The sequence below is a fragment of the Calonectris borealis genome, chromosome 1 (genome assembly GCF_964195595.1).
Source record: "Calonectris borealis chromosome 1, bCalBor7.hap1.2, whole genome shotgun sequence".
Classification (NCBI taxonomy): Eukaryota; Metazoa; Chordata; class Aves; order Procellariiformes; family Procellariidae; genus Calonectris; species Calonectris borealis.
This window is the reverse complement of record NC_134312.1, coordinates 92,906,578-93,190,111: the sequence shown is the minus strand read 5'-3', so window position 1 is coordinate 93,190,111 and position 283,534 is coordinate 92,906,578. Positions and strand designations below refer to the sequence as shown.

The following is a 283,534-nucleotide window of genomic DNA, read 5'->3' as shown; positions in this document are numbered from 1 at the left end:
AAATGCATTTATTATTCTGCCTTTGCCTCAGTTAAGTAGATGCTGTATTTTTGCCACCTCCTGTGTGTGGCGATAAAGCACTCAAGTCCAGGTCCTCGCAGGTTTGCTTGCCGAGCAAGGCTAATTGCCCCACTAGGCTAATAGAAAGAGGTACCTACCTATCTCCCAGTTCAAGTCCAGAGGCCCTTGGGATAACCCCCGTCCCCAACGCCCACGCCGCGGGCGAAGCAGTGAGTCCCCAGCCTTTTTGTTTTCTGAAAGTTTTACATTACTGCAAAAGGGGAGCTGGCTTTCCCAGAGATGATAACCAGGTTTTTGCTTGGCAATAGTTGGTTGTGGCAATGCAGGTGCTGTGCAGCGAGTGTCTGTTAAGGTTTCTCGATGAAGCCAGAGTGGGCATGTTAAATTCAGAGGGTAGGGCAAGCCCTGGGTGGGTGTTTGGACCCGTGGGCATAGCTCGGAGCAGCCAGCCTCTCTGGTACCCATCTGGTAGCTGACTAGTGCCTCTGCTGGTGTGAGTTAACGCTATTAGAAGACGGCTGATCAATTTGTACTGTTAAAAAAGGAGAATGTGTTATCTAACAGATCCTTCCACTTCGAAAAGCAGTTCCTCGTGTTTTTTTAAAAAAGAAGTAGAGAAAACCATAAAAAAGTACACTTGTTTATCAGTATTTTTGAAACATTTTTTTCTGGTTTCTTTTTAGTTACGTGGATGGTGGTGTTGCTTTCTCTACGCCCCAAACACCCACGGGCTAATACAGCTCTGTCCAAGCTCTGAAAGATGATGCTTGGTGCATCTAGCAGCCGCCGAGCTCCCAATGAACTCAGTAAAAAGATTGACTCAGCTTAAAAGGGAACATGACCTTAGTCTGTACCCTGAACAATAGTTCAGAAATGCCTGCCTGGCCGCAGGCTGCAGTGACCTGTTGCCGCTTGCGATAGTTGCCCTGCGAGCTCCGGGCAGCACCGACCATCTTTAAACTCCATGTTTGTAGTGCACCCTGTGCGGGATCAATATTAATTTTCAGACGAGTGCTCCTACGCGTTGTCACAGCAGATATTTAATAGCAGAGCCTGTCTGTGCGGGTGCGAGCGGGGATGGCACCGCTTTCACCCTGCAAGCTCTGTAATGTCAGAGAGCTGCAAGGGCTCCCCGTTTTGTCCGCGGAGGGGTCGCTGGTTTGTGTGGGAAGAAAGATGGGGTGTGATTGCTGGCGGAGGCATCAGTTCAAGCCTCCTGTTTGCCCTCTCTCAGCTGACAGTAAAAATAATTCAGTTTCAGATAATACAGCGCTGTTCTTCCCATGTGGAAAAATCGGAAAGGCATGCAAAACTCTCCCTCTTTTTTCCTGCTAATTGCCTTGATTTCTGCTTCCACACTCCCAGCTGCCTCTCCTCTTCAGGTTGCCCTTTTTGACTCCTCGATTAACTTCTTTGTCCACCCGTTTACCACTCAGGACATGGCGACCTTTGGATGTAAATCTGCGCTGATGTCCCTCCCGCTTGCATGCTTGTGTCGGGGCTGACATCTGGGAGACTCCTTGCGGCGGAGGCGGGAGGGAGCCGGGCGGATGGGGGTACTGGGCAGTGCCCTCCTCTGCCAGGGCTGCTGCCCGCCTCTACCCTGGCCGCCGGCTCCCCGACCCAAAGCTCAGCTCCTTAGCCTGGGATGAAAAAATCACAGATTTTGGTCTCCAGCCACCAGGTGACACATGAGTTTAGACATAGCCTGCACGCCCTGGTGTCTGCTGGCTCACAAGCTCCTGAGCTGCCGATGGACTGCCTGCTATCACCTCCTCAAGCCACAGACAGTCTTTATTCGTTAGCTTAATTTGGACAGGCATTCTTGGTGAGAATGCAGAAGCTTGCGTATGGGCCCAGTCCACATACAGTGCCCTTTGCTGAGCGCTGGAGCTGCTGCTCTTTGAAATGGGAGGCTTGTTCATCTCAGCAGAAAGGTGGAGGTCTTGGAGGATGCCTCCAGAGCCAGGACAATGCATTCGCTCCTAATGTCGCCTCAGGGTGAAACAGGTCCTCCCTGCACAGCAAGTCTCTGACAAGCCTTGCAGCTGGGAGGGGGCCAGAGACCATCGCAGAGCCCGATTGTGCACCTCAGACCAGACCTGACAAGTAGGGTGGCCACAGCACCATTTTCCAGGAGCAGGCCCTGTAGACTTTTGAAGGAGATACACAGATCTTTCCCAAACGATGTCCCAGGCTACAGCATGAAGGCATTATTTGCTCTGAAGCAGGCTTTATTCTGCACAGAGTCTGACTCCTGGGATGTGGAGCTCTGCCTCCTGGGTCACTGTGATTTTTGGTAGTATCTCCTGAATCCTGCTCTGAAGCCTTCTGCCTACCTCCAGGCTCAGCCCAGAGCCTCCACCAGGGATGTGAGCTGCCAGTTCAGCTTCCTAGCACCACGTAGGGCTTTTGGCTTTAATTACACAGGCGGCGCTCCCCTTCCCCCAGCCATCCACTTATCCCCAACACAATGAGTTCAGACACCTGCAAAACTGAACTTTTAGCGAAGTTGTCCCAGTGCAGGACAAAGGCGTGAGGCGGGGGGACGTGAGGGGCAGGCAAGCAGCTGCGGCAGAGGGGGCACAGCTGGATCCCTGCACAGTGCTGCCTCCCTGCCTGCCCCTTCCGCATCCTTTTAAAGCCTGTTAGCAGCAAGCAAAGTAGTTTCTCCTTGAACCCCACAGCTAGCACCACTGCCGCCAGGCAAAAGTCCCTGGGCAAGCTCCTTGCTGAAAGCCTCTCTGAACAGTTAAGGGAAGCGGTCTTGTTTGATGTTTATTCATTGAGCCCTTTTCCTCTGCTCAGCATTATCCAAATCGAGCAAGACAACTTTGTGGAGGCTGAAATAAATGAGCTCTCCCCGTTGGACCTGTAGACACTAGGAATGGGCAAGCTAAAAATCCCTGCCTTGGTTCACTTAGATCACGGCCTTTCTTGCCTCATTGGAGGTGGCACACAGATGTCATTGCTGTCCTGTGTCCAGCTGCTTGAAAGATTTGGTTTAAATACTTTCCTGTACTATAGTTTCCCTTAACGTAAAAGGAACCATGAACATTGCAACTGTGCAAAGTGATATGAGGTTGGACCTACATGCTCAAGAGGTCTGTGAGCCTTACAGAGCACTGTAGGCAAATGGTTTTTAATGAAATCATATGTGAGTTGAGCTTCATCTGGGTTTTTGTTTGCCTCTTCGCATTGAAGTGAAAGGAAATAAGAAGACATACTCGTTTCTTTAAAAAAAAAAAATTTAAGGGTTTAGAAAGAAGCAGAGAGAAAAGAGAGCAGGACTAATAGGTGACCTATATTCTGCCCAAGATTGTCCCATGGATTAGCTGTATGGTTTTGTTCAGTTCCCACCACTGGTCTGCTCCTCTGTGTTCCCATATGTAAAATGGGAAGAAAAACAATGAGTAGATAAGGAAAATGGGGTCACAGATAGGGATGAGTAGGTGGATAATGAGGGAAAAAAGATAAAAGGGTCATCCATTCTCATGCTTCAGGATTCAGCTCAATATTTACATATTAAGTGCCAGGAAGAAATCTGGGGAGTTGTATCATTCAACTGCTTCCAGCAAGATTTCTTGCGCTTCCTATTGACGTTGGGCAAGTGGATCTTGCCCAATAATACCTGCTTTCACACAGCACTTCTCCCTAGGTAAGTAGAAAGCGTTGTATGAGCATTGTTTGAGTATGATGAGAAAGCTTCTCTTATTAGAGATGGCTGGTTGGAAGGGCCAAGTGGTCTCCACCCCATAAAGGTCTACAATGGGGCAGTTACAAGGCAGCGAGTTGAACGTGAGCTTCGGGCAGTGTTGGGTTGAGGACTTCCAGTTTAGGCTTCCTCTCCTTTACGAGGGGTCTGTTCTGCCCTGGGAGGAAGGGTGTCAGGCTTGAGGTCCTCTCGCCGTCACGCTGTGGGAATGTTGCTGAGGGGGTGCTGTGCCTCCCATCATCTCTCCTGAGGTACGACCCACTGTGCTGCCGCCTGGGCTGAGAGGTGGTGGTGAGGGGTAGGGATGAAGGTGGGGGGGAAGTTGGTAGAGAGGGGAAAGGAAGCAACTTTTTAAATAAAAAAAAAAATAAGTGATGAATAGATCGGCTAATCCCGGGAAACCTTGAGAATATAGAGCAGCGTCTGTGGGGCCTCCCTTTTTTCTTTTCTTTTTTTAATTTTCTTTTCTTTAATTTCGCTGCAGCACATATAATCAATTATGGCTTGAATCGGGGATAAGGGGAGGGAAAGTACTTCAATTCATAAATCAATTTTATACGGTCATCAGTCAGGTTGTGAATGCAAATACCTCTGTCGGTTTAGGTTATTCAGAATTAATTGACTCCCACCGGGCTGGGCTGCAGATGGAGAGAAGCTTTCTCACAAAGTCTGCTCGGGCTCAGCATGGGGGCAGGCAGGCGGGCCGGCTTCCTCCTCCTCCTCTTCCTCCGCTTTCCTCTCCTGGAGCATTATACTATTGGCGTTGGGGAGAGTTTTGTGTGTGCGTGTGTGTGTGTGTGTCCCCGTCTGTGAGAGGGAGAGATGCTTGAAGAAAGAAAGGGATATACAAAGATTAAAGTCACAAGCCCCCTCTTCAGCCCTGGCCTGCGCAGACACTTTTATGTGATTAGGAATGCTTTGCTTTCAAGGGTTTGCTTTTAAGCCTTGAGCTTCTCTTGAACTTCTCCAATAAGAAAACAAACAGCAGTGTCAAAGCCTCCCCCTGTGCCTGGAATTCGAGCTCGAGTCGTGTCATTAAAAAGCCACTTCGCTACTGGGACTTTGGCATCTGAGTCACTGTTTCAAAGCCAGTCTGGGGCAGGAGAGATCGAAAGTCATTAAACATCTAGTGGTTGTTTTGGTGGCCTATTGAAAAATGAGGTTTGGAGGGTTTCAGGGCCACCAGGAGGACGCAGAACAAATGCTGCCACCTGAATGCCCCGCTCCTGCACCTTCTCTCTACGGGCTGCATGGCTGAAATATCTGGCGGGGGGGGGCTGTTCGGAGAAAACCCGAGGGATGGATTTGCTGCGAGGGTGAAGAAGGGTGTAACCTGCAGCCCCTCTTTTCCTCCCCCATTAACACTGCCCAGCTCAGCACACGTCCTGGGCTAAACGGCCGGGCAGAGCCAGCGCTGGTCCACAGAGGGGGCTCTCTCAGCACCCCCGCCACTTCACCCTCGTGGGGCTGCACCCAGCCTGGAGGCTGTCACCCCACGTGGCACCCCAGGGCTGTCACCCCACCCCTCTCCTGGTCCTGTGATTCTTTCCCTCCTCCACGGCCGTCTCCCTCTGTCTCACTGATTAGCTGATGCTCTGGTCCAGGTGCCAGTGCCCCCACCCGAGGGACGGTCATCCCGGCTTTGTGCAGAGTCTCACCAACCAGCCAAGGCTTCAGACTGGCTGGCACGTCCCCCACGCCAACCACCCTGTGCTGGAGGTTTGTGTCTTGCCCCTTCCCAGATGTCACACTGGCAGTCTCTATGGAAGGCAGCATGGAGTGGGTGGGGGACACCCACATGGAACCCCGTGGGAAAGAGGCCATACAACCCCCCGGCTTTGCTAAGTCACAGAGGACAGGAATTGGTATTAACACCCAGGTACACGCCTTTCCCTCTTTGTCTTGGCTGGTCACACCCAGGGCTTCTCAGACCTGGACATCTCAGCTTCAAACTGCAGGAGGTCATCTAGAGAAGGGGGCCCCCAGATACGCATCGGTAGACAGCTAACTACAAGATCAGTTGCTAAAAGCAGTCAGGGTATGTAACCCTATATTATGTCTGGGGAAACTGAGGCACGGATGAAGATGTGGCTCAATCCAAAGCTGGGAATAAAGCCTAGGTCCTATGATCTCCACTCCATTACTGTACCCACCAGGACCCAGACAGCGGATCACCAGAGAGCTGAACACATGGAGCATGTCCGTGCCTGTACAACGGGCTGAGTGCATCGGGTTTCGTCAGGGCTGGAAGAACTGGTGTATCAATGGAGTGCCGGAGCTGACCCGATGGAGCTGATCCCCACGATCCCATGGAAACAATAGGTCAGAAACACCAAAAGCTCGGAAGAGGCTGTGGAGGTAGCAGTAACTGGAGAGGAAGCTTGGCTACGCTTAAAGCACCCCGGGAGGAGGAGGCTGCAAAGGAAGATGAAAGGAGCTGTCTGTAACTGCTTGCAGTTAAGTGGGGAGGTGGGAAACGGCTTTGCAGTCCTTCGGCAGGAAGAGTGGGGAGCAGATCTTGGCAAGGGGAAGCGAAAGGGAGAAGCAGCACAAAAGAGCCATGCAACTTCCACTCAATGCTTTCCTCCATTTTGGGCAAATCTGCTATTCCAACGATAACCAAAGAGCCAGGTGCTTTGGATGGCCTTCCACAAGGCTCTGCCAACTTCACAGCACTCTTTATCCTCAAAATTCTCTGCTAGTTTTCACAGATGCAATTTCGTCAAAGCCTCTTCCCACAGCCCACGTTCCCTCTGCCTCCACCACGGTCCCGGGCAGCCCTACGCAGGCCATCCTGCCAGACCAACAGCACAGCCCCCCCATTTCCCCTCGGTGCTTCCCCTTCACACTAAACGGTGGCAGCCTGGCGCTATAGATAGTAATTGATGAGAATATGAATGCTCCAAATTCCTTGTCCCATATCTTGCGAAATGAACTTGTACCATAGTCTAGAGAAGGCAAAGGTGGGTTCGTTAGCTCCAGCATCGACTTGGAAGCCCCAGGGAATTTACCACCCCTGCCACATGCCGAAGTACAACCCATTAGGAAGGATGGGCCCAGTATTTGCAAGCCTGTCAAGTCTTTCACACTGAAAATGAGAATTGCGCAGACACTTCAGGTTCCCTTCTGCTGGGGTTGTTGTGCCTTGTGGGTTCTCCATGGCCAGCGTGGTGTCTCTGCTGCTCTGCTGGTCCTTACCGCAGCCTCAGCGGGTTGTCCTGCTCCGGGGCTGCTGGTGGCTGGGAGCGTGGGGTGGGAGCCCGTCGCGTGTTTTGTGCATGGCGTGGGAGGTCCGTCAGGCTCGTGGCGGTACCGAAAAGCTTTTGCCATATGGCTCTTCACGTGGGAGCCGTGTGCTCTCTCTTCCCGAAAGAGAAGGAAGCACCAGGAAATTTATGCGTTAGATAAAAAACTGTCATTATGGCCTGTTCTGCTCTTTGTGCACGTCCGAGTCCCATCTACCCACCAGCCTGACAGTAACCAGGTCTGACTCTTGCTAAATACACGTCCCAGGGGCCAAAAGCTGGAATCTGTGCTGTCTCTGCAGAGCCTCGGCTAAAATCCCTGCTGAATGCCGCTGAGAAGGTCTGCTTGGCGTTCATCAGGTTGGAAACCAGTTAAAAAAAAAAAAACAAACACCCTTTGGGATCTTCAAGCAAATCCATAATATGTGAGAATTAAACTATTTTTAATGCACCGCCTGCTTTCTCCAGACTCCCTTGCTGGCCCGAGGCTGGTTCATCTTTCAGAGCCTAACAATGCTTCGTGTGTTTCTGTTTGCTCAACATTTAGAGGGGAGGCCTCCCTCTCTTCAGCGCTTTCTTAGCATTTTTTAATCATGTTTATAAAGTCAAATACCTAAGTGACCAAAAGAGCGTCGAGAACTGCTTCTCCGCTCCGCAGGGTACTGAAATCTCCTCTTGAAGTCAATGGGGAGAGCCATGCTCCGCTGAAATCCTGATCAGAGCTGGGGCTTTAGCAAAGGGGAGGAGTGAGCCCCTTGTTTTACTACATAGCCCCTTTCACAGAGGCCCGGGGAAGGAGGGGAGAGGTGGGGGAGAATCTTTACACCCATGGTGGGACTTCTGAAGAATTTACAGTCATCTTTCCTAGAGACACTAAAGATTTTATAGCCTTGGTACCAGTGGTTACAATGCCCTATGGAGCGCAGAGCTGAGCGTATGCCAGGGACCCCTTCATCTCACCAGAGGCTGGAAGGCGGCCAGGGGCTTCACACGGGGAAGTTTATTTCAGAGAGAGAAGGGAGTGAGGAAGCGGGAGGGAGAGAAGAGGGGAGAGAGGCCGAGCGGAGGGGGAGAGGGAAGGGAAAACAAAGGCCTGTGAGACGGGAGAGCGAGGGAAAGAGGCAGGGTGGAGAGCAAGGGTGGGGGAGCGGAGGCAGGCAGAGAGAGGAGAGGATGCCAGCGTGGGAGGAATGAGAAGAGAGACCCGGAGAGGAGGAACAGAAGGGAGAAATGAAAGGGAGGGAGAAAAACATTTTAAAAGTGGCAGGGGGAGGAAACGGGAGACGAAGGAATAACAGAAAAGGAGGCAGTAAGAGGGAAAGGAAGAAATAACAAATATGAGGAAAGTTATAAAGCAAAACAGGATCTGAGAGCAGGTACAAGAGGGAGGCTCAGAAACAGCGTACAGCCCAGTCCCCCAGACAAACTCAGCACAGAAAATGAGGCTTTTCAGTGACTGTCCCCATTCTCCTGCCAAGCCTTTAAACTGACGGAGAAGCCAGGGAGCACTTCTGCATACCCGATTCTGCACAGACCTGCACACCCAGGCTCCTCTCAGGCAGATACTCATGAAAATGAATATGTATCTATATATGTGTGTGTGTGCGCGTGCATGTGTGTATGCACCCCTACACATAGGCGCAAGCATGTCGTACATCCAACCGTGTGACATCCATGCTTTCCCTCTCTTCACACTTCTGTGCACCTGCTATGCATATGCAGACTCTCCACGTACCTTCACCTGCCTCCACAGCCACCCACACATCCAGCTCGAGCTCCACTCCCTCTTCGGCTGGCTGCAAAACAAGGCTTACACTTTGTGAAAAATGCTGAGGTTTGGCCATTTGGGTTCATTCCATGCTGGGGAGAAAATGAACCTTTAAGATGTTGGGTTTTTTTTTTCATGGGGGAAAAAAATCCAACAGAAAAATGAAGCCAGCAAGTGCTCCACCCCAGAAAATGAAACACGGACACACATTTCAGAAATGGTTTCTATGACCTGGTGGTCTGTGAATGCGGGGCCCAGATTTAATGACGATTGTAGTGGTCAATTATAGCCTGGTCATTTATAGCCCTTGAAGCTATGCATAGGGCCACTAGCCTAGCAGTTACAGCACTACCAGGGTATAAAAGGCTCAGTTTTATGTTCTTGCTCCTAAGTCTGGCAAGGTCAACATGGTGGCATTTCTCTGGATGCAATGGGGTGATTTCTGAGCGCTGCATCTGCTTGGTTTGCAGATGGGGGGAATGTTTGCCGGGGGTTCCCACACAGTGGTGTGCCTCCTGCTAGTGGAGCCACGGCAAACCTGGGGCTCTCGGCCAGAGCGGACGTAGAGCTACTGCCAACATCCACTGCTCATCACTGCATTTCTAAAGCACAATATGCCAACATATTCTCGGGGAGGACCAGCCACAGTCATAAAAATCCCTTAAAGTGAACATTGCACTCAACATGCTTCTCTCGCATTATAATGGACAGAAAGTGATTTGTAGCATAGAATTTCTAGACTTTTATAGGTGTTGCCAGAGCCCAGGAAGGGTAGAGAACCAAAGGGCGAGAAACTTGGCAACTGTATGTTGGGATGAAGAAGCAACAGTAGTTTAATTTTCCATTAAAATCCCTCCCCACAAGCTGTGCACACTTTCTCCCGTTCACTGTACAAACGCCCTGGGTAACACATTGTTAATGGGACTCTCCCATACCGACAGTAACCACAGCTCTGTGCTGGAGGACTCGGCAAACCATCAGAGGAGGTAGGTTTGTGCACGCCACCGCTGCAGGAACATGTCCTGACATCCGAGTACCGTGGCAGAGTCATGAGGGTGCCAGGGGAGCATTCCCTCCGTGTCAGTGTTAATGTCAGACCGCCTGTGGGACAGCTGAATGTTTTCGGATGCCTAGGGGCACGCTGTCCCCTGCCATAATTTGGCACCAGTAGAGTCCCTCTGACTTAAGACAGATGAGATTTAGAGAGCCAGACCTCCAGTTAAACAGCTGTTGGGGAACAGCTCGAGGAAGGGATGCCTTTATTTCAAGACCTTCCAGATGCGCATTTCCTTCGGCTTGTAATTCAGCCTTTCACCTGTTTGGGAGTGCTCACCTAATGCCTCTGGTTTTTACAGCCTTACTGTGAAACACCACTGCTTCAGAAATGCCCCTGTCCCCTTTCTCCCTCCATTTTCTTTGAAATTTTTTGCTTCCCTATAGAATAACCAAGAAATGCATAGGGTACAGTGCATGTGTCAAGGGGGAGAAAAACATGAATCAGGAGAGCAACAGGAGGGCAAGTTGAGCACACCCTCTGGACCCAGCAATGGAAGTTAAATTTACTTTATTTTTTTACTATTCAGGCCCTGTTCTTGTCTGGTTATCATCAGAGGTGGCTGTGAAGTCAAGGCCGTCTGCTTTGGAGACGTGGTCATTTCTGCAGGAGAGAGCGCCAGGGAGCCTACACGTCAGGGCAGGAATAGAAAGGAACTGGCTCTTGTGCCAAGACTTTCTTGGTAATCCAAGAAATTCACCCACAAAAAATGCTAAATGAGTTCAAACTACAGTCCAGAGGGGCCCTGGCGTCCTCAAGCCATAAACAGAGAAGAGAAATGGATCTGATAAAAAGCCACATTTCTGGTAGGCTTGGAGGAACGCTACGTGCTTAGTACATGGGAGTGGGAATCGGCGTGGCTGGGCACAGGTCTTTACTCTGGGGCCGATGCACTCCAGGCTGATTAAATCTTTCACTCCTGCCGGTGAATAATTATCCGCCTGACCCATTCCACCGCAGGCAGCGGGAATACCCCACTAGTGACTTCTTCCCAAAAAGAGTGGGGCGCTCGTTCCTTGTCTGGCTCTAGCTGGCCTTCGGCAACGATGCTCGGGCCAAATGTTTCAGTGCTGCGTGCTGGTAGAGAGGTCCCCGGGTTCAGGGACTCGTGCGGGCGACCTGGCTCTCGCAGGTAGGGAGAGCACCGGGCTCCTGCTGCCTCCCGAAGGAAAGAGCTTGGCACCTTGGGAGGTGTGGCCCAGGGCCTTCGTTCTGATGTTATTTTGTTCCCTGATTTTGGAAGGAGCAGTGGAAACAATTAGGTCTCTCAATTTCTCCGAGGCAAGATCCAAATACAGAAAAGAATACATCTCCCAGGCAGGGAGAAGCGGGGAATTAACTGCCTTTTTTTGGATGAGATCAGAGAAAGCTGATTTATGAAGCAAAGAGAAAGCAAAGTGCTTTTATGGGTAAAATGTTCCCTGCTTATTTCCTTTCTGTCAGACTACGTTCCTCCCACGCTTCTGGCTGCGAGCTCGCTCCTTGGAAGCCTGTTTAAGCATTTCAGCATGTGATGATTTAACTGGGCACGGATTCTGACAGATCTTTGCAAATAACATCACAGGAGTTGCTGGAGGTGACTGCCTAATGCCGACCCGGGGCACGTTCGGGAGGACAAGGCTGGCAAACAGAAACCCAGCCAGCCCCGTGCGCTCACAGTCTCTCCCAGAGCACCTCTGAGCATCAGGCTCTCGGGAGATACCCCTCGCCGTCCGCCGAGATGGGGTGCGTCTCGCGACCTGCTCTTTCTGCTCTTCTCCCTTGAGGAGACAGAGGCGAGGCCGGTCTACGGCAGAGAGGGCTCCAGAGCTGAAGTCTCACGAAGAGCGGGGGCGTTTGGTTACAGCTCCGGCAGAGCGAGGGAAAGCAGAACAGGAGAGAAATTCAAGAGGGTGGGTGGGGAATGAGAAAGTTTCTGCAATTGAATTTCCACACACGGGGCTTTCAGCTCCTGCCAATGTACATATAGGATGGGATGAACTCAGAGGAACTCAGAGAGGCTTATGTCTATTAGGGGAGACTGTAGCAAGCAACTAATGTTGAATTATGGGGTACCAGAACTACATCTGGGGATCTTAAATGTTGATGGTCGGCCATGCTGTCCACCCTGGCGGCGTGGTTCCAAGTGACAAAGATGTCCAACCGTTGTAGGTACAGGTCCTGACGGATCTAGCTGCAAAGATGCATCTGCTGCGCCCATACATCCCACCCATGCAAGCAGAGCCCAGTTTTCACTTAGATAGGTGCAGGAATCAATATTGTCCACAGTGCCTGGAGCAACCACAAATGGAACCACATTGGTGACCTGTGGAGCACGGATGTGGAACAGTTCAACGCACAGATGTAGCGTGTTTTGCACACCCGCCAGACCATTCTGGGGGGTGCTGAAAGGTTTTGGTATGACTGGCTGTCACTCCTGCTCAGGCACCGCCCTGTTGATGCGATGTCACCCAGAAAGGACTCCAGAGCACCCACAAGGACACTGTAAGGTCCAGGGACAGGAACAGTCTAACACTTGACATGCCCTCACAGAATAAAATTAGCAAAGGAGGTGAAATGAAATTAACACCCTGTGAAGTCAGGCAAAACAGGAAAATATAGTTTAATAATTGATAAGGATGTAGAGAAGCCCCCACGCTCAGACCCCAAACTGCGGTAGGTTTACGGGGAGGAGGGAAGGGGTGGGAGGTGGGGGTAGGGAAGAGAAAGCTGTGCAGATTGACCTCTCTCCCCCTTGCCCCCTCCTTTTTCTTTAAATCCCCACCTAGTCAGGAGTGCTCATTAAGGATGGCTCTCGTTTCCCTAATTAGGCTGCCCCCTTCTCTTCACAGGGCTCCAGACCTCTGCCATTCAGCAATAACAAGAATAACAAGAAACTCGTTATTTTACAACCTGGGCTGGGAAGGAGGGGTGAGAGGGAGAAGATGGCTTTGTGATGTGCTGCTTGGAGGAAAACAAGCTCAGAAAAACCTGGGTCGAGGGAGGAGTCGCTCCTGTTAGCGAGACCTTGTCTGCTCTTAAGCGCTGTCTTGCCCTAGTACGTGCCTGCAACTAGAAGTAACGCTATAAGGAATGAGGATTTGGGTTTTTTCCCTTTTTCTGCAGGCTCATTCTTCAAAGTTGTTTTTCTTTGTAGCAATCATATGTAGGTGCACATGTTTCTATGTGAAAAGTAACCTTTAGGGACTCTGACAAGACATGAGCCATCCCAGCTCTGAACTCGGGAGGAGGAGGTGGCGGCGGGACGCGCAATGTGTTAATGTGGTCTATATTAGGCATTCATCAGCGCGAGGGAGGCTGCGATGGCTCGCCTCGGGGAGGGCAGCAGCAGCAAGCCTGGTCTCAGCCTGGGTTTCCGAATTCACTTTTCCTCTCGGATGCCGACGCTGTGCACGCTCACCCAGCAGGTGAGCCCGGCAGTGCCCCAAGCGTGGGAGGTGCCCGCCTCTTGGCCACGCCGCCCTCCCTGCCGCCATGGCGGCAGCCCCAACCAACTGTGCCGTCTCCCTTCTGCGTCCTGCATGGCCCTGGCTGATGATCCCCTCTCTCGCGGCACCCCGGCAAACCTCCTCACCAGTAGATGTTTGTTTCACAAAGCTGCTGTGAAAACAAAAAAGGCAAAAATCCTATTCCTATTTTATACCCATCGGGCGAAGGTGGAGGGTGAGTGAAATGAGGGGTCCCTGACGGACTCCTCTAGGTCCCCCACGGACTCCTCTGGGTCCCCGTTACAGGATCAAGCGATGATCTTTCCTCTGGCCGGCGTGCTTTCTCTAAACGTCATGTTGTGGAGCATCCCGCCCCAGAAGCAAGCGTGCCAAGTCAGCACGACCAAGCACGTGTTTAAGTGTTGTTCTGGATGAGGGGAGAAAAAATAAATGCTCACCACCTTGCAAAATCAGACCCTCCCTGAGCATTTGGAATGAATTTTGTCAAAACCAGCTTATCATCTCCATAAATTGTCACAGATCCACTCTGTTTTGCAGAGCTAAACATTTCAACATTTTATCCGCATTACCAATTAAGCCATCTTTGCTCAATTTATGCCTCATTTAAATAACTTATTACATCAGATATAGGGGTTTTTTATAGTTTGGTTTTAAGTCTCTTTCTCATACTCTCTTTAAGACTTGTCTAAGTCTTTCAAGATGTTCTTTCAAGCCCTCAGACCAAATTAAAACATCATTCACTGGAGCTTCAGCACTTAGCAGTTTCTCACAGATCTGGCAAATACTCTTTGAAATACCTCAGGAGCAGAACAAATGCCAAATAGTGTCTGGTTTAACTTATACATTGACATTTGCAAGCACGAATGTCCAAAGTTATGCCTCAAAAGTAGGTGCAGGCATGTAAGCAAGTGACCCTGATTTTTTCTGAGGTGACAAATGTCCCGCAACAAGGTCCTGAAGGATTTATGATATCAATTATTTGAATTTTGCCTCCGAGCCTTTCTTACAAATGATGGGTCATATTGTTTCCTAAATTCGTGTTCATGCCTTAACTCAGTTACATCTGCTAATGGGTTCAGATTGTCCTGATTGTAAATAGACAAACAAATATGTATCTGCTGGGACTGAGATTGACTGTGCCAAACCCTCTTTAAACACTCTTCTCTTCCTCCCACAAAAAAATCCCAAATCCAAAAACACCAAAAAAACCCCCAGATGTAGAGCAAGGCAAATTGTTTCAGCTGAAACATAGTTTTCTCGTGGTAGGTTTTTTTTGTGCCAAACCCCAAAAATTTGGGTGACCTGAAACATTTAACAAATTCACATCAATTTTGCTGAATTATTTTGACTGAAAGAAAAGAAGCCTTGTCTACAGGGATGAGAAACACCCAACCTCTTGCTTACACCTTCGCCATTTTTCTGCAAGGCATTCCAGCAGATCCATCAAACTTGGGAAAGATTGTTGTTCAGCCTTTGGTTGTGATCCCACCTTTGGTGGCTTCCTCCCACCAAGAAACACTTAGCGAGGGCGCGGGCTGGAGAGAAGGTGTGTTACAGCTTCATGGACAGCCTGAGCTGGCGGAGCCTTTTCCAGCCCACGGAAACATCCAGAGTGTTCAGGACTTTGCCTTTTCCTGCTGGTAAAATACGGCTTTGCTTTTCCAGTTACCCTCGCCCTCCTGCGAAGAGGACAACTTGGATGTTTTGTCTGTGCTGACCCTCCAGCTGGGGCCGGGAGATGTCTTGGCCACAGCAGGAAGGAAGAGACTACCCCGGATCACACATCTGGTTTTACATCTCCTCTCACTTCTCCTGTTTCAAGCAGAAACATATGGCAGGTATCTTTACAAGCATAGTACATCTGCATTATACCAAGTGCATCTGCATTGCACTTGGAGGGGAGCCCAGAAGTTGCTTTCAAAGTCAGACTTGCTGTCTATACCGAGAGTGGACATGGGAGTGTGGGAAGGACCCGGTGTGCCCCAATGCTGATCCGGAGACATCAGTGTAGTTGCCCAGGGGCTGGTGGATTAAAAGCACAACGTATTTGCATCTACCCTGGGACCGCTGTGTTGAAGCCGGACAGCACAGCTAGCGAGACACGTTCCCTCGCGGCCACAGTCGCTCCTGCACCAGTCACACACTTTTCATTTACTCCTTAGTCTGCTCGTTAATTATATGTTGTAGTCACGTCAGGGCGGGCCGGTGGGGATCAAGCTGCTGGAGCGATAGGCAGTCCCAGCCTGGCAGCGCTCACACCTCGTGGAGGTGGAGGTGGAGGTGGGGGAGATCTTGGCTTCAGGCAACTGCAGGGCTGGGCCAGGGTCACCCGCACCACGATGCCCACCACGCTCTCTTTCACACGCGTGAGCACAACGGGGAGTGAGGCGCTCCCAGCTGGGAAAAGGCAATTTGCAGCTATTCTGAGCCGTACTGGTTGGATCCCGCTTGTGAAAACAAACAGAGAGAGACGTCCCTGGTCGCTATTGACTGGCACTGCCGGGACAACACAGGCGGCTTTATTTGTTGAGAGGGGGGATGGAGGAAAAAGCCCCAAGTTTTCCCCCGCCCTGCTCTGCTCCATCCCTGCTGCCCGGGGGTGTATTGTCCCCCTTTGTCCCCGAGAAGCACGCGTGTCCGGTAGCACCGCAGTTATTTTTAGGAGAGCTTGGCCAGCGTCCACGGTGGTGGTGGCTTTGGTGAGCTGGGAGAAGCAGACTTTTCTCTCTCAGCCTTTCAATGTTTGGAAACAGTGAGGCTGCCAAGGCAGCCCGTCTCCTGCTCTGCACTTCCAGCCTCTGGAAAGCGAGAGTGAGCCCTGAAAAGCCTGGCAGGACGACCAGGAGAGCCTGCCAGGCAGCCGGCAGCGCCCTGCCAACACCAGCGGCCCCTCGCCGCCACGAACCAGGGAAAGCCAGGGCAGGGGGGATGGAGAAGGGGAAGCGGCGGTGGAGGGAGAGGCTGGAAAATTGCACAGGTCCCCCTCAGGGAGAGCCTTTTCATTTCCTGAGCCTGACTCTCTGCATTTGGTACAGATGCGACCGGGGAGGGGGGCAGCGCCCCACGGCTCCGACAGCACGGAGGCTGGAGCAGGGGGAGGTGGGGAAGGGAGAGGCACGGGCTGCAGCCCGAACGGGATTTCTCGTACATGTGTTTGAGACTTGCTCAGGGACGGGAGACTGCTGGCATCGGCCAGGCTCGGGGACCAGAGCAACTTGCAAGTGACAATGCAGCTGGCCTACGCCAGGACACTTGTGGGGCTCTCCTGGCCTCCTGACCCCTGGTTTGGCCATCCCTGGTGAGAAAGGACCGAGGCATCCCTCGGTGGGTCAGAAATGAAGAGGCAAAGGACTGCAATATCAAGGGGTGCTGCAGACCGGGAGCAAGGGACACAGGCCATGGGCAGCCCAGCACCTGGATAATAGTGGGGGGGTGACTTTATCCCCGATGGAGCAAACAGCAAGTCTAACACAGTCGGCAGCCTGCTCAGCCAGTTGACACTGATATTGCTATTTTTGCCCCAGCCATTCGAATCTCACCTCTGAATGAAAGCAATTGTTTTCTTAAAAAAAGGAGCAGGAGGTATATCTTTCTACCAAAAGCGTTACAGATACCCTGTGCCACAGCAGGGAGCACTTGGGCCACCAGCAAGGCAGCAGTGGCAGCTGGGACCGAGGGATAAGTCTTTCCGAATGGTTGGCATCCATTTCACTGCACGGACTCCTGTGGCAAGCCCGCACCATCAGGCCAGCAGCCTCTCCTCTCCCGGCTGCGTGCCAGGACAGCGGGTCCAGGGCAGCAGGCTGGAGCCCCCTTTTTCTGTCAGAGCCCCACCATTCCTGGCTCTGAGCCTGCCGCTGCCGAAAATGCGAAGGGCTCCAGTGTATGAAGGGGAGGGAGGAGGAAAAGAGGAGGTGCAAGCGTGCGTGTGTGTGTGTGTTGGGGGGAGATGGAGACGTCGGATAAGAACAGACCAGCTTTCAGAGTTTGGCTAACACCCTCTCCAGCCTCTTACTCAGCATACGCGGGGTCCCATGATCTGAGTAGCAGCCCCTCTCATGCCATTGTGTGCCTGACCTGCTTAAATAAACGGTGTTATTTTAAGCAAGGGCAGTCGAGCATTTGCCGAAGGTCCTTCTCTTTCTTGCTCCCTTTCTCCCGTCCTCCTTGCCCCCCTTTCCCGCTGCTTCAGTTTCCCCTCCCACCCCACTTTCCTTTACACAGCGGGATTAATCCATCAAACCGAATGGGGGGGAGGAGGAGGGGCAATGAGCCTGCACTCCAGTGAGCACTGAAGAGGGCCCCATTCATGGGTCAACAAAACCAGGGAGGACTCTTGGACTTAATCAGCCAAGGAGCGCTCCAGCCCTGGAGACAATTAACATCAAAGCAATGCAGGAGAAAGAGGAGACGGGACAGCCAGGAAGCCTGGAAACCCACGTACAAATCCCGATTAAAAAGGGAGGGAGGTTAGGAAGGAAGCGGCGAGAGGGAGGATGCTCGGTGGCGTGCGAGAGGAGCCGATCCGCGGCTGACTTCGGGAGTGGGAAACTGAGGTGCCAGGAGGAGGAAGGACTTGCTCGAGGCCGATGTGCGAGGCAGTGGCATGGCCTCGCTGGGGGCAAAGTGCTGGTCTCCCGACTTCTGCCCAAATCCTCTTGCTGAGGCTGCCCTGGGGTTGGATCCCGCACCATCAGTGGCTGGGGCACATATCCCTTACGCCAGCTGAAGTTTTATTGAACGTCGGTGGGACTAGGATTAAGAAGCAGCATGTGGCTAGGTGTTGCTAGCCTCCCACACCTCATTTTGAAGGCTGTTTCCAAAAGTCTTGTCATAGTATTGTCACGATCCACATAATTGAAAAAACTTAATAATACTTTATTATTACCTTTGGGCACCACATCAAAGACTGCGTGCACCTAAATATAATAATCATATTTTGCCTTTGTAACAGATGGTCACTTGACTGATAATGTAAACAGGCAGCAGTCCAGCTCAGTTTTAGGGAGCAGCAGGGGCTCTGTGGCAAGAGCCCAGGGCTCAGGCTGGATTGCCCCTGGGGAGGCACAGCCAAGCCTGGAAACCGTCCTGGCACTGGAGCTTGGGGTTTATTTGCAGCTTCCTTTGGAAATAAAAGCAGCAAATGAAGTTATAGGTAAAGAGAGAGCAGCTCCTGCCTCTGTGGCCTTGGGCCCCCACACACATGAGTGCGCTGAACCGAAAAGAAGGGGGTGACATGCTGCTAAGGGGAAGGGTAATGGTGAAGGAGGCTGCAGGGCAATTTTCCAAAACTTTTGCTGCACACTTCCCCCCTTCATGGGCCTCACTCTGCAGAGATCTTTCCACACCTCGGGAACACCACGAGGAAACGTTAGGCAGTGAGCTGTTTCAGTTGCAATTTACCATCTTCTTGAGTTACCGTGGGGTTATTGAATGGAAAATCAGATCCATGCCACAGCTTGCCAGCGTATTCCCTCTTCTCGGCCCCAGACTGTTCAGACGTCTCCTCCCCAGAGCCCTGCGACAGGTAGTGCTGTCACCAGCCTGCAGCTACAGCTACTGCTGTGCTGAGATCTTATGGTCCAGGTCAAAGTATCACCTATGATGAGGTTTGCATTACATCTCCTACCGTTGCATTAGCACTGATGAAACGTTGCAGAGGCGATGGAGCCCTCCTGGAGGGGAGCGGGGTCTGTGGGCACTGCCCAGTTAAATCCTGGCATCCCAGGTGCTCAGCGAGCAGAAGGCATGGTATGCAAAGAGACACCGCCTCTCTTCCCAGTGACTCCTCCATCAGCGTTTTCCCTGCCTGCGTTTGCCTCTTTGAACCAGTAAAATCTCCAGGATTGGGACTTTCTCCTGCGGTGGGAAAGTATAAATCCTTGGAGCTCGAAAGTTGGCACCATAATCCCACTTTTCTAAAATATATAGGGGGGGAGGGAGGGTGCAGTGCATCATGATGGTTGGGCTTAACTCCTGATTTGGAGGAATGGGGGATTCTGGCTCATGGTTTTTGAGGAAATTGTTTAGAGATACAATTCCATTAAGGACTGTGAACAGAAACCAGGGAAAATGGAGTACAAAGACCAGGAAAAGCTGCGCTAAAACATTGCCAACATGAGCTACCTCTTCTAGTTGAAAGATGAGTTTCATATAAAGAAGAAACGGAAGAAAAAAAGCTTAGTGAATTGCTAGCTAGCCCAATGAAGCACTGTGTTTCCATACCAGTATTTACCCCAGAGTACATCACCCAATTCAGAGTAACTTTCAGAGAATTTTGAAAAGCTTTTATTGTGTTTTTCAATGTGAAAATGGTAGCTTCAGCATTCTGTATGCTCGAAGCACTGATCAACACAAGCCTCACTGTTCAGGGGCAAGCAGCTGACAAGTTTTGAACTGGGAGTGGACAGGGGCTAAGTGCATCCCTCGAAAAGCAGGACCCTGGGCTGGGTCAAGCACAGGACCAAGCAGTGCACCAGATTCTGCAGGAGTAAGGGCTCCTCCCGGAGGAGTTGGGGCCACAGAGGCAGCAGGGCATCAGTCGGGTCCCGCCGTCTCATGAACACGTAGGTGGCAGCCTGGGGCAGGTCCGCGCAGTCAGTTATTACCCGCAGGAGAAAGGGTGACTTGAAAGCACTTCCCATTTCATGCCACTAAAATTTCCCATCCTGGGGTTGCTTGGCTAGGTTTGGAGTTGTGCAACAGCTCTGCATGGTGGGTTCATGCCTGGGCGGTTGTCGCTGCCATGGGCACACCAGCGGCGGGCAGACAGGCGAGGAGGAGGTGAGGGAGTGCCGGCCCGAAGGAGCAGCTCTTGGTGTATCAGTTACATCTTAATTGCAGCTGTCTGGTCGTAAGGAAGAACAGGAAGGGGAGCAGAGGGCCAGCCGTGGCTTTTGTTTCACGCGCTGAACTTTCGGGCTCCTCTTTCCTTTCTTCCACCCACCTCCTTTTGCTCAGATACAGCCACCCACACACTCGCACCACGCTTGCTCTCGCTTTCTCGGTTTGTCCCGTCATGGCTCTTCTCCAAGAGCTTGGAGAATTTCTTGAAAGAGGAAAAGAGGGAGCCAGGGTTGCATGGAGGTAAAACACTGTGCAATGCATTCCTTCACCTTCCTCCATGTCCTCCTCCTCCTCTGAGCCGTCTCCTAACCATCCCTCCCCTTTCCTCAGCAGGTACCTGCGGAAAGTGACCTTGTCAACAAAATCCCAGCAGGATTGGCCTTTGGTCTTGTTCAGGCAGCTGGTTCCCATTAAATGTTCTCAATCATGGAGAATTCTTTCTCTCTCATCTGAAATATTTTATTATTGCTTCTCCTTTCTTTCAATTTCCTAAGAAGAAGGGAGGGAGTTTGTGTGTGTGTGTGTGCAGTGAACTAAAGAAAGGGAATTTAGAGCTCAATCTTATTGTGCCCATGTGGAAGGCTGTGCGTTAGCCAGCTGCTGTAACATTTATTCCCTCTTACGCACCCACTGAATTATTCCTCATCTTTTCATTCCCCCACTGCCTCAGGTAGGGTCTCCGAGGACAAGAAAGTCTGCCGTTTCTCTGAGCACAAGCCCCTCCATCTGCTTAGCTACAACTAAACGAGGCCAAGACTTAAACTGGGTTGGGTTACCCATGGCGGGAGGCTGAGAGGACTCATAGGAGCAGCTGAGAGCTGTGGCATTCTGGTTTTGCCCAGGTGCCACTGGTTTTGGAGGACGAGAGGAATTACTTGGCTGGACAGTTTGTCAGTAACCTCTCTCCTGGACTGACCCATGTAAGACCACTGGCTGGTGACACACATAAGACCAGTGTCTGGGCTCTGCCTAAATCCAGTGAGGACAGGTCAGCCCATCCCAATGGGGACTGGTCCCAGTATATGCCCCTCCAGTGAAACGCGCCCAGGGAAGCTGAGTGCGGGGGTCTCGCCAAGGGTCGGGTACTGTGCGCAGCCCCCCAGCGTCGTGCTAACTGCCTCCTGGCTCACGAGCCCTGGCAAAAGCTGCACCAGCTCTGCCAGCCGGCTCCCCTGAGGCAGAGGGACTGACCGTCCCTTACTATAAGGCTGCTTCTAACACTGGGTTTAACACCTGTAAGCCTGCTGATGGCTTGGAGATGCAGCCCTGGGGAAGCTCAGCAGGGCTGAGGTGAAGCATCCCACGTGCAAGGGAAGACGTACGCCCCGGTCTTTGCCTGGGGCACCTCAGTTTTATCCCGTCTGCCTTGTGTGAGGATCCTTTTGCCCAGCAAGCTTTCTCCTTCACGTTAAGCACAGGTGAGATCGTCAAAGTTTGCCACAGGCTGCCAGCACGGTTTCCATGGGGAGATGCTGAAATGAGCCGTGGGCACTAACAAGGAGCCAGGATGGGAGTTCTCCTCAAGAAGAGAAGGGGGTATATAATTGCATCAAACAACCATTTTGCTGAGCCTGACTCCTGGCCTGAATGGCTTAGGTGATCCTAGGGTTTGTTGCAGAGCTGCCATGGCGCAAAATGACAGAAAGGGTTATGTAAATTTTTCCTGGTAATTGTTCAACCTTTACTGCCTTCGAAAAGACAAAGAAGACATGAAGCCCCCTGCTCTCTAACGAGCAAATGCCTGCACTTGGTTTTCTCCTCTGGAATTTCAACTCTTTGCCTCTGCTGTTTGTTTCTGCCCTGCTGCCTGGCTGTGGCCTGGTGCGATGCCCGCAATATTCCTCCTGGGACAAGAGACACGTTTCTCCTCACAGCTCATTAGTAGGAACTGTCATATCATCTTCAGCCATCTGAGAAAGTATCCTCCTCATCTCCTTGCTTGCAACTGGCTTGCGAACAGCTTCCCCACAGGGCTGGATGGCAAAGGATCCTGTGGCTCTCCTGCCTTAACATGGACACATGAGAAAGAAATCAGTCTCGAGTGCTTCGCAGCAGGGATGTAGCGCTGGAAGGGATCTCCTATTTTACCACGTCTCGTCCCTTGCTATTGTCAGCAATCACATCGTGCAATCTTTCGCACAAATGTGAAGCTCCAAACAATCCTAACAAGTTTTAAGATTCTCCCACTACCCCAATTAGTAGGCTCTTCCAGAACTTGACAGCTCTGAGGCTTAAACCATTCTTCTTATTTCCAGTCTCAATTTATTCCTGGCTGAAGCATGCCCACTTGTTCTTGCGCCAACATTGTTCCAAGGCTTAAATAGCTCTGCTCCCTCCCTGGTGCTTATCCCTCTGATGTGTTTACCAAGAACAATCATATCCATTCTCAGCCTGTGTTTCGCTGGGCAAAATAAATCAACAGTCTCCTGCCCTGCGATAGGCACTCTGACTATCCTGCTAGCCTTTGTCTGCATCCCCTCTCTTCTCAATTCTTCTCTTTCCACTGCGGATGGGGAGAACTGGAGACCGTTCTCCATCACCTGTGCCCCAAGCAGGGTCCTGAGCAGCGCTTGGGTTTTTGCTGGTGCCCCAGTGGCCAAAGTAGGTCGGAGTACGGGGATATTTATAGGCACAAACTGCTTTTCCCAGTGGATTCTGTTTTCAACCCTTGAGTGTTGTGTGGAGTTCAGCCCTGTCTTGGGGTGGTTTCTTGATGCTGCTAGGAAGCCAGCAGCCCCGCTCTTCTCTGAAGCTCTTGTTGCTCGACTGCCGGTAAAGCATGCAAGACTTGCTTGCAGAACCATAGGTATAAAGTTACTCTTGAGGTTTTGACTCATTTGCTGGCACTAGCTGTCAAAGTTGGCTCTCCAATTTCCCAGCGTAGCAAGGCATCCTGAGTTGTATCACTGGATAGCTTTAGCAGAAGGTTTTGTTTATCTGGTGGTTTTCTTACAGAGCAAGAGGTCCACATAGATTTTTCCTGTGATGCTTTCCTGGACACTCTGAATTCCTGTCAACAGGATATTGAGAGACCCAAATAAAATTTTATACAAGTGTGGGTGTGCTTTTTACATAATTTAGTATGTATCTGACCCTCTATCTCGTCTACAACACTTCATTTTTCTCTTATGAAAGGTATGCAGAGTGCAGATGACATTTTAGGCTAGGATACGCTGCAGCAGAAAGAAACAAATAGGTCTACTTTTCAGTTAAGCCAAACCTGGGCTTCAGGAAAAAACAAGCCAGTTTCAGCTCTTCAAAGTGTAGGAACTCAGCTATGCTCCTAATTTTTTTTTAACTCTGTGATTCAACCCTTGTACACAGGATACTCTATTAGTACCATGCCCATTAGAGTTGGGAAAGGCAAGCAACCGTGGAAGTACGGTGCAATATTACTTTAGGAACTGGCATTAGAAGAAGTGACTAGCCAAAAGGGAGAGTTGCACGGGCTGCAGTCCTTGGGGGCAGAGTCTTCCTCTGGATGCCTCTCACCAGCTCTTACTTGCAGTCTTGCATTATTCTTCTCACTTTTACAAGGGTGATATAAAGAAATCCTTTTTTTCCCCCCCGACATATCTTATTTTGACCTGCAATGGATCCTTCTGGGTAGACGTCCCCAGGTCTGCAAACTTAGGCAGATGTATCACTACGCTGTTGGAAGTTCAGAAATAATGGGGTATGATACTGGGAGAGAGGTGTTGAAAGGCACCCTTCTTTCTGCACCCTTTCTGCCACCTGAGAAGCTATGGGTTACAGAAATTTTTCCTTACTGATAGCTGTCCACCACTTTTATTCAATTCTGTTTTGTACATCTGTAACACCACTGTTTGTATCTTGGTCAAAATCCTATGTTCTGACTTTACTGGGTCCCAAGATCTCAGCAAACACCATGTTACATAGAAGCAGTGCAGCACAGAGATCTGCCTCTTGATGGATTGATTCCCTGCTTGAGAAAATGGGACTCTCTGAGAGAGCACATGTGGCCCAAACTGATTTGGGTCCTCCCCGGTGCCAGGCAAGTGCTGGCTTTGCACCATGGCATGCTTTCTGTCTGCACAGGGAGGCAGAGGTATAACAGGAAACAATACTCAAAAACCTAAATAGCTTCTTTTTTCCTCCTAAAGCCTTTTGTTCCTGAAACCAAAGCACAGTAAATCAAGGGGTTCTGCCTTAAATGAACTTGAAGTGCTCTTATAAAAAAAAAAACACCAACCCCAAAACAACCAAATCCCCAAGTCCCCAAAAGGAAGAGGAGGAGGAAGATGGGACCTCAGAGAGGATTCATAAATCACATTGCAATGGACCTGGTACAGATGTTCCTGCATTCAGCCCACCAGGCAAAGCACAGCACCATAATGGGACTGACGGGCCACGTGTGAAAGCAGACAGAACGCAGCTGACTTGGAGGAGACGTGCTCTCTCTGGCACATATAACACATGCTTGGTCCCTGCCCGGCCTCCCTCAGTCCCTCCTGCCAAAAAATAAACAAGCCAGATCAAACCTGTCATGGTCTGGAAGTCTTCAGCTATCCCTTTATTTTAACATGGTGCAGCAAGGTCTGGTTTCCCAGTGCTTAACGCTTTGGCATAGCTGAAAAACTGTTAATTCTCCAGCGCTTGGGCTGTGGCTTCCCACCTGGCTGTCCAGGGAGTGCCCTGGCCCTGGGCAGCAAGAACTGGAAGGAAGGGAAGAAAAGGGCCAGGCATTTCTCCACAGCCAGACTTTTCCCAGATTTTTTTTAGGGGGGGACTCCTTACTGAGTTGCCCAGGAAGCCCCGGCAGTGCAGCACCCGAAGTCCTGAAGACCACAGCAGAGGGTCCCCATGCCCTGAAGCAAGCAGCCAAGGGTTGAGGCGAGCATTTGGGTCCACAGGACAGAGCCAGCCAGGAGGGGCTGGTGGCTGTGGGGCTGGGGGCCGGGCAGACCCAGCCCCACCCACACCCCCCCCAGGTGTGTGCCTGTCTCCTGGGGCGGGGGCTGCCGGGTGCTGCTGCCGCTCTGCCTGGACGCCAACCACACATGCAAGAGCACGGTCAGTCCCAAAATCCTCAATCCCAAAGCGTCCTCATCCACATCCAAGGGTTTTGCACCTCCTTCCCTAGTTCTCCAAGCAACCCGAAGATCACAGATGATAGAGGAAAACAGCTCACACATCACTCAGCAGCCATGCCCTTCATCTGGGAGCAAGGGAAGTAGGTGGCAGATGAAGTTTAAAACCAGGTTTTTCTGTGGTTTGCCTCGAAAATGGCTTGTCCTATTGCATTGCAGAAGCCTGAAATGCTGCTGTTGTCAGAAATGGCCTCAGGACATTCACCAGGGTTTCCCTCAGTGTCCTCTGGTGGGTACCCACAGCAACAAGATTGGCAAGAAGCTAAATCTAGGTCTTACCTGTGCTGCCACGAGCTGCACAGCAATTACGCTTTAGTTTCCTGTGCAGCCGGGTACCCCTTAGCCAGTATCCCAGGGCCCCGGTGAGTGCAGAGGCAGGCAGCCACCTTGCCTTTGGCCCCCAAGAGGCGCAGAAGCAGACAAGCATCATGTGATTTGGGCACGCCAGCTTGGGATTTGTCATTTTTCTCTGTCTTTTTTTTTTTTCTTTGATTCGTCCTCATTTCAGGAAGAAGGAATCGCTCTCATTGGGACCGTTTTGTCCTTTGTGTAAGGAGAGGAAAAGACACGTCAGGAATTCCAACAGGCTTTGGGACGGCCAACACCTGGGTGGTGCATTGTGTTTAAAATGGTCTCCAAAAATAACCAGGACCGCAAAAGGGGAAAAATTAATAAGGATAATTAACTGGTTTCCATCTCCAAGTGCTTTGGAGACATGAGCTAATCAGTCTGTAGACACATACAAGCACACACAATGTCTGTAATTAGTTTGCTCTTCTACTTCCTTACCTCTTCCCCCAGCAGATTGCCCACCAAGATCCCTATCAGGTAGAACAGGTCTCTTTCTGCCCCTTCTGCACAGGCCTGACAGTCTTGCCTCTGCTCAAAGTGCAAGGTCTCTCTGTCTGTCTGTCTACTTCCCTCCCCTGCTGGCCACGATCAGATTTCACTAAATGAATCACAGCCTAGTTGGAAACTCCCTCCGGTCTTTGCCAAGAATTGCAAAGTTGATGAAAATGGGACTCACAGCCAAAGGGAGTTTAGCATGGTTCCTTACTGGTTCCAACCAACTGGGTTCCCATTGCAGTTGGTTGCTTCTGGTTGTCCTGTTTCTGCTTTCAGCCTGGCACCTCTCCTCCACCTGGAGCATCTTTCCCAGGATTATCATGTTGATTACTAGATGCCGCACCACACCTCCAGGGCTCTCCTGGCAGCCATGGGTTGTTTGATCGTTTCCTTCCACCGAGGTGTTCCTTGTTTGTTTTTTCTTTTGCAGTGAGGAGGACTTGTTGAGACCAAGTGCCCATCTATCCAGATCACCAGTGTGGGTTTAAACATCTTCTCTGTTCCCAGTTATCTGGTGCAGTTCTGCCCTTGAACCTTACTTCCCTCTCTGACAACTTCACGGCTCTGCTGGTTTTTCATGCTAGACCTGCATGGTCTAGCAAAGCAGGTACCCTCTGACTGACAACCACAAGTCCTCTCCGAGATGGGGCCTGGATTCTTTGCAGAAGCTAGGCAATGTTACTTTGCTTTTCTGACCCTCATTTTCTGCACCAGTAAAATGAGTGTAATAAACTCCCTTTTGTAAATGCTTTGGGGAAAACACTGGATTAGTGCTGGAGGGGTATCTCATGACGGAGAGGAACGACTGTGTGGTCTCCTGGGGCCCTCCAGCACACAGAAAGCAGGTTGTTTCATGCCACCCTCAAGCTAACCCCCAAGGACTTAGTAACAGTCTTTTCCTCAGCCCCAGGCTGAGATGCTGAAGCAGAGGTCCTGGGGGCTGTAGCACTGGAGGTCTTCAGATTCTCAGTCCAGACCAAGCTGGGGTGGAAGATCATTTTGAAGAGTTACCGAGAAGGAAAAGCCCCAGTGCTGTCAGCCTTAGCATTTCCTCTCTGTGGTCGCCAGGAACATGCTATGAGTGTCACCATGGCCCTGCAGGAGAGGCTCAATCGGACTCCCGGCCGCTTGTGCACTTTGGTTAAGTCTCTGTGTTGGTGTTGCCCACACGTCCAGAAACAGACCTGCACCTCAAGCAGTTCCTGAGAAGCCACTGAAGAGAAGCCTCTAGAGGTTTGTGTGTTGATAGGAAGCTCTTCACCCCCGTGGCTCTGCAGTGGGGTCCCAGGGCTCCCGGGCAGGACAGCATGCATGGTCCCCTTGGGGCTCCCGGAGTGTGGGGACGTGGGAAGGCTGCAGCTGCAGCCCTGTCTGGCTGCTAGTGCTGTGGCTGTTGCAGGCTGCACAGGAGCAAGACCGACATACCATACCCCATCTCCTTATTCTCCAGCCTTCAGTTCTCCTCCTTGCTTTTCCCCCTCTGCCCCTTGCTTTTCTTTCCTCTCCAAGCCTCCTTCTTTTCTTATCCCGCTTGCTCTCACTTCCCCATCCCCCTTCCCCCTTATTTTCTGTCCTCTCTTCTCCACCTCCAATCCACATCCAATCACCCCAGCTGGCTCCTTTTCTCCTGCAGGCCGCCGGGGACGTGTGACAGATGCCCCGGATCAACATGGAGCAGCAGCTCAGGCTCGGGCTCTATCTCCCAGCTCTTGTCTCCCAGCTCCGCATCAGGAAAGCTCGAGCCCCAGCCAGTCCCAGAGCTGGTAAAGCCCAGGTGTGCCGCAGCTCTGCCTTGCTGCCTCACTGCGAGCGCGAGCCTCCCCCCAGGAGTGGGGAGCAGCCCCCGGGGCAGGCGTGGGGTCTCCGCCAGGAGAAGGCAATGTGCCTCTGCCGCCTGCCATCCCACACACGACCACCTCGCCCTGGGGGACAACCGCAAGCCCTTATCAGGATTCGGCCCCTTGCTGTGAGGAGGAGGGATCGTTTTCCTTTCTGGGTCTCCCTGCTCTCCCTCTAACCCTCTGCTCTCTCCTTCCCTCTCATCCATTTCCTTTGACACTGGTCCCAGGCCCACTGCCAAGTCTCAGATCCATTAGCGAGGTGCCTTGCTGACTGAAGCACAAATCAGGACGGATCCGGGTGCAATTAGCAGCTTCTAGCACCTCATCTGGAAGGCATTATCTTGGCTTTTGGGGGAGGGGGTTATGGGTTGGGAGGAGAAGAGAGAAATAAGAGGGAATGGATATAGATGCCAAACAGAATAAATAAGCTATTTCTACCACTCTTAGGAACCACCATCCAGCATCCGACAGCAAGATACAAACAGATGTGCAATAGCCATCTGCAGGGAACATAGTTACTGTACCAAGTCAGTGTGACCCATAGACCTTCCCTCCTGAGAAGATGTGGTTATTGGGTCCAAGAAGGTACCGAGATGGTATGAAGGTGTGCAGTTAGCCACAGCTTGCGAGTGATGTCCTTCCTGGTTTTCCCTCACAAACCAAGGCTTGTGATTAAGGGGTCTGTAAGTGCACTTTGGTCTACCTTGCCCTTCTCTTCCTTTGGTGTTCTGCTCCATCTGGCTCCCAGTGCATTAAAATCCCTAATAACACGATGATGTGATGTCTGTCTTTCTTACACTTAAGAGCCAAGATAGACTAGCACGTATTACTTATGATGGCCCATATGTGTGTTGTAGACACAAGCCCCAGATAACATAGTTCTCATCAAGCCAGGACTCTGACAAAATACATTGGCCTTAGTTTTCTTCACCCAGCCTTGTAGATACCTTTGAGGAAAACCTTGGTAGTGCTCTCAGCCGAGACACAAGCCATCCCCTGCTCCCTTGCCAGCTTGCTCTGGTCTACATCCAGGGTGCGTGGATGCACAGGAGGCTGTGATTCCTGGGCAACCTCAGTCCCAAGCTAACGGGACAGAGCAAACATACCCGTAGTGTGGCCTTCGTGTTCCCAGAAAGGTCCTGCTCTTTCATGGGCACAACAGTGCTGTCACAGAACACGTCTCTGAGGGATTAAGATATTGCTGACCAGTAGAAAAGGTGACTGTCAGAGTGAGTTTGAAAGCATTCTTTTGCTTCAGAACAAGGGCTGGCAACTTGTACACTTGTCCCCTGTCATCTCTGCAGAAAAATAGGCTGTGCATTTTCCTTCAATTTGTCCTCCATTCCTTACCTTATGAAAGGGGCCGGAGACAGTCTGTTCATTCCCTCTGCTTTTCCTTTTTGCTGGATCTCAGCTTTGGGGAGAAGGCAGGGTGGGAGTGGGGGAGCTGGGGGCTGTCCTGAGCCCCTCTGCAGTGACAGAGCAGTCTGCTGGGAAGCGAGACCCCGAGAGCTACGGGGGGCCACCGGCAGCAGGTGGCTGGCATGCCTCTGAAATGGCGCATGTCGAGCTAGGAGCGTTCAGGGGAAAAACCAAACACTGATCACAGTCTCCTCGTGCAGGAAAGCCCACTAGCCAGCAAAGCAAGGGGGCCCAGCTTTTATTTATTCATCTGGGTATGATCCCAGTACCCAGATGCCAGATCCCCCTCGCCATAGCACACACAGGCCATTCCACTTCCCAGGGCCACCTGCTGATGGCCAGGCACCGGGGAAGCCAAGGCTTCCTCTGAGCCAGTGATCTCATGTTATTCCTGCGCAGGCAGCAGCTGGAAGAAGCTGGAAACATCTCTAAGAGTAATTTTTCCTATACCAGCTGTTGCCAGATGATGGTCTGTGAAGCCCTGCTGATTAGTGAGCTCACGGAAAGTGACCTGCACCTGGGCTTAGGGGCCAGCCACCTTCTGAAGGCTTCCAGTCCCAAAACCAACCGTGGTGACATAGGTGTGGGGGTGCCTGGGAGAAATATTGAGAGCCGATAATATTTGTTGGTTCAAAGAGTTTGGGACATGTTGTTATACTCTGTGATCTCTGTCGTTTTTCCCCTGGTAGATACATATATAGCAAGGCAAAGTGGTGATGGTTTATCCTGCCAAGAGAAACAGGACTGTCAGTGGATGATGTTGGGATAGCTTAGAAGGACAGTGAGGTGGGCGGAGGGACCCTGTGCAATTGCCTTCTCTGCTTTTCGTACAAGGAGACAGAAATGCAAGGCAAGAGAAAAAGCCTGCACCTCCTCTCGCCCCGTCTATGCCTCTTGCTAGCAAGCTGTAGCAGGAGACGCTGTAAATTTCCCAAAGCCAGAGCTGCCAAAACACTTTCTGTGAGGGCAGAAACTGTGACATTCATCCTTTCAGCATCCTTGTTCATCCACTCAATGTGACAAGGAGGTGCCCCTGCCCTTCACGTGAGCGGTTGGACACACAATGCCTGGAGAAGAAGGGTATAAAACAACATCTGGGAGCCTCCTCCGGGTGAGGAACACCAAGTAGATGGGAGAGGGTCAGAGAGAGGGGAGCAGGTCTGCAACGAAGGGCACCAGTGCTGCCGCGGTGGGAAGCGCACCCCATGCCGGGTGCTGCTGTGCAGGAGCAGGGGATGAGGGAGGCTGCGTGCCCTGGGGGGCCGTGGGGACAAGCATCTGCCCTCCCTCTGGTTGCGAGTTGCTGTGCCTTGCCTACATGCTTGGAGGCAGATGACACCCGTGCACGCTCTGCCGGTGGCTGCCTGCACGTACTCCCTGGTTTTCCCGGCTGGGGTGGAGGAAGAAGGCCTGGTTTCGGTTAAGCCCTCGGTCACACTAAGATGCCTTTCCTATTACTCTTTTGTTTTTCCTTCTAAGCAATGTTCCCATTTAACTCTTCCAACTCTCCCAACTCTCCCCTGTAGTGTTGCCTGCCCTGCCTGAGGGCTGGCCCAGGTCAGAGGCAATTTGGGAACAAGGGGCAGTTGTTGGACTCCAGGGCTGGAAACCCCTCAGCTCCGCAGAGGGGCTTTGGGAACCTTGGTGCATGAGAAGGATGACAGCGTTGAGAAGAGCTAAGAGACCAGGATGAAGATACTCCAGTGGTGTAGTGCTGAGCATGGTAGAAATACCTAAAGAGTCAGTCATTATCATGACTGAATTTGGCTCCAAACTTCAAATCTGCAGAGAGGGAGTGGGGGAGGCAGAAAAGAAAACATGCAAAGGCCTTTTCAAAACCCAAGACCACAAGAAAAAACTTCCTATAAACAAATCAAATGGAAATATTTTTTTAGTTCTATAAACATTCCCCCTTGAAGCGTTCAACCCAAATATTGCATCACTGTGCTAAGACATAAACAAATCTTGCAATGAAAGAGATGCACACCAACAATAGACTAGCCTGTTTGCCTTGTCCGGGCTGTGAGAAGTGCAAAAAATAAACAAACAGGGCCAAGAGTGACAAGCAGAAGAGAGATGTCTGAGGAGTACTTGTTTGAATATTTGAGGGAGGGAGGACCACCCCCTCAAATCCCACTGAGGTTCAATAAGGAAATTCAGCTCCTTCAGGGCCCTTAGAAAATCACAGCTCTGGCAGGTCATAGGACACCAGCCAGACTTGTCTTTCAGAAAGCAAGGTAGCTTCTGGTTTTCCCCCAAATATACTATTAAAAAAACATCTTTGACATGCATATCTCTTGGGTAGAGGTGTATTTATTTTTGCAGTGATTGTAACGGTGGTAGGAAGAACAAAACTGGCCAAGCTGTGCTGTGTTTTATACCGATGTCATGCTTCCCCTGTGGGGAGCCCAGCCACTCGCCCACAGGAAGGTTGTTGTCCTCTGAGCAGCAGTTAGCAGGCTTTCAGCAGGAGGCAGGGGTTTGGGGCCTGGCTTTTGGTTGGTAAAAATCTTTAGAGGCACTCTAGGAGGCATAATTTGGCAGCAAGTTAGAAAATGTGAAGTAGCCCACAAGAAACACGCACCCAAGAAAGAGTAGCATAAGGTGATGCTGGGGGCCTCAGGGCTGCTGTTTGCTCTACCCTTCCTGGGGTATAGGTACCCGTAATCTGGCTCTACGCCCCCATTTCTCACGTTTTTGGGATGTACTATGACCCTGCAGATGGAGTACCTCAGTGACGGCACACGAAGAGACCTGCCTCCAGTCCCTCCTCTTGCTCCTGCGCAGGGAGGGCACTGTCCCTGCGTGGGAAAGGAGAGTGGACAAGGACGGGCTGAGGGGGAGGCAGAGGCAGGTGAGGGACGGGGTGGTATGCACCATAGCACGACTGCACTCGGCAATTTTGGTACCACTCAGTATCGTGTCTTTAGAGTTGCAGTACCATGCTGGGACCAATATTTGGCTCATCCCTCGTACTGTGAGACACTGTAAGAGCTGCCAAGGATCTCCCAGCTTTGTCTCTCAAACCAAGAGAGAGAGGCAAGGAGTTGCACAAGTCACTCTGGTGGGAGGGGAATTTGCTGCTGTTCCAGCTCACGCGAGAGACACTGTAGAAAGGGCCACCAAAAAGAGCTGCTAAGCAGTTCAGTCTCACGGGAAAGTTTCACTACCAGAAAGCTAGTATAACTTGAAAGCTCTTGGGCAGATAAACTGGCTCTGTATTCTGCTGAGATGAAACAGAAATATGATTATGCTTGATCCCTCAGCGGGGGTCACACTGCTCAGTCAGTGCCACAAGCAGAAGCAACTACGATTTCTCTAACGGCTTAACGTCCTCCCTCTGCGATTCCTCCTGGCGCCGAGCTGTGCTATGCATGGTCCTCACGCTCAGCGACCCTGGCCAAGCTGCCTGCAGCGCTGTAGGGAACAGCAAACCTTCTGAGACCATTTGATCTCCCTAGACTCTCGACAAAAACTTCTCCATGCATGCTTTGGTCTTGAGAAAATGACTTCAGGTGCTGCTGCGGGAGCTGATTTACGAGGGGAGGCTGAAAGAATAAAGGGTCTCACACACTTCTCATATTACATTGCATCCACACTGGTGTGAATTCAGGGGCGTTTACGCCCGGCTGACTGAGGGAGAATTGGGCCCAGACCTAGTATATCTGTCTGACCAACAAAGAGGATCAAAGACCTGTAAATGCTAAGCAGGGGTGGTCCAAAAATATTAGAATCAGAAGTAATGGGATGAACTATATCAGAGTAAAATTTAAGTTGTAGAGAAAAGATTGCAGCCAACATCCATTCCCTAAGCCGTTGTTCTGCCTTCCATAAGAAGCTTCTAGGTATAGCTCACATCAGACGGGAAAGGGGATTAAATGGTTTTTGGGTTTAGCACGGTCTGGTATGCAGCAGGCAGACTAGATCGTGAGTATTTTGAGTGCTGATGGCTTGCAAGTCTTCAGAAGGTGGTCCGCAAGTAGATTACAGCATCTTTCTCCAAATTCCCGCCCATACACTCATGCCTCATTCAATATCTAACACATGCAGTCAAATGAAATGGTGACAAATAAAAGCAGCTGGCAGAAATGAAAAATGCAGAATTTCAAAGCTTAGCCTGATTTTTATTTGGCTATAACTGCAGGCTGCTGTGTGGTATCACTCCATGAAAGAATCTGTGGATTTCTTTTTTCTTCCCTGAAAGGTTAGTTTGTTCTTTGGATTAAAAAAGGATCAGAAACACTAAGCTATATAACTTTTTAAAGTTCATCTAACCCTTGTTCTCAGAGACTGTAAATTCCTGAGCACCGTGGCCTTGGTATCAGCCATGATTCTTTTTGCTAAAAGGAGACCTGGTTCCTAAAGTTTCAAAGAAATGACTGGTAGATGCTTTACTATCCTGCTCTTTAAAATGCAATAGAAGTGTACATGTGCACAGTTCAATGCTAAGACAAAACAGGGCATATATGCACAGAGGCACTGTAAGAACAGCTGTAAGAACAGCTCTTTCTACCTTTTACACAGTCTCCACATTGCAGTAGGGTGACAGTATTCAATGGAGACACCATGTAAAAGTAGAGAGGAGAGTATTAAAAGGATACTGCAGATAGGCAATGCATAGCCAGACTGACCCAAAGGAGAGGGATGTAAAATGGTTCAGAAGTCAGTGTCTGCAAGGCTTCACACCAGAGAGTTGGAGATATTGCTGAGGATGATATAAGAGGGTCATCCTAGGAATAATGAACAAAAACAGGTTGGTAACACAACGATGTTTTGGGAGATGTGTCTGTCTAACTCCGAGTTAGACAAGAGCGCAGCAAGGAGCAGCCCTGTCTTGGGGCAGTGTCTCCTGCAGGCTCCCCTGGTTGGGCTAACCACTGGGACGTAGCTGGAGAAGGTAGGTTTAGGGAGGGTGACACCTCTGCCATTGCTTGGGAGGTCAGGAATGTCCTCTGGCCAGCTGGCCCCTCTGGGGAGAGGGGGGTTATCCTGGGGTGTATCCTCAGGAGCTGAGGGCTCGGACCAGCCCTCCTTTGGCCCCATGAGCTCTCGGCTGGTCCCAGGGCACCGGGAAGCACCAACTCGTGCCCGGGGCCGGGGGCTTCCCCAGAGGCTGAGCCTGGAGCAGGACCTGCCAGCGCTGCGGGGGCTTCCCCGCACTCCCCTCGGTGCCTGGCTGTCTCCAGGCCCCGGCCGCCAGGCTGGGATGTGGGTTAGCAGATTTTTTCCACGCTGTTTCTCCGGGATCCCTGACAGAGCCCATCAGAGCTGCCTTTTATCAGCACTGCACGCCTTAGTGAGCCTGTCATGACTCACACACAATGTGCTCTGTGCCGGATTAATCCGGCTGGCTTTCATGCTCAGGATGTGGGCGACGGGCAGGGTGGGGGGGCATGGGGACAGATGCAGGGCTAGCAGGGGCCCGGGAGACTGGGGATCCCCAACCTTTTCACTTCCTTAACTTGGAAGTTAAGGACTTGTTTGAGGGCTGCTTCAGGGGACAAGGGAAGAACAAGTCATAGGCAGTGAAAAAGAAAGAAGGAAAGGCAACAGGTGTGTGGGAAAGCGGTGAAGGAGGAGAGATTATAAGTAAATAATAGGTGAATAAATGGACTACAACAAAGAGAGGATGTGATGTAAAGGGAGATCTGTGTGCCTTAAAATGTAAGCTCCCTTGTTGATAGACATGACAGGTAGCTATTTCACATAGGTGTAATTACTCAGGGACTGCACCCCAGCTAAAGGGATCTTTTCAGCCTTCAGCATTAATCTGGAACACCTTTAAGATACCTCCCTATCTTGACTATTGATGTCTGTAAACCCTCAATAACTTATTTCAGATTAAGGGAAGCAGTAAAAAGTGTGAAATCCTAAACCCAGTGAAGTCTGTACCGATGGGAATAAGACTCCCATTGACTACTGTAGCACCAGGTTTCCATGCAGAGTCTCCACAGAGAAAAGAAGTGGTTCATCTAACATGAGAAGAAACTAACTGCTTTTTCCAACAAACCTTTGCAAGCCTGGAAACACGCAACAGGGGAAACGGATTGATAAAAGCCACCTAACTCAATACTGCACAAACATCTCAGGCTCCCTGCTATGATTCCTAGCTGAAGGTGTGCACACACCAAAAAAACACCTGATTTTCCATGAGCTGGGGATGTTGCAGCTGTGTGTGTATATACATAACATGAATGCATATGCTAACACATTATCTATATTGCATATGTACACATATATATCTCCTCCAATTTGAGATTCACAATGTTAATTTGAGATTATCCATTCTATCTATTGCATTTTACCCATGAAAGCCCTATTTTCAGCACCTACTGCCCAAGTTCCCATTTCCACTTGGAAGGGTGAACTATTTTATAACATCCTATCCTGTCTACCCACTGCACATGCGTCCTGAAGTTTCCAAATAATTTTCCGTTCAAGGATCTGCCTGCTGCTGAAATGTCACCTTCTCTGGCGCAAAACACAACACCTATTTAATAGCACATAGCAACATTGTCACAGCAAAAGATGACATGCATGGTCTTGTTTTTACGTTCTATCCATCAGGGGAGCATTTCTTATCATTAATTTGAGGTGGATTTTGGTGATCAACTCAAAGGCAGCAGGCCATGTACTACCAGCATTACCTCTTTCTGTCCACGGGCAGGTTCGTGGTGTATCCAGTCTCGGGACTTCCCACATCCAGCACTGGCAGTGAGGTGTGTGGTCATGATCACAAACGTGGTTGCATTGGCTTTCACTGCATGAGAAGTTTTAAACCGCAGAAGAGTTGTTGCTAAGTTCTGAGGAAGAAAGCAGGATCCTAGGGGAAAAAAAGGCTATTTATTTAGGGCATTTGTCTGAGCTCCTTACTCAAGCAAAAGGTTTTACTCATTGCATTTGATAATTTCCAGGGAACAAAACCTTTTCTTAAAGACCCAGTCCTCCACCCAAAATGTTGACTGACATTGTAAAACACTCCCCAAACACAAGAGGATCTCTCTGACTACCGATCCCTGAACGTTCTAAGACAAGGAAACAAATGGACCTGAACTGGGTCGTTTCATAGACCTGGGAGCCCAATGATTGTCCAAATAATTCATATCAATAAACCCGCTACAAAGAGAATGGTAGTTCTTTACAACATCCCCTATAGATACATATTACAGAGCATAGGCACAGCTGTACCCATATATAACACATTTTATACCAATATACCTATCACTGCACGAAAGGAGAATTATACCTTTGCGGGGATATGTTTCTTTTAAATTGTTTTTACCATGTCTGAAATAGGAATTCTACCAGTAAAACCATCCTGTTGCCAACTCTTCTCCGACAGAAGGCAGAGCTAGCACCAGTTCACTGAGATTTATTTTATTTCAGAATATATACATTACCCCTTATGTGCAAATGCACGTCTATATTCTGAAATAAATCTCAGTGAACATACATTTCTGTCTGACATCAGGGTGAGCTTGTCACAACCAAGTCTTTGTCCCTGACTTGGACCCTAGTGGTAAAACTAAACTGACATTGAGTTGGTTTAGTTTACACCAGGGCAGATTTCCTAATATAGACAGGCCCTATCTCCTGTCCTCCCATCCCACCCCCCTCTTTAATTTGGCGCTCTCAGTTTTGATGACTCAATCACTTCCCCCTTTGTTTCTCTGATTTCTTTCCTAATCTTCTGCTCCTGAAAGATGCTTAGTTCCTGAATCCCTGTACAAATACACTTTTCTTTCTAAGCTTCTCACCAGCCAAACAAGGTTTTATTTGTTTATTTAATTTGACATGCCGAGAGAGAAATGATCCCATTTCCTATGGATTATCGAAGTAACAAATAGCTTTACAAGAGGGTAAACAAAGTAAAACTCATGCGGAAACTCCTTTGAACCAGGGGCTTCCCGTTCATGTCCCTTCCTAATGTGAGTCTTTCCCCTCTCTTCCCCACTGCACATGGGATGACTTTCTGGTTGCTTCGAACCATGGCCACTGCCCTCAGACCAGCCCATTGCTGGGGCTGAGCTAGTCATGGCCTGCTCAACCTTCCCTTCACCAAACTCACCATGAATTACCCAAAATACAGCCAGACAGCTTTGAACTCGCTCTGTGAAGGAACGTTTCCTCCATCTTGTCTTTGGCTCCATAGCCCAATTCCCTCCCATCAATTTGCCATTTTTGCAAAGATTCAGAGCTAGAAAAACCTGGGGGTGAGCCTGGGAGCCTCCATGGAGGTAGTGATGCCGCACTGATTTTTGTTGGGGGTTTTGCCTAACTCGGACGCCAGGCATGGACACCTGAAAGCATCACTCTGTGCACACACCTCCTGCAATGTGCATTTCTGGAGAAAAATAAACAAAACAACAAAACCCAGGCCTGAATCTGGGCTAAAATTCAGAAGGACTCAGAGCCAGGGGTGCTGATGAGCTCCCCCCAGGATGACAGACCCCAAGAGCGTGCAGCTCACATTTTTTTGGGGCACTTAGGTTTGAGGGCTGGGGCCTGGCCTGCTCACCCCCGCCCCCAACATCCCTTTCTGTTTATTACTCCTGCCATAATTGGGAGGCATGTGTGGATGAATTAAACATAGCAGGACGGATGAGAAAACTCTCCCTCTTAGCTGGCTGAATGAGCAAATTTAACTGAGCCTGTTACCCACTGAGTATCGTGCCGACATGCCAGGGTCCGGTTTCCTTTGAGCTCGTCCTTTCATGCGGAGTCCCTCCATGCCCCCCTGCCTTGCTGCGCACAATATCAAACAGCTGGAGCTTCTGCGACCCCGAGGAGGAGCCTTTGCATCCGACGGCAGCAGCAGTGGGAATTTTGCCCGGAATCGGAGAGGGACGAAGCCGATCTGAGCAAGCTGGTAGCTGAGGATTGCGGGGCTCTGGCACCTTGTGAGGGGGATGGGCACTCCCCCAAACGCAGCTTGTGACTGGTCACTGCCCACCGTAAAAGCTTCCTTATGCCTGAGGGAATGGGGCTAATGGAGAGGTTTTTGGCTTTCACACTACTCTGAGCTTCAGCCAGGCCAGTGGCACCCAGAAGACAGTTCTGGTGGGTAGTTTGAAATAAATGGGTGCCAGCCTAGAGCTGGTGTCCCCGGCACAGTAACAGGGCAACTGCCTGCAAGCAGGACTACCGCTGGCTTGCCCAGGGATGCCGAGGGGACATGGCTGCACAAACCGGCATTCTGCTTCACCCCCAAGGCATTTCTTCCAGTGTTAACAACGGGGGCAGGTAGGAAAAGCAGAGTACGAAGGGCGCTTCTGCGCCCCGCGTTTCCTCCTCCCCGGGGATAAACAGGGAATGCAATCCTGCAGGGCTGCAATCTTTTTTCCCTATCATTAAACAAGTCCCGGGGCACTTCTTTGCACAAGGTAGCTCTAATTCTGCTCCCTCGCCTCTTTCTTCCCATCTCTATAAGCCTAAAACTAGTCAGGGCTAATTCAATTCCTGTTTTAATTTAGGACAGTTTACGACTGCTCTAAATTAGGAAACCACTGTTTTTCAGACAAGGCAAGTGCTAGAGGTCTCAGCACTTGTAAAAATTAGGCCACTTAGTGAGGTGTCTACATATGGATTTAGCACCTGAGGACTGCGTTACTGAGCAGCATAAAGAAAAACTCGGAATCTGGGAAACAGTTCTTTAAAAGATAATTAGACAGCAAAGTTAACATTGCGGAGGAAGGAAGTTTGTGTTCAACCTGATAAGCCTACCCATTCAAATGCAAGTTGAAGAGCCATCAATACATATTCCCTTGGAACTCAAGAAAGCCTGCAGAAAAGATCAGTTTTGACATTTTCAGTACCCCTGTCATAAACCAAGGAAATAAGAAACCCAAACCCAAATATAAAAAAACCCCAAATCCTCCAAATCATTCTTATGCGTGAGAAATGGGTAATCCAGGAGCATAGGCCCCTCCTACAGTGCCACTAAGCTGTAATAACTGAAACCTAATGATGACATGAGGATAAACTTTAACTCTTTCACCTTCTTCTCTAACTGAAGGATTTCAGATTTAGAAACTATAGATCACGTGCATGGCAAAGATGTGAGAAACCTATCCTGACCTTTCAGTGACAGCAGATTTGTTTCAAGCTAGTCTTTATTGAAGGGCTTTGCAAGATGGAGGATTTCCCTGCACCTCTGGGTAAATTTATGTTTTGGGGCATGTATTCATCCTTCAGTGTGGGGGGAGGAAGTGAGCGGGAGATGGTTTGGTTTAATCCCAGGCAGTGGTGTCATTGCTTTTTCTGAAAATTTGTGCCTGAGACGCTTTCCCTAAGAGCAAGCACCTGCCAGGAGGGATGGTTGGAAGGAAAGATCTTCTCCTTCTTGTCTCGGTTTTCTCCACGTCACCTCCAGAGAAGTTGCACACCTTATGAGTTAAGAGAAGGAGTCAGTCACCTTCCTTGAAACCAGCTGGCTAAAATCATGCATAGACTGTTTGACCTCCATGGGAAGGGACTGTCTTCATTTAGCAAAATATTAGCCCCCGCTTTTGGGGGGAAAACTGCAACTCGAAATAAACATTTGGGCGCATCTTATTTAACCTGGATGCATGCAAAGTTTTGCCTTTTACACAGTCATTTCTCTTCCTCCTTCTCTCACTCCCTGCCTTCACTTTTGTTTCAGGCGTCTCAACGTCCTGATCCAGATGGTCTGTCCCAGGTCCCACAACAGGGCAAACAGGACGGGAACCTTCTCCTGGAGGGAATGAGCCTGTGGGTGATGCCAGGCAGGGAAAGTATCTCAGGTCCCCTCACAAACATTGGTTATGCCTGTGAGGCAGCTAAGCAGATGCTTGAACTTCAGCCGCACAACTGGGGAAACTGAGGCACGTAAGTGATGACAGGACTTGCCTAATCCCACCCAGCAGTGTGCCACCACTGGAACCTGGAGGAGGGCAGGGGCAGACCTATGGCAGCGCTCACATATGGTTGCTCCTACGTCCTTCCAGCAGGTGTAGGGACAGACGTACAGAAAAGGTGTCATTCCCCGGGAAGCTCGACAGGTGGTTGGAGCAATTTCTAGGCAACTCTCCGGGCTTGGTCCCTCCTAGGAAGAAGGGAAGGTCTCCCAGGAGGTGATATTTATCAGCAGCCTATCTCATTACAACTAATGACTGATCGTGATAGGTGCCATCCAGTTTCACAGCCAGGATGAGGCGGGATGGCCGCCGGTGAGGGGGCACCCAGGGGACTCTGTGAACCGTCAGGCCTGGCCAGGGCAGCCACTTCAGTCAGTGAGGCCTGGCGGCTGCCACCACCGCCCCACCATCCCCCCGGGCCTGGGGGAGCCTCGGCCCCGCCGCCCCCATACCCCACTGCCGACGGGGCGACCTCACTCCGCTCGGGCCAAACTTTTCGGCTCAACTTTCCCGCTTCCGCCTGCCGGGGGGAGAGTGTCGGGCGGCGGGGAGCGGCCCTGCGGGTGCCAGCGGCCTCCTTTGGGGGTAGGCACCGGCCAGATGATGCTGGTTAGTGTTATTATGGTGGGGGGGATGGACACAGGGGATGGGGCACGGACGCTGCCTGGCTTTTGGGGAAGGGGGTTTATTTTGCGTTTTCTCCTTCCTCTGGCTCCTCCTCTTCTTCCCTCCTCCTCAGGGGGAGGGGAGGAGGGAGGCTCTGGGGCAGGAGTAGCCAGAGCAGGGAATTGTTTGGGAGTTCAGTCATCCAAAAGCCGTCTCCCGTATGGAGGGTCTGGCTTCCCGCATCCCAGCGCCTCTTCCCTCCTCCTCCTCCTCCTCCTCCCGCCGCGCCTGAGCTCTGTGCGGCCCCCCATCCCCAGCGGCAACCCGCAGAAAAAACATAACCACCACCCCCAAACCAAGGGCTCCCCACCTTCCCCTTCCCCCTCAAAACAGGCTTTTCCCCTCTCTTTTTCTCTCTTTCTCTCTTTTTTTTTTCTCTGTGTGTGTGTGTGCTGAATTCCCCGCAGATCCGGCCTGGAAGTTCCCAGCTCCTGGAGTTAAGCCTCTTTGTTGCTTCCCTTCGTTTGGGGCATCTTTGTGTTTCCCCCGCCTGCTCCACCGGAGACCGCGGTGAGTGAAGCGAAGGGGGCCTGGGGCCGGTGGCGCTGGTGAGGGGCCGGGAGGACGGCTGTGGCGGGCAGCGGGGCGCAAGGCTTTCCCCCCTTCTTCAGCTGGCGGTGACGGCGCCCAATCTTTGTGTCAGAGTTTGGGAAGTTGGTGCGGGGATGCGGGGAAGGGGGTCTGCATAGGGACACGGGAGACGTGACAAGGGAGGAGTGGAGACCCGCAGGTCCCCACCAGTACGGGGCTTGTTTTTGCTCGGGCAGGTGAGATGTGGGGGACTCGGCCGTTTCCCTCCAGCTCTTCCTCCTCAATCGGGCGGCATTAATGGAGGGCCCAGTGCACGCACACATACCGCGGTGCTCCGGTGCTTGCCTGAAACTTCCCCAAGAACTTGGTCTGCGACATTGCCCCATCCTCACTGCCGGCTAGTCGAGGAGGGACGGTGCACGGTGGAGAGAGGGAGAGGGAAAAGCTGTGCAAAATAAACCCCAGATTCATCCTCCGTTGCTCCAGCTCTTGTCAAAAGCTGATGGGAGTTTGCAGGCAAGACCCAGTCTCTGCAGATGCGAAGGCATTTCAGTTTCTGCCGTATGAAGGGGCTGGTGCTGCAAAGAAAAGTGGGTAATCTGCAAGTAACATTTTTGTCCTCTTCTTGTGCGACTGTAGAGTTTTTAACCCTGGTGCAAGGATGAGGAGCGATTTGGGTCAGGGAAGTAATTTTCTGCTCAGCAGTGGGATGCTGTAGGATTTGTGCACGTGTGCCTCGCTGCTTGGACTGCAACTTTGGCAGGTCCTCTGGATGGTGACTGTAAATAGAAAATGTGTTGGGGAGAAAGTGGGATGCTGAATTTGTAGCTGTGTCCAAACGAGACTTTTTAAAGTGCTCTGAAGACATTAATAATTACTTTGAAAAATAATAACAGACTTTTCCCAATACCCCCAGCTAGCAAAAGGTATTTAATACAAACCTTGTATTTTCTGGGTGCTTCCCCAACTAATTCTGGTACCCCAAGTGTTATTTCACTGGCATTGTGGGAAAGGCAGTTCAGGTCTATTAAAGAGGTTTTTTGTCCTTGTTTGTTTTAAAGAAACTCTCTTGACCTCTCTGCAGCATTATGCGAGTGGGATAACAGGAATCCACACACACACTGTGCGTCCGCGCGTAATTCCCGGCATGTCTTAAATTGCTTGTTATTCTTGGTGCCCAATTCTCTTAATTTCTACACTGCTACTATGGTGTCTTTTTGATACGCTCATTTGCAGTCTGCCGTTAAAGTTTCTTTTCCCATGGGCTAAAAAACTACTGTGGAAAATATTAGAAGAATGTGGGCGTTTTGTAAGTAGGATTTTATCTTAGTTTTCTTTTCTTTTGAAATTAACTGCCTCAGTGTGCATATGTTTAGAGGAGGGTTCTTGCATATTTACGCGTACATACATACATGCACACACTTTTATTTAATGGGTTGGATATTGAGGTTTATGGCTCCAGGAAGGATTTCAGCAGAAACACATCAGGGGTTTGCAGTGAAGATTTGTTCTGTTTGTTTAAGTGACCTAAAGAAATGAAGGTGAAATAACTTCCCGTGCTAATAGGAGTCATCTTGGGATCTTCTGAAGTAAATAGCACAATTAGGGAGAACTGTGAGCTCCCTGCTGGATGCATGATATTCTCTGACAAGAAACAAATGGAGTTTTGTTCCATGTACTTTTCTTAACCCTCCCCTCTAGATGCAATTACAGGGACTCATCCTGCATGTACAATGCAGATGAGGTCCCAGTAGGTGTTTTCTGCGAGGATTGAAGTCAGATACAGAGCAGTCCTCCCTGCTGGTATAGTTCCTGTTGGTGAAAATGAGGCAGGTTCACCTGAAGGGTGCACAAGGGTCCTGAGCAGATTTGAAAGGCAAGTTCAGTTTTCTCCCTCTCTCATACATACACACCCCCACAGGACCTTTCTTCTGGAGAGATATCCCAGTACAAGTAGCTGAATCCACACACATCTCTTCTCTGCTTGGCGCAAAGAAGAAGTATTACAGGTGAATGTATGTGCTACAAACTGGCATGTAAGTCTTATGGGTGCTCTGTATCCCTACAGTCTGGAAAATACAGCTATTCTGTATCTTGTACTGACATGATACAGAAGCACAGAGCGAGAGGTTCATAAAGACTGCAAAGTGAAACCCAGGGCCTGGTGTTTGCAAAGGTCTTTCCAGCTCTTTGGGTGTGAGGCTCCCAGCTTGGAGTTTTGCTCCATTGAAGGACAGGGGAATCATTGCCCAGTCCCCCTCACTCCTTGAAGTTCTGCTCTGTCCTCAAAACTAACAGCAGACAGATCCCTCCAAGCCCTCAGTACCAACTCGCAGCCCCGCAGTTTCCAGGCTGCTGGTGCAGTTCCTTCCACCTGACTAAGGCCGGCAGAGTTGGCCCTTTGGGAGCCAGCTGGAGCCTCCTGCCGAGCCAAGAGCGTTTCAGGTGGGGCCATGAAGCGAGCAGCCTGCTTTGTCCCCATCCTCTCCAGTGATGCAGAGGGGAAACCTCCTGAGTTAAGAAAACTAATCCATTAGGGCAGGCCTGAATTTTTGTAGTTTCTTGTCATTGTTACTGAATGACTGCACTTGACTAAAACACCAACAAATCTGCCTGCCAGTGCTTCCCGGCCTCTTCCTGAATTACATGTCCTCAGGAGCACAGAAACCTCACAGTCTGATACCATGCACAGAAAAAAAACCACTATTACTACTTCTGGCCAGGCTGTGGGAGGGAAGATGGGTGACAGGGCAGGAAAGACATTCTTCAGGTGGAAGCACGGGTTTGGATGTGGAGCTGTTTGGGCTGTGTCCTCAGCTGATGCACATGCCCTGTGTGAGCTAAAGAATTTCCTCCACAGCCTTGGTTTTCCCATGCAGAAAACAGAGCTAAACCCTGTGCTAATGGGGTTAGCACTGTGGTGGGGCAGATATTGCCATCCATGTTGACTCTTGTCAGCCGACAAGCACCTACCCTCGCGTCTGTCAGAGCAGAGCTCAGGCACACCAGGGAGGACCCGCTCTGCGTGCCAAGCCTCTCGAGGGTTGCCAGAGGGATGGAGAGGCACCTCTATGCCTCCAAAAGCACTCCTTTTTCCCAGGCAAAGACAGGCTGTCTCCCCAACCCCGCCCTTGCATGCCTTACGAAGTGGGGGAGCAGTGGCAGGGAAGAGTGCGTTGGGGACCACGTTGATTGTTTTAGCCCAGGTTGGACCGCGGGTGGGTTTTTAGAGACTTCAGGCTCAGTTAATCTCAGTTTAGTCGCTCAGCCCACAAGAAGTTACAGCAGCAGTAGGCCAGTGTAACTCTGAGTTAACAAAAGTTTCTTTGGCAGTAAATAATGGTGGACTGGTCATTTTAATGCCTGACGCTGAGTGCCTCAGAGGTATGAGGTGCAATTCCCTTGGACTTCTTTAACATGCAAAGATGACTTGATGTATTATTGCTGGCATATTACGGACCAAGGCTTGCAAATCTCTTGGTTTAAACTGTTACCTCCCGGGCTGAAAACTTTGCAGTGCAAAGTCTACGGTTGGGATGGGATGTCCCGCAAGGAAAAAGCTCTCTTCCAAAATCTTCGGAGACTTCCTGTTTCTGGATAGACTGAAAACATCCTGAGGGAAAAACCTGCTGCTGTGTATTTTGATGCTCCTGTGGTCAGTCTCAGTTTAAGAGGTTGTTACGTATTCCAGTTCCTAGGCCACGAGAACAATTTAAGGAGAATAATGAATAAATGAATTGCAGGTCCTTAAGTAGAATGCAGGTGAATATCATCTTCCAGTTTTCTAAATGTACTTTGGGTAATTGTTCAACAAAAGGTATCGCAAGCATCTCTTTTTGTTTCCCGGTATTTGGTTTAGTTCCTCTTGGCCCCGAATCATACGACATTGTTCCTGGTGCTTCGTTGGCTGAACATAGTGCCTGAAGCTGGTTTTCTGGAGGGAATGCTTGCAGGATGGGAAGCTTTCAAAATTTGCTTCGTGTGCATATTTGCGCATAAGAGTTTTTTAAAATCTACTCTCCACAGGAGCGTGTGCTCCAGCAACACAGCTGTATGAGCATCTGTGGGAAGCTAAGACAAAAGGAGTGTGGATGCAGTGGAAGCAAGTCGGCTGAAGAGCTTAGGAAGATATTTGTTGCAGGGAAAAAAAAAAAACGCTCGATGCTTGCACGGTCCCAAAGCTGCCGCAGGCAGTGCAGGGCTTTCTACATAAACAGGGAACAATAGATCCCTGCCCTGAGGATGTTGCATGCTCCTTTTATTAAAATGGATTCTCTTCTTCCCTGCAAAAGGACAAATGGGATGGGAGGCTCAGCTGTGCCTGATGGGGTTGTTAGCAGAGCACCTGGCACAACGCAGACAGGGTGCCTGAGAGGGGCTCTCAGGGCTGCCGTTGTGTGTTGTAGGAGCTATTGAGTAAGAGGCAGTGCCAATTTATTTTGGCTCTGGTGGGATCGATGGAGGGAAATGTGCTTCAGGGAGCGTGTGGGACGTGCTCGAGCTTCTTCGCCCTCCTCGCAGGCAGCGTGCCAGCACAGAGGTGAGAGCCAAACTTTACCCTTGCTTTCTGCTCAGCTGCTCTGGGGAGGCTGCTGCCCTGTGGTGGCCGAAAGCCTTCTCTGAGCTCCCCTTAGACGTGAGGATGGCGACTGCACCTTGTGCCTATGCAGCGAGTCGGAGGCTTGCTGGGCAAAGTCCAAACCACACCACAGCGTGTTGCCCCTATGAAAACCCACTGTTGTTGAGTTCACAGAGGTTTTGGGCTGTGGTGTCTCTATATATGTCTGTGAAAGCCAGATGGTGTTTTGGAAACCAGTCATTTTTCATTAACTTCTGTGCCCGGTGTAGGCAGTAAGTCTTTCACCCATTGCATCGTGGCGGCAATGCCATTTTGGCTCTACAAGGTCCACTCTGGCAAAGAGATTAGCCAGCAGGTCGTACTCTTATGCAGCGCCACAGTCCTGGGGCCCTGCCAAATGCAAGGATGTGTTCACTGGTTGCAATGGCAGTGAGTCTGAACAAGCTTGTGTGTCTAAAGACTGTGCATCAGGCCCTTCTGCTGTTCTTTAAATCGTAAGAGTGGAGAGAAAAAGGGTGCAATGATCCTTGCCAGAACTGTCTTGTCAGCTTTCAAATACCAAAATAAGGTTGCTTTTTATTTTTCTCTAACTAGCAAAAGGACAGGTTAGGCAGAGCCCTCTGAATCAATGTGTTGTGCTTAGTGTGGTTAAAAAAGCTTGTGGTGATACAAACCTACTGAGGTAGTCTTTGAGAAATAAACCTCAAATGTGGATACACTGGCCTAGAATATAGCATTTATATGCAAAATGCAGCTTCCTCTGATAATGTCACTGTAATTTACCCTGGTACTTTTAGGTAGAGCAGCCACCTCGCTTAGTGACGCCAGTGTTTTAGAGTGCAAGCCTGGGATGTGAGGAGAGCTGGGTTTGGTTCTCCTCTACACTGCAGATTTCCCCCCAAGTTGGGGCAGGTTGCTTTTTACCTCAGCTCTCCACCTGCAAAATGTGTAAGTGGCACTTCCCTGCCTCCTTGTGGTGTTGAGGGTAGGTCTGCTGGAGATCAAGAGAGACCATAGGTTTTCTGGCCCTTGAAAAACCTCTCGGATAAGGACCATGGTTGGTTTCAGCAGAGAGCCTCCTGCGGCATTGGGAGCCCAATGGGAGGCTCCTGCGGTTGCCTCTGGAGACGTCCGCCTGTGCGTGCTGGGTGGATGTGGGCTCTGTAAGGGCTGCGTGACGCTTTTGGTTTGGAAGGTAGGCTGAGTGTGCGGCTGTAGAGAAGCCCCTCTCTGAGCACGACCCTTGGGGAGTCTAGCGTAGGTAGTAGCACTGCAGCTGCAGCGAATTTATGGCTCCAGCCAGTGGTGGTACAGAGAGGCCATTGTAATCCTATGTACTGTACAGTGTACATCTCAACAGGCAAAGTGGCTCCTGGGTTGGTTTTTTCTTTTCCCCCCTCCTCCTTTCCATCCCTTCACGTCTAGCTTTATGAAGTTCCTCCCCTTAAATTGCAAATTTGGCCTTATCTTCAAAGAAGCCCTTTGGTGCCAAGCTTTTAAAGGTAGGGAGGAGGCGAGAGCAAAAACATCAAATCCATTAACAGTCCAGTTGCCAGAGAAAATGTTTTTTAAAACAAAATCTGAAACCTTAGTGTTTGAGATCCAAAGCCGAGATTGAATACAAGTATGGGCCTTGTCCCCGGAGAGTCGCAGCGCTGGGAATACGCTGGCAGAGACCATGGAGCGAGGATTCTTGTGCATGCACGCACACAAATAGACAATTATTTGGAAGCCAATAGTATTCTGGATGCTGAATAATAATTTACTTCATCTAGTGCCTTCTGTCCCAAGTTGCTCCCTGAGCTGTAGCTGACGTGGAGAGCGTTCTCGTCGCTCCAGCCCTCCGCTGGATGGCAGTCCCCTCTGGGACAGGAAGGTGGTGCTTGCTTGCATGTTCCTCAGCCGTGGGTGGTAAAAAGGACTAGCTGACCCTGCTTCTTTGGAGCCTGCTGCTGTCAGTGAGAGATTCCGTTGGGCCCCCTGAATGGTGATGGGAGTGTGATTTTTATTTTTTCCCCCCCCAAAGAAAGCTGCTTGTTTAACAAACCCAATCAGTGTCAGATTGAAGGGGTGGGTTTGAGTCCCAGCGTCAAGAGATGTTTTCAAAAACATGCTGGGTGGGATTTTTCAAAAACACCTGGGGTGACTTTAATGATGTGGTGGAGAGTCAATGATACTTGTGCATTGAGAGACCAGACAGCTCTCCCCTCACTTTTAAGTACAAGGTCACGCTTGGTGGGTTTGTGGGACGGTCCCACTGTTACCAGTGTAGCAGCCGCCCAAATTAGTCCCGACCACCTACTCCTGCATGGAAGTGGACTCTTTATTTCAAAAGTGGCTATCAGGCACATCTCGGCTTGCAAGCAATTGAAGTGCAGCTTCTACGCCAGAGCTATCTGGGCAGAAGGAGAGCACGATGACCCAATTATCCATCCGTAATGGGGTCTGAATCCAATGAGGAGCACCCCATCACTGGCTCCTTCTGGGGCCTTGCGGCATGGCCAGCCAGACCACAGCAGAGCTGTGGAACCCTGGCAGGAGGAGCACTTGACCTCTACTAGCGTTTGAGTCCCTGTGGGGACTTCCCTACCACTCAGCTGGCCAAGTAGGGTATCTGGCTTGTAGCTGTCAGCCACCTCTGGAGCTGGAGGCTTGTAGGATGAGACAGGGCTGTGAGAAGCTGGAGCGTGGAGGGCTCCTCAGAGAGGCATGCCAGCTGCTCCGGATGTGTCAGTCATCACTGTTTCATCACTCTGCTGTTGCTCTTGGGGTGCCTGCGTCTGGCCTGAAGGGAAAAGGTCTTTGCTTCCCAGCAGGTGAGGAGCAGAGTTCCTGATTGCATGCCAACTTGTGCCTGAACACCTGCATAATGCCGTAGAGAAAGAGTCCAAGGCAGCACAAGGGCTAGCTGCTTTTGAGGATCTGGCTGCTCTGGCCACCTGAGCTGCGGTGAATGTTGCAAGAGTAGTTTAGCACATTGGCACCCCAGCTCCAGGCCCTGCCAGAGATCACTGCCCAGCCACCAGAGAGGGAGAAGGTCTTGGGATCATGGTCAACTATGCTCAGTGACCATGCAACTCATTGGTTTGGTGACAGATGCTGAGGAAGGTGGGTCAGTACCAATGTATGGAGCTGGAGCTGCTGGAGCCCATGTGTGTGCTTGCTGACCCTGCTTCCCTCTTGGCAGGGAGGTGAGTAGCCAGTCTGCGGAAGCGTTAGGGGAGGGCAGCGTGGTTTACATGGCTACAAGAAGACAAGCCAGCCCTGTATCTCACCGGGCAAGCACCAGCCTACTAGTGAGAGCTAGCTGTACTTGCGTGGTATGCAAATATGCAACACAAGCTGTGGGATCCTGCTGATTGCATCAGGAAGGCTGTTGTCTTTTGTGGGAGCAAGGGTCAACTATTTACATCATGTAGCAAGTTGGGCAGGAATATACTTGCTAAATGTACAGTTGTCACGTTTTCCTTGTGATTGCCTGGACTGTAGATTTGGGGAGGAGGGGAAAAGGAGCACAAAGAGAACAACATCAAGAGCAAAGTGGCAAGCCGTGTTTATCGTTGATGCCTGACCTGCACTCTACCCTATAATCTGTCTCCCCTGGGATAGCTTCGGACATCCCTAACCTCTGAGCCACTTCAAAGAACCACCTTTAAAAGAATTTCCCAAACTAGTGACCAAGCAAACAAGCAAAAATTTCAGCAGCCACAAAAATGTGAGCATAACCCAGTTTTTGCATAGCTCCAGTATTGAAGATAAGGAGAGGTTTCTTAACATTGACTCTCTGGATGAAGGCCTGAGAAAGGCCTGCCATGCCATCTTCCCCCATCACCATATTCCAAAACCTAAATTATTATTTGTATTACAGTTGTGTCTACAAGTTTTAACCAAGGTTGGGAGCCAGTTATGTTACATACCATGCTAACTTGTAATGAGAGATGGTTCTTACATCCACATTCAAAACAGCAAAACAAATGCAGGACAGGAGGTAAAAACACAGCATGAAAAAGGACACGTGTGCCTTGGGGTGACTCAGCAGGCCAGGACTGGAGCTTAGTACAAACTCCGTGTTGCCTGATCCCCAGTCCCGTGCTCCATCCTCTGCCTTAGCCTGCTCTTCAGAAGAGGAAGTCAAAGTCGAGCATCGCTAGGGCTCCACTGAGAGTTGTCTGCCTTGAAGCTGAGAGTTGCCCATAGCAGAATCTCATCTTCCTTAGCCCTCAGCTCACATCAGTCAATAAAGAGTGATGTGGCTTCACGTGCTCCAGTAAGTGGTTGCCCAAATGGGGCACTTGGTGCTGCAGGTGTTGTTGGTAGCATCTTGCTGCTGTGGCATGCCTTGCATTGAGGGGGCAGCCAGTCTCATGGAGCTGAAACTCCTGCCTGTCCTCAGAAGGCAAAAGAGCAGGAGGTCTGCTGGGGCACTGGGGGAGTGGCATGTGGAAAGCAAGAGCGCATGGCTGAAGGGGAAGGAAAGGAGCCAGTTACGACTTTAATTCTCTCCTGTCAGCTAGTTTTCAGTTGCGGCATCGTGCTTTGAAAGATAGCTGGGAGAGCAGAGAGCCAATGCAATAAAAGTGTTTTGCTTGCAGCATGCAATCTCAAGTAAAACAATCTCATTACGTAAATATTGTGTGCCTTCTTTTTTGGGGGGTCTGGGACTGTGCTTCTCCTGCTCTGGATACACTGGCTTTCAGTGCACAAGCCAAAGATAAACTCTAACAGATGCTGCTAACGCCAAGTCTGTGGCTCGTGCTGTGGCCCAGGTGTAAGCAGAGATGTTGCTCACCTCTCCACGGTCAGCACAGGGGTACCTCATGCTGTAGGGAGGTGCAGAAGGAGGAATGAGGAGCAGCAGGGATACAAAGAGCTGCTCTTCCTGAGAGCTGCAGGCTGTGTTGAGCGTGTGCCTGGGGACACACAGGGATACCCAAACGCTAACCAGACCCCTGCGGGCACAGGTAACCCAGGATGGAGCAGCTGTGTGGACACTAATGGGAGGACATGAGCAAAACCTGGCTTGATGGGGTAACTGGGAACTATCTCTCAAGGGGGATAGGATTGCTTCAGTGAAACCTGGGCAGGTTCCTTCATCCCTCCTTTCTTGTCTGACTTACAGCACTGTTTTGGGGAGGAGGTGGGGATGCATAGGCATCTTCTTCTGGCACCTGTTTGTTTGCAAAGAGCTATGGGCAAACTCTCCTGGCGGGATGCTCGTGGCCATGCCCTGCTGCTGTGTGAATAACAGCCTGATCTGCAGTCAGAGGCTTGTTGCATATAGGAATGCTTTGAAACATACTGTTTTTAATGGCTCTGAGTTGCCAAGGGCTCTTTGTGGCTGGATGAAGAGATGACTTCTTCCCCTGCTCTGCAGGGAGAGGAGCCTATCTGAAGCAGGACTCCTCCATTTTGCGAGTGGGTTTGATCTGCCTCCTGCAAGCCAAATAATTTAATTACAGAAGAGATCTTAGATGAGGTGTTCGGGTCCTTACAGTTTCTCCCTGGCTCAGTCAGTGCTTTGGGAGTGGTGGGAGATGCCAGACAGCTGCACAGTTATGGCTTTTTCTTCTCTGTTGGTCCCAGGTCACTCCTTGTGCATGAAAGAGTGTAAGGAGGCACCAACATAACTGTTGCCTTAATTTCTGTCTAGCTGAATTAGGCAGGGCACGGGATGGAGAAGGTGTCAAAAAATTGGTTTATGCCACCCATCCCTCCTCATGCTCAGGGAAAATAATCTGTTCCTCTTTCCCGGTGTGCATATCCCTCTCAGTTTTGCTGAGGGACTTTTTTCCCTCAGACCCCGCAATGGGGAGGGAGAACAGGATTGCAGCTGAGGCTGCTAGCATGCCCCTGTTCCCCACGTGCGTGCTGCCTCCCAAAGGATGCGGGGGCTGCCGCCAGGCCCTCGCACCCCCCTTTCTCCCCTTTTTCAGGCTTTAATTTCCTCTCTTCTGCCTGAGGTCCCTGTATGCCAACAACAGTTGCCGAGGCTGAGAAAGACTTGTTGGGCCATATCCCGGATGCCCCTGTCCTTACTTGTTTTGGGGAAGGCTGATAAGGAACAACTGGGGGTGCTTCCCCAGGCACCAGCCCGCTGCTGGAGAGGTGCTCCCAGCCCTCACCGACCTGGGGCGAGCGCGGGGCGCTGGCGTGTCGGAGCGGGTTTGAGGAGCCCTTGCCCGGGCAGGGTGGCTGCCTGCAGTTGCAGGCGGGGCTGCTGCCTCCCCAGAGGTTATTCTGGAGAAATACTATCCTTGAAAGGAAAGCCACATCTCTCCTGCCCTTCTTTCCCCTCGGCTGGTGGACTGGGACTCAGGGGTTCAAAGACAATGTTTTCAAGTCTCCACCAACATTTCCGATCTCACAACATTTTGCAAACTGGGAGGGTTTTGTGTTGACCTGTCTCCTTACAGGCAGCCAGAGAGGCAGCTGAGTGGGGCTGGCGGACATGGCATGCACCGAGGTGCCAGCATCTGCAAGGGGCATGTAGGCACTGGGCCAAAAAGCGAGCTGTTAATGAGCCACAGATCGACAGCTTTATCTGGGAGCCTGCTGCCTTGGGCTTCTAGAGCTTTCTGCCGAAGAAATATATGAGTAAAAGCTGGTGGTAGATAAGGGTTGAGAAGGAAGACCCTAAAATAAAGATCCTTAGCAAGGCACATCTGGGGTGGACCTCAAGAGATCACCTCTGCCAGAGGCTCCTCGTGTTTTTTTCTGAAGGTCTCTCCTTAACTACTTGGGAGCTGCAAAAAAAGACTCATTTTCCATGTAACACATTTGTAGTCAATAGGTAAGACCAGCAGCAGTTTCTCTGTGGCTTTTACAGTGGAGGGTCTCCAGAGGCTTTGCTGGGGTACAAAGCCCCAGAGGCTGCAATGGATATGTTCCCCTCTTGCATGGGGAAGGACGCTCCTGACAGATGTTTGTTATCGGCAAAGCAAAGCGGGGGAACAGACAAACTTCAGCTGGCAAGAAATGCAGAGGGTAATTATCGTTGTTTCCCTGTTGGGCTTGCAGAGGGAATTCTGGAAGCTGCTTTTTGTCCCATTGTTACAGTTTATGTTTATATAGCTTATCTCTTTCATGAGGGACTATTAAATCCTGCAGCGTGTTGTGAATGTGACTATATGAGAACAGCTTGCTTTACCTATCCTAGGGCAGAGTATGCCAGCTGCACAACTGGATTTAAAATCATGGAGCAGCATTTCCTCAAAACTGAAGAGTGCTTTTCGGCCTAAAAGAGTTTATGTTATTTTCCAAATTAAGAAATGGTCAATCGTTTCCCTATTGGTAATTCTGAGATTGTATTTCCCTTATATAGCTGAGTTTTCCCAGTTGCTACAGGGAGAGGGAAAGTCTCTATTCCTTTCCATTTCTAATATTGCATGTGTGGTCTGTAGCAAGTGACAGTATTTAACATAATTTGGAGGGTAGGTACTGACTGAGCTGGTCTACAGATGACTTTGCACTGAGTAGTGAAAGTTTTTTCTAGGGGTATTTGGTGCTATGGGACAGGCACAGACTTCCCTTCTCAAAGCAAGTGTTGACAGTCTCTGTAAGCAATTAGAGATAAATGTCCTTGAGGCAGAGGATGACTTTTTATTGTAGTTTTGTAGACTACCTAATACTGAGGTCTTAAAGGAGTCTCTGTAAAATAAGAGAATCGAGTACTCCTTATATTCTTTTAGTAGACAGTAATGTAAGGATCTTTGGAAGATCTAAAGAGTTTTAAATTTTTTTTTTCCTGGTAGGCAAGTGAGCAAATGTCAGAGGTTTGCTATGTTCTCCCAGACCACTGCTGGGTGAGCCTTTGGAGAGGATGATCTGATCTTTTCTGTGAAACGCCTACCGACGCCTCTCAAGCAAAGGTGATTTTTGCATTAAAAAGGCTTTCTAAATTGATAAAGCAATTCACAGCACAAAAACGTCTCAGTCCAGACAGAGGAAGAAGTAGACTTCTTGGCTTAGACCATTGCTGGGGTCTTTTAAGAATTTCTTGGGCTGAACAGTGTATGTTAATAGATGGAGAGGAGATTCACTTCTGTTCTGCTTCTCCTGTTGTCACCCCCTGAGGCCCAGGGGCTGGTGTCGCTGTTTCGTCCTGGTCTTCTTACTGCGTACAGTTTTCTCCAAAAATGACTAAACATATAAAACAAGGATTGCGTTTGGGGTTGGTGTTTTTTTTGTTTTTTTGTTGGTTTTTTTTCTTCCCCCATTCTAGGACAGACACTGACCACAGTCATGTATTTGTTTTTCTCCCTTACTTCCAAATGCAGTCACATAACAATAGCCTGGAAGAAAAATACTGGAAGCTATTTGGTCATGAATTTGTTTCCTTTTTTGGGCTAGAAGGAGCAAGTTAGCATTTGGGTGAGGAGACTGGGAGCTCCAAGCCATCTCTTCCAAGGTTGAAGGGAGTTTAAATGGGCACCTTCCTGGTAAAATGAGAAGTACTGTAGAAAGGCAGCCTTTTGGGGGCAAGCACTTCCATTGCTCCATGTGCAGAGCCTCACACTTGGGGCCCCTTTTAGCTGTCCTGCTATTTATGTAATAATAAAGTCTTGTACAGATGCTGCTAAACAGGCTTTGTCTGCCACTAGCAGACAGGGATGGGCTAGAAGAGAAATGCTGCCTCCCGTATCAGGCTTCTTCAGAAGTGGGTGACTGTTTGCTTTCCTTAACAGATTGCTAATAGAAGGTGGTGTTGTCTTATATATTTTATGTAGGACGTCATGACAGATGCTGATTTTAAATGTTGTCCACAGCTGCAGAAACTGATTGCTTTCTAAACCAAGTTGACTAGGATGGAGGCATGGGAGCTGATGAGACATGGGATGATCTGCAGAAGAGGAAAACCCATCAGTGTACCAGTTGGCTGTGTTCTGCTCTCTCTCTCTCTCGAGGAGCAGGAAAAGTAGTATTTTGCAGACAGGTTGGGAGATATGTTTTCAGCGTCTGGATATTTGGGTTTTGGGAGGTGGTATCACCATTTACAAGGAAAATGAAAGGTCATCAGGTGGGACAAAAATGAATATCTGATTGCTGCACTGGTCAGGAGGGTGGTTGTTAAAATATCAAACAGTACAGGCAGTGAAATCTTGAAATTTTATCAATGGTTCAATGGATTTGATCCTTATAGGAGAGAAAGTGAAAGCAAGTGGAGCTTATGCATACTGGAGAGAGAATACCATCTGATAAAGGCTAGACCAGTAGGTAAAGTTTTCAAATTGCAGGAAATTTCCTTGAAGTATTTATTTATTTATGGCTTTGCGGAAAAATTTTCAACCAGCTGTGTTTAAAAATATAACAGTAATGAGATACTTAAAGGAGTTAATCTCTCCCTCTCTTTGACATGCTCCAGAGCGCCAGCTGTAGCACAAGCGAGCCCTGGGGAATCAAAACGGCATAGCCCTGCAGCCTGCGAGCCAAAGTCACACCTTGGGAAACCAAACCCCGGAGAGAAGCACCGGCCTGCGGCAGGTCACAGGGATGCTGGAGGGGTGACCCTTTGGCCATCCTCCAGGGGGAACAGGTTCAGCCTGCCCAGCTCTTCAGGGCTCCCCAAATCTCCCCGGTTCCCATAGCCCCCCAGCCACTTGTCCTCAGGGCAGCAAGATTCAATTTTGCTGGGAGGCCTTGAACTGCCTCTGACACCCCCAATGGGGAAATGCTGGAATGAGGAGGAGGGGAAACCAAGGGCTTTTTTACTGAGGGAACAAAAAACATCCTCTGCCTGTCCCTGGGTTCAGCTATTACACACTCTCCAAATTGGATGGTTTTTTGTTTTGCTTTTAAATGCTTCTTTAGCTAATGTGACTTTTTTTAAATTTTTTTTTTTTTTTTTTTTGGCTGGAGGGTGTCTCTCTTTGGGAGACAGAGCCAGTCTGGGGCTCTTCATTTGGCCCATCCAACTTATCCACAGAGCATGCACAAGCTATCTCCTCTGGACTGCATTTCCTCTAGGATTCCCTCTGGCTTTGCAATGGCCAATCTTTTGTGTTTGGTAGCGAAGGCGGAAAGGGCAGCAAGGGCAGGCCAGCTGTGCTGTGTCCTCCAGTCCTCTGTCAATGGGGGCTCATTGTGGGGTGGGGGAATGCTGGAAGGGCTACAGCTATGAGAGTGGTGAAAAATGTATGTGGTGATTGGCAGGAAACTGTTTTAAGGAAGAAGATGCCTCTTCTGGCGATGGTGGGGTGGCACGTGGTGGACTGGAAAGGTAAAGCAGGTTAGGTTTGGTCCTAGGTGGAGGATTGTGAGGAGAAGTCTTGTCTCCTCTGGGCCTACTGGTTTCAGCTTCAAGATGACTTATCACAAGAGAAAAATCTCCTCTCCCCACTTTTCCTTTTTCCACCACTGGTAGCTAATCAAGATTCAATTTTAATGACTTCCCTCTACTCTCTCTGCTTCCTCTCCCCCTGCCCCACACATGCCTTTTTTTATTATTTTTTTTAATGCATTTCTTTTTGGCAGGAGTTGAAACACAAGAAGCATTTGGACAAAGATGAAACCAGTGGAGGAGCATGTTGGGCAGTGCAGTGCTTTGTTCTGAGTTCAGGGGGAGAAGAGGGGGAAGCGAGGGGGGACGGGATGTCATTTCCCAGATGGGGACCCTGCCAAAGATGTTCTTGCTTCAGAAAGCAAAGAACAATTTTTGAGGTTATACCAGGTTTAACCCTTTGTCGTCCCACTTCTGCTGTGCAGGGAAACACCAAAGTCCTGGACCTAAAACAGGGCTGTGTTGTGTTACGTGGCCCAGGTGACCTGAATGGTCTCAAGCCAAAGTCTGCTGTTGTGACTAAACACTAACAACAGTCTGAGGTTCTTGTTGGAAACCATAATGAGTGGATGAGAAATCTGCACTTGTTTATCAGTGAGGGTCCAGAACTAGTGTGGTTGCCATTTGAAAAACAAAATCAGCATGTTCCTTACAGGTCAGGACCGCTGTGCTGTTTCCTGCCCTGCCAGAAGCACGTGGTGGGATTTGGGATGCTGCTGAACTCTGCTTCAGCTGTTCCCTTCAGGGGGCAGGGAGTACTTTTGCCTTGTGATGTACAAGATGCTTGGGAAATACCTTGTCCTTTGACCAAAGGAGCCCTGCACTGCTGGGACCAGGGCAGCAGCAAGCCCCAGCCCCGGGTAGCTCCTGGTTGTGCTGGGGACCGCTGGGAGGTCGCAGTGCTGGTTCCTCCTCTCTGTTTTGAACCAGTCTCCTACATGAGAAAATTGTGTTGTTGGAGGGCATGGGGGTGGAAAACCTCCGTAGGCATGTACTACTATATTCGTGACTACTTTGGGCCATAAATATTGCATAGTGTGTAGGCTGCTGATTTAATTGCCCCAGGGCTATTGCACAGTCACAAACTGAGGGTGGGAATACAGGAGGGAGCAGAAAAGGGAAAGTTAAAGCAACTCTCTCTTAATTAACATCTTTTCCAGGTTGTAACCACTTGGAGCACTTGTGTCAGGACTCCAGAGGAGGTCGTGTACCTCCTGATTAAAAGAACCCAAGGGTTTTGGTCTATGGTGCTGGGCTGTTTGTTGGTATGGAGATCCAGCCTCTTCAATCTGGATGGGATTCTCCTGGGAAGATCACCCTTTTCCCTCAGAGCTGGAGGAGACCTTCTGTATGCATAAAATGCATAAAGTCCCTTTGTGTAAACCCAGGCAGAGTCACTATTCACCACAACTAAACCTGCAAACCCCTTCTTCGTGAGGACCAGCAGTCTCTCTGGCCCTCTCACAGTCCCTTTTGTCCAGCTAGGGAGATAACAGCTTTCCTCATTCCACTGAACATGAACCTCCTGAACAGGAACGCAATCTTCAGCTCCAGAGAAGGTGGCAGTAACTTTGGGCTGGAGACCACAAACTTCCTCTTCCCAGCAGCTTTGGCTGCAGCGTATGAATTTTTGGTCACTTGCACAAAGTGCAGCTGGCCCCAGACATGCCAAGGGGTGGTTATAGCAGCACCACTGTGGGTGCATCGGTGGCCAGTGACTAATAGAGAAGTGATGCATCCGATGCTGGCCTTGAAACATGCCTTGTGTCTCACACACTTCTTTCTAGACATCCAAGAGATATTTGATCTGTAGGAAATGAGTATAATACCACTCTGGTGTCACCCGTCGGGATGAAGTGAGGGAGAATAGGGGCATGCGGACAGATCATGTGTGTGCATGACCACCTCTGATGGGTTTCAACTTTATTTTTCGACATGTGTAATCTTGAATACTTTCCCATGGAGGTTAGTAGACCTGGTTGAAAATTTCATGTGCACAACTTACTGCACAGTATGTCTGAACTTGCATATTTTTCATCCCTTTTCTTGGACCCCTTAAGTCATCCACATACCCTTTCAGCAGTCTTGCGAACCATGGGTGGGAAGCACTGACCAACGGATAAGCACTTGGGTGGGAAGCAGAAGACCAGTGTTTCCCTCCCTTGCTCCACTGCTGACTCTGTGTGACTAAAAGAAATTTCCTTTGCCTCTTGGGGGTCCCCTCTCCTCCTGCCCATTGGCTTTAGCCAACTTAAACAAAAAGTGTGGAGAGTGGCTGTGGCCTTTGTGCAGCCTTGCAGCCTTGCCACCAAGCACCCCTGGTTTCAGGGCTGGGATCAGCCGACATGCCCTTCGATCTGTGGTGTGTTTGGCCTGGGTCTCTGGCTCCCCGTAAGCATGGTAACTACCACCACAGGCTTGTAGGTACAGCGGGACTGAAAATAAATGTGTGATACCAATAGCTGTTGGGTATCATGTGCTATCTTGGAGGACTCCCTTCAGACTGGAGTTTGGCTTCATTTCACTTGCCCAGGTGGTTGCGTGTGTATGCGTGTGTCACAGGAAAATGTCCATTGAATCCACATAGACTGCTGTACCCTCACCTACCCAGGTCTGTAAATCCTGTGCTGGATGAAAATATTTTGAAGGTGTGAATTGCTTCTTGTTCACCTAACCTGGTGGTGGGTCTTCCTGTAGTAGCTCAGCCCCTTGGCTTCACTAGTGCCTGCTGATGGGTTCGGTTGGCCTGTAACAGCTGATCATGGGGCATTTGCAAATGGTGCCACATTGACTCTACTGCTTCTCCTTCTCTGTTTACTTAGTTCTTGGCAGCTGCATGTTTGAATGTTTGCTTGACAAACACTTTCCCTGGAGTCTGATTACAGAAAGTTTAGTCTGACAAACCCCACTGAATTATCCTGTTCTCTGTTGTCAATAATCTCTTGGTTGCTGTCTCCCTTAACCACAATATTTTGTGTGTGGTGCAAATTCTTTTTTTTCACCCTTGTTGTAATCAGCCTGCCCCTCCTTTGCTTGGTTCAGTTACTGAGGCTCTATCCCCAGGATGCTGACATCTCTATTTTACTAATCCAGAAATCCTGCGGCTACCAGGAAGCAGTACAGATAATAAGACTGCATACCTGTCTAGCATCTTTCATCTGAGAATCTGAAATTGTCTGACTCATGTTCATCTGGTTACTGCTTGTACCAGCTGGAGTTTGCTATTCCTGTTTTTGCAACCTGGGAAGCTGAGACACAAGGTAGGGGCATGTTTTGTCCAATAGATGAAGAAGCGATTCCAGAAATGTGGTGTCATAACCTCCATGACTATGAGTTTCTATCCTTCTTTGTCTTGCAATACCTAATTTGCCCCCCAAAGGAAAGAGATCAGAATGGGCTGGTTGGTTTCGAGCAACACTTTATTTGCAGCGATCCATGGCTTTTTTTGGCACCCCAGTAAATTCCACCCAAGAACAAAAAGGCAATTGCAAGATTTCTCCAAGGTAAGTTACCTTCCTTGGCTGCGATCAGGGGTCCATAACGTAATTCACAGGAAGAACGATATCCAATATCCATCCAATATTGTCTCTTGTTGTCGGTTTGGTGGTTTGGAGCGATGCTGAGGGACAAGTGTTCACAGCGGGCCCGGAGAGGGGAAAGACCTTGCTGTGTTTCAGGGGTGGTAACGAGACTGATGAAAACATGTCTGCAGGTGGTTGGGTGGTCAGCCTGGACTGTTAATCTGTCCAGCTGCTGGCCTGTTTTGGACGAGGTCCAAGACCAGGTAGGACACTGCTGCTTTTCTTACCGCCTCCAAACACAGCTGAGGACCTTCCAAGCAAACCTGGGGTGGTTTATGGTTTTGGGTGGAAACCACAAGCAAACCATGTCAAATTGTTGGATTCTACCCCAAACCAGGCAAAAAGTGTATGGGCTTCTGTTTCATTTCACTTGGAGATGGCTGGGAGGGGAGGGAGATGGAGGAAAACCTGCGTGGATCCAGCGTTGATGTAAGGCCATAGGTGATCCATTCCTAAAGCATGCCAGTACCATTCCCATGGCTAGACCAGACCAGTGAGGGCAGAATAATACCTGAGCTGACGTCCCCTGGGAGCCTGGGTGTAAGAGGAGGGATATTTTGTCTGAAACCCTTCTAGAAAGGGACGGGGGGGGGGCGGGGGGGGCGCGAGATATAAACTAAAAAAAAAGATGAGGAGGAGGATTAGTGTGAATGCGTGCTCTCAACGTATATAATCTCAGCTGAGGTGATGGGGAAGTTGGGTCAGTGTTTCCTGCACTGTGCGGCCCTGGAGCATAGTGTGCATCGGGGATAAGAAACCCTCAGAAAGAGAGGGGGAGAATTGCAAGCCCCAGGAGGTAAAGGTGTATTTATTTTTCACGTGTTGCATCAGAACACACTAATTTTGCCTGGGAGGGAGGGCAAGGGCGTGCAAAAACAGTCCAGCTCACTAGGAAAGGGGTGGGGGAGCGTGATGCCAAATAGCTCGGGAAGTGTTGCTTTAGGCCTGTCTCTTCCCTCGGCATCCACACAGGGCACAGGATCAGCATCCGTACGTACAGACCCTCCCGTGGGCGTGTGCCAAGGCTTTGTAATGGAGCCATGCTCTCCCCTTGAGGCTGGGGCACCCCCGGCTCCCCACCCTACCCCCCTTCTCCCCTTCCCCCTTCTCCCATGTGCTTTTATTCCTTTTGCAAACAGCGTATGCCAAATCTGACTTCACGGCTGGCTCTGCTCCACGTGTTTGTTTTCTATGCCTGCGCGGCGCTCGCCCAGCTCCGCTTGTGCCGCGGCTCAGAGGTGGAGGCAGCGGGGGGAGAGCAGGGGTGGTGGGGAGGGAAACAGGAGCAGGCTGCTGCTTTCCAAGCCCTTATTTGTTTAAAGCTTAAGCCTGTTTGAGAGAGCCTTTTTGGAGTGAGGGGTAAGTGGCAGGGGCGGGATGTGGGGGAACGGAGAAAGTAAACTGTGCGTCAAGGAAAGCAAACTTTGCAGCTGGAATTGCTGCTGGTGCTTATTGTGTGAAGGGCCCAGGGAGGTGCCTCTGGCTCTGCGCTTGCTCTCTCAACACGGGTGTGAGTGTAAACGGGCAAGGGTGAAGAGCGGGGAGCCAGCAACAGGTCTGTGTTGTGCCCCATTGGCACAGGTGTTGCTGCCCAGCAGGCATTGGTACCACAGTTGTGTCAAACACCAGGGCAGGTGCTGGCCACAGCTCTCACCAGTGTGTCTTAATGGCAGGCTAGGGCATGGGCTGCTGAGCCTCCCTTCCCAGGCTCTGGGGTGGCATCCTGGTGCTGCTGCAATGCGTTTCCCATCCTTTTGTCGTGGAGCATCCCCTTGCAGAGAGGGAGAAACCCGGTGCTGGCCCTGCCCATCTCTGCAGGGCGATGTGAGGTCTTGCTCCATCTCCTGCCCACATTTGGGTCACTGTCCTCAACTGGACCATCATTTTCGGAGAGGCATATTTATTGCTGAGATGATAAGTGGGGCAAATGATGTGCAGGCACAATCTTTAAAAAAAACCCAAGAGGTGCAACTGTCTCCTCTTCATCTCTGGGGCAGGGGAATTCTGCCACCCGTCCCAAGACCCTTCTGCGAGTGTGTCCCCCATCATTTTTCACCTCCGGGTGAGCCCCATAGGATTTTGGAGCAGCACAGTGGCCGCCAGACGCAGCATGAATGAGGGCCGTGGCTCAGCCCATCTGGGTGCTGGACTTAGCGCCAAGCCCCTGCACCCCACCTAGGCATTTGGCACCAGCCAGAATATCTTCTATGGGTGGTCATTTCTGTCCCTTTGTTTTGCTGGCCTCGAGCTTCCTCTTGTGTTTTTTTGAGTAGTGACAGGTCTTCCAGGGGAAATTTGTCCCAGCAGAGAGTCCTAGAGGCTTTTGACCTGCTCCCATAACCAAAATGATTATTGTTAGTGAAAAGCATTTAAGTGACAGCTATGGAGAGTAAAAACTCCCAATTATTCCCAAATTTATAAACGAGAAAAAAAAAAACCACCACAACTTTTAAATACCATCTTCAAAGGACAAGAAAAATGGGCTTGTGCTCTTTTGCATCCCAGCAACAAGTCATTGCTGAAAAGAGTGCAAACTAGAAGGCAGTTTCTCTTTATGGTGGTGATGAGGATGTCTCTAAAGCCAGCCATCTGGGGATTAAACTTTGTATTGACGTTACTGGCGAGTACTTTGTCCTGTCTCTTTTGTATGCTCTTCTGGATTTTGATGTCAACTGTGTTAAACTAGCCTCGCGCTTGTTAATGCAGTTTCTGGGCCTGCTCCCATTGAAGTCATGGCAAAGATCAGGCTGATTTTGGAGGGGGCAGAATCAAGTCCTCTGTTACAATCTTCTGGATGCGTTGTTTTAGCAGGTATTTCTGCTGTGCTGCTGGCTTATATTTAATATAAGCTTGGTCTGTTTTTTACTGCAACTGTTGTAGGCGCCCCTGCTCTTCAAATACACACTGGAAGAAGGCTCAAAAGCTAGGAAAGCTACCCAAGTCTTTGCTCTGCTCCAGCAGGAAAATTTCCCCATTGCAATTTGCCCCAAGGAAGGCTTAACAGTGTCACTGGCATTTTCTGTGGGTTTTTCTAGTTTGGGGGTTTTTTTTTGTTTATGTGTTTGTTTCACTCTATTATTGTTCCTAATTGGACACGGACAAAATTTTTCTATTGTTCCTAGACAAGGATGATTTTTTTTGGTACTTAAAGGTAGGTTCATGTTTAAGGTTCATCTAAAGAAGTGGGCTGCTCTCAAAAAGCATCCATAGCCACTGTCTCTCTGACTTGTGAACAAAAGCTTCCAAGACCCGGTTCGGAGGTGGCTGTAGCCAACGGACACACGAAATGCTCCCTGCTCCCTGGGCACTCCTGCAGCGCTTCATGCAGATGCTGACCGGTGGTGTTTGTCTGGTATACCCCTCCTCTGTGCTTTGGTTTATATTATACAGATTCTGCTTTCAGAGAGAGAAGTGTTTCATCTGGTGGTTACCAGCATGAATGGACGCTGTGATATTTATTGTCTGTCCTGTTACAAGCCTGACCCCATCACGTGACAGAAACAATAAAATGGAGATCAGTCTCTTCAGAGTAGCTCCATGTCACACCTTTGTGATGATTTCTGGTCCCCCTTCCCCGGGGCCCGTTCCTGACGGCTGGTCCAGCTGCAGAGAGGCCATAGGGTGATATTAGGTAGTGTAGGATGCGGGATTTACAGCACTGCTGCCACGTCAATGGCAAAATGCTTGTTTTGGTCAACATAGTGGTGTCCTGCAGCTGTGGGGGTGAGGGTTGGCTGGGTGTGTGTGCTCCCTGAGAGCTGCTGGGGGAAGCAACGCGAAGCAAAGCTGAGCGAAAACAGCTTTGGAGGCAAGCATCCCGCTCTCCCCGTGGAAAAATGCTGTTTCACTGGCACTAGAGCATGTTTAAGAAGTGCATAATCTGTTGATTAAACTCTTGTCTTGGAGCAGGATGCAGTGTCTAATGAGAACAGGAGTGGTTTTCCTGCTACCATGAATAACCCACATTTAAAGAAAGTGGAAGAGTGGCAGCTGGGGAGAGAGAGATTTGCTTGAGATGTGGTGGTCCCAGGCGACAGCCCCTGCTCTGAGGAAGGCAGGGCAAGGGCTTGAGCCTGGGCTCACACATGGCAGGTGAGCCGTGACATTGCCCACTGCTTGCCTGCCCGGCCCCTGAAGCAGTGGGGAAAAATGCAGCGTAAGGAAGTCGGCCAAAATCCCAACTCCCTATTTCTCCTTCTTTCTTGACCTCTTCATCTCAGTTTAATTTTCCTGCCTTTTCCTTTCTCCCACCTTTATTCCCCACTTTCCTCCGGTATCTCGCATGGCTTTTGCCTGGCATTACTTTCCCAGCATCTGCTGGGCCTGCCTCCTCTCTGACCTCTCCCTAACCCAAAAGACAATTTGAACCTCAACCTCAGACTTCAAGTTTGGGGTTTTTTTTGTTTGGAAAGGATGAGAAGGGAAAAACAAAAGCAGTGCCCTGACTAATGTAAACTAGCCACAGGCACATCCGTGCCTGTGCGATGATGGCTCCTGGTGGGAACTGCCCATCCTTCCCGGCGCTCTCCTCCACTGAAGTTGCTGACAGGGAGGGGAACAACCTGACACTCGGCTCGTGTTGGTGTGGGATTCGGTGTGGTGGAGCCCAGGCCAGAGCCAGCAGCTTGCCGCCCCTCTTGCGGGTCCCACAGCATCAGTGCCCAGCAGAGCCATCCCCTGGGCTTTCCTCACCCAGGTGCATGTTCTCTCGCATTCCCAGCTCCTTGCTACCTGCTTTGCCTCTCTGTCCAAGCAGGAAAAGGTGTAGACAGATAAATTTTGTAACTGGTTCTATCAAACATCCTAAAGTGAGTAACCCTTCTAGCCAGTGGTGTGAAGTCTCTTGGACATGGAATGGTTTTCACTCTGTGTTTAGTACAGCATCTGTCTGCAGCTCTGACTGCATTGACACTGATCTCTGGCTTTAGTTATGATGTGAATGACAAAACGGGTATTGTTTTCATATGGCAGGAGATAGGATGCTTCAGGCAAGTAATACAGCACAGTATATCCCCTGCTTCTAGGACTGAAGGTGTGTTTTCACATCACACTTGTGTCAATGGGTGACCCCTTTCCTGCTGCCTCCTCTGCAGTGTTTCTCACCATGAAGATGCAACGTTGTCCCATTGCAAAGCCTCAGATAAGTCAGACTTTCTTGCTGCACCGTGAGCTGAATTTGTAGCAGGTGTGGGGCAAACTGAAAACGCTCCAGAGTAGGTAATTGATCTCCACAAGTGTGTAGCTACATTGATGTAGTTTTCTGAGGGGATCCTCACCCTTTCTCCCGACACCAACTTTGGCATGAGAGTAGGTTGATCTGCAACCCTGTGTACACTTGGTCGGGGTCTTGCAGGACCTCGATACCAGCAATTCTGCTGATTCTCTGACATTTGACGTTCAAACCCCCAGATGCACGTTCTGCACCCCTCGGTAAGCGCTGCAGATATGTGCTCCCTTTGGGAGTCCTCAGCTCTTTAAATGAGCCTCCCTCTTTAGTTGGGAGGCTGGAGTGTCTACAGGTGGATCAAGGATGAGAAGGATGGGGAATGTGAAGGAAAAGTTAGTCTAAAGCTATAGCAGCTCTCCCAGGTTGGGACTTAGTTGGACTGAAAGGTTTTGACCGGAGAGGCATCCTGTCCCGGCCGCAGGGGCAGCCCCGGTGACTGCTGCGGGGCCACTTTCCCCCCTTGCGTGCTTGGGAGAAGGAGCCAGAGAGCAGCCAGCAGCTCTGGGCTTGTTGCAGCAACAACATCTGTTTCCTAGGTGCACTTTGTTTCTGAAGAGGCTGTGCAGCACGCTCCATCTGCGTCCTTCTCTTTTTTTTTTTCTTTTTTTTTTTTCTTCTTTTTTTTTGTCGCTTGTGCCGCGTTCGGCAGACAAGGACGGAGGCACTTAGGGGAGGCGAGCACTTCCCCGGGAGGACCCTGCGCCAGCCTCCGTGCCAGCACTGGCTGCCGGGCTCTTTGCACCCGAAGCAGCATTGTCAGCATCTTGACAGCTGGCCGGCTGCATGCTTATTAGTTGCTACTTTCCTCTTGCCCTCCACCTCTCCTTCGCCTCCCTAACCACCTCCACCCTCTCCCTTCCCCCTTCCCGCTCTTGCCCCACCGGCTGGCCAGCCCTTCAGGGAGCCCCCAGCCTCTCCAGATTAGAGCTCTCCAGGGACTTGGCCCTTTTGAAAGAAAGAAAGAAAAAAAAAAAAAAAGAAGGGGGAAAAAAAAAGGGAGGGGGGAGAAGGAGGGGAGGAAAAAAATTTATTAAAAAAAAAAAAAGAGAGCGAGAGAAAAGAAAGAGGGGGAACAGAAGAATGAAAACAGACCCAAGGGGCAATAGTCCCTCGAGCCATTTCACTGCATTACAATGAATATGGACTCTATTAAGCTCCGTTCTGCCTGTTAGTGTTTCCCAGGGCAACACAGCTCCCATATGGCAAGCATGCAGCAGATTAGGGTAGGCCTCCGGGCTTCATTGAGGGCCCGAGGCTTGACTGGCAGTTGAACCCCATCCTTCCCCCCCCCTCCTCACACTTGACACTGCCTGTGTTTATCTAAAGCAAAAAGGGCCGGGGTAGGAGAAGGGGGCATTTGGGGGGTTATTGTCCCGGGCAATGGGAGAGGGCAGGGAGAGGGATGGGGGGGTGATGAGGGAGGGAGGTGGGATGGAGGAGAAAGGGGGTGGGGGGGCGCAGCCCCTCATACATATTCAGGAGGGTTCTTGAATGGGCAGAGGAGAAATAAAGCAGATGGAATTCATGTTAAAGAACAGCCACAATCGCCCTCCAAAAACAAGGAAAGAAAAGCGGGCAGCCTTAAAGGAGCGTAGGGAGCAGCGTTTATCCAATTAGCAGGGTTGTCAAATTGAATTTACTCAGAATGGAGGGGGAAGCCGAGGGGGAAGGAGGGAAATTAAGTGTCTAGGGCATGGGGGGAGCACGATATTGAAGAAAGGATGCGGGTTTTCTTTCTTACGCTTTAGCCTTGTCTTTTCAAGGGCTAGAGCTGTTTTCAGGGTGCGCCAAAGGGCAGCAAAAGCTGGCGTGCATGCTCTGTTTTAGCACAGGGCTCCTCTCCTGGTAGCTGCGGAAAAAGGGAGGTGTATCCCGCGGGGCAAGGCCATCCTCGCATCCCTGGCCCGCCTGCAGCAGGGCTGTCTCAGGCTGGTGGGTCCAGCCACCCTGGGACCACCATGCTGCAGGCATCGCCTTAGGCAAGCCGCACTTGCTGTGGTGCCACCACCGCAGTGACACTGGGGAGCCCATGGCCAGCATGGGGGTGGCGTTTCGTTCTTCAAGTGGCCTCACGCTTGCTGGCTGACGAAATGCCAACATGAAGGGGTTCGCTGGGGCTCAGCAAAGTCAGCCTGATCAATGCCCGCTGGAAAGTGGCGCTCATTTCAGAGGAACTGTCAGATGGAGAGGTGCCAGAAACTTCAGGGGTGCGAGCAAAATTCAGATGGGCAATGGGAAGGCTTTGCATCCCGTTGCTAATTCGAAGCCTGCACGCCCAGTCCCCTCCATGGTGATACCGCAGGCTGTTGTGGAAAGGAGCTGCCCAGAGCAGTAGCTTCGTCTTGACGAAGACGAAAAAATGTCACAAAAATCACTGCATGTTTTGGTTCATTGCTGGTTTGGTTTGCGTGAGCAGTTCCATTCAAGGAAAAACAGCTGTTTTACCTGCGAGTTTAGTTTATTTTTTAGAGAGATGTCTATCGCCACTGAATTGTTCAGCACTTACTTGGAGAAAATCTGTGGTTGTTTTTTAGGGTCACCCAGTGCCCAAGCACGATTTGTAGTTTGCAGGTGAACTCGTTCATCTGCATGGTGGTGGTGCCATGCCAGGTTTTGCTCTGGATATCTTCCTTCTTCCAACTATAAGCACGAATTTGTCCCAGGCTTTCTCTTGATGGACTCACTGAGCTCACAAGTAGCCAGTAAAAGAGCCTTTTTTGCCTAATCACTTTAAAAAAGGGAGTGGGGGGGAACTCCTCATGGTCTTAATCAAGGGCTGTGTTAATGGAGCTAATGCACTCTGAAGTCAGGAGCTTTCAGTCCTACAGAGGGAAGCAGGCAAGCTTTTATCCCTGTTTGCACATACACTGTGCTACCTCCTTGACTTTAAACATGGTGGTGTGATGTTGGATGCTGCCTCTCTCTGCCCCCTCCTGGCACCACCCGCTTCCCATTCAGGATCCTGCCTCTCCCTATGGCACCCGCACCCTCATCCCTGTCGGATGCCCATGCTGTTACGTGGGAGGGGGAGCGTCTCTCCTGCTGCAAACCTCTCCTTTTCCAAACCCTTTCAGAGAGAGCGAGTATAACTTAATGGTGTGAAATTAATACTTTGGAGTGGGGATGGGAGTTGGTAGCAGTTAATTTTGCCCTCTGGGGTGTTACTGTTTGGTGGTTTTGGGAGAAACAGTCAGAGGTGCCTAGATAGCCATGCATGCCCAGGAACCATGTGGGGACTTTGCAGCTGACCTGCTCAGGTGTGTCATCTTGACAGTATTTTTTCAGCTAGAGGATTTTATACAGTTGTATGGTGGCTTTTTTCAGACAGGATGCAAAAGATTTGAGATCCAAGAACAACTTGCCTGATGGGGTGGAGGTCCCAGTCAGAGAGCTTTTGATTTCCAGCCCTGCCACTGCTTTACTGTATTACCTTGGGCCAGGTTGGCTTCCTCTTCTAGCCCTCAGGTTCCCTCATTTGTAAAGCAAAGGGGTACTGTGGCTCTTTTCTCTTTTACATTTTCTTTTTCAGTGCTTTAAGCTCTATGGAACAAGAAAAAAAATACTGTCTTGTATTAAAAACTAATGATTACAAGTAAAATTGGCACGCTGTACTGTGTAAGACATTGCTTTTTCTGAAGAGCTTAAGTCTCAATGTATAAAACAGAGAACGGGGAGTATCATTGTCCCTACTTGACCCGTTGGAAACGGAGACCAGCTGCAGTGAATTCTCCAGAGTCACCCAGGGTGTCCCCAGCTGGTAGCTGGACCTGAGTTGCTGCAGCCTGTGCCTTACTGCAAAGCAGCCCCTTCCCCTTCCCGCCGTAACTCCCCTGCACGAAGAGGGGCTGGGGGTCCGACCGCCTGCCGCAACCCCAAACCACCCTCCTGTGCATCGGCACGTTTTCCCCATCTCCCAGTCTGCCTCTGCATTTCCCACCCTGCCTGCCCGCGGAGCTGGGGTGTGCGGTGCGGGGATGCTGCCCCGGAGCTGGGGCAGAGGCTGGTTCCTATTTGGGAGCCTTGTAAATCACAGACAGCGTGGCAGTAACAAGGGCTGCTTGGCCGGCCCTTGTTAAGCAGGAGGGGGCTTGGGGCTGTGGGCAGCATTTCCTCAGTAAAACCTTCAGTTTCTAATCAGCAAACACCTCTCCTGCTGCCTGCGCTTAACTCAGATCCCTTTTTCCTTTCCAGCTTTATCACCCCCCCCGCACACGCACACGCCTTTCTTCTCTTTTATCTCTTCACCTCTGGTTTTTCTTTCTTGCTCCTCTCCCTTTGCAGTGCCCTCCATCGCCACGGCACAGCTGGGGCTGCGCGCAGGGGCCTCAGTGGGCTTAGGTGTGTGGCGGGAAGCCGAGCCGACAGATTTTACACCCCCACCACCCCCCAATATCTGATAAAGCTCTCGTTAGTTTTGTTCTCCTAATGGCCCCTCCTTTGATTTACTAGGCTGTCTGAAAGGGACTTAGAGCCTTCGCTCCACGACAGGAAATTGTTATTTTAACCTGGCAGGAAAGAATTAAAAATAAATAAACAAATAATTTTTGTTTTCCCTCCCCCCGGAAGCTCTTTAAGTGACTTTAACCCTTTCTTTTCCCAAATAGCAATTAAGCAGGAGCTGTTGAGGCTGGTGGTGTCGATGGCTGCAGAAGTGTCAGCAGTCAGGGGTATCTCAGAGCATACCTGTCTTGGGGAGAGGAGGCAGCAGAGCAGGATGCCGTCACGCAGCAGCCCTGCGGCTCCCAGCGCAATCCCTGCCCGGGATGGCTGCCTCTGGGAAGGCAGCCAGAGCACCTGGGACCTCCTCTGCTCCCCACCTCTGCCACCTCTCCCGCTGCAGCCCGCTCTGGCAGTGCTTGCAGGGACGCCGGGCAGATCGAAAGCTGCCTGATTAATAAAGTTCCTTGTTTTGCACTACTGCAGGCTGCTTAAGGGCAGCATTTTCAAAAGAGGTCAGCTCCCATTTAAGCATCGAAATAAGTTGGTTGCCTATTCAGGAGAGCTCAGCATGTCAAGAACTGAATGCTTTTGAAAATCTGGCTTCAATTGTGGAAGCTGAGAATTTCGAAATCTGGCCCTGGATCCTAATAGTTCTTTTGGAATTGATGTTTTCATTCATTTTCCTCATTATTTTTATGCCGGCCATTTACTTTTTGTACTTCACTCAGCTGTGAAAGAAATGGCCACATGTCCCTATTTAGAGCTCATATTCTGCCTGGAGGTTTGGGGAGGTACCATACACTTGTTGCAACACACCTTCTCTCCTCAGTCTCTGCTCAATACTGTTCAATCTGCCCAGTACTGTGGCCAAATTTTTTGATCTCCCCTTTTTTCTCCCCACCTATTGCCCTTCATCTTTTTACAGACCTGGGGGCAGCCAGTTCAGTCATTGCATCGATGTGCCTGGGTGGTCCTAGCTCACGAAGGGTCCGTTACACGTTTCTGCGCCTTTGGCTTTGCCCTTCTGGCCAGAGGCTCCGTGCGACGCAGAGCTGCAGGGAGGTCTGGTTGGGAACGTCTTTGCCTACCCCCTCCCCCAGCATGGGCTCCAAAGAACAACTCTTTTCTGTCCAACATTTTTCCACCCTGCTGCCAAACCCATCCAGATAGGGGGAATGAGTCAGCTTTGCTCTGTAGGCTTCCAGCACTGAGGAACAAGACGTTAAGTCCTACCCCAAAATGTTTCTTCTATGTTGGTGGAAGGCTTTCTATCCCCAGCAACTCTGATGGTGCGAGGTACAAACTAAACCTGGTTTCAAGCCTAAACTAACTCAGTCTTTTCCAGATGAGTGTCCTTAGTAGTACATCAATGGTGTCAACAGTGCATATTCTGGTGTGGACAGACCTCGGGCACTTTTATGGCCGTGGTCAGTGGTGGTTTGCCCAAGATGTCTGCAGCATAATGAAGGGTGCTTTGGTGTCTGTCTTACATGGAGAAATGAACTTGATTAACTCAAGATGGTCTCCAAGTCAATAGCTAAAGGATCTCGTACAACAGTATGTGTTGGTTGATGGGGGAAACTCTTCAAAGACAAATTGTTGAGACTCTCTTCCCTCCTTGGAGGCAGAGAGTGATACCAGGAAGGATGAGGTGCGTGGGAGGGAAGTTGCTTTCTTGTCATTTTGGCGCTGGAGGTTACCCACAGACAATGTTCACGTATAACGGGGCTGTGGGCTGCAGTAGTTAGTGTATGAGTCTAGCTGATCTTTCTGGGTGCCTTCAGGGTATGCTTAGCCTGACGTCCAATGGCCAAGCTCTGTCCACGCTCCTGGCCGTGTGGAAGCCACGTTGGGCCATTCTGAGCTTGCCCTAGTTTACCCTGCCTCTCAGCAGGGCTTGTTATCTTGGCCTCACGGCAATGCTAATCATGGCTGCATGACTCCCAGGCTGGGCAGGCCACTGAGTGAGCTCACATCAGCCCGCAAAGCGCCACGTGAAGATGCTCTTTGTGGCATTTGCAAAGGTCCAGCTGCAGGTCACTTTACTTGGCGTTGCTTCCTTTTCAAATCGCCAGCTCAGAGGTGGCTTTTCTTTTTCTTATCTCTTCTCAGCTTTATATGAATGTGTCCTCCATGACTTCTCCCCCAAGCAGTGCTCTGGGTCATGAAGGGGGGGAAGGAGACAGCTTGTGAGGCTGTCAGAGGGATAGCCCAATTTGCAGAGATGCGTGCAAGCTAGCTAGCTGGATTCTTGCTGTTGCGATGTGGACCTCAGCACAGCCAGCCATGAGCCATGGACATTGACCCCGTGCTGTGCTCTTGTACCTTTGCTGTCACCAGAGGCCAAGCAAAGTCATTTGAGGGTAGCTTGGTGAGATTTCCCCAAATGCTGTGGTTCCTTGCAAGCAGTAATCAGCCTTACCTTGAAAAACTCACCGAACATCTCATGGGGAGTCTGTGGCAGTCCTTACTTCAGCAGTTAGGAGGTTTAATTTTGGAGGTTATGCTTGAAGGGACTTGTCCCCTCTCTTTGACTGAGATGGTTATGGAAAGGACATGCTCAAACAGGTGATGGCTCAGTGACCATGGTGGAAGTAGGAAATACTGCTCTTCAGAGTCCAGGTGTTCTTGAGGATGGTGGTTGCGGCTAATGAGCTCATTGGGTATCTGCAGGGGGAGCAGGCAATATAACTGCTTTTTGGGCTGGCTGCCATGGCTGGTTTGGTCTTGGGCTTCTCCCCTGCCAACGTAGACATGCCACAGGAACAATTCTGAAATGCCTTTGAGACTCACAGGTCATCTTCTTAGTGCTGCAGCTGGAGGGAGCTCAAAATCCTGTAGCTGCGTTACAATGTCCGGAGAAGGAAGTCTCTCCTTGAATTCAGCCCTTTGCCCTTGGTTGAAGCTGAATTCAGTCTGACATCCGAGGTCTCTCTAAGTGGTGCAGCCACTTAGATCTTTAATCCTCCTGACCTGGCTTGTCTGCTTTACTGTTCGTTCATACAGTCTCTCCAAAAGCTGCAGCGTGCAACTCTTCACAGCAATCTGGGTTGTGGCCTTGGGCTTCAAGTTTTTTGGACATTGTTGATGCTTTCGAATATGAACCTGGTGGTTTGTCCAGTTTGTTCAACTCAAAATAGGCAGAACAGTTAATCTGAAATGTTTCCATAGATTGGGTCTCTTAGTTTAGAATAAAGGTGTATTATGCCAAATTAGCATAATCCGCCCTCAGCTCACTGCACTGAATTTGAACAAATTTAGAACTGGCCATTTCTTTTCTCCTGAGAAAGTGTCCCCTCCACTTCAGAATAATTCCTTGCAGAAATGCCCTGAGAAACTTTTACATCTCCTGAGGAGTCACATCTGGATTGAAGCATAGGTATGCCCAGTAGTGACACGGCCAGTGTCTCAGGAAGAGACTCTGAAACTGTGGGATCACCTCTGTTTTCATAGCTTGGGACTTGTACCTACTCATTTACTTTTGTGTTCAAGCTAGAATATATTCCAGACACGGCCAAGAAGTGGCAGCAACACTTGCCGAATATCTCCAGTGACACTTTGTTGGAAATGTTTGTGTTTTGCCCTGAAAATTGCCTGGTGTGCATTGCTAGTAGAGTACAGGCATTCACTGCGCCAAATCTGAAATGGGGAAAGGGAGTGAGTATGTGTCTGTGTGCACACGTGTAGATTTGTACCGAGGGCTGAAGATGGAACGTCTTGGGAGACTCACGACCATGCTTGGGGGAGAGGCTGGTGAAGATCAGTGTCTGTAGCCTGCTCAGGCCATCAGCTCGGTGAATCCCTGGGAGTTTAGGGATGTTGGTAGAGAAGCCAGGCAGGGCTGGAAAGCAGAGAGAAGTCTGAGGGTTTCATCCATCATGTCTCTTGTCATCCGCAGGAATCCACTGCCGCACCTCCACTGCATCTCCTGAAGCAGCTTATGGGACCCTTCCCTGGGCGCCTCTGCCCCAGGACACACTGCATGGGATGGCAATGACACGTGGAAAGAAGAGACCCATGTCCCCCATCCCTTGCCTCATCCTTGCAGCCGCCTGCTGCTTTGCCAGACTGAGTGAGTTTCTGTTCTTACCCATTTGTTCTATTTCATTTATGTTTTGCCTTGATGCTGGTTAGCATAGCCATGCCTCAAGCAAAAGTGGTTTTCTCTCTCCGCTGCTTCCTCAATAGCCTTGACCAAAGGTCTAGGTTCAAACACTCCTCCAGGGAAGAAGGGGATACAGTTGGAGTTGAACATCTCTGTCTAGTGATGCCAAGAAGAAATGAGGCTGGTGTGCATCTCGAAGCACTAGGGTGGGTGCATGGGGAGCTAATGGGAAGGTGCAGCATAAGCGGAAGCGATGGGGAATGCAAAATGTACCAGCACTGCAGTTTTTTCCTCTGTCCTTTCTTTTGCTGAGTCTCACAGAGCTTTCTTACTCCCATTTTTTTCCCCTCTGTGCAGGTGAATCTCTGCAGGTCACAGTGCAACCTGCCTCCATTGTCCAAAAGCTTGGGGGCCCAGTCAGCCTGGGGTGTGTGGTGGAGCCTCCTAGAGTGAACCTGACCTGGAGGCTGAACGGGAAGGAGCTGGCTGGATCAGACGAGGTGCTGGGTATCCACATCGAGCGAGGGAAACTTGTCATCATGGCTCTCAACAACCACACCGTGGGGCGATACCAGTGCATTGCTCGTGTGCCCGAAGGAGTCATTGCCAGTGTCCCCGCAGTGGTCACATTAGCTAGTGAGTATCTGCCATCCCCTGCATTGCTCGGGCCATCACTCATGCATCTTGAGAGGCTCATGCACACTCACTAGTTCACGCTGGCATCAAGGGAGGGCTCCTTTGGCTTAGGCCACTTTGTAGCATTTTTGATCGTGAACTAGCTGTCATGTTGTGGCCCAGCCATGACCCAAGCAATCCTCCTGTATGGTAGGCTGCAGACCTGTCCTGCAGTGACAGTTTTTGCAAGACCACAAAGAGCAGGAAATACTTGAGCGATGAGGTTTGTGTGCATGGTTGGTTTCCTGATTGTCATGTTGCCCCATCTGGTTGCTGACTTCTTGATTGAGGTTACCAAAAAGTACCTGCCGGTGCTGATGGCCAAACCGCTGCCTAAGCTGCTGTGGGGCTGAGGCACTGCTGAGCACCTGCATTAAGTGGCTGGTGGGCCTCTGTGCACCATTGGGAAGATCCCTTGCCAAAAGGCAAGGTGAGGGAAAGGGATGGTGGGAGAACGATTGCGTGGAGATGTTGAAGGCAGAGGCTGTGCTGTCCTCATTTGGTAAAGCAGGCGCCGAAGTCGGCAGGAGGCAGATACAGGAGAGCAGAGTATCTGAAAACCCTCGTAACAAGGTTTTTGTTTTTGAGGGGCAGGAGGCTGTATTCATTACCACTGCTGTTGGTCCTGGGAGGGCGTGCTCCCGCTTTTGAGGGCTTTGTCCTCTTCCTACAAGGTTGCAGTGGCATGGCAGCAAAGAGCCACTTTGTTTCTGAGCCACAGCTCTGAGCGAGGGACTTTGCTCCTATCTCTGAGCTTACGTGCTCCTCACTGCTTCCCTCTGGCATTGGTGACAGACCAAGGAGACGTGTGTGCGTCGGGGGGGTGTCTTAGCGTGGGGAACTTCTCTTCTGGGTGCCTGGTTTTGGCCAGATGTTATGCTCAAATGTGAGAAAGTGCTGTATTTGAATGCACCTGAGAAAGGACAGCCCAAGCCTGCTAGGAGATGGGGGGGGCTCTGTGTGGACCACTCTTGTTTAGGCAATGGAGAGTCTGATCTTCTTAGAGACCCGTGCAGTTTTTGGTGGAGCAAGTGCGTGCAGAGGAGACCGCCATCCCCTGGCAGTGACGGCCCCCAGGTGTGGAAAGAGCTTCGTCTTTCCAGCAAGGGGGAGTTTGGGGCAAAGTCTTAAGAAAATGAAGAAGTGAAGATGTTTGTCCAAAGTGGGGGCTGGCTTTGCTTTAAAGCCAAGTATTGGCTTGTCACTGATACATTAATCAGGAGTGAAATGTTTAGGCCAGGCTGGGTGGGAGGAGGAGGCGAGGGAAAGTGAGGGGAGAGTTGCTGAGCTCTGAAGCAGGGCGGGAAGGGGTTGTCACGGGGCCGAATCTGTCGGGGGATTTGGCGTGAGCCCCGTGCCGAGATTAAGTTTCGGAGAACACATTCCAGAGCAGAAAGGGGGCTGTCTGCGCTGGTGGCCTGATAGAGGGAAGGAGAGGAGGGGAGAGGTGGATGGGATTACCAAAGGCATGGTTTGCATTTAGGAGAGCAGGGTGTGCACAGCTCCTCAGCCTGATCAGTTCCTTCTTAGGCTGATCCCCTTCTCTTTTTCCCCTCTCACCCCAACCTACCACCACCAGCTCTGTCTCCTGGGACAAAGCATGGCTGTTTGCTTTGGTCTAGCATCAGCGGTGGATGGGAGGCAGGTCCTAGAGCACCAGAAGTGTCCCTCAGGACAAATCAAAGCCACAACTGAGTCGTCCGTCAGCCCTCTCTGGGAGCCAAATCACCTTCAGCTACCAGATTGCAACTGGGCATGGGGGTGCAAAAGAGGGGGACTTGCCCATTGCTGCAGTCTCTGCCATGGCAAAGGCACTACTGCTGAGGGGAGGTCAGGAGCACCATTCAGTGGAGCACACAAAACTGGAGCAAGAGGTTGGATGAACAAGCAACTAATCCATTGCGGAGCACCCCTGTGCTGCGCTGCAAGGTTCCCTTGTCCTCGAGGGGAGCTGGGGATGGCAGAGGCCATGTCCCACACACCCAGACAGCCTCGGGCAATAGAGAGTCCCCAGGTGGGGAAATCTTGGCAGTTAATGAGTAAAGAGAGACAAAGGGCAGCCCAGGAAAGATGTGGGGCTGAAGGTTTAGGAGGGAAACTTCCTGGAGGGGTTCAAGTAACAATTTTCATGTTCATGAGCTGGAGGCTGCTTGCAACAGTGGCTTTGCAATGGTCTAAAATAACCACCACAGATTTGTGGTGGGACTGAGTTTGAAAGCTATGGTAGCAGATGTGCCACGGGCTCTCATTCCTGCTCCAGACCTCCTCTATAGGGCCTTGCTCTGAGCTGGTTCAGTGGGGACCATGGTCCTGGGGGTGGAGAGGGAAGCCCCTGGCAAGTCGGCATTGCAGTTGATACTTTTCTTCCAGATCACCTGCTGGGCTGAAAGAAAACCCTCTGAAAGTCTTAGCCCCATCCAAAAATTATTTTGGGGGGCCATGGGGAGACTGAAACTAGAATGAAAGCAGCGGGGGGGCAGTGTGGAAATATTTTCAAGGTTTAGGTTTATTTTGGAAGAGGAGCTGGAGTCATTGGAAAAAGTGCCTTGCTAGGTTTTGAGGGGTGTAAGTAGCACCATCTGGCCAACTTCTAGCCTATTTCCACTCCTTTCTCTCCTCCTCCTGTGGAGGAAACACCCTCCCAGTGCCACAGGCTGTGCATGCCCGGTCCCTCAGGGCCTCCTTGTGCTTTGCTGACAGTCAGCAAACAGATAACAATCGCTGCCATGCTGGCAGCCACGGTGTAGCCTTGGGACCGATACCTCCTTTTCCCATCTGTGGCAGAGCAACACCGAGTCCATCTCTGCTCTCCCTGGCTCAGAGGGCCGGTTGAAACTAGCATTTAATTCCTCCAGCAGAGATAAAATAGCTATTGTATAGCCAAGGGCTGGAGGGAGGAGGGATTTGCAGAAAGGGGAAGATTTCTTAAAGCAACAAAAGGAGCAGCACTTCAGGCATTACTTGGGCACTTTTGAGCCCAGTTAGAGCTGACCTGAAGCTCCATGATCCCACACTCAACCTTGGCAGCCTGTGGCACGTCGGTGCAGGTAGTATTTGCTGATCACTGCTGGCCTGGCGTGCTGCGCAAGATCAGCCCCTCATGGCCCCGAGGCAGCCCTTCGGCCTGGCAGTGATGGGCTGGAGTCTGCGACAGGTTGAATGGTTGGGGCAGAGGTATTCCTGGTTTTCCAAGCCAGGTCCTAAGCCTTCATATGGCTGAGAGCTGCAAGAAAGAGAAAGGTATTTTCTCTGCCCACTTGCAGGTGGCAAATTTGCCATCACAGCAGAAGCCCTGCTCCAGCCCCTTTCCTGGGTGGAGGTGCTATATGGAAAATGCCTGCAGTGGGCTCTGGTGGGACCAGATAAATCCACCAGGGACATGAACACGGCACTCTGGGCTGATCCTGCAACAGCAAAAGGCTCGGAAGGTTTGGTGGAGCTCATGGGACAGCTGAAGTGCACGGCTGGAACAAAGCTGACGGGCAGAGGTGGTAAAAGCTGTGCAACTGCCAGCATTCAGCTGTGTGCCTGGAAAATCAGTGCAGCGAGCACAACAGCAAGCCTGACCTGGATAGATGTGACATTTAAAAACAAAACAGAAAAATAGATGAGGGGTGCAGCAAAGGGACTCCACCTGTTCCAGTGTATCCCCTGCAGCCAGGGACAAGAGGAGTACAGGGCGCCTGTGTCCCGGGGATGCTGTGGGACAAGGGAGGTTCATTGCCCCATGGCCTTCCATCGGTGCCACCAGCAAGGGCAGCCCTCGGCTTTGCGGCAGCACGTGGGGGAAGCCGGGCCTCAACGCGCGGCACTCGTGGGCAGTGACCCTGCTCCGGGTCGGGCTGGGCATCCCCCAGGAATTTGCAGCTGCTTTCTGAAGACAGCTCCATTCATTTTCCTCTGCCTGGGCCTCTCCTCTGACGGCTCCCAGGAGGCGATGGCGGGAGGGAGGAAGGAAGGGAGGGGGGAAGGGGGCGGCTGCGTGTTGGAAAAGCAATTGCTGAGCAGGCACGGGGGGCTTTGGCCCCGGGGGCAGAGGTGGCGTGAGGAGGGGAGAGAAGGAAAACACAGGTGGTGTTTCTTGAGCTGGCGGAGCTGTGGCACGAGGGCTATGCGACGGGCCTGGGGCGACGTGGGGGAGTGGGGCTGGGGCACAGCAGGGGGGATGCGCTCAGGGGTGCGTGAGCAGGCAGGAGGCTGGGGGGCTGTGCCTGTCCCGGTGAGGTGGGAGGGTGCTGGTGGTGACAGCACCGGTGCCCATGCTCCTGTGGTGCTGACCAGACCGGGAGCAAGAGCCGTAACCCCAGGCTGCTCTGACAGCCAAGGGGGGATTAGTGGAAGGTGCCTGCCTCCCGGCTGGGGCACCCCGTCCCTGCCCATTCCCCTTCTCGGGGTCCCTCCCTTCCCTCCCTCACCCTTCCCTGCAGCGCGGAGGACTTTCACCTTGAGGGCCAGCATTTTATTTACTATTGCTTCTTCTCCAAAGTTATTTATGGTCTCCCATTCATTTAATCTGGTCTGCCTCGGCTGCCTCGTTGCTTGGCCCCCAGCCCTGGGATTCAGCTGGTTTCCCTCCCTGATGACAGCGATGCAGTTAGCCGCAGTGCTGACCCTCCCCGTGCCCCGGCTCGCCCCATCGCGCCTCGGAGCGGGGCACAGATGGACACAAGCAATGGCCTTTGGTTGCACTCCCTTCTAAACAAAAAAGAAAAAAAAAAAAAAGGGAAAAAATAAGCCCTGTTATCCCAGCATGGCTGGGATTGGCAGTGCTCTGTCTGTCTGTCCGCAGCACCTCCCAGCCGGTGGCTGGTGGATGAGAACTTGCTGCTTCCCTATGATCAAGCGTGTCTTTTAAGGACAAGGACATGGGCTGGCATGTTGGGTGCTGCCATATGGAAAGGAAAACTCAGCCAAGGGAGAGGGGATGTGGTTTCTCCCAGCTGCGGTGGGAGTTAAACCTGGGGTGCAAATTGCATGTTAGACATGGGGCACGGCTGCTGCTGGCCAGGCAGCTGAAGGGGCGAGCGCTGCACCCCCCCCAGCGCTGACCCTCTCCTCCAACCCCCCCTGCACTGCCTGGTGGGGGGAGGCATGCGTGGCTCTCCACATCTCAGGGGAGGCTCATTTGAAGCCCCCAGGGCAAAACTGTGTGTCCTAGCCCAGCATGGCAGCCTCCGTTTTGCCACGCTGGGGCCAAGTGTAAAGGGATGTGTGAAGGGGGGGCCTCATCCCATGCACAGGGGGTGCCCCCACCATGGGGCCGGCGGTGCCCTCAACCACCCCTTGCCAGCTCCAGCCGACCCATTGGCGTTAATGGATGGCTGTATGCGCCCGTACCAGTGGGGAGCGGGGTGGTTGAGACCGCCCGTGGCCAAAACCCACTGGCAAATAAAACAGTCTTGTTCGCTGTGGGGGAGCAGGAATTTAGGGGAGTAGCTTGGCAGGAAGCTCGTACACTTGCGTATTGGAAAATAGTTTGTCTCAGTGCCCACCTGATGTTTTTCCCCTCTCCCCTGCCGGTTTCGCTCCACTTCTCTGGCAGCGCCCAGTTCTTGCTCCCCAGACACCCCAGGATCCCTTTCCTCCGTCCTTTGCCCTTCCGTCCACAGCTTCGCCCCTCATCCCCCGCAGCCGGGCTGGGAGGAGAAGGCAGGAAGAGCCGGGGGTCCCACTCCCCCCCATGGGGCTGCAGCACTGAGAGCTGTGAGAGCAGTGGGCTGAGCTGCCATCTGGGGGGCTGCATGTGAGGGATCCCCTCGTCCGCCCAGCCCAAGCTTGCCCTGGGGGTCCTCCAGCGCAGGGTCATCTTTTTCCATCTCCAAGAGCGTGGTGCTCCCCGGTGGGCTCAGCTGTCCCAGGGCCGTGGGTCTGCTCTTCCTCTGGGCTCCTGGGCCCCTTCTTCTCTTCGGGGTCTGTGCGTGCATGCACGCGCGCATGTGTGTGTGTGTGCAGATCCCTGCCAGCATTGCTGGAGCCTATGCCTTGGCTCCGAAATCTTAATTTGGCTGTGATGAATCCAGACCACCAAGGCGCACATTAATTTTCCTGATGCTCGTTTATATTTTGTTGATCGGAGAAATATGCGTGATGTGGGCAGGCAGACACTAGGCTCTCGCCTCTTCTCCACCTCTTTCCATTTCTGTGGCTCTTACTATTTTATTCCTTGATCAAATATAAAAAGCAAAGAGGAGAAAATATCCAGCACCCTTCCCCTCCCCAGCAGTAACTTTCGTTGTTGGAGGAGCACGAGGCGCTGCCAGCTTTTCACAAGTTAAGAGTTAACCTTCATCTGGCTTTAATACCCAGTGGAAACATGGCTCCCCTCCTCAGCTTGTCTTAAAGGATTAATCACATTTCTGAAGTTCACCCGTATTCCTTCTTTTTATTATTATTTTTTTTAATTGAACGATGCCAAGAAATTCCAGAAGTATTAAGCGTGTTCGCTGCAAATCATTTTTATGACATTGCAAAACCTCCCCTTTTCTTTTCAACCTCCTCCCCTTCCCTCAGATCTGGGCCCGGGAACGCTGGCTCCCCCGGCAGCCGCCCGGCAGCCCCTCCGCGCCGCGCTTGGGGAGGCTTTCTCGCCGCCTTGCCAAGAGAGCTGGTTTTTATTTAAACTCCATAAAGGATCTTGCTTTAATCAGAAAGTCTGCTTGAGAAATTTCATGTCACTTTTCCATGACTGTGGGTGGGAGAAGCTTGGAGCCAGAGTTGTCTTTTGCTCTTGGAGAGTTGCTGCATTTCCCAGAGAACAAAAACACATTTTTCTGCCGGCCAGGGCTGCCAAGGGAGGCTGCCTGCTGTCCGCCCGCCGCCAGCCCTCCTGCTTCCCCCCGGCTCTCCAAACTGCCCGAGGTCGCGGGCGCCACGTCCCGCGATGGGTTTCGAGGGGCGACGGAGCTGCTGACAGCGTGTAGCCACGCCGTGCCATGGCGAGGGGTGCGACACACTGCCTTAGCATGGGGTTTCGAAAAGGGAGTGCGGTCTCGTCCGGGTTTAGTGGCGTGCCGCTCGGGAGACGTGTGTTAGTGCTGGGTCCTGGGGAAGATGGGCCGGCTTGAGCCTTGATGCGACAACGTGACTTGTGACCAGCTGCAGGATGTGCAGTTGTCACTAGTGGTCGCCTGGGCTGGTGCACGGCACCATAAAAATGCATGCACAGGACTTTTTTCCTGCCACAAAACCCTCTGCCTCCCAGCACAGGCTGACCGAGTCAAACTTTGGGCTTGCAGCACCCTGGAAAGATTTGCCATCATGTCCAGGGAGAGAGGGAACCAGTTTCATCTCTGGGAAGCTTGGCGAGGCCAGGCTGGCGTGCTCCCTGCTCTGCCAAATCCACGGGGTTTCACTGCAGTCCTCTGCTCCTGCTTTGAAAAACAGGGAAAAGAAAACAAAAGCCCTGTGCTTCCACTCCTGCTGCCTGCATCAGCCCTGCCGGGGGAGTGACCCCTGTCACAGCCTCGTAGGGGGACACGTGCTAGGACAGGGTGTTTTCACGGCTGCTTTAGGGAGGGGACAGCTGTGTCCTGTAGAGGAGGAGCTGCTTTTCCTTGCAAGTCCCTGTTCTTTGAACTGGGGCGTGGGCACTGCTTGGGCACACGCAAAGCCTGGTGGTTAACCAGCCTTCGGCTGTGAGATATTTGGTGGGAGCGAGAGTGCCCGGAGCAGAGACACTGATTGCTCAGGCACTGGAGGAGCTCAGGGCAGCTCTGGGAGCGTCCAGCGCTCCCACATGTTCTCCCACTGTGTCACCCAGCATCTGTGCACCCTTGAAGCAGGCTGGGCTCCCTGAGTTATTACTACAAAGTTAGCTTCTCGGTAGCAGGACGGCAGAAGGACCATTTTTGGACGCCCTTCGGTGCTGCAGTAAGTTGGCTCATTTTTCACTCTCAGGCCAGGATTTTTCACACCCAGTTTCTCAGCCATGGAGCATGCGGTTTGTCCAGAAGCTGTGTTTTAAGTTATCCATTTTGTAGGAAGGAGGAGGAGAAAAAAAATAAAGCTCTGAAACCAGGCCAATTTCCCTAGCTGCTGGGGACAGAGCGGTCCTCTGCTGGCACCGCAATGAAACAGCCCCGGGTCCGCAGGGAGAGGATGAGCTGACACGGGGATGCTGAGCCAGCCACAGAGATGCCCTGTCATTCGGTCTCTCTGCAGATCTCAAAGATTTCAAGTTCGACGGCCAGCACGTGATCGAGGTGGATGAAGGGAACACGGCCGTGATTGCCTGCGACCTGCCCGAAAGTCACCCCAAGGCTCAGGTCCGCTACAGCGTGAAGCAGGAGTGGCTAGAGGCCTCCCGAGGTGAGTGCCACAGAGGTCTGTTCTGCTGGGTCCTCTCCCAGGACCCTGTTTTACCCTTCCCTACCAGCAATAGCTTTCTCTGCCTGCTGCCTCCTTGTTGTCCCTTCGCCGCCAGTCTGAGCACAGATTAGTTTAGGGTCTCTGCCAGGTCTCCCTGATGCCTCTGCTGCCTGGCGCTAGGGAACCATGTGTAACACCAGCTGTGGAAGAGGAAAGAAAGTAGAACTAGGTGATGCACCATGTTGCTCTTCATTGGGCGTCTCCATATGTCCATGAAGTGCTCCTTTAACCCAGCCTGGATAAAGGCGACTTTTGAATTTGGGGAAATTTTTAAAATTTGGATCTGAATTTTGCAGCTTCGCTCCATCTGCTGCCTGTACCTGTGACAAGCTAGCTTCAATAAGGCTCTGTTCCTCCCACCATTGCATCATTGCTCCCCTGATATTTGAACCGAAAGGGGTCATTTCAGTGCTGTCAGTGTCACCGTGTTGCTTTTTCCTTTCCCACTTGTCCACCTCTTCTCCAGGACACTGTATTTCTTCCAGAGGGGAGACATGTCTTATAACCATGTGCAACCGCCTCTTCTCTCGCTACAGACAATTACCTTATCATGCCATCTGGGAACCTTCAGATCGTCAATGCCAGTCAAGAGGATGAGGGGACTTATAAATGTGCAGCCTACAACCCCGTGACGCAGGAGGTGAAAACCTCCGTCTCCAGTGAGAGGCTCCGTGTGAGACGTAAGCTGCTCTCCCTTCACCGCACGTCTTCTCTGTAGCACTTCCAGCGCTGGGAGCACGTACCAGTGCTATTGCAGCTCGTTTTCCATGGGAACTGACATTATCAGTCGCTGGGAAAACTCCTTTCCAGTACCAGAAGGCCCCAAGGTCTGCTCCTGGGATATGTGTGTGCAACCCCGGGATTGCCATACCTCCTCAGGATTTGTTCTTGGTGATGGGCGAGCAAAGGCCCTTAGCCCTTTGGCAAGACCGCTTGCTGTGTGCACGCATCCCCTAAGCAATGTCCCTCTTGGGCTGCCTTGCCGTTTATTTACCGCAGCGCAGGGGAGCAGCGCTAGCCCTAGCATTACCCCTACCTGCACTCTGCACAGGGCGCTTTCCCACCGCCACCTTCCTTCCCACCCACCTCCTTCCTCCTCCTCTCCTCACCAGGCTCCACAGCGGAGGCAGCCCGGATAATCTACCCCCCTGAAGCTCAGACGATCATTGTCACCAAGGGCCAAAGCCTCATCCTGGAGTGTGTGGCCAGCGGGATCCCCCCGCCACGGGTCACCTGGGCCAAAGACGGCTCCAGCGTCTCCGCGTACAACAAGACACGCTTCCTGCTCAGCAACCTCCTGATTGACCCCACGAGTGAGGAGGACTCAGGGACCTACAGCTGCACAGCTGACAATGGCGTTGGGGAGGCCGGAGCCGCATTCATCTTCTACAACGTGCAGGTGTTTGGTGAGTGCTGCTGTAGCCCTCGTTTCAGGAAGGGCTTGGGCTTTCTCCACTGCTTTCAGGGGAAGATACTAGTGCTTCTGTGTTCTTCCTCTCCCTGGACAAACGTAAGGCAAACCCCTGCTTATGGTTCCAGTTTCTAGGAGATGGGATGAATTCTTCCATGAGGGTGGTAGTTCCTCCTTCCTGGCTCCCACCATGAGCTGCAGATGATGGATCCTCCCTTCCCCTGCAGAAGCTCTTCTCTTGTCATTTGTGGCAGTGGGTTTGCTCTAGCTCTCCACTCCCTAGTGGAGGACTGACTGCTTCTGAGACATATTTGACATTGGCATAGGAAAGACATCAGAGTGACTTGCTTTTTGCTCTGTTCTGTAGGGAAGCTCTCTATGAGGTGGGAAATGTAAGGGATACTATGCCTTAGACATTTCTACCATGCATCCTTCCCCTTCTCACAAGCATTAGGGAGGCTAAGCCTATGTTTTATTGGATTGCATTTCATCCAGGTGCCGGTGTTATTTTGGCACAAGCGCAATCTTTGCAGAGTAGCATTTCAGCTCGGAAAAATGGGACTTGTAGGTGGCTGCTGTCATCTGAGAGGGGCAGATGGCCTTGGGCTACCTCTCCTTGCAGTTCATGTGGATGCTGAAGGGGAGGCGCAATGAAGTGGACCCCGGCAGGCCCCCACAAAGGGACTGGAACTTGGGGGTGAGGTGGGGTGAGGATCCATCACTCTGCCCTCGTCCCTGCCAGAGAGGAAAGTGCAAAGCCATGACGGGCCATGCTCCCTGCCAAGTGACACTCAGCAGCCATGTTTTTTCCCCGCACAGAGCCCCCGGAGGTCACCATGGAGCTGTCCCAGCAGATCATTCCCTGGGGCCAGAGTGCCAAGTTCACCTGTGAGGTGCGAGGGAACCCCCAGCCCTCTGTCATGTGGCTGCGCAACGCCGTCCCCCTCTCTGCCAGCCACCGGCTCCGGCTCTCCCGCAGGGCACTGCGGCTGGTCAGCGTGGGGCCCGAGGATGATGGCATATACCAGTGCATGGCGGAGAATGAGGTCGGCAGTGCGCAAGCCATGGTGCAACTGAGGACAGCCCGGCCAGGTAAGTCCCTCTCTCCAAGCTTGTGACCATTCAATCCCGGAGCCTAACAAACAGGGAAAGAGCAGGGGGAGCAGGAGAAGAAAGTTGGTGTGTAACCCTCCTGCTTGTGTGTGAGCTGCCTTGCTCTTCCCTCCCTTTTACCCTACACTTCGAGTGCTTTTTTGACTGGGGTCTCCATATCTCCTGGTAGGAACAGATGGTAGCGGTTTTGCTTCTAAGTGCAGTGCCTTGTGTGCGTACTTGAGCTATCTCTACATGAGAGGCACAGGACATCTGGGTGTAGTGCCTTACCCCATGGCTTACTCAGCTCTGCCTCTGAGCTTGCACTGGGCAAGAGCATAAACACTGATGTGGGTGGATTCACCTGGGGTAAGAGAGGAACCACCTGATTCCTTGGACCCTGCTGAACTTATCCAGGGTAAGAAGGGCTTCAGAGAGGGACGAAGCCCCACGTGGCCAAGGCCTGTTCTGGGAGAGGCCCCAATGAGGTGTGTTAGGTTTATAGCGGGAGAAGGAGAGAATGTTGACAACACGTTTTTGAGTGGCACAGCAGGCAGCACCACCTGGGACCTGGTACCTCTAAGGCACCTGTGCTGCAATGGGTGTATAGCGCCAGTCTTCTGAGAGGTTCAAGGGGCTCATAGCTCTGCCTTCACCGCAGACTGGGCATTTACCCTGCCTCAACACCTTGTCTTTCAGGAGCTACACTCAACCCTGGGCGAGAGGCCCAGCTGGGCTCAGCTCAGCCTCCAACACCACCTTCCAGGGACAGTGCCTTAAAGCTGCCTCTGGATAAAGCTGGACTGCCAAAGCCTGGGACAACCCCGCTGGCAGCATCTCCACAGTGTGCAACCAACAGGGAGCTGGTATCTCCAGCCGAGGCCCCCATCATCCTCAGTTCTCCCCGGACATCCAAGACGGACAGCTACGATCTGGTGTGGAGACCCCGGCCTGACAGCAGAGCCCCCATCCTCTATTATGTGGTGAAGCATCGCAAGGTATCGCTGTTTCACCCTGCTCCCATCTTTCCTCTGTGCCGTTCCACAGGCGAGCTGGTGGCCTCACTGCACGTTTTCACACCTTGTGAGCAGGTGCGTTGGGGCAGGGGCACCCATTGCTCACTGGTGGCACTGGTTGGTGGGACCTCCTCAGCTGCAGTCTCAGCCTGTTGAGGTGTGATGAGTACAGGCTACGAGAGGAAGTTTGCTGAGCTGTCCAAGAAGAGCCCATAGTGGTACCCAACTGCCTAAGTATGCAGAGGGCGTATGCACGCACGTGTATTTTCAGTCTGAAGGGCTTCCATTTCCAACTCCCAGTTGTGTGCTTAAACAAGTAGGAAGTCCTGAGGGCAGATTGCGCAGTGACTTGCTCTGTAATGCTTTTGTCTTGGCACAAGCCGGGGGACACCTCTGCCTTGAAAGGCTTGGGCTGCAGGTCACACAGTAGCAGCCTCTCTCTGCTGCATGTACCTGTCCTGCTCAGCAGCACTGAAGCACCCATGCTCAGTGACTGCAAGGAGCCAGCAGAGAGACGGCATAGCCATGCTAAATCCTCTGGGAAGGTGCTCAACCACTGGTTTTATTCTGGAAGCTGAAAGGCAGTGCACTGTTGAGCATGTCTCTTGGCTGTTGGCACAGCATGAGCACACGGTGCACTGCCGAGCCCTGCTTGAGCCCAAGGGCTCCTGCTCTCTGCGGAGCTTCTCAGCACCACGGGCAGAGTGCAGGCACAGTAGCCCAGCGGTTTCTCTAAGAAGCAAGGCATTGTTGAGGTAAAAATTCTGCTTTTGAGGTGTAGAGCACCTCCTCCCATTTTGCTGGGGATAAGTGAGAAAAAAAGGGGCTTGTATTTATCTGTTTGCTGCTTGTATTTCCTTTGGGTAGGCAGGGAGCTGCAGTAGAAGGCAGGTTTTGCTTTGGGGTTTGAGTACCTTCCAGATCTGGCATGTTTTGGATTCCTAGCCACTGCGAGACACCGTTTTCAATTATATGTGAATATATGTGTCTATTTTCCTGGAACTGTGATTTTATGAAAATACAGTATAATAGGAAGCTGTTACAATCCCTACACATCCTTGATTTCTTTCTAAACAAAACTTAAGCTGAGGGTTTCAGCTAACCACCTCTTTAAAGAGCCTTTTAAAACAAAGGCAGAAGATGCCAACACAAGAACACAACAGGGCAAGCTTAAATACAACACAAAAGATGCCAAAAGCCTCACCGGACTATTGGCTCTGGTTGTCTGCCAAGAAGAGATTTGTCCCCCAATGGTGTATCATGTAAATACCAATTCTGCATGCAATCTTAACTTGCAGGCTGGAGTTTGTCCATATTTTATTTGTTTTTCAGCGCTTCACCTGGAAGGGGCTGTAGGGCAGCGGAGGTCACCGTGGGTCACTGCAGTTTGCAGTAATATGTTTTCAGTGTAGTCCAAATTCTCAGCTGGAGACTCTTTCTTGGGATGCTTAAGGATTGTGTGGAAAGGAATTAGACCAAATATAACCCTTAAACTTGTTTAAAAAGAGACTCTTTCTATCAGAGATCCTTAGGATCAAGTTATATAATGATCTGGTTTTGACATCTCTGACTGGAAAAGCATGTGTGCGGAGAGGGAAGGAATCAATTCAGCGACAAAAGAAAAGGCTCTTTGTGTGAAAGATGGCCATAAGGAACGTAAAACCTACTGACAGAAGGCTTACATTTGTACTGGGCAAGGGTCTGCCTCTCCTCTGGAAAATATCTGCGGATGTCTCTTTTTCCCTGCTCTTACGCTGCCCCTAAAATCTCAGCAGCCTGCAAGCAGTCAGATGCCACGCAGCCGTTATCTTTGTCTCTTAAGAATTTCTCTCTTTCTTTCCTGGATATTAGCAGTCTTTAGGGCTCCCCTCCCTGGCCTCACAACTCCGCGGGCTCGGGAATAAAAATAAAACGAGGCAGGCATTAATCAGTCAGTGTCAAATGCTTGGAGAAGATGAATGATACGGCAGAGTCTTGGCATTTCCGTTTTGTTGCGTTGCCTGCATTGCTAATGCTCCTTTCGGCACCGGGTCACTTCAGTGTCCTGCCTATTTGCCTGCAAAAATATTATCCTTGCAGCTGGGGAGAAAGAGGAAGGTCCCACCTTCCCTCCCCCTCCGCATGGGGCATCGGGGCATCACCGAAAAGCGAACGGTGTTTCCAACCCTTTCTGGGGTCACGGCCATACACAGTCTCTTCCCTGCAGAAACCTGTGCTCAGACGTTATGGTTCCTCATTTCAGCCAGAAAGTGCCAGTGGTGAGGCTGGATAAAATTGGATAAAAAGCCGTTAGTCAAATGATTTTGGTCCAGATGACCAAAGTGCTGTCCGGGTACCTTATCCCATGGAAATGGCCAGCATCTAAATGAGCAGCTCAGCAGCTGGGCTGCAGGAGAGATTTGGCTCCTAAAGCAGCTCCAGCCTCTGGCTAACACTGCCTTTTGTGGGCACGCCTGCTCCAGAGCTTTACGTGCGTTGAAGAGCAGTGGTATCAGAGGGGACCAGCGGACAGAACAGGGCTGAGTGAACCTCTGGGGTCAAGAAAACATCCTAGTCCTTGGTGACTTGTCCTGCTTATACCTGAATGCTTCAGCTTTGCAAAATCAGGCTGGAAACATCTCCCTCCTTTGCCGGCAGGGAACTGGCCCCCGGACAGGAAAGGTAGCCCTGGCTGATACACAACCTGTCATGAAAGTTTCTGAGCTTGGTGCAGGCAAGAAGCCCAGCCTGCCACCAGCTTTGCAACGCCTGCGTTGGTCTCTCAGCAGGTCACCAATGCCTCGGACAGCTGGGCAGTGAGGGACGTCCCGGCCTCACAGCACCGCCTGACCCTCACCAGGCTGGACCCTGGGAGCCTCTACGAGGTGGAGATGGCTGCTCACAACTGCGCTGGCGAGGGACAGACAGCCATGGTGACCTTCCGGACTGGTAAAGGTCAAACCTTTTGCAGGGCGTTTTGCTCTGAGCCAGGGGAGGGCCCCTCCGAGATGTCCTGCCCCCTCCCTGAGGCACAGGCACCAGCCTTAGGACAAGGGGGCTCTTTCTGCTCTGGAAATCCATCTGCCCTCAGCTTAGAGCGACTCTGTCAGAAGGCAAATTTGGAGGGTGGGATTGAAATGGGATGGGGAAAATCAGGTCTTCCCCTCTGCCTGGGTTGGAGTAAGTCCCTTCCTCCCTTGATGTCTCAGTTGGACACCTGCAGAACAATAGAAAATAGGTCTGGGGGGAATGTCAAGAGGTCGTTCAATCCATCCTCTGCCTGGAGACAGGATCAGCCTGTGGGGGTTGTCCCTGACAGGTGTTTGTCTAATCTGTCCTTAAAAGCTTGTCCTGCGCTAAAGGAAACTCCAAGCCTTCCCACGCAGCCTGCTTGGTGCCGAGCCGTCTTTGCCACTAAAAGGATGTTCCAAATGTCTATGCTAAATCCCCCTGTCCCCTGGCTGCTTTTCATGTCTCCAGCAGGTGGGGAGACATTCCCTTTGTAGCAACCTTCCCCATGGTGGTGGACTTGCTCACATCTCCCCTCAGGCTCCTGTCTTGTGCTAATTACTACCTTCTCAGGCAGAAATGTAGCAACATTTCAAGAAAACCAATTAAAAGTTTTAGAAAATTAAATATGAGGGGAACCTATCAACAGTTTAACAAACCTGCCCCTGTAGCTTTAGTTCTTACCTGGAGGTTCAGTGCTTTGAACCCCTGGGGCTGTTTGAGTCCAGAGAGTAGTTACCCTGGCATCGTGGCTGGGAATATTTCCTTTGCTCATCACAGCAAAAATTAACTCTGAGCCATGTCTCCATGTCACTGATGCCACCTCTCCCTTCTGCACAGGCCGGCGCCCAAAACCAGAGATTGTTGCCAGCAAAGAGCAGCAAATCCAGAGGGATGACCCAGGCACGAGCACTCAGAGCAGTAACCAGTCTGACAACAGCCGTCTGTCCCGTAAGGCCCTCCCTGAGCTGGGCAAGGAGGGAGGGCAAGGGGTGCTGGATCTCTTGCAGGTGGCAGCGGCCAGGCCATGCTGGGGTTGAAGTCTCCGCCGGGTAAAGCAAGACTGTGCAAAGCTGGATGGGTGGTCTCTAGCTCCTGACGAGGAGAGGACCTTCTCAGACATCCCCACTACTGCATTTGGCAGGCAGTCTGTCTTAGGAGAGCAGGCTGATCCCACTGCCTGTCCCCACCATTAATGCAAGTGCTTGTCAGAAACTCTCTGTCTCTTGCTGAGTTTCACATGGAGGGTTCAGAAAGCCCTGCTGTGGAGTCTGCAAATGTGCGGTGCACAGGACCAACAAGCTGCCGTGCACCAGTGGGTGCTGGGAGAAAGCGAGGGAGAAAGGGGAACCAAGTCCCTGCAGGTCCTGGCATCCTCCTCTCTCAGCCAAGCCCTGACAAGGGGCAGTTAGTGCCTATTCTAGGGGTGGAGGGGGTGTTCCGTTTGCGTATTTTGCTGCACTGGAGAAACATCAGTTCCTTACTGGTTAATCCAATCCATTGTTCCCCACCTTCTGTCTGCCATTACTATTATTCACCAGTGCCATTATCCTTTCTGTGAAATTCTCTCCTTCAATCCCTATCCTTTCTGTGAAGTCCCCTCCTTCAATCCCCCACACTCATTCATGTCTTGCCTTTTCTTTCATCTTCACAGCTCCGTTCATCTCTTTCCCTCCCATTTTTTGATTGTTTTCCTATCAAATTACATTTCTACAGTTGAGAACTTCTCCCTATTTCCTCCTCAGCTGGTTCTTCTCAATCTCTCCTGTTTTTGTCTCCTACATTCGCCTGTCCCCAGTGTCAGTCTCCCACTGCTCACTGCTTCCACATCAGCCAGGCCTTTTGCTCCATCTCCAGCCCTGCATCCACACCTCTCACTGCTCTCCCTCCCACGATGGGTGCACACACCTCAAACCTTGTCTCATCCTACTTGAGTTGGGAGTGGGAAAGGAGCAAGATGCAAGCAGGAGTAAAAGACGTTTGCAGGGCATAAACTGAAGGGAGTGAGGATTTGGGGTGCCAGCTCTAATGAAGAGACAGAAAGAAGAGAGCATTCAGGACTTAAAGAGCATGTGGGTGGGTGCAATGCAGGTAGGCCTTCACCCACATACCTCTGAACTACAGGATCCTCCAGACAGGGCGAGGGGAAAGTCTTTCGTGTCCTGATGTCCTTCTGTGCCCCTTGCAGCTCCAGAGGCACCGGACCGTCCAACCATCTCCATGGCATCAGAGACATCTGTGTATGTGACCTGGATCCCCCGTGGGAATGGTGGATTCCCCATCCAGTCTTTCCGTGTGGAATATAAGAAATTGAAGAAGTTGGGAGACTGGGTCCTGGCCACCAGTGACATTCCTCCCTCTCGCCTCTCTGTGGAAATCCCAGGCCTGGAGAAAGGTAGGCAGGTGTTCTCCTCCCTGCTTCCTGGAGGTCTGTAGGAAAGCTGTGCAGTCCCCGTAGGATAGTTAGCCATCCGTCACGTCATGCTTAGCCCCGGCATGTGCGAGCAAAACAAACCCTCCCCAGCTCCAGCCTTAGGTGCATGGGGAAAAGTTGCAGACGCTTCTCCAATTTCTCCAGCTGCAAAGACCAGCATAGATTTGATCTCCCTCAGGGAGGCTTGCGCATGCTTTTCTGTATTACAGGATATAGTTACTAAAGGCATTTGGTTTTGCCATTTACTAGACAGGACAGAAGTTTCCTTAGCCACAGGCAAGACAGATGGGCATACAATTCCCATTGCACTTCACATGAGAAAAGACGGCATCACTGAGCTGGACAGCTTAAAAGGGCAAGACATCTACCTCAACTTAAAGACCAGTAAAACAATGTTTGGGAAAAAATTATTTAGGCTTTGAGCTTTTAACTGATGTTTATGTACTTAATTTCCATGTAGTGGAGGAAGGACACCTTCCCATACCTGCTTTCAGGTCAGGACATGCTTTCAGGCATCTCTGAATCCACCCACACATCTTCCAGAACTGCTACCTGACCTCTAGACCATCCAGACAGGAATTGGGGAAGGCAAATAAAAGCAGGCTCCATCTAGCACATGGCTGAAATCTGGCCATTCGGTGTTTGTACTTTGATCAAAACCTCTCTGTAGGCTCTCTGCTTTCTGGAGAAGATATAGGCCCTCTCCACAGTCAGGTCTGTGCTGACAGTAGAAGCCTTGGAAGACTCCAATCTCTGCAGCTCTTTTATTTCCCATTTTTCCCCTAGGCACATCCTATAAATTCCGTGTCCGGGCACTGAACATCCTGGGAGAGAGTGAGCCCAGCGCAGCGTCTCGGCCATACGTGGTGTCTGGGTACAGCAACCGAGTCTACGAGCGCCCTGTGGCCGGGCCATACATCACCTTCACAGATGCTATCAATGAGACCACCATCATGCTGAAGTGGATGGTAAGGTTTGTAGGGGCAGAGATCGCTGAATGTGCAGGAAGCAGGCGTGTGGGTGCTACTTGCCCAGCATTCACATCTGCCAGGTTACCACACTGGAGCCTGTCACCAGCACAAATGGATCTAGGATCCAATAGCTCCCTCCAGCAAAGGAGGACTGGGCTTGGGCCGCATAGAAGTGGGGGAAGTCAGAAAGCCTAGTAAACCCTTTTCATCTGAATCCAACATTGTACACAGGAGGCATTTCAGCGGATAACCTTAGGGTCTTGCCCATTTTGTTCAACAAGCACAATTCAACAACACACGGGACAGCTGCTTGCTCTCCTGGCCAAATTCCTGGGATCCATTAGCACCTCTGACTGTCCCAGTAGTTTCCAGCAGATATGTCCTTCACTCTCACTTGCTGGGTAGCAGTCCTAAGTGCTGATAATCATTTACAGCAGTCCACCCCAGAGGACTTTTAGGAGTGAGCAGGACCTTTTGGATCACAAGCCCAGATCCAAGTATTTCCAACAGCTTAGAGCTTACTCAGAGGGACACATTGCCCTCTTCTCTCCCAGCTTCTTCTAGCCAGAAATTGCTACAGGGCAGGATGGGCACTGCTGTTCATCTAAACACAAACAGTAGCTGATAAAATACTGGGTGAAAGACAGTGAGAACACATGGAGCTGGGACAGTACTGCCCTGGGTGGGGGAGGAATGGAGCTGTCTTCAGAAACACGAGGGTCCTGCATTCACCGGTTTGTGGCAAGATGCGGTTTGTCTGGAAGCCATGAGCCTACTGGAGTCCAGGTGAAGGTGTGCTTGTCCTTGCCCAGCTGAGTCACTGTTCCTGAGGAATTTTTTCTCTGAAGCATTGGCTGTGGCTGCTGGGAGGGAGCAAAGTACTGGATGCTTGGGGTGACAGGACCAGACTCATGGCTTGTATGTTACCTGAGAGAAGCAAGGTGTGAGAGTATCAAACAGCACTGAGCTCTTGGAAGGAAGCCCTTCCTGTGCAAACCAGTGGCAACACAAGGAATACCCCCTGCTGGGTCTTCCTTTTGTCCCATCCCATTCATCCCCACTGCTCCTCACCTAGTACAATATGGAGCACAGACATCTCTGGTAATTTCTGCCCTTCCTCCCATTCTTTGCAGTATATCCCAGCCAGCAACAACAACACTCCCATCCATGGTTTTTACATCTACTACCGCCCCACTGACAGTGACAATGACAGTGACTACAAGAAGGACGTGGTGGAAGGTAGGAGATATTGGGAGACCGGTTCAAGCTGTTGCTTCCTCCTGGGCCAGAAGGAGCCCTCTGCACACAAGGCACAAGGCTGCTGCTATCCAGGCCTGCTTTACCTAGCACTGCTGCAGAGCTGGGCCGGCTGCCTGTTCCCAGAGGAAGCTAACAGCGCCCTGTGTGTGTTCCCTCCTCAGGAGATCGGTACTGGCACTCCATCAGCCACCTGCAGCCAGAGACCTCGTATGACATCAAGATGCAGTGCTTCAATGAGGGTGGTGAAAGCGAGTTCAGCAACGTGATGATCTGTGAAACCAAAGGTAACCCAGCTTTGCAGGCGCCTCTGGGAGTGCAGCCTGCTGCCTTCCCCGCCTGCAGCTGTCAGAGCACAGCAAGGCAGGTACCATCCCTGCCTGATGGTGCATCATCCAAGCTCAGGCAAGGAGATGGAGGCAGCGCTGGGGAGAAGAGAGGCGTGGGTTTGTTGGTGCTGTTGCTCAGTATGTGTATACACCCACACCAGTAATCAGACCCCTTGTGCAGAGTCCATCACCGTTTCCATCAGAGTAGTAGTTACCTTTTGTTTTCCTAAGTGTCACATAGATGGTGACTGGAATCAGAAGGGCTAACTTTCCCTTGCTGTTCCAAGCTCCTGTGTTTGGTTATAAGCAGGTCCCACGTCATCTTCCAAGGAGTTGCACTGCCGCGACAGGAACAGCATCAAGTCCAACTGGGTGTTTTGGAGAAGCTATTTTCCTTTTTCCTTTTGCTTTAGCAGCCTAAAAGCCTGGCAGATCTTAAGCAAAACACAAAGGACTTGTCTGTACTGCAATACGCATCAGCCTAGGAAATCCTCTGGCATCCAGGAGCACTTCTTTAAAGTCACTGTAGAAGTCTGTCCACTCCACAGCAGTGTAGATGTCCTGGAGCGTGCTGCTCTTCCACCTGCCATATCTGTGTCTAATGCTCTCTCTCTCAATTCCCTTTGCAGCTCGGAAGTCTCTTGGTCTGCCAGGTCGTCTTCCACCCTCAACAGTGCCCCCCCAGCAGCATCCCCCACTCAGTGGTGGGCACAGTGGCCTGGGGACAGGAGCCATGGTGGCCCGTTCCAGCGACTTGCCATACTTGATTGTAGGCGTCGTGCTGGGCTCTATCGTACTCCTCATCGTGGCCTTCATCCCCTTTTGCCTTTGGAGAGCCTGGTCCAAGCAGAGTAAGGGTTCTTTCTTGAGGCCTGATTTGTAAGATGTGCTCTGCCCTGGGTAGTTGGATCAAACACCCAAAATGTGAGGGCTGCACATTCTGGGAAGCAGGGAGAGGGTGGGCAGAGGGCAAATCCCAAATGTCCTGTGGAACCTGATAAAGACAAATGCCACCATTCGTCCCTTGTCCTGCTTACCTGGCTGAGAAGGAACCCTGGGACTAGAGCAGAGGGAAAGGGGCACTCCCTTTTCCTTCATGTAGGTCCCCTTTCCACCATTTGTCTCCAAGGGTGCTTTGGGTGCCAAAACAGCTGCCTGATAGGACAGCCTAACGCTCTCCCTCTGAGCTTCAAGAAGCTGAACTTTATCCCTGGTTTTGGCCTCAGACTTCCTTTTTCTTCCTTCTGCAGAGCAAACCATCGACATGGGCTTCCCAGGAGCTGGGCTGCTGGTATCATCCTGCCAGTACACCATGGTGCCTCTGAGGGGCATCTCTGCTCCTCGTGCCAATGGACATCCCTATGTTAACGGGCAGCCCTACGCCAACGGGGCACATCTGAATGGCATCTGCCCTGCTGCAGGAGTGGGCTATGCAAGCACCAAGCCCCGAGATTACAGTCCAGATGAAGTGCCACAGGTATGTCCACACCTGCGGTGAACAGTTGGTTTGACATGAGCTGGATGCTGTGGTTGCAGTGAGAAGGCTTCTCCAGACACGCCTGGCACCCTTTGCAGCACGTGGAAGCGGCAAGACTGTCGTCTTAACAGAGATTTCCCCTTTGCAGTGGAGTCTGGGGCATGGGAGGAACAGGAAGGTCTCCAAAACATTGGTGAAGGGGTGGTTTCTTGGGACAGTGGCTCTGAGTATAAAGGAGGCAGTGAGCAAAGGCTACTCTTCAGGGAATGGTTCCTCTTTCTCCTGAGCAAAGCTCACAGGGACAGACAATGTTGAGGACTCTGTGTGTAAATAGTAACACAGGCCAAGGCAGGGCCACAGCTGAGACTATAAATTGGTTATCATCCCCCATGGATTCAGCAGTAAACATGAAGTGAGTTTTTCTGTGCTCAGTTCCACTCTGTCCTCTGTAGCAAAAGAAACAGTTTCAGCTTTCTCTGCCTTCTGTCATAAGAGCTTCACCAGTCTGCCCCACAGCTCTGGCTCCCAGATCAGCACTTGCCTCTTAATGCTGCTGTGCGGCGTTGCTCTGCTGAGAATCCTTCTCTTTCCTTCCAGTCACACGAGGAGACCAACGCCTTGCTGCAGGCGAGAGTGCTGCAAAACGGGAATGCCCAGCAAGACTACCAGCCCTCCAGGTTAGTCCTGGCTTATGGAGGGGAAGGGTGGAACAATCCAGTGGGACCCACAAGGCTACATGCTCACAAAAGCTCACCCTCAGCACGCTCCCATCTGTCCCAATTCACTTGGGAAATAAATCCATGCTCCAGCACTAGGCCTCAGTCTAAATTCTCTTCGTATGGCTATTCCTCTTACGGTTTGAGGGAAAGATAATTTAATTTTAGAGACGGCCAAGACCTACTTCCCCCTGCCCCCTTTTCCTCCCCCTGCTCCTAAATGGGAGACTGAAAAATAGGATGAGAGAAGCTAACATCTATGACTGGATGCTGATAAACAACTGCCCCAGAATCTGGCCAGGGTCCAATTGCAGGTGCTTTGGTCTCGCTGTTTAGATGTCAAGTCATTATTCCCCTGCTCCCTGGGAGGCACTACTTCTCCCAGCTCCTGTGGCACTCGCTAGATTTTGAATCGTGGATGCTAGGTCCCATCACTTCATTCCCATCCCACAAGTACATCCCAGTTTCTGCTCTACCCCTCATTTAGGAATGCTTTGTGTCATTGCATTGACGCAGCTGGCTGAGGTGTTACAGAGGTCGTATCTTTCAAGGAGGAAAGATCTGTGAATAGTGCTAAACCTCTTTGCCTCCACAGATTGCCCAACTCAAGAACAGAAGACAGCTCCTTCCTCTACAGCCTCCCAGATGACTCCACTCACCAGCTTCTTCAGCCACAAGATGACTGTCCTCACCTTCAAGAGCACTTTGTTGGCCTCCATCATCCAGTGATGGGCAGCAAAGTGGGAGGCCCTAGCCTGGATGGTCGGCGGGATCCCATGCTCCACCAAGGTCAGTGGTCTGGAAAACTCAGTGCTTGCTTCATCTTATCATTTTAGGCTGATCTTGAAGGGAAATCTCACTGTAGAACCTTTGATGGCTCTGTTCTTGCTCGCTTCTGTGGTGCAAGGACAGTTTTAACACTGTCCTTGTCATGAACAACAGCATGGAAAGGCCACACTAGCAGCTGGGGACTGTAAACTGCCTCAGTCAGTTTTAGAGGACAGATTTCTCATTTCTCCAAAAGCTTGAGCTGCATGCTGGCGGAAGGGCACATACCCACCTCCAGTTGCAGAGACGCTGTCCTTTAGTCCTTCTTAATTTTGCATTTTCCAGACCGCCAGTAAAACAACAAGGTCCCTGAAAAATTATGTGAATCCATCTCCCCTAAGAAGTGATCCACCCCTGTCGTGTGGATCAAACTCGTTGCGTGCGAGCATAGGATCAAACTCCCACGTAGCCAGGACTTTCAGAATGCAGTTTTTGCTTTTTGATGAGAGTACCTATCCTCATAAAGTGGACTGTTGACTAGAAAGCTACCACAGCATGTCTCATTTCTGTATGCATTGTAATCGTTCCTTGCTCCTTTCCCTTTCAGGAAGCCCTTGCTGCCTAGGCCTAGTGCCAGTTGAAGAGGTAGAAAGACTAGATTGCTGCCAGTCCAGAGGAGATCTCCATCCCCAGAATCCAGTGATCACATCTTTGGGTCAGGACCTACCAAGACACCTGAACAGCAGCCCACCACCACTGAGGCCTTTAGAGACTTATTCTCCTACTAGCTAGGGACCAAGCTGCCTTTTGCAAAAGACTTATTCTAAAGAGAAAAAGAGAATGGGTATTTATTTTTGTATAACACCCCTATTTATATATTTATGCACTTGTATATAGATGTATATGTGCCTTTTATAATGCTATGGAGACAGAAGGCATCCTCAGCAAGGTCACAGGAGGGCCCAAGAAACAAGGCAGCAGCTATCCGTGGCACCAGGCTGTTCATCAGAGCAAAAGATTGAAACAGCAGCACAAAAGACGTCACAGGACATGGGTCCAAACAGAGCTGCCACCACCAAGATCTAGCACTCTCTTGCAGTGACGGCTTCACGAAAGATAACGCTGTCAAAAAGGTCTTTTCCTCTCCCCCACAGGAAGGCATGTCCCAGGAACACACTCCTGTGAATGGACTGGAGTTACGCACTCTGCCTAATCAACTTAAACAACCCTTCACATACACGCCATCTGCAGCCGCGTATCTGTAAAGACAAACCCACGCTTTAATATCTAAAATAAAGGCTTTAGTCTTTTCTGTGGCTTGCTGTATGCTAAATCCTCCCACAGAATGAACCTACTCATTTTTTACTTGCAGACACACAGCAAGCAGGACACCTGGAGAACGGTGATGTTTTCCTACAGTTATAGTTTTCCAAATAGCCACCCATGCCAATCTTCTCAATGGGAAGGAGAAGGACAGCCAATACCTGTGCCAGTTAAGTGACACAAAACTTCTAGTGAGGAGCACAGCTAGAGCAAATTTTCACTTATCTCCATGGACAGCTGCATGACTTTGGTGAAGGGGGGAGGCAGACAGACACCCACATCTCTGCAAATTTTGTTTCTTTAACCCCCACTCCCATCCTGTGGTTTTCCAGCTTCAAAAGCTTTCAGCATCCAGCACCCAGGATAAGGGTGAGGGTTTTTCCATTGAAGAGACAGAGGATGCTCAGCACCTTCACAGGGACCCACTGAAAAGGCAAGCAGCACCAGCACCATTCACTTCCTGTGCTGGGGCCAGCAGGGGCAGTTCTTGTGCCTGGCTGGGATATGGCTGGATCCTGGCTGAATGCTCCTCTGCCTGCTGTACAAAGACCAGTGGCAAAAGGCAGGGAGTGGGGAGGAAGAGCAAGAGCAGCTGCAGGTTGTTCAATCTATTTAATTAAAAACTAGCAACAACCCCAAGCCTCTCTGTGCACCCTCAGAAACTTTGCACTGGAAGAACAGTGCAATTCAACCCCTCCGCTTTCGGGTTGAGGGAAGTTTTCACAGTAAGACAGGATAAGTGCTGTAAACGATCATGCACTGCCACCATACTGAATGCCAGAGGAAAAAAAAAGAATAAAACCTGAAAACATACAAAGCGTGGCGCTCTCTCACTCTGATCAAGCAGGTGCAAGCCAGTGGAATTACAGGCTGACTTTGCATTTGCTAAACCTTCCTCATGCCAGGTAAATATCACCTCCTGCACTGCAGTGCAGTTTCCCTGCTACAGAGCAGAGGCAAGTGGGAAAGTCTTTGCTTGGCTCCATGCCCGTCTGAGCACTGCAGGCCCTGAGCAGAAAGGTCCCTTTGCTTTCTCCAAACAAACAGCACTTCCCTTGACTCTAACTAGCTCAGTTAGCAGAGAACTGCCATTGCTGCTAGGATGTTCAGCAAATAACCAAACACACCCTTAAGGCAGACCTCTTTTAGTATTTTTGAGAGTACAGGTTCCAAAGCTATATTTGCCCACGTGAAGCTCTCATACCCAGCCTTCAACAGCCACTGTTTTGAAGAACAGACATACACATACGCGCATACACACAGGGCATCTACCAGTGCAAATCTCTCCAATGGACTGGTAACAGCATTAACTGGTTGCATTCGCACTTTTTTATTCTATATCTGTCACGACAGTCATATTTTGATAGGGGAAACAAATGTAACCCTTTACAACTAAACCCCTGTATAGCCAAAGCAATTCATTTCACACTTCCAGGTATTACTATTGCCACAGTTAACCATATCCATTTTTAAGGGACACTTGGACTGTTAGTTACCATTTCTGATGTCAGAACAGGGAATGTTTCAGTTGGTATCTCAGAGTCCTGTGGTGATAAAGGTTGTAGAAGGAGGCACCCATCTTTTCTGCTAAGGAGAGCGAGTTCTTCTCTTAAGCACCTATCCTTTCTGCTTAGAAGATGGATTTCTTCTCTTAGGAGGGCTGTGTCACGAGCTGTGTGCTTCAGCCGCGACTCCAGCCTGGCCTTCTCTTTGATGTCAGTAGTTCGGGTGCCCTGAAACTCTACTCCCTGTATGAAGAGGAAGAAGAAAAAATAATTCCTATAAAACATGGGAGAATGAATGGTGGAAATTTATTTCAAGTGGGAAAGTGAGGCTTTCCAAGAAGCAGGACAGCTTCATGACTTCTCCACTCCTCAGTCAGGACTACTCAGAGATCAGACTGGGGGACCATTAACTTAGATTCAGACTGTCACAGGTGGCTGCCTTATTCCCTAATACAGAGAAAAGAAAACACTTTAATTCATGTGGCTGCTTCCATGTAACAAAGGAATAATTTTGACCTGCTGCAAGACATTTTCTAATTAGAAATTAGTTTGTTTCAGTATTAGAAAGCAGCTAAGTAAGAAATTAGCAGAGAAGCTAAGGTATGGCTTACTTCACGATCAGCTCATTCATCTCCCTTTCCACAAGACCTTGGAGCAGTCATTCAGCCTCTGCCACTAGACAATATTCGCCGGGACTGCTGACTGCAGAGACCAGAGAGCTGGTGAGGGCCGGGTGAACCCTTACCCGTTTCTGAACAGTCCCAACCCTGCATGCAGTACAGTGGCTAAAAGGCTTACCAGATCATTCTTTAGTGAATCCAGCTTAGTTTCAAGTTGCTGTTTTTCAAGGCAGAACCGGTTCAGCTGCTGCAGCTTGCTGGTGTTTTCCTTTGTCAGCTTCATTAGCTGCTGCTGCAGGTCTAAGATTCTTTCCTAGAAAAATATAAAAAGTTGAGCTGGGATGAGAGATGACAAAAAGCGTGAAGTGGGAAAGAAGTGCTAAGCACAACGTAAGTGTCACAGAAGGGAGATAAACAACAGACTGATCCTGCGTACGCCACCTGATCCCACAGTGCCTTTAATGCAATCTGTCTTTTTTTTCTTTTTTTTTTTTTTTTCTTTTTAATATTGCAAATGCTTAAGTATTTAGGTAAAGCAGTTAGTTAGGCAAAAGTGTGGGGAAAGAGAAAACCGTTAGGTACATAGTATTCTGTATGTGCACTACATATGGTACCTACACCTGCCACAAGCCACCATAGAAGAGGAACAGAGAAGGCTGGGGCTATGAGTTTCCGCTTTGAGGTTTGGCTCTCATACCCAAATCTAGAGGGAGGACAGGGGTTCTTTGCCTAGCTACAAACACAGGACAACCAGGACAGCAAGGAACTGCAAATCTGCTTCAACGCTCTACTTCCCTGGCAATGTGTCATGCTGTACAAACACGGGCAGGACAGCTCATTACAAACGAACTTGTGTCCTTTCTGATGTCAGTTAGAAAACTCTTGAGCCAGATCTAGATGTGTGCTGGATACTCTAAGGAGCAGTGAATACCCACCAGCAAGGCTAAGCCCAGAATGTGTTGCCAACTGAAAGAAAAATCGCAAAACGTTAGATGTATGTATAAAGGTGCTGATGTTTTACTGCTCGGGGGGGGAAAGAAACGTCAGTTTAAAACAAAAGGCACGATGCTTGCTCAAAGAGAGATTTCTCCCCTGACTGTTTTCTAATTTTTCTCTCTCCATATTTTTAAAAGGCCAGCCAATGACAGCATTCTGTAAGGGCAGCATAAGAGTGTTGCCTGCTTGCACCAGAGTAGCTGAGCCTTAGGCCCCTCCAGATAGAGACATGCACTTTTCAGACTGCACAGACTAGCATCTCGGGCGTGAGCCAGGGCTACCCTCTACTGAAATAAGTTCGTCACCAAAGGTGGTGGGAGGTGGCAGTAGGTGCCAAATGCCAGCTGAAAACCAAAGGAAAGCACTCTGGAAGAACTTCACATAGGGACTGAAGCAGAAGGATGCATTTGAGGAAAGTAAAACAAAAAGGTCATCAACTACCTCTATGAGAAAATAGGATGCGCGCGTCAGCAACTGAAGAAACGGTAGGAATGATGATGGGAAATGGGAGTTGGACATTATGGTCTGTTAATGACAGGTGAAAAAAAACCCCGCCATGAACATGTTCACAAAAGATTGTAGTGTAGTTATTCAGCCCCAGGCAAATGAAGCTTTAACAGATCATCATAACACATATGCCCTCCTTTTCCTGCTCCTTACCTCCCACTCTTTGAGTTCCTGGGAGTGCGCATATTCTTTCTCCATTATTTGCATTTCCAACTCTTCCACGCGTATGTTAACAGAGTGTGCTTGAACTGCTTCAAAATCAACCAACCGGCCAAACTTCTTCATCATCAGATGACGGCACTTCTCTTCCAGTCCTAACAGAAAGGGCGTGGCACAAATGGCAGCACTGTCTTTCATTGGTTAATATGACTTTCTGCCTTACCCCTAGCTTTTTGTCTCAGCTCTTTCGTATTTGCTCATAATAAATAATTCACGCAAGACCACACAGAGCTCACAACTGAATATTGTCGTTTGTCCTTGCCTGTGACCGTGTCTGTGTTGTCACTAAGCCACACTCTAAGCCAGTCCTAGTAAGCCACTCCCACACCAAAGGCTATATAGGGCCTCCACAGGTTTGGTGGTGCTAGACACGTCTTTGGGTTTGGATTTTGGGAAAGTAAGTGTTTCAAATAGGGCTTGTTTCATTCTTCTTATGTTACACAGAGAAGGAAATTGCCAAAAAACTTATGTGGCTTTGGGGAAAGTACTTTTTTCCTAGCAGTTCTGGTTTACAGCCAAAAATAGCAATCGTGTGTCCTGACTTCCAGTGTCTCATCTCAGTCAGCTCTCCTTATAAGTTCCCAAATTATTTCACATAGCCTAATGACTCTGCAGCACTGGAGAACTACCAGTACTTCATCAAAACAGTCCACTTGATCTGCTCTTTCTGCTTTATTTTCTGCAGTAACCAGCTGTGACATCTGGGTGAGTGTAAAGACAGACATCTGGTGAGTTACCCACACCCAGTGAGGGGGACAGAATGAGCACTAGTATGCTGTGTTGTTCAGAGTCTCTGTTACTCACGTCGAATCTTTATATCCATCTCCTTTTTGTCCTGGACAAGCTGCTTATGTTGCTCCTGGGCCTTCTTATAGATCTCTCTTTGCATTATCTTTTCATTATGTAGTTCCACAATTCTCTTCTGCAGATACTCTAAGGACTGGTTGGTAAATACCAAAGCCTGGGAGAAGTCACTGGGCATCTCCCCATTAACCAGGTACTCCACCTGCAAGAAACAGCAATAAGCAAGCTGACTTCACTTATTAAGAGTGCTGGTGATCCCTCTGGATAACAAATGTGTGAGCATTAGAGAACTAATGAGTGAGGTAATAGTAAGCGTGGGCACAACTCTCACATTTTGGGTCAGGGAATCACTACCACTCAGCAAAGCTCAAAGACTACTTAGAGCTGTGATGACTGCCTATCTATAAAGCTGTCTACCCTTCTATGGCACCTGGAACAAAGGGGGAGTGAGGCACTCCCTGTCAACTATACTTTTGAATGACCTGGGAGCTACAGGATTGCATAGTCAGGCCTTAGACTCTTCTGTCTTCATTACCAACCTTTTAATGAAAGGAGATAGAACAAATGGAGAGAGCTGAGCTTGCCTCAGAGGTATATAAGCCAGAACAGGCAGAAGCCTATCTTCACTCTCTGAGGACAAGATTCAGTCCAGAGGAAATAAGAGTATTGTCTGGAGTTTTCCTCTTCATTTTCTACTTATCATCCCTGTGCTAACAGCTGTGTAGATGAATGCATTGCATCAAATCCAGCATTCTTGAATTGGGCAAAACTCCCATTAGTTTCAATCGTTTGGGGGCTTTTTTGGTTTGTTTTTTGGGGTGTTTTTTTTTTCAGGAGAATGTAAGTAGGTATGGACCTGAAGAAAAATCCCATGCCAAACTTGAAGGCTATGCACATTTCAGCAATGGGCCGACCTGCCTGCCCTTACCTCTTTTCTGTCAATATAAGAGTAGAGAAGGAAAAAAAAAAAAATCAGGAAATAGCAGCATGAAGTTTGATTAATGACACTTCATGCCCAGGAGACTATAGTGATTCAGGAACTAAGGGCGCCAAAGAACACCATTGTTTAGATGTACATAGGCAATTATGCACCTGCAGATGCACAATATCCTGAATTACCTGATGGAGTTTCAAAGGCACAACCACATACAGCTCATTCAGTCTCTGCTGCTTTTCCCACTGAAAGGTCTCCAGTTCCCTCTCTGCGGTGTCCAGACTGGTTTCCACTACTTTTGCCTGCAGAAAGACAAATTGTGGACAAACAAAAATCCTGTAGTACTCAAATACATAAGGCAGCAAGCTTCTATGTTAGAGTTCCTGATCCAAAAGGGAAAGTAGTATAGAAAAAAAATGCCTTTTTTTTTTTTTTTTTTACGTACTATGATAGGTGAGTTTCATAGGCAAACATGAGGCTCATCTACATATTCAAGCAAGATTCTGTCCTGAATATCTCTGTACACATGTATACTCATAAATGTCTCCTTAGTAGAGAAGCCCTGTATGTATCAAGAGACAGCTGCTTTGTTTAGTGTCTAAAACAATTCTAGATCTACAGAGCCTGCAAGATATTTTTTATTGTGTTATGCCTGGAATTGCTTATTAATTCTGCATGAGAAAGAAACAATTCAGACTCAAATGTCAGACCCCAGGGTGAATATGTGGCAGCTGGCACTTAGGAAAGCCTTTAAAAACTAAACAAAAAACGTTGTAAGTTAGGCATATTTGATGGAACATTTTTGAGACACAATAAAAGCAAGACTTGCATAATATTATTTTGGCAGAACTCACACTCTATCCCGGATAACCCTTCAAATTAAGATATTTTTGAATTAATATAAATCAAATGCCTTGATGAATGCAGGAGCTCAGAAAAGCTAAAAGGAAAACTTGCACCAAGTGAGTTTATTCAATGATTGCTATGACAAAGAGCAAAAAGAAATAGATGGAAAAATAGCATTTTTATGCATTTATTTTAACATGCATTTGTATTAGGATAAGGATTCTTTAATCTCTCCATCCCCATACACATGCAGAGAGGATGGGCCAGGCTACATCAGGTGCTGCATCTGAACCACAGAATCCAGTTTCTGCTGCTGCATGATGGTTAGACAGCTGGGAAGGAATTGGACCTAAAACCTGGATCCAGCCCCATAGCAGCTAAGGTCGACCACCTTGATTTACTCTTTTCAGGAGGACAGGTGACCCATGTTGAGCTGCCTCCTGCCTCTGTGCTACCACAGATATCTCTACCCAAACTGAGGCCTCTCAAAGGGTTAGAATTTTGTTTTTAAATCTTAGCCAAAATCACTAGCACAACATTTTCACTGTAATGGAGCCAGCTGATGCTTGACGAGAAGAAAACACTACAATACCTTTCTGGCCAAGGCATTATATTTCTTTCTGAGGTTAGCAGCAACTTTCTTCTCCTCTGTTAAAGCTTTCTCAATGTCTAACCGCTTCTGCCGGAGCTGAATGGTGTTTTGGAATAGTGCCTCATTGCAGTCTGAGAAGGAAAGAGTCAAAGAATAGCTTAGTTTGATTACTGTACTATAGTTACAGGCTTGAGCTAGTAGCTTCTCCTATTGCGCACATCGCCCAGCATTGCCAATAATAAGACCATGCTCTTGATTCCCTAAAGCTTTCTCAAACATAAACCACATGGGCCACGTTCCTCCATGAGGGGCTGAATGTCTTGGATGGATCTTTTTTCTTTACATTCAGTCAAAACAGCTTGTTTCCAGAAGTAAGACTAAATGCATCAAAGCCAATATTAAAGCCAAGTGCTCAAAAGTTAGCTTTTGCAAGTAATGCAGTCCCAGTAATTAATACATGTGAGAGTATAATCTTCAATTATGTGAACATACAGTTGTTCATCCATAGCACCCTTCACTATAAATGATGAACTTTCTGTAGGGATCATTTATATCTCTATTTGTAAATGAAGCTGTGGTTCACAGGACCCGTTTCATTTGTTTCATGGTAAGGAAGATATGTGAATTTCTAACGTAGTGATTTCAGTCATATTAATCAAGTCAGCATTACCAACCCAAATCAGTGGGCATAATAATAAAAAAAAAAAAAACAAAAAAAAAAAGATTCCAATAAAGGCAAAGCAAGTTACACATTAAGAGACAAATATGAAGAGGCTAATGCAACATGTAATTTCCCATTAAATTAGTAATTTGGACTTTTTCAACAAAAAGTAAAAATCCTCTTCATTTCTCCCCAACATTTCATTGGAAAAGAAGATGAATGAGGAGTTAATCAAAAATTCAATTTGTGAAAATGATGTTAAAATCCAATTTAAAAAAATATGATAAGGTAATTTGTTGGTAAGTTCTAACTGAAAATAAAGCAGTATTGTTACATGGTCATTGACATATCACTCAAAGATTTTTTAAAAAAAGAACACCCTAAAGTAGTTAAACTCATAGAAAAGAAAAAGGGGGAGAAGGAGTGGCTTCTCTTTGTTGAATGAATGAATGAAGAGGATTTTGCAAAGTAAAGCTCCTAACTTTTCAGATACCCATAAGAGAGCAGCCTAGCAACAGGCAATTGCTGCATAAATCCACGAGGTGGTAACAAAGAGCTTAATTTAACACCATGGTAGGGTTGCCGCAGAACTTCCCTGAACAGGGATCCAGCTAGGCCAAGCAGCAGGTTTCCAGAGAGCAGCTATAGCCTCGCTCCAGCTCCGCTCCCGAGAGGAGCCTTTTCTCTCCAGAAAACAGCCATGAAATGGTGAATGGTTCTTTACACAAAATAATTAATTCTTAGTGCTTAGCTAAGTTTTATTTTTCCAAACTTTTTAATTAGGGTACCCTATAATACCAGCAGTTTCATTATCTTCACTGATATTTCCTGGGGAGAAATGCTGCACTCAGGAGGGGTACACACATTCTGGCCCTTAATGGCATTAATATGCAGTCAATAATGAAAAACTCTGTGTTTTCTTTTTAAACACACAATATTTCCCCTAAAGCTAAACAAATAGTCAACACAAGGAAACGATGACTTAGGTACTCTTTGGGCAAACAGAGTCATCAAAGACTTCATCTTCAGATCCAGAATTTTCTTCACCAATCCCCAAGCTGGACTTTTCATCCTTCTCCTCTTCATTCTCATCTTCTTCATCTGGAAGAAAAGGACAGTACTGCTGGCTTGCAGAACACCTCCAGGCCCATTGTGCATTATGCCAATGTGCTGGTGAACACAATCCCAATAATCCATGAAAGATCACGCTGGTAATATATGGATCCAGGCACCTTGTGCCTATTGCATTGATTTGATAATTTCACAGAAAGAAAAAGAAAAGAAAAAAAAAAAGGAGGGAGACAAATCACCTATCAGTGCCAAATGCACAGACACAGGCACATTTTTGGGACTTCCTTCAATAATGTTTCCTCTCTTTTATGTGCTAGGAATTTAAATCTTGTAGGTTTACCTTTCTACTACAGAGATTAATCAACCAAGCAAAATACACAGAGGCACAAAACTGTCACAAAAGCATCACTGTTGTTTGCGCTTTTTGCTAATCATGTCCCATTTGAAATCAAAAGCCAAGTCAGAGAGACAGCACAAGTATTTTAGCTCAGTAAGACTGCCTAGCCTTAACAGTTTAAAAACGAGTCACTAAGATAAATGAAATCCTTTCATAATATGTTTAGTCCTGTGACTAATAGCTGATTGCAGATTAGGTCTATGATCTCTCATTAGTCAATGGACAGATTAAAGGAGAATGTCATGAATGTGGCAGACTAATTACTTATCCATAGCTCCCAATTGGTACAGCATAGGAAGTAACTATTTAAAGCTTTGCCTCTTCTTCATACCAATTATCAGTCCTCAACATTGACTTACAGGAAGTAAATTGCAGGAGCTGTCATCAGACCCAATGTAGTTATGTTAGAAACTGAATTACACTATTGTTATCATTCAAAATGGCTGCCTCAGAACATGGGTCGGTATATAAATAAATCTGGGTAGGTCTGATCTATGGTTTTTTGAACGAAGTTCAGTGCTGCATATACCCAGGGCTCCAGCTAGACTGAGAGACATTTACTTGTCCACTTGCCCAAGTATGTGTAACAAACCCATAAAACAAAAAGAACAGTATCTCCAACCTGCTTCTCCTCCTACTTCTTTTTTCTCCATGCACTTGATTTTCTTCTTCAGAACCTTAGTCAGAAAATGGGCAAACTCGTTGTTTTCTCCAAGGGATGCTTGGAAGTTGTCATAAAGAGCTTTTTCATTTTCCTGAAGTTTTACAATCTCACACTTTCTATTCTCCATCTGTGCAAGGTAGCTGTTCAATTTTGACTAAACAAACAAAAAAACCTACTTCAGTTGAAAGGTACAACCCACGTGTGCGTATATAGGATGTATCTGTGAAGATCTGGAAATGCAAAACTTGTCTTTCTCTCTTTAAACCCATGCTTCAATCAAGCAAAACCTAGAAGTATGTTCTTAAATTTAAGTATATGATTTGTCATTTATTCCACATCATGAAGTACGTATTAAAATACAACTGTTAAGATTATGAAAAGATTAACTACTGGAAATTAAAAGTGACCATCCTAGGTTGATCATCAAAAGTTTCTTGTTTTTCAAAATTTAGCACTAGATGCTGGATCAGTGCTAAAATGAAGCAAAGAGATGCCACCATTTACTTTATGGCTTGCTTTTGTTTCAAGTCATGCATTAGTGGTACTGTTAAATCCAGATACACATGGGCTACTTACTTGCATGGCCTCCTTTTCACTGATGAGGGTGTCAACATGCCCCTGGAGAACGTTCTCATGTTTCTCAAGGTTCTTCAGGATAAGCAGCTCTTCATACCATGTGATGTAGCACAGGTCAGCACTTTTCATCTGCACATCCAGCTTCAGTTTCTTGTGCCTCAGAAAGCGAAGTTCAGCATCAAAGTTGATCACCAGTGCATTGATCTGGAGCATATGAGAGAGTCAAATGAGGAACAGGGAAAGTATTAGGAATGGAGTTAAACACATAAAGCTAGAGAAAGGAGCAGAAGGCAAAAATTCTCTCTGCCAAATCAACAACTCGCCCATGCCATTTACTATGGATTACTGAAGCGCTTAGACAGACAAAGCTAACCCCAAATGTGTCTTCGTTCCCAACACAATAGTAAAAGAATCACCGGGGTTTCACAGGAACGTTTCATTGCATCCCACTCCACCCCAGAAGTATTTTACTCTTCAGAGAATGTTTTACAGTAGCCTGAAGTAGTTCATGTAACAATACCAGATGTAGCAATAAATACATGTCTTCTGCCTTGACAGACTTCTTTCAGAATACCTGCCAGCTCTTCCCTTTGACATTTACAGTTAAATGAGTACTAGAAGCTGCCAACATTAACTTATACATATGTGATGGTCGCAGCAGCATTTGGATATTCTCTCAAAACCTTCACACACATGAACACAAGGGTGTCTCTGTTGGGGTAGACCCAAAAGTCAATGGCCAATAGCAGAAGCTAGAGAAAAGACGATAAGAAATGGAGAAACAAGTGAACAGTGGTACACCTCTGGCACGCTCTTCTCTGTACCCTCCTAAACTCTGATTTAGGGACATCCTGAGCTTGAAGTGGTATGTTTGTGTTCAACAGCTTTTTTTCTTCCAGACTTTGGACTTCTGGATTTTTCTTCCAGACTTTATCAAATTGTAGCTTCCCCAACATCCTAACACGAGTTCCAAATCTTAGTTATTGTTGGATAGGAAAACTATTTCCATTTGCGTGTTTCAAGCTTTCCACATGACCATTTCATTTGATATCTCTCCTTCTTTTAAGAGGTGATTCCCACTCTCCTTTTCTATGCTATTCATAATTTTATTACCTCTGCCACAACTCTTTCAGTTGCTCCTTTTCCAGGCCAGAGATGCTTTATCCATCTAGATGTGCCTTTTAAAGAAGCTTTTCCATGACTAAGCATTTTGGTTACTCTCTTTTGTACCTTTTCTAATTCTAGAAAATCATTTTTGAGACCAAAGGTTTGGGACTACAGTTATTTAAGAGCTGAAAACATCACGAATCTACAAAGTTGTAGTGATGCTCCTTTTCTTCCTCTTTGTCACTTTTCAAGTAATTTCTAACATTTTATTTGTCTTTTTTGGCCACTAAGCTCATGGTTTCATAGAACAATCAATAAGAAATCTAACATCTGTTTTTCAAGTGATAGTCAGCACACAGGTCACAGGTAGGGATTTGTACTGATTTACACTGTAATTTGCACCAGCTAGCATTTTCCTGAACTTCGGAAAGGCAAGAGTAGCTGCAATCCTGAGACAGAAGAAATCCCATTTCTGAGGCAGTGGGATTTTTCCACCTGAAAAAAAAACCTTTTGATTCCCTACCTTTTTAATCAAGGTCTTCTGCAAGTATAGGTTTTTTATCTTCTCTCTCTTTAAAATTTCCAGTTCCATTTCCGTTGGCTCTGCCTTCTCGATCTCAAAAACCTTTCGCTGCTCTGTGACCACAGATGATGCTATTTTCATCGGGTGTGCACCTGCAGCCTGTGCCATGGGGTCAATGTCTTTAATGGAAGGAGCTCGAAGAAACCCATGCCTAAATGCAAGAGATGAGTGAGACCCTTCCAACTGTTCCTGCCGCTTTGCCTTGGCCTCCTGCTCCTCTTTGAACTTCAGGAGGATGTCACTGTCATACTCAAATTTTTTTTCTGGAACCTCATCTGGGTATAACTGAGGGATCAGGGGAAGAGGGAGACGTTCTGATAAATCCAAGGCTGTCTGTATGGATTTCAATTCTTGCACTAAACACTTGATCTTCTCAATTATAGAAACCTTGAGATCCCGCAAAGACATGATCTCTTTGTTCATATTCACTTTCCTCTTATGGATCTGCGAAGGAAAAACAATTTTAGTAGGATTCCCCAGGAACACTTACAAAGTACGTAGTCTTCCCCAACACAAGTAATGGTTAAGAGGCTTGTTATAGTGACTTTCCTTCTTTGCATACTAGTTTTCTTTTCTGTACCATCTCCACACATTAGCACATTTTAACAGCTGTCTTTCAGTCTGTGGTTTTAAAATCTTTGGAACCACCTCTCTTCCTCTTCTTCACAGTGAATAGCAAAGGTGTAAGAAGGGAAACGAGGCTTCCCCATTCTCTCAGTTCCTGACTTGATCGTGAGTTTCTTGACATGAGATGTTGAAGCAATGTAGAAAGCAGACAGAGGCTGTGAAAATAAGCTGTGAGTTTTAGAGGATTAGTCATTTGGGCTGTATTTCATTAAATACGGAGAGTATCTTGGCTTTGATACATGGCCCTCTTTTCAGGCATATAGTACAAATAATACACTACAAAAGGAAAATCAGATCTCTTTTAGCGTTTTGTAAAACAAGCAAGACAAAAGAAACATACCTGAGAGGACCTTTATTTTACACACTACCAAATGCACAGCTGTACAGAAATACAGACTTCTTTGACATAGTCATAAACACATCTCATATAACCTCAAAGATGCTGAAGCAGTTCTCCACAAATGTAGGTTCTGGAAGGCAGATGAAATTCTTGTCTTTTATATGTGATGGTGAAGCTGAAATCACAGCTACTGCAGGTGGTTAGCAGTGGAACAAAGTTCTGAATTTTTGAAGTATAGTAGATAGCGATATTAAAAGCAAGAAAGTAACATTCTGTCAGATGCTTTTGGATTTCATAAAAGCCACTAGATGTCCAAAACAAATTCTCTCCAGGCCTTCCAGAAAAAGAGAGTCCCAAAGTCAACTCAGAAAACTTTGGCACCAGCTGAATATTTTTTCTCCAACCCAAGATGAAGATCCACTAATCTGAAAAGTGCCACTTATATCAGATGTAAGAGGTGGGAATTAAACAGCCAAGTGCAGCAAAACCTGTTTGTAACAACTTGTTTGCATCTTTCTTGGCCTGTAGGCAGACCTCAGTAGTAATTCTATATCCAGAATTCAGTAATAATAATTCTGTTCGACATCATTAACTATGTGGATGATGGGGCAAGAGTGTACCCTCAGCAAGTCTGCTGATAAGGCAAAACTGGGAGGAGTGGCTGATACACCAGAGGGTTGTGCTGCCATCCAGAGGGAGAGGCTGGAGACATGGGCTGACAGCAACCTCATGAAGTTCAACAAGTGGAAGTGCAAAGTCCTGCATCAGCGGAGGAACAACCCCATGCACCAGCACATGGCGGGGGACCGAGCAGCTGGAAGGCAGTTTTGCAGAAAAGAACCTATGGGTCTTGGTGGACACCAAGTGGACCATGAGCCAGCAATGTGCCCTTGTGGCAAAGAGGGCTAACAGTATCCTGGACTGCATTAGGGAGTGTTACCACAGGTCGAGGGAGGTGATCCCTCCTCAGCACTGGCGAGGTCACATCTAGAGTGCTGTGTCCCATTCTGGGCTCCCCAGTACAAGAGAGAGATGACGCTACTGGAGACAGTCCAGTGAAGGGCCACTAAGATGATTTGGGGACTGGAGCATCTCTCATATGAGGAAAGGCTGAGAGAGCTGGGACTGTTCAGCATAGAGAAGAGAAGGCTTAGGGTGGGATCTCACCAATGTATATAAATACCTGAATGGAGGGCGCAAAGGGGATGGAGCCAGGCTCTTTTCAGTGGTGCCCAGTGACTGGCAAGAGAAGATGGGCACAAACTGAAACATAGGAGGTTCCCTCTGAACATCAGGAAATACTTTTTTACTGTGAGGGTGACTGAGCACTGGCACAGATTGCCCAGTGAAGTTGTGGGGTCTCCATCCTTGGAGATATTAAAAAGCCATCTGGACATGGTCCTGGGCAACCTGCTCTAGATGGTCCTGCTTGAGCAGAGGGTTTGGACTAGATTACCATCGGAAGTGTCTTCCAACTTCAATCATTCTGTGATTCTGTGATAAGGAGACGCTGTATTAATTTAGCCTTTTCACATGAAATAATAATCGAATGTGATCTAATATTAATATTTTTGGCAGAAACTTCTCTGATCTTTATAAAAGAAAACAACACTATACACTAGCCACCTGAAGTAACTGGAATTCTTCATCTGTGTAAACCTGGAGTTTACAAGAACTAATCCCTTTGATTGCATTCGCTTGTCCTACTGAGTTAGGTTAATCACTGGGTATCTGCTAACACCAGCACCACAATGAAGTACTGGAGCCCAAGCATGAGATTTGAGTGATCCAATAAATCCCCTGAGACTGTAGCATTGCTTCTGTGATGGTTAGACCTCGCTATCAAAGCACCCCGGCCTACAGGGTGTTTCATGAGGATAAAACTGGAGAAGATTCAGGGCCACTGACAGTATAACTTATACTTCGTCAGACAAAGTGAAGAGGTTCAGTAAGCAGGGAAAGAAATAAGTCTTCCTACCAAAGAGCAACTAGACAGTTCCAAGTTCAGTAGATATATTTCTTCATTGTTCTTTTAGCTAAAGAAATTTGTCACTTTTTTGCACTCCAGCCAAATAAAAAGAAAAACAGTTCCTACGAGAAAAAGGAGGGGGGTAAAGAAGTCACAAGGAAAGCAACAAAGATATTGCACAACATTTGAGGTTCTTGTGTCTTTGTGATAGCTGTAGGAATTCTATCACAGAAAGGTGGCTCCAAAAGACCTGGTTTCTCAGGAAGATTCCAATGCTTAGTACCTTTGATTGCCAAAGTGCAAATATGGAGAGGCCACACTAGAAACACCTGTCCTTGCTCACATTCTTGTTTTTGTAATGGTTTAGTTCAGTGTTTTAAGGAAAGCATACCAGTTACTAGATTATAAGATTTTTTGAAGAATTCAAAACCACAGATGTTCCTGCTGAGGTACTAGAAAAAGTAAATTCTCTTTCTTGTTTAAAGAGAGCTGGCTGACAGTTTTCCCGGATTGATTCAGGTTTGAGTTTGGTGAAGCACTAACAGCTAACAAAAGAAAGGCTGATTTGTAACTAAAGCTGATTCAAGCCAGTCTGTCCTTCAAGGCCTCTTCCCACATCCACTTTGATTTCCTTTCAAAAAATTTCTTCAGTGACTAATACAGTATCCTCCCTCCCCCAAAAAGGGGGAAATATACACATCAATGAATGAGTTTACATACCAACACTTCCAAGGATGTAAGCTGCACCACCTTCTTCTCAGTGTTCATACGCTTGTGTTCAGGGACTCTGTAGTTAGTGGCAGTCTTCAGCTTATAATATCCCATATTTTCCTGTGCTTCTCTGATGTCCTCAACAGCCTTGGGATTCTCATAGTCATCACTAGGTTTGCTCTTGTATCTGGTAGGTACAAAACAAAGCTGAACTTTAAGACAGAAAGCATACAGATGAACAAACAGGGTCATTTCATACCTTCTAATTTCTGCAGCAAGGCTTGGGAGGTAAGCTAGGGATCAAGAATCACACACCTCTTTCAGAAACCAATGGCTACTTTGAGAAGAATATCCTTGCATGTTTGAACGAAAACCTCAGATTATTTTTTTTCCAAAAAAACTCTTATAACATAGATCTGCCATGGGACAGGTTAAACCTCTACATTTGGACTAAGTTCTGGGTTTAGCGAGTATGTGCTGCTCTCAGTCTCAGGGAACTGTGTGTCAACACTCCACCAGCCTGCCCCACAGAATACCTGATCCTACTCTATATTGTTAAACACTTAATAACCTTAAAAAGCCTTGTACTCCGTCTCTACATTGGTCCCATTCCCTGTCATTCATCTCCTAATGAAGAACTTCTGTACTTCCATGAGAATTCAAAGATGTCTTGTCCCCCATTCTTGCCTCTCAAGATAAAGACCAGCATGGAGCACGAAGGCATATCACGAACACTCACATAATGTCCATGATGTTAGCACAACTGACCTAACCCAGCTATTACAGCATCTGCTCTATGTGGTGCTGGTAGGGTTAACTGAGAGTTGACTGTAATGGTCTAGGTGTCCCTCAGTCATGATCGATTTAGACATCTTTTTACTCCCTATCTGAAGATGCAGCTACCTAGCTGAATTCAAGTTTTTTAATATTTTAGAAGAACCATAGAAACTAACTGAAAGATTTTAATGCTCTCTTGAGAGTCAGAGATACATGAAAACTCATCTATTTTAATTACAACCATTAGGAACATAAAAAACTAGGCAGAGAGATTATAGCGCCATATGACAGCTAAATAGCACTACTTGACCTCAGACAAGAAGCAGAACTGAAAGGGCACAGAGTCCAGTTCAAGACTCACAATTCATCCCACTCTGCCTTCCTCTTCATGATCTTAGCTTTCACCTCGTCAGATTTCTCAACAATTCTTCTGATTTGCTCACGTTTGCTTTCTATATAATGCGTGGTTGGCTTTCGGACCTCTGATGTCTTCAGCTTTTCAGCCTCGCCCTCGAAAATTCTATCATCTGGACCAAAAAATAACCATGTGAAGATGTAAATACCATGCAATCCCAAATACTGGAAAGCCCCTGGGATGGCTCCTGTAGAGCTGGTGTTGATCAGTATAGTTCTACTGCAGTGGATGTTCTGAACATATTTGGATTCTTTGACTTGACTCTTAGTCACATTCTACCCATAGGGTTGACAGACAATTGCTGGCATTGACCTAAACATGGAAAACTATGTATATGCGTTACTATGTATGTTAGTACTGAAAAAACATACCACAGTTATATTTCTTTACCTGTACCTAAAGAAATTATTATTTCTTTAGCTTGGACTCAGGAAAACAAACTGAAATGAAAGACAGAAACCATATTACTGGTAAGATTTAAATGGTCACCATTACCGCTATGCGTATGCCTTGTCTCTTCAACGATCTCCCTTTTTTCTGCTTGTTTCCATGCCTGTTTAAGTACTGTCCTCTTCCATGACAGATGTTCCTTATCTTGGTAGTATTTCTCAGACATTGCTAGAAGTCTGTAGGTGGAAATCTGGTGATTGCTTTGAATAGCATGAACAACAACAGTGTCAAATTCCAATGAGTCCCGAAATCTGAAAAGCCAAATTAGACACAACTGTCTGATGTCAGTAGGCACAACCTACCATTTTTCCTTGACCAAAAGGACATGAATGATGTAGTTTACTTACTGCACATACAATCATTACATGTAAATTCACAAGTCAGTAAGTAATAGCATGATGACATCTGACACTATCTATTGACTTTTATCCAATCTAGGAATGGAGATGCTCAAGAATAAACATATTAAGACCTCTCCCAATATTGAAACTTACACCAGGTTCTTCATGAGAATATCTTTCATCTTCCATTAAGGACTGATTAAAAACATGTTCATTCAAGTCTTTTTCTCAGTCACACTCTCTGTGTGCCTAAGGTGTTTTTGTTATTGTGTATTATTTCTATTGTGTATTTATTTTTAGGAATTCATCTTTTGCTATATATTTAAATTTAAGAAACCAACCCAAAATGCACCTTGCCCTTAAACTTGTGTTCCTGAGAAAGTTCATTTCATAACTTTAAACTATATAGGGAACATTGTGTTAGCAATGTCACTAAAATATCTGACAGACGTGCAACATGCCTGAAAAACAGGGATTCATTTCACAGGTTGTTCTTCAAAGTTCCAATAAGAGTTCTTGGTTCTTACTGAACTTACTGGAAAAAACCCAGGCAAACTTAGTCTCAAAAAAACCTCCAGTTTTCTTCATATAGAAGTGAATCAGAATGAAGCTGCTTCCTTGATTTGCATATCTGAATTTTTACCAAAGATTTAAAAGAAGTATGTACACCCAAATATCAATATATACTCTTGTGTATGTTCCATGTAAAATAAGAACAGAATCATAACAGAACAAAAGAAATATTGATTATATGAGAGAAAAAAAAAATCACATTCTTTTTCCTTGTGGAGGTACAATTTCGTAAATGATAAGCCCCATGCAAGGTCAGAGGGAGAAATAGAAGAAAAGCAGTTACTGATTTCGTAGTTTCTGCAGTCCAATCAAGTGTTTCTCATGCTCCCAAGCCAGCTCCTTTTGCACTAACTGGATTCTCTGTGCTGTCTGCCTATCCAGCTCCTCAAAGATCCTATGGTCCATCTCATACTGCTGCAGAAAGACAGAAAACCCAGCACCACATTATCTTGGCTACTAGGTTTTGGGAATAAATATTTTTGCCCAGGTGCCAGAGTTCCATGCACATCAACACAATCCTTTATTTCAGGAGCTATTCAGATCTCCACAGATAACCATATTTTTCCCACATGCTTCTTAAATCAGCTGTGATTCAGAAGTCCCAGTAAATTATATATTCATAGAACTACCTTAATCCACAGGGTTGAACATCTTTGGCCCCAACACATTGGGTAGCAACATTTTAGAAGAAGGTGCCTCTAAAGGTAAATGACCCTTATAAAAACCAGATGTACCTCTCTGTGCAGCTGCATGTGCTTGGGCAACTCCTGATTCTTTTGAAGAAGAAGAAGAAACTCATGCCTCAGTGCAATTAACTCCTCTCTTTTCTTGGTTTTTTTTTCTTCAGCTTCCTTCATTATCCGTTCATACTCCTTTTTCTGCTTGACTTCCTCAATGCTGAAAATGCATGAAAAAGGAAATGGTATTATCTCAATGGAAGAGAGGAAAGATTACAGTCTATGTAACCTTTTAGATTTCCTTGACAGCCTTAAAATCCCAGTGAACACAATGGCTCTCTGAAGGTAACTTAGAAAGGAATCATCTTCCTATGTATTTGTACAGTCCTAACATCATAGGACTTTGACCTTGACCTTGTGTTGTTTCTGTAGTCTGAAGTTAAGTAAGTCTGAGAGTACCATATTTGAATTACTACCACAGAAAAGTAGATGAAATGGAGGGAAAGGCTGAAAAAACTTTGTGTGTAACAAGGAAATGACCCAAATTCAAGGTGATCAACTTCTGCCTCCTCTTAGGAGGCAAAAAGAAATATGTGGCCTGAAGAAAGAGCTACCAACACTTGAAAATCTCTTTCACCATTATCCAAGCACCTCTTACTTGTAGGCATTGGAATCCTCAATGTCTTCAGCAGCCTTCTCCTTCTCAAGACCACTCTGGAATAAAAATGTTGTCTTGACTTTAAACAAGCAATAATAGTTTCAACAGACAATAAAGCTTTTACAAACATTAAGACAGAGCTCCCATTGCCTCTCACAAAACCTAAAGAAACCTTTGTGATCAATATTGTTATATGGGCCTTAAATACCTGGTTATAATGTTTCAAGAACAAAAAGCAATTAAGTTGGTTTACATGTAAAAGAACTAATGAAGCATGGTTCTTAGGAACAGACAACACAAATCCTATATCCTCCCCATCAACAATAACCATCATTGCTTGTCCTAACTACACTCTGTCCCATAACATCTTTGGTTCTCTAGCCCCCAAACCCAATGTTTTTGTCTCCCCTCACTGCCAGGTTAACAAGAGACAACATATCCTGGGCTAATTCCAAGTTACACGTGTAATTTATCTGGTTTGCTTCTGCTGACTGCATAATGGGTTCACAGTTATTAGCTGTGAAGAATGACAGATGGATGGACACTGCAGTCGCACAAGCCTCATTTCCCTAGGCAATCATAGTCTAAAAAAAGAGGAGGGCCTACCATCCTACAGTGAATACAGTCGTACTAAATTGATCTGTAATTTAACTCAATTAGTTTCAGAGGATTTGTATTTGATTCTCTAAGAATCTCATTAAGTTTAATGAAGATGGAATTTTTAAAATCTTCCACATGACTTAAAACTAGAATAGATACTTAATGAAGATATACTTTGATAAGGGAAAAACTCTATTAGGATGGTCATTAAGCAATGTTGCTAGCCTGAACAATAGAAATTGACCATAAAGATCTTTATATAGAGCTACTTACATACTCAAAATGATAAAACTGTATATATGCTTTATAATTGTATATTAATCACTACTTCTAATACTGGAGCTAGCAAGGCTCTGATATCACAGGTTCCAATCATTCACTTAGTTTAAGAAAATTATTTTGAGTCTATTCTCAGTGCTATATATTCTTGTGATACTGGTAAAGAATTCCAACTAGTCACGAACAATGTAACTAAATGATCAAAATCACAATTTCCTCTCTGTCTCCCTCATCAAGCATCTTTCAAAATGTAGTTACCAACTACTCTTAAAAATATTTAAAAGTTGGATTTGTTTTATGTTGACACTTTCAAGATCTTTAAACTGTACTGAACGTATATCTACTCCAAAATTCATTGTGTATGATAGCACTTTTAACTCAACAGGTCTCACTGCTTCTTTCAAGTTATATTTGTTTAATTCAGGCATTCAAGAGATTTTTTAAAAATTCAATAAATTCTGAACATTTTCAGTGGGGAAGTTGATACCTCTCCCTTTTTGTGTATTGTCAGTAGAACTGTTATCAAGTTCCAGTGTCTTCTGTTCAAACATGCTAAAGGTGATGAGCTCTACAGTGATTACAGGACACCTGTAAAATCATTACTGCTAATGCTGTCCAAGAGTGAAAGAGCAACAGGATCAGCATCACGCTGTGCTATTTTGCAAATTTAAAAAATCCAACTTGTGAATTGTATATGAATGTATGAGACGCACTGAGAAACTATATGTTTGGTATTCTCCAACATTATTTCTAGAATCCCCATCCAGAGCAGAACCATACTTTACTGGAATTAAATCAAAGACAGGTATTAAGTATGACAAATCCTTGTGGTTCTTTCATTCTAGGCATGTGCATGATTACACCTTTGAGTGGGAAAAGACTAGTAGAATATTATATATGAACAACACATGCTATGCTTATTTGGAGAAAAACACAAAACATTGCGAAGGAACAATGCAGTCATAGTGCCTGTTTATTAGGGAATGTTTTGCAAGAGCTCTTCTTCCAAATTGGGAAAGCTCAGCTTTTGCTATGAAAGATCTATGATGCCAAATAATTGAACTGGATTTTGCCCACCTGCAGTAGTTTCATTGTAAATAGGCCTAATTCAGTGAAAGAGGATAGCGACTTACCCTAGGAGAGGGGATTTTGGCTTTTAGCTCTTTGTGAACATCCTCTGGAGACAAGATGTTGAAAGTAAAAATGTTTCCATCTCCACCACAAGTAATCAGAAACCTATCATCATAACTAGAACAGATCCCCTGGATCTGGCCATAATCATTGTCATGTACATTGAAGGACCAGTATTCCTTCAGGGTATTCACTGAGAGGTCTTTATCTTGGAGAGGGTAAACACGCAGCGCACCATTTTGCATCCCACAGAACATCAATAGTCTGCTGGTACTGTCAAATAAGCAACAAGAAACAGTAATAGCAGGCAACTTGTAACAAGCAAGGCCACAGCCCAAAACATGATACTTGAAAAGAGCTAATCTAACTTAATAAATGTAGCTTTCCCAAGTTTGTAAGCTGGGAGCAAAGTATTTGGACCATTTAAAGTATGTGTAATACTACTACAAAATTTTTTCCAGCTAACTGACTGCTCAGGAATGTTCCAGCACTTGCTGGCTATCATGGAACTGGTCTCAGCCCTGAGTTGGGCAGGGTAGCAGACACCAAGTTCAGAGCTAGAAAAACAGTTTTCCTTCCCTGCTCTCCATCTAGTGCAGTTGGTGGTGAATGCAGCCAGCTGTAGATTAAAGCCTGAAATAAACCTGCCTCCTTAGGTGCAGGACATGCCTAGCCTTATAGGGAACCTAATGTTGAGAATCTGAAAATACTTCACCCTTTTCATTTGTACAGTTCACAGAATGTCCTGAGAAGCCTGTATTCTTTGCACAAGAGGGATGGACTGATCCCTCCATGTTCTCCTTGAGGGCTAACTGTGTTCCTCTCTTTCCTAACTATAAAAAAGAACTGTTGTTCTGGTGATCCCAACTTGCAGAAACTTCTAATGGTTCTCCCGGAGTTCTACAATCTAGGATGTTTGAGTCCTAATCAGTATTTAATTAGAAATCAGACATTTTCATCTTGGAAGGGCTTTTTAAATTATTGTCAGACACAGCACCCAGCTGTGTCCATTAGGAATTTTAAGTGAAATTCAGTACCAGGAAAACCAGAGAGAGTTCCTGCATACTAGAGCTGAGCCACAATTAAAAAGGGACAAAACACTGTACCCTCCTCCCTTCCAAGTTCAATTTCATCAAGCTTTATCACAAAGCTATCTGTTACACTACAATGTTTTACCAGAAAGAGATTTGGTGGATGGGATTGTCGTCAGTGTCCTCAATAGGAATCACTTCAAAGGGTTCATCTTTCCTGTTTTCAGGGTCGTCTTGGTGATCATTTGAGAATTCACAATGATAGAGGAACCCTGAGTCATACCCACCCTGAAGAAGAGAAGGACCATAAAGAAACGGTGACAAAAGAACACTGAAGCAGTTGAACAGGTAAATGTAACTTTCAGAATAATTCTTCCTTTCTTAAGGTACTACGATAGGTTAGAAAATGTTACTTCCAAACATCTAGAGATCCTTTTTACCCACAGAGAAAAATCTATCAAGATCACTGGCATTACAAGCCATCCTACCAATATGTTAAGATTCTACCTTCTTCTTGTAGGGAACAGCTTAGCCTTTGTGCCCATTCAGGCATCACCAGGAAGCATACCTATTGGAAACTTCACAAAGACCGTTGGAACTATCAAGTATGAAGAGAATTCCAGGTCCTAGAGATGGCAGGTTTCAGATAATCAGTTTTCTAAGGCACCCAGATGTGAAGGAGAGGTTGCCACATCTTGCAATCCCATCAACATGAAATAAAAATGGATTTACCAAGGAAAGCCAAAATTTTCCTGGTGCTGAATAAAACCCACAGAGGATGGGACTGGGCTCCTCTGGTATGTAGAGAGGTGGCAATGGCTCTTCTTCGGGTTCCTCTTCAGGTTCTTCTTCTTTTATCTCCTTTCCCATCTCCTGTTGCTGCTTTATCCATTCAAGTTTTGCTTTCTCCTTCTCCTGCTTTCTTTTCTCTCTCAGTGCAATCTCCTCTTCCAGCTATTACAACAAGCAGAGAAACACAGAGACATGAAACCAAGGCACTCCATGCATTACTGACCAAAGGAGTCTCATAAATGAAATCCAAGGTGGTCCTGGCATTATATATACAGAATATCTAGAGAAATCTCTTTTCCATCAACTAAGCAGAGATCAACCAGACTTCATGGGAGTCTCCAGTGGAATGCCCCCATTTTCCTCCTCCAAAGTATTTTAACTCATTGTCCTTTGAAACAGAAACCATTTTGCATGAGAAGACCTCAGCATTTCCTCAGAGAGATTATTCCCAATATTAACCACTATGAGCATACTACTTTTGCAGAACTCCTAAACCCTATCCTTGCCTGCCCAGGAGAAAGAAAAGCACTGGAAAGCTGAATTCAAATTCCCGAGTTCTAGTGCATCATTGATGTAGAGTAAAAAAGAGAAGTTGTAATGGACTTTACTTCTTCTGAACAATGAAGGGAAGACATTTGCAGATTTATAAAACCTTTAAAACCCCCTTTCCCTTCAAGCCTACTTTAGCATAAACAAATATCAAACATTCCGTAAAACAGCATCTTCCTAAGAAGCTATTAGATAGGAAATCATAGAGGAAGGTCTGGAAAGGATCTCAAAAGAGCATTGTTTCGCCTGAAAGCAGAATCAGCTAAACGTTACATATTATCAGCTGATGTTTGTCTGACCTACCCTTCAAAAATCTCCTATGGGGACTCTACAGCCTACGCAAACTATGTCAGTGCTTCACCACCCTCACTGTTAGAAATCTTTCCTTAAGTCTTATCTAAAACATCCTTGTTGCAACTTATTAATTATTGATCTATTCCCAGATGAAAAAGAAAACAATTAATATTCTTTCTCTCTCTAGAAACCTTCTCTATTTTTAAAGATTTATAGTGTCTCCAAACAATATTCTTTTCTTTTGACTAAAAAAAAAAAACCCAATAAAACTCCACACACATTCTTTCCATCTTTCCTTACATATGTATGCTAGCTTTGTGATCATTCTTCTGGTTCTTCCTGTGAGAAAACCACTAAGAAATCTTTCTCCTGAATGCTGACTTCCTCCTAGTTATAACAAGAAATGAGGCTTTGCCTGACATTCAGTAATGCACCACTCAGAAGACAGAAGCAGTTAATAAAGAAAGCAGAGAAATCACAGGTTACAAATAGAACCAGAGGGGCTGTTGGATTGTGGTGGATTGAACATGGGACTGAGAGCCTGCTCACTGGAGCTCTGCCCCTGAACCTAACACCAGCATAACTTTTTTCCTTTGGCCCCGCATATCTACTAAACTGCTAGTTCTCATTCAGAAATAAAAACCACCCCTTTAAAGTTATTACAACATTTTTAAAAAATCAGAAATACATAACTGCTCAAAAAAAAAAAAAATGTGTTTCATGTTTGCCTCAAAGTGACCACATGGGTGTTTATGACTGTTCAAAGGAATTTCCTACAGGGCTAACATCAACCACAAGAAACGTACTTTTTCTGAGAATTACCAAAATGAAAATATTTTGAGAACTAATGCGCTATACTACCTTTCCCTTTCACTAATGCTATCTTCTAATTCTAATCAAAACGCACATCATGCTTTCAGTGTGATGTATGTTCTATTTGAATAAACAAACAACAACTTGTAATTTCAAATGTTGAAACTCAGCCACAAATGGACTCTACCTGTCCTTCCCCTTCAAGAAGCTTAGCAAAAATTCTATGGTGCAATACAGGGACTAGAAACCTTTTTGGGTAGTTTTGTCTTCTGGCACATGAAGAACATTAAATTCCTCCACAGGAGAGTTCTTTACCTTGATTCGCGATTTAATACTATAAAAATGGAAGTACTGTGTCGGCAGGTTTTTTATTTGATAGGTGGACACTGTATCCTGTTCCTCAGGGAGAGGGGCAGGAACCTGAAGAGCAAAGCCATTCTCACAAAGGATGAGCAGTGTGCTCTTCACCTGTACAAAAACACAAAGAATACAAGTATAGGGTAGATGTATACATGGAATTGACAGAAATGGGAAAAAGTTAGTCAGAAGATGCATAGGTAGAAAGCCAAGCTCCAGCCAGGAGGCATTAACTCTAACTGTGCTCTTATTTAAATGGACACTTTTAAGTGGACAACAGAAATCCGTGAGCTTCTTTTACACTATGTATCCTAGGCAAAGCTAAGGAATTGAAGACGTCTTTGCCATATAAAAAACAGCTATCATTCTGACACTGTCTAGCTTAGAAGCAGCATGATGATATTTTGGGAGTTTGGTTAAACTAAAGGATGGATCTGACCCAAAAGTTAGGAGCTGAGGTTTTGGTTTGATAATTGTTTGAAACTTCGTATGTTTCTGTACTAATAAATGCCTTATATCTTCAAGACTGGGCTCAGAATCTTGCCAAATCCTATTTAGCTTTGAGTTTGTTTGTGCTTTGCTGGTACCTGCCAGGTCCTTTAAAATGCAAAGTTAGGAAGAACAGGCGAGGTGAGGGTAATAATTATTTAGTGTTTTGAGATTTTGAAAGGCAAGTCTGTATTTAGTTTCAATTTTCATAAGCTAGCTGGAGAATAGAGAGAGGCTTATTTTATCTGACCCATCACTAAAAATGTGCAAAGGGGTCATATTAGAGTTGCCACGGAAACCTTAACTAGGAATGATATGGTTCTTGTGTCTATAAAATCTCAGCCTTACAAATGCATTCATTAAATATATAGTATTTAATCCCCAAGGTGGGTTTTTTAAAGATAAAAAAAGTAGTGTAACACTCAAATGCTTATAGTGTGTTTAGTAAGTGTTCACATCTAGCAGTGGAGACACGATACTGGTAGACAAAATTACTCAGAGGGAATCTAACACATCAAAGACATGATGGGTGCTTTTTTAGTAAGCAGGAGTACCTTGAACTCAAGGAAAGGACTCAAACTGCAACTGTCGGATCAAGATCTGTCATTTCTGCAGTAAGATAGAGTTCATATCAGCAAGAGTTCTTTTACCAACACAGTTTTTATCAGTTCCCATGAACAAGCAATAATAGCTACACTTTGCCACTGTGCAGCAGTATAACGTATCTTGCTGGCCACTTTGTCAGCATCTAAATATAATGAACAATCTCCCTCTAAATAAGAATACTCGACCAACCAAAATTTCACGTTACTCTAACCTTATAAAACTTTTAAAATATTACCAAGAATCTATTTGAATATGTCACTGACACACTTCAAACACAGAGTGTGAATTCCAAGAAGCACCCAAAAGCTTTCTCAATGTGGTCTGAAAGCTTCGCAAAAGCCTGTTTTAATATGGGCAAGAGGCATGGCAATAATGCTCAAATAACTCTTTTATCAAAGACGACTAAGACCTTCCAAAAGCTAAGGCAGAGGCTTGTTTCTTCAAGGCAGGAACTCAAAAAGCTGAGCAAAATTTTGTGGTTTGCATATGTTTCTGCTCTTCATTATCCAAAGTCCAAAATATGTCCAAAGTGACTGAACCAGAGATACAGCTACACAGAACCTATCTGTCATTCTGAAGCAGCATGAAGAACAAAGTAGCAAAACATCTTTTGCATTGTCTATAGAGAACATGGCTAGGGTCATGGATCTTCATCTATTTTCCTTGGAAATTCTTTTCAAAATGACATTTTAACACTGTCGGGAAGGAAAGAAAACAAACATGCATTACTCACATGAGAAGGTGGAGACCACTGTAATGCCTGCACAGGCCCAGGGACACAGATGAATCCAATTGGTTCATATTCATCTTCAACAGCAAAAAAGAAAACAGTTTTGTCTTTACTCTGAGAAAAAGAAACAAAGATGACTGAATCAAAGCTGACCAAATATTCAAAAGACTGTAAGTACTTTATAACATAAACACATACTTCAAATGTTTTGTGGCTCAACAGGGGGACTTATAAGTGTCTTGGAACTTAGAATTGGACTTCCATGATGATTCCAGGGAGGAAATAAAAATCCTGCCCACCTTGATCCAGGGTCCTGAGTGCACCCATAGCCCTTAATTGCCCTGATGGGCCTCACCTGGCACCCCCAGCCATGTGCTTTCTGCCCATTGCCCCAGGAGCTCCTTTAAAGCTCAGGCTCAGGGCTGATTTTTCAGATAAGACAGCTCAGGCTGATTTCCCTGGATAACAAGAAAATCCAGAACTGGTGCACAACATGACGCATGGCAGCTTAAAATCTGCATGAAGTGAAATGCATGGCAATTCAGCTCAAGAACACGTAACTGCAAATGCACTGATCGTGGCTGAAGGCTAGCTTTTAAAAAGAGAGATCACATTGACTGGAAATCATCTCAAAGACTAGCAAGCATACTGACAAACCAACTGGTTGATCCTGTTGTAAGGCCAAGCACTGCTGGGTAGCAGCTGGAGTGCTGCCAAGGTGGTGTACAAACAGACTTGCTTTTACTAATTCCAAGATACTACTAAACTAATTCCAAAGTGAACCAAATCCATCTTCAAAGAGGATTACAGAATTCACACTAAACAGTCCAGTAATTCACAAAATTAATTGTATGAATTGCACGGTTGCTTTCCTTCAGAAAACACATGTGAGTGCAAACAGATCCTTCTCTTCCCCCAGCACTGTAGAGAACTACAAGAAGCGATCAACAGCAACAACAGAAGTATAATTGTGTTGTCAGTAAACAAACTTTACCTTATCTCTTTAAATAATCTCTACATCTGTGGCTTAATAAAAATAACCAAAAGAAGTGATACATACCCCTGTGGCAAGCACATCTCCATTTCCTTCATATGCCAAGGCTGTAACTGCAGTAACATGAGGTTTGAAAGCTTGTTTCAGATTTATCTCTGCATTCTCTGTATTGGTCTGTCCTGCAAGAACGGGCAGTCCTTTGGGATCATAAACTTCAATTATGCGGACAACGCCATCTTCAAACCCCACTGCAATTAGGCCTCCTTTAGGATTTACCTTTGAGTGGAAGAATGAAGAAAAAAATCACAGTGTACATCTGAGAGCTTAGGATAAGAATCTGTAATGCTCTGGTGTTAACCTGTAACTCATCTTACATGGAAGTGTTGCTAAAGCACAAAGAATATCTCATACATGGGAAATGTTTATCCTCTCTAACATGTTACCATAAAGTGAATGGGAGGACTGTGGGTTATTTCTTGGTTTGGGTTGGGTTTTTTTTTACTGATAACATGGCTTTGAGACTGGAAATGTTAATGAGGATGTGGTTGTAACCTCTAAGGATGAGGTAATTCATACTGATATACAAATATATCAGTAGCTTTTTCTTAAGGAGAAGAATTGGAACTCAAAAAAGGAATTATTATATTACCCTGAATATAATATTGGGCATCGAATGTGGGTATGATTTTTGAAGAGGTGAGGGCACAGACTTGGGTCTGGCTGATTCCATGTAAAGTATAGTCATCAATAGGGACAGCTACTTGAGATAGAGGAAAGAGGAGGCTATGGAGTCTTTACCATAGTCCCTGTAGGTAAGCCAATTTCTAATAATGTAGGCAGGCTTGAATTGTGTGAGAAGAGTTAGCAGAAACAGGCCTGTGTTTTAGCTGGATCTAGTTGGACTTGCAGATTTAGCTGATATTAGCCAAATATAGTAGTGTCTTGAAATGATTTACAAGCGAGCCAGCTCCAGACATGGGACAGATCAATATTAATGCACACCAGAAATAAGACCAGAAAGATTGCTGTGTGAAGAGATGAGGGTGAATGGATAAGCTCTGTGAGCAATTGGCAAAAGTATGATCTTAGGTATGAAAAAGTTTATTGTTCAGAAGGGAGCTGGGGGAACTGTCTTCCCATTATCTGAGCACATCAGCCCGTGATGTCTTATCTTAAAAAGCCCCTCTGTAATAAGCAGGTGTACGATAGCATTGCTTAGTAAATGATCAAGGGGAGTCACTCACGGACCTCAAATTTATGGCTCTGCGTTTGATTCCCTCCATTAAGTCCATATCTTACTTCTACTAGGGAGCCAGCACTCCAGATGTGGCCTCCCCAGTGCTGAGTAAAGAGGAAGGATCACCTCCCTCAATCAGCTGGTAACGCCCTTCCTAATGCAGCCCAGGATGCTGTTGGACTTCTCTGGGTACATTGCTGGCTCATGGTCAGCTTGCTGTCTCCCAGGATCCCAAGATCCTTCTCTGCAGAACTGCTTTCCAGCTGGTGGGCCCCCAGACAGTACTGGTGCCTGGGGTTATTCCACCCCAGATGCAGGACTTCACATTCTCCCTTGTTGAATTTCATGAGATTCACCTCAGCCCAATTTTCCAGCCTGTTCAGATCCCCCTGAATGGCAGCACAACCCTCTAGAGTACCAGCCACTCCTCTCAGTTTTGTATCACCTGCGAACTTGCTGAGGATGCACTCTGTTCCAGTGTCCAGGTAATTAATGAAGAATATTGGCACCCGTAATGATTCCTAGGGTACACCGCTAGACACTTGCTTCTAACTGGACTTTGTGCTGCCAATCACTATTCCCTGGGGCCCAGCCATTTAGGCAGTTCTAAATCCGTGTCACTGTTCACTTACCTAACCTGTACATTGCTAGCTTGCCTATGAGGATATTATGGTACACAGATGCTTCAAAGTATGTTGGATGAAATTTTCTTAGATTAACAGCACAGATTTTCAAATATATTTGAGCACCTTAAGCTATGTGTAAGTATCTAATGGGATTTTAAATGCAGCTAGGTAGACTAAATACCTTTGATTTTTCAGATTGTATTTAGTACCAACTTTTGTAAAACTGAACTGAGTCAGTTTTGTAATGCTGTACAATTTATTGTGGCAATCAGCTTACCTTTTGAATGTATAGGTCATCACCTAACAGCATCCCTGAAAGTCTGCATGGCCAGAATTGTAGTTATAATAGCACTGTTCCAGTGTTACCCTCGCCTTGGAAATTCAAGTAAGCACTTTACTCCATAACTTTGCTTATAATTAACCCACCAGGTTTGCTATGTTTCCTCAAGAACATAACTAGATGCTATTGTAATTAAAATCAGCAAATATGTCTAAAAGTGATAGACTCCACACTCCACAAATGATCAGTTCTGGCAACAGTTTTTTATGATTTATCTCCAAATGTTTGTGGATTGTCTGGGCTGTCATTTCAAAATGTGTTAACTAACTCATGTTAATTGACAATTACTCTGCGTGGGTTAAATAGAAGCTATCAGTCTATAAACTAAGACTGCTTCCTGGGACTGCACACTGAGATCTGATTTTAAAATCTCAGGAAGACACAAAGCAGGATACCTGACAATCCACAGTAAAGTCAAACTGTACACATACTATTATACATACATACTACTCCACAAACTTATACATACATACTACTACAGTAAATTCCAGCACGGCCTAACAGTGAATTCTTTAAGGTCTTGTATTGTGAGCAACTTTCTTGATGCTGGCAGGCTCATAGGCCCTGTATGAATTTTTGTTAACACACTAGCAAAAACTCACAACACGAGGTGCCCATATCAGTGCTGTTCCTCCTTGTTTAAACTTAATTTCACTCAGTTGACTGTTGCTGATGAAATCATAGATACGCACTGACCCTGTGTTGAAAGGAGACAGTAAGAATTTATTTCTTGCAATGTCACTTACATTTTAAGATTTATGGAGAAATGTCTATTTATTTAAAGCTGGATAGAAAGTTATTAATTTTTGTCTTTGAGTATCAAACACCCATCTGAAAAGACATGACTGATGGTTACAGAGTACCACAGCTAGCATAGTGCTCATGAACAAAATATAAGCTTTCTTCACTCTTTAACTTACAGGCTCCCAAGAGCCTGTAAGTCAGGGCTGAGGGTTGTAATAAGAAGTCACATGCTGACCACAATGTGTAATTTTCAAGTAATCACAGAACTGTGGAATACCGTAAGGAAAATCTGTACTGACAACATAGGAAAAGACGATACGCTACTACTTGGAATTGCCTAGGGAGGAAAATATTTAAATGGATGAAAATGGAAGATTATCCAAAGAAAAGCCAATTTCACCAGAGGTGAAATTAACAGATTAGTAGACACACATATTGGTCTGCATAAAATTCCATTCCAGCTGGCATGTATCCTAAGTGTCATTTGCTCAACTGGTAGGAGTTTGTCTTCAGGCTAGAAGTGCATGTACATTGTATAAAACAGACAAATGACAAGATACTGCTGACAAGAATTGAGTTAAAGACCTTGTAGCATTTTCTGAGAAGTGTAAATTGTTAACGTTCGGGCCGTGGTTCTTCTTTCAAACTATAAAGCTAACTGTGAGAGGCCTAAACGGCAATATTTGTGTAAGTTAAATAAGTATGTCTGTAATTACATGTTAGCTGTTGTTGAGAGCATGATAGCTACTGCGTTTTCTAAGAAAGCCACAAATATTAATATTCACAATGACTTACACAATGCTGGAGATGTATGTAATCCCTTACAAAACAAAGATCCCAACACTTATCGATCCAGAGCCTTGAATACAAGTGCTGTTATTCAAACCAAACGTCTGATATTTTCAGCCATTCCTTCAGAGCCAACAGTATTTACAAAGCTTCCCATTAAAAACTTCTCTTGTTAAAATCCCAGATGAAGCAGCCTTAATGCATTATTTCAAAACATAAATGATTTGTCCTAAGTATGAAGGAACTAATCCCAGGAATAACAATTGTCTGTAAAGTGACTCTTGACTTCTCAAGAGCAAATATACAACTTCAGTTCAAAACAGAATAGTTCTAAACCAAGCATCATTGCTCTTCAAAAACAATAATTACAGTGGTATGAGAGGAAAGGAGTACTGTACTTACGGTCAAGAGCAGTGGTGGCCAGAAGGTATGTAATGGGAGAGACACTCATGGCTTCAATTCTTCCAGAGTGAAAGTTATACAGGCACTCTGGATCACGGGTCTGCAGTGCAAAACAGAAAAACAGAAATTCTGCTACATTCTGGAGCTGCACTTACAAGGCATTACCAGCCATACCTACAATGAACCTGAAAAACCTAGACAGGTGTTGTTTGTGTGAATAAAGTTTGGCATGCATGAGGTACCTATATGCAATTCCCCCCCTTTTTTTTTTTTATTTAAATGTTCATAGGAAGATCATGAGCAAAATTAGTGTAGGAACATTCAGTTCATTTAAAATTCCATCATTTTCTATGTGAAAATAAAGGGGAATGCCTTTAACTAGTGGTTTCAGGCTTGGAATTAATATTTTTAACAAACAGCTGCTGCTCTGAAGGCAAAGAAAATGCTCTCAAGCCTAGAGCTTATGCTGCTTGGGAAATCATTTCATCATCCAAGGAATTCCAGGTTTTGCTATACATTTTTACATTATTTTTTATAGTATGCTTTGTACATCTTTTATTTACCATAAAATTCTTGGAACATAATTTTACCTGTTGCCACAGTACTTTATTCTACTCAAAGGGATTGTTCCCATTTACATTACTATGTTCGGCAGCAAAAATTAAACGCCCTCATTTTAAATGCATCATCTATTTCTCCATCAAAAACATCTCCAGAGGTAACACTAGTAACCAGTAGGATAAAACATGTGAAGTACCTTTAATCTTCTCCTTGTTTTTTCCTAGTTCTTTAGAGACAACAGTAAGGATTGTTTCAAACACCTATCTAGACAGGATATATCAATACTCTTTGAACTCATTTCCTGCATCCACACAACTTTTATTACCAGTTTATGAGAATAAAACTCCTTGAATTTGGCAGCCAAAATTTCAGGAATCAAAAATAAAATTATTTTTTATAATCCTGCACAATCATTATAATCAATAACATTATGAAAATAAAATTTTAAGGGAAAAAAAAAATCTATTTCAATGCTAAAATTTTCAACTGTGCAGCTTCATAAAACACAAACTTCATCGCAGATGTATCCAGTATAGTTAAAGGAAGTTATTGCAAAGGAATTGAAGAAATCAGAAGAAAGAAAAAGAAAACAAACTTACCATATTTGAAAATGTCAAATCCAGCTTCCAGATTGCTCCGTTGGTATCCTGAAGAAGAAAAAACAAAACATGTAATTTGAATATTTTCAAACTCAATTTGGAAATAAAACTACCCACGATGGCTCCTTAAAAATTCTTTAATGAGTATCATTGTGAAACTGAAATGACTGAATGTGGTGATGTTGGTCCTACCAGTCCTATCCATCAGTCCAAGATAACAGAACTTGAACAATATCTTTCGACATTCTCCTATTCTGATGCAGTTCTGGCTCTGAAAGCCAGAGTCTCACACTGGTGAGACTCTAGTAACTAGTGAATAGTTACTAGACACTAAAATATAGAATAGTATAGAATAGAATAGCATAGCATAGCATAGTTCAGTTCAGTTGGAAGGGACCTACAATGACCATCTAGTCCAACTGCCTGACCACTTCAGGGCTGACCAAAAGTTAAAGTATATTATTAAGGGCAATGTCCAAGTGCCTCTTAAACACTGACAGGCTTGGGACATAAACCACCTCTCTAGCAAACCTGTTCCAGTGTTTGAAAGAAGAAGATTATATATATATACATACAAAATAAGAAGTTTTTTTATAGAGATATATATCCAGAAGAAGATTGAATTCTACAAAAAAGAATTGAATTCTACAAAAAAGAATTGAATTCTACAAAAAAGAATTGAATTCTACAAAAAAGAATTGAATTCTACAAAAAAGAATTGAATTCTACAAAAAAGAATTGAATTCTACAAAAAAGAATTGAATTCTACAAAAAAGAATTGAATTCTACAAAAAAGAATTGAATTCTACAAAAAAGAATTACACTGATTTGTAATGGACTCCTGTTGTTACTTAACATCACCTCCCTCATTCTGTGTTTCTCCACAGAGAGTGTATCTTACCTGAGCATACCAAACGGGCTGTCCACAGTCATGAACTTTTGACATGAAACTCAGACTGACATTCCTGCCAACATGAAGTTCATTCATAGGCTCCACCTCTAATAACCCTGTGTCATCCACAGAATCAGCAGCATCTATTGTCTCGAAGTTCCACACCTTCATGGAGTTGGAAGCATAAAAAAAAAATGCGTCTTTATAAGGCCAGGTTATGTTTTCATACACGATTAATATGGAAATTCAAAATTGTAAGAAACCAGGGGAGTATAGATTCTACAGGTAAAGTATGAGACCTGTCATATCTGCCTCGCTGTTTTGAATGTAACCTAGAACAGTGACAATCAGCAACTATTATCTGATACATTTGGGTGCAATGCAAAGTATATGTAAAAATTCTCTGTCCAAATCTGAAACAACAGTGGCTTCAATTCAGCCCTGGCACTAGCAGAGCTGTACATAGCAGTCTCAGAACTATAGAGAGTAAATGATATCGGCCTGCTCTCAGCATTGCTCATACTGAGGCAGCACAGAAGAAAGAATGGGAAATCTAACACATCCATGTTCTGCTCTGTGGGGTAAGGACAAGACATCAGTTGGCACCCTTATAACCAAGTGAATTTTCCTAATGGGATAATATCAATTTATAAAACACAACAACAACAAAAACCCCAAGGTGTTTGAAACCCTCTATAGTTCAGTTCATTTGGAAGGAACCTACAACGACCATCTAGTCCAACTGCCTGATCACTTCAGGGCCGACCAAAAGTTAAAGTATATTATTAAGGGCATTGTCCAAGTGCCTCTATAACAGTCACCTTCCCATTGATTATCTGGGTCTTTCACACAGTAGCAGAAGACACATCATATCTTCCCTCAAAGAGCAGGCAAACAAGATTGCAGAATCCTTGATAATTGACAGGTGAGATCAGAAACTGGTGGTATGGATAAGGAAAAATTTTTTACCTTAGTTTATAGAATTATATGTTAACTTCAGGATGCTTTTTCTTTTAATTTTTCCTCTATTTCAGCATATGTGTCTCCGAGATGCTAGTTAATTTCTATGTCATTTTAATAAGCTAAGCTTTCAAATACTCAGATAATTAATTTCAAATATTGCCGTAGTTTATCCTTTGAAATAACACCAAATGTATTAATAGGGCTGAAAACTATAAAGATTAACCAAAACTACACATGAAAAAAAAATGTTAGAATGCAAGCAAGAGCAAAGCTTTTAGAGAATCACTGAAAATTGTTTTGATTTACTAGAGTAAAAGGTCTCATTGTGTTTGTTCTAAAAATTCATTCTCAGAAAGCAACTACACTGCAAAATTCCCTCCGTAAATAAACCCTGGTAAAGAAAATATGTAACATTTACCTGCTGACCACAAATTTGCACACCTGAAAGCAAAGCAGAAGAAAAACTCACCCGAATGAAGCCATCTTTTCCAACAGTGACAAGTTCTCCTTCATCCAGAACTAACTGGCTGACAGGGCCACTGTGACAGGGCTTTTGTTCAGCTCGACAGAGCTCTACTTTAATGAGGCCCCCTTCCCAAAGCAGCAGGTTGCCCCACTCAGTCCCTGAGATAACCTTCAATACAAATGAAAAGAAGCGCATAAGCACCTGCACTTAACCATGCAGAAATATTGGCAAGAATCTGGTTAACATTTCTGGCTTCCTTCCATGAAAGCATTAAATTGATAGCAATGTACAGATATTTGCAAGAGAAGGAACAAAGGGTGAAAAGATTCAACTTTTTAGCAATGTGACATAATTTACATGCACTGAAATGGTTAAAGATTAGGGCTAACAGACTCCGTATTTCTTTACACTAACATTTTCACTACCCCATTAGAGGAGCCTCAGCTCTAAGCCAACAGAGATCTTTTGTCTGGGAATTACAATACTAACCGTACTTTTCAATTATTACAAAGCAAGCCAGGTTTTTGGCAAATTAATGTCAATATTAGCTTATCAGAGCAGTGCATTGAGGGTCTAATTCAAATCACTTTGAAGCAAATAGTAACTCTCCAACTTATTCAGTAGACTTTATATCAAAACCTGAGAGGGAACATAAAATCAATTAAACTTTTTCTTACTTACCTTCCCATCAGGCAGCTCCACATAACCTATAATGTCAGTCACTGCTGTTTTTCCAAACCTGCCCAAAGCTCCTTGTAACTTGAGACCAGTAAATGTGAGAGCCATCTTCCAGAACCTGCACAGCAAAGGTGTTAAAAGACCTGGCTGACGGGCTGAAGGACTTGAACTTTCTCATTTTTGTAATTATAGTGGCCAGGTAAAATAGCATTCCTCAGTGGCCCATGTTTGCTAATGATATATTCCTGTTAGTCATCTTCTACCTATTATGACTTTAGAGGTGATATGTATTAATCCTAATCAGTAAACCTACCTGATGTGTCCTGCTCCAGATGTAGTTAGTTGCTCTTCATTATCAGCAGAAAATGTGACCTTATAAACATCCTGTGAAAAAGCTTTTGACCTCAACACAATCTTTTCTTCTTTCCAGTCCCAGATAGTCAGCATGTAGTCAGGGCTGCTCCCAACACTGGCCAGCAAAGTGCCAGCATCGTTGAAATCACCAGAAACATAGGCTGCTTCTGTTCCACCTGAAGAAACATACAAGCCCCAATACACACACACAGAAAAGAGGAAAAAACAGTAGGAAAATCTACTAAGAAGGAGCTCAACTTTCACTGCAATTATTTTTTTCACTAGGTAATGGCTCTCAGTTGGCTATTCCTACTAAATAAAAGTTTCCTCCCATGCAATAACGAAAAAGCTTGAAACTGGTATTTTCTATTTTGCTTTGAAAGACCAAAAGGTTGTATTTCCTTCTAAACTTCTGAAGTGACCCACTACTCCATCTGCTGGGATCTATAAACACTGGCCCACTTGTGTAAAATGAAAATAAAACTTTTTACACTACCTCGCAGTATTCTGTAGGGCCTCAGTGAAGGATAATCGTAGATGATGAGGTTTGGCTTCTTTCCTTTTTCTCCTACTGCAAAGTACTGCTTAGTAGGGTGTGCCTTGAAAAAGCAAAAGTCCCATTGCATGCTGTAATGACACCTTTGTCTCTGTCCTGCTAGTTATTGAGTTATTGTATTTACTCACTCATTAGTCAAAAGATATTGCCATAAATACTAGGTTGCATTTTTCTGTGCATTTATTCTGAACAATTGCCAACCTATTGCTCAATATCAGAATGAAGCTACTATGCACACAAAATGGTAAAACCATACGCATGCAAAAAGGTGTATTGCACAAACAATGCAGAACCATGACAAATTGTGAAATAATTAGCTTTATCATGCATTCTTTTACTATTCCTACCTCACTCAAACCACTATCCACCACTGATCTTCCCATGAGCAGCATTTGTGCCAGCAGCCATCTACTTTAGCAGACAGCTGCAGAAAAACCATCCTGAATGACATTATTCTGAAGACATAAATATGTACCATGATTCCCCAGAAAAGGCTGCTTACAATGGAGCAGAACAGTCTGAGAATGGTATTCTGAAAGCCTTGCTCATGTGGAATACAACTGAGAGATGGCAGAGCCCTTCACAGGGTAAGGTTCTTCAAATCCAGAGGAAGCATTTGAGTCCAAGAGCTTGGCAGGAGCTTACTAGAGTGAAACCAGATACTTTTTCTCTTCATTTATCTAGGAACTTGAATTTCTAAATTTTAACTGCAGGCAAAACACTATATTAATATCAGCTGTGACGAGGAGAGAGAAGTGTTAAAGAAAAAAAAGTTGATATGAGCTGAAATACTTAAATAAGAATGTAATAGTTCTAAAAATTAATCCCAGCTGGCACTTGTCAGCCCTTTAAGGCACCTGAGCCTGGGACTTAGGTATGCAGATATCTGTCCTCTGCCGATTACATTAACAGGCTCAGTAGCCCACGCTGCATGGTCCACACATCCCCCTCACCCATACCATACTTCTTACATATATGCATGTGCAGCTGTAGAAATCTCCCATGAGGCAACCAAGTGAACATTTAACTTTTAGAAAATGACTAACATCCTAAAACATGAGAAAAAAAAAGCCATACTGTGATAAACCCAATTCCACCACCACTGCTGCTCCTGAGATAACTTTGAAATTTAGTTTTCAGGTCCAGGAGCACCACTTGGTTGCCTGCTATATACATCAGTGTTTGGCTATCCATCAGCAGCAGGTTTACACTTCTGGTGCAGTCATATCCAAAAGAATGTCTGAGAAGAGTTCAATAAGGAAAAGATTCGACACTGGCTTTCTAGAAAGGTTTACTACGTGGATAGAAATGCTTAAGCCAAAAATGAAATGGCAATACCGAATCTGGTGACTAAAAGCCTGATGGTAGGAGATAGTGTTGTTCAGTGTACAGTGAAGGTAAAATATATCAAGCCTCTATAACTGAGGGGAAGGCACAAGTGAAGACCTTCTAAAGTTCATATTCCATCCTTTCATCTCCGCTACAGGGCACACCTCTTGTGTCTGCTGGATCCTTTGGGGCTGCAAGGAATTCATATTGTATTGGTGTTGTCTTTTCAAACAAAATGTAAGAGATGTGCATCAGATTACTAGGAACTGTTCTACAGACAAGAGATCAAACCAAGGAAGTGCTCAAGCTCACTTTTTAAATGTTTACAGGCAGATGTAGAGAAGGGAAAAATCCAGTTTTCAATAGCAACTTGACTGTGTCTGCAAAGAAAACCACCAGCACTCGTGAAAGTCACATATCATACCTAGCAAAGGACTTATTGTAGCTCTTAATTGATGGGCATCACTTCCTTCATTCTACCAGTTTAGATCTTCTGAGCACCAGGCTACAAATCTACCTGGTTTCTTCCCCACTTCTCCCTTAGCAGTTCTGTGAGGAAGAATGAGGTACACAGCTGCTCTTCTCCTGCCCTGCCCTTCCCTCAGCTTCTTGGGGAACACCAGTGTGGCTACACAGAAAGGGAGAGCTTTGCAGGGGATATTCTTATGCTAGTCTTCTGCCTGGTCACATTAACTTGGCCATGATGTAGTTCTTCAAAAGTACTTATAACAGTAAGAATTACGCCCAATAAGAAATGTTTATGAGGTCAAGACAACATTTAAGATTAAATTTACCCAGAACCATAACTGGTCAGGATTCAAACAAAGGTACCCCACTAATGTCACATAGGCTACTCCAAATTAGATAAGTACAATTTTAAGAACATATATTAAATATCCTTAGCTTTAAATTTGCACAGCCTCAACAGAAAGGATACTTAAGAGTAAGAAGGTTAATTGGTATCCCAGAGTCTTCAGTGACAAATGGCCGTGAATATATATCTTCAGAGTCATAGAAGAAAGTTTCCGAGATTTTCTTTTCTACCTTCTCAGGCCTTTTTTGTGCCTCTGAGGGTACTTCACCATTATCTTGCTCTTCTGAATCGCCTTCTGCATCTCAGAAGTGGGAACATAAAGGAAAATCATATTCACCATAAATTTTAGGCTCCTTGCTGATATTTGCACCTAACTGCAAAAGGGAAGGATTCACACATTCCTTGCCTCCTTCAACAGAGTAACAGGCACTCCATAGCTCAAAACAGGGGTACCATGTCTTAGTAATAACTTGTCCTGGAACAGTCTGTAACAAGCGCTCCCTCAGGCTTTTAAAAACTTTACTGTGAATATTCAAAACTGAAGAATTTAAAGAAGAAAAATTTTGAGACTGTTTTAAAAACATTGATTTTAAAACTCAAGACCTACCGAAGTAGTTTGGTTCGGCTTTGCTTGGTGTTTAGGTCTCAGCTTTAGAAACCAAATAAAGTTTGTTTAAAGTGCCTCTTTTCGGTAGCTATTGAACGCACACCATTATATAAAACAATTAGTAAAAACACATACAACAGACCACCATAGGACACCATTGTCCTCAAAAAGAGGTCTGAGAAGCTGTTCATAACAATAACAATGAAAAAAACGAAAACTAGAAAGTGGTGAGGTTTTTAAGTTTGTGCCAACATTTCCTCAGTGGAAAGCAGTACTCACCAATGCTCTCAGTGTCTGATTCCACTTGCTCCACACCTTCCTCCTGTTCCTCTGCAGCTGATGATTCCTTTGGAAGACTAGTTTTGCTTTCTTCTGCAAAGGACAATTGGGATCACTCTCTTAGGTATAAATTTCTTTGACTAATTTGCTCATAAATGCCATGTTAAATAAATACATAGTTCTGTAGTAGTAAAAAAAATTCCTTCTGTCCAACAATGGACTTCCTGATTGTCGTGGTTTAACCCTAGCCGGCAACTGAGCACCACACAGCCGCTCGCTCACTCCCCCCTGGTGGGATGGGGGAGAGAATCAGAAGGGTAAAAGTGAGAAAACTCATGGGTTGAGATAAAGACAGTTTAATAGGTAAAGCAAAAGCTGCGCACGCAAGCAAAGCAAAACAAGGAATTCATTCACTCCTTCCCATCGGCAGGCAGGTGGTTCAGCCATCTCCAGGAAAGCAGGGCTCCATCACGCGTAACGGTTACTTGGGAAGACAAACGCCATCACTCCAAACGTCCCCCCCCCTTCCTTCTTCTTCGTCCAGCCTTATATGCTGAGCATGATGTCATATGGTTTGGAATACCCCATTGGTCAGTTGGGTCAGCTGTCCTGACCATGCTCCCTCCCAGCTTCTCGCACACCTGGCTGAGCACGGGAAGCCGAAAAGTCCCCGACCAAACACCACTCAGCAACAACCAAAACATGAGTGTGTTATCAACACTATTCTCATACCAAATCCAAAACATAGCACCGCACCAACCACCAGGAAGAAAACCAACTCTATCTCAGCCGAAACCAGGACAGTATGAAGAAGTTTACTTTCAAAAAACTGTATTTTAAAACTTAGGGGAAGGAAAGAAACACATCCTGTAACAGGAAAAAGGTCTAATAGGAAGATCAAACAAATGGCGAGAGTAATGGGCCTATACAAGCACCAAAAATCCTTCCAAAGTTCCACAGGAGACTCACTAGTGGATTTTGTTATCCATGCTACCTAGATCTAGTGTGTTAGATGACAGGCAGAACATCTGAAATAGATACTGGACAGGCATTTCAAGATGAAAAAGGTGTTAAAAAGAGAAATACAGGTCTCTGACTGAAAGAGACTACGGAGTTAACAAACAGAGACAGGTCTAAGCAGCAAAAATTTTCATGGGAGAGACTTTGTGGGCTGAGGGACAGCGGGAACTGCAGACACAGTGGTCAGCCCAGATCTTCACTGGAAGGGGTCATCTTTGACTAGAGTCAAAATGAAATTTGGCAACACCAAGAGCAGCAACTGAAGATGAACATTTACTAGTAAGGAAGGGGTGAGTGGTGGGAGAAGCCAGAAGCTACTGTAGGTTCAGTATTGAAATCACTGTATAATCGTGGAAAATACTCACGGACACCACTGTGATCTGCCTGTGCACCTTCTGCTGGCTTCTCATCGGCTCCCTCCTCTTCCCTTGGAAAAGATGGCTTGTCCTCTTCACCTGTTGATGGTAACAAGGAACATCTAGTATTTTTGCCTTCATCTGCTATTTAGACCATTTTCATTTCCTCTCAAATGCTTTGAGAGTCCCAAAGATACTATTTGTGTTCTGCCTGTACACTACAATATGGATAACCCAAAGATATGCACTACTTTGTAGGGTGGATTCATTGGTTCAGGTTTTAGGACTCTGGGCTCTGTATACATGGCTATAGAAAGAATTTCGTCTAAACACTGTGTAACAGGGGAAGCTGATGACTGATTTAAATGTTTGGGGCTTCTCTTTAATATACCGGGGGGAGATTTGGTTTTGAGACAACAAGGCTATTCCTCCACCTTTCTGATGGACTTCACAAAAATATCAGGAGATAGACATCCTGAGATCATCTAATATATTGAATGGAGAAGCAGGAGCAATTAATCTTTAAGAAAAAAGTACTTTCTTCAAAACATTCTATATTCATGGAAAGTGAATTAATAAAATTAACACAATTAAAAAAAAAACTTTAAACAGCTTAACTAATACCCCCCAGCAATTTTTCAGCTTTCAGACTATCATTTTCAAAGTGCTACAATTTCACTAGTTACCATTATCTCCTGGAGTGGGAAAGATCCAAATTTTTTCATACAAAAAACAAACACTTTGATCATTTACATAAACGTCTCTGAAAGAAGCAAAAAAGCAAAAAAAAAAAAGCTCTGAAACAAGCATTGCTTTTATTCTAAATTTGTTCTGCCTTTTGATTTCAAACATGGTCTCCATTTCCAAATAAAACACTGTAAAATGAACATTGTACAAATACTACAGCAATAAAATACTATCAGAAATCAGAAAATTCAGAAGTTGAATGTAAAGAAACCTAAATATTCAGAATAACAAATATAGACAGGATGCAAACGAATCTCTTTTTATGTGTAAGCGTGACTTGGATACCAAGAAAAAGTCCCTAAAAATGCATTTCATGTTTCTGGCTTTGGGTCAGAATCCATTTGGGAAAAGATCTTTTGAGGCATTTCAGACTTTTCAAGTATTTCAGGAAAGGCAAAGTGTCCGAACATAATGCCATCCACCAGAAGGACAGTGAGGGCAAAGAAATATTCTAGACATATCATTCATGTCATTATATAGTCAACCTGCCCTCCTCAATCTTCATCCAAAGGTTCTGAGTCTCTGCCAGAGTCTGACTTTTCTGCATTTCATTTAAGAATTAAAATGAGCTTTTACCCCTCAGGAGTGCTGAGAAAAACTTGAAAATAGACATGCAGAAAGTTTTAAATTCAGAAAACAAATCAAAATAAAACAATTGCAATATATCTCAATATATTTAAATGAAATACATGAGTTTTTAATGGGGTAACAGAACTGGTATCACTGAAGTTGAAGAAATAGTTACAGACTAGTGGCATAAATATATAGTGGAGTGTTCAGAGACCTGAATTCTAATTCCAGACCTAGTAATGACGTGTACAATTTGTATCAGCCATTTCACCTCTGGCTGTCTCAGTTATCTCTTGTGAAAAATGAGATAATAATACTTACCCATCTTAGCAAAGTGTTTTGATATCCATAGAGAAAAGTGCTATAAAATTTCAAATTATTGTAACTAATTAGCAATCATTTATCTCCTAAAAATTACAACTATCATAGTTTTCATTATAAATTAATTCATATCTGGAAAATGCTTTAGGCTGAAAGAGGGTATGAACATTTCCGCCTGCATTGATATCTAGGTTCTAGTTAAAGAAAGCTATTGCAATACTCACTGTGCATATTACTGTGATGGTGTTCAAGCACTGTGCCAAAACAAATTTTGAATTTAAAGCCTCTGAGGAGGCTCAAGGAGGGAACACATCTACTTTGGTTGCAGATTCTCAGTTTCATGTGCTGACTGATCCAGAAAACTTTTGTGTAGGTTCACTGTCACAAAGGTATGCATCTCTCTAAATGCTGATTTTCTTTTCCCCCTTTTTTTTTTTTTTTTGAGACTGTTTTCCTGAATAAGCTAGAATTAAGGCTTCTGATACTGAAAACTGAGATAGTGGCAAGTAGAACTGGTGTGAAGTGGGAAAAAAAATCAAGCTGGCAACCAGACATTTTTCCCAACCCTAATTATACAGTATGCCTGACCCAGGACAGTATTTTTTTTTCCCCTGGTCCTAGTAATTCAAGATACTGACTTGAAACTCTATACAGATCCACATCAGTTCCACCATTTAGCTTTCTAAGAACTCACTCAGGAGTGAATTCAGGTTTTCTTTGTTTCAGTGGCCAGTGCTATAAGCTGTGAATTTCAACAAAGCTCCATTTTCCTTCAAATTGCCTTTCTCCTAGCTATGTTATCAAAAGCCACAGCTTACCTGAGAATGGAGAAATGTGTTCACTCGGGTATATTCTTTCAGTTAGTTCAAAACTAAGATGTTTCTTGGCAATTTTGCCACCACACAGAATCCTTATACATAGGAGCTTCTCAAAAATTCTCAGTAAATTTGGACATTAAGAGATTTCTCATCTCAGACAACTGTCTCATTTATTCAAAATACAGGATAATTAAATCAAACGGGTGTTTATTTGGTAACACATAAACAAATTAACTTAGATGACACCACTTTCTTTGTATTCTGTCATCCTACATTTTTCCTCTTTCCAGAAAAAAAAGGTGTTTAAATGTGTAAGCTTCATAAATGCAGTGCTTGCCTTCATAAATCCTGTGACTGACACATCAACTGCATAAAATGCATCAAATCAAATAATGATCAAAATGTGGCCTACACTTTTACTTTAGAAACTGAACGTATCTAGTAGTTATTGTTTTAAGCTGTCTCAGCCCCACCATTAACCATGCGTCTGTGCTTAAAAGACATCACCTATCTCACCTCAGCTTTTACATCTACAGAAGAGTGATAATCAGTTTTGTCCACTATTTCAGGATATGTAAAAAGAGGGAACTTACTGCAGAACTAATACAGTTCTAATAGCACTGCAGTGCTATTAGTATCAGTAATAAGCAAGAGATTAAAAATTCTTCTCTACACTGTGCTACTTCTGCAGGATTTCATTTTTGGTTCTCTCCAAAATGTGCAATTTTTTGTAGACAAGCTTCGGCCACCGGTGGGCTTTGAAAAAAAAGTCACTTGTTCTTTCCTTCAGGAGAGATTGTCTTGTGTGTTATTCCTCTACTTGTCTTTATTCCATGTGAAGGAACTCAGTTCGTCCCAGGACTTCGCTTTGCTTTATTGCTTCCAATCCTGATTCCTCTTAGCACCATATTATGAGCTTTACAGGCTACACTCTGCTATTTTTCTGGCCTGGGGGTAACACTGGCCTAAAATAATGACTCTTAAATTCTGCCTTGTGAATAAAGGTTAGTTACCAGGTTTTTATTAAGCAGAAACAGAGAACGGGTGACATCACCACAGTTGCTTATTAACTTACAGTATAAAGGAAAATCATAAAAATGAACATGGGAACTGTGCCACAAAAGCAACAGGTAATAAAATTAACTGCCTCACACATGGTAAAGCAAGACCAACAAGTCTCACATTTCAAAGGAAGTACGGGATGGTCCATCTCAGCTGCAGAACATTCATTCTGGTTTCACTTTTCCTAAGCTAAGCATCTCCATGAGAATAAAGGCTTTTTTTTTCCAAAAGCCTCTGCGTAGGAAGCCTAGTCCCACACAGACCTCAATGCACGAGGGTGATGGCACCGGCCTTCCACAGAGGTGCAGGCCCAGCACTGCCTCAGCCTGATGCTCTTCCAAGACCGCCTTCCGCCCGGACACCAGGAACAGGCCATGGCAAGGCAGAACGCCCCACGACAGGCTGTTTCGCGGGGAGTAGCAAAGGGCAGGCGGCGGACACCTGGAGTTCCTCAGGGAGAGCAGGGGAGGGAGCCTCTGAGGAGCCATGGGGAGGGTGCCATAGAGGGAACCCAGGGAGGCGCAGAGAGGAGATGCCCCGGCAGTGGGCAGCCACGGGTGCATGAGGAGCCGAGTGGCTACCGGGGGCAGGTCCATGGGACGCAGGGACATACGGGGGCCTGCGCACCCCTCAAGGGGCGATATGGGCCGGCGTGGGTCCGGAGCGGGCCCTGACCCTCCCCACCACCCCGTACCTGGGGCCGCCTCCATCGCGGCGTTACCGGTTTCCAGGCAACGGCTCCCGCGGCGCGCAGAGCGCTCCGGGACCTGGAGTTCGAAGGGGGCGGCGCGCGCATGCGCCCACTGGCGGGGCGTGGCCAGGGGGGTCCGTCAGGCAGCGGCGGGCGGCTGGTACCTGCCGGCGGCCGTTGCCCGGTGTAACGGCCGGGTCTGAGAGGGGCACACCGCAGCTCCGATTCCGCCATAAATTAGAGGGGCTGGTGGGTGGGTTTTCTGAAAAGCGACGTCTCTTGTGACTACTGTTAGCGATCTTTTCAAAACTCAGCGGGAAAATGAAATTAATTCCCTAAACTTTCTGCGGTTTTCCCCAGTATTTTCAAGCGTTTGTGAAGTACCGGGAAGAAGAGGGTGGGCCGCACTCCGGGCCCCACCGCCGGCATGCTGACTGTTAAAACGAGCCGAGCTGCCCGGCTCCCTTTCGGCCCCTCGCCGCTCCCAGCCCCTGCGGTGCCCCGCAAGGCGAACCAAGCGCTCCCGTGCGCCCGTCAGTTACGGCGCGTTTCCCCAAGCGGCAGAGCTGGGGCCAAAACGCGTGTTTGTATCTGTGTCCGTATCTTCACGTACACCTGTCTGCACGTTTTTTATATATAAATTTTTTTTAAGCAGTTTCTGAAGCTGGCGGCTAGTATTTTGTCTGGCTTCGCAGCGGAGGGTGCAGGTGCGGAGGAGGGAGGAAGGGAGGCGTACCTGCCGCCGGCCGAGCGGACGCCGAGGGGCCGCGGAGGGAGGGGACTGCAGCCGGCGGCAGCGCCCGGCCCTGGGACAGGTGCCACGGGAAGGGGAGGGCCTGTGGGCGCGGCGGGGTGGCCCGGCGCGACGTCCCCGGGCGGGCGGAGAAGGCAGCGCCATGGGCCCGCGCGGGCGCTGCCGGTGGGCGCTGCTGCTGGCCTGGCTGCCGGCCGGTGAGTGGGGCCGCGCCGGGACGGCGGCGGCGGCGGCGGGGTCTTGGCCCCCCTCCCGGGGACACCCGTGTGGCACAGGGGACCGGGGCCCGGGAGGCGCCTTCGGGTTTCACCCTGGGTTAACGTGGTGCGGTGGGGGGGAGCGGCGGCGGCCCCGCGGCGAAGGGAAGGGGTGGCCTGGCCCGGGCGAGCGTTGTTCCCCCACTTGGTGGCCCTCCCCGCCGGGCGGAAGAGCGGGGCTCGCCCGAGCTCGGCACGAAAGCCATGCGGAGAGGAGTTTCGGTACCCCAAAGGTGCGGCTAGCTGCTGTCCTAGGAGGAAGTGGCCGCCTGCTTCCTGGCAGCCTCCAGTATCGCTCGTGTGCGGCCCTGAGCACAGGGTACAAACACGGAGGGGTTCCCCTTTGGCTTGTCACAAGCGCCCACCCCAGCCTTTGCTGCTAGCTCAGCAGCCCCAGCCTCTTTGGGGATCTGGTGTAGCTGCAGTGCTTCCATACCTGCTCGATACATGGTTGTATGGAGAATAGGAACTCACCTCCATGTCCACGGGCGGCCTTCAGCAAGCAGAGTCCTTTCTGCCAAGCTTTGCAGGTTGCCTGACAGCTTCTGATCACCTGTAGGAAGTACAGTGATCATTTTGCTTCTTGGGTGCCTGCGTCTTTGCTAATGATTTAGCTTTAAATACCAAAGTTCAGTTTTTCACAGAGAGCCAGTAAAAGAAGCAAACAAATATGGAGGTCTGCTTGTTGATTGTCTTGCTTGATAGCCGCATTCCTGCATGATGTTCTAGCAAAAACTTGACTTCACTGGCTCTGAAGGTTAGTGTCTTCACTGCGAAGCCATAGGCCTGAGGCAGCGGTAACTTACTAGGTTGGAAGTGTCCAGATTGTTCTTTCCAACCAGGATAAGGAGGATAGCAGCATGCAGTGGAGTTATGGAGTCCAAGTTTAGGAACCAGCCTTAATTTCATAACTTTTCAGTTTTCTTGGAGGAGGTTAGTATGAAACGTCAGACGTGCAGAGACATCTGACTGTCCTCCAGTGGGAACAGTTAGGTTTTTAACCTCTTTAAAAAAATAAGGAACTTACCTTTCAACTCTGACTCTCCTGCGGAACAGAAGTAATGAGAAAGGATCCCTTTCATAAAGAGCTTTGGTTTCTGGAAGTGAAAAGCATGTAGTGATTTTGAGTATTTTATTCTCGCCTGAGAGATGCTGCTGTAGGAAACCCATGGAAAATCTGTTCTGTTTCCATGAGCCTCAATAGATTAGAATGCATATGGGAATTCATTTGATCGCCAATGAGATCAAGGTTTTGCCAGTCTTGAGAGTTTGGATTTTGGATTGGGTTTGTGTGATTTCCAGCAGGAAGGTCCTGTGGATCAGCTATTTCACAATGAAAGCTGAAACAAGATGTACTGAACTAAAATGTAGATAAATAAGAGCCACTGTGACTACCTGTCACCAGTCTTGACTTTGCCTTGCCTACAGTATTGTAAAAATTAGAGATCCTTGGTTTTGCTAGTAGTTAGCGGAGCTGCTGGTATTTCTACGTTTAAGTGCATGTGTCTATATTTTATTTTTCAGAAAAGCCTTGGACCCAGAGCGTACCCTGGTCCTCTGTGTTTGTGTGGTATTTTTAAGGCAAATGAATTCACTCTGCCTGTGCTTTGAGTTGGCTGACCAGGAGTCTGTTTCAAACCAGAAACTGAGCAAGTACTGCATTGACAATTAACTTGAGTACTGCAGAATTACTTGTTGAGGCAGCGTTGCACCTCTGCAGCATGTTTTCCACCTGGTGGAAACTGGGTGAGCTCATATTTGCCTGGAACGTACTGTGGAGGTGCAGCCTAAGAGGACACTGAAAGAATGATGCTTGCAGTTGTGATCCAGATGTTATTACTTGCTCTCATGCTGAAAACATGGAGTAGAGGGAAAGTCTTTGAATATGCAATAAAAATCGAGTGCTGGTTCATGGTGACCCTTTCAGTTGGTACCTTCCAAGCCTCCCCCTTTCCTTCCCTCCTTTCCTGCTGTTGTGCCCCCTCGTTAAGAAGCAACTAGCATAGCACTGCAACCCCTGCCCTGTTCTCCGGGGTGTATTCCAGACAGGGCATCCCACACTCGCTCTGCACTGTTTATATTGCCTTATCGAAGGCAACTGGTGATAACTTCGCTATTGTTAATGACAAGCACAACTTACTGTATTATCAAAGTTTAAATAAGATAGCGCTGTCTCTGGAGTGTGGCTAAAATAAAGCATAGCTTATGAGAAACTTTGTAAAACCTTCCTCAGTGGGTGCAGCTGCTTGGATAGAAAATGCTTGTTGTTACGGAGGTTGTTACAGATGAGTTCTAAACATACATAACAATATTTTCATTAAAAAGGAAAAAAAGGGTAATTGATGTGTGCTGTTCTGAAGTGGCAATAAACAGATTAAGTTTAACTATGATGCTACAGCCCAAAAGTTGTATTGTCTTAATCTTGGTCACCACTAGATAACATTCTGATGACTGTCTTAGCGAGACCTTGATAAAATTCATTTGGTGTTTATATGAACGGATGGCGCTGCAGAACTTTTCTGGTTAGGATGACAAGCCAAGGCAATCCCATCTTGTGTGCTTCTGGGCCCGACGAATTATCTCCCTCAGCCTGGAGGGACGGTTTTCCCCATGCAGAAGGAGAACAGAGTGATGTGCTACATGATGGCTACTAATAGTTGCTTTGGAGAATATAATTCAGTCCATAAGGCAAGGCAATGCAAGCTGCCTTCTGTCAGGGAAAGATGGACTCACATTCTAACCAGGATGTGTTACTCTGGATGGCTTCACCCAGAAGGGCTGGTGAGGTCCATAGGTGCAGGTCCTGGTGAGGCCGAGGGAGATGTACTGCGGTTGTTGGTCTGGTGCAGAGTGAAAGTTGTGATGTGAGGTCTGTTCCTGCTGGCTGACTGCCTTCTATGTTCTTGTTTGCAGGTTGCCTTTCCGTCCTGGTGACAGTACAGGATATTGAGCGTTATACCACCTTATTTGCCACTGTCATCCTCAGGTGTGACTATAGCACCTCAGCACAGCTGCAAGACGTGGTGGTGACCTGGCGCTTCAAAACCTTCTGCAAGGACCCCATCTTTGACTACTACTCGGTCTGTAAGTGTCAGGCTTGTCCTCCAAGGAAACCCTCTTCAAATGGAAAGGAAGGGGAAGGTAGAGTTACTGGGGAATACAGACTTTTGACCTCTTCCTGCCCACAAACCAGGTCGGGAGGTTGTATTGCCCTGCGCTCCAAGAAAAAATAGGTCATGTTTGTGATTTCCTTTGCACTGTCAAGGCTTTATGATATGATGTTGTAGAAATCCCAGCCAAAGCAGCTCATTTGTCCTCCTTGTCATCAACTCAGAAGACAGAGAGGCTCAGCCATGTTTGACACATGCCAATCTTGGCAGCCCCATCTTATGCTTCAGCATGTTTGAAAGCAAGGGCCCTGCAACAAGTGGACTTCATGATTCCATGGGGAACTCCATGGTTGGAGCTAGATACCTGTGACCAGGTGTTACTGATTTTAGGAAGTAAAGAAACACATGCATTTTGGAGGGTAAAAAGACTTCTAAGTAATAACATTTAGTACTGGTGGCAGCACTTCATGTGCAAGACATTCTGGTGTGTGCAGCCTTCAGGAGTGTTTAAGATGGTTCTTAAGATGGTATGCAAACTGCATCCTGGGGTGCATCAAACACAATGTAACCAGCCGGTCAAAAGAGGTGATGATTCTGCTATATTTAGCGTTGGTGCGGCCTCACCTTGAATAGTGTGTGCTGTTCTGGGCCCCACAACTTAAGAGGGATGTGAAGGTCCTTGAATGCATCCAGAGGAGGGCAACAAAGCTGGTGACAGGGCTGGAAGGAATGTCCTATGAGGAACAGCTAAGGACTCTGGATTTGTCTAGTTTGGAGAAAAGGAGGCTGAGGGGCGACCTCATTGCTCTCTACAGCTTCCTGAGGAGGGGAAGGGGAGAGGGAGGTGCTGAGCTCTTCTCCCTGGTATCCAGTGATAGGACGCGTGAGAATGGTTCAAAGCTGCACCAGGGGAGGTTCAGACCGGACATTAGGAAGCATTTCTTTACGGAGAGAGTGGTCAAACACTGGAGCAGGCTTCCTTGAGAGGTGGTTGATGCCCCAAGCCTGTCAGTGTTTAAGAGGCATTTGGACAATGACCTTAATAATATGCTTTAACTTTTCGTCAGCCCTGAAGTGATCAGGCAGTTGGACTAGATGATCCTTGTAGGTCCCTTCCAACTGAAATATTGTCTTGTCTTGTCTTGTCTTGTCTTGTCTTGTCTTGTCTTGTCTTGTCTTGTCTTCTCTTCTCTTCTCTTCTCTTCTCTTCTCTTCTCTTCTCTTCTCTTTTCTCTTCTTCTCTTCTCTATAAACCCTGTAGTATGTTTAAGCTGGCCAACCTTAGCTTAACTGCACACTTAAGACTGAGCTCAGAGTGGGGAGCCTGGACTTGTTTGGTGTCTTGGTGCCCAAACTCTCCTTTATGCAGTATGGATGGGTTGGGTAGGCATGTTACCAAGTGCTCTACAGCTTAGTCCACAAGCAGGTGGGTCCCTGGCTCTGCTGATCCCAGCAAAATGAGTGCTTTGAGGTCAGGCTCAAGCTAATAGCTCCCAACAGGGACAGAAGGCATGAAGGTCACGGTGTTTGCTTAGTTGGATCTGCTCTTCATGATCCATTATAGATACAGCAGTGGAGGACCCTTTGACAAGCTTTGTCCTCTCCTCTCTCCATTGCAAACCCTTTACAGACAATGCCAACTGTCTGTATCAGTTGTCTCCCCAAATCTCAGTTCCCAAATACCTGGAAAATTGTTTATATTGTGAGTCTGTCATGAGAGTATTGGACAGAAATTGCCTCTAGCCCTCTATTAATTCTGTTGGGTCTCTCTACACGTAATCCTTAGCTGGAATCAGCTGATGGATTCTTTTCTGTCTTTATGAGCTCCACAATATCTAATGGGATACAGGAGGGAAAGGGAATCAATCCCTACAGTGGTTCATGTATATCTGGAGGTTTTGTTTGGTAAATAAACACACTTTTAGTTCCAGTACTCCTGGGAGTTTTATGACTTTTTTTCCTTGCAATTTATCTTCATACTGGGAGCTGCCCTTCAGCCTACCACCATTAGCTTCCTTCTACTGTTGTTCTTTCAGCTGTGAGGCATCTCCCCTGCATCTCTCTGCAGCTCCTGGTCTGCCATTCCTGTGGCTCTACCTCTGTTTGCTTTTAAGTACTCCAAAGCAACTTGTCCTTGCTGGTTTGAAGCCATGCTTTGTATTACTAAACCAAAGCAAATGCACACATGCATTCAAGAGTTTCTCTACTGCTTACAAGGGGATAGAAATTGGTCCTTTGAAGTAACTTTTGGCATCGTATTTGATGATGTGTGTTTGTAGCATACCAGGCTGGTTTAGCTCTTGGCCAGGACCCATCTGACGACTGCAATGACAGCCAGCGAAAGGTGCGCATTGTCATCCAGAAATATGGGCAGAAGGAGCCTGTGCTGGGTATCGACTACCGGCAACGAAAGATCACCATTCAGAACCGTAAGTGACTTGACCTCCCAGGCCAGGAGTGAACTCTAACTATCTGATATCTGGGCCTGCCAAGTGAAGAGAAGCATAAACACGGCTAATGTCATCTGTAGCTTACATATTCTGTGAGGTGGCAATGAAATAGGAGTTGTGAAGGGCCCCTTCCCTCAGCTGCCTGAGGGTGTTGGAGGCACTACAAGCTAAGGCTGAGCTGAGGATGTCTGAGCGTTTTGCTGAAGAGTGCAAAAGTAAGCTGAGGAGCCCAGGGGCTAGAAAACAGTTCTTTCTTCTAAGATGTACTGCATAGTTGTCCAGGTGCATTATATGCTCCCTGCTGTCCCTGGAGCAATAGCTGCTGCTACTGCCAAAAATGTTATTGGGATGGCTGGCCTAATGGGGACAGTGTTCCAAAACCAGTAGGATTGGCAGCAGTGGATGTATGTTAACATCCATCACCCAGCAGCATGCTGGTTATTTCACTCCACACAGAACTAGTCCCGCTTCTAAGTAGCATTGCCTTCCAGCAACACAAAGAAAAAAGGGACTGGCAGTTGATGCTGTTTACAGGACTCAGATGGGATTGTTTGAAGGTGATGGCTATGCTTGGGAAGAGGGGAGATGCAGTACTATGTATCACCTGCAGGCAGAGGGCCCTCTTAAAGTGGGGCCTGAAAGTAGTGTCTGTCAGTCCCAAATAGCCTGTTGACCTCTTAGTCCCTCTCCCACAGGGGCAGACCTTGTCATCAGTGAGGTCATGTGGTGGGACCATGGCGTGTACTACTGCACTGTGGAAGCACCAGGAGATACATCAGGTGATGTGGACAAAGAAGTTAAGCTGATTGTTCTCCGTAAGTGCCTGTGGTTTGTTGCCTGGGTGGCAGATATCTCCTCCTGTTCTCTTCTTCCCCACCCCAAGATGTCTCCAGCAGTGGAGAGGTGCTCAGTAAAACATACTATGCCCAGGTACCTCAGGATCCTCTTTCTCTCTCCGTTTTTCCCATAGACTGGCTCACAGTACTCCTCATCATCTTTGGTGGCCTCCTCCTCCTCTTGCTGATTGGAATATGCTGGTGCCAGTGCTGCCCCCAGTATTGCTGCTGCCACATCCCTTGTGTCTGCTGCCCAACCCGGTGCTGCTGTAATGAGGAAGGTGAGGTTCAAGCAAATGTGTGTCCATTCATGGCTTCTATCAAGACAAAAGCTTGACTGGGAGCTTGCTGAGCTCCACTTTCTTGCTCCAGTTTAGCGTCCATATAGACTGAGACATTTCTTTGGCCAGTGTGACCTCCATGACCAGCTTATTTGAGTTTAGAGGAGGGGAGCTAGGATACACAGAGCCCATCTTGCTCCTCTGTGTTGTACTTTCAGAAGTTCCTCCTCACTCACACCTTGCTACCAAGTTCTCTCATGTCATCCAGGGCACGATAAGCTCCCCTATATGAGTAGCTCAGGACTTTTCTTCCCTGTCTTGTAGTTCATATGCCTGTGCATGTAAGGAAGACAAGCAAATGCCTTGGTGCTACTCTCCAAACTGGTCTAACCTTCAAGTGTGTTGCTCTGAGAGGGAATTATATAAAAACTGGAATTTTCTATCTTCATGGTATTTTCAGAGCTGCTCCCTCCACAAGAAAAAGGTTTTGTTTGTTTTTCTTTGGGGAAGGAAGTGAGAAGAAAGAAAGGAGAAAGATGGTCTGTCTTGGTGGTCAACCCTGCAAATGCATTCTGAGGTTTTGAGAGTCAAGAGAAACTTTGTTGTGCATACTTTTTAACAGTAATAAAGATTCTGCAGTCAGACCCTGTTCTCTTAACAAGGCCAGCGTTTGATTTTGGCTACTAAGGTCATATAACCTCTGTGTTCCTGTAACTGAAACTTAGTAGCGACAATGAGGAATAAACCCCCTGCGGCTTACACAATCTGACAGGAACAAAATGCAACAAATACATTTATTTATCACTGAAATCACCAGATTCTTCTCCAGAATCCACAAGGAGAGGATTTATGAACAAGGAGCTGTGTTTCTGGTTTCCCTTTACCTGCAAAAGAGCTATTTGGTATACCTTGGGTGTTAGTAAACTGTGAGAGTTTTAGAATCATAGAATCGTAGAACAGTTTGGGTTGGAAGGGACCTTTAAAGGCCATCTAGTCCAACCCCCCTGCCATGGGCAGGGACATCTTCAAGTTGCTCAGAGCCCTGTCCAACCTGACCTTGAATGTTTCCAGGGTTGGGGCATCTACCACCTCTCTGGGCAACCTGTGCCAGTGTTTCACCACCCTCCTTGTAAAAAATTTCTTCCTTATATCTAATTTAAATCTACCCTCTTTTAGTTTAAAAGCATTCCCCCTTGTCCTATCACAACAGGCCCTGCTAAAAAGTTTGTCCCCAGTTTTCTTATAGGCCCCCTTTAAGTACTGAAAGGCTGCAGTAAGGTCTCTCCTGAGCCTTCTCTTCTCCAGGCTGAACAACCCCAACTCTCTCAGCCTTTCTTCATAGGAGAGGTGTTCCATCCCCCTGATCATTTTCGTGGCCCTCCTCTGGACCCGCTCCAACAGGTCCATGTCTTTCCTGAGCTGAGGGCTCCAGAGCTGGACGCAGTACTCCAGGTGGGGTCTCACCAGAACAGAGCAGAGCAGAGAGGCAGAATCACCTCCCTTGACCTGCTGGCCACGCTGCTTTTGATGCAGCCCAGGATACGGTTGCCCTTCTGGGCTGCGAGAGCACATTGCTCGCTCATGTCCAGCTTTTTACCCACCAGTACCCCCAAGTCCTTCTCCGCAGGGCTGCTCTCAATCCCTTCATCCCCCAGCCTGTATTGATACCAGGGGTTGCCCCAACCCAGGTGCAGGACCTGGCACTTGGCCTTGTTGAACCTCATGAGATTCACACGGGCCCACTTCTCGAGCTTGTCCAGGTCCCTCTGGATGGCATCCCGTCCCTCAGGCATGTCAGCCGCACCACTCAGCAAGTCTGCAGATGACACTAAGCTGAGGGTGCACTCAATCCCACTGTCTATGTCATTGATGAAGATATTAAACAGTACTGGTCCCAATACAGACCCCTGCAGGACACCACTTTTCACCGATCTCCATCTAGACATTGAGTTGACCACTACCTTCTGGATACGACCATCCAACCAGTTCCTCATCCACCGAATAGCCCACCCATCAAATCCATATCTCTCCAATTTAGAGAGAAGGATGTTGTGGGGGATCGTGTCAAAGGCCTTATAGAAGTCCAGATAGATGACATCCATAGCTCTTCCCTTGTCCACTGAGGTAGCCACTCCATCATAGAAGGCCACTAGGTTGGTCAGGCAGGACTTGCCCTTGGTGAAGCCATGCTGGCTGTCTCGAATTACCTCCCTGTCCTCCGTGTGCTTAGCATAGTTTCCAGGAGGATCTGCTCCATGATCTTCCCAGGCACAGAGGTGAGACTGACAGGTCAATAGTTCCCAGGATCCTTCTTTCTACCCTTTTTGAAAAAAGGTGCAATGTTTCCCTTTTTCCCGTCACCAGGGACTTCACCTAACTGCCATGACTTTTCAAATATCATGGAGAGTGGCTTGGCAACTACATCAGCCAATTCCCTCAGGACTCTGGGATGCATCTCGTCAGGTCCCATAGACTTATTTATGTTCAGGTTCCTCAGGTGGTCACGATCCTGATCTTCTCTTACAGTGGGAGGGACTTTGGTCCCCCAGTCCCTGCCTTGCGGTCCATCCACTCGAGAGATGTGGGAAGAGAGGTTGCCAGTGAAGACTGAGGCAAAAAAGTTGTTGAGTACCTCAGCCTTCTCCTCATCTGTTGTTACCAGTCTTGCTCATCATAGATTTAAGCTTAATTTGCTTAGCCCTTGCAAAGAGCAAACAGAGCATCCCTCTCATTTGCTAAAAGCAAACCGAACCAAACCAAAACACTTTCTGGGGGCTTTACAAGGTGTAAAGTAAAATGTGTGGTGTTGAGAAGGCTATGGAAATTTGGCAGAAAAATTAGTTTCCATGAAGGGAGAGAGAGGTGATGGAGATGAAAGACTCACACCTCCAGAATTCCTAGTTCTCATCAAAAAAGGGATTCAGAATAAGCGTGAGCTCTTTTTTGTTCTTCTGTGCTGTAGGAGATGATAGCACACTCCAGACTGCTGCTCTTGTCTTTCCTGCCTTCTGTTGAGGATAGGTAGGAGGGATTCTTGTGGGGTTCCCAAAACCTCTCCCTGCTCATGAAAGAAGGTACAGTCGAGTTCAGCCTCCTTGATTGGCTGCTGAATTCTGTGGCTGTAATTTCCAGCCCAGCTGCCTGCCCTCTATCCATTTTGCAAGGGATCCTTCTGCCTGCTCCCCTCCTCTAGTACACCTTCTCTTCACTTCATCCTGCCTCTGACTTACTGTTTTGGACTCCAAGAAATGAACTGGAAGCCTTAAAAAACACAAGAAGATAGATACGGGGGGCATCTTAAAAAACAGTCTTAAGGAATAACAGTTCCACACAGCTGAAGAGAAGTCAGAAATCCTCAACTAAGTCTTAGCAGTTACAGCGCGAGCCGAGTACGGGTGATTTCTTCCCAATTATTGGCCACTAGAGGGTAGCCTAGATCTGCTGAACAGTCATAGATGCCATTGAGGCAAGGTAATTCTGGGTGTTTTTAAGTCAGGTCATTAGCTAACGTGATTTTGAACCTAGTAATAAAAGAAGTGCATTGTTTGAGTAATTTAGAATTGGTGTACAGAAATATTAAACATGCCCCAGGAGCAAGCCAATTACATTCCCCATGGAAAGCTCTGAGAAAAGCCCACCAGAGTAAATATACGTATGACCTCTTTCTGTTCTTATTCATTCCTTTTCTACTGTGGACTTCTTCCACTAATGAATTGGTGCAAGATAGGATATACTTGCACCTGGGTCTGACTAGGTTGGAAAATTTTTTTTTTAATAATTGGATAATTGGCCCAGCAGCTGTAAATCTGTCAAAGGTGAAGAACAACCTTTCTCAGGAGGGACTAGTGGAGGGAACAACACAACATTCTGCCAAAGTTTTATAGCAGGTATAAGTTTTGGAATTAGGATGAATCTGACCTTCCTCAAATAAATATGTTCACTTTAAAAAGAGATCTGTAACTTTACTTCCATTTTGCAGGTGGGGAACCACAGTATATATCGGGTTCAAACTGGAAGGCAAAGTTTCTGGGGAAGGAAGAGAGGATGAAGGTAGTGAAGTCCAAGGGTAATTCTGCATTTGTTCAGCTGTAGGGAGAGATCAGAGAATTATAGGGACAGGATGACTTTAGTCCTAGTGACTGCCTTCATACCCTAAGGAGGGGAACCCTAAGTAGGTACGCCCACAGCTGCTGGGCCTTTCACTCCTCAGGCAAAGACTGTGGTCAAAACCCAGAGATGTGCACACAGCAGGTTCCAGGACATTCTCAAGGTGATAACTGGAGGAATGGGAGCGGAAGAGATAAGGCCTTTCCCTTCTTTTTATCCTTTTTCATTTTCCTCTTTCTCTCTTCCTCTAAGTTTGAAACCTAAACTGGAGGAAAATCCCTTGGGAAAAAAAATAACGAAGCAAGTTTGACATAAAATGCTTGAAAGCTGCTACCTCAGGCCACATAGAAAAATCAGAGTATTAGGATTAAAAACCCTGAAGTTTCCAGGTTTGTAGTTCACTCTGGTTGGAGCCAGGCTGGGGAGGGAGTTTGAAGAGGAGAACAAAGTGGACCTGCATGAACTGTGGGGAAAGGGAAGGATGTGTTGAGAGGCATGGTCAGTCCCTGTTTTGCTGCAAGTGGTGCTCTATATAAATTCAGTGAAACAGTTAAAGGAGGACATATTTAATAACTGGAGTGCTACCTGAAATGGAGAGCTCAGTCCCAAAGAGCGTGCAGTCTAAATGCTGCCTGCTGCAGATGAACCCAGGAGACAGAATTAATTGGAGCTTAGCTGTAGCCTGGTTTCTTAAAGAAGCAAGGCTTATGCAGTCAACCTGTCTGTCTATCACCTATCTCTTTCCCTCCAATAGCTTTTAATTTCATCAGCCAACTTCAGCCAGATTTATCAGAGGGGTAAAAGTCTCAAAGGCAATTATGTTCCTATCTGTCTTCTGAACTGTATAGCCAGGAATGTTCTGTTCATGCCTGACCAGAGAAGAGGCTGCAGTAAAAGCCTGCCACTTCTGAAACTCCAGAGAAGCCATATAAGAGAAATTTTGCAAAGGCCCTGTTGCAGAAAAGCTTCACCCAGTAATGACAGACAAACCATGCAGAGTCAGGCTTTGCAAGGTCTGGGGCTTGCAAAATTTACTTGCTCGTAAACTTAAGTTTTGATTGACTGTGGTAGAAGGGGTAAGTTTCTGTAAGATGTTTCTAGGTATTCCCCAGAAAGAAGCAGCAATGAGCGATGGTTTTGAAGACAGGGATGGTGAGGTTGTCTGTGTAGAGGAGGTGAGATGGAAGCGCTGAAAAAAGTGAAGTGGATTTGGAGCCTGGCCCCACAAGTAGGGGTCTGGAGTTAGCAGTGGTGGAAAAACAATGAGGGAGAGAAATTTCCACTGAGTTTGCTCTTTTGGCACACTGGGCATTGCTGTTGAGAACAGGAAATTTAGTTTGTTCACCAGTTTGACCGCACTGTCCTAAGGGATTTAATTTTAGCAGTCATGCTGAGGTAAATTACAGAGAGAAGTTGGAAGTCTTGAAAGTGAGAAGCTGGACAGTGCATCTCTGAGTGCCCTATTTGTGGAAGAGAGAGGAACTGATGGAGTATGGTGTGGAAAATATGATCTGGATAGTGCCTACATGAAGGTGGCAAAAAAAGGTCTCGTTTAGCTGTAAATCAAAGCCAAAAGGGGAAAGGACCAATGATGAGCTGAAAAAGTTTTAAGAGAGAGAAGACAGTGTGGTATGTCTTGCTATATGAAACATTATTTCCGCAACTGCACTCATAGTGACAGGGCAGGTAGCAGTCTTGCATTTGGTTATGTGCTGTGTACTTAATCATAGTGCCATTTGTTCCCAGTTGCTGGAACTGTACCCTGAATGTCAGGCAGTAACCTTTTCTTCTGTTTTCGGTATCTTTTTGAAGCTGTACAACTTTGTACAGGCTGGATTGATGGGCTGAGGCCAACTGTATGAGGTTCAACAAGGCCAAGTGCTGGGTCCTGCACTTCGGCCACAACAACTCCAGGCAACGCTACAGGCTTGGGGAAGAGTGGCTGGAAAGCTGCCCGGAGGAAAAGGACCTGGGGGTGCTGATTGACAGCCGGCTGAACATGAGCCGGCAGTGTGCCCAGGTGGCCAAGAAGGCCAATGGCATCCTGGCCTGTATCAGAACTAGTGTGGCCAGCAGGAGCAGGGAGGTGATCGTGCCCCTGTACTCGGCACTGGTGAGGCCGCACCTCGAATCCTGTGTTCAGTTTTGGGCCCCTCACTACAAGAAGGACATGGAGGTGCTGGAGCGTGTCCAGAGAAGGGCAACGAAGCTGGTGAAGGGCCTGGAGCACAAGCCTTATGAGGAGCAGCTGAGGGAACTGGGGTTGTTTAGCCTGGAGAAGAGGAGGCTGAGGGGAGACCTCATCGCGCTCTACAACTACCTGAAAGGAGGTTGTAGCGAGGTGGGGGTTGGTCTCTTCTGCCAAGTAACTGGCGATAGGATGAGAGGAAATGGCCTCAAGTTGCGCCAAGGGACGTTTAGATTGGACATTAGGAAAAATTTCTTTACTGAAAGAGTGGTCAGGCCTTGGAACAGGCTGCCCAGGGAAGTGGTTGACCCTGGAAGTATTTAAAAGATGTGTAGATGAGGCGCTTAGGGACATGGTGTAGTGGGCATGGTGTGTTGGGTTGACGGTTGGACACGATGATCTTAGAGGTCTTTTCCAACCTTAATGATTCTATGATTCTATGTACTGGAATTTCCTGTTCTCTGTTTTTTACCTTTGTCAGAAGGTGGAGGGAGCTTTTCATTCTGTGAATTTCCTATATCTGATCACATCCAAATGGTATGTGGTCTGCAAGCTGTGCTCTCTTGATAGCTGCTGTAAGCCTTCTTCTTCTTCTTTTACAGTACTGGAACGGCATCGGTTCATGAAGCAGGCTCAGGCACTTGCACCTTGGATGTCACCCAACATGTTCTACAGAGGTGGTGACAGGAACTCGCAACTTTCCTCTTACCAGCTGAACCCTCTACTGCAACAAGGTGAGACCACGGGCATCATTTCAGAGGGAATCAGGATGAGAAACAGGTAACTTCTCAGGGAGGTTCAGCAATGAGGCTGAACTGCAAAAGAGAGAAAGATGTTCCTAGCGTGACTGCATGTCCTAGCATGACAGCTCTGTTACATCTGCAGCGCACTATAGACTTGCGTGGATGGATAAATACAGCGTATTCATCTTAAGTGTCTTGCTAGGCTCAGTGCTGGGTGAAGTAGTTTAATGCTAACTAAGATATATCTGTGCTACACCCCAGCGACTGCAGGGTAAATATACCCAGCTTATCTCGCTTCATGTGGTAGAGGAGGGTACTGTCTCTTTGTTCGGCTGTGCTGGTCACGGTCAACTCCTTATAGCCAAAATTGACATGACAAGTGAGGTGCAATTTGTTTGAGTTCTTATCAAATGTCTAGTCTTCAAATGATTAAGGGCAAACTGCCTTCTGTGCAATAGATCTAGCCTGCATGCAGCAAAAAATGAAGGACTCTCTAATGAACCAGGAAGAATTTGCTGTTCTGCCCCAAAATCACTTGTATTAGTGGTATTTATTTTTAACTTTAATGGAGGAGGGAAGACGGAGTCTCTGAAGTCCTAGAGAACGAAGTAATAAAATAACTTATTACCAGTAATATTATTTAATTGCCCGAGGAAAATAGGGGAATTCAACATAATGAATTCTCAAATAAATATAACATATTTTTCATCTGAAATTAGCTTTTCATCACTATACAGTAGTCACAGATTTACTCTGTGTCTGGTTAAGTCTTAAGTGTTGTTTGAAGAAATAGTTTGCAAACATCTTAATTGCTAGATTCAAGATGTTTGAGTATATACTTTTCTAGCCTGCTAGTTAATTCTACAGTTACCATTTTTCCTAGCCAGGACACCAGTTTTCCTTAGGAAGATCTGGTGACTGAGCTACCACGATTTAAGACAGAGTGCATTGAGTCTTCTCAAGGAAATCCATGTGCATGTTGGCAGAAAACGGGCAAGTAAGTTCCTCAGGCAGTTTCTTAGCCTGTGTTTTCACAGTCCTTGAATCTCCTGTGTTTAAGTTTCCCTTAAATTTGTTGCAGGTAAGATTTTTAGAGATGCTGGGTAGAAGGGACCTCTAAGGTCATCTAGTCCTACCTCTTGCTCAAAGCAGGACTGTCACCAACCTCAGTCACATTAGCTGTGGCTTTGTCCAGCCGAGTCTTGGAAACCTGCAAGGATGGAGATGCCATTGACTTCTTTGGGTAACTGTTCAGAGCTGCACCAGTCTCCTAGTGAAGAAACTTCTCCATTTGCTACTTATATCTATACATACATGTGTGTGTGTATGTGTGCATATATATATAAAAATTTCTTTTTCTTTTGCAGTATTGGTTCATATTTCTCCCAGTTCAATGAGAGGAAACACTATGAACTTTCTCTGATTTTTTTAAAATAAAATTTGGTATCAATGCTGTAGGAAAAAAATGTTCCCCTCTCTAAATACATAAACTATATTTCCAGGTGTGCTGGATGACTTTGATTTCTTATCTCTGTGCTGCCCAAAACACAGATTGTGCTGCAGCTTACTAGTTACTACTCTTTGCACCTTACCTTGTGTGGTCTGGATGTGCTGCTTGTGGTGCTTGAGACTCACGCAGCTCTTGCAGTGAGGAGGAGCAGGAGGAGAGAGGCTCAAAAGGAACTCATCCAGGATCAGTAGCGCAGAAGGGCCCTCTCTTTATTGTTTCCCCTTGACTTGCTGTGTTCTCCTGTGCTTTTATCCTTAGATGTGTCTCTGCAGAACAGTCTTCCACTGGTGCAGCCACAAGCTCAGCTTTCCCCTAACAAGGGTGTTTTGGACTATCTGGAGTCTGAAATCCAAAACCTCAACACATCACAGCTCCGGCCACCCTCCCATCAGCGGCAGGCTGTGCAGCCCAGCTTGCTGTCCTCCCTGGGCTCCGAGATCATGCCACCTCCTCTCGCTGATCACGTCTCTTCCATCCATGGGAGCAGCAACTCCTCACGGCCACAGAGAGCTGCCCGCACCCCCAGACCCTGGGACTCTGCAGCAGAGGACAGGAGGGAAAACCGGAGGTGGCCCTTGCCTTTCAGTGGAGATTCTCATTCCAGCTACAGTCGGGAGCCCTGGGACAGGCAGCGAGAGGACCATCCTCAGAGGCAGAGGACAGGCGGCTACAATGGCAGGCCCCAGCACACCAGACGGGATGTGTCACCCCCACGCCAGGCTGAGAGGGGCAAGAGCAGCAGCAGCAGCTGCAGTTTCTATCCGGAGGAGGCCAAGGAGCGCTCCAGCCACCATCGTGGCTGGAGACAGGAGCCCGCAGGGAGGCGAGACTACCAGCACCACACCAGGAGGAGCAATATCTCAGGTCAGCGGCGGCACAGCTACTCTCCTCCTTCTCGCCGGGGGTCGTGGAGCTCCTCAGAAGAGCAAGTCCGTCTCCCAGCGACAAACCGCAGGCAGCAGCACCGGTCTCGGGAATGGCCAGAAGATAAACCCCCCAGTTATCGCTCCTTAGAAGTCATCCCAGGTCAGGACAAGAAGCACAAAGGCAGCGCAGGGCCACGCTCGGTGAGTCAGCTGCCTTTTTGCTTTCCCATCTAAGAGAAGAGGTGGGTTTTGGGGAGTGAGAGTGAATGTTTGTTACTTTCTGCAGCCTGTTGTCTTTCAAACAGAGGGCAAGGAGCACCGGGTGCCCTGCGCAGCTTGGTTATGAAGAGGCTGCTGAGTTCCCTGCATTCAGACATGTGTTGCATGGCTATAGTGTGTTCAGGGGCAAAGTGAGCAGTTAAATAAAGTAGGTCCCCTATCACATCCCACACCGGGTGACATGTTATACCCTCTCATTCCTGTCCCCACCTAGAGGCATTTGGGGCTCTATGTATTGTTGGTGTTAGAATAGCTGTTCTCCTAGCACTGCCTGGGAAGAAAGCACTTCTGGAGCCGGCAGCAGTACTGAGTATCCCTCTGCAACCTTCTCTGGTGTTGGTTTACTTCTGATTTCTTTTACCATGTGCAAGATTCTCCTATTATCAATCTCCAACATTTAATTTTTATAGTATCTTGGTAATATTTTTAAGATGGTTCATATGGGAAAGCATCCAGGTAAGATGCCTAAAGCTACATGAAATACACTTTAAGATCATGGGTGGCTATAATGATGAGAAATATGTGATCCTCCAGGCCAGGTGGAAGAGGATGGCTTGCTTGTTGGGACTCCTGAGAACTGAACATGCATTATATGGGCAGTGAACAGCTATTGTTCACAGTTCATCTTGTCAGTTTACACTGGGACTAGATTTCAGGTAGCAAACTAAGTGTGAAAAGCTTCATATCCAATTGCTAGTCTCCAAGTTAGATAGTGTATTCCCCCTTAAAAAATGAAGGTTTTTTAAAATAAAAAAATTTTAAGTATCCCTTATCACATATATGCAGAATTTTACCAGATGGGAGTCTTCTCAAAGGGCTGTATTTTGCCCATTACCATTTTCCCTTCTGAGTTTTGGAAGGAAGCGCAGTTCTAGTCCCAGCTGGGATGTGTGTATGTATGAATGGTTTTGTTATGGTGCTCAGAGCAGGTAGGAAGACATATGATTTCCATTCATCCTACCTTGTTCCTGAATCTTTTATTTTCTCTTGCAGGACAGAGGAAGTTCCCACAGTGGAAGAAGTATAGTCATTTAATGCCAGTACTGAAAGAACTAAGATTCCCACTGGACTTCTCTTAGCTTTTCTACTATGTAGGTTGGGATGGCTGCTTTTGATTGAACAGATAACCAGCAAAAAAACAGATGAAGCAGCTTCCCCTTAGACTTACAACTATGAAGAATCTATGTCTAGTGCCCATGAAAGCAATACACAACCCATTTTTATTCTTGCTGTGATTTGGAAACTTAGGTTTGCAATGGGCTGTGGTCCTTTGAAAACATTCTATTGGAAACAGCAGATTTTTTCTGTAAATGGTATATTCCCAATCTTTAAAGAGAGATACCAGTTGTCTTTGTTAGGTGCCCTGGCACTGCAAGGAGCCCAGTCTGTAGAATGCTGGTCCTTTGCACACTGGTTACTGGAGAAGGGCTCCAATGATCACAGAGTTGTAAAGTCACAGGACAGTAGAATAATTTAGGTTGGAAGTGGCCACTGGAGGTCGTCTGATCTGGTCTCCTGGGAGTTTGGTGTAGGGAGGCACAGCATCTCCTTTCTAAGGCCCTCTGTTGTGCTTCACAATGTATAATGTTTGCTGCTTCTGCCTGGCTGCTCAGCATAGTTAGGGCAGTTGCTTCCTTTTGTCCCCGTTAAGCCTCTCTCCCACACAGAAGGATCAGAATTTGGAAGGATATTTGACTGCCTTAATAAAGGCTCACTAGCACATCTGCAAATTGCCGGCTTATCCGCCCTATACTGACTGAAACAACCTGCCCTACTTTAAGCTTAGACCTTAGTGCCTTAAAAGATACTTGTTCTAGCCTTTAACCCAGACTTGAATTTATTTGTAAACCTAAAGGGCTAAATTTACCAAGGTTTGGCCATCCCTACAGAGACTGAGCAAGGTACGACTGCTGTCCCTCACACCGTGGACTAGAATTTCTTTCAAGTCTAGGAAGCATGACTTTGGTGGATATAAAGTACATTGATCCTAAGCCATGTACTCTTTTCCATGCATTTTATATTATCCCTTTTCTCTCTGTGCCATGTATCATATACATGGGGTGGGATAAAGGGCTCTGAAGAAGTCTTACAGTCACCATTTTTACTATTGTCCTTGATCTTTACCCTGACATTTATACCAACTCTGCATCTGATCTGTAGCTAGATTAGAGGGTTTTCTCATCTCTTACCTTGCAACTAGAACACAGAATTTCTGTACACTCTGAGACCAGTTGTAAAGGAGAACAACTTGCTGTTTCTCCTTGATGTGATTCAGCCACTGTTTTCATCTAAAATGTGCTGGAAAAAGAGAGGTTCTCTGGATGCTGGCTGCTTCCACGGGAAACTGGCTTGCAAAAGCACTTCTTGGCTTCAAGAGACTCAACTGTTGGCGAGGAGCTTTTGCAGCATCTTGTGAATTATTTTGTAACTCAGAGGCACTAGAGATTGGCCAGTATCAATGACTGTATTGCCTAGCTTATTTCCCAACCAGTGCCGCATGGGACACTTGCTACTATTTGTTCTTTAATGTTCTAATTACTGATGTGCTTATGCTTTTCCTTGGAAGACTGACTTGGAGAGGCTTTCACTTTGCCCATCTCCTTTTTTTCTTTTCTTTGGACGATGATGGGAAACATCACACTTGGAGCAAATACTCCTAGCTCGATATCCAACGCAGTTGCTCGTCAACCAAAGGCTACTACAGAGAGTGCTCATTTTCCTACAGTTTCTTGGCTGACAGTGCTTATTTCTAATTCCTGTGTATGGAGGTAAAGCAGGAGGACCTTCTAGCTTCTCTGGTTCAGAACCAGAGGCCTACCTTTTGAAGACAGAGGGGCTGTTTGCCAGCAGTTGATGGCTAGCACAAAAAAGAGCTAAAAGAGCTAAAAGACCAACTCCAAAGTTTGAATTCAAGAAAGGAAGGCTGTATTAAGGGTAGTCCTTGTCTGCGTTAGACCAAAACTGTGAATAATGTGAACTGACCCATGAGTTACATCTGAAATATAGGGAATTAAGTGTGTTCTCAGAACTTGCAAAGCTAGGATCACTCTTGAATCTAGTTCTCAGTCACTGGCTGTGAATAATTTTTATTCTTATTTAATGACATGCTGAGGGTTTTATGCAGCCCCTCTTCTATGATGGGCTAGTATTTTTTTTAGTTAAGAGGAGTTTATGGTGACTGCAATGACAGAAAATAATATGGGGCTCCTTCTTCCAAAACTAGCACCCTGTTTTGACTTTAGCATTGCCCTCTGGCAACTAGTAGCAGGTACCCAGGGCTCTGCAGATTCTCCCCTTGGAAGCTGAATTAGTGGCTTGGAATTTGAGTCTCTCCTTATGCTTCCAATAGGTCCATACATCATGCAGGACAACTTCTTCCTGTCATCTCAACCCAGCCCAAATATCCCGATTTAAGGGAAAGGCTGCCCCTTCCTCCATCAAGCATAGGGGCTTGAGATATCACTTGAGATCCCAAGATGTTAGCATGGGAAAGAGTTCACTTTATAGACACATTCAAGTGTCTATAAACCAAAACATGTCCAGCAAGTTTTCCCAAGAGCAAGAACCCCCTCACACAGCAAGAAAACCTAGATGACTTTGTGTAACAGTAACAGCTGTTGAAGCTTGCTGCTGCAGTATGAGCATGCTAACTGCAGAAGTTGTGCTTTTTTATCTAAGTCCTGTGAAGGAGCCCTCCATCTTTATTTGTTCCTCTAGTCCCCATAATTGAGGTAGGGTGACTAATTGTAGATTGTGTGAATTTGCACAATTTGTGCTGTGTGAAGTCTGAAGAGTTTTAGCTTTATCATACTTCAGCTCCTCTTCAGTCACTTTGTTCATATGTATAGAATCATTAAACAAAACACTTCAGGGAAAACTGATTGTATCTCAGTCTTAATTCTGTAACTTCTTAAATTGTGACAGAAGTAGACTAGGTAGTTAGGTTCCCCAGCAGGGAAGCAGAAATGGTACCAGGTTTACTGGTCCGCAGACCACTGCGGTTCATAAAACACCAGTTGGTGGGCTGTGAAATAATTACAAAGGAGATCTATATATGCATGCTTTACAACTGCAAGCAGACAGAAAAGTGGGAAGGAAATAGGCTCTGCTTTGAGTGCTTATTTCTATTTTTAATTGGCTATAAATGAAAGCCGTTGTGACAGCACTGCACAATACTATGTGGACTCCTTTTTCCAGTAAGATTACAGGGCTTTGACTTTTTAAAGGAGAGAGAGAATTGAGCAGCTCAAATACTGCACATTGAAAGAATTAAGAGTAGGAAATAGCCTAGCCTTGTTCTTTCTAGGTTGTAATTTATTCATGCTTAATTTTTCAGCCATTCCAAAGAGCTGATGTTAGTATGTCAGCCCATTTGTGATGAAAAAAGTTGAATACGTTCCACATTTGGGAGTTATTGCCATTCTAGACTTTCGTTTTTCCTATCACACAGTTGAAGGAACATACCTTACCCCCAAGAATGAATTTCCTGTCTCAGATAAAGTGCCTTGACAGCCACTGGAGTTGCCCTAATTTAAAATACTAATGTAATCAGTAAGTAACCATGCCACATGGGGCAGATAAGGATGCTCGTGCTGCTCCTGTCAGCTGCTTTCCACTTCAGACCAGAGATTCATAAGAGAGATAAAAAATAATGTAATTTTTCTTTGATTAAGAAAGGACTTGCAATATCTGGCTTTCTTCCTTATTTGCAGAGCGCCCTGCCATTCCGGAATGCTGTTCCAGGAATGGAGGGCAAGGGCTGCTTCTTGTGCAATCATTGATCTGGTCTTGGCAAGTGCCTATTTGGCAGTAGAAAGTGCTGAAATGCCCAGTTGCTATCTCCGGGATTGTATTTATGATAGCACTAGCTAAAATAAGGCTAACTTCAGGGCTGGGGGGGGGAGTTACCTTGTGTGATAACAAGCACAATGCAAAGCTCTTCAGCAGTACATATTACTCATAGGGTAGCTAAGTCCCCTCTGTGTTACTACCTCCAGCAGCACATCAGTTTAAAACACCCTTTAAAACTTAATATGGTTAGAGCCTTCCATTTGTCAACCTGACATAGGAGAGAGATGACACTTGAGGTTATATTAAATTAACCCCCACAAGTAATGACTGCTCATTGCTATTTCTGCTAAGTTTAATGCCTATAATGTGCCTTGTGCTGGTCTTCTGAATATTATTCCAGCTGTAAAAGCAGATGGTAAATGTGTAGATTCTCTTCAATGACTGTCAAATGTATAATTAAAATATAAGAGAACTTTCAACCAGTTGCTCCTGTGTGTTCTTCCTAGACCATAAATTGCTTTTTAGCGTTTGCACCAGAAGTGGAACTGAAAATTCTCTGTTCTTACTTCTGGAATTAACCTTGTTACACGTTAGTAAGAATTTTCTGTTGTTATTTTTTGGACAAAAATGCAAAAAGGTTTGCTTGTATGGTGGATTTTTTTTGTTCTTATTTTGGGAGACTTTTTCTAAGAAAGAAGATAATTTGAATAAATACTCACCACGAGAGTGGAAAAATGTCTGGGAAACCATTGCCAGCCCTCTTTAATGATGTGACCCACTGTAGCAATCGCTGACTTGACTGCCATGCCTGTAAAACAAGAACGCTTACTGTTTGGTTCTGAAGTACTTTGAGCTCCATGAGAAGAAAAGTCTTCTAGAAATTTTGTTTGGTTGATAAATGAAGATACTGGTTGAGCTTTTCACACTTTCCACATGTGACACTCACCTAATAAATAAGTGGCTGACATAAGAATGGAGGTCTGTTGGGTCTCACACAGTAGCCTTAATTTATGCCTCATGTCCTCCCCATTCCCCTTAGCTAATGCCCTTTGTAGCTCAGTGTTGCAGCCTTTCTGTCTCTTCCCCATACTGCTCAGTGGTTGCATGTGCCAAATACAGATGGTCGGCCTGACTCAAGACCCAACGGGCACTTGGAACTTGAGCTATGGGAAAACACCCTACAGCGGCGATGCAGCCACTTTCTGACTGCGACCAGCTCCCCAGGGAGCCTGGGGAGAAGTTATCATAGAATCATAGAATGGTTTGGGTTGGAAGGGACCTTTAAAGATCATCTCATCCACCCTGCCCCTGCCTTGGGCAGGGACATCTTTCACTAGATCAGGTTGTTCAAAGCCCCATCCAACCTGACCTTGAACACTTCCAATGACAGGGTGTCCACAGCTTCTCTGGGCAACCTGTTCTAGTGTCTCACCACCCTCATCGTAAAGAATTCTTCTTTATATCCAATCTAAATCTATCCTCTTTCAGTTTAAAACCGTTTCCCCTTGTCCTGTTACTACAGGCCTTGGTAAAAAGTCTCTTTCTTATAAGCCCCCTTTAAGTATTGGAAGGCTGCAATAAGGTCTCCCTGGAGCCTTCTCTCCAGGCTGAACAACCCCAATTCTGTCAACCTTTCTTCATAGGAAAGGTGTTGCAGCCCTCTGATCATTTTTTGTGGCCCTCTGGACCTGCTCGAACAGGTCCATGTCTTTCTTGGGCTGGAGGCCCCGCAGCTGCATGTTTCCCCTGGGTAAGTTTTGACAGCTGGCTCAGATGTATGCCCATCTTGTCAGCCTGTGCAAAAAGACTTGGGCATGGGGAAAAAAGAAATGTGAGAGGGGTGCACACTTAGCCCTGTGCACCATTTGGTTAATGCATTTGTTGGAAATGGAGGGTAAAATACCAATGAGCATAATAGCTGCAAGTAAGTTCCAGCTGTCAGAGCAGTGAGGTTACGGCACAGGCCTTCCCACAGGAACAGTGGGAGCAAAATTCAGCCCAGCTCTAGCTACTGTTAATGTGGAATTTGGTCAGCTTATGAAAGGGGCCTCTATGACATGGTTGCCTGCAAAAGTAGGGGACTCAGTGACCCAGGAGCTGCCTTCCATGTCTCTTAGGCTCAGGTCAGACTGACCCTCCATTACCAAATCTCAATAACAGGTCCAGAGTCCTCCACAGCTTCTTGCCTGTCCCACTGAGCTGGATATGCTTGCAAAAGAGCAAATGGGGAAACAAAGCAGGACCTTTGACCTCTTGCTATCACTATATTAGCTCTGCATAAATGCCGGTGTCTCAGATGAGCATCTACTTCAGCTTCAGCCTGAGAAAGAGAGAGAAAGCAGGACAGGTAAGTGCTGAACTCTCTGTTCTGGGTTGTATGGACTTTGTGACTGGTCTCTCTAGGACATAGAGAAGTGAGTGGAAGTGGTCTTCTATTTTGCCCCATTTCTTATTGCAAGCCAAAGTGTGAGCCCTTCTCACGCTCCGTAGCCAGGAATATTGCTGAAAATTGAGGTGACCTGGATTGAAGCTGAGTGACGGATGCTCCGTAAGACTCATAGAAGGGTCAAGCCCATGGTAGGGATTGCAGAGTTTCAGTGTTGGAAGATACATAATCTTTTTCTAGCTGCCTTCACCGTAGGGACTACAGGCTCTAAAGCGGGTAAGATCACCTCTTCATGCTCTTGGGAAGCAAATTTATACTTTTTGTCTACGGAGGGAGAAACTGGCTCTAGGATTAAAAATCAAGGAAGGGTGGTAACGGAGCAACTGCTGCTGGTCAGCAAATGTCTAGTGAACGGAGTGGCAGCTTTTGGAGGTAATCTGTGCACAGAAGGAAATAAAAATGGATGGAAATTTCATTACTGTGGGATAAGAAGGAGAACTGACTTGTAGCTACCTGGCACAGGATTTAGCAAAGTATTCACATGTAATAGGCTTGCAGCCTTTTTTGCCACTGCAATTCCTAACAATGTTTTCTTCATGTTGCTCTGAGTGATGCAGCCCTCTAATTCAGTTAGAATGAAATCAATTTTAACTTCTAAACACCTATTTAAGTGCAGTGTGTTTGAAAAGCTTGTGTAGATGTAATGTCATCTTTTCAATGTACCAAGTACCAAATTTTCAAGAGTTCCTCCAATTCTGACTTTTTTAATAGACAAAATAAAGGAGATTGGATGAAGCTAAAGTTTGCACTTACTCCCTTTCGAGAATTTGTTCTGTCTGAGCTACTATCTACTTCATTAATCCCAGTGTGGAAAAGACAAGAGAACCTAGCTGGGTAGTTTGGTCTTTCCTCAACAAGAGCAGGACAAAATACTCAGATCATCGGATCACCAAGATGATCATTATATGTGATGCACTCACTAGCACAATGCTCTTCAGAGCAATCTACCAAAAAAAATCAAAATCCCACATTATGAATTTTTCAGTTGTACTTATATGTGGAGGAAGCCTATTCTGACCTCTTAGTGGTTTGCTCGTGTGCTGAAACAAGGAATTTTAGCTCTCGTATAAAAGAGGTATTGTTTGTTGCAGGTTTGTTGCAAAAATCTGGTGTTTAGCTGACATGTTTTATTTCTCTGAAAAAAACCAAAACATTGTATGCTGATGCCAGCAGGTCTCTTGGTGTAGAGAGTGGAACTGGTACTGCAAACCATGCTGCAATCCAGGGCATTGGTGATAGCTCTGATTCTGCTTCTTAGCACCACTCTCCCTGGTAAGTCTGAAAAGCTTTTCTGTCTGCCTGAGACAAGGCTGAGCTCCACAGGTTCTCACTTGCCTTAGGGAAGTCTAACCCATCCATAAAGTAGGACTGACACCCAATAACACAGTTCAAGACCATGAATATATAGTACTTGGAAGTGTGAAACAAGTCAGTAGGGGCCTGGCATGAAAACTGTCTGTACCTGATGCAAATACTCTGCCATGTAAGGCCTATGACCTAGATGCCCAAAAAATGAGTGATGAGGTGCTGCTGGATGCTGCTAGAGCGAATTCTGGGGGAGGCTTTGAATCTCAGAATATCAAGTCTCTTCCCACTGTGCCTGGGGGAAGATATGAGAGACACAAGTGACTGAAGAAGCCTTATGGTTTTTTGCCTCCTCTTTCTCAGAAGTGCACTCAAAGACCATCTTTGAGAAAGACCGTCGTGACTGGTTGGTCATCCCCGATGCAATTGCAGCTTACATCTATGAAACTGTGAACAAGATGTCCCCTAAAGTCGGTCAGTTCTTGGTGGATGCTGCCCAGACTCCAGTAGTTGTTGTGACTAGGTATGGAAAGATCCTCTGTGCTAATGCTGCAATAGCCATGAGTGAAAAGGGAGAGGGAGGAGTGGGAGAAAGAACAGATTAATCAAGTATCTATATGGGGAGACCCAATGGGAAATGAATCAGCAACCAAAGCCTGATGTGACTCCAACGGGAGCGGGGTGCTGGAAGGTGGGGTGGGACGATATGGTTTCACATGAAAGTGCAAGCTCTTCCCAGGGATGGACATTGAACACGACAATGCTCGTGGGGATAGCAGGTACTGGTCTTTATACATGTGTAGTGAGGGAGGGGGCCACTGGCTGGTGGGGGATCAGCCCCCCTGGAAGGGTGCTGCAGTGCTGTCTGTGAGCGGCTGAGCACTGAAGATGCCAGGAAACACTGCTGTCACTCGACGCAAATCACAGAATTGGCTCTAGCTGTGAATACATATTCCTCAAAGAAGGGGAACGAGTTTCCTCCCAAAAGGAAAAGCATGATGACCCTAGAGATACAGTTTCACGTAACTCATGGCAAACACATACTGCCTATTCCTGTCTTCTGAGGAAAGCCCCTCTAAGACTGCTGAGGAGCTTTGCACTCTCAGTGACAGGCACAGTGACAGTGCGGTAACTACAGCAGATGGAGATTACCCTCACGTATTTGTGTATCTTACCACATACACTGTCATCTCCTGCAGGAACTTCCTCATCAGAGAAACAACTAAACTCAGTATACTGGCTGAACAGCTGATGGAAAAAATAAAGAACCTGTGGTACACAAGAGTCCTAGGCTACTAGCCATATGAAGACAAGTCAGTGTTTGGTGATGTGTGTTGGTAACACCCTGCAGTGTCCTCTTTCCCCCTGCCCCTACTACGGACCAAGATCAGTCAATAAGACAGAATCGATACTCCTTTTAATGCCACTAGAGGGAACCCAGCCTTAAAGACCAAAGGATGGAAGGCATCTGCTGAAGTCTCCCCCGAAAAAAAACCCGCGGCTGGGCATGGGGAAGGCAATGAGATTGTAGAGCTCTTCTGTAGCCAAATCCTGAAAATTAATTCCTCCTGAATGGCTTGGCCATTGCCCCTCTAATAAAAAAATGTTGGTTGTCACACTTCCTTAAGTTTCCTGTTTGTATTGACTGTTACAAAATCACATCCACCTTGGCATCCCATTCTGCTGAGAACATAGCTGTGATTCACAAGAAGTTGTTGCAGGCAATGCTAACAAACCCTGACCATTCAGGCACTTTTAACTATGCTCAGGTTCTTCTAGAGTGGAAAGGGCACTACCTGAGCATCTTTCAGGGTAGCCGCAACATGGCAACCATAATCTCACATCAGGAAAGCCCATGAAATTTAAGTCCTACTGATTGTGCTCCTTGGTTAGGTAAGAAGCAAGTGGGTGCACCTGTATCAAGTGTCTGAAGATTTCAGCTCATTTGGGAAAACAAGTGCCAGTAAACTGAACTGTCCATCAATCTAAGCATGACTTTGAAAGTATGTTTCATCAGCCAACCAGTGAGGCTACTGAATAGCCTTTCCAAAGGAGAAACGAGGGAAAATTTCTCACTATCTTTAAGATGGAGGGTGACCAGTTTATGAGAGGGGCACCTATGCCTATGAAGACCTGGCAAGTCCTTGGCAGCCTTGTGTAACTGCCTCATCTCAGATGCCCACATTGGATAAAGAAATCCATCTACTTTATCATTAAGCAAGCAGAAACAAGTAAGCAATTTGTCTGAAATCACAATGGGAGACTGCGGCAGAGGCTAAAGCAAAACCCTGGTAGCCTGGTATCTTGAAGTCACCTGCACACGGGCAGAGCTACTGCTTAGGAGGGAGAGCATTGCTACAACTGGCAAAAGGAGTTTGCCTAATAACTGCAAAACAACGCTACTGTCTTTTAAGGTCCATCTCCATTTATTTTCCCCTCATCGGAGTCTTAAACCTAAAACTCTGTTCTGCTTCAGCATTAGCCTTAACTATCTGTCAGGGCTTCAGAGCACCAGTAATGGCCCTCACCTGGGACCCTCATCCATGCACCCTGCCTATGGACCCAGGAGCCACATCTAAGCTCAGGCTCTGGGCATCCTTGGTTGTGCTTCCTGGATGGACCATGAACCTATGCTGTAGCCTTGCCTCCAGCTCTGCCTCCTGCTGTCCTGAGTGGGCTCCCTGGTATGGTCCCTGACATGGGACCCTGAAGGACTCTGTCACAGTTACTACCTCACCTCTGCTTGGGACTGTGCCCTGGCTGGGGGTATCACTACCTGTGCTGTCTCTGCTGGCTCCTGGCTTGTCCCCCATCTTGGAATATCCCAGCTCTTGCTGCTCCCTGACACTATTTTTAGATTATCAGGTAATCAACAATTGAGTAGGGGAAGCAGGAAAAGCAGAGAAGCCCAAGGAGGAATTGGGAGATATCATTGTTTGCCCTTCCCATGGAAGTGTGCAAGAGAGCAAAGGGGGAGATGAGGGGTGACAGGGAGAAGGGAGAAGCAATAGAGATTGAAGGAAGTGAAAGAATCAGCAGCGATTGCTCTAAAAGCTGAATGTATTTCCTCAAGGCTATCCCTTCCCCTGCCCCCCAGCTGGGTTTGACTATGGAAATCAACTCAAACTGCTGACAAAAGGCTAATTAACAGATGGCGGCTATATTTAATCCGGTATCTCTGTGCCAACCTCCACTAGTATTGGTGGGAGAACTGCCTTGACCCCCCGTACACAGTTCCAGGCCTTTATTTTAACCTGTTCTTCACATTTTACAACAGTATTTGACCATCTCAGGAGAGCAGGCTTTGCCATTGTTGAGCTTCAATGCTGCTATTGCTTGGGCAGCGTTGGGGGTGGGGGAAGAATGCCCTAAGCTAACAGTAAGGCTCTTTCTCCAACCTGAAGTGCTGGATACTGAAAATGTGTGTGTCCACTTTCTTTCTCAATGATCAGAAAGACTTACTGCCAGCAGTACTTGATTCTCCAAAGCTTCCTATTGCCCCAGTCTCAATTTCACCTCCCAAGATCTTTGCTGCTGAGAGGAGTTCGCTTCAGCACAAACCTGAACATGTTGTAACTGTTGTCCTGTTGGAGCAATTTGGTAGGCTATCGATAACACAGGAGAAATGAGTTCCCTATGCTTTGGGGTGGGTTATTTAGTTGTTTTGTTTGGTTTTGTAATTATCGGTCGGATCAGTTATCAATATAAACTTGCACTTAACCATTTGTCTGGAATAAAAAATCTCATTTCGCATTTTCTATGTCTCAGCAGCTGCTTGGTACCCTGCGCAATCAGAATGAAATTGGTGTCCCTGTGCAGAGCAGCAAGTTCTTTCATCTCCGGTTGCTTCACCACTTCTGCAGAGCTCTTTTGCAGATTTCTTTATTGCTGCCTGTTTTGCTCAGATGGTCTGTGCTTCCCTGGTCACACATGATTGTGCACATGCATATGTATTATGTAAATGAACCAGTATTTAGAAGAAGGTTTAGAAAAGCGCAGTTTGGGCTGATAAGAGCGTTTACCACATGAAAAAGCCAGAAACTTCAGCTCTTTCTGCTACAGAGATGACTTCCTACCTGCTTGTTTTGCATGTGTCTGCTCAGTCTTTCTCTCTTTTTTCCCAAATATAACCCTTGTAGAAGCTGGGCAGCTTAAATCTCCTCTCGCCCCAAGGAAGAATTCAGCATTCCGGGTTTTCTCAGGATAGAGGTTGTTCTTTTGGCACTTCAAAAGTATTTCTTTCTGAAAGACTGAAAGTCATGAGTCTCATGAAAGAGCCTGAATGTGCCCTTAAGAGTTTGGTGTCCTGGAAATTGTTGCTTCAGCCTTTTCAATCTATTTGTATGCACTGCCAAAAAGGGTAGGAAAAAGTTTGGAAAGTATAGGGGGCTCATGTTGCGTTTCGAGCCTGTTGTGTGACTTCATCAATGCAACCCAGCGGCATTTCTGTATTGCATCACTGCACAGCTGGAGGAGAGCAGTACCTGGCATGAATTCCGTGCTAAAGCTTAACAAAGTTTTGATATTTTGTTAAATGCACTTAATTATAACCCTTTTGTTCTTTTGCAATGTAACCCCCAGAAAATCCAAGCCAGCCACACGCTGATTAGCTGTTTGATATCTGACTGATTTTAGTGTATGGGCAAAACTGAATCAGCCCATAGGTCTCTGTATTTGTTTGTATTGGATCTTCTGATCGTGTTATCTATGCATTTTTATGCTTTAAAAGAAGTAAACATAAAACCTTCCAGGCGGCTAATCTGCTGTACAATCTACAATGTAGAAGAGCATAGTAGACAACCTCCCACTGCCACTTCTGACCCTGACATTACTGGCATCACCCTTTGGTAAGTTCCTTAAAGGCAGAAACTAGCAGCTGAGACAGCATTCAGGCTGGGATCAGGTAGGGAAAAAAAAAAGCATTTATCCCAAAAGGGATCCCGGGGCAAATTCATGGGACAGGTAATAAGGGGGCCATATGTTTTACTCTCAGAGTTAAAATACTTCACATCTACTCACACTTTTCAGTAGGAATAAACAGCTTAATCTGTAATTTCTTTATAAAATAGGGATGGAAATCAATTCCAAAGTGACGTCTGTGAAAGTTCACCGAGTGCTTCAAGATTCTTGGAGAGGCTTCATAAGTGTTCATTTCAGTGAGATTCATGTCAGAGAAACTTTCTTTGTGAGTAATCATCATTCACTTAGCAGCTTTGTGAAAGCAGCTTGTGGTGTAACTGGTTCAACTGAGTCCATTGAAATGAAATCTTAAGAAATGTCAGTTTTCTGTTGTTTCTGAGATGGAAGAATAACACCTCATGTGTTCCTGATTTCTGCAAAAACACCCTTTCTCGAAAAGTATTTATTATGGTGAATACTTTACACCATTTTCAGTGGCTCAGAGTGTTGATGGCACAGAACTGTTTGGCTTTTACACTTCCTAGTTCTCCTCACCTCTTAACACTTGGAAAAATCACGAATTAATGCTAATGAACACATGCCTCGGACTCTGTGCTGCTGTGAGCAGTGGCGGCTGTCCTTGTCAACAAACAGCCCAAGTCCTTCAGTAGCAGAAACCCCAACACGAGGCATTTTCTCCTTCCAAGGAGAGATGATGAGGACTGGAAAAAGTAATGTAAATGTAAAATATTTGAAATTTATGGCCGGTAGTCACACTTGAAGAGCCATGTGGTGATTTCACCTACACATACACCACGCACACACATTTCCATCTAAAGGTATTGTATTTTTTGTCCTCTGGTGATGGCAGCGCACGGCTGTGCGGGCAGGGACAGAGAGGTGCGGCCGCCGCCCTGAGGGAGCGGACAAAGATGGTGGACGTCCGCTGAGGCGCAGAGCTGACAGAGCCTTCTTTCAGATGGTTCTGCCCTTTCCACGGACTTTTGGCAAAGAAGCTTTTTCAAATTGTAAAAGTAAACACCAAAATCACAAACGGGGTGTGTCCGCGTGTGTGTATGCGATGTCAATAACGAAAACTGGCACCCAGAAAAAGCAGGGGGCTCCAGGGGAGGCCCCGCGGCGGCCGAAGAAAGCAAGCAGCGCCCAGCCGCGGCCAGCGCCGCGGGAGGCGGCTGCCGCTCTCTAGCAGCGCGGAGGGAGGGGGCTACCGGCCACCGCCTGCGGGGGTGCCCGGCGACGGCAGGAGAAGCGCCTCAGGCGGGGTCGTTGGAAGGCCCCGGGGCGAGGGGACTAACCGGGGCCGGCCGGAGAGCAGCGCCGTCCCGGCGAGGCGCGGGCGGGTGACAGAAAGCCTTGCGTGCCAGGCGGCCCTCCGACGGGCGGCAGAGATCAGTCAGCGTCTGTCTCCCTTTCGCTCACAGCCCGCAGTCCCCCGCCGCCGCGGCGAGCACTGACTCAGAGCGGCACCGCCGCCGCGACCCGCTTCGCACGCGATGCCGCCGGCCTCCCCCCCGCCACCCCCGCCTCGCTCCCGGCCCCGCTCCCGGCCTCGCCGCCGCCGCCGCTGCACTCCTGCCCCGCTCGGGGCCCGGGCGGCGGCACGGGCGGGAGCGGCCCCGGCGCGCAGGTAGGCTCGGGCAGCGGGAGCGCCGGGACGCGGGGAGAGGCGTGCTGCTGCCCCGGCGCCTCCTCCCCCGCGCGGACACACACCCTCCCTCACGGATTTACTTCAGTTTTGGGGGGAGGCTGTTAGTTTTTGGGAAACCGCGGTACCCCAAGCATCCCCCCCGCCAGGCCCGCGGCCCTGCTGCAGCCTCCGGGCAAGCGGGCCGGGGAGTCTCCCGGCAGCCGGGCGGCGCAAGCCCGGTCTGGGGAGGCCAGGTGGGTCCCCAGCCCCGAGCTGGGGCTGCTCGGGGAGGCGAGAGTGGAGCAGAGGTGCCTGGGGCGAGGGAGGAGCGGTTTTATAGCAGTAAACCCACGTTTTGGCGTGGCTGGGACGGGTAAATCGCTCCCTCCCGGCCTGCAAGGGCCCACCCGCGGGGCCCGTGGAAGGGGAAGGGAGTTTTGGCACGGGATGAGTTGGGGTTGAGAGGCTGCGGCTGGGACGGTGTTGGGTGGGGAGGGTTTGAATGTTGTTTCCGTAATATGTAGAAAGACGGTTTTTCGCATACGTTTGCCCACTTACCTGCATGCTTACCAGTAAGGTGGCAGTCCCTGTCGCTTGAGTGTATTAATGACTATGCCATGCTTTGAAGACCCTAATTTTTTTTGGGGGGGGAGGGAGTGTGTGCCAAACCAGATGGTCCCATATTACAGAATTCCTCATTACGCTTAGATTTGGGGGTGATATGGCACTAGGTCACTTCTCTAAAAATGCTTTAAGAAACATTCCAGGTTTTGCTATTCCAAAACCTAGAACATTGCAGCACAAGTGCAAGCTAACTGTCTTGACAGTAGCTGTGATAAACTGCTTTACTGAAGTTTTATGGTGCCATAAACGCGGTGGCTTTCGAGTGTGTGCCACAGCATCGGGTACCGTCCATGTCTTGTGGGAGATGCACTAATCTGCTCACTGCTGCGCCGGGAGCGAATCTGGAAATGCTTTATAAGAGAAGTTGCTATCAACCACGAGTTGCACTGATTACTGAAGATCTTAACAGCATAATAAATATTTACAAGTACAGCTCTGATGTATGTCAGTGAAGAGCGCAGATCTTTTATTTTCACAGCTTCCCATCTCCAGGTTTACAGCAGCATCCCTGTTAAACGGGTTCAGATACTGGGTTTGAGGCTGCTTTATTCACAGAGTCCACTTAAGAGGCGAAAGCTGCAGGTGCAAGAGAAAATGTGTAACTCAGTGTTTAAAAACAAGTGAATTAAGTTCACTGCTTAGAACGACGACTTCAACATTTTTTTTTTTCCTAATGGTAACATTTTCTCTTCTCTCCAAAGGCTCCCTTGTCCCTTGCCTTTCTGCAGGGTGATGATGTTAAAGTTCTGTCAGTGGAGGATCGCTCCCTTTGGAGTGGGGTACAGACCCTCACAGGTAACCCTCCCCGCAGAGACGTCTTCAAAATGGCGTGCTCAGGTTGGCTTTGCCACCCGGAAAGCGCAGAACTGTAAAACAGCCAGCGTGGCTGCATGATCTGCAGGACTAATCTGTTTTCAGTTGTGGTCAGTAAAATGCAAAGTTCTTTTTTTAAAAAGAAAAAAACCCACACAAATCTAACCTTGTTAATAGTTACAGGCTCTTGTATCCTTAGTTTGATGCTGTCTTTTGTCAGTTAAACTGCCACTGTAGCTGTTAGCTAATTCAGCATTTCAGGTTTCCCATGCTTCTGAGGTGCTTTGCTTGGCGTGAAAGTGGAATGTCTCATATTTCTCCTTTTTGGGTGTCAAAAATTGTTGGAGTTACATGCCTATACCGTTATTTTAGCAATTTAAGTAATTCATTAAGTCTTTTTTGGGAGGTAAAAGCTTGCAGTGATTTTTAGATTTAAAAGGAGCTTTTAGTATTCTAATAATAGGGTTGACTCGATAGAAGTCATATTTTGAAAAATAACTCTGGTAGATATTGCTGGAGGGAGAGAATGGTAATTTTATTTGGAGTTATCCATTTTCCCAAATAGTACTTTGATACCTCAGAAAAATAAAGATCTACTATATAAAATCAATACACACATACATGACGTAATACTTTTAATATTTATTGAGAAGCAATGCTTCATCCAAAATAGTCATTCATCTGATTAACTTCTGTATTTGTAAAAACGTCCTTTGTCCATATAAACTCTGTCCTTCTTCTAAGGACTTCATATTAGTGGCTAAAAATTTTCCACTTCAATCGTAAGCACCTTTTGCTCCGTCATGTATTATTGTGGAGGGTGCACTGGGTGGCTGAAGCAGGGAGGAAAAGAAATATTTCTGTATTGAATTGACTCAGTGTAGGTCAGTAATTTTTGCCAGCTCATGTGCAGTGTTAGAAATACACTGCAGGCATTTGTCATCTGTCAACCTGGAGAAAAATGCTTGTGGCAAAAGGCAAAATACAAGAATACCGGGCACTGTTACAAGTCTTTTGGGCAACTCGTTGGCAGCCAGCCACCATAGAGGACTGGCAAGTAGTGCAGACATTGCTAACGCATGTTGTGTCATAACACATAAAATACGGAGCGTGAACGCACAAAGTACTTCAGTAATCCACAAGCACTTGCTCCCACAGGATACCAGAGTTTATGATTTACTCCCTTGAATGAGTAAATCACAGACCTGACTTACATAACTGAGGAAATCAAAAATCTGTTTTTGAAGCATCTAAGCTGGTATGTGGGAGCGTGTCCATTCCCTGAGTGAACTGACAATTTGGTGACGCTAATAGCTGGTTATGTCCTCAAAGCCTATTGGCTTTCTTTTTAAATGAAGGTTTGTTTCCCCCCGTTTGCAAAGAAAGCATGTGGTTAAAGGGTAAACTTACAAGTTCAAAAGCAATTAAAAGGATCCTCTGAATATATTTGCATGGCATCTCATGATTGTCAGTGAATTTTGTGAATTCTGAGGATAAATGATGGCCTACCCTTACGTTTTTTGACAGATATATGTCAGGGGTAATCTATGTATATTTGCTGTTAGTGAACTAGATGATTGCCTGAGATCTCCTTCAGCTGTGCTGCACTGGTAATGCCACTTGTGTTAAAGCATGAGTCAGAATACAAGTTTGCTTTCTTGAAATAAAAAGGAAGAAGGCTGCATGTCACTATTTGTCCTTTCTGTGAATATGAAACACTGTGTCAAAAACCAGTAGCATTCTACAGCTGTTAGCAGACACCTCAGCCTTTGTGTTTTTACACTACAATTTATCACCTTCATTCTATGTGTGTTTCACACACTAATCGAATCATGCCCATTGTGTGGCAAGAGCGCTTGGGTTTTTTTCTGTCTGATAAAAATGTGGACACTTCCATGGAAAGGCTGAATTCAGCATAAGATGAACTGACAATTGTTTTTTGTTGTTTTCGTTTAATTATAAGACTGAAAATGTATACTTTGGTCCTTCTTCACTATGTGCAGCGTTTTGGAAATCCTGTTTTTATTGCTTTTTCACCTCCTCTGGACCTTTTCACAAGACTTGATTTAGGGCACATGCTTTCCTATCTGGTCTTAAGGCAAATACAATGTTTTGGGTTTTTTTTTAATTTTATTTTTTTGAGCCACTTAGCCTCACTCTCCACTTCTGACTTTCAAGTATGGCTGAAGTGGGCATTGTCTGGGTACGTGGCCTAGGGGGGCACGCAGGGGTAGAGCAGCACATTAGCTGTAGCCCTGCTGCCTGTTTTGCCCGTGCCAGAGGTCTGGAGAGCTGGGCTAGTGGCTGACTGCTGTGGGAGGGCTGGGTATGCAGGGGTGGAGATGCTGCCGGGGAAGGGATGGCCTTACGGCCGGCAGAGTGGGAAGCTTGCCTCCCTGGGACTTGCTCCCTCCAGCACCCTCCCAGCTGGGTCCCTTTCCATTGCAGAAACCTTGTCCCATACTGAACCCTAAGCTTGAGGGTGGCAGGCTTGGTTTTGCCTGATCTTTTGGGGACGTTCCCCAGTGATGCTTTCTGTCCAGCTGCTGGGCACTGGAGGAAGGCACTAGCTTTGCCTGTTACAGAACGCAGAGGGGACTCAGCCTTCAAACACACAAACGACTCGTGTTTCACTGTGTAATGCGCTGGCCTGCAGTGCAGCCAGAGCTATGGTTAGGATACCTGAGCTGTTTTCATTTGACTAGTTCACAGGTTTGGTATAGATAAAGAAAATGCCAGCATGTACTTTAGTGTCAGCTTTCAACCCAAACGTACAGTCCCAGTCCCCTGAGGCTTGTTCATCCCATATTGATATTCCCGTCACTGCATCTTTGCTGCCCTTGCCTGTGATTGCTGCATTTGGGTGAGCAGGTTCACAGCTTGCAGTGTTGCAGTTGCCAGTTCAAACTGTGGTGCAAAGGAAGGCTAAACCGGGCACAAGCTACAGAGGGACCTACGGTGCTTGCCTGCGGGAGGTCCTGTGCCCGGCATTGCTCCCTGACAGTGCCAGCTCACCTTCTTGCAACCACATGAGAAGAGCGTGCATGCCTTAGCAGAGAACACAGGTGCCTAAATTGGCATGATCTTGCCCTACACTTTATCCAAGATGCTTAAAGGCAATTTAAGGAAGGTGCAGCTAATAGTATCAGGAAACCTAGTCCAGCAGCACAGCTGGGAGCATCTATTCAGATGGCTCCTCTCTATATGGATGAGTAAGGCCATTTAATTATAGAAGTTTTCATGGGTCTTCAGATCTTTTGGACATGAATCATTAGCATGAACTCTGAAAGTGGGCACACTAATCCAGCTGGGTTCACTACTGGGTAGGTAGTCTGTGGGTTAGGCTTTTGGTCTTCTCATTCAGCCAAATCCCAACTTTCTTGAAGTTAATCTTATAAAACAAAAACAGCAGTTTCCCCACTGACTTTAATTGGTATTTATTTGGGTGACAGTGGAGGTAAGGACCTATAAGCATCATTAGTCTAGTTGCAGAAGTTCTTATAAATTAGAATAGTAGGAGGGTTACATCTTTCATGAATCAGCAGGGATTTCAGACATTTTTAATAGCCTCAGGATGGTTGCAGCCTCTAAAGTGGCTATGCAAATGTGAGCGTGCCACAGCACCATCAATTCATGCTGCCAAAATGTTAGCCCTAGAAGCTATCGGATTCTAAGTGTTGTTCAAGTTTTATTCTCTCCTTTTCTCTAGCTAAATCTAGTCCTTTTTCTGTGCAGCAGCTCTGCTCTGAAATATTCTCTCTTCTCAAGTGCTAGCTTAGTTTCTCATAGGCACCTTGTTTTAGCACCTTTCATATCCACCGTATACTCTTTGTTCTACTCTTGCCAAAAAAAAAAAAAAAAAAAAAAAAAAAAAGGGTGCTCTCCAGGTCTCTCCTTGCCTTTATTCTCTTGATTTTTCCCTGAGTCTTTTTCTCGCTCCTGGCAGGATACCCACAAGGGTTTTTCAATTACTTGAGTGTTCCTAAGTGTCTGAAGTACCATGTTCTTTGACTAGAAATCAGAATATCTGGCACCTTATCTACAGCTGAGCTGCCGTGAGATCTTGGGCATGCCATTGCACTTTTCAGTGCATTTGTCTGCCTTCTCTTTGCTTCTTGGCACCCCCCCATCTATAATGTCCTGTTTGGTTATGAGGAGAGTGGAAGTTTATATACACACATGTGTTTCTTGAAAGCTATCAAGCTTCTACTCTTACTTGCAACATTTCTTCAGGTGGCGTGATTGTAGCCATGGCGGGTAACTCCCACAGGTTCCTATGCAAACCGAATATGCACCTCTCTCTCTCTTTTTTTTTTAAATATTTTTGTAATGCTTTGAATGTTTTGCTGTGTGTGAGGTATGGGTAGATGTTTCTGTGGTTCCCAGAGGAGGGAGGGTGAGGGAAATGGGTGGTGTGGTCATGCAGGTGTTCAGGCAGTGCATAGAGGGAAGTCAAGTGAGTGGTCAAGTCAGGTGCATGGTAGTATATAGGGCAAATATTTGCTGTGTATTTATTTATACATGGTGTTCCTCAGTGGAAAAACTGCTCTTTGCATTTTAAGTCTGACTTTCTGGTTGCTTTGCGTACCAGTTTTAAAGCTAGACTGAAAATTTGGATTGATTTAAAAACCACTGACCAAGTTTCGTTCTCTAACTGAGCAGAGTGCCACACAGTTTCGCAGTCTGGTTTTCTTTGCCTCAAATTGAGGGTAAAAGAAAGGGCATCCTTTTGGGAACAGCTGTTCTTTTATATTCATATTAACTAGTTTTATCAGTTTAGAAAGAAAGAGGACATCAGATACTGGGATCTCTGTTGCACAGTAAAAGACAGAGTGGGTTTTTTCCCAGAATTGACTACTGACTTTTGGATGCATCAAGTTATTTCCTGATATTATCTAATTCATTTATTTTTGAAGGACCTGCTGTTTAGAAAGTGAGTACTCAGCCCTTTCTGGAAATCAGTGATTTGCAAAGGATCTGAAGCTAGGCATTTACAGATGAAAGCCTCTGAATTTAGTAATCACTTTATGGGAAGCATTTTCTTTGAACACAGATTCTTACCTTACCTCTTCTGTGCCCTACTCTAGTCCCCAATGCAGCAAAATGCAGTCCAAATTTCAAGAGAAACATCAGTCTCTTATTTTCTGAGATCTGTTGTTGAGATGCCTCTTGTAAAATCCCATGTGCTCTAGAAAATGTGAAAAGTAAACAGTAGAGGAAGTATGTTCACTAACTAGACTTAGTGGGAGCTTCTGACTAAGAATATGCTCTCTTACTAATAAGGAAACTGTTTTGAAGTTTGAAAATATCTATTTTGGTCACAATGCATTATTTAGGTGATTGATTCTGATAATGTTGCGTGCTCTCAAACCATAACACGGTGCCTCTATTTCCAAAGCTGCTGCAATCTGTTACAAAAACATAGGAGAGGTGAATTGGGAAAATAAAACCTACAATTCAATTCATATTTAAAAATAAGTATTAACCCAAGCAGCCTGGCCTTTGGCAGGGCTTTTTTACCGAGTCACATGTGGAAGGCTGCCTTTCTTCTTGAAGGCTGTTGGTTTCCATTCCACTTGCTTTCTCATCTCCCATATTTTGCATTCTTTTACTTTATTATGAACTCTGGTCTTAGCTGCCTAGATGTTTGGGGCCAAACTCCCTCTGGCTTTTACTGAGAGTAGTCCAAAACCTCCGGTCACTTGCAGCAAGACTCCAGCAGGATACTGAACACCGGCATCTGCAAACTGAGGAGGTGCTTGGGTTGTTATTGAAACCTAGAGTGCACTAATTGCAGGCTTTGTGGTATAGTATTAAAATGTTATATGAGATAATATGGGCTTTTTCTGGTTTTCTAGGGCTACGCAGCCACCTCTGTGTGTGACGCTTGGTAGCATCATAATTACTTCTGAGTCCGTTCAATGCATCATCAGTGCATGTTTTCATCCGTTATGAATTTAGGTAGCTCTTTTTTTGTTTCTATTTATGAACTGATCTCCCTTTCTCTGATGACATGCAGAACGCTGACATATTTGGTAAATAGCCTGAATGGATGGATTTCCCATTGCAGGATTGTCTTTAGGGCATTTGTGGTCACTGCTTCCTGGTCTTCACTTGCCATGAGATGTGCTTCACTGGGTGAAGCCTTTTAAACAAGAGAAGAACTGGAACTGTTTTTCAGTTATAAATTTTGGGATATGTAATGATTTGTGCTCACAGCTTGCAAATCTGCTCACAAGTTCCTGTTGACCTCATGAATATAAGTGATCGTACAAGGATAACAAATTAGTATTCCAGTAATGTGTAACTGCTAAAAGTGCACCTAAGTGTCCCCACCCATGAGTTGACATCTCTTTGTACTGTATGCCTTACAAGCACCTGAAAAAAAACCACCTTTTGTCAACGACCCTTCTGTTCCTGTGCAGCAGTCAACAAATGTATCGTTGCAACATCTTTGTGAAGTCAGGAAATGTTCTTACTGTAATTCAGGCTATTTGAAACCTGAGGCACAGACACGCTGTGAGGGGCTTTTCATCCCACCAGTCAGACAGAGCCAGAACAAGAAGCTGCAGATGAAATCTTGATGCACCTTAGTCAGTGGAAATTTTCCTCTTAGCTTCCAAGAGCCAACCTTTACTGCAGTACTTGTGGACGGTCAGTCCAGTGCAGTGACTACACCACTTGTCTTACTTGTTTCAGGGCAGTAAGTTGGCCCTGCTCATTTTGGATCTGAAGCTATTCCTTGTGTGACTTTCTCCTCAGTCCTTTGCAACTCGAAGTATCATTTAGCGGCAGTGTAGTTGTCAGTGTTAGCACATTTGGTGCTGAAATGAAGGTTGCAAAAATTCTTTGCCCATTTAAGTAAGCACCAGATCTGGGTACAATTTTTCTTTGTGTTGAGATGAAATTCTTTATTTCTGAAAAATACTGATTCATTGAAGCCAAAATGGAGACCAAGAGATGCATCTAACCAGGTCCTGATTTGTATCAAAAAGCAGAGGCACTTCAGCTTTGATTGTGCACATCTCAGGAAAGTGCACCAACCTCTAGATTGTTGGGGGTGGTGCTGGTGGTGTAGCTGTTTTCAAGAAAAACCTCAAAAGGTCATGATTTCGTTCCAAGGCAGTACAAAAGCATCTCTGAAATCATGAAAAGGTTTGTGGGATGGGCAGATGAATGTTCCCATCCAGATCTGCTGACAGATTTTCTAGTAATGCTTTGCCACCTTTTCATGACAATGAAAGGAGAAGTTAGATTACAAAAAAACCAAACCGTATTTCTTAGCTGCAATCTTATCGGATTTATTTTAAAATAATAAAAGTGGGGAAAAAAACCCAGTCCAAATTACGAAGATCTTTGGTAGGTGTCATATCAGAATTGCACCATTTCCATTTCACATAGCAAACCACTTTACAATCATTAAGTTCTTTTAACATGGATAAAATAGGCACCCTGTTACATTACTCAAGTCTACCAGGTTAAATACTTAAAATCACAATAATTTTGGTATCATCCTAGGCTGTATTAGTGCTAACAAATGAATAATGAATATTAACATGGAATAGTCAAAATTCCAGAAGTAAGCTTGTTCAAGCTTAGGTTGCCTTGTCTTTTAAAGAAATAATTGAAAATAATGTTTACACTCTCGTGAAAATGTCAAATAGATCTGCAGTTTACAAGAGTAAAATAAGCACCTTCATAGGGTATGGTCTTTGGATGAAAGCCTAAAAGAATCCAGAGAGTTTCGCTTTGTTGAATTAATTGCCTCTTTTGTGTTTTTTTTCGCTCATGTGGAGCATTTGCTGTGGCATTTATATGTGATTCTCTTCAAGCCTGGCAATATTTAGCAAGTTTATTTGTTTTTTTCCAGATGCCAGTACTAAAGCTTTAGGCAATGGAAGGAGATGTTGGTAGATTTCCTTAGTCACTGTTCCGATTTGATCTGGTATTTTGAAGTATTTAAAAAAAAAAAAAAAAAAAAAGAAACCGGCAGCCGTAACTTAAAATTATTTAAAGTCTTGTAGATTGATTATATTCCAAAGATACTGTTCTGCTTTGGATGGGGATTGAGGCAATAATGAATGAGTCTGACTTACTAAGATATGAATTTTTTCTGTAATAAAAATCATAGGTTAGTTGAAATGCAAGTCTTAGGCTTCTTTTTGTAATTAAAAAAATAAGTCTCTTGTTATGTAATAGTAAAGGTAGAGGGGGGATAAGAGATTGAGAAGAGACTATTAAGACAGTAATTTTTGAGGCTCACTGCAAATAAGATTAAAATTTGAATTGGCACTGTTCTGATTTTCAAACACTGGAAGGTCTGAAAACACAGTTGATGCTCTTCATGCATTGGTAAGCCTGAAAAAGGAGTTTAGCCGTTAGGTGTGGGGAGAAAAGTCTGTCACGTGGAGGAAGAAAACCAAAATCTTTTAGAAGAGGTGATGGGGGAGAAAAAAAATGCATGCAGTGAAAGGAGGGGAGAACAAAAAGCTAGTGTGTGTCTCTGTGATGCCCCCCTTGTAGCCCAGGCACGCATCCCAGTATCTTACTGTGTGCCAGAGAGCGCACAGTGTCACCAGCAAGTGCTAAAGACACTTTTGCCTCCACTGACCCTGTAGTGCCAGCTTTCCACCTGCTGCAGTGAGGGCTTGCTCTGTCAGCCTGTGGGTACAGTAGGGAACTGGCTGGGGGAGTTGGGAAAGATGTCCATGCCTTGGGTTCTAGGTTTGCACTGCCCTTGGGTGAGGTGTGTTTTCGTTTCTCTGCCTACATTAAACAGCACGACCGCAAAAAAAAATGCAAATACCAGGACTTATTTGTAACACCCAAAATAGTCATCCCCATTTACAGATGTTTAGAAAATACAGAGGTGCGAAAAGAAAAGCTATAATGAACGTACTTGTGCTGCAATTACATCAGAGGGATACCTCTTCCGTCATTCAGTTTATAATTTTTTTCCCCTGCTGTCCAGACAGTAGTCAGGTCTTCAGGCTTTGCCCATTTCTCTCAGTTTTTGATGAATGATGTTAGCTGGTATAGCTGTCTTCCCTTTGAACCCTTTTAGCAGGTCTGCATGGGTATAACCGTTCACCCTAGAACTCCCTGTGTCCTCTTCGTAAGTAGGAGGCAGTGACTCTTTTTAGTTAGACCACCCCCTAATTAGAGTAAAAGTAATTTCCATAGATTTGTAAAATGCCTTATTTTACAATTTTTACTCTAGGAGTAATCTCCTGCATCTGATTGCCTGGAAGACAATTCTTAGCTTTGAGGAAATGTAGAAGTCTCTTCTATGGTGATCAAAGTGATCCAGGGACTATTGCTGCAAGTCTTTTTGTTTAGGAGAGACTTGTCTCCAAGTCCCTCTGGTCAGTTACGGTATGGATTTGTGTGCCAGCTTATTCCTTCTCTGGCAAAGCTGGGAGAAGGCAACACAGAACCAAACTCTTAAAATTTCACTTGAAACACTGCTGCCCAGTAAAAAGATACGGGGTTTGCTGTATAATAGATTGCATGCAAGTTGTTACCAGCTTATTTTACTTCTTAAAAAGTAGACTCAAAGGTGTATATTTGCCGACTCTTTTTTCTGTTGGCAGAGTTGAATTTGCTTTATCTTACAGGGCTGTAAGTACCATTAAAAATCTTTTACTTATTGCAATTCAAAATTTGTTTCCATGTATTTTGTTTTATCACTTAGTGATAAAATGACTTCTGCCTCTAGTCAACACTTTTGTGGGTTTCATGAAAGCTAGTTCAAAAGCTTCAAAGGCCAGGTGCAAAAGAGAAGAGAGATAAAAATCTTTAAAAATCAGGAAATATAAAAGGAAAATTTCGAACAGTCTTTTGACACTTAGTCACATTACACATCCTGGATGCTTTATGATACTGATTTATTATATTTATGACAAGCAGTATTATATTAAGCTAAACATTTAACAAGAGAGACAACAGTATATGAGATACTGCAACAACAGCCAAGGTATTGCAGTGCTGTTGGAAGCTTAATACTTTTCTTAACTGTGCCCTTTAAAACATTGTAGCCTGGTTGCTTTGTTTTAAGCAAACATTTCTAGCAATCATTGACATTTAGAAGGATATGAAAGATTTAATAATACAGATGTAGTCAGCTTTATAAAAGTCCAGTACCAGTTTTCTGATGAGCTGCTTAACTCCTTGCTCTACATTTGTTCAGCTTGTAAATCTAGGAGGTACTTCTAGGAGCTGTTAAAAATGCAGAGCTTCCTCTGTTTCCCCAGCCCATTTGCCGTCAAACGGGACATCAGTTGAGCAAGTGGTATCTTCCCCACAGCATATTAAATGCAAGACCTCTGCATTTCCCAAAGATTGCTGGATAGGAATGGGCCAACTTTATAGAGCTGTTTTATTTAGAGAGTTCAACTCTGTAAGTGAACTAAAACATTGGTCCTTTTGAATTCCTTTTCTGTGAGCATCCCTGCACCCAAGTTTTCTCAGCATTCTCTGTGATTCTCCATGCTTCTCACGGAGAATCACTCAAATGGTTGTGAAACTCTGGCTAATTTTGCTTTTCAGGCACATTTGCATTTGACTTTGACTCCGGTGGGAGAAAGTAGCCCTACTGCATATGTCTTTACATAAACCGGTTGCAGCTAAACAAAGCAGACCTGGACTTCGAATGGCACACAATGTCGTACCATTATACAACAACCCAAGCAGTCAGAAATGGTGCCAGATCCTCAAAAAAGTCTTAAAAAGCATGAGTGGTTTTTGTTGGTTTTTTTCCTTTAAGAAAAAAGTTAAATGCAGGATTTCTTTTGCTTGTCTTCTGGTTTCTCTGCCTTCAAGTTTTATCTTTTTTCTGAAATCACAGGGGCTAGAAACTTACTTTAATTATTGTGATCAAAACTAAGATTTAATGCCATAATAAGAAGCTGAGACTTAAAGAAAAATGCACAAAACTGAAGTTACGAGAACTGGTAACACACAAATTCATTAAAACATGGGATTTCTAAATTCAGAAAACCTCCAAAAGACCAGAATTGATCAGGTTGCTTTGAGAACATTGCAACATGTATGTGGGTAAGCTAGGAACCAAAGAGAAGAAACACTTCTGTTGTGTTGTTTTTCTTGCTCTGCGCAGAATAAAAACCTATATACATTTAAGTTCAAAGCTTGCCTCGGAGTGGCTTTGACTGAATCACGTGATTCTTTTCTGTAGTTTGTAGCACTTGTACTGGGGTTCCAGTATAAGTGTTTATGGATATTTCTCGGTACGATGGTTTCAGATTTACACCGTGCAGTGACACAGCGATCATTGTGAACCGTAATTCTGTGGTTCAGGTTTCCTATTCCATCTGTCTGCATTTAAAGGGAAGCAGTGTTCCTCCCACCTGAAGTGCTGCCTGCATTACACTTGCACCTCTGTCTCTGTCGCTTGTTTCTTTTTTTCAGTTTCTCTCACTTTATTCTTTTCCTGCCATCTTTGAAGAGAGAAGTTCCTTTCTCCGCAGTCCCGGCTCCCAGTCAGAGGGACACAGAGCGCTTCCTCTTCCTAGCGGCATACTCCCCCGCAACAAAATTGGATAAGGAGTGGCTCAGGTGAGTGTCCAGAGTATCAGAGTTGTTGCCGACGCTGCTGATTTTCACCCGTGGGCACAGGCACCGGAGCATAGCTCTGCGGATGTAGTTGTCAAAGCAATAGTAAATGAAAGGGTTGGCACAGCTATTGGCAAAAGCAAAAGGGCTGCTCACCTTCATGCCCAGTTGGGCAACCATGTTGGGAAAACAGTCGGGCTGCTTCAGGAGTCCCAAAAGGATGGCCATAAGCTTGAAAAGATTGAAGGGAACCCAGGAGATAACAAAAGCTGCCACTACAATGAAGACGATCTTGATGGATTTTCTCAGTTTCTTATCGTGTTTCCCAGCTCTCTGATAATGCACACAGAGTCTCTTGGTGATGGAGCAATAAAAGGTTAAGATACTAAATAGTGGGAAGAAGAAGGCCAGGATTAAAAGCATCAGAGACACGATCTGTTTGGCTTCTGTCACGGCTTTGTCTGTGCAGTAAGTCTTTCCATATTGCTTCTTCAGTTCTCTGGACAAAAGGGTTGGCATCCCTAAGCAGCAGGATAATAACCAGACACAGATGCAGAGTCCACTGGAATAGGATCTTGTTCTGACCCGTCTAGCGATAGATGGATGCATGATAGCAAGGTACCGGTCAGCACTCATACAAGTGAGGAGGAGGATGCTGCAGTACATGTTGACTGAGATGACATAGGAACTAGCTTTACAGAGGAAAGATCCTACCCTCCAGCTCCCGTCCGATGCCTCCTTGTCCACCCATAACGGCAGTGTGATGAGGAAGATGAAGTCAGATGCAGCGAGGTTGATGATAAAGACGTCGATCAGCCTCTGGACCCGTTGCTTGAAGACCAGGGCTACTATCAGGATGGAGTTGCCGACAATGCCCACCAGGAACACAGCAGTGTACAGGATAGGGAGGAAAGTAGACATATGTTGCAAGTGCTGATACTGGCAGTTGTCATCGTAGTAGTAGTCGTAGTTGAAAGTGACTGTAGTCACGGGCGAAAGCTGGGTGAGTTCCATTTCTGGCCAAGCTGTCTTCATCCCTGCTCTGAGGAAGGCTCTGAGCTCCCTCTACCCTTCTCCTCAAAGTCTTCTTTAAAAACATGTTAGCGACTGAGGGGGGAGGAGTGGGGGGAGGGAGGAGGAGAAAAGTGGTTTGGGGGGGGTAATTTATATACTTTTAGCCAATCGCATAGGCAACAGACAAGCAACGAGAGTCTCTGATTAGTCAAAACCCTGTCTTCAGAATAAACACTTGCTTTTTTTAAAATCAGGTTTAGTTTTACTGATTTTATCTTCATTTTGCATTTGCCTGTATAAGCGAACCAGGTTTGGGTTTTGCATTTATTTTGGGGGGAGGGAAGGTGGTTTTCAAGATTTTGAACTTTTTATTTTTTAGGACAGGATATTGCTAGTTTGCAGAGTTCAAGATTGTACCAGCTCAGAAGTAGTCAGAGAACGGTGAATTCAGGTGCCACATTCTTTGTCTTTACTCAAAACATTTTGTATGAATTGCTTTTTGGGGCAAGTTTAACTTTTCTGAAGCTTAGAGGTTTTTACTTTCTTTGTCTGTTTATGATTGTTGTTTTCTGTTGAGAGTAATTCTCTCATACAAAAATATTTAGGGAAAAACATTTAAAACTACCACCTTCATTCTGCCCTGTAGTTAGTTGCTCTGTATCAGTCCCAGGCCCTCCACTGCTCTGCCAGTGCCCCTCTCCTGCCCTGCAGCCCCTCCAGTTCCCCTAGCCTTGAGCTCCACACCCAGCTTTATGAATGTATTAGAAACTTAGAGGACGGTTTTCCAGTGTGTCATATATTCTTCTGCAATTTGAAACTTGACTTGATGTTCCCATGCCCGCACCGGCTTCCTTCTCGGCCACAGTCCTGGTCTTCAGAGCAGTGGTTTGTTCCTTCTTCTTCTGACTGCGCAGCCCGCATGGCTCTTGAGCCGTTGTTATGTACAGTGCTCGCTTCTCTTAAAGAGCTCTGATTTCCTTCATCTTTCATTTGCAATATCAATATCGCTCCAGCTATGTCTTTCCTTACAGACAGCCCTTTCAGCGTTGCATAAATCGAATGAAAATTCTCACTTTTTAAACTACTGAATTAATTACAGCTTTGTCGTGCATACTAATTTGAAACTTCTACTACTGGTCTTCATCATCCTTCCTCTCTTCTGCAGATAAATTCATTTTCTCCTTCCCCTCCCTCCCACCTGTGTGTTCACAAACCAGGCGCGTCTTCAGGATTCTCAAAGCTTTGAGCAAATCGCTTACCGGAGCGTGCTCGAGCCCCGGACAGATAGATCGCATCTATGTATGTCTCCACAGGCAAAGAGCAACTCCAAATTGCATGGACAAAGATTTAGTCCCTCCAGTGCACTCTGGATGTACTCAGATTCACTCTCCAGTGCTCAGATTATGTGCTCCTGTGCGGCAGGTACCTGGTAGACTTCCAGGCACCTGGAAAAGCAGCCAGCTGTTACTAAACGACTGGCTGCTGGATCAAGGGATATTTAGGTGGCCACTCTCTCTTGTGTAGATATGCTGATGTCTAATAAGGAGCTAATTACATACAACTGCCTTCCTATCAGTAGGGCACTAGAGGACTCTAGCTGACTATTTTTCATGGAATGTGTGAGAATTTAATTATCTCAGTGAGTGTAATTCAGCCATCACAAACTGTGAAAAAAGCTCAAGGTTTATAAAAACACCCTGGCTTAGATTACCAATTTGTATGCCACAGACGTAAGTGTGAACCTGTAAGGAAGCACAGGCTAAAAATCATCTTTTCACCATCTGAAGATTACAAAGGATACACCTTCTTTTTAGCTAAGAATTGTGTAAAAATGCCCACGTATCTTACAGTTTACAGAAATGATTTTTGATGGATTCAGTGCGGAGGTGAGTTTTGTGTCATCTTTGCTTATTTCTGCTTCAAGGAATGTGTTTCAGTTTTTTTGTTCCAAGAAGCACTGGGAAATGGAGGCATTCTCTTTCCATCAGTACTAGAGTAGAAAATCAGCTGAACTCTCCGGTCTGTGGTATAGTAGTTCTGCCTCTCCTGCAAAGATGGACCTACAGGTTATTTTACTCTGCACTTAGATCCTAACACCTTACATGCAGTTGCAAGCTTTAGAAATCAGGCACAAACTTCTGTCCCTCCATCTCACATTACTGCATGCTCCTTCTTGAAATTCACTCCCTCCCTCTCCCCATCCCAGAGCAGACAAAAAAGTGAGTAACTTTTTAAAAAGCTTAATGGAACCATAAAGATAAGCATATGTCTATGTATTCTTGTGTTTGCGGTTCCTCACTTTTTTGTCTCGCTGTAGTTTAAGAGCCTTACTTACTAAAATAAAAACTTAGATAGTAAACCTTTCCCAACAGGGATCAACTCTATTCTCTTGAATTTGCTCCTGAATTTGCTCTCTTGAGTGCTCTAAATAGACTTGTGGATGTTGCTGTGTGTTGCCATATTACAGATGTGACACTTCCTTACCTGGATGGAAGATTTGCAAAGATAATATGAAGCATTGTCATGAATAATGAAGTGATCTGTAATTATCCGAGTGAAGCAGCAGCAGGCGTATTTGTCGGTAGTCTGTAAGCCTTGTGGTTTTATTATGTGGCATTGATTCACTTAGGCCATCATGCAGGGTCTTACTCTTCCCAGAGCTCATTTCCCTGAGGTAGAGCCAAGCTCTCAAAAATACTCAGCATATGGAGGTTCCCTTCATAACACTTCTGCATAGACATTCCAGAAAGCTCAGCATGTGACGTGCTAAGATCCAAGAGATGTGGTGAGATGTTTTGTCACCAGGAGGACAGCTTCCATCCTCTCTTCAACCCCCTCCTAGATTTCCACAGCACTTTCCTCCTCCCAGACCTTGCCAGATATCTGTAAACCCTTTTCCCGAGCAAAATTTTCTGCTGAAGCAACAGCTACTGGCTTGGCTCGGGTGTATGTTCTTCCATTCGGGGTACCCATCTTGTCCAGCCCTTGACGAAGCTCTGAAAAAATGCAGCCGCTGGGTGCTGGCCGATTTTGAACCTGAAACTGAACCTAAAGCTTTTGTAACCACACACCCACAGCAGATGCTGTTATCGTGGCCGCGCATTTGGCCAGTTCTGCTTTAGAGCATATGTTTCTCTGATGGTCCTGCCTTTCTCAAATGCACTTGTGAAGTTTGTTGTGTCAGTGTTTGTACAGTTCCTTAAATCTTCCTCATAGGAAATGCTGAGGTATTTCCAACAGTAGCAAAGGAAAAGATTTCATGTCTTTGTTCACAGTTCTGTAAAGCTTGTGATACATGTATTACTGTAGCCTTCTAATTTTGTGGCAAATCAGTAAAAGAGATGCACAGCAGAACTATCTGCACAGGAAGTATTCAGGGTTGTTGATTTAGTTTGTTACACACACACACCCGCCCCCTTACAAATTTCTGCAATTGAAGCATTTCTGGTAGCAAGGTGTGGGTTTGGGGTTTTTTTGAATTTTTTTACATTCTCTATTTTACTGATAGTTTAAATGTGGTTTTATTCCAACTTGTACATGTGCTTTTATATAAGCACAGGCATCTATATAAGCTACGTATCTGTAAAGTATTAAAGATGATAAATGCTGAGAAGGAACAGAGGTTCATTTGGCTGTAAAAGAAAGTGTAGTAGTTTCTAAATGATTGTGCTTCAAAAACCTTCTGTGAGGAATAGAGATTTGTAAACCTAATTAAAAAAACAACCAAAAAAACCCACCAAATTGGCTGAAACTGCCCTACTATGCTATAACCTAGGTGAAGGCAGGCTCAGAGGTAACCAGATGAATGCATATCAACAGAAGTTTCACACGTGAACAAAGAGGAGAGGGTAGAACTGATTCAGGTAAAATTGTGGGCACTGAGACAATGCGTCGGGATAGGTTGAAGTAGTTTCATACTTAGAGCAGTGCTCTACAAAGTGTGGTACGGGAAGAAAATATTTTTTGTACACTTAATAAAATAAATATTTTATAAATATTGTTTATTTCCTCTTTATCTCGTCCTTTTTTAATTTATATTTTTGTGTATGTTTTATAATGTACATAACGTATTAGTATAGTAGTACATGTATATGATTTAAAAAAAACCCAACCATATAATAGGGGTGCATGCTCAAGAAGTTTTTACTGATGGGGTGCATGATAAAAAGGTTTGCAGACCGCTGACTTAGAGGACAAGTGGGTGTCATTAAAGCGAACCTGTACTATTCATCGTATTTGGAAGAAGCACATCGAGGTCTTCTCTCTGTGAAAATTATAATTAGGGTGGGGTTTTTTTAGCCTACCGTGTTCTGTGCCACAGATAGAAAAATACAGAAGGCAGAAATAAAGGGAGACTGTATGAAGAGATCGGAGGGGAATCCATGGGATTTTCTGGTCATTCTGGCTATGTGAAATGCTTATAGATGGTGCCTAAAACACAAAAACTAAAAATGCCCTTTTTATTATTACGACGAGAGTATTTGTTGGGAGAGGCAGTATCGTGTAGTAAATTAACTGGTAGTATTGGAAGAAACGGGCGGACTTTTGAACACCTTTTTTAGGTCTGAATCAATAACTCCTGAAGCGAATATGATATATGTGATATATGAAGAAGGTTTTTTCATTTCTGATCTCATTTCTCATCCTCTATCAACCTCATTTAATACAGATGGTGCCCCCTCCTACAAATGTTTGTTTATTTCCGTAGACTGTGAGAGCTAAAATAACACAAATTTTGTATGACACAATTTTTTTGCAACATACTAGGGTTTTCTTTGTTTTGTTTGCAGTGCTCTGATGTTAAACTCTTTGTCAGTGCCTGACAACTCCTGTTAGAGGTACTAACTAATGCACATGATCCAGGTCAGCTATCGAAGAAACTTCAGTTTTGCAAAAAGCAAGAACAGCATTTAAGCTATAGCCATCAGCGTTATTCCCGTAGTGCTTTCATGTGCAAACTGCCACAGTTTCTGCACAGTAAAGCAAACTTTTGCTTTGAAAACCTTCCCAAATGATCCTGTTCTGTAGCTAAACTGATCAACCAGTGGTTCTGCTGAGGCACACTGAGGATGTGTGAAAAGAAGAGAAAATGAAAAAAGATAGGTGTTAGCAATGAATGACTGTGCGTTCGTTTGTAATGTTTTTATTGGGTTACTCTTATTATATGGAGGGGTATTTTTCCAGGAAAAAAAAATCCAGGTGAAATCTGTAGAGAGTATTTGAAATTAACAAATAAAATGAAAACACATCTCTTCCCTCTGGCTGTTTTCGAGCAGCTGCACACATCATATTGATCAGGGCAGATTATGAAGAAGAGGCCACTGTAGTCTAATTCAATAATGAAAGTAGCAATGGCTGCAAAATTTTCCAGAATTGATTCTCATTTTTACGAGATTAGATCTTTTAGGAGAAAAACCTATAGACTTGCCAGTGTTAGATAATTCACTACGATTTACAGTAAACAGTTCCAATTCTGCTTACCCCATGGCTTAGAATACAGAGGGTTTTTGATTGTTTTTTTTTTCTTTTAATGTTTTCTAGCTTCAACTTCTGATCGTTTTGCCAGCTATACTGAAAAAACTATTACTGATTTTTTTGTTCCCTATTGCCATTACATGTATTTTATGGTCTTGCAACTCCTTAGCCCTCTCTTCAATAAATTAAATTGACTGACCTGTGATATATTTCACTGAGAGAGGTTTTCTAATCGCTCAGTGATTTTCATGTCCCTTTTCAGGTTTCTCTCTTACCAACATGTCAAAACTAGACACGCTATTTCAGCAGCCAGCAGCAACTCTACATGCGATACAACTTCTTTCCTCCTGGTGATTTCTGTTTATACGTCTGAGGTTGCAGGAAAGTTGGGTTTTTTTGGCCACAGCACCATCTTGGCAGTTGGTAATCCACTGTGGCCCGTTTGTCCTTTTCATTTTGTGCTTTCCAGGATAAAGTTTTATGTCAGGTAAGTATAGCCTCCACTCTTTGCTCTTAAATGAATGAGCTCATCGATGACCTTATTGAAATGCATGTTTGCTTGCCCCCGACTGCCAAATGATCAGGTCACCCTGTACCAGTGCCCTCTCATTATTTACCCTTCCCTCAGGCCTCGTGTCATCTGTGAAGTTTATTGGCAATACTCTACTTTCTTCTAGGCCATCAATAAAGATGTCAAATATTCTAGAGTCTAGTATAAATCCCAGTCAGACCCCAAATATGGCCTTGTAGACAGTTACATTATGAGGTGTTGGTGAGACGGTTCCATGATCTGGAAAGGTGGGATGTCTAGGCGGAGGTTTCTTAATTAAATATAATTTCTAATTATTTTTTAAAATAAAAAATTTTGTTTTGCCGCACCAAGTCGGAGAAGTTTCTTATATCACTGCTTTCACCTTTGCCATCCTAGCTTCTTGCCTCGCTGCAAAAATGCTTTCTGGCTGCTCTGGGAGAGGAGTTGGTTGGGATCGTTCCCCAGAAGTCCTCAGAGACGTGAAAACCTCGGACGTGATTCTGTTTTTTCTGAGTATTTGTTTGCTGGTTTGGAGGTTGGTAAAATCAAAACTGGGTGTGGTGGTCTCTCAGCCAGGGGAGTTGTTAACCACTTTTAAGAGTCCTCTTCTAATTTGCGTGGGTATGTGTGCAGGGATGGGGGGAAATGTCCAATTTGGGGCGTGGAGCCAGTGTTATAGATTCTTGCAATTTTTACTAAATCTTTTTTTTTCCTTACTTGGTGTTTTCCCAGGTCATTCAGCCAGGATATCGTGTCACCATTTTTACAAGCAATCGAGCAAAAAAGAAAGAAATGTGAGCCTTACGGCCGCAGGGAGAGACCAAATAATTGAAATTGCGGAAACAAGAGTTTGCAAAGTGTTTCTGTAAAAGCTCATGGCTGCTACAGCAGGGACAGGACGCTGGGACCATGACTCCAGATGCCCAAGTGCCCGTGTCTCGCAGGTGTGCAATTTCGGCATTAACCCGCGCTGCGCCGCAGGCCGGAGCAGGGCGGTGCGAGGCGCGGTGCTGAGGTGCGGAGGCGCGGGGCTGGGCCGCCGCAGTTGGAGCCGAGCCGCGCCTGTGCCAGCGGCGGGGCCTCTGCCTTGGGGCCTGCAAGTGTCGGCGGGGTGACAGGCACCAGGCGCCCTGCGGACACACCGCTGGCCGAGGGGAGGAGGCGAGGTGGGTTGCCCGGCGGCGGGCGCTGGGGAAGCCGGTGGGCGTCGAAAGGTGAGGGTCGGCCGCCCCGGAGGCGGCGGGAGACTACAGCTCCCAGCCGCCATCGCGACGGTGGCGCAGGGGCGGGGCGACGTGGAGAACTACAACTCCCATGGTGCCGCAGGGCCCGTGCGTCGTCCCGTTCCGGAAGAGGGCGGCAGAACTACATCCCCCAGGGTGCCCCGCGCGGCGGAGAGGGGCGGGGCGCGGCGCTGCCCTGGCCCTGGGCACCGCGGGGCGGAAGCGGCGCGGCGGGGCCGGGCCGGGGGTGCGAGGCGGAGATGGGCGGTGGGTGAGGCGCCGCGCCGCGCCGGGCCGGGCCGGGGCAGATGTAACCGTTGAAGGGGGCGGTTGCTGAGTGTGGGAGGGGGCAGAGGGGTGGAGGGTCGAGGCGCTCTCCTCGGGTTTGCTGCCTGCCAGCGGCCCCGCCGGCGGCGCCCGGTGCCCCGGCGGCCCCTCCGGGCGGTCGCTCCCCCTCACAGGGCTGTCGCCTGAGAGGCCGGAGCGGGGGCGGCGGCGGTCGGCCTGGCCCGGGCCTCGTCCTGGCGGCGGGGGGGTGAAGGGTGTCGGCACCGCTTGGGAGGCTGCGGCCGGTGCCGGTGGCGGAGCGCGGCCCGGGTAGCCGACCGGCTGTGGGGCTCCGCCTTTGCACGGGCGAGAGCCGTTCGTACGGTCACTTACCCCGGCGGCTGCCTGTCCGCCCGTGTGCTGGATTGATCCTGGTGGGGCATGGTGCTGTTGGCCTGAGGGCTTTTGAAATAATTCTTTTTTTGTCTTAATGAGTAACACTGGGAGATTTCTGTGAAATAATTTCAAAGTGAAATGATGATCTCAAACTACTTGGTTTGCTTTCTACTTCTAGATCACTTTTTGTGAACTGGTGGTGTTGAAGAAACTGAATGAATGGAACAGTTAAGGCAGATAGGAAGTTTGTGTTTCATGCTCTTCGCTTGCCACAAGACACAAACAACGCTGTGTCTCTGAAGTGACCTGCAATCGTTGGAGCTGTGTCTACTGAGGGACTCTGAGGACCTCTGAAGGTAAAAAAAGTGGTTGGCAGCAGTCTTTCCTAACCCTCCGTTGCCCTGAGTATTAAAAGGAGGATCCTGTTCAGTAGTGTTGCCAGCCCTCTTCCCACATTTACATCTTCTTTTAGGCCTTCTGCCTATTCTGCTTTTCCAAAGAGCAGTCAGATCGCAAGTATGTTTTCTGAAAAAATGCCAACAAACGCAGTCTTACTCTTTTGTGATGTCAGGTAAAAGGACTTTCTTAAATGTGGTGGCCCACTGTTGGCTGAAGGGTGCGATCGCTGTAACAGGATAAAAAATATGCATATTTTTGTATTCCCCTCTGCTATGGTACAGTAACTTCTTAAAATGCTTATCTGTTTTCCAGTCTTACAGTTGATTTTTTTTTGCCGGAATACTTGATTTTGTGCTGTTCTGTGTTTTTTCTTTTTCTACACTACTGAAGCTGGTGAAGGGTCTGGAGCACAAGTCTTATGAGGATTGACTAAGGGAACTGGGACTGTTTACTCTGGAGAAGAGGAGGCTCAGGGGAGACCTTATCGTGCTCTACGACTACCTGGAAGGAGGTTGTAGTGAGGTGGGTGTTGGCCTCTTCTCCTAGCGATAGGATGAGAGGAAATGGCCTCAAGTTGCACCAAGGGACATTTAGATTGGACATTAGGAGAAATTTCTTCACCGAAAGGGTTGTCAAGCATTGGAACAGGCTGCCCAGGGAAGTGGTTGAGTCACCAATCCTGGAAGTATTTAAAAGACGTGTAGATGTGGTGCTTAGGGACATGGTTTAGTGGGCATGGTGGTGTTGGGTTGACGGTTGGACTGGATGATCTTAGAGGTCTTTTCCAACCTTAATGATTCCATGATTCTACGACTTGCCCCTTTCCCCCCCGCCCTTCTGTGAAGTGCACGCATCTAGTCATTCCTTTGGATGTTGCTGCTAGTTTGGCCTTTGCCTTCTCTTTTATGAGCTAGTGCTTTGAAATTTTTATGTGTCTCACTTCTTTCAAAAATGAGTATAATATCCTGTGAAGCACTTCTGCTTGAGTGCGTGTTTACTGCTGCGTTGTGTTGTCTTATATTCATTGCACAGCTTAATTTCAGCCATAACTTGTTTGAAATAGCTTCTACTGTTAGAATAAAATGTGCTGGCAGTGCCACAGGAACAAACCTTTTGTAAAAACAATGAAGGTTCTTGCTGGCAGCCTATAAAGGGCAAAGTATTTCCATTTATTATCAATCTTTATGTCTTTATAATTAATGTCATCTTCAGTAGTAGTAATGTTATTTTTTAGTAAGTAAGCTTATTCTAAGGCACCCCTTACATATTGTCCTGCATAGAACCTTTTGCAAAGCGTGGCATAATCTCATAAACATGCAGTTTCTTTCTTCACGGTCTTCTCTGGTAACTCTTTCTTACTGACTATGCTTACTACTCCCACTGAGTTCTGCCTGGGGCTGGAAGGATGGTTCTCGCTTTAACAGAGCAAAGGACGCCTCGTTTAAGTGGGGGTGTGTCTGCTGTAAATGAAGATGCATTGGATATACACAGTGAATGGGCAGGGTAGTCAAGTCTACCACACTGTGTCAGGAAGAACTTCTAGTTCGAAATTTGCCTAAAGTATCGTAGAGTTCTTCATCTCTTCTGTAAGTAGTTGAAGTGTTAGGCAGAAGCATTGAGGGGACCTTTATAATGAGAAGTCGGGGGTGTGCTCTTACCCTGGCACTGTCTTGTCCATACGGAAAATCCATGTGTGTTCTTTCTGGGACAAATGCCACACAAAGCGACCCGCTAGATTTTGAGGACTGTAGCCACCTCAGCTGCTTTCTGCCTATCCCTGGAGCTGTGCATTTCAAGGATAGAACGTCAGTAGATAGCCATGTCCCTTTTACAAAGTGGGTAATGAACACTGGACAGTGCTTTAATTTACTGTTTGATTTTGTAACCCTTCATTTTGCTTGTGAACTGCTCTTGGTTGCCAGCTGACATCAACTCTGCCAAGTCCACTGTATGCCAACGCACAGAAGGCTGGCCAGAAGCGTGTGGTTGTGTTTTAATGATGCTCTGATAGGGATATTTCCAGCACCAGTGTTCTGCACCTGGCAGCAGGGATGTTGTATCTGAAAGTAAGATTTTTCTGAGCCAGTTGTTTTCTTTCTGTATGTTAGGTACAAAGTTGATAGGACTCTGTTATTGTAAGCATTTGTATTAAAAGGCAATGGCAGCAAACCAATGGCCCAATAATGTCCTGCTTACGTTCTTTTTTGCCAGGCAGTACTCTGAGGATGGAGGTTGTAGGTTCTTGCGATTCCTCCTTCCAGAGAGAGCCCTTTCTAAAGAGAGGAGTCTGTTGCAGAGGGTTCCTCTTGCAGTGAATGTGACTGCAATATAGTGGAAAATCCAGACCAGCCTGCTCGCTAGCCTGTTCTGCTGCTTGCCCTGAGAGTGAGTTCCCAGAGGATCTGCTCAGCTCTGAGCTCAGCTGGGCAGAAGCCAGACAACACAGCTTGGGCCCTGGAGATGCCAAACTTCCCTGTTTGCTTTGTGAGAAGTTTGTGAAGGGGAGGGGAGCCCGCAGTGAACTCAGTGGGGATGAATAGTGAGGTCAGCCCTATACAGCAACTTGCTCTCTCCCTATTCTGCTCATCCAGTGTCCTGTGTACCTTGAGCTAGATGCTAGGGTATTGAAGGAGAATGGAGGTACATAACCAAGAATTAAACACTGCACAGAGTATTTGCTTTCAAGTCTGGACTTGATTCCATGTCTTCTAGATAAACAAGCCCAGATACAATCCCTCTCAATATTTGTCCTAGCTTATGAAAGTTCACAGCTTGAGGATTATTATTTAAGTATAGTTGTGGTATGCAAACTTCGCAGTATTTTAAATGGATGGTGCTTGTTAGTTCACCAAAAATCAGTTCTATTCTTACTCATTGCTAAGGATGCAGTTAAATGAGGCGTACTCTCTGTAATATCCCTCCTTGAATATGGAAATTAAGCACAGGGGATGATACGGGTACACATCATCTCTCCTCTCCAACCCTGTTAGCCAGTTTCAGCCAAACAGAGGAGCGGATGGGAGGGAACAGAAATAAGAATGGCATTGTTAGCAGCAAATATCGGTGCCTTTGAAACTCCCTGCTTTAATTTGCATCTTGTTTCATAGTTCAGAATTTCTTATTGGCAGGTCTGACTTGAGCCCACATGTTTTTCTTTGTGAATGGTGTGTTTTAAGGCATTTGCTCCTTCCACTTGCGGTTCATTCAGTTGCAAAGAAGCTAGACCAAAATATTTTGATCAAAGTATGTGGGAGAAGGGAGGTAGAACAAGCAATAGACAAGAGCTGATTAGATAGTAGCTCATGTAAACAGACTGACTTTAGCTGCTGAGTTAACTTCAATTGTTTTCTTTTTTTTTGGTTTTTTTGGCAAGTGCATCAAGCCTGATTCATCGTAATCCATAAATTTAATCAGGCACAGAAAACGCATGAGCACAACAGGCATCTGAGAGTCTTCTGACATGTTGCACTATCCGCAAAACATTCCATGTATTAACAATCAATTACTCATTAAAGTCACAGTATTGTCATAAGCGTAAGCCTGTGTGGTATCTGTATTTTTCCCTGCCTCCTTTGACCCTGAATTTACATCGTTTGCGAGCATGACCCTGCAAAGGAGGGCATAAATGACTCCTAATACAGGGAGCCAGAGCAAGGTCCTCATGCCAGCACATGAAGGCCTTTCAGTTTTGGGAGCAGAGCTCTTGTCGTCTTGTTCCCATGGAACAGGGCACCACCCCTGCATTGTTTTAGTTCTTCAGAAGTACCACTGTATGTATTGTGGCATTATTGCAGCATTTATTGTAATTTCCAACTTTGACTTTCAGTGCTTCCTTTGTGTTCTGTCTCTAGTGCCTAGATACATTTCTCTGCTTCCCTAAAGGCGTTCTGGCATCTTGCAATGGCTGCCCTTTGTAAAGAGTCTAGAAGAGCTTTTTTGGCATGCTTGTAGTTCTTATCTTTGCTGTAAACACAAGCTGTGAAAGCTGTGTGGGATGGCAGGCTAAAAATAACTTCTACCCTTGGTAATCTCTTAAGGAAAGATAAGTCTTCTGCCTGGGCGCTGTGGATGGATTCTCTGCGGTTCCCTGCAGTCAGGATCACAAATGGCAGCGAGCTGTGCCATCTGCTTTGGGGGCAGAGTTGCTGTTGCTCTGTCAGTTGCTGTCTCAGAGAGAGCAGCTAGCGCAGCGTGGCTGGGAGAAGGGCAATGTCCATGCCTTCAACTTGCAGATCCAGCGGATGCTGACTAGTACTGTAGACTTGCTCAGTTGTTCCTTTGATTCCAGCATGTTGGAAAAGGAAGACGTGCATATCCTGAGGGGACATTGCATAAGAGGAATGAGTTTGACACTGCTAGGATAACTTTGCATTTACTGTCAGAGGAGTTACTCACTTGGCCCTCTCTTTCCTTACAGCAGCAAGGGCGCAATGATGGATAATCGTTTTGCTACAGCGCTAGTAATTGCTTGTGTTCTCAGCCTCATCTCCACCATCTATATGGCAGCTTCCATTGGCACAGACTTTTGGTACGAATACCACACCCTGTCCCCAGCTGAGAATGTTAGTGAAGCTGGTAGGAGCATCTGGGAGGAATTTGTCAGCGAAGAGGCAGATGAGAAGACCTACACAGACGCGCTCTTCCGGTGCAACGGCACGGTTGGATTGTGGCGGAGGTGTATCACTGTACCCAAAAACTCTCACTGGTACAGCCCACCAGGTATCTACAGAGCAATTAACATTTCCCTAGCTTGCCTGGGGTGGTATGTGCTAACTTCCTCACAACATATTCATGCCACTTTGTTCCTCCAGAAGGCTTATTTCTAGCTTATGTGGGTTTTTTTAATAAAGACAGTCTAAATTTTTAAAGAAGCGAAAAGCAAAATGGTCTGCGGCCATCAGTGCTACAGATTCTGGATTTGACACATTTGACTTGATCTAAATTCAGTCTGGTATAACTTGATTTTCTTTTGCATCTGCTGTCCAACTGGGGATACAGTTATAGTTGCTCTGCCAGTCACTGTCTTTTTAGGAGAGGTCCTGGGATCCAGCAATGGCATAAAGATACTACTTTATCAAGGTAGTATCTTTTTTAGCTAGTCATTTATTTTGCTCATGTGTCACAAATGTCTCACTGTTGCATCAGCACATTTTTGACTCGTTGTACCATAGCGCTGGGTATAGAATGAAATATTTGTATTCTTTTTCATAATGGTTGGGGGCTAAAAAAGTGTGGTGAGCAATTATTTTAATTGCTTCAAAGTAGATTTTGGACACATATTATGTGTGTGAAGCCCTTCATTTTGAACCCTTTAAAAAAAATGTACTTTCAAACACTTTTTATGGAGAAAAAACATTATATGAAATACTGGGTTTTTTTTTTCTCTAATGAAAATACTTATTTTAGAAGACACTTAAACCAGCTCTGCTCAATAGTATTCTCAAAGCAAAATCTGAGGCATAAAAGGGGAGAAATTTAGTATAAAGAAGCAAATATTTTCAGTTCTTTAAATAGTCCTTCCTATCCGTTTCTGAATGAATTGTTTAGTACGATACTACATTCTGCACATGGAGATAAGCACAGTTCAGTTAAGCAACTCTGAGTACAAGAATATGTAACAACGTAGGTGAGCATCATATGCCACATTTCTTTCCCAATCTGTCAAGCATGGCCCATTTGTCTATGGATAACCCAGGTAAGCTTGACAATTCTGCATGTTCGAATGCCCTCCCTCATTGTAGTAACTAGGTTATGCTAACTACTATGATAAGGCATCCTACAGATCTGTTCTGAGAGGTAATTTTTTCTCTAAAATGTTTTTTTCTGTAAAATTTTTTCTCTGAGGATCTTTCCAGCTTAAAGGGTTGGGAAAGGAGGAATTGAAGGCGGGGATGGGAGGGAGACACCTAATGGTAATTTTTTCTTTTCCCCCCCAGAAACCGATATGACTACAAACTGCATCAGTTTTTCCCTCTCTGATCAGTTTATGGAAAAGTACATAGAGCCTGGAAATCACAATAGCGGCACAGATTTGAATCGAACTTGTAAGTTTGTCTCACTTCTGGCAGGTAAACAAGGAGGATGAAAAAAAAGACGTTTCTCAAATACAGTCACTAGTGAGGGAAGCATCTGTATCTTGCTCTGCTTTGTTTTTTTTTCCCCCCTTCACAGTAGCACAGGCAGTAGGTCAAAGTTTAAAAGGAAAACTTCAGTGCTTTAGCAAAGGTTTTGCCCATGAATGCAGTACAGAAATTTGAGAGTTAACAAATGAAGTTCTTCCTACTTTAGTGGGGCCTTTGGTCCTTTTTAGCTGTGAATGTAGAGTGACGAAGCAGTAGCAGTGTGGGTAGAAGGGAATATAGGATGGTGGGAGAAGATCAGTTTCTAGCACATTTTCAACAAACTTTTGTATGTTTTTCACGTGCAGATCTCTGGCGATTGCAGTTTCTCCTGCCCTTTGTCAGCCTTGGCCTCATGTGTTTTGGGGCTCTGATTGGGCTCTGTGCTTGTGCCTGTCGCAGCCTTTACCCTGCCATTGCCACCGGAGTCCTCCATTTCCTAGCAGGTAGGTCTCCTGCCATCCACCACTGACCCTCCCTCCTCCAGAAGCTCATAGTGACCCCCAGAGCACTTCAACGGTGAGCTCATTGCGCTTTACTGCTTCCTTCCCCAGGGCTTTGTACGCTGGGCCTCGTTGGCTGCTATGTAGCTGGGATTGAGCTGCTCCATAAGAAGCTGCCCCTGCCTGATGACGTGAGGGGTGAATTTGGCTGGTCCTTCTGCCTAGCCTGTGTCTCGGCACCTTTGCAGTTTATGGCAGCTGCTCTTTTCATCTGGGCGGCTCGCACCAACAGAAAGGAATTCACTCTCTTGAAAGCGTACCGTGTAGCATAAGTGCTGCTACCAAAGTATTGGGTTTCCGTGTTATAGCCTCTTCTCCCCCCAACCCTTACTACTTTTTTGTTTTAGTCAAAATTTTACCTTCTATTGCATGCTTCTTGCCAGTTGAGACAATTTAGCCTGCAGGCCCTGAAGACAGAGACCTCTGGGCTAAATGAGCAAACGCTGCCAGAAGTCTGCAGAACTTGAACAGGTTTTTAAATTGTTTGGGTTTTTTTAATAATTATTGTTTTTTAAGCTTCATTTGGGTTTTGAATATCCCCTTAGTTAGGTGTACATGCTCCTTCCTAATTTTATTGCCCTGTCAGCCTGGAGGAAATAGGAGTGGTCGTGTGGGGTGGAGGAAAGATAGGAAAAGAAAAGAGGCAGGTAGGCAAAAATGGGAACCTCAGTGCACAAAATAATAAATAATCAGGAGCTGTCTGCTGTGTGACCCAAGCAGGCAGTCCTACAGAGAGCACCCAAGAGACATGGGGGAACTCGGAAACCTCCGTTGTGGAAATACGGTAGCTAAATCAGTCCTGTAGCTTCGCTTTGGGTCTCTTATTCTCACTAGTTTGCTACTTTCTGTGGCTTCTGCCAAAACGGATGCAGGCAGAGCAGCCGGCTGCGGGAGGGCCTGCACAGCGCAGCATCCTGAAGGAGACTCTGTGCTCGCGTTTGCCAAGGAGTGGGATACGTTGGCCCATGTGGAGCTTTGTGCTGCTCTAGCTACACTGCTTCCAGGACCCAGGCTAGTTTGGTATCTGCCCTATGTGTGATTGTGCACTCTAATCTTAACTTGTGGTGCTTTTGCTTGCTGTGAAATAAGGCTTTCCTCTCTCTTGTGTTGAAAACGACCCTTCACAAGTTTTTTGGTTTTAATTTAGTTTAGTATATGTGTGTATATGTACATATATAAACTTAACTTTTTTTAAAGCTCACCTATTTATCCTATATAGCACACAACAGGGTTTTTTTAAAAGGTGCTGCTCTTTTCCCATCTTGCCCCGAACCTATTGTTTAAATGAAATAATAAAAAAAAAGCTCAGAAATTTTCAGCGTTGCATGAATATGATGGGAGGGTGAGGGAATGGTCTGAAGTGAATTTTACTTGGGGAAAGAAAAGCCAATGTCTAGATTGTTCTCTGTTTTCAGGGAAATGTCACCAGAAATAAAGATGTTTGGTTAGATTTTTTTAAATTAAATTCTTGGGCTCCTGCTAACTTTAAGTTTTTTCCTGCCCATCATTGGGGGGTGCAACACCCCATAATTTCTAATTAGTTCACAGCTTCTGCTATCATTTCTTCTAAATTACTGCAACTCTAGCCAGACTGGGTGGCATGTCTTACCTAGAAAACAATGTTCCAAGTCTAAATTGTTTAATTCTGAGGCCTTAAATCTCCTTTTTTCCTTACTCCATGCTTGATAGAAGTATGTCTTAGAAGAAATAAATCCTGACAAAATGAATAAATCCGTGATGGCAAGGATTCTGTGAGATACTCTTGATGAGAATGACACAGAAATAGGTGTGTTTATCTCATGGCTGTTTTTTTAATTTTGTTTCGTGCTTTTTTTTTTTTTTTCCAGTAGGTGCTTCCACCCAGGCTGTCTTTGCTGGGTCAGCAAACAGCTCTAGTCACTAGTTCCCTGAAGAGCAGGGATATCTGCTAGTATCGTTTCTTCATGTTTTTTTATCATATGTGTGATGGCGATCAACGTACTTCTCCTTTTATCATCATCGTTGGAGTCTTTACAAAATGAAACAAGGATGATGATGAAAACCAGGATCACTGAAAAAGCAGCGGTAGGCCATTCAAGATAATCCTCTTTCTCTTGCTGTTGAGTAATTTTTCACCTTTCCTCCTAAACCAGCTTCTTTCCCTCTCTACAATGTCTGGGCCAATTCTAACCCAGTGAGAGAGGATGTGGTACTTTTGTGCAGTATCTGAGAGTATATTAAAATCTGTGCTGCTGATATGTACTGATACGGTGCTTTTTCAGAGTGATTAGTTATCTCTGACTTAATAAGTTATCTCTGACTTTAATAGATAAGACCTAACTGCTCAGCTTGTCTCGTTCCTCATTTGTCAGAAATACTAGGTCCTGCAAGCCTCAGCTCGGGTCAAAAGGACTGGAAGGTGCTATTCTGCACTTTGAGAGGAAACACTGCTGGTTATTTTATCTAGAACAGTTTGGGTTGGTTTTTTTTTTCCTTTTTTCAGGAGCTGGCAGAATAATAATATCTTGTGGTTTTAATCTGAGCAATGGGAATCCTGTGCGCTTGCTCTCTCTTGTATCAGACACCTGTTTTTCTGAAGTGTAAATAATCAGTTTTCAAATGTTAACATTCTTGCTTCCAGAAGAAGGATTGTTATGGAGAGAAAAGGGAATGTTAGCGGTGCTGTCAGTCCTTTCTTACCATTTTTAGTATGAGCAAAACCAAGATTGCCTGCTTTTGTCTTTGTCTCAGATAAATGCTGCTGGTTTTCTCTGCCCTGAAATGAAGAAAATAGGCTTTAATTTATCCTTGATTTGAACCAGTTAACTAAAATGAGGGTCACCCTTCAGGGTTTTTTTTTTCCTCTTCACTCTTGTGTAAAGATTTCTTCATCAGAATGGATTTCAGCAAGAAGCAGATTTCATACAGAAGGAGGACTATCCCTCTCCTGGGGTGATGGATCTGCATGTAGCTATCTTGCTTTGTAACCGTGTGCTTTGCTCAAGGTGTAAAGGGAGCAAGAAGAGTTCTTGGACTGCTGGCTTGGGTCCACTAAATGGTGTTCGAGGAGGACAGAAAAACAGTAGACACTGAAGATGGAGTAATTCTGTTAAAGAGAGATGATTAAGTGCAGTAACAGATACTGAGACAGATCTTGACCCAGAGTGTGTGGTACAGGCCCTTCACACTGGCAGTTCCTCATGCCACGTTCAGAGGTTGGCTGCGTTCAAGAGAAGCATGTGTGGTCACATACATATATGCAAATGCAGACACCCTTGCTCAAAAAAGTGAAGAGTGTTCCAACTCTGGAAGAAAGTGGTGAGATCAAAGGCTAATTGGCGTTTCTCAGTTTTTTGTGGTCTGACCATGGGAGATTGTGGACCATGGGAGAAGTGACCACTGGTTCAGTGTTGGAGATAGGGATGAGGCAGATACACACAGTGAGATCAAAAGAGTTGAAAAAAAGGGACGTCCTTGTGTGTCTGTGGGCACACAAGGGGAAATGGCACACATCTCTAACACTGTTGTATGGGCAGTGAAAGTGAAGAGAAGGCATATCAAAGGAAAAGGAGAAATAGTAGAGGAGGAGGAGGAATCCCATCAGACTGAGCATGAGAACTGAGGATGCTTGACACTGCATGGGAGCAAGCTCCCAGGACTCCAGCGTGAACTCCCTGTGTGCTGCTGCCTAGCCAGCGTAGCAAAGGCCAGACGCTGCTCCTCCACCACCACCACCTTCCTGCCCACCCACGGCGCCGTCACCGTGGCGGCATAAGCAAGTGGGTGAACTCTCCTCTTGTGCTTGTGAGAAGCCCATAAAAGTTCTGTCCCCCAAATCCGAGGTGGGCAAGCTGCATTTGTCCTTCAGACATGCCCCTACAACAATGTTTCTTCTTCACAGGCTTGGGCTCGTTTTCCTGCCAATGCTGTGAAACCACTGGGAAAGCAAGACTGGCAGAAAGCTGCACAGAGCAATAAAGTGTTTAGTCCAGGTAGCAGCTGCTGCTTATTTTTTTCTTGAAGTGACATTTTCTCTGTCCTCTCCCCCCGCTCCAGACAACTCTGGAAAGGGGCTGGTCAATGAAGCTGCGAAGAGGGGTTTTATTATTGTGCCTGTAAAGACAGCTCCCACTGGTATTAGAGGAGAGAGCGCTGGAAACAGGAGAATAGTCAATCCCATTTCCTTACTTTAATAAAAAAGCAATATAGAGCAGACAAAAAATTGCTTTGTTGTGTAAAGGGGACAGTTCGCCACTTGCAAAAGGAATAATATGTTGTGGGAGCAAGTGATAGCATAGTCTTGGGTGACCCAAGAGGCCCTTCTAATCTGTTGTCATGCCAGAAACGGTGTGGTGATCTAGTTTTCCTTCTGGATTGTGTGCTGGCCAGGTCCTCTCCTCATGGAAGGTCTGTTGCAGTCTTTCTGCTGTGGTGATAATGAATGCCTCCTCTCCCCTCATCTAAAATGCTCTGAAGTGTGTTTTGAGAAAGGTGTGTGGGGTTGTGGGGTTTTTTCTTTTCTTTGTCACTTATGGTCGGCACCAAGTTACGTATCAGCTCGCAGTCTGTCTTGCAGTGCTGTCTTAGTTCTGTGATTCAAGGCAATGACTTCTGAAAAGCTCTTTGCTGCTCCCTAGCATTGTGTGTACTCAGCCAGCACCTGCTATTCAAAAAGAAATTCTGAAATGTCAGCAGCTTGTCATCGTTATATCTTAGGCTGATTGTCCACCTCTATCTGTGTGTATTTCCTGCTTGAGTAGATAGAGTATCTCAACAGAGAGAGGATAACATCTTGAAGTGCTTCCCCTTCGCCCCCCCCCATTTCCTCAGGAATAGCTAGAGTTTGGTGCTATAGAGCTGCTTTGTAACCTGGTTTCTAATAGGAAAGGATCAAAAGCTTGCGTGTTTACTACTAACTCTTCTATTGCTGTAGAATGTTATTCTTGCCCTATATTTTTAAAGTACATCTTTCAAAACTAACAGAGTGCAAAGTGAAGCGTTTGTTCAAGTTACGGTTCAGATATATGACAGTAGAAGAATGGATACTCTGTAACTGGAAGACTGTATAGGTATCTGAAAATGGCAGTAACAGCCATATGCAAAATTACACTTAGCAAGCACCTCTCTGCCTCCTGATACATGCCAAGCCTTTATACAAACCGATGACCACTGAAAAAAATCTGACGGCAATAATGTATGCCACTCCTCCCTCTTCTCCTCCCTTCTAAAATTACCACTTTTAAAAATAACCATAGGGACAGTGTTTTATTTATTGATCAGGTTAGAGCAATGAGTGTCAGATGTTTCTGTGCTCCGTGCTTTCTGTGTACAGACAAGGGTGAAGATAGTAATTGATTTTTGCAGAGAGTCCAAGCATCTCTCTAGCCTTGGGTTTTCCAAGGTGAAGATTGAAAATTTTCAAGGCTAGTGATTTTTTTTTTAATAGCCTTCTTTCTTTCTCCAGCTTTCTCAAGTCTTTCATCTGCCTCTTTTAAAGTGACTCTTACATTAAATCGTTTTAGAATATTATCTTTTTTAGATTGATGTTTGAGAAGAAGATAATCTACTGTTGTATTTTTGTATCACTATCTCAGAAGAGGACACCCTTACATATGTAACTTTTTAATGGACCTACCCATTATACCTGTAATTTGGGCTAGTTCTCAATATCAGATGTGGGTATTTTCAAAAATTTGGACTACCTGTTAAAAATAAGATTGATCCAAACATGCTTAATAGCCTTTCAAAAAGTAATTAATGAGGGAGTGTTTCCAGAGCACTCTGTTAGCAAGGACTTCTTCTGTCCCATGTTATGACCTACCATGTGTCTGGGCCTGTACAATCAATGCTGAATGCATGTGAGTATATTCTGCCACACATTGACTTGATTGAGCTGTGGTTGAGGACCATTCCCTCACCTTTGTAACTTCACCTTTCATCATCCTCGTGATACAAGGGGTTACACTACAATGCCTCTGTTATTAGAAAGATGGAAAAGGCCCGTGAAGAAGCAGCACGTGGTCTCTTTGTGGAAGAACCATCCTCTGTTTGGCTGTCTGTCTGGAGGAACCAAGGCAGACCTTTCCCAGTGGAGGGAGTGCAGCTCTCTGCCAGTGCCCCATCATGTTTCCATACCCGTAAGCTCAGTGGGGACTCGTGTTAACTGTAAGTGTCAGCATCAGGTATGGTGTCCTTCACGTCGTGTCGGGTGAGTGTGGTTAGAGCCTTTCCCAGCAGCGTTCAACTGAGATGTGCCATGAGTGTATTCTTGGGCTAAGCTACTGAAACAGTACTGCACTGAATGATGGGGTTTTTCCTTCCTCTGAGGCCAAAACCAGCTTGTACCTTCAGCTAATTTGATTCTTTGGGAGATTTCTCTGCAGAGTCTGGTAGCTGATACTGTTGGCTAAGTGACCACGGCAATACCTTTTTACATTAAATGGTTTCTATGTAAATTCACTGAGAAACCTCTCTTGTATCTGAGGCTTTGCCGGTGACAAACGTGTAAAGAGCATCAAAGCTGACCATCCAATATGTTTACACTGATGTTGATTTAATCGTTGATTGAGTCCACCAGTGAATCCACAAACTGATGAGTGTTTTGGAGCGCTGGCTGGATGAGACCAGGAGTGTGCCGGAGCGGCAGTGCAGAGCAGGTGCTAATTCGCTGGGATGCCTCAGCTCTGCCAGAGCCTTCCTGCCTGGGCGATACCGATAGCAGACGCTGGAGAACTGGTTCCACAGCCTCTCCAAATCCTTCCTGGTGCTGAGCCCTGCGCTGGACCGTGCTTCCTTACCACTGCTGATTCCCTAATTTAAACAAACTACTTGTGTGGGTGATTTTGCGATCCCTGTGACTTTATTTAAGTCATTTCTCTGGCCCTCATTAAATTGCTTTGCTTGAGAAAGGGGTGGGGTTCGTCTTCACCAGAAATAAGCTGTTTTCTGAGTGCTTTCTGAGGCAGTTGCAGTAGTTTTTTGCAAACAAATCCCTTTTGTCTTGCACTCAAGTGACCCATTTAACTAGCTAGGTTTGATTTGCATTTTGATGTTTACTTTCACACAAAACAACAGCAGCAGTGGTATAAAACCACAGCATCTGCCCAGTGCTAGAACTGCTTGGGTTCTCTAAAGGTCTTCGACTTCTGGAAAGTGATTAACCGTCCACAGATGACGAGGACATCCCAACTGGTGTCAGTAGTGGGGCGCTGCTGGAGGAGTCGCCCCTGCCTACAGAACGCTGAACTGGGAGGTGAGGCAGGAGGAGCTGGTGAGTGGGGCATGGGCTGTGGTGGGAAATGAGCAGTCCCTGAGAGTGGGTCGCAGGTTCTGGGGCAGCCTCACCCTTCTGCTCGAGCCACTGCAGACCTGTCCAGGAACAGCACTCGGACAACTGTATCAGCCCCGTGAGGGGCAGCATGGACAACACATAGTGATTTCCCCTGCGGGCCTGGGGTTGCAGAGGCTGTAGCAGCCGGGTCTGTCCTCCACAGGGAGCAGAAGGAAGCATGTAGTGTTATGGGGAGAGGAAGCCAAACCTGTTCTGGAGCAGACAGGTGTGTTTTACCTCCAGCCACCTTTGTGAGCTGACAGGAGTGTCATCATCCAGGCAATAGGCTTGTTATTCCCCTTCTGTGTCTCCTTGTTTCCTTCTCCAAGCTCCTGCACTGATTCTCCCCTCTCCATTCTCTCTCTTTCATAACCTCTTTTATCACAAGAAATAAACTAGCTACACGCTTCAGAGGCACGTTGGGCCATGCTCAGAGGACCTTAAGTCTGCCTACATCCCTGTTACACACCCAGTTGGGTGCATCTGGAAGCCTAAAGCCAGCTGATTGGAAATGCTAGGCACAGGAACATTTGTTAGGGAATGCAGCTATGGCCCCGAACGCCTTTAAAGCACTGGCACCCTTTTTAATGTGGCCTGGATGCTGTTGGCTCTGCTCTGCCAGGTGCTCAGCTTATGGTTTTGTGGTGGGCTGACCCTGGCTGGATGCCAGGTGTCCACCAAAGCTGCTCTATCACTCCCCTCCTCAGCTGGACAGGGGGGAAAAAATATAATGAAAAGCTTGTGGGTCGAGATAAGGACAGGGAGAGATCATTCACCAGTTACCATCACAGGCAAAACCAGATTCGACTTGGGGAAAAAATTAATTTAATTTATTACCAATCAAATCAGAGTAGGATAGTAAGAAACAAACACAAATCTTAAAAATGCCTTCCCCCCACCCCTCCCTTCTTCTCGGGCTTAACTTTACTCCCAAATTCTCTACCTCCCCTTCCAGCGGCGCAAGGGGACGGGGAAAGGGGGTTGCAGTCAGTTCATCAGACGTTGTCTCTGCCACTCCTTCCTCCTCAGAGAGAGGACTCGTCACACCCTTCCCCTGCTCCAGCATGGGCTCCCTCCCATGGGAGACAGTCCTCCATGAACTTCTTCAATGTGAGTCCTTCTTCACGAACTGCTCCAGCGTGGGTCCCTTCCACAGGGTGCAGTCCTTCAGGAAGAGACTGCTCCAGCGTGGGACCCCAGGGGGTCATGAGTCCTGCCAGCAAACCTGCTCCAGCGTGGGCTCCTCTCTCCACAGGTCCTGCCAGGAGCCTGCTCCAGTGCAGGCTTCCCATGGGGTCACAGCCTCCTTCGGGCATCCACCTGCTTCAGTGTGGGGTCCTCCACAGGCTGCAGGTGGATATCTGCTCCACCGTGGACCTCCATGGGCTGCAGGGGGACAGCCTGCCTCACCATGGTCTTCACCAGGGGCTGCAGGGGAATCTCTGCTCCGGCGCCTGGAGCACCTCCCCTCCCTCCTTCTTCAGTGACCTTGGTGTCTGCAGAGTTGTTTCTCTCATATATTCTCATTCCTCTCTCCGGCTGCTGTTGTGCAGGTTTTTTTCCCCCTTCTTAAATATGTTATCCCAGGGGCGCTACCACCGTCACTGATGGGCTCAGCTTTGGCCAGCGGCAGGTCCCTCTTGGAGCCGGCTGGCATTGGCTCTGTTAGACGTAGGGGAAGCTTCTAGCAGCTTCTCACGGAAGCCACCCCTGTAGTCCCCCCTCTACCAAAACCTTGCCATGCAAACCCAATACAGGTTTAAATTCTCTGCATCCAGTGTTTACAGAATAAGAAATAAGACCTTAATTTACAGTAAAAGATTTATGTAGTACAGTCTGGGCTAAAGGAGCTCTTGTTCCTGCCAGCTGTCTGCTTCTGTTACGCTCCCTACCCTGGGTCATCTTCACCCCAGGAGATGCCAGCAGGGAGCTGACAGCTTCTTGATATTTGGGCATTGTTCGTGTTTAACAAGCTGGCGAGGAAACAGGGATCAACTGATTAAGCAGTAAAGAAAACCCCTGTGGTGCCATCATGCACAACGCAAAGATTCTGGTCTATAGGTAAAGACAGTTTGCAGGGAATTTTTTTTCCCCATTTGTCAGAGGCTGTATCATATGTTCAGCTCAGTTTTTTCCTTTATTGCCAGTAATTTTTAGATTAACTGCTAGAGTTTCTAGAAATTGTGGAAATCACCTTTGTCTTCCCACTGAAAAGGAAGATTTTCAGCATAGATGTCACTGATTTCACATTCCCAGCCCTAACGGAAAATCCTGAGGGTTATTTGAAGCATTGAGAAATAAGTGGAACAAAGTCAGTCACCAATAACAAAGATTCAGGAAGATGAATTTCAGGCAAAGGTAATGTTTTCTGTTGGTTTCCTATTCTGGGATGTGGCAACTTGTGAGATGCATAAAAGATGCAGGAAATAATTGTTGTTCTTCACTTGACCGTGTTCAGCCTTAGCTGACGTTGTGTATCCTTGTTGAAGTCATAGATAGTTGGAGGTATCCTGAGAGGAGTGAACAGCACCTCCGAGGGTTTAGAAACCATAACCTACAAGTTAGGGAGCAATGGAGCCAGAATGTAGAAGGAGGGACTCTTTGGATGGGGCAAGTAATGTTTTTTGCAAAAGGAACTGATATAGACAATGGCTAGTAGTTCTCCACATCCACTGGTGACAGGACAAGAGGTAACCAGCTTAGTCTGTAGTAACGGAGAACTAAGCTGATGGACAGAAAAAAAATCTCGGTCTAGGCATGCTTGATCCTGAGCTGGATGATTATTTGTCCCTTCCAGCACTATGCTGTTATGTCCCTTGTCCAAGCCATCTTCAGGCAAAATTCCACCTACCCAAGGGCTGATCTGCTGAGTGATGGCAAGAGATACCATTTCTGAGAGGCTTTCTTGGCTTATTCTGTCACAGAATTTATGAAATACATGGGCCGAAAAAAGTAATTGAGCATGGACCCTCAAATGAGTGTTGCAAAATTAAGTGAAGATCCAACTACTCGTGTTACCTGAGACGCTGGCTCAGGATGCGTTCCAAAAAGTCACTTATGTAGACGTTCCTAATGTTTGTGATTTATTGTATTTGTTTGAGGTATATTTAGTTTGGGGCTTATTTAATCTAGTTTCTAAGTGAGACAAGCCTGAGGAAACTATGATGTCTATGTATTTATGATTATTGTCTTTCCTTCCCCTTTAGAATCTTTTGGCCAGTTCAAGACGGAGTTGCTGAAATACTGATTCTTACAAGTTTCCTGTAAAGAGGCCTCACAGAGGACAGGGACTCTGTTGGTGCCCCCACTGAAGGAAGCATCGCCATCTGAGTGCTTACTAAGCAGAATAGTCCTTTGTCTACATTACAGTTCCTGATCATCTTACCCTTCTTTTTTTTTTTTTAATTATTGATGTTACTGCGATACAGTGAATGACAGGTATTAGGTATTGGGAATCCTTTAGGTGATTTTGCAAGGGATTAATGAAATGCATTGGGAATTGCTCCTCCTGGTTTTAGAACAAACAAAAGACTAGCCTTGAAATCCTGCAGATGCTTGAGTGATGCCATGCGGATCTGGTCTGTAAAATTCAGTTACATATATGTAACTCGGTGCAGCATTTTAAGGAAGTCAGTCGCTTGGTGTAACGAAGAAGCAGTGGCTGATTCACTCTTCACAATGCATCTCGCATTAGATTCCTGTCCCATTTACGGCGTTTCCTGTAGGGGCAAAATGAGACCACACGTATCTATTGTTTGTCGCCCAGAATTGCTCACTGTGAGGCGTTGGTGAATTAGGTCATATGGAGTGGCATTAAAAAATTGTCATAAATAGGAGAATAAGAGCAGATGTTGGATATGCAATGACACTTCTTTTTGATGTTTGTTATGCTGAGTCAGGCTGAAATGAAAGTGATCAAGAGAAAGCATCAGAAATTAGAGATGACACAGAACTTGACAAAAGCAAGGTTTGGAAAATAAGTCTGAACTGCAAATAATAAAGCTGATATTCCTTCTGGCCTTGGAAAGAAGACAGCTTCATATTTGTGGTACATTAATATCTGTTCTGAGATAGTATTCTTTTTGAGCTTGTTCACACAGAAGCACTCGTCCGCTGGTTCCCCAAAAACTTCTTTGAAATTTGCCTCTGAAAATGAGGTTAGTTAAGCAAGATTTCTTCCTTGTTGCTGATTTCTAAGACAGAACTAATTATCTTTCAAATAGGAAATCATTTGTTTCTTGTCATACTCTTTTTCTAACAGTAAGTTCTGCCCTAGCTGGATTCATTGTGTCTTATCAGAGGTGCTCCATTCTTGAGCTCCCCTTTGTTCTCCGTGTCTTTATTTTTTAAGTAAGGTTCTTTCCAACCTACGACTGGCTTCTCTCAGATGAGTTCCTTGGACTCTTTCCAGCTCATGTTATTGCACACTGCACAAATCTTCTCATAGTGACAAAATTTAACAAACAAGAAGAGAAAGAGTAATGAAGAGGTAAGTACATTCAAATCAGTTAAGCCCAGAGAGAGAAGAGCTGGGTCCAACAAGAAATAATCAAATTTGAAGAGAGTGTCTAGCACCTCAATGTGACGGTGGTGGGTACTTTTATGTGCTTTGTGTGTATATGAAGCTGGTGTAGTAGCTCTCATATTCAGAAGTTACAAGGAAATGCTGTGAGCTCAACTCTGGTATGACCGGATCACACATTTAAGGGCTTTAAATATAAATTTAAGATTTTAGTGTTAGATGTTAATTTTGTTTTGAAATCTTACCCTAAGTCTTATAGAAAAATAAGAAGAAACTTTGGGACTTTGTTGCTTACCTAAAGTCAGTGGTATAAGGAATTTGTTTTGAAACAGTGTTGTGATTTTTCAGCTTATGGGGTTTGTTTTGTTTTGAGTTTTGTGTGGTTTTGACGCAAAGAAAATCTTAGTACATGATTCTAAGTAGGAGAAATGTCTCCCCAGAGATCACTGCACCAACACATTTAATCTCTAGGATTACATTGCTTTGTAGATTGTAGATTGTTGATAGTGCATTGAGGTTGACAAATTACTTTGTTTGAGGCTTTATCCTATGATGACTTATGAAAATATTGGTGAGGGGAAAGTGTCAGCCAGTTGAACATTTCCAATCCTTACTTTTTCACAATGCACCCTGCCAGTAGCCTGCTAATACCAGGCTTCCAGTTAAAGCTCTGTATGATGGTACAAAGACACTTCAGCAAATAGCACAAGGGAGCCTTGAATATACAATGAAAAATAAATGCACAAGTACAGAACTACAGACATGAGCAGAAACTCAGACTTGACGCCCTGTCCCCAGTCCCACATGTAGGAAGTAGGAAATGCAAATTCAGAAATGTTCTGTTACTGGCCAAGTACAGTAATTGTAGCCAGAAAATGTACGCAGAGAAGAAAATGAAAGAAAAACCTTTTTTTAAAGAATGTAAGCAGTGACTCAGAAAAGATGATTTTGTTCTTATCTGGCATTAACACAGTGCAAACAAGCACAAATCAATTCAGTAGTAGTCTCAGGAAAAAGGCTCCCTGTACAAAGAGGAAACAAAGCACCAAACACACAATTTGGCAGTGGTTGAATGTGTGAAGACGTGCTCAGCCCTGTGCAAGAGAGGACAGCAAACTTGCCAAGCCAAATTCAAACTAGAGAGTGGCCTAACGATCACTCCGCCAGGGAAAGCCAAACTGCAACACCAAGGAAAAGTCTAAAGATTAAAATATCAGGAAATACGGAGATTACTGAGAAATATGTTTTGATTGATGGATGTATTTATTTACAGTTAAACTCACTAAACCAGTGACAAATGATGCCCTCAGATCTACAAACAAAACAAGTGCTACTGGAACAGCATGCATGTGATTTTGGCTTTTCTGTAGCAAAGCTGGAAAAAAAATTAATGTTTTGGAAAGAAAACAAGTAACATCTTCTGGATAAGTTATGCATGGGGACAAAATGCAAAAAGAGACAACGAAAATACACAACTTCCAAATGTACAACGGAGCAAAGTGGGAAGGATGAGTGGCTTAACTGTGGGAAATTGGACTGAAGTTGAATGTGGCCGTTTTAACTAGGGCTATATGGACTGGCCCTACTTTTTGCTGCCCAGCCTAGAAGGCCAAACACCCTGTATGAATTTACTTTATCACTGCAGATCTTTTTCCTGATAACTATACAGGCATTCTCATTGTAGGCAGTTTCTTGGTGTGCTGGGAACCGGGTGAACTCCTGAACTCCCAAGCGGTGGCTGGTATCAATGAAGTGATAAGGCATTTTAGCAGGCACAGCCTGCTATCTCATTCCACCACATCACAACCAACAACATACTAATGATAATTAGCACTTACAATTTTAATTACACTATCTGTGTCCTTCAGTGTGGTCTTAAGTTTACTGTACCAGGACTGGTATGAGAAACAGTCAAATGAGCCAGATAAAGGTTGAAATCTTCCTGTACTAGTAAGCAAAAGACTACACAAAATCATAACCAAAAAGCCCTTGTCAGGATTATTTGCTCGGCATAAAAGAGGCAGTTTTACTGAGAATTGAGGAGAGATCTCTGGGGCTGGGAGCTTCCCACGTTGGCAGTTCCTCACGACGGCTGGAGGGCTGCTGGTCGCACGAGGCACTAAAACTACCCAGCATTCGGAGCACAGCAGCAGCATCCAGCCCTCACCTAACCTGTCCCTGGGCACAAAGGTACGGGCTTTCAGCAGGTAAATCCTTGTCATGTAAGGGAGAAAAGGACTGGCACCGGGACCGCAGATGTGGTCAGTTACCCACCAACAGCAGAAGGCCTGAGGAGGAGGTGTAATACAGGCAGCTCGCCCTCAGCTGGGGGCTGCTCAGAAAGGAAAGGAACACCAACCAGGCAGGTGACCGCGGTGACCAGCTCAGAGCATTGCCTCCCCAGCAGAACAAATTACAGAGCCGCCTCCTCTTTTCCTCCTGAACGGTGGAGCTCTTTTGACTACCCTGGTGTTTTTTCCTTTTCTTTTTTTCCAAACCTTTTTATATACCACGTATGAAACCCGGAAGACGACAATTTCCACAGCGGTGAAGAGGTGATGAGTCATGAAACAAAAACAAAGTAGCGGTGGCAAATCCGAGTGTTGGCACAGGGTGTATGTATGTGTAGAAAGAGGGTTTGAAGGGCCCGTGAAATGATATTAACTGTGTAAGCAGAGCACAGTATTTGAACTTGGGCTTCATAATTCAGATTGTGATTGGGGAAATAGTAAAGAAGAGTTTCCCAGTAGAGTACTTTAATAAATATAAGCTTAATCGCATGTCTCTGTAGGGGTTAACAAAAGCCTGACCTGACTAGCAGCAGAGGGATTCCAGGAACGCTTAAAAACTTGCTATATGCAGCACTGTTTGATGTCAAGAAAAGAGCTAAACCCTTGTTCTCCAGTGCTCCTTCTAATAAATGTACAGCAGTAACCTTGAGCTCACGGCCAGCCTTCAAGAGGGCATAGTAGCATCTTCAGGGAATGCTTGATTTCACATCTCCTGTAGGAGTAGGAATGCTACCTAAAATTTAGCCCATTATTGGCTTTCTCTTTATATACTCAGGTATCAAACATAAAAGACAGTAGTCTGTACACTGAATGCATCCTAATAAAGCAATCTGGATAACGAAGTGGAGGTAGTGTAACGTGTATCTCCTTTTCTTCAGGAAGTCTCTAATTGCCTGTCCTCTTAAAAGTGTAAGATTCAGAGCTCCCAAGTGCTCCACGATCTAGACAGGACCGACTGCTGCTATGAATGGGGGCCTTCAATAAAAAAGCACTTTTCTGCCTCTGTCGGTACCTGAGGCTTGAGACAGTACCAGTGTGAGTCTTCAAGCTGTTTATGATGTTGTAGGTGAAAGTGGTAAGTTGGGACAAAAGGTGGAAGGAGAGAAGAGTGAGATGGCAAGTGCAGAAGCAGGAAAACTTTTAGCAATTGAAAAAAAGGAAAATTAAGCCTGAACAATGGGGAAATAAGAAGCTAAAGGAGATGACTCAGTGCACAGCAGACTACATAGGTAGGCAGCACTGGAATATACTGGCAGAGCTGAGTGAGGATGGTGGTCTAGAGCAGTCAGGATTGAAAAGGGGGAATAAGAATTTTATGTGCTCCTGATCTGTACTATGCCTTCCCCACCCAGGCCATCCCTTCCTCTGTCTCCCAGGAGGAGCTATGAACCTGTTTACATTATCTTTACAACCAGAAAAGGAAAATGTAATTTTGCTCTGTTGAGGACTGCCCATGAATTTAAACAACAGACTTCAAAACACTGACACGTCAAAACAAGTATTTTAATGGGTTTCAGAGTCTGGATGAGTATCCTGAATCTTGGTGTCATTGGTACGAACTGGTATCATGGCTCTTCCAGCTTTGTCTCTGACAGGGGTTCCTGTTAAATGGACGCAGACATTTATGTTAGCCATTCCTTTTCAGGGAACTTAGAGGCATTTCAGGAACTCGTCTTGGATATCAGAGTGTACGTTCATCTGTGTGTGTGTGTGTTCCCTGGGCCTCCTATCGGATGAAGCAGCCTGGCCTCTTGGTGGATCTCATAAACTAAGCAGCCTGAGGTCATGTCAGTGTTTAAATAAGATGCCTTTATTCAGCCTGTTCCTGTTTTAGGTGTACTTTAATTCTGGTAATATATCCTCTCTTTTAAGTGGGAAATGTCACCGGGGCTCTAAAATGAGAGCCAACTGCCTAAGGGTGCTCAGCTGATAAGGTATGCCTGTTTTCACCCATCCCTTTGCATCGCTACGTGGCTCCAAAGAGATGCTCTTCTGCCTGGTTTGTCCCGACGGCAATGTCCCCAGGCGGTGGTGGCAGCACGCTCCGCATTGCCAGGCCATGCTGTGTTTCTGATGTCCCGGCTACCCGTGGCCAAGGGACATTGCAGTCTTGAAAACCTTTTTGTGGTCATGGCCCCATTGCCCTGACAGATGCACTAGGTTACGTGATGTCCACAAAAGCACAACACTTTCTGGAGGACACGAAAGCCCCTCCGTTCCCGAGCGAGCCTGTCCTGCAAGCGGCAGAACGACTGCTTGCTCTGCAGCGAAAGGGGAGTTCCAGGCAGACCAGACTAGGGAATCGATACTTCTGAAGGCCTGAGCATTAAAGATAGTGTCACTAACACTTGGATGAGAAGACTGTTAAAGTCAGAAAAGTCTTGACATTTCCAGTGTTGAGAGAGGGAGGCAGCCGGGCCAGTCCCCCCACCCAGTGACTGCACTCCCTCCAACCTCTCCCCACCTAATGAGAGAGCAGGAGGACAACGAGGGGACACCTGCATCCCATCTTCATTCCATGGGTTGTGTCTCCTCTCTCCATGCTTTGGGGAAGGGATACGCAATGGGATGCAGCTCTGGGTTTCGTGTGTTATGAACGGAGCTTGAGGGGTAACAGATGCTCACGAGGGCCAGAGGCAGTCGTGAGGAGGGAAAGGACCTGCCAGAGTGGTGTAGCTCTTCCCTAGCACGTGGCCCACAATGTTTACCCCACATCCAGCAATGCTAATAAGCAAGAAGCTACTGCTCCCTCAGCACTCACATCACCCCTGTCCTTCAACAGTCCATCATTTCCTTTATCCCAAACATAGGACTCATGTCAGCTCTGCCTGTCTGCAGAGGCAGCTCTGGACAGGACTCATGTCAGCTCTGCCTGCCCAGCCGCATTATATGTGTAGACCATGAGGTCCACTCCTTCATGGGAGGAGTGCGAGCAAGCGTGCAGAAGGGGCATATTTCATGTGGAAATGACTTTTGAGGGGAAGGCGCACACAGTCAGCTCAGGAGACAGCTCCTTCTGAGACCATGCTGGGAGAAAACTGCCACAGCAAAAGCCCAAGAGACGTGGCCTTACTTCTTCGTCACCTGAGGGGTGGGTGGGTGTGACTGACTATAGACAAAAGCAGGCACTGACTTTGAGAGGGTGCCGCAGGCTGGAGCCATCCAGCTTCACTATTCAGAAATGCCACCATCAAGATAAGACCCGGCGCACAGCAGCATTGAAGGTCAAGGAGATACATACCAGACACCCTCAAACCAGTAGCCACTTCTAAAACTTTTATTTTGGGCTATAAACTGAAATAATAGTTATAAACTGAAAATAATAATAATGTTGTCTTTCCTCATCAAAGTTTGGCTAGGCTGTATTATCACTAAAGCATGGACAGACTTTCCGTGCAAGATGATATTAAAAAAGACTGTTTTCTTAATATATTGTTATATTAACTCTATTGCTTCTGTAACTGGTTATGTTACCACAAATCATGTGGCAGTCTTAGATACGGGTTTTTTTTTCTCCTCTGAACAGGTAATGTGGAGTTTGTTTCCCTTTAGAACTGATTTTCTCTTCTAACTCCCACTACCCAAAGTGTCATTCCGTATCCTTGAGTCTCTCTAGTCATCCTCCAATAAGCCACTCTTTGCGGGGGCAGTTCCTTTAGGGAACCTCTAAAGCCCATAGTTTCCATTGCAGGAAAGCTTCCTCTGCCCCTCGTGGGAAAAGCCCTTGGCCTGGGCAGCAAACGCATCATTGAACCTGCTGGTGCTGACCAGAGACCTCTTCTTGCGGTTGGTGGTGACAACCACAGAGATGGCTGGGTATTTTATTTCAGGAAGAACAGCCTCTATGGGATGAAGGGCAACCCGGCTTCTACAAGAACATCTGGCATCTTGAACCTCATTGGGTAAACGTCATTAAAAAATGTGGAGTCCTTATAAATTCTTCTCCCCTTCAGCTGAGAACTTTTCCCTAATAGTGTTTTTCAACAATAAGGAGCCCAAGAGCATGAGGTAGTATCATCCCTGAGGGCCAGCTGCTTTGGTGGTACAAACCAAGGGAACTCTGTTTTCAGCAGAACTAGTTCGTCTGAAGAAGTAGCCCTCCAACAGTATGGATTGATGGCCCCACGCAAGTGACCTGAGGCTCAAAGTAAGTTTATTCCCTATGCAGTTTCGGAGAGCCGGTAGTCTGTATAGCTGAGTTTGCTGGGACAATATCCAACACCCTCATGTGCTGCCTCTTGCTACTAGTGAAAAGTGGAGCTCAAGCAGGTAACATGCAAAACGCAAGTGAAGGGGCAGGATCAGGGAATTCATTTTGCTTCCCTAAGCAGTAATAAAAATGCCCTCATGATCCCAGTGCACTTGCCATAACAGAGGAAGACCACGATTAGCACTTATTTTATTAAAATATTAAATACTATTTAATAAATATGCTGATTAACTTAGGCAACAGTAAACAGTAATTGCACAGATAAATAACAAACTCGACTTGTCAGCGGAGGGAAACAATCAAAAGGAAACAATATATTAATTCTGCTTCCCATTTGAAGGTTGGATTTGGGCATCCCTCCCTAATATCCTGCAGAAGTCTTCTTCCAACATTGCAGATACATTTGGCTGTCGAAGGGGTCTGTATTTCTTTATTTTGTATTTATTGCTGAACCGGGGACAGGAACCTCATCTATTATTTCGGGGGCAGGGGGCTGTGAGAAAGGGAAGAATAGAATTAAACTGTGATCTGAAAATGTATAATGCCTGTTTTGATCAGGTTTGTAATTCAGGAAGGCTTTGAGAGAACAAGATTAAATGCAGGTTTTCAAACCGAAATGACTCTGATAAATCCAAGTCATAGAGCAGACACTTTGGGCACTCAAAGGCATTTCCCCGGGCTCGGGGACCCCGGGAATCCCATAAAGCATCTGCAGAGGTTCCTCACACCTCCTCCTTGGTCCCCACTTAAGAAGGGGGCCCGCCAGGTATCTGTCAGGGGTGGAGCTTGCTCTAACGGGGCGTCTTGTTCAGCCAGGCCCCACGCGGTGCTTTGAAGCCTGACTTCTTCTTTGCACTTCCCATTTTGAGGACCTACATCCACAGAGCCCTCCAATACAGCACACCCGCCTTCCAGCATCCTCCTTCCGCAAACTTATATTCTTAAGGTTAAATATTAGCCAGCAACAGCTCACATAGATAGGATTTGGCATTATTACTTGAGTAAATGTATAATTACTGAAGGGACTTTCCGAGGGAGGAGGTGTAAGCTGCACAGCTCCTCCGGGGCCCCTCCGAGGTCGCGGAGGAGGCGGGCAGGGAGCAGCGGTGTGAGCGGTGCGCCCACCTCGCCCCCCGCCCTCGCCGGCTGCCAGCACACGGCCCGTCACGGGGGCGGCGATGGGCGAGGGGTCTCGGGCTCACAGTTGTCAGGAGATTTACCCAATTCTGCCGTCTCGTTTGCCCTGTAGCAAAGGCACCCGGTGCATACTGTATCTTGAGAGCTTGCTCGGCAAAGAGGGCCAGCTGCGGCGGCGAGGCTGAGGCAGCCCCGTAAATGACTTGCTGCTGACCTTTGATTCGAGTACCAATATTTAGCAAGCAAATATTTAAAACCACACCATTAAGAAGGGAGGCACAACTTTACCATGGGGAACTCGGGCAAGGGGTACTGCTGAGAAGGGCCCGGGCTGTGCAGGGGAAGGGGCAAGCAGCCTTCTTCCCCTCCTCTCCCTCTCCCAGCAGAGCAGCCAGCCCTGCCCATCACGCCCACACCAGGCAAGGGGCAGATGCTTAGACCCCCACAAGGCGGATGGCTGCTGTAGCAAGCAAGGCAGGAGTTTTAAAGCCCTGGAGGGCTGGGTGAAGCTGTTTCAACCCCAAAGGCAAAATAACCGTGGTCATTCCTCCCGCTCACATTGCCTGCTGCCCCGCAGAAGCGGAGGCTGTCGGACGGGGAGGCCACCTTGCCGATCCAGCTGCCCGGTGTGACCAGAGCACGGCTGGCCCCGGGGGACTGTCCCCAACCGCCGGACTGTTGCTGTGGCTGTGACCCACATACTGACGAGTCTTCAAGAAATCAATTGGTCTTGGTCAGGTGCAGCAACAGGCCAAGAGGGCGTTTCTCCCTCGGGAGTGGTGCAGAATTAGCTCTGTTGGTCAGTTTATAATTAGATACTTGCACCTAACAGTATTCTTTCTGTTGGATTTTTATAGTTTTGTCTCTTCTTTTTTAAACATGAAAAATAATCAGTCTTAAAATAATTTACAAAAAAAAAAAAAAATTACCCTGGAAAGAGTGATCTATAAAAAGAGAAAATCCTTGCCAGGGGGACGCCACAGCAGCGAGCCCAAGCCGCAGAAAGCCCGGTTGCAGGCTTTCCTTTTCCGCAGCTACTCAGAGGTTAACCAGGGTCTGTAAGCAAACAGCTTAAAGAAGGAGCCCGGCTTAGTGCCTGGGTGTCTGGGGCTGTCCCAGGGACCGCCAGCCTAATGCCCTTCCAGCAGCTCCTCCCTCCCAAAGGCGATGCTAGGCAAACAGAGTCAGCCCTCGCCCTCTCCCCGTGCAGCGAGGAGCCCGCTGCGGGGACGGACGGGACCCGGACTGGGGCTCAGGGACATCGCAGAAGAGGGTGTTTCACTTCAGACGGGCGCAGAGCCATGTATATATAAACCTTGGAGCAGCGGCCCGGGAGGATTGTTAAGCACACCCACACCTCGGCTCACTTGGCAGCGCGGCGAGGTGCTGCCGGCCATCCCAGCGGCTGAACCCCGGCGTACAGGGGCGCGGGAGCGATCTGCCCATGGGCTCCCGCCTGCTGCTGATGCTGATGCTGCTTCAGGCAGGTGAGTACCACCTCTCCCTCCCCACGCCTCCCCCCGTCCCGGGACAGCCTCTCCCTTTGCCATCAGCTTTGCCTGCTTCACGGCAGGCACCTCGGTGTAAATTGGCCAAGTGAGAAAAAAGCACTGCTCGATTCTTTATCAGCCGTAGAGCGAGGGGCTGTGTAAGGGAGCTGCCTGCCCGCTTCGCTTCCCTGGTGGTTTACATAGTTGGGGCTGTATAAACATGGGTCATTTTCTTTTGGGATAGTTTTCTGCTACAATCTGTGGCATCTGTGTTTCTCCATAGAAATACTCTTTTTTTATACCAATGACTGTGGAGTAAGCAGTTTTCAATTCATCTGAATTTGAAATAATTTTTTAAAAGCCTGTTAAAGCCATAAAGGTCTGCTAACATAAAGCCCCTACACAGAGAGGCAACGCGACACTAAACTGGCAGGTCTGAGGTTATACCTGCAGCACAGTTTTAAAACAAAACCCCAAAACTTGCCTTAATCTACAGCAAAGGCTGCCTGTTGAAGCAGGAAATAGGAAGTGTAAGTTGTCAGATCCACCTCCGCTCACCTCCCTGCAGGTATGTTCTCTGCTAAGGTGCCCCATTAGTAGCATAACTAATGATTGGACATGCTCCTAATGGGAGATGAGGCTAAATGCAGGCTGCTGTGGAGACTCAGACTTTTTTCAAGGCTTTCCCAGCTGCATTGGCTTGGCTGCCCAGCATAGAAAAAGCAATTTCAGTTCTTGGTCAAGTTATTAGCCGTGCACCTGAGTATTGAAACGTACTTGCTGGGGCTGACCTCTCAGCGGCAGCGACCCGCCGTCGGCCCAAAACCCAGCCAGCTTTCAAGGAACGAAACAGGAACATCAGAGGCTGCCTGGATGCCCGCGTTATTTCAAGCTCTTGCAGAGCACGCAGCCCTAAGCACGCTAATTGAGTCTTTTGGACTCAATTCCCTTTGGGGCTTTCTCTCCAATTTCATGAGCAGCTCTGCACAGTAATTACAGTTCCTTGATCCTCAGAGATATCCCCAAAAGAAGAATGGCCTTTCTTCTTCTGGGTGAGGTGCAGTTACCTTACACCAGCCTCGGCTGTTTTCAGCCAGCAGCCAACAGACCAAGTCCAGCAGTCCTGGCTTAAGAGGCCAGCGAAAGACAGCTAAAAAAAATAGAAGCTGCTCATCAGGAGGCCTGAACGCCTACAAAGAAGTTTTTGTCTCCATTGGAACATTTTCAGGGTCTCCAAACCGCAACAGGTTGAAAAAGCATGATTTTTAACCCAAAATCCAGAGCAGCTCACTGCTTGTGGTTTCCCCTGGGGTGCCTGAGAGCTGAGCCCCCTTCTAACTCCGGAGCCCCGCTGTTTAGGCAAGGGAAATAGGTGTCTCTTTAGTTTCAAATACCACCCGTCTAATGTGTTTTTAGCACGAAACCTGAACACTCAAGTAGTGTTTAGGTGAACAGTGTGGTTACTTTTTCAGGAATGTGCATTTAATCCCCGAGGAATGCCCCGGGAAGCATAAGGAGGCTGTACGAAACCCTGCGCCGGGACAGCCCGAGGCACCGATCGCCGAGGCGAAAATGGCGGAGGGCAGCGCTCGTTCCTGCTGGGGGCTCGGGCTGCAGAGGGGGAGCAAAGCCCTGCCTTGTCCTTCATGGGGAGAGACCCTCCTTGTGCTTGCTGGGGTTTGGATCAGGCTAGGAGGGCAAGCCAGCCCAGGAGATGCAGGGAGAGGCCCAAGCAAGGGGATTAGAGGCAGGTTTTAAAAGGAAAGCAACTGTTTTAATAATAGTATTGAGTCCTTGGGTGGTTTAGGGGATTAATTAGTGCAGTTTGCACAGCACTTTGAAGAGGTCAAGCGTGCTGCAATAGCCGGGGGCAGGTGGCAAAGCGACTTCGGTGGCGGGTTCCCGCTCCCAGGCATCACCTCCCTCGCCGTCCAAGCGTGCCGCAAAGCACCCCTGTTCCGGCAGGCTTTTCTTTTCGGAGCGGCTGTGCATGGGTGGGATGACGGGTGGGTTAGGCAGTCAGTCTGAGGGGTTCGATGCTACTGTTGAGTAGCTTTGCCACGCACGATAGAGCAGTGCAAAGTGCACTTGGTCCTTCACAGTAAACCCAGGCAATAAATACTCCTGTCTGTCGCTATCGTTAACATGATAAGCATCAACGTTTGCAGCTGAGCTTCACAGTGGTTGGAGTATTAGGGGCAGGGTACTCTTGGTTTCTGTAACAGTTACTGCAAGGTAGAGTCTATGGTTTCTAAAAAAGTTGCAAATTAACATGTGAAATCACAACACTCTTTGAAAGACTTGTAGCTCAAAAAACTCCAGACCTGTTTGGGTGGCCATCTGCACACTTCAGCTGACAGAGAGCTCCTTTTTTTTTTTTTTTTTCCAAATTAATGCAGCCAACCTGATGTTACGACTTAAATGGAACATAGTAACGGAAGCGGATGTAAGTGTTGCCAGCACTTCCAAACACTCAAAAGAAAGCCGATATACATACATCTTGGCTAACGCAGGCACTCTACCCTTGACAAAGTATACCTTACAGGCTCAGGGACTTGTAGCTATCCCTCTACGCAAATTAATAGTACTGTCAGCTTTTTGCCGTCTGGAGAATGGGTTAAAATGTCCTGAATAGTAGGGGAAACTTGGATAACATAAGACATCTTGGGCAACATAGAAACCTCATTTTTTCCCATTTTTTCCCAAGTTAGGTCTGGTTGTGTGCTTGTCCTCTGCCGCTTCATGTCCCACCTGGGACCACAGCGTAGCCAGTAAGCTTTCCCAGGCTTGTGAGCTCTGGGGGCAGTGAAGCCCAGCTGGCTCTGCACGGTGCTGGCACAGGCCCTGCAAAACTTAACCGCTCAGGCTCCGTGATGTGCAAAACCAGGCACACATCTCCCAGGTGCAATATATATGCAATCACACGCTAGCACACCAGAGCTAGTAAGTCTTGCTTGAATTGCGCTCCCTCTGCAGAAATAGCCTGCTTGGGTATTTCTGCATCTGCCTCCTCGTTATCCCAGCCCGCAGGTAAGGCCCCTGCAGAGTCCCCTTTGCAAGCTGAATGTCATGGCTAATTAGATTGACAAGGCTGCACCCACCAAGCAGTCAAAACCAACAAAGTGTCCCTTTAAGGACTTTAAGAAAATCAGTGTCAGGCGTGTTTAATCCTTGTGTGTAGCCATGTCTTGTCTTTGCAGTTTGGAAAGGTGCCCTGGGAAAATCCCATTCACTGCACACCCGAGGAATCGTCGAATTGGCAGGAGCTATATCATGTGGCACGGGACGGTCTCCCTTGGCATATATTGGCTACGGATGCTATTGTGGACTGGGAGGACAAGGCTGGCCTAAAGATAAAACAGACTGGTAAGAAGAACCTCAACTATGTGTCCAGAAGCAGTGCAGATCTCCCCACTCTTCCCTGTTTGAACTACTGTGACTCCATGGCCTCGTGGCTGCCTTGTGGAGAGGGATAGTAGATATGGTCTGCACTGGGGAATTGTGAGTGAGGACCCACGTATCACTTGGGGCTTGAATGAGGGTTTAGCCACCTTCTGGGTGAGACCAAAGCTCTTGGGACCTTGTACTGTGTGGGGTGGAGGGCGAAGGAGAAACCAGGATATGATTTCCTGAAATAGCTGCATGTTTATTCAGAGAGAGCAAGCCCCGCCTGAAAAAAGGGGAGCGATCAAGGTATTTGGAGGGTTATTTCACCCAGGTCCTGAAAATGGCAGTGATGGGAATATCACTGTTTATCCTCTGGAAGAAATCCAGATCATTGCAAGGAGTAATCACACCTGTTGCCTTCATTGCCTGTTAGTTCACACTGAATCAAGGAAGAACAACAACAGGAGAGAGCGTTGTGTTATTTCCCCTTCTCTTTGTTAGTGGGGAAGATGCTGGGCTTGTTATTCCCGAGGCTAAAAACAACGAGTCTAGGAGGTGTTGCAATCAAAGGTTTCTTTCTTGTACTTTGCGATTAGCATACAAGTAAATCTTGAGGATGGTGGACCCTTGTGTGCTCTGAGCCCGTTATCTGCAATCTTGTCTGGTTTGAAACCTCAGAGACAGAGCACACAGGTCTGTCTGTTTAGCCACAGTCAACAGGCCAGGTGCTACCGATAAGCAAGCGCTGCTTTTAGCAGGGGTGAAGGCAGTGTGTAGCTCACTGGGAAGGAAACAGAGCTTTCCAGAATACCCAGCTGTTGGAGACAGCTACAAAACCAAATTTTGCTGAATTGGCAGGACAGGAAAAGGGAAAAAAGAAAGAAAAGATGCCAAGGTTAAAGACCAAGCTCCTCTGTGGGCATGAAAGAGCAGGTGTCCCTTAAAACTAGCGGAGCTGTCTTCATTAATGCAGTGAGATGTTTCACTCCCCAAGCCCTCTCGTTGCGCCCCTGGTTTGTATCTATGAAACATTTCATCCATTAAACAGTCAATACGGGACTTACAAATGATGAGTTACTGCCTACAAAGTGTCATAGCTTTCAGGTGTAGAGATTTCTTTTAATTTTCAGTAATATCTCTTGACCTGCTTATCACCATCTACAGCAGTGTCTGTAAGGTGTTTATTATTTTTGTTATCCCTTTACCAGCTCTCATAATCAGGCCTTTGAAGTAAAACACGACTTCACTAATCTGGAGTACTTCTTTTACCAAAGGGCTGAGCGAAGTCACCTAAAAGCTGTTTTCCATAGAGGTTCAGCGACCCCCAAGTTTAGGTAACTCTGGGAGATGCTGACTCTGGTCAAACAGAAGAGTAAAAAAACAGAGAGAGTAAAATATGGCCACATGTTCATCAGCCGGTGTTTCTCCTGTTGTTTGATTTCCATGGGATATGGATTTTTTCCTAACGGCAGAAAATGAGACTCTGCAACTGGAAATGCCTCAAAATACCAGATAGTTTGTAAAAGGGAAGCTTGGTCCTATAAGTACATTCATTATTATTCCTTAGCTGCAATGCCTGGCTGCAAAAAAAAAAAACAAACTAGAAAGGTTTTTAGTTAGGTTCTTAGCTAGGAAGAATTGGCGATGCCCCATTAGATTTAGCCTTAAAAATTTCCATTTTATATTTGCTAGAGGAATCTTCTGATATCTGTTACTGAGAACTACTGCAAAAATCTGTGGTTGAGTACCCCATGCCTGTCAAAGTCACCACAGTATTTTCCATTTTCACTGTTCTAAAAAAGAAAGAAACAGAGTGGCAAAACTACTGGCTGTGAGTGACAAACACTGTTTGAAATTACTCATCCTCTTGACACTTCTACGTTTGTTACTGAGACCCTTACAAAGAGTAATTTTCTTGTGAGTAATTCAATCAATCTTTCTAGACAGGGCTAGAGTGCTTCTAAGAACCTCTTTTTTATGGGAAAAGAAAAAAAGCCATCGAGTGGGTAATCCTTTTATAAGGTTTATTCCACACACTGACTTTGATGTGGCGTTGTCAGTAATTACCTTTTCCCTTTTGTTCCACTCTCACAGTCCCATCACTTCAAGACATAATGGCATCTCTTTGCGTAAAGTCAATAGATCTGTTTCTCCTTCCCATTTCTGTTCCCCTGGATTGCTGCAGCACCCATTTTGTAAAGCAGGACCTGAAGGTGCTCGGCATCTCCCTAAAAACACCGAATGCCATGAAAGGCAGGGTGGCATATATGGCTCATCCAAGTCCTGGCAACTCATAGGGAAGAGTAAGATTTCCCCCCAGTTGCTGAGTTAAAGCAAAACAAAAGGACACACAGCGGTGACGGTGCTGTTAACGTGACAAACACAACAATGACAAATTCTTACCTTAACGGCATTTGCCCAATGGCAGGGGTCTGGCCAGCTGATCCCTGCAGGCCAGCTGGAGCTGTCTGTCGCCATTAGGGCTGTCTCGTAGCCCAGACGTGATTAATAGGTTGCTTGCTAACTAGACGACTGGGTTGTATTTGTTTTCCATACCTGTTGACCAGTGCTCTGCCATAGCGTTGGCTGACTCTGTTTGCGTTGGTCTACTGAGCGTTAGCAGGTTATTAAAAGCTTAACACCACGCTCCGACCCAGGCACAGGAAAGGGCATTTCCAGACATCTGAAGGTGGCAAAGGACAATGACAGGTTTCCTCACTCTTCATTCCCTGGCAGTTCTTTCAGCGCATCTGAAAGAGATGTTTGTAAAATATGAGCCAAAGTCTTCTCGCTTTGTGTGGGTGTAAGCTACATGTCACCCCGATACAGTTATGGATATCACCAGGAGGAACTGGTGTAATGCAGAATTGTGCCCCAAATCCCATGATCCTGCAGAATTTATGCAATCCCCCTGACTTTGCCAAGCCAGATAAGGAGCAGCGAGTTCTCACAGCTAGCTAGCACACCTCGCTAGTGCTAATTTGCTTGTCCTTGCCTGATTCACAGACCATCTTTTGCCCCCTCCAAGATCTGATCTCACTTCTCCTTCCTCTTTTTCTCTTTGTTCCCTCTGGCTCTCCATGAAGAGCAATTTCATTCCCTTGGCACACAGGTTCCTAACTCCTCCCTTTGCCTGTCTACCTTCGCGTTGTTCCTCCTCCCCACATTCCTCCATCGCTGACACCAATTTGACTACTGATTCACTCCCCAGACCTCACAAGCCCTGCGATTTCTCCAGCTGGCACTCCACCTCAGCTCAGCCTGATCCCTGGCTCTCCACCATGGCCTCTTGTGCTCTGTGTCCCATATACGAGACACCAATGATGGGCCTGCTCCGCTATCTATCATCCCCCTGAGGATGGACGAGGCTGTGCTGCAGCTTCAGGTATGTTAGCCAGGGTGCCCTGGGCTACAGCAGCTCCTCCAGATGACGCGTGCCCCAGTTGTAGCTCAGTGCCGTAGTCCATCCCTGTCATATCATATGACACATTGCATAGGGACTCAAACGTTGGAGAAAGCCGAGACTTTCACACTTTCCACGAGGCTGCAAATTCTTCCCTCCTTTGGCCTTTCACTTCCAACCTCTTCAGGACAAGCCCAGGAGTGAGGTGTTACCGGACCAACAAAGATCTGACCTGCAGCCTGTTACTGCAGGGTCCAACAGAACCGGTTGGGCTGAATAAGCTCTTCTCAGTTACAGCAATTGCTGAAACTCCTCATGGGAAAACGTCTAGCTATGTATATCCCATAGGGCTTATTCCCATTCTGAAGTCCTTTGTGGAGGTGGCATGGAGGGTGACACTAGTCTGCTACTGCTAACTTACATTTCTAGGTTTCACAATGCAGTGAGTAGTCTGGTTGTAATCATCACACAGGTTTCACCTTTGCAAGATGAAAAAAAAATTTAGTTTGCAGACTCATCTGTGGGATGAAATTGCTACTTTAACTACTAAATCGGGAGCTCAATCAGTAGGGAAAGCACACTGGACTAAATTCAGCCTGTGTGTAATCATAGGGGTTACTTGAAGGCTGAATTTGATCTGACTGGTCTGATTCTGTTGTCTCTTTCACATGATTCACCTGATCTAGTTCCACTCATTTTATTGGAATTTGCGTCGGTGGTAGATCTTCTTTGCACTTCAAAAATTGTTTTTTTTTCCTGGGCTTTATCACCTCTTACAGCCCACTAGCCCTCATATCCGTAAACCAATTTCTAAGAGGGCAAAATCCTCCTGCAGCAGAGGGTGATGAAGTTTATGATGTTCCTGAGCTCTCAGATGAGGTACTGGCAGGTGATGATGGGTCCCCGGAGAAGCCCTGCTTCCTGCACAAGGGACCTTTATCCTTCTTGCAGGGTTGTTCCACTTTTCCAGAGGGATATAATGATGGTTCCCAGACTTTTATTGGCTTTTCAGGTACACTGGCCTCAGGCCTTGAAGATAACAATCAAGGCCTTCAACTGGATTTGGTAATCTATGGACAGCCAGCACAGCCATGCTCCCTTTTGGCCAGCTCATCAACCTCTTGAAGACATTCACATCTAGGACTCAAGAGCTTCTCTAAAAGCTGTCTGCTCTTCATTTACCCCTGAGATCAGCCTGCCTTGTTTTCCAGCAGAGGACCTCTCTAAGGGCTGAAGCTTTTCCTGACATATTTTGAGTCACTAAACTACCAAATAAAATTCAAGTGTGGTCAAATTTTCCTATAAATTCTGAAGTATTCGATAGTGGAAATTCTCTCACTGACTAGGCTGTAGGGCAGATGTCATCAGCTGAGCTAGTCACCCTCAGCTCCCTCTACGGTCAGTGAAAAGCAATTGCACTTTCAAATGCAATGTTTTTCACCTATGTTAGCTCTCTGCAGTATGATAATATGAACTGTGCTCCAGACGTGCATAAAGGCAATATAGATCAATGCCTTAAATGTAGATGTTTACATTTAGGGATCTGATGTTAACTGATATGAATCCCCACCTTTGAGGCTGTTGATTTTGTGACCTCAGAAACTGGATGGGCCAAAGAGCACATGGCAGGTCCAGGTGAACTGAAGAAATGAAGCTGCTTGGTGATGCTGAGGAAGGCAAAAACCATTCCAACTCCAAATTCTGAGATGGGTCTAAGCCTAAGCCGGTAAGCCACAATCACGCACCTCATAGGAATGCTTCAGCTCCCTTTCTGTGGGATTACCATATATTGACCACACCTGCCTTTCTGAGGGCAAAAGCTTGGAGGAAGAAGCACGGTGGTCATGGGAGCAAATATGGCATTAATGAGCTCCTGAGCCATGTGAGCTTTCAAAGAGATGCCAGGATGCTTCTGTTCATCAACAGATGATTTACGGACAGGTTGGGACAAACATTGCTGTCGTGAGCGGTGCGTGAGTGGAGCGCTCCTGGAGTACGTGCAAACACCCCTGAGCAAAACGTGCAAGATGGAGGAGGATGTCCAAACTCTACCTTTTATTCTCTCCCAGGTGCTGCCACAGGCACGACTGCTGCTACGACAAGGCAGAGAAGGAAGGCTGCAGCCCCAAGGCGCAGCAGTACCAGTGGGCGTGTGAGCAGAACGCCGTGCGGTGCGGTAAGGAAGTGCTCGCTCACGTTGGGTTCATTTCGCTCCCTCCTCCACAGGTGCTAGGCTGACCGAAGAGCTTTGTGGGCCTCAGAGGTAGGTCTGTGTACGCTGAGCTGGTTTTAAAGCCGCTTTAGGCAACGTCCATTCTCTTCCGAGCTCTCTTCCCATCCCTTGCCTGAATCGCTAGGCTTGCCGAGAGTCCCCAGCTGGAGCTGGGAGGAATGCCGGAGCCCCAGCACCACCCGTTCCAGGCAACCTGAGTCCTCCCCAGCCTGAAGAGCGGGAGTGGGGGCCATGGAGCCAACAAGCCATCTCAGTTTGGCAAGGATGCAGATGGCTCTCTGGAGGCTCTCTGCCCACCTGCATTGCCTGCTCCTCACCATCGCCTTCCCACAGCTGTGCAATGGTCTGCAGGGGTGGTCCTCCTGTGGCAGTTTTGGCCCTCCCCCCAGCAGGACTGTTCACTTTTTTACTTACCATCATGTACTACTAGAGAAGAGCCACGCTGCTATGCACGGCTGCAAGAAAGGTTAAATAGGGCACCATCCTGCATCGCTGCCTCGTGTGGGGCTCCAGCCTAAGGCCCTAGGGCTCCAGCAGGGATTCTGAAGCTTGCAGAATTGAATGCTCTCGAGCGCCGCAGGCATGCAGCGAGTGTAGGCTGTGCTGAGCTCTACAGCTGGTACCCAGTCAAGAAGGTCTTGATTGCACAGTCACAGCCCGTCAGTGGCTCGCACCAGTTTGTTTTGACATACACCAGATGACTTGAGTCTTAGAATTTGTCACTTCTATTTCTAAGTCTCCAAAATGTCCCTGATGGTAAAATCCATTGTAGAACACTTCAAAAGTTTGAAAAGAAACATGTGAGAGTAAAACTTGTCCCCATAGCATCAAAGCTACTTGCTTGAACATTAGAAGACTATTTCTACCTTGTCAGAAGACCATATTCAGCTGGTGCAATCCTCAGCCTCTCCAGCAGCTGAAAACGTGCCAGCAGATACAGGATGTGGCGCAACACATCTGCAGTTGCTCTTTTCCAAGTGTCAGAACAACCTATTGAATACAAAGTGCTGGCTAAGGAATGTATTGCTTTAATGTATAACTGCTCTCCCTCCCACTTGCCCATATTTACATAGCTGGCTGATATTTTCTGCTAGCTATTTTTATATGAAAAAAAAATCGTGTTTCTTTTTGCTGTGAAGGAACAATCCTAGTTGCAGATGTGAGATGTATCATCGAGTCCATAAGACCTGCAAAGTATGTCCCGTAACAATGCATTCAGCTGCAGTTGCTCCAACCTGGCTAAGAAGCATTAGTTAAACAAATGCCATTAATTCCATTGATGTCCAAGCAAGGCCTGAGAAGCATCCATCAACTGTTCTCCACAAGCCCTCAGTAGGCTTCACTTCCCCTGACATCCCCCATGGGGAGGAACAATAGAAATGCGCTCTGAAGGCAAATTTCCTACCCCAGGCTACAGCATAGCAGGTTTTACTGGGTGTGAAGGTATAATGTCTGATCCCATTCAAAAAAAAGGGATAAAGAATTAAATTTCCAGGCATGCTTGCTGGGCCTAGGGTAATGACGTCCAGAAACATTAGAAGTAGATCTGCTTGCACTGTCCTTTCTATGCAAGAGGAAGTAAATGCCTATTGCCTGGCACTGTACCATAAACACAGATATTTTCAGGTAAATTAAACAGAAATTCGTTTTACCTGGGACTTCTGCTCCTTTTGCTACTGTTAGGCAGGTTTTTTTGTGGAATGAAAAAAATTGGCAAAACCATATTTTTCAGTCCAGATATGCCACCACGTGTAGGCAAATTCCATTTGGTAAATATCTGGAATATAAGTTGTGGGAGCTGGTCAAAAAAATCATTCTGCTCTAACAGAAATGATTGCCAAGCCAGACTCTTGTACTCACATTAAACTGACAGTGGTTGGCACGGCATAGGAAGAACTTAAGGAACAGAGGGCAAGGAGAAAATCAGGCAGGGCTGGTAGCTAAGAAAAAAATGGACTTAGTGCTGAGTCCTTGTCGGTGGGACCCTTGAAACATTTTTTACCGGTAAACATATGATTCTTTTCAGACAAGCTTAAGAAATATGGGCTCTTCTTATTTATCAGATACAGGGTCGATCCAGCAAAGTCCAGTGAAATCTGGAAAGATTCCTGTACTCTTTGCAGTTGGTTTTGGAGCGAAGCCCATGTGCACTGGCATGAAGTCACACTTTAAACTTTGCCTAGTGCAGGGTTTGGTGGGTGTGAGATAATCTATAGTAGCAGCCTCAAATAAACAAGGCACTGTGCTTTGAAATAATGTTAGCCCAACAGCTGCGTTTAAGCCACCTATAGGTGGGATGGGGTTCATTAACTCAAAATCAGTCATTTGCAATGTAGCCACCTAAGCTAGTTGCTTTGATGTTCCTTATGGTCCTTACCGAGTCATGTAGTCATATAATTGCATTATAAATAGTTCCATACGTATGATTTTGATCAGCCTCGTTAGCTGCTGACTCAAAAAAATCCGGTACCTGACCCTGCTGCGGAGCTCCTTTGCTCCTCTGCCGTGATCAGAGAGATGTAACAGCAACTCACGGAGCAGGAGTGAAGGATGCCCGATGGGTGCTTCTATACCCTCAGGTTTCTGAATGTCCCTCTGGGAGACTCTTCCTTTCAAAGCAGCATTTTTTCCTTTGAAGTTGGTCTGATGTGCAGAGGGAGGAGTTAAAAGGGAAGTTGACTGACTGAGGGAAAATGGAATCTTTTTAGCTCAGGCTAAGCTAAAATAATTTTCTTTTTTATCTTTGGCCACTGTACTAAACCCCCATTGTTCGCACAGCTCTAGAAGAGGGGAGCGCACTGTGCTGGGCAATTTTTTATAAGTATTGTCAATTTACATTTAGCTGCTATTTTCTGATGCTCTTGGTCACAGTTAAGGTCAGACTTGTTGACAGAGACAGGACAGGTCAGATCCACACACAACATGACATGTTGGTCCTTCTCTCTTCCTGCTCCCACAGCCTCTGTTCCCTAAGAATTGTTTTATTAGGGAATTGTTCCTCTTAAAACTGTTTCTTGCCTTCGTCCGATACAGAATCTCTCATCCTCCGCTCACATTTTCTTTTGCAGATAACCTGACAGACCGATGTGAAAAAATGGTGTGCCTGTGTGACCAAGAAGCAGTCAAGTGTTGGGGAGCAGCCCCATACAACCCACACTTCATCCTCTGGCCAGACTTTTTATGTGGACAGACTCATCCCACCTGCCATTTCAGATATGGAGGGGCAGAATAGTCTTTTTGGGACCTTTCTTCTAACCCTTTGCATCTGAAGGTGCTGGAATAAAATTTTACCTCTTTTACCAGAGCTGACAATGGTGTGAGAGAATTTCTATCAGGCCAGGGTTTATGGGGAGGAGAGACAGGGTGAAATACATGCTGAAGTAAGGATAAAATCCTGCTCTGATTGCTGCCTTTGCAGAAACGGAGGGTTTGGTCTGCAAGTGCAGTGAGAACACATTACTCGTCACCAAATGGCTTTTTTGTCCTTTCACATCGCCTGACCTTCAGCTCCCACACATTTGCATATGATCTGGAAAATACGTAGAGACTTCTGCTGGACTGGTTTGTAAAAAAAAAAAAAAAAAAATCCATCTCTACGAAAAGATACACTGGCCTTTGAAGACCCAAGGCCTGCCAGTCTGGAAGTAGAGTGACCCACTTTATTTCCCAGGACCTGCAGGAGGAGTGGGAACATAAAAGAGGGAGGATGCCTCCTTATTCCTTATTTGTGCTCGGAGGAGTTCTGCTTCCTACCAAAAGGAAAAGCAGAGTCTGGCCCAGAGGAAGGCTCCATTCTTTCTTGCGTGGGGTCTGTGTGCGTTTCTTAGCTTATACAGCCAGCTGTCTTATCCCTCATGTTCCTGCCTCACAGCACTGGGGACACTTCTGAGGCACATTCAAAGGTAAGCAGAGTTATGCCGGGCTACTGCCGTTGCAAGGCCAGCAAGGGTTTCTGACTTTTACTAGTTGACACACCCATACTTTGCAAAAGAACATATTGCTTACCTGCCACACACGCTTCAGAGCTGATATGCTGCTCTCCTACACAGGTATTGGCACATCCCCCGGCCACGGACCGCCTGGGAATCAGTTATTGTCATGCCAAGAAACTGGGGCTGTGGATAACATTAGTCCTGTAAGCAAATCTTTCATCTCTCCTTTTTCTTTAAGGGTATTAGAGGCTTATATTGAAACACTATGTTTCCTTCTGGCAAGAGTAAAATGAAATCCCATTCTTTCAGCCAGGGGTAGCTATGTTCAAGCAGGCCTTCTTTGCCTCTTCCTTACAAGCCCGTAGGCTGGAGCAAGCCAACAGGACAAGAGCCTCTATACCGAGAGGTGCAGACAGACAGGAGCCACTGTTGTACCCCCAGAAGCAACACATCCGATTTCCTCCGGTAGGTGCTAGCAGCTGGGGAGCTGGCCGGCCTGGGGAGGTCAGGCTCCTCTTCTGAAGCACAGCTGACAACTTGGAGTACCACCTTTAAAATAAGAAGTAACGGCAGGGAAAGATCCATGGTACCTCATCAGAATCTAGAGTCAGAGATATGTGGCCAGACTAAGTGGGGTTTTGGCAGATGATAATACAAATTTCTTTACAAAAGGCTGTTTTGCTCCTCGCTGCAGGAGGATGCTGAATATGCCACTGTGGCTGTCCAAGCTGCAGGAAAAAGAAACAGACTGACAAAAATAAAAATGCCAAAGACAACATGTACTGAGGCAAAAGCTTTTATTCCATCTAGAGCTCCATTTTTGGTTTATGGGGCATCAGAAGTTGTTCCACTTGTAGGCTTTGCATCTTCCAGCGACTCCTGTAACGCTGCACCTCAAGCTACGCTGAGCAAGAAGGAAAGGAGTGCGAGCGATTGAGCGATACAGAGTTAGCACAACGCAATAAACTCTTCCAAGGCTTTCTGGCAAGTAAAGAAGTTGTGAACTCGGTTCATGCAGAGGATTTGCAAAGGGGTGATGCTGGGTGGGCAGCATCAGCCTAGGGGTGCGGGTGCATCTCAGCAAGGGCTGGAAGACCCTCCCCGGCAGGCAGGGGCAGAGCTCCCGGCCGTGTCCCTGTCCCCGCCACGCCGGCCATCAGGTGGCGGCAGCGCTCCAGTGAACGACAAGAGCAGCTCTTCCTTCGTCCCTTCAGGGGCGGGATTTTTTTCAGCAGGCCGAGCAAGATTTTTCAGTGCCAGGAGAAGAGGTGCAACTCACACGGCTCCCCGCTGAAAGCTAAAAGTCAGCTGAGCTCGGTCTGACACGCAGACCACATCTTGGGTTGCACAAAATGGGAACTAAGTTTGTTTCAAAATCCAGCCTTCAATGTCAGTCTACTCTAATGAGACTCGCTGACAGAGCTGGAAAAAACAGGCGAGCTTTTGGGTACATCAGCCTCTTCTCGGGTCATTTCTTTGGCTCATGTGTGACGAAAACATCTCGTTTTCCCAGCCTGATCAGCTGATCTAATAAAAGATACTACTGGGCTTTACAAAACCACACCTCAAACATACACTTAGGCCATCACAGGCTCTCTGTACGTGAGCATTACAAGAATACGGGCGTAAGCATGTAGTTGGTGGGAGGAAGAACCATCCTTCAGCATAAACCTAGAAGAACCGAAGGAGACCCAGGGCTTCGTTAAAAGAAGCAGCAGCATCTCATTGAACAACTCTTTGCCGAAAGTGGCAATTAAAGAAGATCCTATTGTTTTGTTTATAGGTAACTCATTAGGCCCATGCATGAAGCGCTACCCAACATAAAAAAAGAACTATTTGAAAAAGAGATGGAATATAGAGCCAGCCCTGTTAGAGTTTCATCCACAAAGCTTATTTCCTGAACCAGATGCCTTGTCTGACCAGAGGTAAATAAATGGCTAATTCCTCCTTACTTTAAAAAAAGGTACCTTTGGAAATAGGTTGGGTTCATCTCTCCAGCAAGGGATTCCAGATTTTGGTTTGTATTCCTTACCTTGGCAGGAGCCTTGTCTCACGCACCTCCTCAGCTGTGGGGTTAAAACAATGATCAGAACCACTATGCCTCCGATACCAGCTGCCACAACCCCAATGATGGTTCCAATGGATTCTTCTATACCAAACAAGCCTGGGGAAGAAGGGAAGGTAGAGAGAGTAACGTAAGATGTCATCCAGGCAAGTCAGCACATTTTCTGCAGTGGTTGCAGAGGAAGCTACTTACTATGATATCGATTATGCCGATGTCTTGTCTGACATGAAATCATGGGCTTCTACATGGGAGAGAGTGTATTGCACTACGGAGTCATTGATTTTTTTCATTCCTTTGTAGGAAGCTGCTATGCTTTCTGGGGATTTAGGGATAGGACAACCCCATCTCCCTAGCAATCTCCCTTAACAGCTGGATGCCATTGGGATGGCAAAAGATGCTGCTGCCTGAATTAATGGACTCATGCCTGTATGCTTTTTTCCAAATGGAAAAAAATACTTTGACAATTTTGAGAAAGTCGTCAGTCTCCCTGCATGCCTCCAAAGGAGACAGCACCAGAGGGCAGGCAGAGCTTCACTGAGGTGCTTTCTATGATTTGATGCTCTTTGGGACTGTTGCATGCCAGAGATGGGATAATCTCATTTTCTTTGAGATAAGAGCATGTCGGCATTCTGGCTTTTTAATTTGTCGGGACTGAAGGATGATTCAGGAAGAACCTTTGGTCAGGTGAGCACAGTAGGATGGACTGTTACAAGGGTTACGGGATGCAGCATAGAGAGCATCTGTCCTGTAGCGTCGAGGCTGCCAGAGTAGGAGTGTCTCTTTGGAGAGAGGGAACTGGCTGGGCAATGGCGCAAGACTGATCTGATCAGATTTTAAGTGACTGCCTCGTGCTCATGGTAGTCATTTTGCGATGTGACTCACCCAGGAAGGGTAATAAAAGAATCATTAAAAAGCCTTCCAGTTTCATCTACAATCACAGTACGATCAGGCATTCGTTACATATCTCTGTGTGGTTGTATTTAAGCTTCACTAGAAAATTTGGACAGTTTTACTACCATATTCACACACAGATTTCCAAGCATCGGGCCACCCATTCACAGGAGTAGCTGCTACTCTGTGCTGCCTAGCCAAATGGGTGGACATCCAGCAGCCCACCAGTAAACCAGCTGTAGGTCATCAGTAAAAAAAACACCCCTCTCCTCCCACATACAGGGAGGTATCCTGTAGCTTAAATCCATTTATGGGGCTGCGCATTTCATCAGGAAAGTGAGGCAATGAAGGTGCTGTAGAACCATTACTTACCTTACTCCAAAATATACATCATTTGCTTCCTGTAATGGACAAGTTAACAGAGTCAGCTAATTTCTCCTTTTAATTTTAGATAAGTTTTTGAACAGTCTGGATTTGTGGCACGTAACATTTCTTTATGAATTATATTTCTTATATTCTCTTGTCCCTTTAATTCAGACATAGTGCAGAAATGATATATTTAATCTTCTCAGGAACACAGAAAGGCAATTACGCTGGCCAGGGTGCAGACATTGCAAGAGTAACCTGCACTACTGAGACCATGAGATCGAGCCAACAGGAGACCTCACCAGGCACGTGACCAAGCCCTTGCAGGGGGGCACGGTTTTCTTGCCTTGTTATTGCGACGGTTTAAATTGAGTAGTTCTACAAAAATTAGTAAGGGAAGAACTCAGGCTCAAAAGGGCAAAGGCTTAGTGAATCTCGGTGAGCTAGAAGCTTTGGTAATAAATAAGGGGGAAATGGCACTTGCATAATTTACTCTTGACACAGAAGGTGCTATTTTTTGTTAATTAGATAATAAGATAATAAACCTTCTGACATGCTGATTTGTTGGGACTGGAGTGTGTTTAGCCTACATAAAAAGGAAAGCTGCTTTGACATTTCCAGCTGATAAAGGCAAAGCAAGTTATCTCCTTACTTAATATGCCCAGCGTTTATTTGTGAGGCTAAGAAAACACAGCATGGCACTTTTAATGCTATTTTGATTTTAATGTGAATGAAGTTAAGCAGAAATGGAATAATGTGATCCTCATGTTTATTGTGGGATTACTTATGTCATCCAGAGCTAAGGAATGAATATGCAAGTTAGTGGGCTGGAGAGAAATAATGTCAAAAAAAAGGAGTTTGGAGCTGTTCTTCCCTGAGACGGTATCTTGACACCTGTCACTCATGGGGGTTCTGCCAAACAAAGCTGTGAGTACAAGAGAACTTGTCTGACTGTTTCATTCTTGACACTGACTTTGATTTTAGTGATAAAATTATTTCTTCTTTTTTTGGTTGTAAATGCCCCTCCTTATAATAATACCTGTGTGACTGTTTATAGAGGCAAGCCAATCAAAATTAGCTGGCCTAATGAAAACAATGAGAAATGCTATACAGCAATTACACTCCGTGACACCAGGCCCTACCTGCTAGAGGCCAAACAGGCCAACTTCCCTCTTTCTGCAAATGTGTAGACTAGCTTTGGAGGAGAAAGAGGGAGAAAAGAAGTCAGTAACACCAAATATTACCCAGAGCCCTCCTGATCCTGAGCTTTGTGCCATCTCCTGTCACCACCTTCCCGTCCGGAAGTGTAACCTCACAGAAATAAATACCGTGGTCACTGGTTGTCACATTGAGGATCACCAGGGAGACATCCCCTTGGGACAAGTCTCCACTCATGAAAACCCTGGAGTTATTTGGCAAGATGGTCATGTTGTTTTCTAGCAGGTCCATCTGCCCCTTTTCATCTTCTTTGTACCACTTCACCATCAGGTCAGTCAGGGAGAGACGTCGTGGACTGTTAAAGTGGCAATTTAAGACCACAGTTTCACCCTCTTTGGCTTTTTCTTTGGCTGGTGTTTGAGTCACCAAAAGGTGCCATGGCTCAGGTGTTGTCAACAACGAAGGCTGTGCTGTTTTATGAGTTACAGCTGCATTCTCCTTGCTTGCACTTCCACTACTAACACCAACATCTGTACCAGGAAAGAGAAAGAAGAGGAGGGTTGAGGATGATAGGATGATAAACCTTCCAGCTGCTCCTGACCTCTAACCAGCACAAATAATGGCTCATGGAATTAGGACTTGAGGGTAGTCACTATGATGACGATGGGGATTTTTTTCCTAGTTTCTGCTTAGATTATGTTCATGTGTACAGATAGGTCTTTTCCTGATCCTCAGTTCCTTTCTACTGCCATACTAGAGGAAAATTAATGCCATCGTCCAATGGCTTTGGGTGAAATTTAGAGTTCATTCAGCCACATTTCCACCTGGAACACCAACCTCTTTCTTCCCACCCCAAAAAGTCTCGGGGCCTGATGTTCCTGCCTCAACTGCTTTTGAGGCAAAGCAAAAAATGCATGTACACACAGGCAGCTCTGTTCTGCCAAGTACAGTGAATATGTGTGCATCCTAATGCAACTGTCTGCATCCCAAAACATAATGTGTGCTTCTTAGAAGTTTTGGCATGCACTTCCAGTTTCAGGATAGGAAATCTTGAAATTGTGGGAAGAATCTCCATTGCCAGAGACTGAAACCCCAGCAGATGCTATCAGCAACATGGGGGATGGCACCTTAGCTTTCTGCAGGTATTGATACCGAGGATGACATATACACTCTGCGAAGGGACCACCTTGTCCTGCTACCCTGTGTTAGACAACACGCCTGTAGTAGAGATTTAAACCTGCCTTCTCTCACCCAGCTGCTAATCATAGTATCAAACGGCCTTGAGCTAGGAGTAGCGTGAGTGGATCTCATTTCTGGAAACAAGCCTGGGCTCAGAAGGTGAGAGGAATAGTTGCGTCTCAAAAAAAGGAAAAAACAAACTCTTAAAAATAAGCCAACAGCTGTCACCAAGAAAGAGTTCAGACCAATTTTTGGAAAAGTTTCTTCTGTTGTTTTATTTTCTTCAAGTGAAATAGTCTCCCTTCATATTAGTCGGTGCCCTCTCAAGGACTGCAGAACATTCCACAGTAAAGGTCTTGATTTTCCATTGTCTTGAGTCTTTCATTGCCATCCAAAGGCTATTGTCTGGGTCTGGTAAAGCTTCACAATGACAATAGCCTCTCTATGCTCAGGGACAAATGTCTCAAGGCAATGGAAAACCAAACCCCTTGATGATCAGTTTGAGAGTTACTTGAATGGTTCCTCTAGGCATGCTTGTACACAAAATCACAGTTGTATTCATAGTTATTATTATTTATGACTCATATGGGAGTAGCACTGTCATTTTCTGTCAGACAGCAGGGCTCTGTTTTTCTAGGTGCCTTATAAACGGATGGTGTATGGAGCTTACAGTTTAAATATCAAATGAAAGAGAACTCATGGATGCAAAAATAGAGAAAATCCAAGCTAGCTATGAAACTAGGCAACAACTCAGCATGTGAAACCCCTTCAGAGCTGCTTGGTACTCCGTGCTTTTACCCCAAAGTAAAAATTTTGGCCTCGTAACTGGAACATCGATCCATGGGAATCGGATGCCTGAGAATTAGGTACCCAAATATTATTGTAGTTTTGGATCCAGTTCCCTAAAATGAGTAGTCCTTATTAAAGACACTGGATGAAATATTATCCTCATATTCATAATTCATGAGCCCACTGGAGCTTCTCAGGGGAATCTGAGGTCCAGTTTTTCCCTTTCCAGTTAGATAACAGTGTAACGATGCAGCAGTCATAAAAGTTGAAGTATCTTGACAAGGTACTTTGACGAAGTACGAAGTATAGTTGAAGTACTTGACAAAGCTTATGGTAGTTTGACATATTACGTATTGACATTGTGCATCAAATATTCTGATGTGGTATATTTGGTTATTTGTTAGAGTGAATTTGAGCAGTTTTGTCATGAGTACTCTTTTAAAATCTCTGTTCACTAACCATTATCTCCACGAGATACTGCTGCTTTAGCTAGAGAAATATGTGCTACTGCTATCTTGTTTTCAAGGAATGGCCACAGAATTTCTCCCCACTATAGCTATTCCAGCCTTACCATACACAGCCCCTGCAATACAATTAGAATTTTATTCCTTTTAGTGATGTAAAAGGTATCGTTTTTACACGGTCACTTAGTGGCATAGAGAACAAAACCGAGCAGGAACAATGTGCTTTGATGTTGCGTCTGTTCAAAACGAGTTTTATTTGCATCTCCTGTCATGACATAACTGCCCTTGTCATTTGTGTTATCCCACGTCTTTGATTCGATACATATCATGTAACTTACAGCTAATTAGAAAAATCAAAATGCAAAAGGAGTATTGTTTCACCCTAGCTCTGTTTGGGGGTTTCACTGAGAGGGTCGCAGCACAGCCTCTATTTTTCTTCTTCCTTTCTCTCTTTCTTTTTCTTTTGGAAGGTTGCAAAACTGGAACATACTAGTTCACTGGTATTCAAATACACAATGCCCTTATCATATCGGCATCTGGCAGCATACCATGCCAAATGCCTTGTTGACTCTGCTTCAAAGCTCTTTTTAAGTCAATCGCTTCATTAGCAGAGTGATGTGTAGGTCCCCTGTCATGCGGGTTGTAGGGCTCAATCCCCGACGGAGAGGAATGCGAGGCTTTTCGGTGAAAGCACTTAAGCTAGACAGAGCACAGAGAAATGCAGCACGGATGATCTTGTTTTAACCTGGAAAAATGATTAGATGATCTAATAGGTCATTGTCATATGAAGTCGGTAGTTCACGGCCAGTTTTCAACCATGAGGGGAGAAAGCTCTCTGAGACTCCCTGTAATGTGACAATGTGCTCCACATTTGCCAGTACTAATAGGGCACCTACTAATCCATCAGCCTCACCTTTACGTAATCTGCAGGTTGATACTTTCCCATGTAAGGCCGTATCGTTGGCTGTGAATGAGAAATACACAAGGCAGGCTGGAAGAGGTGGAGTGACAAAAGGAAAGAATAAAATATACCTGTGTTCTCTTCCAATCCTGGAGCCTCTAACTTACTCTTTGGTGCCTGGAGTAAACCCGAGCAGCCCTGCAAGCTTCTTCTGCCAGCTGCCAACAGCATCGGGGAACCGAAACGGTGGGTGGAGGTCAGTGCAAAATTTGACCTTTCTAGTTTAGCCTTCTCTCCTTTGTTCACACTCAATAGATGGAGGAGAGGTTGTGAGCAAATAGGACTCGATTTCCAACCTACATAAAAATCCTCTCCTGCTGGAATGACTATCTTTCAGGTGGTTTTGTTGGCTTTAGAGCTCAACTTCACACTCAGCTGGTGCCATGAGGGTGCTATACAAGCCGTATCCAGCTCCCAGTCGTTTATGATTAAGTGATCAATGATTGCACATTGCTCATCTTAATTTATATGACTTCTGCCCTGGACTGAGGTTGGCTTTCGCAAATGGATATGAATAACTACCTTGTGACGATAACCAATTGCTAATACATCAGAGAGCCAAAATAGAAATGAAGCTTCTAGCAATGATGATACACAGCGTTTCTTCTTGAAAAAGACAGGCAAACATACTCTTTCCGAACATTTCTATTAGCTAAACAGGAATGTATCTATAAAGAAAAGTATGTTTTAATGCAGTGCACAACACTAGATAGAGTTTTCCTGCATCCTGAGGAAGACCTCAGCAGAAAGTTGCGTTTTTGAATAAAAGAAGAGAACCTCTCAGGCCAAACTCTAGGAATAAGCTATATTTCTTCTAATTAAGGAAGGTGGTTTAGTACTCACCCACCAGCAAGAAGAGGAGGAATGGAGACACTGCAGATCTATAGATCTTCCCAATGTGCTGGCTCATAGTTGCTGAAGTATATGGCCTCACCGTCTCTCCCTCCGGTAGTACAGGCAAAAAAATATGTGTGTGTTATTGCAACAGGACCTCACATTCTGCCCAGTGAATGTCACACTTACTAAAGTTACCACAGCTTCGAGCTCACAGGGCTGTGCCTGCTGCCTGGATGACAGCCACGTTTGAAGTGACAACAATGACTTCCCGGGGGCTGTTCTGATCTCTCCCAGAGAAGATGCCGAAAATGCTCTGAGAGCAGAGGGAAGATAATCTGTTGTTTTTCGCTTTGGCCTTGTATAAACCGGAACTTTGGGCTGAGTACAGACTATCCAGATATTCAAAAGGAGACCTCTCTTCTGCTGAACCCCTCCCTAGTGGAGGTGAGAGGAGAAAGAGCATGGGCTTCATTTTCTGAGCAGCCGGACTCCTATCATCCTAACGCACCATGAAAGGAAGTTACAAGAATGTGGTATCTTTGTGGCTATATGCATATGGTGTTTATAGGTAAAATGTATTCCCCAAAGTATTTTTTTTCAGTGCAGAACAAACCCTTTTTCACCAAAAGTTGATTACTTAAACTCCATTTAAGTAAAGCTCGTCTATGCCACCAGGGTGGAGGGAATAACTGCTAAAGCGGGTGGCCTACCTGTAAAACTAGCAAGTGTGTTCCGGAACGGAGCCTGGGTTTACACAAAGGTACTCACACAGCACTGCTTTGTGGGAAGAGCTGCAGCAGCCCCAGACCCCCACCGTAGCACCCAGCCCCGCCAGCTGTGCTACCGCTGTACCGAGCACGTCCCACTCTTGCTAGCTGGCTGACACCTCTACCCTCAACTACAGGATTAGGGATTATGGCACACCTTATCTAATGATTTTGCATATCTTTAAGACTCTTCAGATAATGGAACTGTACTTGAGTATCCAGTAAAGACTCAATTCCATATCCATTAAAACACATACAAAGCACAATTCAGCTGAGAGAGGCATGAGTATTTCTGCTTTTCTTTGCATTTGAAAGCAAAAAGGACCCCAAAAAAGCTCCCACCACACCATAAGGAAATCTGTCATCATGCTACTGTGATATGGCTTTCTTGAATACGCTTTTAATAAATTCTGTGATCTGCATCTTTGCATGCGGATGCTCCACAATAACTGCTTCAATAAATTCCACATCTGACTTGCAAAACTCTGCTGACCAAACAACATCAAGAGGAACAACCCATTCCTTGAGTGACCGCGTGTTGCTCTACCTTTGATGTGGTGACACCGGTATCAGCGAAAGCAGGATAGGCTAGGACAAGTACGGCTAAAGGAACATAAAAGGCAAATATTTCTTCTCTGCAATGGGTTGGGAGAGTGGGAAGACCTGGGATTACCAGGCAGGAATCACTCCGAAGTAAACTATATATGAAGAAGGGAACTGGGACCAAGTGCAGAGCCACATAGCACTTCAGTAGAAAGCTGGAAGGTAGATCGTGAGGGTCTTCTGAAGGAAGTACTGCCAAAGTGTTAGTGAGCAAAACCAAAATATCTATGAAAGGAGAAAGTTAGAGGAGTCGAAAACAATCAAGAGTTTGAGGAGGGAATAACCAGTAAAGTCAAGGGCACCTGCCAGATCAAGAGGAACAGGGACCAAGTTACTGGCTTAGAGTATTGGCTGTGACTGCGTATCGGAGAAGTCAGCGTGGGAAGATGGAACTGGACTAAAGGCATTCCAAACAGTGCCTGATTTAAACCCAAGTATTTGGTGTGTTTCTAAAAAAACCTTCAAGTGTGTTGTGGTGGACATACTACCATTGTTCCTGCAAATGCTGTTTATGATCATTTCATCCTGTAATAGCAATTCTCTTGTGACTCCTCCATTAAATAGGACATGCCTGAGAAAAACTGTCAGGCCAGCCAGCTTTTAACCAAGGGAATACAAAGGGGTTTTAGTGTTGCTGGCAGCCATCAGTTGAACGTGAAGCTTCTCCCGCTTGGATAACCCAGTATGATTCAGAGAGAATCTCAACTTTTGGACAAAAAGAAAAGTAAATTGGTCCCCTGAGTGTTGTTGAGAAAAGCCTGAAAAATTTGAGCTTCAGATCTAAATCAAGAAAGCAAGCAACAAAAATGAAATAAAACACACATTCTTTTTTACACTTTCTTGTAAATTTTGGAGACTCACAGTCGCTGGTGTTACAGCTGCTCTGTCCGGGCTGATGGCTGGGAGGGGACATCAGCCACAGGGACTTCTGTCACCTTTGCTAACATATCAGCGGGCAGACAGCACAGGGCCCCAAGATGCCCCTCAACCCACTTTCTGGGAAAGCAGTGAGAGAAAAGGAATAGCAAGAAGAAACAGCGCTGCCACACCAGGCTGCTCTACTCCTCCTTCCCTTGGCTATCCATCCATCCCTTTCCGTCATTTACCAGCCAGCCACCCAGCAAGGTAGAGGTTTCTTTTAATGTCACAGGGCTCTTTTTTTCCCTGCAGGGTGTCCTGAGCGCACAGATCTGCAACTCGTCATCGCTCCAGCTGGGTCCCCTGATTTGAGGGGCACTGTTTGGTGCTAACTTGGAGCCCAGCTTTTCAAACCCCTGGGTGCTCACAGTGTGGGCAGAAACCACTTGGCGCTGCTCAGCAGCTTTAAAAAGGAGAGCCTGCGTTTCCTGAGATGAGTTCCCCACCACTTATTTCCTTTATTTTCCACCCCATCCCCTGCTCGGCCTGCAGCCAGCCCGCAGCCTCCGCCTGCTCCCCTGGAAACACCCGCGGGGCAGAGCGGCACAGCCCTGTCCATGCACCTCGGCTGAGGACGCGGGGTCTAACCCTGGCCGGCGCCTCAGACGGCGGCTTCCCCCGGCAGTGCGTCGCGGCGGCAGCGCTTACGAGCGGCCGGGCCCAGGGCGCCGGAGGAGCGCGCAGCTGAGGGCGGGCTTTCCTTCCCCTCTCTCCCCCTAGGTGTCCCCCTGGAGCGGCCTCTCGGCGGTATTTTCCGCTGAACCCCAACCCTCCCTCGTCAGATTTAGGAACCGCTTTGCCTGCCCGGACACTGTTTAATCGACCGCCGGGGCTGTGCGCAAGGGGAGGGCCGTGGGGCGCGGGCCTTTCCCTCAGGAGGGAGGCAGCTAACGCCGCTTCCCCCCGCCCCCCTCCCGCCGACTCCCCGCAGCCAGGACTTTTTCCTGCCACAGTCCTCAAACTTTCCACCGGCTCCGAGGCTTCGTAATTAACCCTTCTGGAGGCCGCTGAAGGGTTTCCTGAGCTGGCCGAGGAGGGGATCAGAGGCGCCGCGGCCCTCTCCGCCCCCCCCCGACAGCTTCCACGCCTGAGGAGCGGCGGCGCCGCCGCTCGCCCTTGGCAACCGCCTCCCGCCCCGGGTCCGCGCCCCGCGGCCCGGCCGGCGCCTGCCCCTTTAAATGGCGGCCGCGGCCCCGCCGTGCGCCCCGCTGAGGCAGTTAGCGGGCGCCGCGCCGTCCTTGCCCCCCTCCATGGTAAGCGCCGCGGTCTGCGCGCCCCTGCCAGCCCCTCTGGCCCCGCCGGCGGGCTCCATGCCCCCGGCCGTTGCCCCGCCGCGGCCCGCCGCCGCGCCGACCCCCGGGCGACCCGGGCGGCGGCGGGCTGCGCAGGTAGGTGCGGGGGGGGGGGGGGCGGGAGCCCCGCTCCTTCCCCCGGGGGACGGGACGGGACGGGCGGGCCGAGGCCGTGGGGGTGCCCCGAGGGCCCGGCGCCGGGGTGGCCCCCGCGGGCAGCGCTGGGAAGCACCGCCCAGGGGTGCGAGGCCGCCGCGGTGCCCCCTGCCGCCATCCCCATCCGCTAAAGTTTTTTGGGGCGAGGCGGGCACGGCCGGGAGGTGGTGGCGGGCCTCCGGGTCCGCGAAGCGCCGGCGCTGTGGGCCCCCGGTGAGGAGGGGCGGCCTGCGTCCCGCGGGGTTGCTGCGGCCCGCAGAGGGAGGGTCCGGGCTCTCGGCTGCCGAGAGCCGCCTGGGGAGAGACGCAGCCGCGTTGCTGTGGCAGCCGCTTAACTCCGGCGATATGGTGGGTCGGGAGCGTCACTCCCGCGGCATTAAGGGGTCTGTCCGCTGTGCGGGAAGCCGGGGCGGTGAGCAGCAGCTGGTGGAAGTTGCAGCGAGTCCTTGTGTTTGCGTGGAAAACCTCTGGAGAGCAGCCCTTCTCTCACGCCACGTAGCCTGGGGTGTCTCCCCGCGGCGGTGGGAGCGTCTCCGCTCTCTGCCTCACCCGGTTACCTTCTCTCGCCCCTAGCCTGGGCCGCGGGCTTGGCTGGAGCCTCGGAGGAGCACTGGCCTGCTGGTGGGGTGTTCGCACTCCTGTCCAGCCATGGGCGTGCGTGTGTGCCGACATGGGTTTGGTTTTGAGTCGCTCTGGACTCGAAACCCAACTTCGTCTCTTACTGATGGATCCTGTAGTATATGTGGTGTTAGTTGTTGGTTAGGGCCCTGGACTGGTTTTGTCCCAGTTTGTTAGGTGGCTTGGGACAAGCATCTTTCCCTTTCTGTGGCTCAGTTTCCCTTCATAAAGTAAAACTGACCTCCCAAGTGAAGAATATTGATGCAAGGGAGAGTGCTACAGAAGAGTGCTTATCTTTTTAATAAGTGATATGGGTAGAACTACCTGCCTCTGACGTGTTGCGCTTGTATTTATATATGACAAAACATACAATTTATAGAGCAGCTAATATTAAGTGTTAATATTTGATGTATTTGTATTATAATAATATATGTCAGTTCTCTGGTAAATGGTAAACACCTGCATGACCTTTCTCAAGTTTTGAAAGGTCCCACAGATTCTAGAGATGTGCTGCATGTTATGCACTGATGTCTCATGTTGATGTTATTCCAGCTCTAAATGTCTGTGCAGCTTCAATGTGCAAGTTGAGTGGCTGCCGTGGAAATAAAATACTCTGATAAAAATGTAAGTAATAATTAAATAGAGTATACTTTGGAAAAAATGTAAAATCAATGAAAAGGCTGTCAGTGGGAAGTATTTCCATGCCACTCACCTTGGTGAAACTAACATGTCAAGTTTCTTTTAATATATAGTTGTTAAATGGATTAACCATCTTCTTATTTCACCTTTCTCCTCTGTTGTTGAATTACATACCTGCGTCTTTGTTCACAGGAAGTTCATGAAGTGGATCATGGTCTTATTAGCCAGCTGCTTGCTGATTCAGAGGAGACTCTTAGTTCGTGCACAGAGAAAATGCAGGGTCCTGCTCAATATAGCTGGAGTGCTGACTGGAGCTTTTGGGTAATGTGTTTTCTTCTAACTTGTGTTTTATCATAAATATATTATATGTATATTTTAATCTATGTGTGTGTATATGTACTAGCTTTATATCCACAATTCTCAAGTTGCTGTGTAGTCATGAATTAGTAAAGCGTTCTCCACCCATGTAGTGAGGTAGGTAATTTTATCATTATCAGCTTACTAAAGTGTAAGCTGAGACTCAGGGGGGTGAAATTGTTTACTTGATGTGATGTATCAAGTTAGTGACAGGACTTCTGGTGTCTGTGCCCAGTCCTGTCTCCCAGTTCCTTGCATGGTTAATTAACCCATCCAATCTCTCTTTATGCTTTTAGAAAGACATTGTTGATGCTTTTTAACAGTAAGGGCTGAATTTTGATTCTCAGTGTTGGGTAGTTCTTCTGATGTGCTTTCCTAGTGTCTGGTTTTTGTCAAGTGAACACATTTGTCTTCCAAAGTGTAAATAAGCTTCCTGTGTTCTGTGTAAAGAATGGAATTAGTGAATACGAAGGGCAGAAAGGAGGGGTTTAATTTTGCTCCTCTCCAGGGAGATGCCTTACTGATAAGTGGAGAGTGCTGTCTTTAATACTCTTCTCATGCTTTTGATGGATTTCTCTCTTTTTTTTTTTTTTTTTCCTCTGCCAATGCCATGAGAGAAGGTAAACTTATGGGTGTAGACTTAGAGTGTGTGTTTTGCTGTTAGTTTGGTGGATGAGTTGCTGCTGTTAGATAGGAAAGGGGAACACTGAACACTTGTGCATGCAGCCACAGGGGCAGGGTAACACCTGATCTTGTGAGAGACTTAGATTCCCTTCCTCACAGCTCTGACAGTCTGACTCAGGTTCTGCATCAGGTGGCCTCAGTAAATTGGCGTGCTTCAGCTTGTGCATAGGAACATCGTTTGGACGACTGTGCCCTTGTCCTGATGAAGTCATCAGAGTGTTCATTGTGCTCAGCAGGTGAAAGATTAAGTAACTAGCAAAGGCCATAGGCAATCTGTGGCAGAGCTGTGAGCAGAACTGGTGGATCAGATTTCCCAACTCCTTATTTATAAATCTAGCATGTATGTCGTTTCATTCCTCCTGTTCAAACTAAGCGGATATCCTAATGGTCAGAACATTGATTTTTGCATCTCAGGCCCTAGCATAAACTTCCCTCCAAAATGCATGTGTACTTTTCAACTGAGCAACCGTAGTCTGGAGCCAATGGAAATGGGACAGGCTGAATGAATCCCAGTAGGTCATAGAATTGCATTGCTAGAGAGTGAGTGCTTGGGTCGTTCAGTATTTTTCTCCACTGTCACTACAGTGACAAAGACGATACAGGGCCGTTCTGCCTGTGCCCAGCTGTATCTCTGTACTTGCATCGATAGCAAATCATGCTGCACAGACATTGTAATGGCTAGCTATGCTCTCATTAGATGGCAAATTAGATTGTGTAAACTAACTCTTGATGGTTTGTATACAACCGTTAATGCAGTTGGTAGTTCATGTGAGGAAGAAACCTCTTTAGATCTTGGGGTCAGTTTGTCGGACTTGCAGTTAGCAACTCACTCTTCCCTTGATAGCTTGGCAATCTAAAATAAAGTCAGTAAAGGGTAATACATGAAGAATATAACTGTTCTATTGGCTTTGCATTTTTAGGTTTGAGACATATGCCGAAGGTTAGAAGTTTCTTTGAACAGAGCTTTAGGTATGGTACAGGGTATTGTGTGTCCTCACAGTGCCACTTTCTGCTTCCTGTAGTAATGCGTGCCTGTAACTTCAGGGGAATGGGATTCTTCAGTGCAGTGGTAGCTGCTAAGAGAGCGTGAGGTGTTCTCCGGTATGATTAAATGGTTGCCTTCTGTCTATGATTTATACTTCAAGACCTCAGTATTTGTTTGAAGTTAGTGTTTATCTGGTTCTGCAAATATGACCTTGCAGTTAAAACAAAGGGATTGTGTAAATACTTGCCTCTTGTAAGATAATGCTGTGGCTTGTAAAGTTCTAGTTGTACCGTTTATGTCACTGATTAGCTTTAAAAACCCTTATCAGCCTAGTTGTAGGAGGCTCTGGTACTCATTTTCTCAGCCTCAAGGGGGCTGAATTTAGAAGTAGCAAGAGGCAGAAAGTCACAAATTCAAGGCAAAAATTAAGATCATCTAATTAAAGTGTTATATCATTGACATCTTTCCCTGCTCTTCTATACAAAAAATGTGTTTTAATAACTTGTATGGTTGATGATCAGCTGCTGAGTATATAAACAAATCATTAAAACTCCCTAAATACTGAGTCATAGTAAATGTGTAGGTGATAACACAGAAGGTAGCTTGTTGCAGTGTGCAAAGCATGTGTCACTAACATTTGGCAAAGGGTGATCTTAGCGTCCTGTGGCAGGTGTGGATTTGTTAAGCTCGTTCCTACTCTTAAGTCAGTGGAACTAAGGAATTGCTACAACAGCAAGGCTAGCCTGCAGTAGCATCCAGGGATCAGCTTTGGTCACCTGGGTTATTAGCTTTGAGAGGCTGCGTGTTTCTGACAGCTTTGGTTTGCTCCAAGGATTCGTTTTTTCTAAGTATGTACTCCTGCTTCTCTGATGATGGAAACCAAATGTGGATGTTAGAGCCTGACTGGTTTGACTTCAATTTTTCATGGATTTGAGTGGGAGTAGGCAGTTGTGCCATGCCTCTGGAAGTCAGGCCAGGTATCATGAATGCTCAATAGGTGCTGCGAGCACATGTAATTAGCAGCAAGCTTGGGCTGGGAGCCTCTGGGATATAATCTCTTTCCTGACTATGGTGAGTGGGGAGAAGGAAGGGTAGCAGAAAAATTAGCAGGGAAGGAAGAAAAGAAGAGAATCTTACTATGCATAATTTTTCCCCCACCAAAAATAATACTTTGGATAGCTTTATTGAAAAATTTTGAGAAAGAATTGATTTTCTGTACTACTATAAGCAATTCTTAAACTGGTAGTGTTGCTAACTGCTGGTTTTAAAGTGGTTGTTTTTTTGGGTTGGTGGCTTTTTTTTTTTTGAAGACCATTCCCTGGAGGTGGACAAAGTTAGACTTTTATAACCTTACTGGAGGAAGAAAAAAGCTTGCTTGCAAACTTAATCTCAGGAGTTTTCCTCTTTACTGGAACCTGTAAAGCTTGCATCTACTTTTGATTAAATGGCTCTAGTTTTGGCAACTGCAAATAGAAATGATGAAAGTCAAAGATGTTTTGGAAATTAAGTTACATCTGGAAGCCCTATCTCAAGATTCTGAATTCACTTTTTATCCTTTTTACACTCTTCATACTGAAATATAATTAAATTTAATATCCTTGGAAGAAGAAACCTGTGAAAATCTTAAGTGTTCTCCTACTGTAATGAAGAAGGTAAAGGTGAATGAGGAAGCTAATGAAAAGGATCCTTGCATCAAAAGTGAGGGTGTTCTGTCTGGGGACTCTAGTTTCTCTTAATAAACAGTCAAAGTTCACATATGTCTACAATAAGAAGAATGCCTGTGGAAAGAAAGAACAAAAAAGTAAGTCCTTCCCTTGCAATGAAAAGGTAGGTGGAAAGAGTTGAAATCAAACGAGCATTTCTCAGAAAATTGCTTTTATCTGGGAGGCTTGTTTAAGAATTTGGAAATGTGAGGTGCCAAGACGATGCTGGAAAGAAAATAATAAGAGGCTTTAAAAAAGCCAATTTGATTGCAATGTAATGTCAGTTTAAAGGATTGGTCAGTGTGAAGGAGTATGACAGTAGAAGCAAATAAATGATACGGTGAAGAGTGGAAGTAAGCCTTTTATTTTTTGTAATGCAAGAACAAGTGAGGTTGCACAAGATTTGGAAAAGAGTTTTGAATTTTGACAAACATGGATTTGGTTTCTATGAAAAAGAGCTAGTCTGTGGGAGCATGTGAGAATACGTATGCCAAGAATACAATAAACATATATGACTCAAACCTGCACAGGAGGGATGCAGATACACATTACAATTTGGAAGATAACTTATTGCAGCACAGATACAAGTTGACATACTTTGGGGCCCAAGACTAGTAAGGGTTAGATGAAATATTTCTTGCATCTATAGTTGTTTGAATGCTCCTTCTGCCTTTCTCTGAAGACTCGTGTTCACTCTGGGAATGGTTTAGTGGGCTTGTTAAATCGGTAACTATGTTTTGGCAGACTGGTATTTAAGGCCCTCTGACAGTTTCTTCATCTCCTGTGTTATATACTTGGTATGTTACTTCTGAAGAAGGCTTTTCTTCTCATCTGTGCCTCCAAATGCTTGGGTTGTGAAGGAGAGACATCATGGCTTGTGACATCCGAGGAGAATTTTTAGCCTCCTTTTTATTTGCTGGTATGAAGCAGTCTGCTAAGGAGGATGAGAATTGGATAAATATTGTAGGTCTCTGAAGAGAATAAAAATCTTAAGTACCCTTACGCTGTTTTTCCTGAAATGTTGTAACTTTAGTATAAATAGCTTTTGTGGTACTTGTAGCACTGGTGCGTTGCTTGTTAACTATCTGGAATCTCTAGAATAGGTACTTTTTTTTAAGCCCTGTGATAGCACTGATTATACAGAAGCAGTGTTTTAAAATGACAAGAAAAGATAAACTGTAGTTCCGACTAGCCCTTGAACATGGCTGATTAGGCTAAAGTGTTTTTCTCACTTATTTTCACCCTGGGAATCTCTTTATTGCTGTTGATGCAGCTCCAAACTGAGCACCAGGGTAGATCTGGCTGCCATCGAGTTTCAGCCTGTTCTGAACAAAGGCTGGCAGTTGGTCCCCTGTCTAAATAAGCTTTCCCTGGCTGCAGCAGTGGGAAGTTCTATATAATAGGAATTATTATTACACACACCTAAAGAATTAGTCTAGAATCTGAAAGTTAAGTTTAATAGATGAGGAATAAAATACTTCAGATCTGTGTGATTTACTTATTTTGTAAGTCACTGGGAGCAAAACCATCAGAAATACAATATATTTCAGAAAATCAGCATGGAGTTGATTGAATGATGATGATATCTGTTTAATGAGAGGGGAGTTCATAGCTTATGGAATGAAAGCTTTAAAAGGCAAATCTAGGAGATGGAAGTTAAGCTCTTTTTTGGTCTTTGGTTTGTTTACAGTTTTGTTCTTCAGTATTTCTGCAAAGAAGCAGTGGTGTAATATTTTCTTTTTCAAGTCTGCTACAGGTGAGCTACTTGCGTCCCTTTGGAGGGAAAGAAGACAGGTAAACAAAACTGTACAGGATGTAATTATTTAGTGGTACATTTAATTAAGTCATTAGCAGCAACTAGGAGTAGAAGATTCTCCAGGAGATGTTTAAGTGTGTGTGTGGGGGGGAATCTGAAATCTTTTGTCAAGGTTTAGATGATTTGGACGCATACTTACCTATCCAAAAACATAAGAGCATTCTAGACAAGAGTATATGGCTTTTCTGCTAATGACTACTCTGGAACTTATATTTTGTCTCATCCTATGCAACAGATGGTTATGCACTAATTGAGCTATGTCAAGATTCCTTGGTGATATCGGCAGCATTTTAGAAATTATGTGGAATAAGTAGGTTTTTTTAGGTAGTGCTTTTTTATTGAAGTTGCTTGCAGAGTCAGTAAAGCCTACACTTGGGGTTAAAGCACAAGCTTTAACTTTGGTAATGTGTTCGGATTGTGTATTTATTACTGCAACCTCCTAAAGCCCCTAGGGAAATGATGGATAAAGTCACTCAGGACTTCAGCTTGCTCATACAAATTCTCAGCTTCTCCTTCTGTTTTCTGCTATGCCTATCCACCAGGACTCAAGATATCACCCCTTGTTCAGAATGGGTGGAGGTATGTGATCATGAACCATGGTGTGTATGTAGCTGTGATCAGCTTGTACTGATACATGTCTCCCAATAGGTAACCCTTTGCATTCCATTTTTGTATAAAGTTGAAGAAAAATTATGTATGGTCTGTCTTTGCTGAGAATGGTTCAATCAAATCTGGTAGCATCTTTTTAATGTAGAAATGACTAACAGTAAAACCTGCGTTTGGTTTCTAAGGTAGAAAAGGAAGAGGTCAAATTAAATATTTCATAAGAAAAATAGTTTTGGGGCAATTGCTTGGGGAGTGATTTCAAATGCAGTAGGGCTAGTGACAGGCTTAGCGAGATGACCAGTGTGATTTATACCAACACAGTTTGGGTAGTTGGCTACAGTCACTACTGCATTAACTGTGTAACTACTGTTGTAGCTTGTCTAATATGCTCCAACAGGTTTTCACTGTAGTCCTGATCCAAAATATGTATGTATCCTTCTATGACTGCTGAAAAGTAAATGGCACAGATCAGTTATGAAATCTGGTCCTGGTTTCGGCTGGGATAGAGTTAAATTTCTTCCTAGTGCTGTGTTTTGGATTTAGTATGAGAAGAATGTTGATAACACAGTGATGTGTTCAGTTGTTGCTAAGTATCCTGTCCTGTCAAGGACAGCTTCCATGCTTCCAAGCAGAGGCTGGGAGGGAACGCAGCTAGGACAGCCAGCCCAGCTGGCCAACGGGGTATTCCATACCATGTGACGTCATGCTCAGTATATGAATGGTAGGCGTGATCCAGGAAGTACCGATTGCTACTTGGTTATCGGTCAGCACGGGTGGTGAGCAATTGCATTGTGCATCACTCATTTTGTATATTCTATTATTATTATTATTGTTATTATTATTTTCCCTTCCTTTTCTGTTCTATTAAACTGTTTATCTCAACCCATGAGTTTTTCTCACTCTTACCCCTCTGATCCTTTCCCTGTCCCACCAGGGTGGGGGTGGGGGAGTGAGCAAGCAGCTGCATGGTATTTGGCTACCTGCCAGGTTAAACTGTGACAGAAGTGCTAAGTGAAAGTGGCGTAAATCTTTTGAGAAATCATATTTTTTCAAAATATATCTTGCTATCACTCTTACTACCAGGAGGATTGTTTGTTTCCTTCATGATCTTTTTTCTGCCCAATATTTGGGTACTGTTACTAAACTTAAATACAGATTGGAGATGCCAGAGTCCGGTTCTGGGAGAGTAAGGAGGGGAAAGTGCAACTGAGGCATGCCATTCTTTTGCTTCTGTGTTTAGCTACTTTTGTATTAAGTAATGTTGGTGGGACTTTGTTGCAAGGAAGGAAGGTAAGGAAGATCAGAGTTCAGAAGTAATAGCTTATAGTTACTTTATTTATAGGTTCACACACCACACACCCCCCCCCGCCTCGAGTCTGGATTTTTTTCCCCTACTTATTAAATGGATCAAGTAAGTCTAAAGACAAGCAGTTTGATTTCCCCACCCCATGCCCTCCATTACTTAGGCAGCCTGCAGTGAAAGATCAGGTGAAGGAACAGATGTTCTTAACAAATAACATTGGCTAATTGTTTTGCACACATGCTGTAGGAAGAAATATGAGTCAGATGAAACTGCTGTTCAGAAAGGAATGTATTCTTTATCCAAAAGGAAATCATCTTGACTGAGCTTTTAATTGCCATTGCATCATACTAGTTGGTACGCTTATGGCTGTTGAAACCTGGACAATGTAGTTACAGGACTTGAAATTAAACTGGGGAGCAAACAAATTGTCTGAGCTAAAGGATAACTTGGTGTTGGGAGGGTGACAAACTAATTTCAATTACACAATGTTAAAATAGTAACTGCAGAGTTCACGCAAACACACTTGGTTTATTTGTGTTAAGTTTGTTTTAGAACTTGATGTATCAGGGGATTTGGGGTTTTGTTTGTTTGTTTTTTAATCCTTTAAATCCTTAAAAAAAGTTGGGTTTTTTTAAAATCTTTTTAGTAATTTTATCACTAATCCTCGTGATAAAATTACTAAAAAAAAAAAGATTGCTTGAATGCTGCATCTTTGAAGTCAGGAAAGTAGGTACAGATCCACAGTTTTTCCCTAAAATGAAAAGGAACTAGGCGCTTAAGACTTGTGAACTTGGCTTGTACTAGTGTCTTGGGGAGGCAGTATGAAACATGGTCTTTGGCAGAGGCATTACAGGCATAATTTTGCTACCAGGTCCAAAGAAGTTATTGCCAGCTATGGATTGTATGGATGAGGATGCTGAGTAAATCTGAGATTGGAGCATCTTGCCTCCTGGAAGAGCTAAAAGCACCTTAGTTTCTGATTCAGAGTTGGGGAAGATGTTTTTCTGTGGAAGTGTCCAAATCTCTTGAACTTTTTGCTTAACCTTCTTATTTAAAACTTAAATGTTTGTTTCATCAAAACTCAGAGGTACTTGGTAGCAGTTATATAAATAATTGTATTTGAAACTGAAATGATCAGCCTTATTGCTAACTGCAAACTTCCAGACTCAGGTGTTTAACCAGCTGAAGGTGGTGTTATCTTATAAACAGGAAATGCACTTAAACTACTTTATGCTTATGCTACTTCTGAGGCCTGAGTCACACTGATACCCAGGCTTTGGCAGGGGCTTTCTGAGATCACTTGGAGTCCTCTTACTGTCTTTCTGATGGAAAGAAATCACCAATGAATATTTTTCTGTATAGATTTGCCTCCCAATATCTTGCTGTTCTTTCAGCACACAGAGATTCCCTGTGATGCATCCTAGCTTTGCTTTGGGAAGGTAGAATAGTTGCCTGTTTTTCTGGTGAAACTAGTTCCAGCTTATTTACATATGTAGCTGATCTTGACAACAGAACTGCGGGCCATCTAAAGCGCCACCACCCAGGTAGGTGCACAAAAACAACTGCTTCATCCTAGCGAGCAGCTGTGGCTGGCAGAAAGACTGTAATTGAACACAATGGGGCCATATTTATCTTCTCCTTTCAGGCATTCAGATTTTAAATCTGATTATACGAGTGATTAAAATGCCTTGAAATGCATTTTTCTGTTTCTTCTTTCAGCTTCCTCAGTAGGGCTGTGCTAGGAGAGGGATCTCTCTTCCCTGCTGTTGAGTGAGTCATTAGCTCTATCTTCAGCCAAGTGCCCAAGGGGATCTGACATGTAGGAGGCTGGGCCTTCAGTGAGCGAGGTGGATGCAGCGTAGAGACACCTGCCTCCTCTCCTGCAGCTCTGAAACCCTGTGTGTGTGGTGATAGCTTCTAGGGACCTAGTCTTGCAGCTGGGGATGGATGGGTGGTGCCACACAGCAAAGAGGGGGTCCACAGCCCCTCGCTGCTATAGTGGTTCGCGGTCTGCGTGAGGTGAAGCTCGTATGCAGCCTGCTGTTTCCTGCGTAGTCCTCCTTGCTTCCAGAATGGTCCCCTACACAAACTGCAGTTGGAGCATGACTTAATTTAGTTACTCGCAGAAATGCAGCAGACAGATCCTAGGTAGGACAGTTGGAAGGGGACAGACAGCACAAAGAAAGCGGAGTAGACATGTGCCTGGTGTTTTCATAGCAGGCAGAGAGATCTGATGGGCATGCAAAGCCCTATATCCCTTGCCTCAAAATGACTGCTCTGTGCCTACGGAGGACTCGGCTCTGAGTAGCTGGTGAAGGGGTGGATGGTAGCATACTCATTTTGGGAGCTTGGGTGTGCATGAAGCATACCCTGATCTCCTCCCCTCCCTGCTCTGGAGCTCAGACTGAGGAGGTCTCTTAGCAAGGGCTTGACTTATAAAGCGGACAATGGCCAAGTCTTGTGTGAGAGTAGATTTGGGTCCACACCGAGTTACCAGGTGTAGATGTACTCTATCTTTAAGACTGGTGCATAGTCTGTGCATGGGCTGTAGCCTTCAGTGACGCAGGGAGGAGGAGCACTGAGCATTGAGTGCTCCTTTCCAAGCTGGTGTTTCCCTGGTGATGGTACTTTACTCTGCTGTCCCCTTTGGGACTCTGTGAACTTGAAATGACCTATGCTACTGCAGTCTGCCTCCCAAAATCCGTTTGGATGATAGTGATTTTAGATTGGAGCTGGGCAGCTCTACGCCTCCCCCACCTCTTAAGTTTTCTTTGACAACTTGCTGCAGCATTTGTGTGCATGTTCTGCAAGGCTAGTGTGTTTCAACCTGTTTTCTGAGCTGGCATGCAAGCAGAGTCTGGCAGAACGCTAGCTAGCTTTGCTGGATGGTGTCCAGCACCGGCTCTGAGCAAGTGGGTGAGAGAGGGGGGAGCCGTAGAGGCTGCCTGAGTGTTGGCCAGGGATTTGCATGGGTTGGAACAGGCTGCAGGCAGCTAGGGGAGGAGGTGTGTGTAGGGGGTGTGTGTCTTCTGACTTTACATTAGCTTCATGCCTCAGTCAGTTTTATTTCTGAAATGGAGCATATGCTTTGCTCCTCACTGTACGTGTCAAACTTGATATTTTATATCTAAATCAGAGTTGTTACGACAATACATTGGCTTCACCATTTAAAAATGCTTTAGAACGCTTCTTTGCAGAAAGTAACTACTGAATACTACAAAGCAATTGCTTCAGAATAAGCAGGGGATATTCTCAATCCAAACTTCCTTTTTTTTTTTCAGGGAAAAGTCAATAATACTACTAATGACAAGAGGCTTTCTTACCATTGATAAGAAGGCCTTCTCAGCTGTAACATGTTCCCAGCAGGCTTAGTTTTTTGTATGCTTGAAGTGTATTTCCTCCTGTGTTTGCAAGATGCATATTCAGTAGGTGCTGTTCCCTTTTGATAGAGGGTACTTAGGAAAACTATATCCTGAGCTGTCATCTGGTAATGTGTATAGTTAAATTGCACCTCCATTGAGTGGAGAGTAGAGCCCTGTGAGGTTAAATATAGACCTTGTTGAAGTAGCTTCAGCTGAACCCTATTTCAATGAAATGTAGTGGCTGTGAAATTGAGCTAATACTGGTGGGATCTTGAAGGAGAAACTTGGGAGAGGTCCTCATGTGTTCTGAACTGAAATACTTTGTTACAAAATTTTTCCAGATCTCTTCTACTGTTTTTCTAAAGAACATTAACAAAAAAAAAAATCTTTAACTGGTTGTGCAACTTAAAAGTATTTCTTCGAAGAACTTTACATGTTTCATCTTTTTAAACATTATGTCTGAATTTTCTTTCTGCTTGGGAAGGAAGCCAAATTTTAAAATTCTTCACAAAAAATGATACTTTTGTTCTATTTCTAATTATATAACCTGATGTTAGCAGCATAGTATCCAGTATTTCATATGATGCTAAATTTTCTTGTCTGTCAGAATCGTAATTGTGACAACTTTGGTTGTGGATTTTGTAGGGTGTTTTCCAAGCTGTGCTGCAACATTATTTGATATTTGTACTTACATAGGTAGAGCTCAAGTATAAGACCTTCTTTCCTGCTCTTGGAAGGACAAGGTGGCTGGTGAGGTGCAGGAGATGACCAGGCCGTTTTGTGAGCAGGATTCCAGTCCAGCCGAGTTCATGTCACACTGTGGGGTAAACAGTTGTGATACAGGCCTCTCTGGTCAGTAGCTGACCAGAACTGCTTTTCAGAAGAGCAGGGTCTTACCATGTGTCAGGTCAGCGATGTCTTGATGAGGCTGATGCCCACAGAGGAGCTGGTGAGGGCTGGACTACTGTCGAGGTGCCGTCTGTGGGACAAAAGTGGAGGAACAGATAAGGCAGGGGAGTGCGTGACAGCACTTTTTATGTACTAGACCCAGTCTTTAAAATAAATAGGAGCAGTCTCCCTTTTGGAAGTACCTAATTCAGTCAGTTTCATGACACGGGGTGTCACATACTTTGTAAGTGGGTATCCAATATTTCAGAAGCTCTCCATAATGAAATAGTTCTGAGGAGTTTCTTCCTACATGGATTTTTGGAAGCTACCGGTGTTAGTGGTAAATAATAGTCTGTCTAACATTTTTAATGTGCCTGCCCATGCATCTGTGAGAATTAGTTAATAGTAACATCATTCTGGGGGGACTAGGGACTCCATCGTTAGCCTTGTCTATAGGATCTCATAGGATTTAAAAAACAAAACAACCCCAAACAAACAACAAAAAAACCCCACCCAAAAACCACAAAACCCCCCAACAAACAAAACCCTAGAAAATACAGTAGCTTGAGTATTTGCTCGTGCCCTGTATTTTAATAACCCTTCTTTGAATTTCCAACAGAAGAAAGACAGTTGCACCAAAATTCTTGCGGGATGCAGCTCTGCCTGTACACAGATGCCACTGCAGGAGAACTGCCATTGGTTTGTTTTCTGCTCAGTCACTAAGAAATGTTAAAATCTTTCTCCTTCAGCCTCTGCAAATAAGAGAGGGGCTGGGCCACAGAAGGGGACGTAATAAGCCTAGTGCACAGCCCTGTGCCTGCCAGTGGCCCACTGGAAGAGTGCCCTGTACTTATGAGAATCCCCTCTCCCGACAAGTTAAGGGTAAATGAAGGAGAGCATATAATGAATGTCAGTAAAATAGTCCGGGCTCCTTAAACTCTTCCCCCTCCCACTGTGACTATGAGCTTGTTTCCATTTCCTTGAGAGCATGGGAACTTTTGGAAAGCAGGCTCCTAGGGAATACAATGGCTGAGCCAACCCTGGCAACAGTTGCTTGTTTTTCTTTTTTTTTTTTTTTTTTGTTGACATGCCTTGTATAACCTATGAATTAAATACAGCTATGTGGATAACCAGGTGTGATCAAATACCTCCTTTTTTAAAAAAACTAAAGCGGACGCTCTGTACACATCCAGTCCCAAAGTGCACAGTGTACTGTACACAGCACAGTAAGTCACCCGAAGTAAGGTGGTGCTGATCTTCAGGTCCTGTGAGAGGTTCTTTCCCAGTGCAAGTTTAATGGTTTTGTGCTTCAAGAGAAAGAAAAGAACAGTAAGTTACTGCTAGTAAAGCTTATGAGTACTCAATAACTGAGAGTTATTTGTAAAACAAAGTTTTTTTGTGATTCTGTCAAGGAATGGTTAGTGAAAATAGATCACTAAGTGATCTGGATGGATCCAGAGAATGGATCCGGACTGTTTGCTTGTGACAGGGTAAACAGAGAACAAGTCTGACACTTTCAAAATACATCCTCGTGCTTGTTTTTGGAAGAAATGGAAATCTGTGCCCTAGAACTGTGAAAAGATAAGGGAGACTGGTAGTCACATGGACGTGAGCTTCCACTGTGGTTCTGTGCCTAAAAGCAAGTGTGAATCGGATTTATGTGTGTTTGCAGTGACTCCTGCAAGGCTACGTCTAACTCAAGAAGCACATTGAAAATAGGGGGGATTCAGAAAAGCCATGAGAATAAGTCTGAAAAAAAATCTTTTTGCTAGTAGACTTGAGAAACTTAATCCGTACCCCAAAAGAAGATATGGGATAACTTGCTCACAATCTGAAAATAATTCGCAAAGTGAAGATAAGATTAATCAACAGACCACTAGAAGAACTGTCCATAGCTAAGATGGATTTTTCCATCAGGGGTGACTTTTAATTTAAGAAGGTAAAAATTTTTTTCCTTTCCCAAAGGGAAATGTGGTCACTGCAGCTCTGGTTTTAAAGCAGGAGCTAAACTGTGGGATAGCTGTGGCTTGTGCATTATAGATTAGATGGGATGGTCATAATGAACTTTTCTGGACTGGAGAAATGACTGTAGTGGGATCAACATTTCTCTGATGGAAAGGCTTGTCAGATTTGGCACGTTTTACAGGTAGCCTCAGCAGAGAGGCTGTCATCTTAGTGTGCCATGGGAGTTGTTCTTGTGTTTATAGGTAAGTCCACCTGAATCTGTTTTGGAGTATGTGAAGTCTTAAGTTTGCCTGCCTTATACTGTTAAATGAAGCTTTTGTTAGGGCTGTTAACTTAGCTCTCTCCTAGCCTAGTGAGGCTTTAGACTCACTGAAAGTGGGGTGTTGGTTTGTTTTGTTTGTTTTTATTTCTCCCTTACCAGATAAGTTTCAAGAATACTTGTAGTCTAAAGTAGTCTTTTTGTATAAAATCAAACTCCTTTCTGACTATGTTTGTTCTTCTGGAGGCTGTTTTCTTTTTCTTTCTCCTGATGCTAAGCAAGATTTTAGATGAGTTTGAAGAGGGGGGGAAAACAATGCATTCTTCAGTAGAAATGCAACAATTTTTGCCAGGATATTTAAGGTTTGTTTTAATGTGCTAGTGTAGGATTAAAAGTGCTTTCATCCTAACCTTACTAATATCTCCAAATTTGTTTTCGATCATGCCTAGAAACTTCATAGGAAAGTACAGGCCAAGCTCTTCTGTCTTTGTGGAATAGTACATCAGGTGGTCCTTAAGTGGAATGTAGAGATAGTGGCGTGGATTTGCTTGCTTGTAGACAGAGGAGCAAAGCCGTAAGTCTCATTGGCCGTGTTTTGATGGTTAAGTGAGGCTTCTGACCATAAAAGGGGAGCAGGTCAGGCAGCTTGCTTATAGGCTTGTTTGATTTTAGGACCCCAAGCACTTGGTAGTAACTGATACCAAGACTGAAGCCCCGTGGGAAGCACGTGTGCATCTCTTAAAATGAGGTGACATCAGAGTTGTATTACTCTAGTGGTGAGGTCAGCTGTGTTCTCAGCTGTTTGTATTCATAGCTGCATGTCAGAATTATAGAACGCAAATTGTCAGGTAACGTGGTTTTTGTAGTGTCTCAAAACAAGGGAAAAACACTAACAAAGCAAATGCAAAATTATTACTGTCATTAGCAAACGTCAAAAAATGTGCACACCTTTCTGCTGAGGTTGATTGACTATTTGCATGCTTAGTTATATGTGCAATCAAATAATTTCCTAACTATTAGCATTTTTGCTGTACTCTTGGGAGAATATGTAGCTTAATTTTCCTCCGCAGTTTGCTAAAGGGCTCAAATTATTTGCAATGTCCACACTTTGAAGATGTAAATGTGAAGGGAAGCTGTTTTGTAACAAGCTTCTATCATATAAATAACTCAGCTTAGTCCTGTTTAAGTTAACACATTTTTTTCTGGAACATGACTTTATATAGTTGGACTCTAGTCCATTTCTAAACAAGGTACGAGAATCACTTGGTTATGTGTCTTCAAGTAGTATCTGGTTCTTGCATAACTGTCTTCTGTAAAACTTTCTGAATGAGGCTGAAAAGGTTTTTCTGCTTATGCTATTTTACAGGTTTCTGGTATATTTTGTGGCTTCAGGTAAAGAATGTTAATATGTTGTCGGCCGGACTTAATTTTCTTAGTGATTAAATATAGCATATCCATAAGTGCCTAAGATATCCTGAGGCAAAGTGTTTCCTGATGACTTGCAATTAAAGTTAGAAATATGCATGTGTTAAAAATGAGTTGCTGTTTTCATCTCTTAAACGTCATACTACAGCCTAATTTATGCCTTTCTTCTTTTAATATTTGATGGTAAGTTTTGTAACCCAGAGGTGGCAACCTGCCTCAAATGCTGCCTCGTCTTGAATATTATTATGGTGATGGAGAGATACTGTATTCATAGAAATGGAAACGTCTTATTTTCCTCACTTTAAGGAAATTGATAGTGCCAATAGCGTTAATTTGTCCCAGTTGTTTCCCAAGTCCATTGAGTGATCTGTTAATCACGAAGCCACATACTGAGTGCGTAATAATTAGAGATCTAAGTGAGCTAGTTTTCATACAACGTAAGGAAAAGATAAGGTTAAAAAGCTTCAATGTGCTCACTTTTCTTGTGCTGATTAGATAAAGATTCAGAGCTGGCTCTTCATAAATGTCGTAAGAGCTCAGCAGAAATCTGCAATTAATAAGAGGATTTCTTGTAGCCTATTTGTCACTTGTGACAAAGAACACTTAAATGCCAGCAAGGGTTTCTCAGACAAGCTAAAGCAGATTTTATGATCTAGAGAAATTCCATTTCTAAGTAAAACTCAAGATACCTTGGAGCTGTTGAACTGGCAGATTCAGGCACTAAAATAAACGTCTCTGTGATACTGTAATGTTCCTATGCTCCTCTTCCTGATTCCTTTTGTCTTATAACCACAAAAATGCTTAAATTCAGTGTAGCTCTTATCTATCCTCTTATCTATTATCTTATCTGTATACAGCGTGTTTGAGAAAGTACTTCCCTCCTTAAAAGCATGGCTTCTTAAATCATGGCTTTGTAAATCAGGCTTGAAGATTATGAACTTTTTTTTGCTCTCATGGCAGACCAGTTCTTTTTTCCCCTTGTATGTTAGCACTGTCCTCACAAGCTCAGACTTCAGTCAGTTGAGGTATGACTGTGTAAACTGTAGGGTCTCTGGAACTACAAGTGGCAACTTTACAAGATCTGAGTTAGCTTTTCATTCTTCTCCATGTCTCTTTCCAGAGTAATTGCGAAGAACTCAGTTTCTTGAAAGTGGTGCAGTCATTGGATGCCGTTTCAGGTGATCAGTTAAAAGCGTGCATTTCAGGCACGATGTGGCAAGGCCAAGAAACCATAGCCTATCTACTTTAGTACATGACATGCTCTTCAAGAATGTTATTTTCATAGTCTCAGAAACAGCTGAAATATAACTGGAAGCATACAGCTTAGAGGACGTTGCCCTGTTAGTTGCACCTAAAGCTTTCATGCTTACTTTTCTCAGAAGAGTAGGGATGGATGTATTTTCTGTCTGTCTCCCTCACTGCCTTTTTTACATTGCAATGCTCAGAATATTAGTGGACAGCAAATACGTACTCACCTATGGTCAGACATAAACTCTTTCTTTTATTGATGGTAATAGAAGGTAACATTAACATGTTTTTTTAAAGTTGAACTGAGTCAGGGCGACTTTGCCCTCTCCTGTGTTATATGCACTTAAACAGCTGACCTTGAAATAGCACTTATGTGTTCTTGTGGTCAAAGAGCTCAATTCTCAAGTATAGGTAGATGACAGATCATTGCGGGGGGCGGAACGGGTGGTGGTGTTCAGGGAACTTTTGAACTGCAAGAAGCAGGAATCTCTTCTGTGGAAAATAGCAAAATGTGAGAATCTTGATGAGGTGGGGCACTACTGGCACTAGTTTATTAAAAGACCCTCAAGATGAGGATAAGTCTGTCTTTGTTCTGGGATTGTTTTGACAACAAGCACAGACATAATGAAAGGGTAGTGACCAACTAACATACTGCAGGAGTGTGCTAAAACTGGGTGGTTTTTTTTAGTAAACATGCTGCAAGGTAATACAGTCAAAAGTGGTTCTTTGCCTTCTTTCTTCTTTCTTCCCCCACCCTAAACGTAAGTAGCCACTGATCTTATGGAAGAGATGGGTTTAATGTTGAATGTCAAATTTTGGAGTAATGCAAGTGCTCAAGGAGAGAATAGCAGCCATGTGCTTAAGATCTTTAGAAAGGTTAAACAAAAAAAAAAAGATGTAAAAGAGGCCTTTATAGTATATTTGTACCTGGTTTTGGTACCACTTGAAAGTGACTTCTTCCTATCTTAGTTGTAGTCCAGCTGAGTCATTGCCTTATACAGCATTTGGTTAGGACAGCCCCTAAAATAAGTGGCCAATGTCTGTTAAGAAAAAAATACGGCCTTGTTATTACTGCAAAATGAAAAACGGGGTTTTTACAGTGGAATCGTTTCTGGAGAACATGCTGAAGCTCTTTATTTGAATGGGAGTGGGGGCATTTGTTTATAAGAATAAGGAATTAATCCATCAGGATTAATCTTCTTTGCTGTAAGTTTACTGCCCAATTTGAATCTTAAATGAACCATAAACAATGATCTTTTTAAATATGGGGTGAAATGTGAACAGGTCAGGAAATCAAGAGGTGATGGTGGTACTGCTATTTGTGTTTACTGGAGGAAACTTTGGCCTTTATTCCTACAGGTCTAATTATAGCAACTGGCAAAAAAATCCATTGCACTGTAGTATTCCCGAAATGGTACCCCATTTATAAATTGGTGTTCTAGGTTGTGTCTTTGTGTCCAGCTAGTGCCTGTGTGAGGACTTGATCTGCTCTGTCACCTCCTGTGTTATGGCCTTGCTGCCTCTTCATTTAGCCTGTGCTAGAAGACTTAGCCCTGGAAGGGGCTCTCGTGTCCTTATGAATGGAGCAGGTTGCCATCATACGATTATAATGCCTTGTAATTGGCATTGGCCTGATACGGGGAACAGTTTGGTCCATCCTATCCTAAATACTGAAAGTACACTCTTACATAAGCAAGCATAAAGTTACAGAGACGATCACATTTAGATATCACCTATTCTTCATTGCTCTTTTGATGTTCATTTGTTCTTCAAGATAAAATTACACATCCAGTATGAAGACAGTTGATGGCTGAAAATAAATCTGTTTGCTTAACCTTTTACCATACTTTGTTGCAGCTCTCAAGTTCCACTTACAAATATAGGAGTGAGGAATTCAAGAGACAGTTTTCTCATCTGCCAGACTCGGAGAGACTCATAGTAGGTAAGACATAATCGCACAAAAAGTGCTTATCTTCTGGCTAATAACTCCAGATTGCAGCAGTGCAAAGGTGTGGGGTTTTTTATGGCAAATTCTAATTACAGCTGATGCCTTCCTATTCTCCTGTCTCTGAACTAGCAACAAATACCTTCAGGGAAACTTGGGTCCATACTCCTCTCTTGTACGGCCTGCTTTGTGAAAAAAGACAAATTCCTTTTGGGGCTTGAAGTGAAGGAGAGGATACAGAATCCTCCAGTTCATCTAGATACAGGATGGGAGCGTCTTAATGTCTTTTTCTGCCGCTACTTTTTAGTGGGTTTTTAGACAAAACCCTTCCTGACAGCAGTGGAGATGTGACAGTCTGACAGCTGTTCGCTGACAAGCTGGAAAGAAAGATCACTATGCAGGGTCAGGGTGAGCACTGAGCACATAGACTCAACCTATGTGCATTGACGGGCTTGTGTGATGCAAGTGTGAGAAGAACAGAGGCAGAGTTAAGTCCTGAGAGCATTGAATTTGTTTTATGTTCTTTCCACCATGGACAACCAACTTGGTACCTCTTGCAGTGTCATAACCATTTATTTTGTATCCTGTGAGTGTCTAAGTTCTCTCTTTTACCTTAAAGAGGCAACTAGTTATGGCCAAGTCAGCTGCCATAGATGTTGGTGGAGGAGGGAATGATTCCATAGTTTTAATGGTTTGGTACGTGGATACAAAGGTAAGGGATGTTGCTTCAGTGACCCTGTTAAGTAGGTAGATCATCCTTAGCAGAAGCTTTTCCCTTGCTCCCTGGAACTAAGCCTAGACCCTTGCCCTAGGCACCTTGATTAATGTGACTTCTGAGATTGAGTGACACAGTGGGTGCTTGGCTTTTGAGAGACGAATGCCACCTATGTGGTATAAGGACATAAAATTCAGTATTTAAGCGTGTAATTCCCATCAGCCATCATAGGAGATCATCAGAAAACACAAACCAATCTTCATTTTATCCTGACTTATAATGCTGTGCACTTGGATGGATTTGTCAACATGGTATCTTGAGGGCAGATAAAAATGTTTTATGCCCCACGCTGGTCTGTGCAGTTGTAGTACTGCCCAGGCTAGTACTGAGCAAGAAGTACGTTATGTGGTGCTGTGCTGTGCAAATCTGTCAGTTCTGGGTTGGCTCATGCCTGGAACAGAGTTTTTTCACAGCCCAATATATCAGGTTAGCTTATCCATAGGCTGATGACATGGGTATGGGCATAGAAGTATGGCTCAGCTGGAAGAGCAGATTTGATAAGTGCGTAGGGTGGGAGGGGAGAGAAGCAAGTGGCAGAGAATGTCAAACTATGGTACATAACTTCTTGGCACTGAAATGTTCCTTTTGAGCTCTGACTCCCTGTTTTGCTCCACTGCAAAATCCAAAAGGCAAGCGGATAACCCTACCTCCTTTGCATGCAGTGATGCACCTTATTCCATCTTTTTGTCATTTGCCTTCCAGGTAAATCTGCCTGCGCTGCCTGAGCATTGTGTAACAAATACACTGTCCAAGAATTGGGTGGTGTTTTTATACAAAAGTGGCATTGTGACTGTTTAAAGTTCATGTCTCATCTTATGCAACCTTTAAGGAAGTGAATGTTGAGAGGCTGTCATATATGCTTGCAGCATGCTGAGTTCCTTCCAGGTTAATGGAAGAGAAATTAGAGCTTTCACTTGCACAGAAAGAGTTAAATCCCTGCATCCTTTTCCAGCCTCAGAAGGAGGTAGTTATCCTCTGAAATGTCTTCTGCATTTTTAAAATACTTCAGTTCAGTGCAGAAGTAAAACAGAAGAAAAGGATATTACTTCAAAGCATTGTTCTGACGTTTCTACATCAATCCTGTGAAAGGAGAAGGCCATGGAGTGAACTCTGAAGCACAGTTTTAATGAACAGACTGCCAAGGACTTGAAGAAAGATTTAGTAATGGGTTAATCTCAACAATGTAGCTCCTACTCCGTCAGAAGCAAAGTCGTTACTTTATATACAATTTTTTTTTAACCCCATAAAAAGCAGTGCTCCTTTGGAAGAACTTTTTGCATCCTCCAAGCAAAGAGCTCTTCCTTTGCTTGATGCAGAGAAACTTATCACAGGCTTTACAGTGCTCAAAGAAGCAATTACTTGCTGCTGTTCAAAAGAACTGTAACTGCTCCCATTCTTAACTTAGCTGTTAAAAAAAAAAAAAGCAACTATTCCACTGTAATGAGCACTATATAAAGATTATATGAAATACAATTCTTTTCTTATGATGAAAGAGAAATTACTTAGACTTTCGAAATGGGAGTTTAAAGGAGTGCCACCAACTTTAATTTGTCTGAAAATGTTGTTTACAAGCAGCATCTTAAGTTACTGGATCTGAAAACTTAGAAGGAGAAATGCTAATCTCTCCCTTTTGTTGTGATATTCTCTTTTGTGTAGGTAGGTCGTGGTGGTGCTCATCACTTGCTCCAGTATTTATAGGTCTGAATCCCTCTCCCTCCCCTAAAGGTAGAAGTCAGATGCAAACTTCTTGGTAATGCTTTCCTTAGTCCTTAACCTCAAACTCCTGCTGCCTTCCCTCTCCCTGTTCTCCCAGCGTTTTGGTATCTGACTTCTCTTTAAACATGCACTTATAACTGGTTTGGATTTCTTTAACTTTATGTAATTCTGTTTGCAGTTATGTCTCCAAGGGCTTGTGTACATGCCTCATGCTTGTTGCAAGAAACTTTATTTCCACTTGATTATTTGAGGGGAAAACCCAAGAGAATTTTAAAAATCATAATAAAAGCTTGTGTAGGTGCAGACTTACCTTGAAGTTACGATGGTGAGGGACTCCCGAACTTCTTGGTACTTGAACAAGAACTGTATTCATCATCTTGTTGTACACAAAATCAAAATTCTGTCTCAGATAATACCAGATATAATGCTTTTCAAAATAACAAAACTCTTTGATACCTCTAAAGTTAAAATCATTAACATCCTGCATGAATAGGTGCATTCTGGGTATTTTCTATACATGAGGTAACCTTCTTTAGGTTGGAGCTTCCAAAAGGGGTCTGTCTGTCTTCACTTTCTAGTAGTAGTACTTCTGAAAATTCCTTTTGTTTGAATCTTCAGGCTCTGAAATAATGAAAGTTCTCTAAAAGAGGTTTTTAAAAAGTGCAACCAAATCCTCTGCTCTTGTTCTTAATTAGCAGGTGTCTGATGATGGGTAATTGCATTCTAGATGAAATCTGTTTTTCAGTAGGGATGTTTCAGCCAGAGGCAGTATCATAACAAAAATGACAGCTTCTGAAAATAGCCCCTGCCTGAAGAACTGGGTAGCTTCAAGCTGCCTTTTAGTGTCTCACTTTTCAGATAGTTTTAGCTAGTGATAGGATCTGTTTAGTGGAAAATGATTATCTTACTACAACATATGAACTACTGTTATGTAGGAGTTGACAGTATAATCTGTTATACTATAAAATGTTTGTGTATTCTGTTGTTTAGGTGCTTTGAAGTTTAACTTATGAATGCTTCTCCCATGTATTCCTGATCTTGCCTGATACCTCTTCTCTGAAAATACAGGGTAACGCACAGGGGGTCGATACATGGAGTGCTGTCCTCACACAGATATTTCATCAACCCTGGTGTTGGGGTGTTCCCAGAACAATGGTCTGGGTGCAACCCAGTACAAGTCTGCCTTCACAGACTTTTGAAGAGTGAAAGAAATAGCTTTTTATTTGTATTGTAATACCCTTATCTCGTTTTAAGTTAATAGATTTGGGTCGACTGAGCTGCAATAAGTGAGTAAACTTGCTCTTGCTCTCTATACATAGATTACGCCTGTGCACTCCAGAAGGATATCCTGCTGCAAGGACGCTTGTATCTCTCTGAAAACTGGCTCTGTTTCCACAGCAACATTTTCCGATGGGAGACCACAGTAAGATCTCTTAGCTCACTGATAATCCCACTTCTTTGTCCTGTACTATGAGGATATAAGACTCCCTCAAACAAATCTTATCCTATCAATCTCATGCTAGTAACTTTGCACTGAAAAGAAAGAGCCTGCATCCCTGAGTAGAAATGCAGATCTGTTGCTCTGTAAAATGAGGGTAGCATTGGAGACGTCTGAATGCTGAAGTAAGCCTGCTCAGTCAGTCATTTGGCCTAGGAAGGAGTTCAGGAGTTACGCTAAAGTTGATCCTTTACACCTCTGGATGACTATTTGCTCTCCTTACCAAGAAGAGTTGCTCTATAAAGGGATGTAACACATAATGTTCTCCTGTAAGACCAGGAGCATGATGCAGTATATGGTGTTGCCCTGTTTAAGAACTCTGCTGCATTGAACCTTAACTTGGTTTAGTCTCGCATGTAAATATCAGCATCTAAGAACAACTGAAGAGAATCTATAAATGACCTCTGCAAGTTCTCATATTGTGGTCTGTAGCTTTTGAACAGTATGAGCAAAAGTAGATAGGATTTGGTGGATTTGGTGATTGAATGTTTCTTATTGTAGGCTTAAGATTAAAAAAAAAAAATTCCCTTTGAAATGACACCCTTGAATATATAAACTATTTAAAGACTGATTTTCAGCCAAAACAGCATACATCCTGGTAACTTGTTCCTGCTTGCCTAGCAGAGTGATATCTTAAGCAACATCTTAAGGCAATCTGAGCTCATCAGCTACAATGGTAGAGCCAAGTTTTGGGATCTCCTTAGCAGGCTATGTTGATGCAGGCAGAGAGAGTAAGTGGAGGACCTTCTGCACACACAGGAAAAAGCAGGATTCAACTGTATGTTCTTCCTTTCTCTAAGCTGAACAGCAGCAGCACAGTCTTATCTTCAAGGGGAGGGGATAGGCTGAGTGAAATGGCTTGTTGCAGCTAGTCAGGCCATGCTCTTCTAAACAGAAACATTTCAAGTACTAATATGCAAGGCAAACACACCCAAGCAGGAAGATTTCCTCGCAGTGTCTGGACTGCAAATAAACCTCTGTGAAAATGGACTAGACTGCAGACTTCTGTGAGATGACATAGACAAGATAATAGATTATCTAATCTATGTCCTGCCTTATGTATAGTGTACCGATTGGGATTGGCTTTCAGGTCTGTGGTTTGTATGTGGCTGGGATTGTGCCCTTAATCCTCAAGTATTGCTGGAGGAGTGGAAGGAAAGAAGAAAGAACTACTTGCTTCCTTAGTCCTAATATGAAAGAAGAGGAAATTACTCTTCAGTCATCTTAACTTGCTTCTACTTTGGAATGCTTGCTGTTAAGGTTAGCAAATGGAGACAGTAATTGCCTTTGTGGTCTGAACGGAACTGCATCCTAGGGTTTGGGGTTAGCCTCAGTTCCTCTTGCATGGTCTGTGACTTTCTAAATTTTTAGTCTTAACAGTTATTTTTAATATATTAAATCTGTTTCTGCTTAGATTTCTATTGCCTTGAAGGATATCACTTTCATGACAAAGGAGAAGACTGCTCGGCTCATTCCAAATGCCATACAAATAGCAACAAAAGGAGAGAAGGTGAAAAATCTGTATTTAATACATTTTTGTTTTTTTAAATGATAACGTCCAGAGCAGAGCACTTATTGTAGTTTTAAATTTGCATAAGTAACTTCCCTGTCAAATCTTTAAACGCGACTAGGATTAGAAGACAGACTTAATGGTTTGGTCCTTGTGCACGTTGGCTTGGTAATTCAACTTTAGTTTGATTGCAGAACCCCCTACTAGTGTTGATGCAGTAACCAGAAAGTAAGGGAGTTTTTGTCCCACTGATTCTCAAAGGAAAGCCATTTGAAAACTAAAAGTTCAGGGCATGAATTCAGAATGTGCGTCATGAGTTTGATATTTTTGCGATCTCACTAAAGTGCCCCTGGAAGAAAATTGCTGAAAAAAACCGGACTCTAATATTGTGGGTTTTGAGACATGGAGAAATCTACCTATCGAACATGCAATTTTATGTGCTGGGAAATGTAGTTTTTGGGTATGCATTTGGAAAAACTGAAAAGCATGATGCAGACTGTTCTTATGTGCAACACACTTCATGACAGTTCTTCTGTAAATGCCTTGAAAATAATAATTCTTGGCTGGATACAGAGAACAGCTTTCCAGAGTGAATCTGGAGCTGTTCTTTATGAAGGGACTGTGATTCCTCATATTTGGCTGTTCCCTCTCAATTTATTAAATATTAACTTTGATCGTTAAGGAAGATAAACCTCTTTCGCTGCTAAACAAACTTTCAAATGAGAAAGATTTTAATACTGCAAATGATGCATCTTAATTTGATCTACTTTAAGTATTTTAATTTCACTTCATCTCATGTGAAAAGCTTAGTAAAAGGAGTATCTGGCGGAAGGATGGAAAGGGCTGTGGCCTGTGAGAAATAGGCATATGCATCTCTGATTTGTTCCACCTCCTATTTGGAAGTGGGAGAAAGATTTAACTGTGTATTTAGTTGAGGGGGAGCTCTTCCTTTATGCCAAAGGTATAAATGATTGCAATTGAATGCCCGGAAGAGCAAGTGTCTTTATATACTATGTGGATATTGGGGAACTAACTCTCGCTTATTACGAGTGATAAAAAGTGTGGAGTGTGAGGAATATGAGCCCAGATTTGTTGAGTGTGAGAGGAGCATGCCATTACTGAAAACCTTAGGATATTCAAGATAAAAGAAAGTGTTCTAGTTTTCTTGAAAATACCTACAAGTGAGCTTTTTGCACATTGTTTTTCCTGCAGTTTTTCTTCACATCATTCAGTGCAAGAGACAGAAGCTACCTCAGTATCTTCCGCTTATGGCAGAATGTGTTGCTGGATAAGGTAAGCTTGCAAATGCTGGTACCTTGGTTAAGTAACAAAATAATCTTTTTCTAATGTAAGCAGATGTCTTTGGAGGATAAGAGACTTTCCTTAAGAAGTTAGCTTTTCCTTTCTGACACAGAATTCTGATCTGATGTCCTTCAGCTCCTTGTACTTTAGATCCCAGATAAACTTCTCATCCTTTCTTTCTCATACTGCCATCTACAACTTTGCTGTTGTTGGAGCATTTTGTCTTTGACGATAGGTTGCATGCTTCTCTTCACTACCAACTCAAGCAGATATGACTAAATTGGCATGCATTTGCTTCACATTTTCAATGGCTAATTTGTGATCAAAAAGGCAAAAGGCTTTTTCAATGAAAGCTTTTTTCTTTTTAAGAAAAAAGCCAAAAGTCACCTTCTCAGATAAGTTAGCTGAACCTTTGCCAACCAACTCATTACAACTCCCCTGACCTTGAATAAATGCCACAAAGGCAGGCTGTATGATATGGAAGTGTATTTTGGCAACTTCTGCTAGTTAGCTTGATTTATATTGCAATTTGTGGACACTTAAGCTAATCTTCTTTCTAAAAATGTACTGACACTTTTGCAGAACATCTCTGTAAGTAATGCAATTTTTGTAAACCAATTCCTTCCTGTTTATGGCTCTCGTTGTTTAAATATTTCAACACAGTTGCAATTGAACACTGAAATATCCATATATAACTCTGCACTACAGTGGTCCCCAAAGGCTTAAAGCTGTGTGGGCACTACATATAAGTAGTGCAACAAGTTTTTTGTTAGATGAATTTTAGGGCAGACTAGAGGCACTTCTTGTCAAACAAAAGCTGAAAATAAAGGAAAGTGCCATTTAAGGCAAAACTAAAGTTTCCTGCAAATCTCTTATCCCTCATATAGAATCATAGAATCATTAAGGTTGGAAAAGACCTCTAAGATCATCGTGTCCAACCGTCAACCCAACACCACCATGCCCACTAAACCATGTCCCTAAGCACCTCATCTACACGTCTTTTAAATACTTCCAGGGATGGTGACTCAACCACTTCCCTGGGCAGCCTGTTCCAAGGCCTGACCACTCTTTCAGTAAAGAAATTTCTCCTAATGTCCAATCTAAACCTCCCTTGGTGCAACTTGAGGCCATTTCCTCTCGTCCTATCGCTAGTTACTTGGGAGAAGAGACCAACCCCCACCTCACTACAACCTCCTTTCAGGTAGTTGTAGAGCGCGATGAGGTCTCCCCTCAGCCTCCTCTTCTCCAGACTAAACAGTCCCAGTTCCCTCAGCCACTCCTCATGAGAGTTGTGCTCCAGGCCCTTCACCAGCTTCGTTGCCCTCCTCTGGACACGCTCCAGCACCTCCATGTCCTTCTTGTAGTGAGGGGCCCAGAACTGAACACAGTATTCGAGGTGCGGCCTCACCAGTGCCGAGTACAGGGGCACGATCACCTCCCTGCTCCTGCTGGCCACACTATTTCTGATGCAGACCAGGATGCCGTTGGCCTTCTTGGCCACCTGGGCACACTGCCGGCTCATGTTCAGCCAGCTGTCAACCAACCCCCCCAGGTCCTTTTTCTCTGGGCAGCTTTCCAGCCACTCTTCCCCAAGCCTGTAGCGTTGCATGGGGTTGTTGTGGCCGAAGTGCAGGACCTGGCACTTGGTCTTGTTGAACCTCATACAGTTGGCCTCAGCCCATCGATCCAGCCTGTCCAGGTCCCTCTGCAGAGCCTTCCTACCCTCCAGCAGATCAACACTCCTGCCCAGCTTGGTGTCGTCTGCAAACTTACTGAGGGAGCACTCGATCCCCTCATCCAGATCATTGATAAAGATATTGAACAGAACTGGCCCTAGTATTGAGCCCTGGGGAACACCGCTCGTGATCGGCCGCCAACTGGATTTAACTCCGTTCACCACAACTCTCTGGGCTCGGCCGTCCAGCCAGTTTTTTACCCAGTGAAGAGTGCACCTGTCTAGGCCGTGAGCCGCCAGCTTCTCTAGGAGAATGCTGTGGGAGACAGTGTCAAAGGCTTTACTGAAGCCCAGGTAGACCACATCCACAGCCTTTCCCTCATCCATTAGGTGGGCCACCTGGTCATAGAAGGAGATCAGGTTGGTCAAGCAGGACCTGCCTTCCATGAACCCGTGCTGGCTGGGCCTGATCCCCTGGTTGTCCCGGACATGGCTCCTGAGTGCCCTCAAAACAAACCGCTCCATAATCTTCCCCGGCACTGAGGTCAGGCTGACCGGCCTGTAGTTCCCCGGATCCTTCTTCTGGCCCTGCTTGTAGATGGGCGTCACATTGGCAAGCCTCCAGTCGTCTGGGACCTCCCCAGTTAACCAGGACTGCTGGTAAATGATGGAGAGTGGTTTGGCAAGCTCCTCCGCCAGCTCCCTCAGTAGCCTCGGGTGGATCCCATCCGGCCCCATAGACTTGTGAACGTCCAGGTGGCATAGCAGGTTTTTAACCTCTTCCTCTTGGATTATGGGGGGTTTATCCTGCTTGGACTATGGGGCTTTTATCTTGCTCGCCATCTCTGTCTTCCAGCTCAGGGGGCTGAGTACCCTGAGGATAACTGCTCTGACTGTTAAAGACTGAGGCAAAGAAGGCGTTGAGTACCTCAGCCTTATCCTTGTCCTTGGTGGCAACATTCCTCCCCGCATCTAATAGAGGATGGAGATTCTCCTTGGCTCTCCTTTTGTCATTAATATACTTGTAAAAGCATTTTTTGTTGTCTCTCACGACAGTGGCCAGGTTGAGTTCTAGCTGGGCTTTTGCCTTTCTAATTTCCTCTCTGCACGACCTAATCAGATCCCTGTACTCTTCTTGAGTTGCCTGCCCCTTCTTCCAAAGGTGATAAACTCTCCTTTTTTTCCTGAGTCCCAGGCAGAGCTCCCCATTCAGCCAGGCCGGTCGTCTTCCCCGCCCGTTCTTCTTACGGTACATGGGGACAGCCCACTCCTGCGCCTTTAAGACTTCCTTCTTGAAGAACGTCCAGCCTTCCTGGACCCCTTTGCCTTTCAGGACTGCCTCCCAAGGGACCCTCTCCACCGGTGTCCTGAGCAGGCCAAAGTCTGCCCTCTGGAAGTCCATGGTAGCGGTTTTGCTGGCCCCCCTCTTTACTTCACCAAGTATTGAGAATTCTATCATTTCATGGTCGCTAAGCCCAAGCCGGCCTCTGACCACCACATCTCCCACCAGTCCTTCTCTGTTCGTGAACAGCAGGTCAAGCGAGGCACCTCCCCTAGTGGGCTTGCTTACTAGCTGCGTCAGGAAGTTATCTTCCACATGCTCCAGGAACCTCCTCGACTGTTTCCTCTCTGCTGTGTGGTATTTCCAGCAGACATCTGGTAAGTTGAAGTCCCCCACCAGAACAAGGGCTAGCGACTGGGAGACTTCTGCCAGCCTCTTGTAGAATATTTCGTCTGCCTCCTCGTCCTGGTTAGGTGGTCTATAACAGACTCCCAGAAGGATATCTGCCTTGTTGGCCTTCCCCCTATCAAATGCTATATCCCCTATATAAATACTATATCCCCCCTGTATCAAATACTATTTAACCATAACATCATAACCATCTTGTCTTGAATCCAGTGGTAGCACTGCAAAAACCACAATGTCATCTTTTGACTGGAATGTGCAACTGGAACTAACCTTGTTTTCTTTTGTTAGGCAAAGTTTGTGAGGAATGGTAATTGACTTACTGGGTTAGTTTGTGATGCTGCAGAATGTGAATGTATGGGCATTAAGGTATACAAACCTATCGAAGGGGCTGGAACAGAGGCAACAAGCTTTGTGCTGTTCAGTATTAGCTTTTCCTATGCATTTCTACTCTTTGCCACTGAAATGAGTGTCACATTAGGAACAATTTTTCACTTCAGAGCAGTAACTAAAGGATAGATATGAACGTAGAAGGCATGGACTGCATGCGAGATGAGATGAATTAAGCCAGCAGGTTTCAGGGACCAGTGCATCTGAGTAGCTTGGGAATTCTCCATATTCTTTATATCTAATTTTCTTATAGCTTTCTTGCATCCGCACTGAAGCATATTGAAAGACAGAAGTCCGTTGTGTGAATTTCTACTTGGAGTTCTCAGTTGTAAAATGGAGCGTTGCTATGAGGTGTATGTAGGGCTTTTTAATGTGGTGTGTTCGGATTTCTGTTAGGTTAAGCTCCTGCTTCTGCAATGTAGTAGTGGCTTCTGATTCTCTGCTAGAATGAGTTTGAATCATCTCTTGGACTGCTTTATGATTCTTTACTGCTTAACCAAACTAGATCAAGCTATAGAGGGGCACTGAGGAGGTGAAAGTAGAAACTGACATTGACAGGGCTGGATCCACTGACTCTGCTACAGTGACAGGTGTCCACTGACCTGTTGCTAAAAGAAAGACCTTGGTGCATCCAAGCAGTTTTAGTGCTTTCTCCCCCAAGTCCCCATGGCCGGCACAGCATACATTTGAAAGATCTTGTATGTCTAAGGCTCTGGCATGGTATGCAGTGCCCTGAGTATGTGAAGCCTGGTGTTTCTGGGCTCCAGTGGTCAAAGGGATCCCATCAGAATTTGTAAGACTTGTGACAGAAAAACCCAAATCTCACTCTGGAACCAGTTCCAAAAGAAGCTGGTTTTAATGTTTACTCTGCAAATAGCTAAG

The 283,534-nt window shown here is 46.1% G+C and overlaps 8 protein-coding genes across 14 annotated transcripts in view; 6 read left to right on the top strand and 2 right to left on the bottom strand.

Moving 5' to 3' along the window:
• Positions 1-40,845: 40,845 nt before the first annotated feature.
• On the top strand, positions 40,846-98,417 carry BOC (BOC cell adhesion associated, oncogene regulated). Of its 2 annotated transcripts, none has more exons than XM_075167179.1 (19): positions 40,846-41,371; positions 73,394-73,567; positions 73,958-74,236; positions 82,436-82,582; positions 83,179-83,322; positions 83,755-84,048; positions 84,873-85,145; positions 85,845-86,143; positions 88,930-89,089; positions 89,990-90,100; positions 91,338-91,544; positions 92,370-92,551; positions 93,688-93,793; positions 93,976-94,098; positions 94,770-94,991; positions 95,391-95,617; positions 96,215-96,294; positions 96,929-97,122; positions 97,709-98,417. In XM_075167179.1, the coding sequence occupies exons 2-19, from the start codon at positions 73,483-73,485 to the stop codon at positions 97,891-97,893; spliced, it is 3,318 nt and encodes a 1,105-aa protein (XP_075023280.1). In that variant the 5' UTR covers positions 40,846-41,371; positions 73,394-73,482; the 3' UTR covers positions 97,894-98,417. The 2 variants fall into 2 exon arrangements, with proteins under 2 accessions (XP_075023280.1, XP_075023270.1); XM_075167169.1 differs by having other exon boundaries at positions 88,927-89,089.
• A 1,319-nt stretch (positions 98,418-99,736) lies between these two features.
• CFAP44 (cilia and flagella associated protein 44) lies at positions 99,737-144,549 on the bottom strand. Its single transcript, XM_075165582.1, has 35 exons — positions 144,534-144,549; positions 140,331-140,420; positions 138,946-139,038; positions 138,183-138,354; positions 136,994-137,156; positions 135,857-135,959; positions 135,320-135,536; positions 135,010-135,124; positions 134,332-134,496; positions 132,909-133,064; positions 132,008-132,055; positions 130,848-130,947; positions 129,515-129,609; positions 126,776-126,985; positions 125,719-125,829; positions 123,849-124,001; positions 121,818-122,039; positions 121,231-121,373; positions 120,057-120,327; positions 118,045-118,100; positions 117,444-117,606; positions 116,993-117,123; positions 115,841-116,046; positions 115,292-115,457; positions 114,163-114,340; positions 110,447-110,950; positions 108,817-109,020; positions 108,199-108,394; positions 107,099-107,209; positions 105,448-105,578; positions 104,195-104,311; positions 103,076-103,277; positions 102,206-102,366; positions 100,728-100,862; positions 99,737-100,172 (listed from the first exon to the last, which is right to left on the bottom strand). The coding sequence occupies exons 1-35, from the start codon at positions 144,547-144,549 to the stop codon at positions 99,894-99,896; spliced, it is 5,583 nt and encodes a 1,860-aa protein (XP_075021683.1). The 3' UTR covers positions 99,737-99,893.
• Positions 144,550-145,426: 877 nt separating this feature from the next.
• On the top strand, positions 145,427-163,036 carry ILDR1 (immunoglobulin like domain containing receptor 1). The gene is made up of 8 exons (XM_075171083.1): positions 145,427-145,481; positions 148,455-148,625; positions 150,931-151,080; positions 151,797-151,916; positions 152,072-152,218; positions 159,116-159,247; positions 161,025-161,833; positions 162,905-163,036. Exons 1-8 carry the CDS (start codon positions 145,427-145,429, stop codon positions 162,944-162,946), a joined length of 1,626 nt encoding a protein of 541 aa, XP_075027184.1. The 3' UTR covers positions 162,947-163,036.
• A 7,269-nt stretch (positions 163,037-170,305) lies between these two features.
• LOC142091574 (apovitellenin-1) lies at positions 170,306-171,752 on the top strand. Its single transcript, XM_075171029.1, has 3 exons — positions 170,306-170,420; positions 170,817-170,976; positions 171,653-171,752. The coding sequence occupies exons 1-3, from the start codon at positions 170,360-170,362 to the stop codon at positions 171,750-171,752; spliced, it is 321 nt and encodes a 106-aa protein (XP_075027130.1). The 5' UTR covers positions 170,306-170,359.
• A 16,677-nt stretch (positions 171,753-188,429) lies between these two features.
• GPR15 (G protein-coupled receptor 15) lies at positions 188,430-191,079 on the bottom strand. 2 transcript variants are annotated; one of them, XM_075167114.1, is made up of 2 exons: positions 190,165-191,079; positions 190,018-190,087 (listed from the first exon to the last, which is right to left on the bottom strand). In XM_075167114.1, exons 1-2 carry the CDS (start codon positions 191,041-191,043, stop codon positions 190,028-190,030), a joined length of 939 nt encoding a protein of 312 aa, XP_075023215.1. In that variant the 5' UTR covers positions 191,044-191,079; the 3' UTR covers positions 190,018-190,027. The 2 variants fall into 2 exon arrangements, with proteins under 2 accessions (XP_075023208.1, XP_075023215.1); XM_075167107.1 differs by having other exon boundaries at positions 188,430-191,079.
• Positions 191,080-198,433: 7,354 nt separating this feature from the next.
• On the top strand, positions 198,434-208,173 carry CLDND1 (claudin domain containing 1). Of its 4 annotated transcripts, none has more exons than XM_075167146.1 (7): positions 198,434-198,519; positions 199,094-199,271; positions 199,705-199,836; positions 203,735-204,033; positions 205,251-205,358; positions 205,742-205,879; positions 205,988-208,173. In XM_075167146.1, the coding sequence occupies exons 4-7, from the start codon at positions 203,745-203,747 to the stop codon at positions 206,206-206,208; spliced, it is 756 nt and encodes a 251-aa protein (XP_075023247.1). In that variant the 5' UTR covers positions 198,434-198,519; positions 199,094-199,271; positions 199,705-199,836; positions 203,735-203,744; the 3' UTR covers positions 206,209-208,173. The 4 variants fall into 4 exon arrangements, with proteins under 4 accessions (XP_075023247.1, XP_075023227.1, XP_075023256.1 ...); XM_075167126.1 differs by having other exon boundaries at positions 203,732-204,033; positions 205,988-207,777; XM_075167136.1 differs by having other exon boundaries at positions 198,460-198,523; positions 203,732-204,033; positions 205,988-207,777.
• An 18,044-nt stretch (positions 208,174-226,217) lies between these two features.
• LOC142091506 (phospholipase A2-like) lies at positions 226,218-239,222 on the top strand. Its single transcript, XM_075170935.1, has 4 exons — positions 226,218-226,892; positions 230,096-230,261; positions 235,755-235,861; positions 238,987-239,222. Exons 1-4 carry the CDS (start codon positions 226,850-226,852, stop codon positions 239,148-239,150), a joined length of 480 nt encoding a protein of 159 aa, XP_075027036.1. The 5' UTR covers positions 226,218-226,849; the 3' UTR covers positions 239,151-239,222.
• Positions 239,223-251,628: 12,406 nt separating this feature from the next.
• Positions 251,629-283,534, top strand: part of GRAMD1C (GRAM domain containing 1C) — a 58,462-nt gene continuing 26,556 nt past the window's right edge. The window contains exons 1-6 of one of the 2 annotated variants that reach the window (XM_075166943.1): positions 251,629-252,101; positions 253,746-253,874; positions 272,012-272,096; positions 275,910-276,013; positions 277,503-277,598; positions 278,811-278,891. In XM_075166943.1, the coding sequence (XP_075023044.1) occupies positions 252,027-252,101; positions 253,746-253,874; positions 272,012-272,096; positions 275,910-276,013; positions 277,503-277,598; positions 278,811-278,891 (570 nt within the window). In that variant the 5' untranslated portion in view covers positions 251,629-252,026. Of the gene's footprint in view, positions 252,102-252,145; positions 252,237-253,745; positions 253,875-272,011; positions 272,097-275,909; positions 276,014-277,502; positions 277,599-278,810; positions 278,892-283,534 lie in introns of those variants that run through there. The other variant, XM_075166935.1, reaches the window with a different exon arrangement.

Bases quoted from the DNA above. Each gene is read 5' to 3' on its own strand.
- CFAP44 (XM_075165582.1), bottom strand. The intron at 117,124-117,443 runs GTACATCTGGTT...GTCTTTCTGCAG, and splicing joins ACATGCAGCTGCACAGAGAG to CAGTATGAGATGGACCATAG. The intron at 116,047-116,992 runs GTAACTGCTTTT...TTGGCTTTTCAG, and splicing joins CTGCAGAAACTACGAAATCA to ATTTCGGGACTCATTGGAAT.
- BOC (XM_075167169.1), top strand. From the start codon at position 73,483: ATGGCAATGACACGTGGAAAGAAGAGACCCATGTCCCCCATCCCTTGC. The intron at 92,552-93,687 runs GTAAGGTTTGTA...CATTCTTTGCAG, and splicing joins CCATCATGCTGAAGTGGATG to TATATCCCAGCCAGCAACAA. The intron at 95,618-96,214 runs GTATGTCCACAC...CTTTCCTTCCAG, and splicing joins GTCCAGATGAAGTGCCACAG to TCACACGAGGAGACCAACGC.
- LOC142091574 (XM_075171029.1), top strand. From the start codon at position 170,360: ATGCTGCAATCCAGGGCATTGGTGATAGCTCTGATTCTGCTTCTTAGC. The intron at 170,421-170,816 runs GTAAGTCTGAAA...CCTCTTTCTCAG, and splicing joins TCTTAGCACCACTCTCCCTG to AAGTGCACTCAAAGACCATC. The intron at 170,977-171,652 runs GTATGGAAAGAT...CATCTCCTGCAG, and splicing joins CCAGTAGTTGTTGTGACTAG to GAACTTCCTCATCAGAGAAA.
- LOC142091506 (XM_075170935.1), top strand. From the start codon at position 226,850: ATGGGCTCCCGCCTGCTGCTGATGCTGATGCTGCTTCAGGCAG. The intron at 226,893-230,095 runs GTGAGTACCACC...TTGTCTTTGCAG, and splicing joins GCTGATGCTGCTTCAGGCAG to TTTGGAAAGGTGCCCTGGGA. The intron at 230,262-235,754 runs GTAAGAAGAACC...ATTCTCTCCCAG, and splicing joins CCTAAAGATAAAACAGACTG to GTGCTGCCACAGGCACGACT.
- CLDND1 (XM_075167146.1), top strand. From the start codon at position 203,745: ATGATGGATAATCGTTTTGCTACAGCGCTAGTAATTGCTTGTGTTCTC. The intron at 204,034-205,250 runs GTATCTACAGAG...TTTCCCCCCCAG, and splicing joins TCACTGGTACAGCCCACCAG to AAACCGATATGACTACAAAC. The intron at 205,359-205,741 runs GTAAGTTTGTCT...TTTCACGTGCAG, and splicing joins CACAGATTTGAATCGAACTT to ATCTCTGGCGATTGCAGTTT.
- ILDR1 (XM_075171083.1), top strand. From the start codon at position 145,427: ATGGGCCCGCGCGGGCGCTGCCGGTGGGCGCTGCTGCTGGCCTGGCTG. The intron at 148,626-150,930 runs GTAAGTGTCAGG...GTGTGTTTGTAG, and splicing joins CTTTGACTACTACTCGGTCT to CATACCAGGCTGGTTTAGCT. The intron at 159,248-161,024 runs GTGAGACCACGG...TTTTATCCTTAG, and splicing joins GAACCCTCTACTGCAACAAG to ATGTGTCTCTGCAGAACAGT.
- GPR15 (XM_075167107.1), bottom strand. From the start codon at position 191,043: ATGAAGACAGCTTGGCCAGAAATGGAACTCACCCAGCTTTCGCCCGTG.